At 43.9% G+C, this 249,181-nt stretch overlaps 1 protein-coding gene across 1 annotated transcript; it reads right to left on the reverse strand.

Moving 5' to 3' along the window:
* Positions 1–24,324: 24,324 nt before the first annotated feature.
* On the reverse strand, positions 24,325–210,960 carry LOC144688344 (semaphorin-4F-like). The gene is made up of 14 exons (XM_078554783.1): positions 210,834–210,960; positions 168,425–168,585; positions 157,833–157,892; positions 128,154–128,252; positions 126,219–126,327; positions 122,230–122,346; positions 89,829–89,974; positions 84,967–85,148; positions 69,465–69,609; positions 66,845–67,055; positions 62,283–62,392; positions 47,441–47,604; positions 37,597–37,658; positions 24,325–27,856 (listed from the first exon to the last, which is right to left on the reverse strand). The coding sequence occupies exons 1-14, from the start codon at positions 210,949–210,951 to the stop codon at positions 27,237–27,239; spliced, it is 2,304 nt and encodes a 767-aa protein (XP_078410909.1). The 5' UTR covers positions 210,952–210,960; the 3' UTR covers positions 24,325–27,236.
* Positions 210,961–249,181: the final 38,221 nt, after the last annotated feature.

Genomic DNA, 249,181 nt, shown 5'->3' on the forward strand with positions numbered 1-249,181 from the left:
AGGAGCTTGCTAGGTCACATCACAGGTACTCAGAGCACAAAGCTGAAATCAACTTCTTTTGGGATAATTGATGGTAAATTTTCACGTGCTAGCCGGCAAATCACCAGACTAATTGTGCACAGTTTTACATTCTGTCCTGGTGGAGCCTGTACCCATAACCACTGGATTGCTCATCTAGTGCCACCACCACCACCACAGCACTATTGTACCCCAAAACAAAAATTACACTGTTACAATAGCTTTAAGAGATCAAATTACCAATGATGGACATCATTCAATCCATCTTTATTCATCCAATTAGAGAGACCCTAATATTCCTGCAGTCTAGCACCTATTACATTCCAGAATTATTTCAGGGTTTTCACCTCCGCTACTACATCTAGTAGTTGCTTATTTAATCATTGTGTGCGATGAATTTCATGATATCAATGTCTGAATTCTCTTTTGAAGACAACAACTTGCATCGATGTAATGGTTTTCACGATCACCCAGCAAAACTGGAATTGATGGGAATTGGTGAGATAACTCTCCACTGGTTAGTCATACCGAACACAAAGGAAAATAGTTGTGGTTGATGGAGGTTAATCATCTCAGCTGCAGGACATAAATGCAGGAGTTCCTCAGGGTAGTGTCCTACCCCAAACATCTTGAGCTGCTTCATCAATGACCTTCCCTACATCATAAGGTCAAAAGTGGGGATGCTTACTGATGATTGTGCAATGCTCAACACCATTTGCAACTCATCAGATACTGAAGCAGTCTGTGCCTGTATGCAGCAAAAGCTGCAGAACATTCAGGCTTGGGCTGATAAGTGGCAAATAACATTCGTGCCACATTAATGCCAGACAATGAGCATCCCCAACAAGAGACAATCTAACCACCTCCCCATGACATTCACTGGTATTACCATCAACATCCTGGAGCTTACCACTGACCAGAAACTGAACTGGACTAACCATATAAATACAAGAGCAGGTCAGAGGCTGGCAATACTGTGGACAGTAATTTACATCCTGAATACAGACAGCAATATTCTCCACTTGCCTGGATGAGTGCAGCTCCCAACAACACTCAAAGAGCTTGACACCATCCAGTACAAAGCAGCCCACTTGATTGGCACCAATTCCACCACCTTAAACTCTCTCCACCACTGATGCACAGTGGCAACAGTGTGTACCATCTACAAGATGCACTGCAGCAATTCCTTCAACAGCACCTTCCAAATGCATGACCTCTACCACCTAGAAGGAGAAGGGCAGCAGATGCATGGGAACAACACTCACTGCAAGTTCCGCTGAAGCCACTCGCCATCCTAACTTGGAAATATATCGCTGTTCCTTCACTGTCGCTGAGTCAAAATCTTGGAACTCCCTTCCTAACAGCACTGTGGGTGTACCTACATTGCAAGGAGTGCAGTGGTACAAGAAGGTGGCTCATCACCACCTTCTCAAGGGTAGTTAGGGAGGGGCAATAAAAGCCGGCCTAGCCAGCGACAAGGATATTCCATGAAAGAATATAAAAATAGACATCTCAAGGCACTTTACAGCCAATGAAATAAAGTGCAGTCACTGTTATAATATAGGAAAAGCAGTAGCCAATATGTGCTCAGCCAACTCCCACAGACAGCAACGTGATAATGACCAGATAATGTTTTTTTTCTGTGACTTTGATTGTGGGATAAATATTGGCCACAAAACTGTGGACAACTCCCCTATTCTTCTTCGAAATTGTGCCATGAGATCTTTAACTTCCATCCGAGCACGCAGACAGGAGCTCAGTTTAACATCACACCTGTGACAGTGCAGCACTCCCTCAGCACTGCACTGGAATGTTAGCCTTGTTTTTTCTTTTGTTTAAGCCCTGGAGTAGGACTTGAACTCAAAACCTTGCAATTCAGAAGCAAGTGTGCAACCAACTGAGCCACAGCCAACACTTTGGGCAGTATTAAATGGAGGTGACAGGGTCTAACCTGCCCGCTAGAGAGCCAACAAGAGCTCCGCATCACCTCTTTTTGGGATGCCCTCCCGACTTAACTGGGAAGCCGCAGGAAGCAGCAGCACCTAAAGGAGTGGGAGAGAAGTGAACCCGGAGACAGACAGCAGCACCTAAAGGAGTGGGAGAGGAGTGAACCCGGAGACAGACAGCAGCACCTAAAGGAGTGGGAGAGGAGTGAACCCGGAGACAGACAGCAGCATCTAAAGGAGTGGGAGAGGAGTGAACCCGGAGACAGACAGCAGCACCTGAAGGAGTGGGAGAGGAGTGAACCCGGAGACAGACAGCAGCACCTGAAGGAGTGGGAGAGGAGTGAACCCGGAGACAGACAGCAGGTCTGTGGCTCCAGGGCAGACCGACCACATTCTGAGAAAAATCAAAGTGTGATGTCACTGGGAAACATGTAGTTGATTGGTTGATGATTATTTTTCGCATTTATCTTTCAAAACTTGGATAATTTTAGTAATTTGAAGTTTTTATTAGAAGTGGTAAGGTTTACCAATAGCGGTAAAGCTCATGAGATTGGTTGGTAATATACTGGCGTGGATTGAAAATTGGTTAATGGACAGAAAACAGAGAGTAGGAATAAACCAGTCATTCTGAGGTGGGCTGGTGGGTACCGTGAGGATCAGTACTTGGGCCCCAGCTATTCACAATCTCTAACAATGATTTGCATGTGGGAGCCAAGTGTAATATTTCCAAGTTTGGTGATGAGATAAAACTAGGTGGGAATGCGAGTTGTGAGGAGGATGCAAAGAGGCTTTAAGAAGATTTAGACAGGCCAAGTGAGTGGGCAAGAACATGACAGATGGAATATAATTTAGAAAAATGTAAAGTTATCCACTTTGGTAGGATAAACAGGAATGAAGAGTATTTCTTAAATGGTGAGAGATTTGGAAGTGTTGATGTCCAAAGGGATCTGGGTGTCCTTGTTCATAAGCTATTAAAAGCTAACATGCAGGTACAGAAAGCAATTAAGAAGGCACATGGTATGTTGCGCATCACTTGTGGGACCAGCGTTTATTGTCTGTCCCTAATGTGATGACCGGGATGGGAGGAGTGCGCAGTTTATCTAGCTCTCCTACTCCACAGGTCGCGCCATTAGTTTATACGTTTAATTCACTCACCAAAATGGCCAATTATATTATCTTTGCTACTGTTAGATCCAGAATGAAAGAGACTTTAACCAGGCTTCTTTCAATAAACTGTTATGACCACACCCAGTGTTAATTGCTGCGCAAACCAAATCCCAGAGGGAAACTTGGCTTACCAAGTCCTTTTAATTTTGTATTCTGAAAATGAGAAGAAGGTCTCAGCACTAAGAGGTCCAGTAAGACTTTTGGGATTTTAAAAATTAAAAGTAAAAGCTTTATTAACAAGAATAAAAGAAAACTTAAGCACACAAGGGCCAGGATTTCCTGGTCAGTGAGCAGGGGGGGGCGGGGCCTGCTCGCCGACACATAAAATGGTGCAGGATGACGTCCGATGTTTTATTGCAGAGCCGATCTCCCTGAGGCAGCACTTAGTTCCATTGTTTTCACACCTCTTTGAAACGCGAACCCTTCCAAATATAAGATCTTTCATGTTTCCACCTTGTCTTTGCTTTTGGGTTGATAAAAAAAATGATATCCCCCTTCTAATTACCTGCAAGATGCAAACATGTTTCTTGATACCTCTGACTCCCCTTTGACATTCAAACAAACTCTCAACTTATCAAAAATGCAAGTTTTAGATCTAGCCCATTTACTTTTACCTCAACCTAACACCACTATCCTTTTCATGTTTTAAACCCCCCCAAACAATGTCTCCTATTAATCTCTGCCCAGCTTAATTAAATCATACACACACACACACAGCCCTTTTACAATATTCTCCAAAAACATTTTTTAAAAATCTATTTCCCACAAAACTCACAATGGTTGATTTATTATAAAACAAAACTTTATTAAACAAGTTGCAAGAACTGGTTAACACCCAATTTGTAATCTGGAAGTGTAATTATCTATCCCCTTTTAAAATACCCCAGCACACACACACACACACACAAATAATTAGGGTCTCTGCAGAGATGGGTGGTTAAAGAAGTCTTTATGAAAAGTATAAAGTTCACATGGTTTTGATGCGGTCGATCTGGTGCTCCCTCGTGTGAAGAGGGATCCTAGTCCCAGTAGATGTCTGAAGGTCCTCGCCAATGGGAGCTTCAGTGTGGAGGAGAATAGAGCTAGATCAATCCTTGGGATCTCCCTCTCGTCTCAGCCTCTCGGCTTTCCAAATACAGGCAAGTTCAACTGAGATGAGGATTCCTAGCTGGATAGTGATAACCACTGTATTTCAGGCAAGGCAAAGAGAACGTGAGTTGGGCAGCTTTCTCCTTTTCAGTTTATTCCCAACTGAGTTTAGAAAAAAACAAGTTCAAAACATAAAACTCATCTTTGTCAAGTGATTTCCAGTAAATCACCAGGGCCTTTGTCTTTAATAGTTTTTTTTCCCCAGCCATTAAAGTAATTACAGTTCAAATAAGCAAATAGCTCTCTACCTCAAGTTCCATACTGGTCATGAAGTCATGTGATTTGTTTTGGAAAAGGCATGCTTGCTTACAGTCCATGACCTTTTTAAAAAAAAAATCCACTTCAGTTCCCAAGTGTCCAAATAAACAAATGTCCTTCTAAATCCTAAAAGAAAATACAGTTCTTGAAGATAAGGTTTCCCAACACTAATTGGCCCTGAGAAGGTGGTGGTGAGCTGCCTTCTTGAACAGGGACAGTCCATGTGGTGTAGGTACCCCCGCAGTGCTGTTAGCGAGAGAGTTCCAAGACTTTGAGCCAGCGACAGTGAAGGAACAGCAACATAGTTCCAAATCAGGATGGTGTGTGGCTTGGAGCAGAACTTGCAGATGGTGATGTCTGGGTGTGCACCTGAAGTGCTTGTAACCTGCAGGGCTACAGACCAAATGCTGAAAAGTGGTATTAGGCTAGGGGGCTCGTTTTTCAGCCAGCCAAGTGGCTTCCTTCTGTGCTGTAAACTTGCTATGATTCTACTCCTGCTCATATTTCCCATTTTTCTAAGATGCTTTCTTTCTAGCTTTTTTTTCTGGCTCTGGATGGACGTGGTGCAGGCAACACAATTCTGTTCAGGATTCTGGTGCTACCTATCAATAGGCGGAGTGTGAGCAGTAAAAGAACATTTATATAGCATCATTCACAATCTTAGGCCATTTCAAAGTGCTTCAGCCATTGAAATACTTTTGAAGGATAGTAATTGTTGCAATGTAGGAAACATGGCCCTATTTACAAGATTCCTGATCAGTCCAATCTTATACTGCCTGGAGCTATAGAATCCCAACTTGTATATTGACTGGTGAAGGTAGGCTTGCAGTGGACAGTAGTGAAGAACCCATTTGCGCATTTCTCAAATAGCACATTTCACTGCTCCATTTCAAATCTTAATTTGAGCATGAGATGGAGCATATTTAAGGTGTGTAAGAAAATACCTGTTGCTTTCTCCACGATAACATCTCAGGCAATCAGAGTTGACTTGCCAACCAATCAGCACCCTTTTTGACTATAGTATAAATTGTTGTGATGGTTTGAAATTTGGCATTCTTGTGTTTGTCCTGATGAGTGCAAGATGAAAAGCTTTGGCAACACGTCTCTCTTTTCAGAACAGGAATAAACCCTCGCAAACTAAGAATCACTTTGGATCAATTCTGGAAAAACCGAAAGTCTACAAAAAGGACGATATAAAGTATACTGATGAAGGCTGTTTTTCCAAGTGGGCTAATAAGAAGGGGGTTATAAAGTATAAGGGGGTTTAAAAGTATAAGTTGGCCACAAAGATTTGGTTAATATTGACAGTAAATGTCTTAAAACATGAAATCCTGAGCCACTAACTGAAAGTTCGAATTTCTTCTGAAAAGTTATGAGTTTCTACAGGGATCGTAACAGAGTACTAAACAAGGAAGTTTTAATGGACCGTTATAAAACACTGCTTTGGCACAACTTGAGTGTTTTGTCTAATTCTGGGCACCACACATTAGGAAGGATGTGAAGGCTTTAAACTGCGTGCAGAAAAGATTTACTTGAATGGTTCCAGGATGAGGACCTTCAGTCAAGTGAATAGACTGAAGAATCTGTGGTTGTTCTCCTTAAAGAAGGTTGAGAGGAGACTTGGTATAGGTGCTGAAAATCCTCAGGGGTCTAGACAGAGTAGATAGAAACAGTTGATAGAAGGGCCATGCATTAAAGGACACAGATTTAAAGTGATTGGTTAAAGAACCAAAGGCAACATGAGGAAATTTAATTTTTATTCCTCCACAGGATGTGGGCATTACAGGCATTTGTTACTCAAACCTAATTGGCTTTGAGAGAGGTGGTGGTGAGCCACTGCAGTCCATGTGGTGTAGGTACACCCACAGTTAGGGAGGAAGTTCCAGAAATTTGACCCAGCAACAGTGAAGAAACGGATTTAGTTCTAAGTCAGAATGGTGTGCAGTTGGTGGTGTTCCCATCCAACAGAGGGTGCTGGTGAGAAGTGACTGAAGCATTCTGGAAGAAGTCATCGCAGCCACTGCGACTCAGGAGGGAATCGAGGAGAAGGACTCTTGCACACAACAGGAGGAAGGGCATCCAACAGAGGGTGCTGGTGAGAAGTGACTGAAGCATTCTGGGAGAAGTCATCGCAGCCACCACGACTCAGGAGGGAAACGAGGAGGACCCACTGTCAAAGAATGGGGGTTTTCAATATGCAGGTAGACTGGGAAAATCAGGTTGGTAGTGGATCCCAAGAAAAGGAATTTGTGGAATGTCTGCAAGATGGCTTTTTGGAGCAGCTTGTCGTGGAGCCCACTAGGGAACAGGCAATTCTAGATTTAGTGTTGTGTAATGAGGCAGATTTGATAAGGGAGCTTAAGGTGAAGGAACCCTTAGGAGGAAGTGACCATAATATGATAGAATTTACCCTGCAATTTGAGAGGAAAAAGCTGGAATCAGATGTAACGGTATTACAGTTGAATAAAGGCAAGTACAGAGGCATGAGGGAGGAGCTGGCCAGAATTGACTGGGAGATGAGCCCTAGCAGGAAAGACAGTGGAACAGCAATGGCAGGAGTTTCTGGGAGTAATTTGGGAGACACAGCAAAAATTCATCCCTAGGAAGAAGAAGCATACTAAAGGGAGGACAAGGCAACCATGGCTGACAAGGGAAGTCAGGGACAGTGGATGATCGACAGGCTTTGGGGAGTCAGGTGAGTTACTCGCTGCAGAATTCCCAGCTTATGACCCATTCTTGTCATATTTATATGGTTGGTCCAGTTCAGTTTTGGTCAATGGTAACTCCAAAATGTTGGTAGCAGGGGATTCAGTCATGGTAATGCCATTGAATGTCATAGGGCGATGGTTGGATTCTCTCTTATTGGAGATGGTCATTGCCTGGCACTTGTGTGGCGTGAATGTTACTTGCCACTTATCAGCCCAAGCCTGAATGTTGTCCAGGTCTTGCTGCATTTGGACATGGACTGCTTCAGCATCTGAGGAGTCGCGAATGGTGCTGAACATTGTGCAATCGTCAGCGAACATCCTCACTTCTGACTTTATGATGGAAGAAAGATCATTGATAAAGCAGCTGAAGATGGTTGTCCTAGGACACTACCCTGAGCAACTCATGCAGTGATGTCCCAGGACTGAGATGATTGACCTCCAGTAACCACAACTATCTTCCTTTTGCTAGGTACTACTCCAGCCAGTGGAAAGTTTTACCCCATTCCCCATCGACTACAGTTTTGCTAGGGTTCCTTGATGCATATGCAGTCACAGAACCACAGAGTTTTTACACAGCAGAAGGAGGCCATTTGGCCCATCGCATCTGCACTGGTTCTCCGAATGATTAATCTATTACCATTCTCCTGCCTTCTCCCCATAACCCTGCACATCGTTCCTTTTCAAATAACAGTCTAATTCCCTTTTGAATGCCTCAATTGAACCTGCCCCCACCACAGTCTCCACTGCACTGCGTTCCAGACCTTAACCATTCGCTGAGTGATCAGCTTTTTTCTCATATTGCTTTTGCTTCTCTTGAAAATTACTTATCCACGCCCTCTCGTTCTCGATCCTTTCACGAGTGGGAACAGTTTCTCCTATCTAAACTGTCCAGACCCCCATGACTTTGAATAACTGTATAAAATCCCCTCTCAACCTTCTCTTCTCAATGAAAACAGTTCTAATTCCCCAATCTATCTTCATAATTGAAATTCCTCATCCCTGGAACCATTCTCGTGAATCTTTTCTGCACTCTGTCCAATGCCTTCACATCCTTTGTAAAGCGTGGCACCCAGAACTGGGCATAATACTCCAGGTGAGGTTGAACTAGTGACTTATACAAGTTCAACATAATCTCCTCGCTCTTGTACTCTGTGCCCCTATTAATAAATTAAGGTTACAGTATCATTTTCTAACCACCCTCTCAACCTGTCCTGCCACCTTAAATGACTTATGCACATATACAACCAGGTCCCTCTGCTCCTGCGCCACCTTTAGAGTTGTACCCTTCATTTTATATTGTCTCTCCATATTCTTCCTACCAAAATGAATCACTTCATATTTCTCCGCATTGAACTTCATCTGCCATCTGTCTGCCCACTCCACCAACTTGTCTATGTCCTTTTGAAGTTCTACACTGCCCTCTTCACAGTTCACAATGCTTCCAAGTTTTACATCATAGGCAAATTTTGAATTGTGCCCTGTACACCACGATCTACGTCAATAAGGAAAAGTAAGGGTCTTAACACTGACCCCTGGGGAACTCCACTACAAAACATTCTTCCAGTACGAAAAACATCCATTAACCACTACTCTGCTTCCTGTCACTCAGTCAATTTCATATCCATGTTGCTACCGTTCCTTTTATTCCATGAGTTATAACTCTGCTCACAAGTCTGTTGTGTGGCACTGTATCAAATACTTTTGGAAGTCCACGTACACCACATCAACTGTGTTGCCTTCAATAACCCTCTCTATTACCTCTTTAAAAACTGCAGCAAGTTAATTAAACATGATTTTCCCCTAAGAAATCCATGCTGACTTTCTTTTATTAACCTGCATTTGTCTATGTGACTATTGATTTTGTCCCGAATAATTGTTTCTAGAAGTTTCCCCACCACTGAAGTTAAACTGACTGGTCTGTAATTGCTGGGCATATCCTTACACCCTTTTTTAAACAAAGATGTAACATCTGCAATCCTCCGGTCCTCTGGGACCACCCCTGAGCCTAAGACAGACTGAAAAATTATGGCCAGTGCCTCTGTAATTTCCACTCTAACTATCTTCAGTATCCCTGGATGTATCGCATCAATGCCTTATCCATTTTAAGTACAGATAGCCTATCCAATACCTCCTCCTTATCAATTTTAAACCCTTCTAGTGTCCGAATTGCCTCCTCTTTCACCAAGGCCTGGGAGCTTCTTCTTCCTTGGTAAAGACAGATGCAAAGTACTCAGTTAATACCTCAGCTATGCCCTTTGCCTCAGTTTTTTTGATCCCTAATCAGCCCTACTCCTCCCTTTACCACCCTTGTACTATTTATATGCCTATAAAAGACTTTGGGATTCCATTTTATGATAGCTGGCAGTCTCTTTTCATATTCTCTCTTTGCTTTTCTTATTTGCTTTTTCACCTCACCTCTGAATCTTCTATTTCAGCCTAATTCTCATTGTATTTTCTACCTGACATCTGTCTTGTTCTCTATCTCTTTTGTCATCCAGGGAGCTCTGGATTTGTTTGCCCTGCCTTTCCCTTTCAAGGGAATATGCCATGACCATGCCTGAACTATCTCTTTGAGGGTAGCCCATTGATCAGCTACCATTCATCCTGCCAACCTTTGACCCTAATTTATTTGGCCCAGATCCATTCTGGAAAGATGGTGCAGGAGGGAGGGCTTTAGATTCCTGGGACAGGCTCTGGGGAAGATGGCACCTGTACAAGCCGGACGGGTTGCACCTGAACAGAGCTGGGAGCGGGGCATTTTGCTAGTGCTGTTGGGAGGGCTTTAAACTAACTCAGCAGGAGTGTGGGAACCAGGAGAGAGTATTAGAGAAGAATACCAGTGTGCACAAAATATTTGGAGAGACAGATAGCACTAGTAAAGAGAATAGTAAATTAATAGGTGGAGTTGGAATGTGGGAGAGTCAGGGTTATTGTGCATGGATGTGAATCACAGAGTATAGTAAATAAGATTAGGGAGTTACAGCATAGATTGCCATGTGGAAACATGATGTTGTGATGATAACAGAGACCTGGCTCAATGAAGGCCAGGACTGGTGTTAAATATTCCTGGGTACAAGGTGTTCAGAGAAGATAGGAAAGGAAGAGAGGAGGAGGGGTGGCAGTATTGGTTGAGGAGACCATTGCAGTGCTGGAGAAAGAGGATGCCCCAGAGGGTTCAAGGACAGAATCAATTTGGCTAGATCTAAGGAACAAAAAGGGTACAGTTGCATTGCTCAGTGTAGTCTATAGACCGCCAACTAGTGGGAAGGATGTAGAGGAACAAATCTGCAAGGAAATTACAGAGAGATGCAGACATTATACAGTAGTTATAATGGGGGACTTTAATTACCCGAATGTAGACTGGGACAGTGGTAGTGTAAAGGGTGGAGAGGGACAAGATTTCCTAGGTTGTGTCCAGGAGAATTTTCTACAGCAGTTTGTGTCCAGTCCAACAAGAAAGGATGCACTTTTCGACCTGGTTCTTGGAAATGAGACGGGCCAAGTATATAAAGTGTCAGTGGGGGATCATTTAGGAAACAGTGATCATTGTATTGTAAGGTTTAAGATGATGGTAGAAAAGGACAATGTGCAATCCAGAGTAAGAATAATTAGCTGGGGGAGAGCCGACTTCAATGGGGCAAGAACAGAGCTGGGCCAGGTAGACTGGAACCAAAGGCTGGCAGGAGAAACTGTAGCTGAACAATGGGTTACCTTCAAAGAAGAATTGGTTGGGGCACAGTCAAGGTATATTCCATCGAAATGGAAAGGTGGGGCAAACAAATCCAGAGCTCCCTGGATGAAACAGGAGATAGATACAAATTAAGATAAGAAGAAAAAGTGCGCTTATGACAGGTTTCAGGTAGAAAATACAACTGAGAACCAAGGGGAATACAGAAGGTTCAGAGGGGAGGTGAAAAAGCGTATTAGAGAAGCAAAGAGGGATTCTGAGAAAAGACTGGCAGCCAACATAAAAGGGAATCCCAAAGTCTTCTTTCGGCACACAAGTAGTAAGAGGGTGGTAACTGGAGGAGTAGGGATGATTAGGGACCAAAAAGGGGCCTTACACATGGAGGCAGGGGGCATGGCTGAGGTGTTAACTGAATACTTTGCATCCGAGTTTACCAAGGAAGCTACCGAGGCCAAAGTGACAGACGAGGAAACTCTGTCGTTAGAAGGGTTCAAAATTGAGAAGGAGGAAGCGTTGGATAAATTGTCGGCACTTAAAGTTGACAAGGCACCGGGACTGGATGAGATGCATCCAAGGATAATGAAGGAAGTAAGAGTAGAAATTGCAAGGGCATTGGCCATAATATTTGAGTCTTCCCTAGATTCAGCGGAGGTGTCAGAATTGCAAACATTACGCCCTTGTTCAAAAAAGGTTTTAAGGATAAGCCCAGCAATTACAGACCAGTCAGTTTAACTTCAGTGGTGGGGAAGCTTCTGGAGAGAATTATTGGGATGGGATTAGTCACACCAAAAAATGTGGGATGATTAGGAAGAGCCAGCATGGATTTCTAACGGAAAAATCATGTTTAACTAACTTGGAGTTTTTTGAAGAGGTAACAGAGAGGGTTGATGGGGGTAATGCTGTTGATGTGGTGTACCTGGACTTTCAAAAGGTATTCGATACAGTGCCACACAAAAGACTTGTGAGAAAAGTTATAGCTCATGGAATAAAATGGACAGTAGCAACGTGGATACAAAATTGGCTGAGTAATAGGAAACAGGGTAATGGTCAATGGATATTTTTCAGACTGGAAGGAGGTTTGTAATGGAGTTCCCCAGGGGTCAGTGATAGGACCGTTGCTTTTCCTGATATATATATTAATGATCTAGATCTTGGTGTGCAGGGGACCATTTCTACGTTTGCGGATGATACAAAACTTGGAAGGATGGTAAACTGTGAGGACAGTATAGAATTTCAAAAGGAAATAGACAAGTTGGTGGAGTGGGCAAATAGGTGGCAGATCAAGTTCAATGTGGAGAAGTGTGAGGTGATTCATTTTGGTAGGAAGAATATAAAATAAGGGGTACAATTCTTAAGGGTGTGCAGGAGCAGCAAGACCTGGATGTGTGTGTGCCTAGATCATCGAAGGTGGTAGGACAGGTGGAGAGAGCAGTTGATAAATACAGTATCCTGGGCTTTATTAATAGGGCCAGAGAGTACAAGGGTAGGGAGGTTATGCTGAGCTTATATAAGACAATAGTTAGACCTCAGCTGGAGTATTATGTACAGTTCTGGGTGCCACACTATAGGAGGGACGTGATCGCATTGGAGAGAGTGCAGAAGAGGTTTACAAAAATGGTTCCAGGGATGAGAAACTTCAGTTATGGAGATAGATTGGACAGGCTGGGACTGTTCTCCTTGGAATGAAGGCTAAGAGGAGATTTGATAGAGGTGTTCAAAATCATGATGGGGGTGGATAGAGTAGGTAGGGAGAAACTGTTACCGCTCGTCAAGAGATTGAGAATGAGAGGGCACAGATTTAAAGTGATTGAAAAAGCAAATGTGCTGTGAGAGAGATTCAGTGGCGATAGTTTTGCTGGTAGTGTGCGAGATCCCTCTTCAGTGCAACTCTGTGAATGCCTGATGGCCTTGTGAGAGCAGGAGGTGAGAGTGAGAAGAATGACAGAATTGTTACGGAAAAAACTTTTGGTTTGAGTCTGGAATGCACTGCCTGGAAGTGTGGTGGAGGCAGGTTCAATCAAGGCATTCAAGAGGGCAATAGATGATTATTTGAATAGACTGTGCAAAGGTATGGGGAAAAGGCAAGAGAATGGCACTAAGTCATGATGCTCATTTAGAGAGCCGGTGCAGACGTGATGGGCCAAACAGCCTCCTTTTGCGCCATAACAACTCTTGTTATTCTTCTCACTCTCAACTCACACTCTCACAAGGCCATCAGGCATTCACAGAGTTGCAGTACACAGAGATCTCACACACTATCAGCAAAACTATCACCACTGAATCTCTCACACACATTTTAACATCTTCATCTCTTCGTAACATCCTGCACAAGTTGCCTCTTCAACTCTTACATAGATCCACTCAGCACACACAGCGGGCAGGTATGCTTATCATCTGCTTTGGCAATCCGCCCTGCTCACAATCTGTCCATCTGTCTTTATGCAGGACAATATCACCCACAACAATAGGGAGAGACCCGGACAAGATGCAGGAGCTCAGGCCACTCATCACCTTTGAGGAGCAGGCGGCTTATGAACATACGTAATAGGAGAAGTAGGCCACTCGGCCCCTCGAGCCTGCTCTGCCATTCAATATGTTTGTGGCTGATCTGATTGTGTTTTGAATTCCACATTCCCATCTACCCCAAAAACATTTGATTCCCTTGCCTAACAAGAATCTATCTACCTCCGTCTTAAAAATATTCAATGACCCCGCCTCCACCACCTTCTGAGGCAGAGAGTTCCAAAGTCGCACAATCCTATGAGAGAAAATATTTCTCCTCATCTCTGTCCTATAAGGGCGACCCCTAATTTTAAAACAGTGCCCCCTAGTTCTGGACAAGAAGAAACATCCTTTCCACATTCACCTTGCCAATACCGTTTAGGATCTTATATACTTCAATCAAGTCACCCCTCACTCTTCTAAACTGCAGTGGGAACAAGCCCAGTCTGTCCAACCTTTCCTCATAAGGCAACCCGCTCATTCCAGTTATCAATCTGGTAAACCTTCTCTGAACAGCCTCCAATGCATTTACATCCTTCTTTAAATAAGGAGACCAAAACTGCACACACTATTCGAGATGTGGTCTCACCAATGCCCTGTATAACTGAAGCATAACACCCTTACTGTTATGTTCGATTCCTCTCGTAATAAAAGATACCATTCCATTAGCCTCCTTAATTACTTCTCGTACCTGCATACTAACTTTTTATGACTCATGCACTGGAACACCTAGATCCCTCGGCAGCTCAAAATTCTGCAGTAGTTCTCCGTTTAAGTAATAGTCTGCTTTTTTATTCTTCCTGCTAAAGTGAACAACTTTACATTATACTTTGGCAGAGCTGGCCGGCGACGACAGTGACTAACCCTGTGCCAAAAGCGAGATCGGTGTCTTGCAACAAGCCAGAGTGTCCATCCAGTAGTCTTCGCTCACCCGCCAAGACTGAGAGTGCTCTTTAATGTAGGTGACTCTCCAGTCAATCACTGATTATCGCTTCTTTCTATTACAGACATCAGCAAGAAAAGGGGGAGACACCGTCAGCCAGCCCATCAGCACCAGCCCCAGACCACCTCAGATGAGGATCCTGCGGACCCACTATATGTCGAGCCGTCACTGTACACCCTCCACCAACACAGAGACACATACCTTGGTGGGACCTAGTTTTAGGCAGGCTGGGGGTCACCATCTGGTCAGCACAGCACAGATCCTGGTCCACGACAGGCAAGGGCAGTGACAGCCAAGGTCTCTGGCACTCAGAGGACTGCTGGAGTCCAGGCTCATGCTGAGTCCGAGTCCAATGACGAGCCTCTAGAATCAGCCCTCAGAGAGATATTGGAGCTCCAAGACAGGCGGAGGTATAGCAGACAGGATTGTCAGAGGCTGTCAGCAGGACAGAATGAAGAATGAAGGAGTCTGTCCACATTCAGTCTGATGTCGTGTGCCCACATGCAAACATATCAAGGTCACCATTGGAAGTGTGGCGTCCGCCATGCAGACCCATTATTGCTCATCCCTAGTTGCCCTTGAGAAGGCGGTAGTAAGCTGCCTTCTTGAACCGCTGCAGTCCACGTGGTGTAGGTACACCCACAGTGCTGTAAGGGAGTTCCAGGATTTTGACCCAGTGACAGTGAAGGAACGGCGATATATTTCCAAGTCAGGATGGTGAGTGACTTGGAGGGGAACTTCCAGGTGGTGGTGTTGCCATCTATCTGCTGCCCTTGTCCTTCTAGATGGTAGTGGTCGTGGGTTTGGAAGGTGCTGTCGCAGGAGCTTTGGTGAGTTGCTGCAGTGCAATTTATATGCAAGACTTGCATCAGAGGATCATATCATGTGGCTTCAGGAGTATAGATTTCGCAGTTTAATTTTCCTGATGCTGCTACATTGAAGTCTGTTCTTTGTGGATGTTTTAGGTTTTAATGGTGACCTGCATTGGAGTCATTCTAAACCAATGTATTTTTCGATGGTTTCCTTGAAATATCTGTCAGGCTTGGGTATGGTTTATATTTCAAGTAATAATGGGGCACCTTAGCTGTTATGGTGGCCTGTAGCGTGACGTTGTGACTGCATTTATGGCTAGACATCACCCCTATAGTAGTTTCCATTCTCCACGTGCGTGATGCAGAGCTATGGACCTAGCGAGCACTTGGTGACTCCTAAAATGTCTGCTAGATGGCCATGACTATGCAATGCTTTAGGTGTGCATCTAGCCTCATGATGCTGGCCTATCACATCTGAGGACACTGGTTTGCACCTGAAAGTCTGGCTAGCGTGGCTTGACAGAATCCCTGTGCTATCTCTCAGATGGGCAATTGACATAGTTATCTGATCGTGACAGTGACATCAGTGTCCTCGGCTTCCTTGTGTATATCTTAATCTGCTGGAATGAAATTGTGGAGGCCTTAAATGGGATCAGAGAGAAGGTCCAGTACATCTAATCTGTGTGCATTATTATCAATGAAGTTACTAAGTAATGCTTAAATGCTGTGTCAAGGTGGATTTGGCTACCTCACTCCCAGATACCAACCCAGAAGGAAGAAAGAGTTCTGATCAGTACTTATATTTCCCAGTTTTACTGGTGTTCCATTTTAAAGGATACAAGACCAGTTTGGACCAGTATTCTCATTTTCCAGTTTTCACTGTTTTTCCTTCTGGGGAGGCAATGCTGGACGCGAACTTGGGAAGCTCCAAACGAAGGCTGGGTCATCAATGCTCGCCAATGATCAGACGATGGTGCTACTGAAGCTCTCTCTGTGCACACAAAGGTAATCTGACTCGCAGGCTCACATCCACGACTGAGTGACAGATCACTGCATCCTAAAGAACGATCTCATGCTAGGGATTCAGTACGAGGATGAGGCCAGAACACTATTCTTGCATGAGGGATGGCCTTTGGAGAGGTGCCGCGGTCCAGATTCAGATCAGGCCTCAGATGGTCAAGCGAGAACCAATGAGTGATGATTGTCCTCCTCGAGGTGCCTTGCAATACTCCAGGCATACTGCTTTGAGTGCACTGAGGTTTGCAGTGCTGCCCCTGCCTCTTGAAGGCTGCCAAAGGCAGTCAAATGTTGGCACGATGCTTGAAAGGTCTACACCATGTCTACTTCCTTCAGACTGAGCTCTGGTGGAGTTCTTATCCCATTATTACAGAATGGCTACACAATCTATAGACTGCCTCGCCTTCCAAAGATGAGTTCACACAAGATTGTGAGTACTCATTCTGAGATTGATGTCCTTCATTAAGAGGCTGAGGATAGTAAAGAAGGTGTTAATGTCGAGCCTGCATGGAGAGCCATGTAGCCAGTAGCTTCGCCAAGGGAGAACTGGACATAATTGTGTGCCTTACTGAATAGGGTGTTGGTGACCTCTTGGGTGTATTAATGAATGGAGGATTGGGATATTCTGCACAGATCCCTGGTGGAGCCCTGGAACAAGCCACTTGTAAAAACGTTGACTGCAGTGGTCACCTTTACAGACACTGGCAATGGATGGCCTCTCAGTCCTGGTCGTATCAGCTCATCCCGAAGAATGTGGCAGATGAGAGCCACCTCATGCCTTAACAAGCGAAGGTGTCTTTGGCACTGTCTCTCGCTCATCTGTAGGTATGAGAAGCATCTTCAGTACACCCTTGGCCATGCCAAATGCCTCCGTGGAATTAATCTCCTCCTCAGCTTCTGGGACTTGATGGGTCCCCTCTGGCCCATGTTCCTCAGCACGAGGCTCTTCCCTTTGCCCTGCCTGATGGTGATGGGCCATTCTTCCCCTCCTCAGTTGCATGAGAGCTATGAAAAAGGCAGCGTTGTCTACTCCATCCATTATGCATTCCTCTTGTCTGTGGAAAGATTGATCAGTAACATGATTGAACATTACCCTGCATTGATCACCTTCCATCGCCAAGCTAGGGAGTCCTGTAAAGCCCTTGGGCTGCCCTCATTCCAGGCATTGCCCCAAGGCTTGACAGTACAGTCACAAAGGGAGTTAGATATGGATGAGTACAGCCAGGTGTTATCAGCCTCAGTCAGGGCACTGTCAGGCTGCCTCCTTTGGAGTAGTCTAGGGCCCAGCTTTGCACTAATGTAATGATGGTAATTGTTGACCCTCTCCGTTGCAATGTGTAAGGTTCTTTGGAGCATTTTCCATATGTACTTTAGCCGTGGTGCCTTTACAGTTGGATCCTTCTGAACTTTGCGCATTCCTATGATAGGGTCAAATAGTCATTCAGAACATTTGTAGCAGTCCATGTCCATTTGCAGCAAGACCTGGACAATATTCAGGCTTGGGCTGACAAGTGACAAGTAACATTAGTGCCACACAAGTGCCAGGCAACAAACATCTTCAACAAGAGAGAATCTAGCCATTGCCCCTTTGACATTCAATGCCATTACCATTGCTGAAGCCCCCACTATCAACATCCTGGGGGTTACCATTGAGCAGAAACAGAACTGGACTAGCCATATAAATAACTATGGCTACACGCGCAGGTCAGAAGCTGTGGCAAGTAACTCACCTCCTGACTCCCCAAAGCCTGTCCACCATCTACAAGGCACAAGCCAGGAGTAAGATGGAATACTCTCCACTTGCCTGAATGAGTGCAGCTCCTACAACATTCAAGAAGCTCAACACCATCCAGGACCAAGCAGCCCACTTGATTGGCACCCCATCCACAAATATTCACTCCCTCCACCACCAACGCACAGCGGAAGCAGTGTGCACCATCTACACGATGCACAGCAGGAGCTCATCAAGCACTCTTAGACAGCACCTTCCAAACCCATGACCGCTACCATGTAGAAGGACAAGGGCAGCAGACACATGGGAACACCACCATCTGAAAGTTCCCCTCCAAACAACTCACCATCCTGACTTGGAAATATATCGCCGTTCCTTCACTGTCACTGGGTCAAAATGCTGGAACTCCCTTCCTAACAGCATTGTGGGTGTACCTACACCACATGGACTGCAGTGGCTTAAGAAGGTAGCTCACCATCACCTTCTCAATGGCGATTAGGGTTGGGCAATAAATACTGGCCTAACCAGCAACACACAGCCCGGGAACAAATTAGAAAAATGAAAAAAATTACCATTAAGCCAAGGATCAACCACGAAGAGTGCAGGAGGGCATGCCAAGAGCAGCACCAGGCATGCTTAAAAATGAAGTGTTAATCTGGCAAAGCTACAACATGATCACTTGCATGCCAAACAACAGAAGCAGAGGTAAGCAATCCCACAACAACATAGTCCAATCATGAATAGTGGTAAACAACTAACTGGAGAAGGCTCCACAGTTACCCCATTCTCAATGATGCGGGAACTCAGCACATCAGTGTAAAAGACAAGGCTGAAGCATTTGCAACCATCTTCTGGCTGAAGTGCTTGAGTGGATGAACCATCTCGGCCTCCTCCTGAGGTCCCCAGCATCACAGATGCCAGTCTTCAGCCAATTCAATTAACTCCACCTGATATCAAGAAATAGCTGAAGGCACTGGATACTGCAAAGGCTACTATTCTGACAGTACTCCAAAACTAGTGCTTTAGCCGAGTCGTTCCGGTACAGCTACAACACAGTCATCTACCCGCCAATGTGGAAAATTGCCCAGGTATGTTCTGTCCACAAAAAGCAGAACAAATGCAGCCCAGCCAATTACTGCCTCATCAGTTTACTCTCAAATCATTAGTAAAGTGATGGAAGGTGTCATCGACAGTTTTAAAAGCAGCACTTACACAGCAATAACCTGTTCACTGACCCTCAGTTTGTGCTCTGCCAGGGCCAATCAGCTCCTGACTTCATTTTGGCCTTGGTAGAAGAGCTATACTCAAGAGGTGAGGTGTGAGCGACTGCCCTTTGTGACAGTGCTGTTAGGGACAGTGTAGGATATGCCGGGCCATGAGGTTACAGATTGCGGTTGAATACAATTCTGCTGCTACTGATGCCCCACAGTGCCCCATGGGTGCCCAGTTGAGTTACTAGATCTGTCCGAAATCTATCCCATTTTGCACGGTAGTAGTGCCACACAAGATAGAGGATATCCTCAATGGTGAAGGCGGGTCAGTGGACAGTGGGGTTGTTGCTCCTACCAATACTGTCATGGACAGATGCAGGTCGACAGGTAGATTGGTGAGGACAGGATCAAGTAGGTTTTTCCCTTTTGTTGGTTTCTGTGCAACAAGTGGTTAGGATCTAGAATGCCCTGCCTGAAAAGGTGGCAGAGGCAGATTCAACTGTGGCTTTCAAAAGTGAATTGGATAAGCACCTGAAAGGAAAATAATTCGCAGGGCAACAGGGATAGGTCAGGGGAGTGGGACCAGCTAAATTGTTACTGCAGAGCTGGCACAGGCTCGATAGGCTGAATGGCCTCATGGACTGGATTTTATGTAGTTGGCAGGGGTCTGGCTGCCATGTCCAAAGGGGTGGGTGCAACAGGCAGTGGGACCCCTGGCTGTATTTTGGTGACTGCCATCCTGTTGAGGACAATAGTCCATCCCAAGACCAGCTGACCCAATCAGAGAGCCAGCAGCTCAGCAGCCCCAGCAGCAGCCACTGATCCTGACCTTGCTCCCTCAGTCAGCTAAGTGGGATCTGATGCCGCCAAGGCCAGTCAGGCAAGCCCTGGCAAAAAGGGTGGGGGCAGGGGTAGTTGGGGTCATTGAAGGCAAGTGGCATCAGATTTCTGAGGCATTGGGACCGGTTATTGGGCAGGTGGGACCTGTACAAGGTTACGCTTTAACAAGACCAGGACTAACTTCCTCACAGGGAGATTTGCTGGTGCTGTCGGGAGGGTTTAAACCAGCTTGTCAAGGGGAGGGGAACCTGAAGGGTAGCTCAAATTGGAAGGAAGTAAAGCTGGTAACAGGAAGTAGAAAAAGTAGCAAGTTAAATTAGAAGGCAGGCGAAACCAAGGTGAGCATCAATTAGGCTTAGAATGCGGAATAATGTTAAAAGGACAAAGTTAAGGGCACTCTACCTGAATGCACACAGCATTCGCAACAAGGTAAATGAATTAATGGCACAAATAGAGGTAAATGGTTTTGATCTAATTGCCATTACGGAAACATGGCTACAGGGTGACCAAGACTGGGAACTGAATATTCAAGGATATTCAACACTTCGGAAGGACAGACAAAAAGGGAAAGGAGGGTGGTGTTTCGCTGATAAGGGATTGGATGAATGCATTAGTAAGGGAGAATCTCAGATTGGAAGAACAAAATATGGAATCTGTTTGGGTGGAGTTAAGAAACAGCAAAGGACAGCAATCATTGGTAGGAGTTGTTTATAGGTCACCAAACAGTAGTGGTAGTGTGGGGCATGCTATTAATCAGGAGATTAGAGAAGCTGTAGCATGGGTAATACAGTAATCATGGGTGACTTCAATCTGCATATAGACTAGGTAAATCTAATGAGCACTAATGCTGTGGAGGATGAGTTTCTGGAGTGTGTCAGGGATGGTTTTTTAGAGTAGTGGCCAGAATTTTCCGCCCCCATTGATGTCGGGTGTCATGGCGGGAGTGAGCAGACAATATGGCGAGAAGGCCAAAAATCAGTCTTACGCCGTCGTGAAACCAATTTGCGATTGCCCGCTCCGCCGAACCTGTCCATCAATGGCAGGCCGCCCTTCCCGACATCCAACATCGGGAACCTAATTTCAATGCATTTGCATCTCATCATTTTGCCTACCCGCTGGAATCAACCCCGCACACGAGATCATCCAGGCCTGAACTGAACATAAGCGACATGCACCTGGCGAGCTGCACTTCACTCGGGACTTTGAGGTTTGTTTGCCTATCTTGCTTCAGGCACCACTCACGGTCATCAGCGCCAGGCTTTGTAGGCAGCTCCATATCACTTTTAGGGGGCTCACAGGCAGGTCTCTACTTACCAGACCAGCTGTAAGGCAGGGATGGCTTTTCAACAGCAGCAGGGCTAGGGCTTGCTTGGGGAAGGTGGAGAAGTGGCCTCAGGCAAGGGAAGTCGCTGCAGGGCTAGGGCAGTACTAGGGAATGGGGTATCCCAGGGTGTTTGTGGGGACACATGTTGACCTGTGCAAGTGGACTCAAGATGGTGAGGGCTGAGGAGGCAGTGTCCAGAGGAGATGAGGCCAAATGGAGATGTGAGAGTGGTGATGTCCCTTGAGCTGGCAGTGAGTGAAATGCCAGTGAATGTGTGTTGGACTTGTGAGTGTGTGAGTTTAGAGTGATAAGATGGTTGCCTTACCTTGGCAGCATGGATGAAATCATTCAGCCTCTTTCTGCACTGGATGGCGGACCTCTTCTGTGCAGCATTGACACTGACCACCCACTGCCATCGCCTACCAAGCTGGAGTGGTGACACTGATGGGCCTCCTGCAGCCACAGCGGGGGTAGAAGGTATCGAGGTGGTCCTCCACAGTGTCCAAAAGGCGTTCCAGGGGTGCGTCAGAAAAACTGAGCGCTGCATTTTCTTGCCTTTTGGGGCCATGTCTTCTGTGCAGCAGTCCTGGATTGCAAGCATTGAGAGCTGTGCACACGCCTGCAGTTCAAATATGGCACCCAGTGTGAAGAAGTGGCGAGGTGACAGCGTGGCAGGTGAATTGGAGGAAGCATGCCAGTGAAACGGTGTGTTTCCTGTGCCTGCATAAATAATGAGGTGAGTACAGTGCGAAAACCCACCATCGCAGCCGACTTGTAAAAGGTTGCTTTACATGCCCACCACTGCACTTAGTGCAATTCTGGGATGATTCCACCCAGTATGTTGAGGAACCGACTAGAGAACAGGCTATTTTAAATCTAGTATTGTGCAACAAGAAAGGGTTAATTCTTGTTGTAAAAGAACCTTTGGGGATGAGTGACCCTAATGTGATAAAATTTTACATTATGTTTGAAAGTGAGATAGTTCAATCTGAAGCCAGGGCGTTAAGTTTGAACTCAGGAAATTATGAAGGTATGAGGGCAAATTAGCTGAGGCGGATTAGGAAAATACATTAAAAGGTATGAATAGATAATCTTTAAAGAATTATTACATAGTTTACAGCAATTATACATTCCTTCAATGCATAAAAACCCAAAAAGAAAAGTCAGTCAACCATGGCTAACAAAGGAAGTTAATGATTGTATTAGGTTAAAAGAAAAGACCTATAAAGTTGTCAGAAATAGTAGTAAACCTGAGGATTGGGAAAATTTTAGATTACAGCAGAGGACCAAAAAAAACAGATAAAGGGAGAATAGAATATGAATGGAAACTAGCAAAAAACATAAAAAACAGACTGTGAAAGCTTCTATAGATATGTAAAATGGAAACATTGAACTGAGACAAATGTGGGTCCATTACAGGCAGAGTCAGAAGAATTTATAATGAGGAATAGAGAAATGGCAGAGAAGCTAAAAGATTACTTTGTGCCTGTCTTCACTGGGGAAGATACAAGAAATCTCCCAGAATTAGAGATCCAAGGAACTAGGAAGAATGAGGAATTGAAGGAAATTTGTATTAGTAAGAAGGTTGTATTGGAGAAATTAATGGGACTGAAGGTTGATAATTCCCCGGGACCTGATATTCTACATCCCAGAGTATTGAAAGAGGTAGCTGTTGATTGTATGCATTGCTGGTCATCTTCCAAAATTCTATAGATTCCGGAACAGTTCCTGCAGACTGAAAGGTAGCAAATGTCACCCCGCTATTTAAGAAGGGTGGGGTGGAGAAAACTCCTGTTTTCTGCCTCCCTCCCTTCTTGAATAGAGGGGTTATATTTGCTACTTTTCAATCTGATGGAACCTTTCCAGAACCAAGGCAAAGTGGGCTTGCAAGAAGCCAGAAGATCCGAGGAGACAGCCAAAAGTTAATGACTCCTTACTATGGGCATGTGAAGCAGCGGTGTTCTGTTGGCATGGCAGAGTATCTGAGAGTGCACGGAAGCTGAAGCTTGAATGCACATGGCGATCCAGGGGAAAGGAATATCAGAAGGATAGATCGAAACCCTCGAGGTGGACTCTTGTGGAAGGCATCCAAGGGAAAGCGTCATTTGGGAGAAAATTCGAAAGCGAGTTCTTCGAGAGTGTACATTGGAAACTCTCCTGTGATAGACAGAGTTCAGTGAGACTGGTTGGCAAGTGTCTGGTGGGAGCTGATGAGAGATGGTTTTAAGTAATTTATATTTGTGGGTGTTAGGAATAAGCTATAGCTTTAAGTTAAAGCATCTGTTTGGGGTGGCATCTACCACTTAGTTTCAGAGTGTAGTGTGTCTGACCATAGGTCGGCTTATTGGTTTACATGGACTGTGTACTTACTGTGAGTATTAGAGTTTAGGATAGCTTTTGTAACTTGTGTTATCCTTAAGAATCTGTATATATTTGTAAAGCTATAGTTGTGGGTGAAGGAGTATTGTAATATAATTCATATTTTCTTGTTTAATAAATGTTTTATTCTTTTGTTAAAAGTTCATCAGCTGACCCCTGTGACTCTGTTCAGTAGCCACCCTCCACGTTTCTAAACAAAAAATAAAACTTAGGATCTATCAAGCTGGGCTGAATGGCCTACTCCTATGTTGCCTCAAAGGGTAGGGGAGAGAAGCAGTCATTGGTGCTGAGGGCTTCTCAAAGGTTCTCCTGCCACAGAACCTGCTGGAAGGCTGTGAAAGTTTACCTTGAGTCTTCTGGATGGGCTGCCATTTTTCCTGCCTCTGGCAAAAAAGGCATGCAGCAAAAAGATGACGAGTAATCATCCCCTGCCTTTCTGCACCATTTTGCCAGTCTTCCAGTCTGTCCCCAGAGGGCTGGTAAAATGCAGCCCTGTTATTCTTCTAGCCTGCATGTGACAATAAAACTCCAAGCAAGGTTTAAAAACAAAATAAGTATATGATGTATAAACGGGCACAGGTGGGTTAGCAAAACACCTCACACCATTAAAGAGGCTATGGCATCCAAACGTATTTTTAAAAATACCACAAAATAGTACTTTATTTAAAAAAAAACATTTTTGTAACAATGAAGGCTGAGAATTCCTCCATTAAGCTAGTTATAAAACTTTACCTTCTGCTAACCTGATCATTCTGCTACTGCAGCTGCTCCATCACTGCACTAAACTGAAAACTGCACTGTCACATTTTGGTGCTGTGCAGCACGCATTAATGAGTCAGGTAGACAATTATCTAAAACAAATGCCTAACCAAAGTGTAACAAATAGAAATTGTTACATATAAAAAGGCAGTTAATAACCTTAGGATTTAGGAACCATTCAAGCATTAATCCCCACAACCCCAGATTTCTCCTCTCCTCTCCTGAAAGCACCAGCCTTTTGTGAACTGCAGTTCCAAATGGCAGACCTCCAATACTTTTTCACGTGCCAAATCATCACTCCAGAGATTGTACAGCAAGTGTTGGTAGGCTCTTTATCCATGGAATGCATCACTGTGCATGAGTGATACTGTCTTGATCCCACATACATACCCACACACCTGAAATCCAGAACCTATTTCTCCCATGGGCCATACTGCTATCTCAGTTGACATCTGTTTGACACATACATAACCTGGTGCCCTCCTCCTCCTTGTGCCTCAGATCCAACCAGGAGGTGCATCTACCCTCTCAGCCATCAAGAAACACTCACCATCCCTCCCCCCACCCTCCTCTTCAAATTTAATCATCCTTCAATCCACATCAAATAGAATGAAAAGTCAAAATTCACAAAGAACAATACTGGAAAGGCTCAGCCTGTTTACAGAATACTGGTAGCGATGAGGGACGGGCATCAATATTGTCACCAGGGCTGCATTTAAAAAACCTAGTATTGCTACACTGCAGCCGTTTTATACCAGCCCACACATACCAGGGTGTTTGTGAAGCCGTGCAGTTTTCATATCAGGCCCACTTCAGCTGTGAAAAGAACACCCAGCAGTAAAGCTTTACACTCTGTCCTTCCAAGTGGTTTCATTTAGAATGAGTGTTTTGAACCGTAAAAGACAAAGGACTAATTTTAACTTTGGCATGCAACATAGAACAGGCAACAAGGGGCTTAGTCAGGCAGTATACATGCTGCCTGTCAATGAAAATCAATGGGAGGGAATATTAGTTAGGATGTATAATGAAAAGCCACTTCAATATTGTGTGTTGTAGACTGTAATCCAAAGTTAAAATAACCCCAAGTACTGGTGGTTACAGGTCAATCACTGGTAGGAGCAATGTGAGCAATGAATTAAGAACATCGCATATAAAGGGCATTTACTGGCTTAAAGTGCGAGTCCTCCCATCCCAAACACAGCCTACATACTAAGTAAGCTTAGAGATAGCAGTGATGTCCCCTTGAAGTTACAGCTATCCCAGGTTAAACCTGTGGCAATAGACAAAATTGAGACATGCAGCGCATTGACCCACATTTCACCCCCCCAGTTTTCACATCTAAAATGTACTGGAATGTCACCAGTCATCCAAAGTGGATGTGTAAGAAACAAGAGTGATAATTAAAATTGAGTACAGCAATAACACAATAATCACTAAATATCAAAAATCGGCACTATGACTAACATTTACAGTAATCGATTAATTAGTCCACAAGGACCTTCCAACTATAACAGCAACAACACTGGAACAGTCTGGGAGGGAGAGTGAGGACATTGGTGATTGTACTCAGTTTGAATCCCTGGATTCCACAGGAAATGAAAGGAGTGCAGATGCTCAGTGTTACTTGTCTCTGACTGCCATTCTTCCTCTTTCCCAGTGGTCACACAGCAGAGGTGCTAGCTGGGGATGGTGCGCTATACACAGCAGCATCCCTACTCCATGAGACAAGTTCACTTCCGATCGAGAGATCCTGGCAGTAAACATGCATCTCAACAGCCAAAACTATGTATATTTTAACCCGTAATAAGTCCTCTGCAATCCAACGAGATCAGTGATCTTAACATGTTGAGTACTAGTGGTCATTTTCGTCTTTCACTTCTACTAATTCTCCTATCTGGAAGATGCTGGTTACTTTTTGCGGTGCAAATCCTTGAGTGCAGGGTTCTGCAACAATACCTTGGGCTAGTGGTCACTGTTTCATGTATAAACCTAAATGGAATCATAGAATGACACATCGCAGGGAGAGGCCTATCAACCTATCATGCTTATGCTGGTTCTTTAAAAGAGTTATATAATTAATCTCACTGTCCCAATCTTTTTCCATAGATCTGAGAATTAACTGAGCGCTAGCAGGGCATTCAAAGCTCGTCTTGACCTATTGCCACGTCTACAAGTGTCCTCTGTAGCAATGATCACTGAAAGGAGCAGGAATCCCGAGCTGATATTTACTCTCCTTGGGATCCTCGGTGACACCCTGGACTGAGGTCAATAACCACGCTATGGAACAGGGTTCCATCCCAAAACCTATAGGCCTGAGCATTCAATTAGCTTCCATCTTTTACAATGGGCGCACTCTTTAGAAAACAATATATACATTTATTCACAGGATCAAACAATGCCAATTCCTTAAGCTTTTTGGCATAAACTAAAGCTGGCAACTTGGGTAGTCCTCAGAGGGTTAAAAGGTCGCAGAATGCCCTCACACATTTTCAAATCGTGCAGCTGCAAACAAAATGATATCGGCTCCTCCTCCGCCCCCAAGTTGTGGACTCTTTGCCAGGCATGCATGAAGCTGACATGATAACTAGTGATGCTGAGTAAGGGCCGCAGATGGATCCCCAAACTATACTTTCTTACTTAAAAGAAATACATGTGAACAGAATTAAAAGCAACACCACACACGTAACCATAAAAAATACAGTATTTTTTTTGTAAAGCAGGTGCTTGACTGCTCTCTTGGGTCATATTCTTTAAGGGATGTCAGTCCACCTGTAGGCCAGTGATTAAATCGAGGTTTCGTCCTGGCACGATATGATAGAAATAGTGTGGTTTCTCGAAGGGACCGTGTTCACTCCATTCACTTCCTTCCCCGTATTTTCATAAATCTCCTCTTTTTCACTGGTTCCATTTAAACCTGATGCACTCTTCTGGCAAATGGTCAAGGGCTGGGTTTCACCAGTGGAGTCCAAACCGGGAACCGTGGGTCCCTCAGCTGCATCTGTATAATTCCCCTTATAGCCGTTCTTTGACACTTTTTTGTTGCTGTACCACTGGTGACCAAACCTGTAGGCGACGGCACCGAGAATAAGGCCAAGGACCAGAAAGAAAAACATCAGGAAATAACTGACAGAATTTGTTTCCTTCCTGGAGTTGGTTGAAGACCCAAACTCCAGGCTGTAGAAAGCTTTAAAAGTCTGCACTTTGTCCTCAATGCACACGCACTTATAATCACCCAGGCTGCCCGGTGTAGCTATCACACCAATCCCTCGGGCTTTGTCATTGTTACTCAAGTTTCCATTAGGTGTTATCCAGTGACAGGTTGACCAGGCAGAACTGGGTTCACACTGAAGGAAAACTGTGATTCCATTCACTGCTGGTATCACCTTTGCTGTAAGTACCAAGTCTGGAAAACAAAATAAAACAACTTTATTGACAGGACTGGGCTTTAAATTTCACCTGTGGAGATTAAAAAGGGCAAAGTTCCGAAGTGATTTACAGCCAATGATGTGCATTGTTGTAATGAAGGAAATGCACATGAACAGCATTGAGATAATGAACAGATAATCTCTAACTGTGTTGCTGGTTGCGGGGAGGATATTGGTCAGGACACCAGGGCGAAATCTTCTGCTCTTCTTCCAATAGTGCCGCAGGATCTTTAATGTTTTAACATCTGAACTAAAAGCGTTAAGTGAGAAAGTTACAGCAATGTAACATGTCAATAGTACATAGTGCAGTCAGTCAGCCAGAGGTGAAGGGGCAGTTATTGATTCCAGAGGCAGGAACACCAATTAATCAAACTTCTCTGCCTTGGATGGCTATGTACCGGGAGAAAATCCCTCTTTTTTTTGAAGAATACCGTGAAATCATTATTTACATCCACTGATCAGGTTTGTGTTTAGATCATAGAATCTTAAAATGGCTACAGCATGGAAAGAGGTCATTCAGCCCATTGTTTCCATGATGGCTCTCGACAAGAGCAATTCAGTAAGCCCTCACCCATTCACCAATAGCCATTCTCATCAGATGCTTTTTCAATTCTCTTTTGAAAGCCACAATTGAATCTGTCTCTACCAAGCTCTCAGGCAGTGCAATCAAATACTCACTGCATAAACATTTTTTCCGCAGGCTGCCAACGGTTCTTTGGCTAATCACCTTAAATCAATATCTTTTGCTTCTTGCCCCTTCTGTCAATAGATAGAGTTTCTCCTTATGTACTCTGTCCAGACCTCTCATGATTTCGAAAACTTATATCAAATCTCCTCTCTAAGGAGAACAACTCCAGTTCTCCAATCCATCCACGTAACTTTACTCCCTATCCCCAAACTAGCCAATCTTTCTGCACCCTCTCAAAAGCCCAGGATTGGACACAATTTTCCACCTTCTCTGAGGGATGCAAATTAGTCTTTGTCCAAGTTACTATTAATTTTGTCCTGGATTAAAAGTAGGGAAAATCCCAAGATATTCTATAAGTATCTCAACGGGAAGAGGATAACCAGAGAAAGAGTAGGGCCCATTAAGGACCAAGGGCGCGATCTATGGGTGGAGCCAGAGGACATCGGTAGAGTGTTGAACGAATACTTCACATTCGTCTTCACCTAAGAGGATGAGGATGAAGGTATGGAACTCGGGGAGAGAGAATGCAAAGTTCTTGAGCAAATTGATATAGGGAGGGACAAGGTATTGGAGGTGTTGGCAGGCTTAAAAGTGGACAAATCTCCAGGTCCAGATGATTTGTGTCCCAGACTGCTGAGGGAGGCAAGGGAGGGGATCGCAGGGGCTCTCACCCAAATTTTTAACTCCTCTATGGCCACAGAGGAGATGCCAGAGGACTGGAGAACAGCCAATGTGGTTCCACTATTTAAGAAGGGTTGTAGAGATAAGCCAAGGAACTACAGGCCAGTGAGTCTCACATCAGTTGTAGGGAAACTATTGGAGAAAATTCTGAAGGAGAGAATCTATCTCCACTTGGAGAGGCAAGGTTTGATCAGGGATAGTCAGCATGGCTTTGTCAGAGGGAGGTCATGCCGAACAAATTTGATTGAATTTTTTGAGGTGGTGACCAGGTGTGTAGGTGAGATTAGTGCAGTTGATATAGTTTATATGGATTTCAGGAAAGCCTTTGACAAGGTCCCACATGGGAGACTTATAAAGAAGGCAAATGCATATGGGATACAGGGTAATTTGATAAGGTGGATTCAAAATTGGCTTAGGTGTAGGAGACAGAAGGCTGCTTTAGAGACTGGAAGACAGTGTCCAGTGGTGTACCACAGAGATCTGTGCTGGGTCCCCTATTATTCGTCATTTATATAAACGACATAGATGACTATGTAGGGGGTAGGATTAGTAAGTTTGCGGATGACACAAAGATTGGCCGGGTGGTTAACAGTGAGGTTGAGAGTCTTTAGCTACTGGAAGATATAGACGGGATGGTCAAATGGTAACGATAAGTGGCAGATAGAATTTAACCCTGAAAAGTGTGAGGTGATATACTTTGGAAGGAGTAATTTGACAAGGAAGTATTCAATGATCGGCATGACACTAGGAAGTTCTGAGGAACAAAGGGACCTTGGCATGTGTGTCCATAGATCTCTGAAGGCAGAGGGGCATGGTAGTGGAGTGGTGAAAAAAGCATATGGGACACTTGCCTTTATCAGAGACATAGATTACAAAAGTAGGGAGATCATGTTGGAGTTGTATAGAACCTTGGCGAGGCCACAGCTGGTGTACTGTGTGCAGTTCTGGTCACCACATTATAGGAAGGATGTGATTGCACTGGAGAGGATGCAGAGGAGATTCACCAGGATGTTGCCTGGGATGAAACATTTAAGTTATGAAGAGAGGTTGGATAGACTTGGGTTGTTTTCGTTGGAGCAGAGAAGACTGAGGGGCGACCTGATCGAGGTGTACAAGATTTTGAGGGGCATGGGCAGGGTGGATAGGGAGCAGCTGTTCCCCTTAGTTGAAGGATCCGTCACGAGGGGACATAAGTTCAAGGTGAGGAGCAGGAGGTTTAGGGGGGATGTGAGGAAAAACATTTTTATCCTGAGGGTGGTGGCAGTCTGGAATGCACTGCCTGGGAGGGTGGTGGAGGCGGGTCGCCTCACATACTTTAAAAAGTACCTGGATGAGCACTTGGCACATCATAGTATTCAAGGCTATGGGCCAAGTGCTGGTAAATGGGATTAGGTAGATAGGTCAGGTGTTTCTCACGTGTTGGTGCAGACTCGATGGGCCGAAGGGCCTCTTCTGCACTGTGTGATTCTGATTTATAATTTCTAAAAGCTTTCCCACCAATGAAGTTAAAGTGCCTGACCTGCAGTTTATCCATGCATCCTATTTTGAACCAGAGTGTAAACATTTGCAATTCTCCTGGCACTACCTCCATAACTAAGGAGGATTGGAAGGTTATGGCCAGTACATCCACAATTTCCACCCTTACTTCCCTCAGCCTCCTCGGATGCATCCCATCCGGTTCAGATGACTTTTCAATTTTAAGTATGGACAGCCTTTCTAATAATTCATTTTTGCCGGCTTTTAGCCCTTTCAGTATTCTCTTCCACTATGATTTCAGCAGCATCTTCTTCCTTGATAAAGACAGTTGCAAAGGACTCATTTTGTACCTCAGCCATGCACTCTACCTCCATGCATAGATCCCCCTTTTGCTCCCTAATTAGCCCCATCCCTACTCTTACCATAAGACCATAGGACGTAGGAGCAGAAGTAGGCCATTCGGCCCATTGAATCTGCGCCGCCATTTAATGAGGTCAAGGCTGATCTGATAATCCTCAATTCCACTTTCCTGTCTTTTCTTCATTACCCTTGATTCCCTTACTGATTAAAAATCTGTCTATCTCAGCCTTGAATATACTTAATAAACCAGCATCTCCAGCCCTCTGCGGTAAAGAATTCCACAGATTCGCTATCCTCTGAGAGAAGAAATTCCTCCTCCTTTCTGTCTTAAATGGGTGACCCCTTAATCTGAGATTATGCCCTCTGGTCCTAGGCTCTCCCACAAGGGGTAACAACCTCTCAGTGTCTACCCTGTCAAGACCCCTAAGAATCTCATGTTTCAAAAAGGTCACCTCTCATTCTTCTTAACTCCAAAGAGAAGAGCTCAACCTACCCAACTTCTCCTCATAAGAAAATCCTTCCATACCCAAGATCAACCAACCTAGTTAAACTTCTCTGGACTGCCTCCAATGCCAGTATACCTTTCCATGGATAAGGGGACCAAAACTGTTCACAGTATTCTAGGTCTGGTCTAACTAGTGCCTGTTATAGTTTTAGCAAGGCTTCCCTATTTTCATTCCCCATTCCCTTCGAAATAAAGGCTAACATTCCATTTGCCTTTCCTATTACCTGCTGAACTTGTATGCTAGGTTTTTGGGATTGATGCATGAGGACTCCTAAATCCCTCTGTGCTGCAGCTTTCTGCAGTCTTTCTCAATTTAAATAATATTCAGCTCCTCTATGCTCCCTGTCAAAGTTCATAATTTCACATTTTCCCACATTATATTTATCTGGCAACTTCATGTCCGCTCACTTAACCTGTCTATATCCCTCTGTAGACAGGTGGCCATCCTCACCACTTGCCTTCCCACCTATTTCTGTGTCATCCGCAAACTTGGTGATAGGTCACTTCCCTCATTCAAGTCATTAATATATATTGTAAATAATTGAGGCCCCAGCACTGATCCCTGTGGCACTCCACTAGTTACAGGTTTCCATCCTGAAAAGGCCCCCCTTATCTCTGCCTTCTATTAGTTAGCCAATCCTCTATCCATGCTAATATACTACCCTCAACACCATGGGCTCTTACCCTATTAAGTAGCCTTATGTGCACTACCTTATTGAACGCCTTTTGGAAATCCAAGTATATTACATCTACTGGTTCCCCTTTATCGATCCTTCTTGTCACCTCCCCAAATAATTCAGGCATGGTTTCCCCTTCATGAAGCCATGCTGACTCTGCTTGATTAGATTATGTATTTCTAAATGCTCTGCTATTACATGCTTTGTAATAGATTCCAATATTTTCTCCAATGACAGATGTTAAGCTTACTGCCCTATAGTTACCTGTTTTATGTCTCCCTCCCTTTTTGAATAAGGGCATTACATTGGCAGTTTTCCAATCCTCTGGGACTTTTCCAGAATCTAAGGATTCTTGGAAGATTGCTACCAGTGCATCCACCATTTCTGTAGCTACTTCCTTTAATTTCCCATTAGGTCCAGGGGAGTTATCAGCCTTTAGTCCCGTTAGTTTCCCTAGTACTTTTTCTCTAGTGATAGTTATTGTATTTATTTCCTCCACCCCCCCCACTTTTCCCCCTTGATTATTTAGTATTTTTGGAATGTTATCAGTATCTTCTACCGTGGAGACTGATGCAAAGTACTTATTCCACTCCTCTGCCCTTTCCTGGTTCCCATTATTATTTCCCCAGCCTCATTCTCGAAGGGGCCTATGTTCACTTTGGCCTCTCTCTTCCTTTTTATATGCTTAAAGAAGCTCTTACTGTCCGTTTTTATATTACTTCCTAGTTTACCATCAAAGTTGGTTAGCTCAGTTGGCTAGATGGTGAGCATGTGGTTCAGGATAATGCCAACAGCATGGGTTCAATTCCTGTTCTAGCTGAGGTAGACTTGGGAGCTGCTTCCTCACTTGCACCATGCTTAATGTGGAATGGTGCCCCTCAAGTTATGTAACCAATTGTCTTTCTCAAATAGAGAGAGATGCCCACAGTTCCTCATGCACCAGGGATATTTACCTACCTACATACAAGAGTTTTAGATTTCCTTTTATGTTAGTTACCAGTCTCTTCTCAAACTCTTTCCTTGCTTCTCTTGCTTCCTTTTCACTTCTGTTCTGAACTTTCTTTAGCCAGGTTCTCACCTGTATCATCAAACTGACATCTGTCATGTGCACCGTTTTTTTTATTCCTTCATGGGATGAGAGTATCGCTGGCAAGGCCAGCATATGCTGACCATCTCTCATGGACCATTTCAGACGCAGTTAAGCATTAATCACATTGTGTGGGTCTGGAGTCACACATAGGCCAGACCAGGTTAGGATGGTAGATTTCATAAGTACATTTTTCTGCCTAATCTTTCTATCTCTTTCATCATCTAGGGAACTCTGGCTTTATTGTCCAACATATCCCCCTCATGGGAATATACCTTGACTGCAACCAAACCATCTCCTCTTTAAAAGCTGCCCATTATTTCAAATCAGTTTTGCCTGCTAATCTTCAATTCCAGTTTTGCCTGCTAATCTTCAATTCCAATGTACTAGGGACAGATCTGTTCTCATCTCACTGAAACAGGTTCTCCCCCAATTCTTTCTCGCCCTTTTCCATATCTAACCTAAAGCTTATGCTATTATGATTGCTGTTCCCTAAACGTTTCACTGCTGATCAGTTGGATCCTTCACAGAACCAGACCCAGTAATGTCTCCTTCATCATTGGGCTCAAATCCTACTAATCAAGAAAATTTTCCTGAACACACTTCAGAAGCTCTTTCCCCTTTCTCCCTTTACACCATTACTATCCAAGTCTATAATAATGGAAGTCCCTCAATTTCTCTACTCGATAAGATTTTGCACCTCTCTGTAATTTCCCTGCAAATTTACTCTTCTATATCCTTCCCATTAGTTGATAATGTACAGAACATTTCATCTGAGAGATTGTGCCTCTGAGTTCCAGATTTTCACTACACCTCATGAGAAAACATGCTTTTCTTTCACAGGATATGGACGTCGCTGGCTAGGCCACCATTTGTTGCCCATTCCTTATTGCCCTTGGGAAGGTGTTGGTGAACTACTTTCTTGAACCACTACAGTCCATGTGGTATAGGTACACCCAGAAAGCTGTCAGGAAGGAAGATTCCAAGATTTTGACCCAGTGACACTGAAGGAACAATGATATAGTTCCAAGTCAGGATGGTTTGCGGGGGTCAGGGCAGGGGGGCAAAACGGGGGACCTTGCAATGTCCAGGTTTGCATACAAACAATGACCACTGTGACCACCAGATGGCTTAATCTTTTATCTTGGAGACTCTCTCGGCCTCAGCACTCTGCAGATACCTGTTTTTTGTTCAAGTCTTACAGCACAATGATGTTGGATGGTGTTAGCAGATGGAAGGTACATCGAAAAGTGATCCATGCCTACCACAAAGTGACCATTATAGGCAATCATAGAAGAGTGACAATAAAACATCAAAGCCACAAAACATCCATTGCCAGTCTAGTTGGTCACTGAAAGCATTTCCCCACTGGCAGTCTATTAGCAGTGGTGCAGTTGAATCCTTTTCAACACTTTTTAGAGCGATAATGACATTTTTATCTGGTACATACGTGGACAATTGTCTGTGGCTCAAGTTAAGAGTGTGATGGAATACATATCACTTGCCTAGAAGGGTGAAGCTGCTGCAACATTCAACCAGCTTAACACCATTGAAGACAGAATAGTTCGGTTAACTGGTGCCTTGCCTCCACCTCTGGGCTCAAAATCCACCCCTCCACCACTGATATACTGGCTGCAGTGCACAATTTACAAGATGCACTGTAGCAGTTCTCCAAGGTAATATCTTTCAAATAGGACATTAAACCAAAGGATCCACCTGACTTTTCAGGTATAAAGTTAAGTATATCAGGAGGCTTCTCTCGGAGTCTTGAGCAACATTTACATAGAAACATAGAGCAGAAGTAGGCCATTCAACCCTTTGAGCCTGCTCCGCCATTCAATATGATCATGGCTGATCCTCTATCTTAACGCCCTATTCCTGCTTTCTTTCTATACCCCTTGATGCCCCTCATATCCAAAAAATTATCAATTTCTTTCTTGAATATACTCAGTGACCTGGCCTCCCCAGCCTTTTGTGGTAGAGAATTCCACAGGTTGACCACCCTCTGAGTGAAGAAATATTTCCTCATCTCAGTCCTAAATGGCCTGCCCCATAGCCTGAGACTGTGGCCCCTGGTTCTAGATTCCTCAACCAGGGGAAACATCCTCCCTGCATCCAGTCTGTCAGCCCTGTTAGAATTTTATACGTTTCAATCAGATCCCCTCTCATTCTTCTAAACTCTAGTGAATACAGGCCCAGTCAAACTAATCTCTCCTCATATGACAGTCCTGCCATCCCCAGTATCAGCCTAGTGAACCTTTGCTGCACTCCCTCACTGGCAAGTATATCCTTTCTTAGGTAGGGAGACCAAAACTGCACACAATACTCTAGGTGTGGTCTCACCAAGGCCTTGTATAACTGCAGTAAGACATCCCTACTTCTGAACTCAAATCCCCTTGCAATGAAGCCCAACATACCATTTGCCTTCCTAGTTGCTTGCTGCACCTGCCTGTTTACTTTCATTGACTGGTGTACAAGGACGCACACATCCCTTTGTACATCCATATTTTCCAATATATCACCATTTAAATAATATTCTGCCTTTCTGTTTTTCACAAATGTGAAGCGTATAACTTCACATTTATCCATGTTATTCTGCATCTGCTGTGTGTTTGCCCACACACACAACTCGCCCTGAAGCCTCTTTGCATCCTCCTCACAACTCACAACCCCGCCCAGTTTTGTGTTATCAGCAAACTTGGAAATATTGCATTTGGTTTCCTCAAACAAGTCATTTATGTATATTGTGAATAGCTGGGGCCCAAGCACTGATCCCTGCGGTACACCACTAGTCACTGCCTGCTATCCGGAAAAAGACCCGTTTATTCCCACTCTCTGTTTCCGGTCTGTCAACCAATTCTCAATCCATGCCAGTATATTACCCCCGATCCCATGTGCTTTAATTTTGCCTATTAGCCTCTTATGTGGGACCTTATCAAAAAACTTCTTGAAATCCAAATACACCACATCCACTGGTTCTCCCTTATCTATTCTACTAGTTACATCCTCAAAAAACTCCAGTAGATTAGTTAAGCATTATTTCTCTTTCATAAACCCATGCTGATTTTGTCTTATCCCGTTAACACTTTCTAAGTGTTCTGTTACCGTGTCTTTTATAATAGACTCTAACATTTTCCACACTACTGATGTTAGACTGACTGGTCTGTAATTCTCTCTTTTTTCTCTTCCTCATTTTTTAAATAGTGGGGTTACGTTTGCCACCAACTTGCACCTCGTAGTTCCCTTTATTTAGATTCTGGACCCTAGTTTCGGATTCAACTTCTTCACTCTCCATCCTAATGAACAATTCTATCATTTATGGCCACTCTTCCCCAAGGGACCCCACACAACAAGATTGTTAATTAATCTTTTCTCATTGCGCAATACCCAGTCTAGGATAGCCTGCTCGCTAGTTGGTTCCTCAATGTATTGGTCTAAAGAACCATTATGTACACACTCCAGGAAACCGTCCTCCATAGTACTATTGCTAGTTTGGTTGGTCCAATCTATATGTAGATTAAAGTCACTTTAAAGAGTACAGTTGTACCCTTAATGCATGCGTCACTAATTTCCTGCTTAATGCCTTCCCTTACATCTCCATTACTGTTTAGGGGCCTATAGACAACCCCACCAACGTTTTCTGCCCCTCGGCGTTTCTTATCTCCACCCAAACAGATTCCACATTATGATTTTTTGAGCCAATTTCCTTCCTCACTGTTGCGTTGATTTCCTCCTTTACTAACAATGCTCCGCCACCTTTCCCTATTTGTCTGTCCTTCCTAAATATTGAATATCCCTGGACGTTCAGTTCCCATCCTTAGTCACCCTGCAGCTATGTATCCATAATTGCAACTATATCATAACCATTTATATCTATTCGCACTGTTAATTCATCTACCTTATTGCGAATGCTCTGCGCATTATGATACAATGTCTTTAGACTTGTCTCTTTAACCTTGTTAGTCATCTTAGCTTTATTTTGCACTATGGCCCCATTTGTTTCTCGCCTTGTTATTTCTGCCTTCCACTTTTGCTTCTTACTTTTCTGTCTTTTGTTTCTATCCTTGTTTCCCCCTCCTCTGTCTCCCTGCTCAGGTTCCCATTTATCCCTCAAACACAGATTATCCGGTCAGTATCACTTTACTATTTGTGGAACCTTGCTGCTAATTATCAAAGTTAACATCATCAGAAAAGAGGACTGAAAACCCATCAGGCATGGAAGGAAGTGGTGTCATCAAACGTACCTGTCTCAGATTTACACAAGGTGTTAGTCTGTGGATGGTCATATTCCACATCTTGCAGCATCCTACAAGAGAAGCAAATTATTTTGTTTTTAGCAGGGTGCAATAATGCAATAATTGAATGCAATAATTATCATTTGTATTTAAATTAGCTACAATTCTATATTAAAAACATAATTCAGAGAAGGTGTAAATACAGTGTAATAATGTTCAACCATACACGTGGAGACAGGAATTTATAACTGAAAGTTTCAACATGCAGTGTGGACAGTCCTAAATTTTAAATTTATTCTTTCTTGATAGATAATTTGAATGAAAAGCTGTAACTCTGACACAACATTTGAACCAGGGAGGAGTTCACAGTTGTACTGTTGCACAGGCATTCTAAATAGAAACTGGAGAATGCCATTCAGCATCTGAAGCCTGTTGCGCCACTCAACCCACCATGGCTGATCTTACGTCAATTCCATTTGCCCACCTTAGCTCAATGCGCATTAATAACCTTGCCAAAAAACAATCTAGCAATCTCAGTTTTGAAAGTTCCAACTGACCCTTAGCACTTTTCCACTATTTCGTGTGTTGAAGCATTGCTTCACAATTTCACTCTTGAACATCATTTCTCTAATTTTATGATTGTGCCCCCCTATTTCTGGAAACAGTAGCATGACAAAATAATTTATCTCTATCCAGCCCATTTAATCCTTGTTTTTGAGAAGCTCAGAGTGAGCTGCCTTCTTGAACTGTTGCAGTCCATCCGGTCCATCCTGCAATTGCTTCATGATATGACTGCAACTATCTTGATTGGGGGGTCTGAAACAGACACCTTCAAAATACAGACCAGGATCGAGCAGGGCTGTGTGATAGTCCCCATACTATTTACAATCTAGATGACCATTGTTATTTACCTGCTCTCTGGTGTCAGTATTAAATACCACCTAGAAGGAAAACTCTTTAAACTCAGTTGCCTCTGTGCCAAAATTAAACTGACCATCATGGACATACATGATTTAAAGTGTGCAGATGACTGCAGTGTCGTTGTCCACTCCACACCAGATTTGCAAGCCACTCTCAAGCTCTTCAATTATGCATACAAGAAACTCAGCTTGTCCTTGTATATTACCAAAACAAAACTCATGACAACCAACACCCGATCAGCCAAATATTCCACCTCCCATATATATTGAAGGAGAGGCTCTGGAATACGTTGAGCACTTCCCATACCTTGGCAGCCAACTCCCTCAAAAGCCATCATTGACGAGGAGGTCCAACACCAGATCAGCCTTCCACAAAGTATGGCGGCAAGTGTTTGACAACAAAGACCTCAGCAAATCAACAGAAGACCTCCTGTGTAGAGCAGTTGTCTGGGGGAGGTGGTGCCGCAGTATTGTCACTGGACTAGCAATCCAGAGACCCCAAGGTAATGCTCTGGAGACCCAGGCTTGAATCCCACCACGGCAAATGGTGAAATTTGAATTCAATGAAAATCTGGAATTAATCTGATGATGACCATTAAACTATTGTTGATAGTCATTAAAAACCCACCTGGTTCGCTAATGTCCTTTAGGGAAGGAAATCTACCTGGTCTGGCCTATATGTGACTCCAAGCCCACAGCAATGTGGTTGACTCTTAAATATCCTCTGAAGTGGCCTAGCAAGCCATTCAGTTGTATCAAACCACTAAAACATCTAAAAGGAATAGAACCAGGCAGATTACTCGGCATCGACATAGGCACCGAAAACGACAACGGCAAACTCAGCCTTGTCAACCCTACAAAGTCCTCCTTCCTAACATCTGAGGGCTTGTGCCAAAATTAGGAGAGCTGTTCCCTCAGACTAGTCAAGCAACAGCCTGACATAGTCATATTCATGGAATCATACCTCATAGATCATATCTGTCAAGACGATATAATGATGTTGTTGGAAATTATTTTAAAATAGAGTTCGAGTGGGGTCTGTGTCTATGTGTGTCTTAATTGGATTAAAGACAGCTAATCTGGATGCTTTGATGTATAGTAGTTTTGAGATGTTAATTAGATAAACGTAAGGTAGAAGGTAAAGTGTAAATTCGCATTTGTTAAACCATTCAAGATGATGGGTGAAATCTTAGACCTAGCTAGACGACGCCAAGCAACGTGTTTATTTTTTTCAAACTTACTAATAAAATTGGTGGAATGAAAGGATGTTATTGTTAGAAGAGGTAAAATTAAAAGCCTAGTGATACAATAGAAAATTTACATTCAAAGAGAAAAATATGTATAAAGGAGAAAGGAGAGAGCATGTGTAAGGCAGAGACATTTTAAGAATCAACAAGTATGAGAATAGGTGGGAAGGCAAGTGGTAAGGACAACACAAAGAGTCTACAGAGGGATATAGACAGGTTAGACAGAGCAAAAAACGTGGCAGATGGAATATAATGTGGGAAAGTGAGAGGTTATGCACTTTGGCAGGAAGAAGAGGAGCTGGATGGTACTTAAATGGGGAAAGACTGAAGAAAGCTGCAGCACAGAGGGATTTGGGAGTCCTCGTGCATGAATCCCAAAAAGCTAGCATACAATTTCAGCAGGTAAAGGCAAATGGAACGTTGGCCTTTATTTCAAAGGGAATGGAGTATAAAAATAGGGAAGTCTTGCTAAAACTATACAAGGCACAAGTTAGACCACACCAAGAATACTGTGAACAGTTTTGGTCCCCTTATCTAAGGAAAGATATACTGGCATTGGAGGCTGTCCAGAGTAGGTTCACCAGGTTGATCCCAGGGATGGAGGGATTTTCTTATTGAAACAGATAGGATTCTTAGGGGGGCTTGACAGGATAGATGCTGAGAGGTTGTTTCCCCTTGTGGGAGAGTCTAGGACCAGAGGGCATAATCTCAGAGTAAGGTGGCTCCCATTTAAAACAGAGATGAGGAGGAATTTCCTCTCTCAGAGGGTAGTCAATCTGTGGAATTCTTTACCGCAGTGGGTTATAGAGGCTGGGTCACTATGTATATTCAAGGCTGAGATAGACAGATTTTTAATCAGTAAGGGAATCAAGCATTATGGGGAAAAGGCAGGAAGGTGGAGTTGAGATTATCAGATCAGCCATGATCTCACTGAATGGCAGAGCAGACTCGATGGGCCGAATGGCCTACTTCTGCTCCTACGTATATGGTCTTATGAAGCCTCAAGTTGCTGTCTGCAAGGACCCCGAGCTGAGAGAAACACATTTTGAATGCAACTGTCCAGGGTGTGCTTTGCCAGGTGTCTGTTTAAATCTGGAATTTACTGTTGCCTCACCGGGGGTCTAACTGAGAGTCCAATTAATTAGGGGATTTTTGTAGTTATTATAATAGTAATTTTATAGACATATGTATGTGTTATAATTTTTCTTGTATTAATAAAAGTTTTATTTAGTTTTATAAAAAATCTCGAGACTCAGTGGTCTTACTACAACTTAATTCAAAGACTGCATCTCGAAACATACAAATTGGAAAAAGGGGTTATGACAGTTGATTCAAGCTTCCCTCTGGGATTTGAATAACTCAGCCCTTACCATCGGCTGTGTCATAATAATGTCCTAGACACCACCATCACCATCCCTGGATATGTGCTGTCCCATCCACAGGACATACCCAGCAGAGGTGGCGGCACAGTGGTATACAGTCAGGAGGGAGTTGCCCTGGGAGGCCTCAACATCAGCTCTAGACCCTTTGAAGTTGCATGGCATCAGGTGAAACATGGGCAAAGAAACCTCCTGTTGATTACCACATACCCCACCCCCTCAGCCGATGAATCAATACTCCTCGATGTTGAACATCACTTGGAGGAAGCACTGAGGGTGGCAAGAGCATAAAATGTACTCTAGGTGGGGGACTTCAATATCCATCAGCAAGAGTGGCTCAGTAGCATCACTACAAACCGAGCTGGCCAAGTCCTAAAGGACATAGCTGCTACACTGGGTCTGCAGCAGGCAGGGAACCAGCAGGAGGGAAAAATATATTTGACTTCATCCTCAGTTATCTGCCTGCCGCAGATGCGTCTATCCATGACAGTATCGGTACAAGCGACCACCGCAAAGTCCTTGTGGAGACAAAGTCCCGTCTTCACATTGAGGATATCCTCCATCATGTTGTGCGGCACTACCACCATGCTAAATGGGATAGACTTTGAACAGATCTAGCCACACAAGACTGGGCAACCATGAGGCACTGTGGGTCATCAGAAGCAGCAGAATTTTTTTTTTATTATTCATTCATGGGACATGGGTTTCGCTGGCTGGGCCAGCATTTATTGCCCATCCCTAGCTGCCCTTGAGAAGGTGGTGGTGAGCTGCCTTCTTGAACCGCTGGAGACGGTGTGGTGCAGGTACATCTACAGTGCTGTTAGGAAGGGAGTTCCAGGATTTTGACTCAGCGACAGTGAAGGAAAAGCAATATATTTCCAAGTCAGGATGGTGACTGACTTGGAGGGGAACTTCTAGGTGGTGGTGTCCCCATCTATCTGCTGCCCTTGTCCTTCTAGATGGTAGTGGTCATGGTTTTGGAAGGTGCTGTCAAAGGAGCATTGGTGAGTTCCTGCAGTGCATCTTGTACACAGTACACACTGCTTCTACTGTGCATCGGTGGTGGAGGGAGTGAATGTTTGTGGATGTGGTGCCAATTAAGCAGGCTGCTTTGTCCTGGATAGTGTCCAGCTTCTTGAGTGTTGTGAGTGCCGCACTCATGCAAGCAAGTGGGGAGTATTCCATCACACTCCTGACTTGTGCATTATAGATGGTGGACAGGCTTTGGGGAGAGAGAATGACTGAACTCTGTGACGCCTGACAGCAATGAAGAGCACCGTCGAGGTGCAGGCAACACGAACATGTCCAGGGAGTGTGAGGCCGGACCATCACTTTGGTCGGAAGGCTGCATAAAGTACAGGGGAGAGGCCCTGGACAGCGACACCTGTTCTTTATGCAGCGCTTTTGCAGAGCGTTGTCGCTGACCACAGCTGCCACCACTTCCCAAGCCGGATGCAGCTGCACATCCTGTGACCATAGCGGGGGTAGAGGACATCACAGCGGTTACACTACATCCAAAAGGGAAAGTGGATAAATGTATAAAGGGGTATGGGGAAAAGGCAGTGTGGTGGAACTAACTGATTACCTCTTTCAGAGACAAGCATGATGGGCCAACTAAGGTTTCTTTCTGTAATTCTATTCCCTCCAGCGTTATCACTGGGCTCCTTTAGTGTGGAGGTAGCAGTATGCTTCTGTGGAAGAAATACATTAAACAGTTTGAGGGAGAGAGGAGTGGGTCTGAGACTAAGTTTACAAACTTAAATAAGGGCAATTATGAGGGCATGAAAGTTGAGCTGGCTAAAGTGAATTGGCAAATTAGGTTAAGGAATAGGTCAATAGAGATGCAGTGGCTAATATTTAAGGGGATATTTCAGAATATTCCAACGAGCAAGAAAAAGTCCAAGGGATGGGCTAACCATCTGTGGTTAACTAGAAAGGTTAAACATAGCCTCATAGATGTCTATAGCACAGAAGGAGGCTATTTGGCTCATCATGTCCACACCGGTCATCAAATATCTGACTACACTGATCCCATTTTCCAGTGCTTGGCCCATAGCCCTGGAGGATATGGTAATGCAAGTGAATATCTAAATGCTTCTTAAATGTTATGAGAGTTTCTGACTTAACCACCCTTTCAGGCAGTGAGTTCCAGACTCCCACCACCCTCTGGGTTAAAATAATTCTCCTCAACTCCCCTCTTAGCCTTCTACCTCTCACCTTAAATCTATGCCCCCTGGTTATTGACCCCTCTACCAATGGAAAAAGTGCATCCTATCCACCCTATCTATGCCCCTCATAATCTTAAATACCTCTATCAAGTCCCCTCTCAACCTTCGCTGCTCCAAAGAAAACAACCCCAGCCTCTCCAATCTTTCCTCATAGCTCAGACACTCCAACCCAGGCAGCATCCTGGTAAATCGCCTCTGCACCCTCTCCAGTGCAATCATATCCTTCCTATAATGTGGTGACCAGAACGGCACACAGTACTCCAGTTGCAGCCTAACCAGCGTTTTATACAGTTCCAGCATAATCTCCCTGCTCTTGTATTCTATGCCTCGACTAATAAAGGCAAGTATCCCATATGCCTTCTTAACCACCTTACCTACCTGCCCTGCTACCTTCAGAGATCTGTAGATATGCACACCAAGGTCCCTCTGATCTTCACTGCTTTCCAGGGTCCTACCATTCATAGTGTAATCCCTTGCCTTGTTAACCCTCCCCAAGTGCATTACTTCACACTTTTCCAGGTTGAATTCCATTTGCCACCGCTCTGCCCACCTGACCCAGTCCATTGATATCCTCCTGCAGTTTACAGCTATCCTCCTCACTATTTACTACCCTACCAATTCTCGTGTCATCTCCGAACTTCTTGATCATACCCCCTACATTTAAGTTCAAATCATTTACGTACACCACAAACAGCAAGGGCCCCAGAACCGAGCCCTGTGGAACCCCAATGGAAACAGACTTCCAGTCACAGAGACATCCCTCTGCTTCCTGCCTCTCAGCCAATTTTGGATCCAACGTGCTACTTTGCCTTGGATCCCATGGGGTCTTACTTTCTTGACCAGTCTGCATGAGGGACCTTATCAAAAGCCTTGAAGTCCACGTAGATCACATCAAATGCATTACCCTCATCAACACTCCTGGTTACCACCTCAAAATTCGATCAAGTTTGTCAAACACGACCTTCCCTTGACAAATCCATGCTGGCTATCCCTGATTAATCCGTCTCTCTCCAAGTGCAGATATATTCTGTCCCTCAGAATTCTTTCTAGTAACTTCCCCACCACCGAGGTTAGACTGACTGGCTAACCTTTCCTCATAAAACAACCCACCCATTCCAGGTATTAGTCTGATAAACCTTTTCTGAACTGCTTCCAATGCATTTGCATCCTTCCTTAAATAAGGTGACCAATACTGTGCCCTTCCTTCCTTTTTTAATAATGGGACAATGTTAGCAGTCCTCTAGCACCTCACCTGTGGCCAGACAGGATTTGAAAATTACTGCCAGGACCCCTGATATCTCTTCCCTTGCCTCCCTCAACAACCTGGGATACATCTCATCCAGGCCTGCAGATTTATCCACTTTTAAGGCCATTAAACCCCCTAGTACCTCCTCTCTATGTTAATTTCCTTTAATATTTCACAGTCCTCCACCTTGATGTCTATATCTGCATCATCCTTTTCCATTGTGAAGATTGATGCAAAGTATTCATTGAGGACTGCATCCACATCTTCCAGGTCCACACACAGGTTACCTCTATGGTCCCTAATTGACCCTACTCTTTCCCTAGTTATTCCCTTGCTCTTTATATATTTAAAAAACCCCGCTGGGTTTTCCTTTATTCTACCCACCAATGCTTTCTCATGCACTCTCTTAACTTTTCTAATTTCCTTCCTTCAACAGTTGAAGGGTCATGAGGACTTGAAAGATCAACTGTGCTCTTCTCCACCGAAGCTGCCAGACCTGCTGAGTTTTTCCAGGTATTTCTGTTTCTGTTTTTGTACAAAAAGATATAGGTAGGTTAAGTGAGTGGGCAAAGATCTGGCAAATACGGTATAATGTGGGAAAATGTGAAATTGTCCATTTTGGCAGGAAGAATAAATGAGAAGCATATTATCTAAATGGTGAGAGATTGCAGAGCTCTGAGGTGCAGAGAGATCTGGGTGTCCCAGTGCATGAATCACAAAAGGCTAGTATGCATGTACAGCAAGTAATTAGGAAAGCTAATAGAATGTTATCATTTATTGTGAGGGTAATTGAATACAAAAGTAGGGAGATTATGCTTCAGTTATACAGGGCACTGGAGAGACCACATTTGGGGTACTATGCACAGTATTGGTCACCTTATTTAAGGAAGGATGCAAATGCATTGGAAGCAGTTCAGAAAAGGTTTATCAGACTAATACCTGGAATGGGTGGGTTGTTTTATGAGGAAAGGTTGGACAGACTATGTTTGCATCCGCTGGAGTTTAGAAGAGCAAGAGGTGACTTGATTGAAACATATAAGATCCTGAGGGACCTTGACAGGGTGGATGTGGAGAGAATGTTTCCTCTTGTGGGAGAACCTAGAACTAGGGTACACTGTTTAAAAATAAGGGGTTGCCCATTAAAAGATGAAGCGAAATTTTTTCTCTCTGAGGGCTGTGAGTCTTTGGAACTCTCTTCCGGAAAAGGTGGTGGAAGCAGGGTCTTTGAATATTTTTAAGGCAGAGGTGGATAGATTCTTGGTAAGCAAGGGGGTGATATCGGCAGTAGGTGGGATGCAGGTTTCAGGTTGCAGTCAGATCAGCCATGATCTTATTAACTGGAGGAGCAGGTTCGAGGGGCTGAATGGCTTGCTCCTGCTCCTTGTTCGTATGTTCATAAGTAAAGCGATCTAATATCTGGTCTCATTTTCACTTGGGAGAAGCGAGAAACCCAATAACACCAGTAGAACTGTATCTAGTGAAAGGTCTGTGCCTTCAAGGGAGGAGGGCAGAAAACTGATTTCTGAAAAAGAATTTTTGAATTCCAGTCACTTAAGCAGATACATGTGATGCAATTCAATAACTTTCCACGATGCGATCCTTTGGAACGGGTTAGTGGACCAGCTGGTCTCTTCCTGATCGACATTTTGTATATTCGTAAATGTTTGTACTGAACCAGCATAAGAATTTTCTGGGGCTCCATTTAGCCAACAACCTTTTCCATTCAGCCTGCTTAACTTCCCGCTATTTCCCTTAGTTGCTTCTCTCTCCAGAAAAAATATTGCAAAGTTGACCAACTACTGCAAGACATGGTGCCAAAACCAAGCACCAGTAAAACAGTCTCTAGTACATTCCACCTTCACAGTGCCAGCGCTAAAAGGGTACTGAACAACACCCTGGATGTCCAGAGATTGAAGCACAATCCCAACTCTATTTATCTAGGTGTCATCATTGACAGAACCCTCAAGTACATACAGCACCTCATCAAGATTGCAGAAAAAGCAAAAACTTGCAACAACCTCCTCAAGTAAACTGGCCTGAACCTCATGGGGGTCTCAGTCCAAGACCTAAGAGCCTCTGCTCTTGCCATTGTGTACTCAACTGCAGAACACTGCCACCCCAGTATGGTAGCAATCTGCTAACACCAAACTTATCGATGTGCAACTCAGTAATGAGCGTCATTACAGGTATTCTGCAACCAACTCACCTCCCCTGGCTCGAAGTCCTGAGCAACATTCTCTCTCCCCACTAATCAAGAGGGTAATTGCAACAAGCAAGCTACTGGAGAAGGTCTGCTCTAACCCAACTCTACCCTTACTCAATGACCTCCTCAACCTGCCAGAAGTACTCCTTCCCTCTCCCCACCCCATATGGTTAAACCTACCAAGCTGAGGACTAACAGCTGAAGACCGATGACAGGAGGATTGGCAGGAGAAAATATCCACCAGAAACTACTCTTTCATCATAGACCCCATTACTCGTCCACCAGGCTTTGATCTCCCAAAGCGACAGTGGGCCCTTTTAAACCCTGGCCAAGGCCTCTGTGCAGTCACTGAACATCAGTGGGATTGCCAAGGCTGCATCTATACTGCAATGACTCACATTGTTGAGGAGTGTCCACTGACCAAACTTGAAGATGGGATTAAACAACTCCATCTAGCTATTGACATGGGTATTGCTTGGCTCTGTAACTATGCACACGCTAAATAAAAAATGTCTCCTAAAAAGCAGCCCAATTCTCTCAATTACATTTTTTAGTTCTGCTTCAAAAGCTTGTCCTGGTGCAATTCAATCATGTTTTGAGAGAAGATCCAGCTTTTCCACTGGTACTCACCCCTCAACAGTTGTGCTCTTGATTCGAACACATTCCAATTTCTGTGTATCCCAGTTGCATAACGGATCCTTTGCCAGGAGGCAGTCCTCACAGTGGGAATACTTGCTGCAGTTTACTGCTGAAAGCTGAACCACCTTGCTAGTTGATCCAACGTAGATAGAATCCTGGAAGGAACAATTTGTATCAGTGACAAATTCACTCACAAACTCTTTCTCAACTACCAATTTTTTAATGAAGCTCTTCTACCAGGCTGAATATAGAAATTTCAGAAGGTGTGAAAAGGAAGATAAGAGTGGTAAAGGGAGGATCATGAGAAGAGACTGGCAGCTAACATAAAAGAGAATCCAAGAGTTTTCATGTGGCATTTGAATAGTAAATTAGTAGTAAGAAGAGGAGTAAGACCAGTCAGGGATCAATAGGGGCATCTACACATTGTGGCTGAAGGCATGGTTGAAGTGAAAAATGAGTACTTTGCATTTGTCTTTAATAAGAAGATGCTGCAAAGTCATAGTGAATGAGGAGGTGGTTGAAGTACTAGATGTGTTAAAAATTAATAAAGGGGAGGAATTTGAAAGGCTGGCTGTACTTATAAGTTGATAAGTCACCAGGACCTAATCAGATTTGTCGCCCATCCCTAAATGCTGTTGAGTGGATGGTGGGGGCCAGCTTCTTGAACCGCTGCAGTCCATCTGGGTAGGTGCACCCACAGTACTGTTAGGAATGAGTTCCAGGATTTTGACCCAGTGGCAGTGAAGGAACGGTGATGTATTTCCAAGTTGGGATAGTGTGTGACTTGGAGAGGAACTTGCAGCTGGTGGTGTTCCAGTGTGGCTCCACCCTCATCCTTCTAGGTGGCAGAGGTCCTGGGTTTGGGCGGTGCTAGCAAAGGAGCCTTGGTGAGTTGCTGCAGTGCATCCTATACATGATGATGACAAAAGGTATTCACTTAACAGAGCTGTTAGAAAGCATGCTTCAGAATCGCCGGTTCTATGTTGAACTAAGTGGGAAGCACAACAGGTGGCCTATTCAGAAGAACGGTCTTCCTCAGGGAAGTATGCTTACACCTCTGCTGTACAACATCTACACGAATGACCAACCTATGGACGGTGTCACATGCCGTTTTATATATGTTGATGACTTACGTGTCACTGCCCAAAACACTAATTTTAAACGATGGTTAAAATGCTTTCTGAGGCCTTAGAGGCCTACAATGAAGAAAATCATCTTCGTGCAAACCTATCAAAGACACAAGTTTGTGCATTCCACATCAGAAACTGTGAAGCCAAACGCCAGCTTATAGTAACTTGGTGTGGAGCAACACTGACGCATTCTGAATGATCCCAGGAATGAAAGGCTTAACATATGAGGAACGTTTGAGGACTCTGGGTCTATATTCGATGGAGTTTAGAAGGATATGGGGGGATCTGATTGAAACTTACAGAATACTGAAAGGCCTGGATGGAGTGGACGTGGGGAAGATGTTTCCATTAGTAGGAGAGACTAGGACCTGAGGGCACAGCCTCAGAGTAAAGGGAAGACCTTTGAGAACAGAGATGAGGAGAAACTTCTTTAGCCAGAGAGTGGTGAATCTATATAATTCATTGCCACAGAAGGCTGTGGAGGCCAGGTCATTGAGTGTATTTAAGACCGAGATAGATAGGTTCTTGATTGGTAAGGGGATAAAAGGTTACGGGGAGAAGGTGGGAGAATGGGGTTGAAAAACTTATCAGCCATGATTGAATGGCGGAGCAGACTCAATCGGCCGAAAGGTCTAATTTCTGCTCCTATGTCTTATGGCATTGTGAGCACCCTATCTACTTAGGAGTCACCCTTGACAGATGCCTCACCCTTCAAGAACCACATTGAAAAGACAAAGGCAAAAGTGAGCGCACGAAACAACATCCTGAATAAGCTCACTAACTTAAAATGGGGAGCAAGCTCGAAAACATTGTGAACCAGTGCACTTGCTCTTTGCTATTCCACTGCCGAATATGCCTACCCTGCATGGGAAAGATCTACTCATGCTAAGAAGATGAATGCCGTTCTGAATGCAAGTTGCCGACTTATCACAGGTTGTTTAAAACCAACAAACACCAACAGCCTATGTATCCTGGCGGGTATCACTCCCCCTGATATAAGAAGAACGGTAGCCAGCAAGAAAGTGCGACTCCGTCAAACATCAGATGAGAGGCACCCTCTACATAGTCATACACCTACACCCAGCCGCCTAAAGTCAAAGAAGAGCTTCATGAACAGTGTTGTTCCATTACAATCAATCCCATCTGAAGCCCGCATCGCCTTGTGGAAAGAGCGGCTTGCCAGTCTCGAACAACCCCCAGCGATGGAAATTCTACCGGATGAAAGCCTTCCCCCAGGAGCTAATTGCAACTGGGCAACCTGGATGTGCCTTAACAGACTTAGGACTGGTGTAGGTCGTTCAAAGGTGTCACTAAGCAAATGGGGATATACAACCAGCCCGAAAACTTGTGAATGTGGAACTGAGCCACAGACTATGCAACATCTCCTGCAATGCCTATCGCTAGAGGAACCCTGCACTGTTGCAGATCTTGCCGAATTCAGCAACAAGGCGCAAAAATGTGTCCAGTTCTAGCTGGGCCATGTATAGACTGCCCGTGGACACGCTAAGAAGAAGATCCTGTACATGGTACACACTGCTGCCACTTTGCATCGGTGGTGAAGGGAGTAAGTGTTTACGTTGGTGGATGGGGTGCCGATCAAGTGGGCTGCTTTGTCTGGATGCTTTCAAGGATACCGAGGGAAATAAGGGTGGAAATCGCAGAGGCAATGGCCATAATCTCTCAATCCTCAGATATAGGGGTGGTGCCAGGGGACTGGAGAATTACAAATGTTACAGCCTTGTTCAAAAGAGGGTATAAGGATAAATCCAGAAACTACAGGGCAGTCATTTTAACCTCGGTGGCAGGAAAGATTCTAGAAACGATAATCCAGGACAAAATTAATGGTCAATTGGAGAAACTAATTAGATTAATTAGGGAAAGCCAGCATGGATTTCTTCAACGTGTACATAGCTTTCCAAAAGGCATTTGATAAAGTACCGCATAATAAGCTTTCTAATAAAGCTGAAGCCCATGGATTAAAAGGGATAGTTGCAGCATGGATACGAAGTTGGCTGAATGAAGGAAACATAGTGGTGAACACTAAAATAAAAGCAAATGCTGGAGATCTGAAATAAAAATAGAAAGTGCTGGAAAAACTCAGCAGGTCTGGCAGCATCTATGAAGAAAGAAGCAGAGTTAACATTTCGAGTCCAATAGCACTTTCTTCAGAGTTGCGGTGAACAGTTGTTTTTCAGACTTGAGGAAGGGGTACAGTGGGGTTCTCTAAAAGTTGGTTTCAGGAACACTGCTTATCAATGAGTGTATTGGGCATGAAAGGCACAATTTCAAAATTTGCAGATGACATAATGTGAACCTTGAGGAGGATAGTGATAGACTTCAAGAGGACATAGACAGGCTGGTGGAATGTGACGGATTAAATTTAATGCACAGAAGTGTGAAGTGATACATCTTGGGAAAGGAGAACAAGGAGAGGCAATATAAAAATAAAGGGTACAACTCTTAAGGAATGCGGAAACAGAGACCTGGAGCTGTATGTGCACAAATTGTTGAATGTGGCACGGCAGGCTAGAATATAGTTTAAAAAGGCATCCGGAATTCTGGACTCTTTTAAATAGGGGCATTGTGTACAAAAGCAAGCAGGTATTGATTAACATTTATAAAACTCTGGTTTGGCCTTAACTGGAGTATTGCGCTCATTTATAAGCACCATGCTATAGGAAGAATGCAAAGGCTTTAAAAAGGGTTCAGAAAAGAGGTATGAGAATGGGAACGGGAGACATCAGAATCGTGGAAATGCATGGGCTCCAGTTACTTGGAAATATATTGTCCACATAATCCTTCAACATTTTTGGGTCAAAATCATGAAACTCACTCCCAAACAGCATCGTGGGTGTCCCTACAAAACACTTTTAAAATTCTTTCACAGGATGTGGGCATTGCTGGCTCGGCCAGCATTTGTTGCCCATCCCCAATTGCCCTTGAGAAGGTGCTGGGGAGTTGCCTTGTTAAACTGCTGCAGTCAATGCCTTATAGGTACACCCATAGTGCTGTTAGGGAACGAATTTCAGGATTTTCACCCAGCTTCAGTATCTATGGAGTCACGAATGGCACTGAACATTGTGCAATCATCAGCTACTTCTGACCTTATACGGGAGGGAAGGTCATTGATGAGGCAGCTGAAGATGGTTGGGCCTAGGACACCACCCTGAGGAACTCCTGCAGTGATGTCCTCAACTGAGATGATTGGTCTCTAACAACCATAACCATCTTCATTGTATTAGATATGGCTCCAATTAGTGAAGAGTTCTCCTCCTGATTCCCATTGACTTCAGTTTTGCAAGGTTCCGTGATGCCACACTCAGTCAAATGCTGCCTTCATGTCAAGGGCAGTCACTGTCACCTTACCGCTTGAGTTCAGTTCTTTTATCCATGTTTGGACCAAGGCTGTGAGGACAGGAGCTGAGTGGCCCTAGCAGAACCCAAACAGAGTGTTGGTGATTAGGTTATTGGTGTAACCGTTGCCTGGTAGGGCTTTCAATTACACTTTCGCATTGTTGATGATCAGGAGTAGACTGATGGGGTGGTAATTACCCAGGTTGGATTTGTTCAGCTTTTTGTGGACAAGTGTTACCTGGGCAGTTCTGCAAATTGATGGGTAAATGCCTGTGTGGCAGCTGCACCAGAACAGGTTAGCTAGAGGCCCAGCTAGTTCTGCAGCACAAGTCTTCAGTACTATTGCTGAACTGTTGATAGAGCCCATGACCTTTGAAGTATCCAGTGCCTTTAGCCATTTCTTGATATCACATGGAGTAAATCGAATTGGCTGAAGACTGGTATCCATGATGCTGGGGACCTGCAGAGGAGGCTGAGATGGATCATCCACTCAGCACTTCTGGCTGAAGATGGACGGCAGCAGTTCAAAAAGGTGGCTCACCACCACCTTCTCAAGGACAATTAGCAATGGCAATAAATTGTGGAAGAGAAAGTGTCATAGTGGTACTATCAGAGGGGAGTGAAAACATGGTAGCTAAATTTGCAGATGACACAAAGATAGGTAGGAAAGTATGCTGTGAAGAGGACATGAGGAGGTTGCAAATGGATATAGATTGGTTGAGTGAATGGACAAAGATCTGGCAAATGTAGTTTAATGTGGGAAAATGTAAAGTTGTTCACTTTAGCAGGAAGAACAAAAAAGCAGAGTATTACTTAAATGGAGAATGGCTGCATAATTCTGAGGTGCAGAGGGATTTAGGTGTTCTAGTACATGAGTCACAAAAATTGAGTATGCAGGTACAGCAAGTAATTAAGACTAATGGAATGCTATCCTTTATTACGAGGGGGATTGAACATAAAAGTAAGGATGTTATGCTTCAGTTATACAGGGCATTGGTGAGACTGCACCTCGAATAGTGCGTGCAGTTTTGGTCTCCTTGTTTAAGAAAGGATGTAAATGCATTGGAGGCTGTTCAAAGGAAGTTTACCAGATTGATACTTGGAGTGAGTGGGTTGTCTTATGAGGAAAGGTTGGACAGACTGGGCCTGTTTCGTCTGGAGTTTAGAAGAATGAGGGGTGATTTGATTGAAGTACACAAGATCCTGATGGCTTTGACAAGGTAGATGTTGAAAGGATGTTTCCTCTTGTGGATGAGTCCAGAACTAAGGGGCACTGTTTTAAAATTAGGGGTTGCCCTTTTAGGACAGAGATTAGGAGAATTTTTTTCTCTCAAGAGAGTTGTATGTGTTCGGAACTCTACCTCAGAAGGTGGTGGAGGTGGGGGTCAATGAACATTTTTAAGGCAGAGGTAGATAGATTTTTGTTAGGCAAGGGAATCAAAGGTTATCAGGGTTAGATGGGAATGTGGAAATTGAAACATAAGAGGATCAGCCATGATTTTATTGAATAGCAGAGCAGGCTCAAGGGGCTGAATGGTCTACTCCTGTTCCTATTTCTTATGTTCTTATGTATACTTACCATCTGGCTTGCAGGCATCCTGCTTACACTCTTTCCATCTCTATTCATACAGGACAAGCTGTCACACAAGAGCGAGGTACCTGACCTTTGGAGGAATGCCTGAAATCAAGGTCCTCATGGACTTTGAAAACAGAGCCATCCAGCTGGCCGGCGTGGATCTGGACTGTTCCTGTTTCACAGGTCACTGCCATGCACTAATTATTTCTCCTTGCTTTCACAGACACATCTTAGAGACAGCTGACAGAGCCCTCGACCCAGGGCCTCCAATCAAGCCCGAGGAAACCTCTGAAGAAGAATCTGAAGGGGCACCCTCCTTGATGATGACCCTTCACAGCGCTCATCCACACCCTCCAGCAGCGTAGAGAGACACACCTCAGTGGGATCTAGCTTTAGAATAGACATGGGGTCACAAACTGGTGAGCACATCGTACTGTCTGATCCATTGCAGGCGACGGCAGAGACTTCCCAGACGTCCGGCACTTGAAGGACTACTGGAGGCCAGAAATTTGCTGAGTCCGAGTCAGATGACGAGCCTCTTGACTTGGTCATGTCTCAGTTGCTGGAGCTGCAAAGGCAAGCTTGGGCAAATCAGGAAGGGATGTCCACTGCACTCCTCAGATTGCAAGGCATGATGGAGGAGTCCGCCCATCTTCATGCTGAGCTGATAGCAAGGCATGCCAACACAACGAGGTCAACACTGGTAGGATGGAGGCCGCCATGGAAACCTTGGTCCAAGATGTCACTGCTGCGCAGGCTGAACTCCATTGCCGACACTATAGTTGGCCTCCAACAGTGTGTACACGAGAGGGGCACGGGGCAGCTCGACCTCACTCCACCCACCCCTTCTCCTCGCAGAGTCAGCCAGGGGCCCTTGGGCACCCATAGGGGAGAAGGATCAACAGATGTACCCCCCGGGGCTATCCATCCAAGTGACTCCGAGTGTTCGGCCCCTCCGAATCCCCTCTTCCTGCAGCTCCAGCTCCACAGGCCGAGGAGGGTGCCACTGCCATACAGCATGGCCCCAAAAGCAGGCCGGGGCCCTCCAGAGGACACCCGCCAAGGTCATCACAGACAACAGGGCGTAGCAGTCAGCAGGCTGCCTCAACCTCCACTGTGGATGTCCGGGGAGCACCAAGACAGGCAGGGTTAGGAAGGTTAGGAAGATGTAACTCTTTCGAGTTATCAACAGTCACAGATTGTGGTTTCCGGGAGTGGGACATGAACCCACAACCCTCTGATTCAAAGACGAGGGTGCTATGAACTGAGCCACAGCTGACACCTCTAGGAAGATGTAACTCTTTCGAGTTATCAACAGTCACAGATTGTAACTCTTTCGAGAACATTCAGAGTTCTTGGTTCCCGGGAGTGGGACATGAACCCACAACCTTCTGATTCAAAGGCGAGGGTGCTATGAACTGAGCCACAGCTGACACCTCGAGGAAGATGTAACTCTTTGAGTACATTCACAGTTCTTGACTTTTTTTTTGTTCAAGTCCTGGAGTGGGACATGAACCCACAACCTTCTGACTCAAAGGTGAGGGTGCTATGAACTGAGCCACAGCTGACACCTCTAGGAAGATGTAACTCTTTCGAGTTATCAACAGTCACAGATTGTAACTCTTTCGAGTACATTCACAGTTCTTGGTTTCCGGGAGTGGGACATGAACCCACAGCCTTCTGATTCAAAGGCGAGGGTGCTATGAACTGAGCCACAGCTGACACCTCAAGGAAGATGTAGCTGCACAGCCTGGGCATGGGTGTTAATCACTTGTACTTAATGTTCACTATTGCAAATAAACTTCCAACAATGTCTCCCTGGCTATGGCTCCTTGTTCCAATGAGCAGTGTTCGTGCCACTCAGATGCGAAAACTTCCTGCACAAGATAAAGGCAGGTGTCTCAGTCCAGGAGCTCTTCACTATGCAGTGTGTAGCCTTCAGACCAAAGTGATGGTCCGGCCTTACACACCCTGGAGACATTACCCATGTCTGCACCTCGATGGCGCTCGTCATTGCTGACAGAATGTCATGGCAGCTGTCACAGAGTTCCATCATTCTCTCTGTGTACTTTCACCACCTTTAAGGTGGGGCTGGCCCCCAACTCTTCAGCATCTGTGACCAGTGACGCTGTGCTCCTGAAGGGCTCAAGTGCTGAAGGCGGACAAAGGATCAGGTGCTTTTAAAGTTTCATCGTTGCGTCTGCATGATATGATCCTGATCACAAAGTGCAAGTGAGATAGGAGTCAGATATTCTCAGGCAGATAGGAGTCAGGTATTCTCAGACGCTATGTGAAGATCTATGGAGTGTATTCACTGCATGTTGTCACCATCCTCCTGCAATTGAGCGACTATTAGCACCTCCACTGTGTCTCAATGATAGGAGCAGTATCACAGATGGTATGTGCACTGCCATAAGCCCCAGACTGGAGTCTCCTCATTGCATGTCATCATCATCCTCCACAAATCTACAAGCTATGAGGGCCTCCTGAGCGTGCCTGCCTTGTCTGGCCAGTGCAAGGTCCTCATCGCTGCCTTCAAGGACATCCTCACCCTCATCACCATCAATGTCCTCCTCATTGCAGGAGACCTCCAGCTCCTGCACCTCCTCCTCAGTCAGCTCCTCTCCCCATTACAGTGCCAGGTTGTAAAGGGTTCAACAGGCAACAACGTTGTGTGACATCCTCTGTGGGCTCCACCAGACCATTCCAGGCACTGGAACCTCATTTTCAGCATCCTGATCATTTGCTCCACCAAGCTGTGAGCTGCAGCATGAACCTCATTATGGCATCGCTCGGCTGCAGTCTGAGGCCGCCGCACGGGTATCGTCAGCCACATCGTCTGCAGGTAGCCCTTGCCCCCAAGGAGCCAATCCTGCAGCCTCTGTGGACCCTGGAAGAAGTCAGGGATCGATGACTGACTGAGAATGTAGCAGGCGTGGACACTCCCTGGAAACCATGCACAGACCTGCAGGGATCCCCTGTGGTGGTCGCACACCAGCTGCACATTCAGCGAATGGAAGCCCTTACGGTTGACATAACTCACCCTTTGTTACAATGGAGACCTGAGTGCCATGTGAGTGCAGTCTATCACACCTTGCACCTGTGGGAAACCCGAGATCTGGGCAAATCCAATTGCTCTGCATCCTGGCTCTCAGGCCAGGTGAAATGCACAAGTTGTATGCCCTTGCGAAGATGGCATTCGTGACCTTATGGATGCATTTGTGAGTGGAGGCTTGTGATATCCCACAGAGATCACCTGTGGGGCCCTGAAAGGAGCCACTGGGTAAAAATTGAGCGCCGCGGTCATTTTCATGCCCACTGGCAGTGGTGCCCTCCATGTCCCCATGGCGCTAAATCATGAAGTTGTTGGCAGATGAGACTGGCCAGTTCCCTAGACATGTGGAGTCTTCAGCGACACTGGTTGTCAGTCATATGTAAGCATGAAAGGCGGCATCCATAGGCCCTGAGTCTAGCTAGGCGCCAACAACTGCTTGCTATGGTTCTTCAGCAGCATGTGCGGGAGACCCAGCCGCCCCTTATTCCAAAGGGTGCTGCTCCTCCCTCTGCGCAGCCAGGCGCCTCCATCACCCTCTTCTCTGTTGTCTCAGCTCTCTGTACGCCACAAGACATATGACTAGTTCACCAGACTCCATGCTCCTGATGTACTCCTCGTGCAGGATGAAAGAGAAACAGACACTTGGGGATATTAAGGACTTGGTTAGGTCTGAAGGCCCCTTAACACATCCCGGAGAGTGCTGGCCACCACTTGAATGGCCGGAGGTAGTGCGCTGCATGGCTGCCTGAAACCGCAACCACCTCCCCCCACTCCACCTGACTAATTGGTGGCAGCCTTGCCCATTGAACTGCATGCTGTGCTCTCAGGCAGGCGCAGTCATTCTCCTAACCCGCACTGCAAGGCTGCACTGTTAGGTTGAACCTTGGGAGAAGACTGATCCAAACCAGGATGATGACATTGCAAAGAGTTGTGAGCGCCTCCACCAGTCACTGTTTCATGGCCAGCTTCAGCAAGGAGATTTTACCACGTGCCCAGTCATCCAACTAGTCCACTAAAATGTTCATTAGTTTGCAGTCTGTGCCCATGGGTGAAAAGCTGTGGAGCACTTTGTGGCACTTTCATGCCTCTGCGTTGCTCGAGTGAGCAGATAAGCTAGAGGCTCGACTCCATGCATGTCAATGTGGCTGCATCTGAACTGCCCCAGCTGCAGAGGAATGGTCACTTTGTACAATGTTTCCCTAACGGGTAGCCGCTTTCCTTCCCCCCAACCCACATGTGCTTGTGCACTACCTTCAACCACAGGGAAGCCCTTGACCCCCACCAAATGCGCCTCAACTGCAGGCCCTTGCTGCCACACCTCCAACACGCCTCAATCTTGAAGAACAAAAGGCGACCCTTGCAAGTGCTGCACAATGTTACTGTGCACTAACCTCTGAGTTCACCTCGAAGTGCAGCCTGCCAAGCGCACGCCTTACACATGCGTGGTGGACAATCCATCGGGGGGGAATAATATGATTCAGGTGGCCTGACCTTATAATGATATGCAGATGTATTACAACAAGTTTCCCGACGTCCGATGGCAGGAAATGTGGCCTGCCATCGATGGGCTGAGCAGACGAATGCAAACTGATTTCACGATGTCATGAAACCGATTTTTGGCCTTCTCGCCATATTGTCCACTCATGCCGCCAAGCACGCCCGACACTAGTGTGCATGGACAATTCCACCCATGGTTGAGAGGAGATCTGGTAGGAGAAGTTTAAGATCATGGGGGGTCTATCCAGAGTAGACGGAAAGAAACTGATATCATTGATGGAAGGATTGAGAACCAGAGACTTTCAAAAGGGAATTGGATAAGCATCTGATGAAAAACAAATTGCACTTCTAGGGAACAGTGAGTGGGATTAGCTAAATGCCTTTTGTAGAACACCATTGCAGACTTGACGGGCCAAACGACCTCCTTCAATGCTGTAACCATTCTACGATTCAATGATTTCCTAACCAACTAAATGATGGAAGAGAAGATTTCAAGTGCAGGATATTACATGACTCAGTCTCTTAACTCATGGCTCAATGTGGTGCATTAATGGTCCAGCAAGTTAATGTTCAACTGTGGCCAAGCTTTATGTGAAGCTATCCCTCAGGAGTTTGTTCAGAATAACCCAATTATATTGTAAACTTTGCCAGTGCATCTAATGTGGCTAGGGGTACCACCGAAAGAGTTAGTTTCATGACCTACCTCCTGAGGCTGAGTATTTAGCCTGCCAAGAAAACAGAACCTACTCAAACATTCCTGCCTCATTTGGACCTTTCTCCAACCCCTGCCCCATCACTGTGGAGAGGAAGGTTCTACCAGAATAGAACATGAGAGTAAACTTGCAGGGAACATAAAAGCTGACTGTAAAAGCTTCTATAAATATGTGAAGAGAAAAAGATTAGCAAAGACAAATGTAGGTCCCTTACAGTCAGAAACAGGGGAAATTATAATGGGGAACAAAGAAATGGCAGAAGAATTGAACACATATTTTGGTTCTGTCTTTACAAAAGAGGACACAAATAATTTCCCAGAAATGTTAGGGAACCAAGGGTCTAGTGAGAGGGTCTTGCTCTGTTTTGCTCTGTTTGACTCTGTTTGGCTCTGTTGTGCTCTGTTTTGCTCTGTTTCACTCTGTTTCACTCTGTTTTGCTCTGTTTGGCTATGTTTTGCTCTGTTTGGCTCTCTTTGGCTCTGTATGGCTCTGTTTTGCTCTGTTTCACTCTGTTTTGCTTTGTTTGAGAGGGAGGAATTGAAGAAAATCAGTATTATTAAAAAAAATGGTGCTAGAGAAATTAATGGGGTTCAAAGCTGAAAAATCCCCAGGGCCTGATAATCTACACACCAGAGTACTAAAGGAAGTGGCCCTGGAAATGTTGGATGCATTAGTGGCCATCTTCCAAAATTCTATAGACTCTGGAGCAGATCCTACAGATTGGAGGGTGGCAAACGTAACCCCACTATTTAAAAAAGGAGAAAGAGAAAAAACAGAGAATTATGGACCAGTTAGTACCGAAACATAAGATTCTTAGGGGGCTTGATAGGGTAGATGCTGAGAGGCTGTTTCCCCCTGTGGGAGAGTCTAGGACCAGAGGGCATAATCTCAGAGCAAGGGCGCCCACATTTAAAACAGAGACAATGAGGAATCTCCTCACCCAGAGGGTAGTCAATCTGGGATCAGTAGTGGGGAAAATGCTAGAATCTATTATAAAAGACGTGGTTACAGAAGACTTGGAAAGCATTAACGGGATTAGACAAAGTCAGCATGGGTTTATGAAAGGGGAATCATGCTTAACTAATCTACTGGACTTTTTTGAGGATGTAACTAGTAGAATAGATAAGGGAAAACCAGTGGATGTGGTATATTTGGGTTTCAAGGAGGTTCTTCATAAGGTCCCACATAAGAGGCTAATGGGCAAAATTAAAACACATGGGGTCAGGGGTAATATACTGGCATGGATTTAGAATTGGTTAACACACCGGAAAAAGAGAGTGGGAATAAATGGGTCTTTTTCCGGATGGCAGGCAGTGACTAGTGGTGTACCACAGGGGTCAGTGCTTGGACCCCAGCTATTCACGATATATGTCTTGGATGAGGAAACCAAATGCAATATTTCCAAGTTTGCTGACAACACAAAACTAGGCAGGGTTGTGAGTTGTAAGGAGGCTTCAGGGCAATTTAGGCAAATTGTCTGTGTGGGCAAACACACAGCAGATGCAGTATAACGTGGATAAATGTGAAGTTATACACTTAAGTGTGAAAAACACTTAAAGGCAGAATATTATTTAAATGGTGATATATTGGAAAATGTGGATGTACAAAGGGATGTGTGCGTCCTTGTACACCAGTCAATGAAAGTAAACAGGCAGGTGCAGCAAGCAACTAGGAAGGCAAATGGCATGTTGGGCTTCATTGCAAGAGGATTTGAGTTCAGAAGTAGGGATGTCTTACTGCAGTTATACATGGCCTTGGTGAGACCATACCTGGAGTATTGTGTGCAGTTTTGGTCTCCCTACCTAAGAAAGGATATACTTGCCATAGAGGGAGTGCAGCGAAGGTTCACTAGGCTGATACTGGGGATGGCAGGACTGTCGTATGAGGAGAGATTAGTTTGACTGGGCCTGTATTCACTAGAATTTAGAAGAATGAGAGGGGATCTGATTGAAATGTATAAAATTCTAACAGGGCTGACAGACTGGATGCAGGGAGGAGGTTTCCCTTGGTTGGGGTATCTAGAACCAGGGGCCACAGTCTCAGGGCACGGGGCAGGCCATTTAGGACTGAGATGAGGAAAAATACCTTCACTCAGAGGGTGGTCAACCTGTGGAATTCTCTACCACAGAAGGCTGTGCCGGCTGGGTTACTGAGTATATTAAAGAAATAAATTGACAATTTTTTGGATATTAGGGGCATCAAGGGGTATGGAGAGAAAGTGGAAATATGGTGTTGAGATAGAGAATCAGCCATGATCATATTGAATGGCGGGGCAGGCTCGAAGGGGGGAATGGCCTACTCCTGCTCCTAGTTTCTGTGAATGTACGTGTGGTGAATTAAACTGATGATCCAAAGGTAGGTAGGAAAGTAAGTTGTGAAGGGGACTTAAGGGGTATAGATAGGTTAAATGAACTTGCAAAGATCTGGCAAATGGAGTATAATGTCAGAAAATGTGGAATTGCCCATTTTGGCAGGAAGAATAAACAAAATGCATATCATCTAAATGATGAGAGATTGCACAGCTCCGAGATGCAGAGGGATCTGGGTGTCCTTGTGCATGAATCACAAAATCGCAAGGGGTATGGAGAGAAAGTGGGAATATGGTGTTGAGATAGAGTATCAGTCATGATCATATTGAATGGCGGGACAGGCTCAAAGGGGCGAATGGCCTACTCCTGCTCCTAGTTTCTGTGAATGTACATGTACAGCAAGTAATTAGGAAAGTTAGTAGAATGTCATTGCTTATTGCGAGGGGAATTGAATACAAAAATAGAGAGGTTATGCTTCAGTTATACTGGGCATTGGTGAGACCACATCTGGAGTACTGTGTACAGTATTGGTCCCCTTATTAAGGAAGGATGCAAATGCATTGGAAGCAGTTCAGAGAATGTTTACTCAACTAATATTTGGAATGGGAAGTTTGTCTTATGAGGAAAGACTGGACTTGTATCTGCTGGAGTTTAGAAGAGGAAGAGGTGACTTGATTGAAACATACAAGATCCTGAGGGGTCTCGAGAGGGTGGATATGGAAAGGATGTTTCGTCTTGTGGGATTTGGAGTCACTGTTTAAAAAAGGGGTTGCCCATTTAAGTTAGAGATGAGAAATGTTCCTTGTCAGAGGGTCGTATTTGGAATACTCTTCCTCAAAAGGTGGTGGAAGCAGAGTCTTTGAATATTTTTAAGGCTGAGCTAGATAGATTCTTCATAAGCAAGGGGGTGAAAGATTATCAGGGTAGGTTGAGATTACAATCAGATCAGTCATGATCTTATTGAATTGTGGAGCAGACCCGAGGGGCCGAGTGGCCTACTCCTGCTCCTAATTCGTATAAACAAAAATCCGGTCACAGTGGAACAGAGTATATCATACACATTATATAATACACAGAAGCAGCGAGATTGATGCACTGAATGGCCATCACTTGGTCCATCTATATTTTCAAGATTGCTAGTAATAATATAAGGTGCGACTGCAAGGTTTCATAGCCTTGTGATTTGTTGGGTTCCTTACCTTGTGTACTGCAATGTTCAGAACTTTCTCATCTTTCTTGAAGACTACATAGTCCTCCGTCACATGGGTTTTGGAGCCGCTTCTGACTGCTTTGTGCAAATGTCCAGTTTCTATATCAAAGCACAAACAAGGCTAAATTATTCTCAAGTAAAGCACAATTTAGGATAATGTAGTTTTTTTTATTTGTTCATGGGATGTGGGCGTCACTGGTTAGGCCAGTATTTATTGCCCATCCCTAATTGCCCTTGTTCAGAGGGCATTTCAGAGTCAACCACATTGTTGTGGGCCTAGAGTCACATGTAGGCTAGACTGGGTAAGGATGGCAGATTTCCTTCCCTAAAGGACATTAGTGAACCAGATGGGTTTTTACAACAATCGGCAATGGTTTCATGGTCACCACAGTCACTTTTAATTCCAGATTTTTTTGTTATTGAATTCAAATTTCACCATCTGCCATGGTGGGATTTGAACCCACGTCCCCAGAGCTTTACCCTGGGCCTCTGCTAGTCCAGTGACAATACCACTACGCCACTGCCCCCACCTAAATAATTTGAGATGTGACCTGTGATGATTGTAGCATTCTTGGGAGGACCAAGTGATTTTGGACTTCTGGTTTTCAAAGTTCTCCATAATTGGGGGTTTCCCACCTCCTATAAACCACTAGGTATTGTTCTCAGTTCTGGGCACCACACTTTAGGAAAGATGTTAAGGCCTTAGGGAGGGTGCAGAAAAGATTTATGAGAATGATTCCAGTGATGAGTGATCTCAGTTACATGAAAAGATTGGAGAAGCTGGAGTTGTTCTTCTTAAAGAGAACAATCAGGGGGATTTGACAGAAGAGCACAAAATCCCTCCCTAAAAGCACTGTGAGTGTACCTACACCATGTGGACTGCAGCAGTTCAAGAAGACCGTTCACCAACACTGGCTTGAGAGCAATTCAGGTTGGGCAATAAATGCTGGCCTAGCTAGCGATGCCCACATCCCATAAATGAATTTTAAAAATCATGAGGGGTCTGGACAGAGTAGATAGAAAAAAAAAATGTTTCCATTGGCAGACAGAAAGGTCAAGAACCAGAGGATACAGGTCATTGACCTGAAATGTTAACTCTCTCCACTGATGCTGCTAGACCTGCTGTGAATTTCCAGTATTTTTTGTTTTTATTTATAACACAGATTTAAGGTGGTTGACAAAAGAACCAAAGGCAACGTGAGGAAAAACATTTTTTTTACGCAATGAGTGATAAGGGTCTGGAATGTACATGCACTGCCTCAGTGTGTGGTGAAGTCTGACTCAAGGTGCCTATCAAAAGGGAAATTGGATAAGCAGCTGAAAGGAAAACATTTGCAGGATTATGAAAAAAGGACAGAAGAACTAATTAAATTGAGCTTGCATAGAGTCAGCAGAGACCCGAATAACCCCTTCTGTACTGTCACCATTCAATGACTGCAACTTTTTTTATTCTTTCATGGGATGTGGGTGCCACAGGCAAGGCCAGCATTTGTTGCCCATCCCTAATTGCCCTTGAACCGAGTAACTTACCAGGTCATTTCAGAAGATAGTTCAGAGTCAACCACATTGCTGCAGACCTGGAATCACATGCAGGCCAAGCCAGGTAAAGATGGCAGACTTCCTTCCCTAAAGGACATTAGTGAACCGCTTGGGTTTTTACGACAATGATGGTTTAATGGTCACCATTACTGAGACTAGTTTTCATTCAATGAATTTAAATTCCACCAGCTGTCATGGTGGGATCTGAACCTGCATCCCCAAAGCATTAGCCTGCACCTCTAGATTATTGGTCCAGTGACATTACCACTATGCCACCAAATCTTGGGCTTTGCTAACATTACCCTTTGGGTGACAGAGATTCATGTACAGTCAATCCATAGTATTCAGACATCGAGAATTCTTATAAACCACTGTCACCCCTGCCCCTCTTTCCTGGATCACACAGTCACTTTTAGATCCTAGCTAACAATGTAGGTCATTCCCTCCAGTCTTCTCTACCATTCTGAAGCAAACAGCTATGATGCAATAAGAACATGAATGCTGTATTAAAAAAGAGAAGTAGCTAGGCTGATGTTTCAGTTTGAGATTTGTCATCGGATTGCAGTACATGCTTCCTCTTTCAGATCTCCAGTGTCTCACTGACTTATGAAGAAGGGCATCAACTGGAAACATTAACTGTATTCGGAGAGGGCTCCAGATAAGAGTATATCCAGTGCTTTTAAGATGCTATCTAAATGCAAGCTCTTCCTTTTTAAAAATATTTGCAATCTTCTTGTTCCTCTAACTGAGCAGTTTCATTAAAGAGGAGCCTCCAACAATATTTCTGTCAATTTCCTTTCCCTCGTTTCAGGGAGATGCTCTGTTGGTACCTCTCTAAACAAGATGGAGACTCTAACATATCTTATTATACACAACACCGTATTGCATTACTCTTCCACTGTACCTCTACCTTTTTCCCCAAGTACTGACTCCTTTGGTGGGATACAGTTGCTCTGGCATTGATGGTTATCTGGGTTGTTGCTCAAGTGTCCACTGTTCATTTGTGAACCTTGACAGGAAATGCAGGCATGTTACCAGACAGCGAAGGACATCTTAGCCAACCTAATCCTAATCTGATATCCACTCACATACTTTCCAGCAAATGGGCGGTAACCAAATTGTGATGGAGATCAGGAGCCCTGTGCAATTTTTCCTTCCATTCCTGGGTGTTATTGTCAACTATGGCACCTGAACTTTAATCCAACTTGAGATCAGCTTACACAGCAACAACTGGGGATTGAAACTGGGCCTTTCCTGGTCATTGTAGCTCAGAGATACAAGGCTGAATTTTTGGGGACCCCCAAAGGTCCTGGTGCCAGCCATTTTCTGAGAGATGAGTTTGGGGCCCAAAGGGCGGGCAGGCAATTAGGCTCATTAAATACCTTGTTAAAAGAATTTTCCAGCCAGCCTCCAGTTTCCCAACACACAGGAGGCAGTTCAACTGCCTTGAGGTAGGAACCTAGCGGCAGGCTGGGCACTCCTGGCAGGTCTACAGGTCCTCTCTGCCACCTGGGTGGAGGTACAGCCAAAGATCACACTGTAAAAAGGGCTCCTCTGCCCTGCTGCTTTTTTATTAAAGTTTTTTTAAAAATGGCTGAGAGGGCACCCTCTTATTGAGGTGCCCTCCTAGTTACTTATCTTGTACTGTAGCCAGATACTTCTCTGAAGCTGAAAGGCCTCCAATTGGCCCTCCAGAGCTTGCCCAATGCCCTACATGGACAGGAAACGAGTCTACTGCCAATTAAGGGCTCACCCACATGAAAATCTTAACTTTAGTCAGTCCCCCTACTCCCTTCAAAGGCGGGATTTTGACCCAAAAACAATCCTGTTCATTTCCCGCTTCCATGGCGAAGTCAGTCCCAGAGTTTACTTCTGAATCCACAGTAGATGACTGCATATTATGCTTCTCGAAATATAATCACCTAGACCGTTACTGCATCATTAGCATATTTAAACTTGAAGAATTATATTGCACAGACAGAGCATTCACCCTATCATGCCTGTGCCAGCTCTTTGAAAAGAGCTATCCAGTCAGACCCAGTCCCCTGATCATTCCCCATAGTCTGCAAATTTTTCCTTTTCAATTATATGTCCAATTTCCTTTTGAGAGTTACAATTGAATCAGCTCCCACTATTCTTTCAGGCAGCGCATTACAGATTATAACAACCGCTGCATAAAGTAAATTCTCCTCATCGTCTGATTATTTTGCCAAATATTTTAAATCTGTGCCCTCTGCTTACCAATCATCTGATGTACTATATGGAGCAATAGGACAAGGCTCGGCTGGTGAAGCTTTAATTCTCCCTGTGTCACCAGCGAAGTGTTGAGTTTAGGAAAAATAAAAAAACTGCAAGTCTTCATAAAATGCAAGTCTTCAAAATAATGACCTTCAACTGAGATTTAGGGAGATGCTCCTAGCTAAGACTGTGAAATGCATCAACTGACTTCTCACCCAGGCAATAAAGCTTCTTTTAAAAGAGACAATGGAGATAAAATAATACTCTAAAGATGGTTGCTATGTCACAGCGATGCCTAACCAGACATATAAGACACAAAAGAGGTAAAGTCAAAGGGTAGCAACTGACATTAAAAATCCTGGTAAATTCTTCCCTCTCTTGCCTAGCTGGGGCAGCAATAGGGGTGTTACTACTGTTTGAGACCAACTATGACACTCCTTCTGTCACCATTAGTTGCTAACAACAACTAATTCCACAGTTTCTTATGTGGTACAATGCCAGTATCGTTGTGACGATTTCATTAAAGCTTAATTCCGAGTGCAGCAAAGTGCAATATCACAAAGGACATGGTCAGGATTTTACAAAATCAGAACGAGAAGACTTGTGCTTAATCAGGATCTAATCCATATTCCAGGGGCAGAAGGGCAGTATTACAATATACAGCCCTTCCAAGTACACAGTCAGGGAGGTAGATCATTCTGTTTAGTTAGATTCCAAATAACAGGACAGAAAGAAAACCATAGACATACGTGAAGACAGATTACATTTCCTCACCTGTACCCAAGTAGAATAGATCAGTCCTGGCATTCACTTTCTGGACAATGATCTTAGAATACAGAGTGTCCCTCATAATGAGGAGTGGCTTCCCACCAATTGGATGAATATAATCAGCCATCAGGAGATGATCTCGAATAAACATCAGCACGTTATCTGGCAGATCCAAGGATGTTTTATAGCCTCTCTCCTTCATCTGGTTACTGATGCACTGAATAAAAAATAAGCAGAAAAAAAAAGAATAATTATTTTCAGTAGCACCTGAGTTTCTGATCTTCAGTAATTTCGGGATCTTTACTGATTTTTAAAAAGATTCATTCTTGGGATATGAACATCACTGGCAAGCCCAGCATTTATTGCCCATCCCTGATTACTCTAGAAAAGGTGGTGGTGAGCCATCTTCTTGAATTGCTGCAGTCTGTGTGGTGAAGGTACACCCACAATACTTTTCTCCCCCCTATATTGGTTTGATTCAACTGACTGGCTTGCTAGGCCATTTCAGATGGCAGTTAAAAGTCAACCACACTGCTGTGGGTCTGGAGTCACATGTAAACCAAGCTGGGTAAGGTCAGCAGATTTCTGCCCTGAAGAACATTAGTCAACAGGATGGATTTAATGACAATCTGTTAGTTTCATCATCATTCTTAATGAGACTAGCATTTTATCCAAGATTTATTAACTATTTGAATGTTAAATTCCCTCAGCTGCCATGGTAGGGTTTGAACTCAAGTCTCAGGGTCACTCACCTGGATCTCTGGATCACTTGTCCAATAACATAACCACTATGTCACCATCCACCAATGCTAATTACTGTCAGGCAGTATCTTTACGGTTGTTAACCCAGCTCCCTCACACTATCAATCAGTAAGCCCTTCCCCTCAGCACCCTGTGTTACCAACTGTATCTCTACTAATGTTATTCCAGCTCCCTCACATTGTCACTCAGTAACCCCCTCCTTATCTTCTTAGGCAGTCCCTCAGGATCGAGGATGACTTGCTTCCACTTTGGTCCAATGGGTTCTGAATGGCTGATAAGTCCGATGTTCAATCTGCGGACTCTGCCACACGTGGGTCAGGTGATGCTTGAAGGGTTGAGCAGATGGGTTGTTTGCAGTTTTGTGTGCTCCCTCCAATACCTCAACTTTGCCTCTGTACATTCCTGACAAAGTCTCCCGAAGTGTTTTGTGCCTTCCTGAATGAGCTTTCTCCATTTTGGTCAATCACAAGCCAGGGTCTCCCATGAGTGAGGGGTGTTGTTTGACCTCTTCGGGGATGCTTTGAAGAAATCTTTAAAGTTTGTACGCTGTCCTCCTGGGAGTAGCCTCCTGCAACTAAGTAGAGCAGTTGCTGCGGGAGTCTAGTGTGAGGCATACGAACGACATGTCCCACCCAGCGGAGCTGATTTTGCATGATTAATGCCTCAATGCTGGGCCAGTTGGTTCACGAGAGGACGTTGCTGTTGGGCCGCCTTTCTTGCCTCTGAATTTGAAGGATCTTTCAAAGGCATCGCTGGTGTACTTCTTCAGTGCTTTGGGTGGCTGCTATAGGTCAACCAAGTCTTCGAAGCATACAGGAGCATAGGGGTCATTGCTGCCCAGTAAACCATTACCTTAGTCTTGGGTTTGAGATTCTGGTCCTCAAATACTCTTTTCCTCAGTTGGCTGAAGGCTAAGTTGGCACATTGGAGGTAATGACGAATTTCATCATTTACGTCTGCCTTCGGCAAGAGGACGCTTCCAAGATATGGAAAGTGTTTCTCATTTTCCAGGGTCACACCATTGATCTTAATCACTTCAACCTCAGTCACAGAGCTTCAGTATGCAGATGATGTTTGTGCATGTGCTCATTCTCCGAAGCATATGAAAAAACGGGCTTTTCACTAAATACCATGTAAACTAAGGTCCTCTTCCAACCAGCTCCCACAGCAATCCTGGCTTACTGGTTGTATTTTTATGCTACTGTCTCTCTAATTTTAATCCAGCTCCCTCATGCTATGGGGCATAGTAACCTCCACCAGCCTATGTTCTCAGCTCCCTTATTGAAATCAATGAAAACAGAGAGGGTAAAACTGATGTTAATGTTGACCACAAATCTTCATTACAAGTTTGATTTTTGTAAGGCTTTGATTTTTAATGAGCTTTGACCCTGCTTCAATTTCCAATGACGTTGTTAGAGGTAACTTGGTGCTTTTGAGAGTTAGCAAGAAGATCTGCATCCTGTCTAACCCTGGGAAAAGCCTTTTCTCTTAGCCTGCTCTTTTTTGAAAGTGCTGTTGGTGCTGGGATGTAGTTCCATGCATGTTCTCTGTAATTTTTCTAAGTCTGTACCCTTCATGAGCCAAGACAAGAGTCAGACGGCCATTCGACCTGAAGGTGCATCCACTCAGGTGTACTTCCAGCAGCATTCACCACAATCATTCAGGATGACCTGATTTTTCACTTCTGCTAATAATGAGACCAGCACAGTCCAAGCATCAAACATCTTGGATGCCTGTCCTGAATGCCTCGAGCATACTGGCTCGAACACTCAAGATGCCAATCTAGCTATTTTCCTTATTATAAAGTAGATCTTTTTATTTCTATTGGGCAGAAATCACTTACTGCAATTGGTCACCCACTTACTGTGCCAGGACGGGGATCTGGGATTTCACCTCGAAACACGTCCCATTTGTCGGTCTCCCTTCTATACTCCATATAATGACCATCGAAAGCTTTCTGCACATCTGCGATTTTGTAAGCACACACTGCAGAAACGCTTTGGTTGTCCCTAGAGATGGTATGGGGGTTGTGGGGAGGCGGGTGGAATAAACATGAATTAGTTTTAATTAAGTGCTGCAGCTTTTACTCAAACATTGTGCTTTAATATGTAGAAGAAAAAACTCTGGAGCAGGTTCAGCTATTTACCCCAATAAAAAGAAACACCATCACATACAACACACTATTCCAGGTCAAGGCTGTCCTTAGAATGCTCCTGACTTCATTACGTTCTTGGCCCAAATATGGACAAAAGAGTTCAACTCAAGGGGTGAGGTGAGAGTGATTGTCCTTAACATCAAGTTAGCATTTGGCCGAGTGTGGCATTAAGGAGCCCTGGCAAAATTGAAGTCAATGAGATTCAGGGGGAAAAGCCTCCACTGGTTGGAGTCATAACTAACCAAAAGGAAAATGGTTGTGGTTGTTGGAGACCAACCATCTCAGTCCCAGGACATCACTGCTGGAGTTCCTCAGTGGAGTGTCCTAGGCCCAACCATCTTCAGCTGCTGCCTCAGTAACCTTGCCTCCATCATAAGACCAGAAGCAGTCTGTGTCCATATGCAGCAATACCTGGTCAACAGTCAGGCTTGGGCTGATAAGTAGCAAGTGACATTCACATCACACAAGTGCCAGACAATGACCATTGCTTTGATCAGCATTGTGTAAGTATTGGGAGGCATTACAGTTCTTTTCCCATTGAGGAAAATGCTTTGATGCATTCAAAACTGAAGAAAACAGTGTTTGGGAACTCTTAAGTGTCATGATCTGAAGTGATTTAAATGTCCACAGTGCTTTGAATTTGAAAAATAAAAATGTCTGCAGCTCTCACTTAAAGAAAAGAAAAAACAGCCCACCTGTTCTTGAATTGTTTTAATTGACAGGCTATCTGGTGTAGCTTAGAAAAGCCTAGCCACCTGGTTTTCCAGTTTCAATAGACTTTATGTGTTTGTAGATGCAAGGGGTTGTTTTAATAACTGAGTCCATTATAAATTCTTGGCTGAAATTCAAAAAGCTGTAGAACATTCAAAAATCTGTAGAACCACTTTTCTCAGCATGGAGCACTGAGTTTGACTGACAGTTTTAAGAGGCTTTTAACATCTTTGATGTGGTTACTGAATAGATGCTTGCTTATTTTTACAACTGATTGACTTCTCTTAGAGGATTTAACTTTTTTTTAATGGCTTTGGAAGTTCTTTTTCCCAGCATGAAGTGTGTTTGAGTGACAGCTCTAAGCTTAATTTCAATCAAGTCCATTTCAAAGCCTTCCCATTGTTGTTATATGACTCCTGAAGTCTGCAATAGTGAAGACTGGGTGAGTGGCAATGGGGTGGGGGAGGGGGGCAGGGGAAGGCATGGAGACACAGAGGGGATGAGGGGTTATGCAGGGGGGGTGGTGGATGAGGACTCAAGGGCCTGGCGATCATTATTACAACTGGGTCAATATCCCAGTAAAAAGAGGCAGATGTTCTAGACTGTCGGCCTCACCATCCTGTTTCCATTCCCGTCTCTGGACTGCCTCCAGAAGTGGTGGGCCGACTCCAATCTGCCTCCATCTTCAAAATAAAACAAAAGTACGGCAGGCACAGGCTTCCTTAACGGAGCTAGGAAGTTTCTTGACTCGCTCTTCCCCCTCCTCCATGAAAATCCAGCCCAATGTTTCAGGTCAATGAATTTTCATCAGAAAGATCATCAACCTGATATGTTAACTCTATTTCACTCAATTTATCAAGGCGACTTCAGTGTATCATTTATATTTATCATAAAAACATATAATGATACAGGACAGAACAAAGCCATTCAGCCCATGATGCTACTCCCCTGCACTTCCTCATAACCCTGCAAATTTTCTCATTCAAGCACATATCCTGTTCCCTTTTGAAAGTTACCATTGAATCTACTTTCGCACTTTCAGGCAGTGCACTTCCAATCTTCTCATCTACATATTAATGAAATGAGCCAGCATGTGTTGATTGATCTACTGCACTAATTATTAAATTGGTCAGTTGGACAATCAAAGCTATACAGTAGCAACAAGAATTGATAGACCATCTGGATACATTTTTAAGGTAAAGTTATTAGCCATAGTCTATAAAGAACCATAGGCATCTTTTTCTCCATTAGAGGGAGACAATTGGTTATATATAGCTTGAGAGGCACCACTTCACAAGGCGAGGAGGCAGGCCTCCATGAACAGCCGGTACAGGGATTGAACCAGCGCTATTGTCATTCTGCATCATAATCTAGCCATCTAGCCAGCTGAACTAATAGGCCACTGCACATACAACTCACAAAAAGTGAAGCGGGCATGCAGTAGAGCGCATACCTCTGTCACGCTGTATTACTTCAACTTTATTACAATTAGTTGTTTGGTAGTATTGCTGAAAAAAAGATATGTCTAAGCTTTTCGTCTTGCACTCATCAGGACACTCACAAGAATACCAATATAAGGTGGAAACAACAATTTATACTGCACGTGTTCTATGAAATTTTTTCACTCAGAGGGTCGTGAGTCTTTGGAACTCTCTGAAAACGTGATGCAAGCAGAGTCTTTAAATATTTTTAAGGCAGAGGTGGATAGATTCTTGGTAAGCAAGGGGGTGATAGGTTATCGGGGGTAGGTGGGATGCAGATTTCAGATTAGCCATGATCTTATTAAATGGTGGCGCAGGCTCAAGGGGCTGAATGACCTACTCCTGCTCCTTGTTCGTATGTTCGTCCTTTGTGACCTCTGTCCTAAAATATGATTTACTTTGAGCATTTGTTAACTCCAACAAAGCATTTCCATTTCAAAAAGTTATGCTGTGTTATTTTGTCTGTGGCTTGTAGATAAATGAAACATTTTCTACATGTCGCCTATGTTTTGACTGCCAGGTTTGGCACCCAATAGTAGCATCTTGATATGGGTGGTTGGAATTCTGAACTGTGGTTTAGTCCATTGTTGATATTGGCATAAAAAAAAAGGCATATACATCTTTAACCCGCTCCCCTGCCTCAATTTCTCCTGTCCTGCTGCTTCACTCTCCTGTAGGTGCAAGCCTATTGAAAGTGAGAGAGATATTAATCCTTCAGAACGACATTTGGTTAATAACTGGCATTTTTGACATGCCTTAAGAGAGACATGATTCTTAGGATGACCAGATATCCCGGTTTTGCCCAAACAGTCACGGACAAATGTTCTGGTGTCCTGACAATTTCCTCAAAATCATTCAAATATCCCAGTTTTCAGCTTTTCCATTTTTGGACAACTTTTAACCTATGCCAATGGGATCAACACTGCGGCAAAAGACTAATGCAACCAGAATGTAAACCGAGAAGATACAGCATAAGTGCTGTAACTTGCGGGGCTATGGGCCAAGTGCAGGAAGATGGGATTAGAAAGGGCACCTCGGGTGTCATCGGGCTGGCATGGACAAGATGAGCCGAATGGCCTCCTTCTGTGCTGTAACTTTTCTATGGTTCTAAGGCTGGGGGGGGAATACCCTGGGATCCCAGGGAGACAGCTGATCCTGCTCCCAGCTGGGTTTGCGCTCCAGAAGCTCTCGCAAGATTTGTCCAGGCTACTCTCCTGGATGAGGTGTTGACAACATCTCTTAGCAACCATGAGTTCTCTGATGGCAGAGGATGTGTGGCAGGAGGTGCAGCTCCAGGTAAAAGCGCTCAGTACTACACTGGAGTGGGGAGCTGGTCAATGTGTCTCATTTTGACTTTTGAAAATCTGGTTATGCTAAGGATTCTGCAACTATAGCTACACCAAATGGGCTGCAGCGGTTCAAGAAGGCAGTTCACCACCACCTTCTCAAAGGCAACTAGGGATGGGCACTAAATGCTGGCCCAGCCAGCGAAGCCCACATTCCATGAATGAATAAAAAAAAACTCAAAGGTGCTTAGAAAGGGGCTTTCCAGTTTGTGATTTAATACTGTTAACTTTGAAACTCCATTCAAAACACAGCGGAAGCAGCAGGTAATAGGCAGAGTTATGTGATCCCACAACCAATTTATCAGATCAAAGCTCTGCAGTTATGCTATATCCAGTTACGAATGGTGGCAGGCTGAAGCATTTACAAGCACCTTCAGCCAGAAGTGCCAAAGGTATGATCCATCTCTGCCTCCTCCTGAGTTCCCAGCATCACAGGTCCAAGACGTTCAGCTCCAGTTCAAGAGGTGAGGTGAGAGTGACTGTCCTTAACATCAAGGGAGCATTTGACCAAGTGCAGCATCAAGAAGCCCTTGTAAAATTGAGCTTGATGGAAATCAGGGGGAAAACTCTTCACTGGTTGGAGTAATACCTAGTACAAAGGAAGATAATTGTGGTTTTTGGAGGCCAATCCTTTCAGCCCAAGGACATCTCTGCATGAGTTCCTCAGGTAGTGTCCTAGGCCCAGCCATCTTCAGCTGCTTCATCAATGGCCTTCTTTCCACCATAAGGTCAGAAGTAGACATGGACGCTGATGATTGCACAATTTTCAGCACCATTCACGACTCCTCAGATACTGAAGCAGTCCATGTCCAAATGCAGCAAAACCTGGACAATATCCAGGTTTGGGCTGACAAGTGGCAAGTAACATTAGTGCCTCAGAAGTGCCAGCCAATGACCATTTCCAACAAGAGAGAATCTAACCATCGCCCCTTGCCGTCCAATGACATTACCATCGCTGAATTCCCAACTATCAACATCCTGGGGGTTACTGTTGCTCAGAGACTGAACTGGACCAGCTATATAAATACTGTGGTTACAACAGCAGCTCAGAGGTTGGGAATTGCATGGCAAATAACTCAGCGTCTGTCTCTCCAAAGCCATCTATAAGGCACAAATCAGGAGTGTGATGGAATACTCTCCACTTGCCTGGATGAATGTGGCTCCAACAGCACTCAAGGTGCTCAGCACCATTCAGGACAAAGCAATCCGCTTGATCGGCACCCCAATAAATGCATCAAACATTTCACTCCTTCAAGCCCCGACGCATGGTGGTAGCAGCGTGTAAACAAGATGTATGGAAACGACTCAGCAAGCCTCCTTCAACAGTACCTACCAAACCCGCAACCTTACTAACTAGAAGGTCAAGGGCAGCTGATGCATGGGAGCACCACCATCAGCAAGTTCCCCTTCAAACCACATATCATCTTGACTTGGAATTATATTGTTGTTCTGTCTCTGTCATTGGATCAAAATCTTGGAAAGTTCTCTCTAACAGCACTGGGTGTACTTGCACCAGATGGACTGCAGCGGTTGAAGGTGGCGGCTCATCACTCTAAACGTGCCAAGGGGTATGGGGAGAGAGCGGAAGTATGGCGTTGAGATAGAGGATCAGCCATGATCATACTGAATGGCAGAGCAGGCTGGAAGGGCCGAAAGACCTACGCCTGCTCCTATTTTCTACAATGATAAAGACTGGGACCTGAATATTCAAGTGTGCATGACATTTAGGAAGAATAGGAAGCCAGGAGAAGGTGGGGGGGTGGGGGGGCTAGTTCTGTTAATTAAGGATGACATTGGTACCTAGTTCTGGAGAGCAAGGTGTAGAATCAGTTTGGGTAGATATGATAAATAGTAAAGGTTAGAAGTCACTTGTGGGAGTGGTTTATAGGCCCCCTAACAGTAACCACACTATAGGACAGGGTAGACAGGAAGGAATAATGGGGGCCTATGAGAAAGGTACAGTGATAATCATGGGTGAATATAACCTACATATAGATTGGACAAATCAGATTGGCAAAGGTAGCCTGGATGAAGAATTCATAGAGTGTTTTGAGGACAGTTTCTTAGAGCAACACGTTTTAGCACCAGCCGGACAGCAGACTATGCTAGATCTGGTAATATGCAATGAGACAGGATTAATTAATGACCTCATAGTGAAGGTACCCCTAGGTAGCAGTGATCATAATATGACTGATGAATTTCACAATCAGCTTGAGGATGAGAGGAGTGGATCTAAGACTAATGCTTTAAATTTAAATAAGGGCAATTATGAGGGCATGAAGACAAAGCTGGCTAAATTGAACAGGGAACTTAGGTTAATGGATAGGTCAGTAGCGATGCCGTGGCAGACATTTAAGAAGATATTTCAGAATACTCAGAGCACTGGAGAGGGTGCAGAGGAGATTTACCAGGATGCTGCCTGGGCTGCAGGGTCTGAGCTATGAGGAAAGATTGGATAGACTGGGGTTGTTTTCTTGGAGCAGCGAAGGTTGAGAGGGGACCTGATAGGGGTGTATAAGATTATGAGGGGCATAGTCAGGGTAGATAGGAAGGGAATTTTTCCATTTGTAGAGGGGTCAATAACCAGGGGGCATAGAGGTGAGAGGTAGAAGGCTAAGAGGGGAGTTGAGGAAAGATTTTTCCACCCAGAGGATGCTAGGAGTCTGGAACTCTCTGTCCGGAAGGGTAGTTGAGTCAGGAACTCTCATAACATTTAAGAAGTATTTAGATATTCACTTGCATTGCCATAGCCTCATAAGAACATAAGAACTAGGAGCATTACATTCATTACAATCAGCCGTGATTGTAATGAATGGTGGGGCAGGCTCGAGGGGCTGAATTGCCTTAGGCTGATGGCTGATCTCATTTCGACCTCAACTCTAATTTCCCGCCCTCTCCCCATAACCTTTCAACCCATTACTAAGTAAAAATCTGTCTATCTCCTCCTTAAATTTATTCAACGTCCTGGCATCCACTGCACTCTGAGGTAGTGAATTCCACAGATTCATGACCCTTTGAGAAAAGTAATTCCTCCTCATCTGATTTAAATCTACCACCCCTTAGCCTAAAACTATGGCCTCTCGTTCTAGAATGCCCCACAAGGGGAAACATCTGTTCCACGTCTACTTTGTCTGTCCCCTTTAGCATCTTATATACCTCAATTAGATCTCCTCTCATCCTTCCAAACTCTAGCGAGTAGAGGCCTAAACTGCTCAATCTCTCCCCATAAGACGAACCCCGCATCTCTGGAATCAATCCACTGAACCTCCTCTGAACCACCTCCAGTGCAACTACATCCTTCCTCAAGTAAGGGGACCAAAACTGTGCACAGTACTCCAGGTGCTGTCTCACCAATGCCTTCTACAGTTGCAACAACATTTCCCTATTTTTATACTCTATTCCTTTAGCAATAAATGCCAAAATTCCATTTGCCTTCCTTATTACCTGCTGTACCTGCATACTAGCTTTCAGCGATTCATGCACGAGGACACCCAGATCCCTCTGCACTGAAGCGTTCTGAAGTTTCTCTCCATTTAAATAATAAGTCGCCTTTATTCTTCCAACCAAAATGGATAACCTCACACTTATCCACGTTAAGCTCCATCTGCCAAATTTTGGCCCATTCACCTAACCTGTCCATATCCATTTGTAAGTTTCTTATTTCTTCATTGCAACTTACTTTCCCACCTATTTTGGTGTCATCTGCAAATTTAGCTAGAGTACTTTCTATCCCTGAATCCAAGTTATTAATATAGATTGTAAATGGTTGCCTCCAGGGCTATGGGCCAAGTGCTGGAAAATGGGATTAGTGTCGTCAGATCTTCATTGACTGGCGCAGACACGATAGGCCAAATGGCCTCCTTCTGTGCTGTAAATGTCTATGAGTCTAAACAGATACATTCCAGTGAGAAAGAAAGACTCTACGGGAAGGACAAACCATCTATGGCTAACTACAGAAGTTAAAGATAGTATCAAATTGAAAGAAAAAGCATATAATTCCATGAAGATGAGTGGCAGTTCAGAAGATTGGACAGAAGATAAAGAACAGCAAAGAATGACTAAAGGATTAATAAGGAGGGAGAAATTGGAGTATGAGAGAAAGCTAGCTAGAAATATAAAAACAGAAATTAAGAGTTTCTACAGGCATTTAAAAAAGAAAAGAGTAAGTAAAGTGAGCATTGGTCCCTTAGAGAGTGAGAATGGGGAATTAATAATGGAAAATAAAGAAATGGTGGTTCAAATGCTTCAAATCCCACCATAGCAGCTGGTGGAATTTAAGTTCAAATAACAAAATACGGAATATAAAGCTAGTATCAGTAATGGTGACGATGAAACCATCATCGCTTGTTATAAAAACCCATCTGGTTCACTAATGTCCTTTAGGGAAGGAAATCTGCCATTCTTACCTGGTCTGGCCCACATGTAATTCCAGACCTACAGTAATGTGGTTGTCTCTTAACTACCCTTTGAAATTGAAGGGCAGTTAGGAATGGGCAACATATGCTGGCTTTGCCAGCGACGCCCACATCCCATGAAAGAATAAAGAAAAAATTCAAACATGATTTCTCTTTCACAAAACCATGAGCTGAACAGATATTTTGTATCTGTCTTCACTGTAGAGGATATAAATTATATCCCAGAAATAATTGTGAATCAGGAGGTGAAAGAGAGGGAGGAACTTAAAATAATTACAATCACCAGGGAAAGGGTACTAAGAAAATTATTGGAACTAAAATCTGATAAGCTCCCAGGTCCTGATGGACTTCATCCTCGGGTCTTAAAAGAAGAGGCTGCTGAGATAGTGGATGCATTGGTTTTAATTTTCCAAAATTCCTTAGATCCAGAAAAGGTCCCATCAGATTGGAAAACAGTGAATGTAACTCCTCTATTCAAGAAAGAGAAGAAACTACAGGCCAGTGAGCTTAACATCTGTCATAGGGAAACTGCTGGAATCCATTATAAAGGAGGTTATAGCAGGGCACGTAGAAAATCTCAATGCAATCATGCAGAGTTAACATGGTTTTGTGAAAGGGAAATCATGTTTAAATATTTTCTTTATTCTTTCATGGGATCTGGGCATTGCTGACAAAGCCTACATTTGTTGCCCATTCCTAATTGCCCTTCAATTTAACTTTTCAGAGGATAGTTAAGAGACAACCACATTGCTGTGGATCTGGAATCACATGTGGGCCAGACCAGGTAAGAATGGCAGATTTCCTTCCCTAAATGACATTAGTCAACCAGATAGGCTTTTACAAAATCAACAATGGTTTCATGGTCACCAATATTAGCTCTATATTCTGGATTTTATTAATTGAACTTAAATTCCACCAGCTGCTGTGGTGAACCCACGGCCCCAGAGCATTAGCCTGGGCCTCTGGATTACTAATCCAATGACGTTACCACTTTGCCACCACCCCCCACCCTGAGTTTTTTGAGGAAAATTGTAACAAGCAACGTGGATAGAAGGGAACCTGTGGATGTGCTACACTTAGATTTCCAGCAGGTATTTGACAAGGTGTCACATCAAAGGTTACTACGCAAAATAAGAGCTCAGGGTGTCGGGGGTAACATATTAGCATGCATAGAGGATTGGTGAGCTAACAGGGAGCAGAGAGTAAGGGTATATGGGTCTTTTTCAAGTTGGCAAGATGTGACGAGTGGAGTACCACAGGGATCAGTGGTGGAGCCCGACCTTTACAGTTGATATCAATGACATAGATGACTATGTGGGGGGTAGGATTAATAAGTTTGCGGATGACACAAAGATTGGCCAGGTGGTTAACAGTGAGGGTGAGTGTCTTGGGCTACAGCAAGATATAGACAGGATGGTCAAATGGGCAGATAAGTGGCAGATGGAATTTAACCCTGAAAAGTGTGAGGTGATACATTTTGGAAGGAGTAATTTGACAAGAAAGTATTCAATGAATGGCATGGTACTAGGAAGTTCTGAGGAACAAAGGGACCTTGGCGTGTGTGTCCATAGATCTCTGAAGGCGGAGGGGCATGTTATTGGGGTGGTGAAAAAGGCATATGGGACACTTGCCTTTATCAATCGAGGCATAGATTACAAAAGTAGGGAGATCATGTTGGAGTTGTACAGATCCTTGGTGAGGCCACAGCTGGAGTAGTGTGTGCAGTTCTGATCTCCACATTATAGGAAGGATGTGATTGCACTGGAGGGGGTGCAGAGGAGATTCACCAGGATGTTGCCTGGGATGAAACATTTAAGTTAAGAAGAGAGGTTGGATAGACTTGGGTTGTTTTTGTTGGAGCAGAGAAGACTGAGGGGCGACCTGATCGAGGTGTACCAGATTATGAGGGGCATGGACAGGGTGGATAGGAAGCAGCTGTTGCCCTTAGTTGAAGGGTCAGTCACAAGGGGACACAAGTTCAAGGTGAGGGGCAGGAGGTTTAGGGGGGATGTGAGGAAAAACTTTTTTACCAGAGAGTGGTGACGGTCTGGAATATGCTGCCTGAGAGGGTGGTGGAGGCAGGTTACCTCACATCCTTTAAAAAGTACCTGGATGAGCACTTGGCACGTCATAACATTCAAGGCTATGGGCCAAGTGCTGGTAAATGGGATTAGGTAGGTAGGTCAGGTGTTTCTCACGTGTCGGTGCAGACTCGATGGGCTGAAGGGCCTCTTCTGCACTGTGAGATTCTGTGATTCTGTGACTTGGATGAAGGCACCAAATGCATGGTTTGCTGATGATGCCAAGATAGGTAGGAAAGTAAATTGTGAAGAGGATATAAGGGGTCTACAAGGGAACATAAACAGGTTAAGTGAGTGGGCAAACATTTGGCAGATACGGTATAATGTGAACTTGTCCACTTAGGCAGGAAGAATGAAAAGCAGCATATTATTTAAATTGAGCAAGGTTAGAGCTTTGAGGTTCAGAGGGGCCTGGGTGTCCTGGTACATGAATCAGAAAAAGTTAGCATGCAGGTGCAGCAAGTGATTAGGAAGGCAATAGAATGTTGTTGTTATTGCAACGGGAATTGAATATAAACGCAGGGATTTTTTGCTACATTTGTTGGTGAGACCACATCTAGAGTACAGTGATAATAAAAACAGGAAATGCTGGAAAAACTCGGCAGGTCTGACAGCATCTGTAGAGAGAAAAACAGAGTTAATGTTTCGAGCTTTTATCTAGAGTACAGTGCACAGATTTGGTCTCCTTGTGATTCTTTGGAACTCTCTTCCCCAGAGTGGTGGAGGCAGGGTCAATGGGTACTTTTAAGGCAGACATAGATAAATTCTTGACCAACAAGGGAGTCAAAAGCTATCAGGGGTAGACGGAATATGGGGGTGAGGTCACAGAAATCAGCAATGATCCTATTGAATGGTGGAGCAGGCTTGAGTGCCGATTGGCCTACCATTGCCCCTAATTCATTTGTTCGTATTTTGGTACATGAATCACAAAAAAGTAAGTATGCAGGTACAAGTGATTCAAAGGCAAATGAAATGTTGTAATTTATTGCAAGGGGATGGAATATAAAAGTAGGGAAGTTTGCTACAATTATACAGGGCATTAGTGAGACCACATCTGGAATACAGTGTACAGTTTTGGTGTCATTACATAAGGATATAATTGCATTTGAAGCAGTTGAGAGAAGGTTCACCCAATTGATTCCTGGGATGAAGGGGTCATCTTATGACGAAAGGCTGGACAGTTTGGGCCTGCATCCATTTGAATTTAGAAGAATAAGACGTGATCTTACTGAAACAAACAAGATCCTGAGGGGGCTTGACAAAGTGCATGCTGAGAGGATAGTTCCGCTTGTGGGAGAGACTAGAACTTGGGAACGCAGTTTAAAAATAAGGGGTCTTCCTTTTAAGACAGAAATGAGGGGAAAAAAAATTCTCTCAGAGGTTGTTAGTCTGTGGAATTCTCTTCTCCAGAGAGCAGTAACAAGGGAATCAAAGGCTATAGGGGGTAGACAGGAAATCAAGTTGAGGCCACAGTCAGGTCAGCCGTGAACTATCAAATGGCGGAGTTGGCTTGAGGGCCCAAATGCCTGCTCCTGCCTATGAGAAATGGATGTTATTTGTGTGTGTGTGATTTAATTAAGCTGGGCAGAGATTAATAGGAGTCAGGTTGTCTGATGGGTTTAAAACATGAAAAGGATAGAGGTGTTAGGTTTCAGGTCCAAATGAATAGGTTAGTTCTAATGTTTGTATTTTTAGATAAGTTGAGAGTTTGAATAGTAAAGGGAAGCCAGAGGTGACAAGTTTGCATCTTGCAAGAGTTCCATAGGTAAACAGAAGTGGGGATATCATATTTTATTGACCCGAAAGCAAAGACAAAATAGAGACATGAAATATTTTATATTTGTAAGGATTTGAGTTTCAAAGAGGTGAGAGAACAATGGAACTGGAGATGAAAGGGGAAAAACGGTATTTGAGAGTTACTGGAGCTTGAGAGGTAGTTGTTGAGCTGGAGCTCAGCTGGGAGCTGGTAGCTCTGGGCTGGGAGGAGATGCAGGTTTGAATCAGCCATCCAGTCAAGCCAGAAAAATCTTGGGCTGCAAAAAAAAAGTTTTATTCTGAAGTTTGGACATCTACAGCAGAGTGGAAGAGTGTGGTCTGCCTTTATTAAAGCTACAGCAGTTTTACTTGAGTAATATTACTGGATTTTTATAGTTAGACATCTTTACAGGAGTGTTACCTGCAAGGTATTTACTTGTGGGTCTGACCAAACAGAGTGTCTTTTTGAGGGAATGTTTTGTAAGACTAAGTTTAACTGTGTAACTGTAATCTTGTGTGCTTAAGTTTTCTTTCATTGTTAATAAAACTTTACCTTTTAATTTTTAAAAATCCCAAAAATGTTACTGGACTTCTTACTGCTGATATCAGTATGTCTTCTTCTAGTTTTCTGAATACGAAAAAAAGAGTATGGCCCATAAGCCAAGTTTCCCTCTGGGATTTGGTTTGCACAACAATTAACATCGGCTGTGGTAGTATGTTCACACGTATGTTCGTATGTACTGCGCTAGTGTGTGGGGTGGAACTTGATTTTAATTTATTTCTACATGGGATATGGGCATCACTGACAAGGCCAACAATTGTTGCATATCCCTAGTGGCCCTTGAACTGAGTGGCTTGTCACATCCTTTCAGAGGGCAGTTAAGAGTCAACCACATTGCTGTGGGTCTGGAGTCACATATAGGCCAGACCAGGTAAGGAAGGCAGATTCCCTTCCCTAGAGGGCATTAGTGAACCAGATGGGTTTTTACAACAATTGACAATGGTTTCATGGTCACCATTACTGAGACCAGCTTTTCAATTCCCGATTATTACTCAAATTCAAATTCTACCAGCTGCTGTGGTAGGGTCTGAACCCTTGTCCCCAGAGCATTAGCCTAGACATCTGGATGACTAGGCCAATGACATTACCACTATGCCACCAACTCCCACTTCAACCCACTGCCTTTTGATGCAGAGGCAAGGATATTGTCACTCAGCTATGGCTGACATAAAGCATCAATAGAGGAATTGGATAGTTCAGTTCAACAATATCTGAGGTGCTGGGGATAGAGGGTTTAGGTAAGGGGCAGGCAGACAGAGACCACTATGCTAAAGATCCACCACCACTGAGGTGAGGAGGAAAAACCAGGATAACAAGATAATGGCTGGATCATGATAAAATGCTGACTGGTTTGCTGTGACTTGTCAACTTGGATATGTAGCTCCATGAACAATTTGCAAATGGTGCAGCGTTTTAATTATTTATTTGACAATGAAATCTAACGTGAATCTGATTTTAGGCTGTCACTTCGAGATGGCAGCTGGAAGTCACAGGATAGACACAGCTGAGGAAGACCATTGGGTCTTCTTAGCCCCCCCAACCAGAAAATCCTACAATTCTCCCATTACTGTACCTAGTCTCTTAAATGGCTGCAAGATCTTAGCAGTGATAAAAAAATAGAAAATAATACAAATACTTAGCAGGTTGGGCAGCATTGGTGGAGAAACTGTTAACTTTTCAGGTCTGTAAAGCATTGCAAGGCATTTGCAAAGAAAGACAGACACCAAGATCGCCAACTCACTTATTTAATGATGACATTGCCTTCTCGCAACATATGAATATATTACAAGGTCTATGACCCTTTATCAGAATTGGGAGTGCTTAGAGATTTTTAAGCCAAGCTTGGAAAGGGAGGACTAGAGTCAACCTTGTAGGTTGATGTCCTTACATCGGCTCATGATAGAGTATCGACCTGAAACGATAACTCCTGTGTCTCTCTCACAGATACTGCCTGACCTGCTGAGTTTTTCCAGCGCTTTCGGTTTGTATTTCAGATTTCCAATATCTGCAGTATATTGCTTTGTATGGAAAGGGAGAAGGAAAGGAAGAACAAATAGAAAGATCTGTGATAGGGTAGAAGTCTGGAGCGATTAAATGATAAAAAGGATTGCTGGTGAAGCAAAAAGAGATGGTAATGGGACAAGTAAAGGAATAAAGTTTGCATTTAAAGGAGTCATAAATGAGAAAGCAGAATCACCAAATCAGAATTAGCCTGTTATTTTAATTCTCTGTTCCACTCCCACACTCTGTCCTCAGCTTCCTACATAAACTCAAAGAACAGCAACTCATCCTTCAATTAGGCACTTTACAGCTCTCCCGACTCAATTCCAGATCATTTTGATAGAAGCAGCTGGGTGAGTCTGCTTTCCCATATACAACTCCTCTAGACAACTTTTGTTCCTTTACTTGGCCGATTACCATATCCTTTTGTCTTCAATGTCACTTAAACGCTCCTGCTTTCCATTCTATCAAAGACCTTCCAATTTGTTCTTTCCTCCCGCCCCCCCTTTTCCTGCCTGGCTTAAAAACTGTTAGATCGGTTATACTTCACCACATTTCTACTTCTCTTTAGTTCTTTAGTTACAGAATTGAAACGTTAACTCTGTCTTTCTCTCCACAGATGCTGTCAGGCCTGCTGAGTTTTTCCAGCAATTTTTGTTTTTGTTTCACATCTCTAAGCACTCCTGGTTCTGAGAAAGGGTCACTAACTTGAAACATTAGCTCTGTTTCTCTCTCCATAGCTGCTGCCAGACATACTGAGTATATCCAGAATTTTCTGTTTTTATTTAAAATTCCAGGATCTGCAGTACTTTGCTCAGTTCGAATCAGTGCTTTGAAACAGATAATTAACATGCACATCGTGCATAGATTGGCAGCTTGCATTTTAATTTACTTTACCAAGCTCAACAGCAGAATCTTGCAGCACAGAAGGATGCCATCTGGCCCAATGTGTCTGTGTCAGTTCTCTGAAAGAACTATTTAATTAGTTCCATTCCCTTACAAACATTTTCCTTGAAGTATTTACTAAATTAACTTAAGTCCGTTATCTCTGTTTACCAACCCACCTGGTAGTAGACACAATTTCTATTCATTTACTTTCATGCTTTTGGGGGAATGAGACAAGAGTGAGGGATCAAATCTAGGAAGTGCATATGGATATTAGTTGAGGTGGGCTTTCTGGTGACGGTAGAATTGTCTGCCAACATTCACTATCCAGGCTTCTCAACCACATGGAGTCACACCCTAGCAAAGGCCAGTAGTTCATGAGAGCAGAAAGCTGGCACAGCTAAAGGAGTAAAATATTTGCAAATTGGGTACAGAAAAAAGAACCGCGTTGTTCTATCCAAATCAGCATGCTTACCATTTTGTGGAAAAGACTCCATAGAAGACAGTTGAACTCGCGTTATCCTTGTCAGGCTGAAGAGTAAAGACATCATGAATCTTATCAAAATACATCTCATTGTCCTTGTCAGAGCACATCAAACGGGCTTTGAGAAAGGAGGTCCATTTTTTCTGGAGTGTCTTCTGACCACCGATGTCACCCTGAACAAAGGAACATCCATAAGATGCTTTTCAGTAAAAGATCTGATGTTTTAATAGCAGTTTTAAAAGGCCCGGATAAAAAGCCCCCATCCTTGGAGGACTGCCTATGCCATGTGGTGAGGCTGCGTGGTAAACCCTGGCTGCAGGTCGCGTTCCCAATGGAGGACCACCAATGGAAATGGCCACCCCGGGTTGTCCCCCTCCTCCCTCAGCCCCCATACCCCTCTTCACTGGGTCTGCCTGACTGGCCCAAACGAGGCTGCCAAACTTATTATCTGGGTTCCATTATATTTCATCACTGGGGACTGACAGCAGTCCCAGCAGTGTCCACTGCTCCTGGTGGCACTGCCGGCCATATGATTGGTCAGCAGCTCTTGGAGGTAGGACATCCTTATGGGGACAGGAGCCACAACTTCAGACCATTAACAGCCTGACAAACATAGAGGGCCAGTGGAGGCATGCTCGCCCCTAACTCTTCCCATGGTGGTCGGGGCCACTGCCTTTGCAAAAAATTCTGGCCATAAATGTAACAAGCAAGGTTAACCAACTAAGAGATCAAAATTTAAAGCCTCTCACACTCATTTGCACTTAGGCGTTTTCTTGGGTAAATAAAAAACGTACAGCAGAATAATGGCTATTTTACTGAACTAGTAAAGTAAAAACAAAATTCTAGAATGTGCTAATGTGGAAGACAACAGTAATTAAATGACAAAAGGCATGCTGGTGCAAGACAGAAAGGTAAGTGTTAATGGGACAAGAAAAGAAACAGGGCACATGGTGGCATAGTGTTAACGTCACTGGACTAGTAATCCAGAGGCTGAGGTTAATATATTGGGGACACAGGTTCAAATCTCACCATGGCAGCTGAATTTGAATTCACTTGAAAAATATCTAGAACTGAAAGTGAGTCAGTAGTAGCAACCATGAAACTGTCATCGATTGTTGTAAAAACCCATCTGGGTCACTAATGTCCTTTATGGAAGGAAATCTGCCATCCTTACACGGTCTGGCATACCTGTGACTCCAGACCCACAGCAAGGAGGCTGACTCTTAACTGCCCTCTGAAATGGCCTGGCAAGCCACTCAGTTCAAGGGCGATTAGGGTTGGGTAACAAATGCTGGCCTTGCCAAATGGGAACAGTGGCTATGATCTGAAATTGTTAAATTCTTTTAACATTGTGAGTTGTAAGTGGCAGGACGTAGTTAGCAAAGCATATGGGATCTTGGCTTCATAAATAGAGGTATTGAGTACAAAAGCAGGTAAAGTAGCTGAATCAGTAAAAAGTTCTGGTTAGGCCACAGCTTGGGTACTGTGTCCAATTCTGGTCACCCCACTTTAGGAAGGATGTGAGGGTCCTTGAGAGGACGCAAAGGAGATTTACAAGAATGGTTCCAAGGGTGAGGGATCTTAACAAACAAGATTGGGTCAGAGAAGCCAGGGTTATTCTTCTTAGAGTAAAGGAAATTGAGGAATGATTTGATAGAAGTGTACAAGATTATGACAGGTTTAGATAAGGCAGACAGAGTAAAGCTATTCCTATTGCCTGATGGTACAAAGACTAAGGAACACAGGTTTAAGGTTTTGGGCAAGAGGTGCTGGGGAATGAAAGGTATAGCTTTTTTAAATGCAGTAATTGGTCATGATCAGGAACTTACTGCCTACAAAGGTGGTGGAATCAATGAATGATTTCAAAAGGAAATGGATAGGTACTTGAGACGAATAATTTAACAGGGCTACAAGGTTGTGGGGGGGTGGTTGGGGGGTCATGGGACTGATTGGATTGTTCTACAGATAGCCCAGGGTGACCAACCATCCCAGGACTCCCTGGTATTTGAGGTGCTTCTCTGCACTAGCACCCCTCATGTCCTTGCAGGAAAGTTCACTCGTGCAGTTGGAGAGGATTTAAACTAAACTGGCAGGGTGTTGGATGCCAGCATTGGCTGTAAAACGCTTTGAGACTACGGGTGATTGTGAAAAGTATTATATAGGAGCACAAGTCTTTTTTTTTGATTGACACTCCATATTCAAGAACCTCATTGGTTTGAAAACCTGCCATTTCCCCCTCAGTCTTCTCTCTGTACCTACCCTCACGTTTCATTGTTGAGTTCCCTTATCATTTTAGTAGCTCTTCTTTAACTTTTCAGCTTCCTATAGTGAGAGTTTGAGAACCTGAGATTATACTGATGCCTTAAAGGATCTACTACCTGACTGCCACATCCCTTTCTAGTCATTGCCAGTATTGTCCCATTAGTCCTGTAATTTCTCTTTTTATATCGTTGAGTGTATGACTTCACATACTTAATCTAAATTAAACAGCATCTCCTATTGTTTTCCCACCTCTACAAAGAAGTAACAAATTTAGTGCAGCTGTCCTGTGCAATCCAAAGGTCAGCCACCTGAGACTTAATATCTGCCCACCATTTTCAGAGTAAAGGAAGGTGTCAGTTAGTTATCAGGCAAGACAGCGAACAAACTGAATTGGAAACCATTTCTCAAATTTCCTTCCTTGCTGTGCTCACTGCAAATTATGTCAACATGGCTAATGCTGCTTAAACAACCTGTAAATGTGTAAATTTGTAGGAAACATCCAAGTACAAGGAAAAGACCTTGATTTGGCTGAAAACAATAGAAATGCAAAATCAGTTATGTAAAAACGAAAGAAAATCTACTGCAGGCAGATACGGAAGCATCAATTTTGTGGTGCAGAACCTTATGACAGATATTCGGTTTTCATCTGAAATTTAGTAGCTCTGACTTCCCAGTCCAAGTGAACCTCTGATCCACACATCCAGTGAGGGTCTGGAGCAGAACCATGCTGAACTTAGCCTACAAAGTAAGAGAAGTGGAACCGACAATACCGTGCAATGCATGTGGACTTTCATGAGTGACAGTGGAAGTGGAAGCTGAAGTGAAAGCAATGGTGAGGAAAAGTCCATTCTGCTTTCTTGGAGATATTAGCACCAGATTATTCACTATTTTAAATCACTGAACAAGAGTTTTTTCTATTTAACTTACTCCACATTTATAAACCATTATAATGAATCACTTAAGTGTTTTCTATTCATCTTTCCGTTCCCATTTTCAGTTTTAACAGTGGAGTAAACAAAAGGGTTTCCAGTAGCTTATCCTTCTCTTTGGCAGTCTTTAGTTTCCATCTTGTGAGGCAATGATTTGAACCTTCATGGTCAACTCTTTGTTAAGCATCATCTGGTATGCCTCAGGAGCTCCAATCTAGCACGACAGTCTCTGCCGCATTTGCTGCAGATGAAGACTAGTGGACATTGGGTTTTCTCTGGGCCCTCTTCTCAGCCAGATAAGCTTTCTGTTTCGCCCTGCCTCTTCTAATGGCCATCCAAAGGTCACAAACATTGACAGACACAGCTGGGAAACAGTCGCCAATGTCGCCAAATTCATTTCTCACTTGCGGTTGTCCTTGTAGCGGAAGTATGGACATCCACCAGGACATGACTCAGTGGCCAATTCAGCATGCAGTAGGTCTTTGGGTATATGACTGCCATCCATCTGATGAGCATAGCCGAGACCATTGCAGATGTCACTGGCCAGTCGGGGAGATGGTGCCGTAGTGGTAATGTCGCTGGACTAATAATACAAAGGCCCAGGCTATTGCGCTGGGAACATAGGTTCAAACACTGCCATGGCTGCTGGTGGAATTTAAATTCAGTCAATAAAATCTGGATTATAAAGCTAGTCTCTGTAATGGTGATCATGAAACTAACAATTGTTGTAAAAACCCAACTGATTCACTAATATCTTTTAAGGAAATCTGCCATTCTTACCTGGTCTGGCCTACAGCAATGTCGTTGAATCTTAACTGCCCTCTGAAATAGCCTAGTAAGTCAGTCAATTCAAGAGCAATTAGGGATGGGCAACAAATGCTGGCCTTGTCAGCGACACCCACAACCCATGAAAGAATAAAGAAAAAAAGTAACAAGTGTATGCTGATAGATTTAGCACAATCCAGGAAGGTACCATACAGGCCGCACACTGGCCTCTTTAAAATAATCTGTGTATTCAACCACACAAAGTAATTTAAAGGTACTGCATACAAATGAACAGGCCACTCACAATAAAAAAGATTTAGAAGGGACATTGTTCAGTAGCACCTGGGTGTCAGCCACATGAGTGAACCATGGCACCAGAAGAGTTAACCCAATTCAAATAGGTTTCATAACTGAGGGTGAAGAGAGGAAGAAAAAAGAAAACAAACATAAATGTGTGCACATGCAAGAGTTCAGCTGCAGTTTCATCAAACACACAGATGTTGCGAAGCACGAATGAGGCTCATCTTTAAGTCTACATATAAAAAGAATTTCCATTTATATAATGCTTTTCACAACCTCAGAATGTCCTCAAGTGTTTTACAGCCAAAAACATACTTTTCTGAAGTTTAGTCACTACTGTAGGAAACATGGCAACCAATTTGTGTACAGCAATTTGTGTACTCCTGCTCCTAATTCGTATGTTCGTATTTTCGTATGTATGGGCTACAGTGGTTCAAAATGGTGGCATTCTGAAGAGAGAAGGGATTGAGTGATGCGGTGAGAAATGGTAAGCAGAGTTGATATTAATCAAAAAGGCTTGTTGATCCTAATGCTTTGCCCTGTTCTAACAAATTCCTGATGTTAGGGCTATGGGTTCGTGGGGCGGGGAGTGTATACCTTGCAAACACGGGCCACTCTGGGAACTCGCACTGCTTTGTAGTATTCAAACTCCCGGGCACTCTCACTGAAGAAGAAGTAGAGCTTGTCATCGTTACCGCTGCCCTCATCTGCTTTGACAAATGTCGATCCCACAAACTCTGGATCTGAGGAGAGAGATGGAGTTAGATCATTAACTGACAACTTAAGCAACAATGTGCTTGTTTAACATTTACTGAATATATGCATATAATGAAGCAGAACATCTCACTAATTTACATTAGTACTGCAGGTGGAATTTCACAACAGAAATGTTTTTATAATACTGAAAGCAAATTCCACCGATGCCTCATGCAGTGTTCCTCCCTCACATCCTGAAGTTACTGCCCCGCTTTCCCATATATCCTCACCTCCAAAAAGTGCAAGCTAATGGACTTCCTTGTTTCAAACATTGGGATCATCCATTCAACTGCCTCTTGTCACATTTCTCTCTTCCCAGCTCACCAAGCTAAACCATCTACTTCCAACCTCCATAATATAATCTGTGTCCATCCCTACTTCAGCGCATTTGCTGCTGAAACTCTAATCAATGCTTTTATTACGTACAAATTCAACTATCCCAATGCTCTCCTGGACGGCCACCCAACTTCCACTCTTCAGTTCATCCAAAGTTCTGCTTTCTGTATTCAGACGCACACCGATTGCTATTCACTCATCACCCCATGCTTGCTTAACTGCACTGGCTCTTGGGGCAGCAATGCCTCAATTTTAAAATTATTACCTTATATTCAAATCTCTTCATGGCCTCTCCCTTCCCTGTCTCTGTAACAATGTTCAGTCCTACAACTACCCAATAACTTTACATTCCTCCCATTCTGGTCTCTTGTGCAGTCCTGATTTCCTTCACTCCACCATTGGTGGCTGTCTTCAGAGGTCTAGGCCCTAAGCTCTGGAATTCCCAATCTAAGCCCCTCCCCTCCTTTAAAGCACTCATTAAAACCTATTTCTTTGACTAAGCTTTAGGTTACCTGTCTTAATATGTTCTTACGTGACTCAGATCAAATTTTGTCCTACACACCTGTGAAGCACCTTGAGGTTTTATGTTAAAGAAACTATTAAAGGCAAGTTAACTTATTAAGGGTTCGGTGGACAGTGAAGGACTGATTTTAAATTTTAGTGATGGCAGGAAAAAGAGGCTGCTATCAGTATAGCCAACACTAATATTTTGTTCTCCTTGTGCTTCAATCTGACATTTTCACCTGATAAGTTAAGATGCATATCTCCAGACTAGCATCAGTCATTCTCTCTGCTATAGTCACCATCTTGACTTGGAAATATATCGCCGTTCCTTCATTGTCGCTGGGTCAAAATCCTGGAACTCCCTCCCTAACAGCACTATGGGTGTACCTATAACATATGGACTGCAGAGGTTCAAGAAAGCAGCTCAGCACCACCTTCTCAAGGGCAATTAGAGATGGGCAATAAATGCTGGCCTAGTCAACACATCCTGTGAACGAATAAAAAAAATATGGCCCATGAATTGACTTTTGGCCACTCTCCAAATTTTCTTGTCCCACCCACAATGATGCCCGTTGCTGCCGGGGCCAGAAAATCCCGCCCATAGTATTGGAATTAAAGGGGCAGTGGCAGTGTGGAAATAAAATTGGCTAAATGAAAAAAACAAACAGTAATGGTAAATTGTTGTTTTTTAGACTGGAGAGAAAAATACTGTGACATTCCACTAGGTTTTTATTGAATCAAGGAATAGTACAACACAAAAGGCCATTCAGTTGACTGAGCCTGCATTAGATCTTTCAAAGGGCAATTCAGTTGAGTGCTTTGTAATACAGAACTTGAATGTTGTTGAAAAGAGAGACATGTTGTTAAAGCTTTTCATCTTGGATTCATCAGGACAAATGCAAGAATGCCAAATTTCAAATGATCATAAAAACTGATGCTACAGATCGAATATCCTTTATCTGTAAATCCAAAAACCAAACGCATCCAAAAACTTTTTTGAACCTCATCGACCTTTAGCGCTGTAAGCCTGTGAACCAAGCCAACACAAACTTCGCTGACCACATCCGACCTTTATTATTCAGCGGTACATCTTACTTTTCTAGCCATTTTATTGACTTTAACCTACAGCTAGCCTAAGCTTAGGCCATTGTAATGTAAGGACTATATGGATATCTGAAAATCAAAATTATCTGAAATCCAAAAAGCAAGAGAGTGCCCCCAAGAGTTTTTGACATAGGATATTCGACCTGTGCAGAAGAGAGGGTGCTGACTGGTTGGCAAGGTGATTCTGATTGGCTGTGGCATTGCCATGGGGAGGCAGCAGATGCCTGGGAACATCACCACCTGCAAGTTCCCCTCCAAGCTACACACTATCCTGACTTGGAATGATATTGTCATTCCTTCTCTGTGGCTGGGTCAAAATCCTGGAACTATCTTCCTAACATTGTGGAAGTACCTACACTACTGGGACTGCAGTGGTTCAAGAAGGCTGGTTACCACCACTTTTTCAAGGGCAATAAATGCTGGCCTAGCCAGAGATGCCCACGTCCCATGAAAGAATAAATTAAAAAAGCTTCTTGTCTGCTCATTTAGGCACAGCATTTATGTGGTTCCTTCAGTTAAGTTCTTGCCAATGATAACCATAACCCCAAGCCCCAACCGGTCATTAATGGTGGGGAATTCAGTGATGGTAATATCAATCGGAGGTACTTTGATTACCTCTTGTTGGAGACAGTCATTACCTGGTACTTGTGCGTTGGGAATATTACTTCCACTTATCAGACCAAGCCTGAATGTTGTTCAGGTCTTGCTGCATGAGGACATGGATTTCTCTGTTGAGGAGATAAGAATGGAACTGAACACTATAGAATCATCAACAAACATTCCCACTTCTGACTTTATGATGGAAGGAAGGTCATTGACGAAGCAACTGATGCAGGTTAGGCCTAAGACATCGCCTTGAGAAGTTCCTGCAACAAGGTGGGGTTGAGATGTTTTGTCTGCAACAACAACCATTATTTAGGTATAACTCCAGCTAGTGGAATGTTTTCCCCGTGATCCTCATTGACTTCAATTGTGCGAGAGCTTGTGATGCTGGCTTGACTGCCTTGATGTCAAGGGCAGTCACTCTCACTTCACCTACAGAATACAACTCTTTTGTATGAACCAGGGACGTAATGATGGCAGTCTTAGTGAACCCAAATTGTACATCGGTGAGCAGGTTATTAGTGATTAAGTGCTGCTTAATAGGGCTCTGGATGATATCTTCCATCACTTTTCTGATCGTTGTCTGTAGACCGATGGCATGGTAATTGATGGATTGGATTTGTCCTGCTTTTCGCAGTTAGGACATATTTGGGCAATTTTCCACTTTGTCGTGTAGACGCTAATGTTGTAGCTGTACTGCACAGCTTGGCTAAGGTCTCGTCTAGTTCTGCAGCAAACACCTTCAGCATCACAGCCAGGAAAGGGTTGGGGCCAATGCTCCTGCTAAACTGTGCGGGTGCATAGCCATGTAGCAGCCTGAAAAGTACCACAGAGACCTTGCTCTGTGATTAATAACGTGCACAAATGCACAAAAAAATTTAACGCTGCATATAGCAGCTAAATTTTGATGGGTAGATTAGTCAGGGCCCATAGTCTTTGCTGTATACAGAGGAATCAGCCAATTCTTCATGGTAAAATGAATCAATTGGCTCAAGACTGGCTTCTGCGCTAGCGGCAATCTCAGGAGGAGGTTAAGTGATACTTGACACTTCTGGCTGAAGGTGGTTACAAACATTTTGACCATGTTTCTTACACTCATGTGATGGGCTCCACCATCACTGAGGATGGGAATGTTCATGAACCCCCCTCCTCCTGTTAGTTGTTTAAGTGTCCACCACCATTCCTGTCTGGATATAGCAGGACTACAGAGCCCTGATCTTATCTGTTAGTTATGGAATCTTTTAGCTTGCAGCTTCTGCTGTTTATCATGCATGCAGTCCTGTATTGTAGCTTTACCAGGTTGGCGGTTCATTTTGAGGTAGTCTGGCATTGCATCTGGCATGTTTTTCTATATTGTTCTTTGAATTGCTTGATGGTAATGATACAGTGAGGGATATTTTGGGCCTTGAGGTTAAGAATTGTGGCACGATACAATTGTGTTGCAGCTGATGCCCCAAAGCTGCCCATTTTTGAGCTGCTAGGCTGTTCTCAATCCATCTAGTTTAACATGGTGGTGGCGGTGCTACACAAAAGCCATGCAGGTGTCCAAAAGGACTCTGTAGTGGTCACTCCTGCCAGTACTGTCGTGACCAGATATATCTCCGACAGGTTGACTGGTGAGATCAGGTAGGTTTTTCCCTTGTGTTGGTTTTCTCACGAACTATCCACATGCCCAGTTTGACATCTGCATCTTTCGGACCTGAGCACCTCAGTAAGCAGAGCTGCTACCAATCCACTCTTGTTGATGGATACTGAAGTCTCCAACCCAGCACACATTCAATGCCCTCAAAGATTTTATTTGTCTACCCCAAGTACATTCTGTGCTATTGTTTTTGGAGCAGAGAAAGTTAAACAGGATCCAAGCTGGTTGGTGAAGCAGAAACTAAGATACAGAGCTTTTTACAGACAGTGTTTATTGACTTTAGTGTCAGCTCTCCTCCCACACACCCAGTGTCCCAGCTATCCCCTATTTAGAGAATACTACAATAAACAAATAGGCAAATTAACAAATTAAATTAAAGTGATAGCCCCACCCCCTATTTATGTGTTCAAAATACTTAATTAAACAAAGCCCTTCACCTGTGTTTCCTAACAATATAATTAACATACCATTAAGAAAGGTTAAGGGGAGATTTAATAAAGGTGTTCAAAAACATAAAGGGTTTGGATAGAATAAATAAGCAGAAATTGTTTCCAGTGGCAGAAGTATGGATAACCATAGATCACAGATTTACATAAGTTGGTGAAAGAACCAGAGGTGATGCAAGGAGGTTCCCCCCCCGCCTCCCCCTCCCCGCCCCACACACTGATTTGTTACAATGGGAATGTACTGCCTGAAAAGCCGGTGGAAGTAGATATAATAGCAACTTTCAAAAGGGAATCAGATGAATACTTGAACGGGAAAAATAATACTTCAGAGCTATGGGAACGTGCAGGGGATAGCTCTTAGAAAGAGCCATGGAGCGTAGTACTTCTTCTGTGCTATATATATTACTGCATGAGTGTGGAGGGATGAGATCAAACAAACCAAAAGAGCCACCTCATCCTCTTGCTATCTTGGAGGTGAGTCATTTTGACACCAAATAAGGACTCTTCAAGCTTTAATGCACTTGTCTGCTCGTCAGCTGCCGTGAAAGTCAAATATCAGTAAACCAGATGTAATGCTCTAACTTATCTCAATTCAGTTGTCAGAGTTAAAACATGCATTGGAATGAAACTTTTAATGATATCTGAACAGATGCCATTTACAAGTATATTGTATAAATGACAGGATTCTTTTGTTTTGAGTGCTGCATTCTTTCACTCCAAAGGACTTGACATGAGTGCTGCACAGCATGTGGTCCCTGCATCATGACTGCTCCAAATAATTGGCAGTTTGGTCTAAAAGAGACCAATTATTGTTTTTTTTTCTAATCTTTACATCCCCTCACCCTCCTTCCTAAGATATGCTGATATCTTGGCTCAATCAACAGAGGTCTCACTGCTGAGTCAGAGGGTAATGGGTTCAAACCGCACAGGCTTAAGCACAAAATCTAGACTGACACTCCAAAGCAGTACTGAGGGAGTACGGTACGGGAGTACGCTACAGGTGAGGGAGTACAGATAAGCTGTACACCAAGATCTCAGCTGCTCTCAAGCGAGCATAAGATATCCCATAGCACTGTTAGCAGAAGTTGTCTCTAATTTATCTCTCAACCAAGAGATGACCAGGTCATTGCTATTTGTGGAACCTCGCTGAATGCAAGCAATAATTTTTCGTCTGCAAGTTAGAAAGTGAGGTTTACAGTCTATATGAAGGTGGATGGCATCACAGCCATGGCCTGTCTCCTGTCCTGAAATATATGCACTGACCAACGCTGGATAGCAATCTGGAGCAGGAACCTGCCTGACAGCTGTTTCCTCCTTCTAGCTGAAGAAAACTGCAGAGCCACAGCAACTCCTGTGCTTTAAGTCAGTCAACTCAACATCGAACATTGTTGCTGAGCCTGAGGGCTCCCTGCCTAGTGCAGGTGGTATATTTACCCACAGTTCTTTTTCACCCTCATCTAAACTTACAGTCAGCAGCCAATCCTGGCAATACTTGTGATCTTATAAGGAAATGCTGCAGGGGTACCCCTATCAAACTGTCTGAACCTTCTGAGAGCAGAAGAGCCATGTAATTACAATAAGACTTGAACCATAAATAACTTTACCGTATTTTAGCACTAAGCTGGCATCACAGTTTCTCTTTTAATAATTGACTGTAATGGAAATCACAATTGCACTAACTCTGCTTGCGTTAGGAAGGAACCAGAGGAAATACAGTAGGTATCAGAGGTGATACAAGACTGGACTGCAATTTACAGGAACCCCGGTAGGCATGTAAGCTTCAAGATGCATCTAGCAAAAAAATAAGGAGAATGAAAAGAACCAGATGGGAGGTGAGAATTTCCTTTTAACACAGAAGTGGGATCTGGAATGCACTGGAAAGAGTGGTGGAAGCAATTTCAATAGAAATTTTTGAAAGTGAATGGGATACATATTTTATAAGGCTATGGAGAAAGAGCAGAGGAGTGAATAGTTCTTTCAAAAAACTGCCATAGGCAAATCCTTCTGCAGTGTATTAATATAAGTGAGATTATAAGATTATAGCTGACAGTGGATTTCAGGAGCACTCTGGAGCGGAAAAGAGCATGTATGCTCATCTTGTCTTAATGCAAAAGTTTTACTTAAAAAACGTACTCTCTGTTCACAACAGCTTTTTAAGTCGCTTCCAAAAACTGGAGCAGAGCAAGCCCAATGCTTTCACCATAGACAACAGTCCAATTTCAGGAAAGGGTCCTCAAACAGGCATTAAACCTTTAATTAACATTTTGCTTTAGGCATCGGCCAAGAAATTACCCCAACCTAATTTGGTGTTAGATGCATTTCCGGCATCTTTGGCACATGGAACCCAGTTAGCTCTGGGAAGCTGGTCAACTTGCTTCATTTCTCACCAGAAAACAATTGCAACAAGTTCCAATTTCTACCCCAATGAATTTGAATCTGTGAGTTAGAAAGACAAAAGCGCTGTAAGGTTTTCAAATTCACTGCTCATTAATTCTGGGCTATGCAAGCAGGGACAAACACTTTGCTCCACTGCTGCCACATACATAATACTACTCAGAGAACAACACCCTGCTAACTTGGCATAAAAAGAAAATGGCAGGTATGCAATTCTGTGTGAGCATCTGAGTGGAAAAAGCTGGGTGGGATCTGTCAACAGAAACAGAACTATGTGATGACAGAGAGAGACAGAAAGAGAAAAGGATCTGCATTTACAACCTCAGGAGATCCCCAAATGCTTCACATCCAATGAAGTACTTTTGAAGTCACTGTTGTAATGTAGAAAGCAAGACAGCCAATCTTTACAAAGCAATATTTCACAATCAATGATGTGATAATGACCAGATTATCTGCTTTAGTGATGTTGGTCGAGGGATAAATAATGGGATGGACATCAGGAAGAACTCTCTTGGGTCTTCATCAAATAGTGGCATGGGATCTTGTACGTTTGCCTTGCTTTAACGTCTCATCTGAAAAATGGCACCCCCAACAGTAGTGTGCTTCCTCAGTACTGCACTGGAGTGTTGCTATCAACTAGAAGAGTGAGGCAGCAGGTGCATGGGGACATCAGTACTTGAAAGTTCATCTCCCAAGTCACACACCATACTGACTTGAAAATACATCACTGTTCCATCACTGTCACTGGATCAATATTCTGCAACTTCCTCCCTAACAGCACTACCTACACCACCATACTGTAGCAGTTCAAGTAGGTGGCTTACGACCATCTTCTCAAGGGCAATTAGGGATGGGCAATAACTGCTTGCCAGCGATGCCAACATCCAATAAATGAGGACCTGAACCCAGGACTTCTGACTCAGAATGCTCTACACCACCACAGTTAGTGAGCAAGAGTTCCTCAAATATGGTAACCACTTTCACAATGGTACAAATAGTGGGTTTTGTAATTTACAGCTATATTTTGAAATGCTGGAGGGAGATGTAAAGTATTGTTTACTCATAGTTATAGTTAACTCATTTTCAGAAGACCTGGTTCTTAAGTTCATGACGGTAGAACACTGGAGAAACACTCGGCACAGCTATTTCCATGAAGTCAATTACGTCGCCTCTTGTATGCAAGGTTTTCTTATTTAGTCCATTTTCTCCCTTCTAATCCTAAAGGTGCTGACTCACAAAGGAATGCAGTTACAAAGGTGAATACCACTTTGTGGAAGCCCTAACCAAGCACTCAGCCATCCTTTGCGAATGAAGGAAATGATTGTCTGAGAAGTATTCGACTGTAGGAGGTATCACCATAGGTTCTCATCCAATATCCAGATATGTATACTTAGCATTAGTCATGAATCAGATAAACATAGGAAATAGGAGCAGGAGTAGGCTATTTGGCCACTTGAGTCTGTTCCGCCATTCAACTGGATGATGGCTGATCTTCTACCTCAATGCCATTTTTCCGCGGAATCCATAAGGCCATAAGACATAGGAGCAGAAATTAGGCCATTCGGCCCATCGAGTCTGCTCCGCCATTCAATCATGGCTGATAGGTTTTTCAACTCCATTCTCCCGCCTTCTCCCCGTAACCTTTGAATCCCCACATCCCTGATCTTTTTAACACCTAGAAAATATATTCAATGACTGAGCCTCTACAGCCCTCTGTGGTAGAGGATTTCAAAAATTCACCACCCTCTGAGTGAAGAAATTCCTCATGTCATTCCAGAATGACCTACCTCTTATTCTGAAACTGTATCCCCTGGTTCTAGACCATACTGCTAGGGGAAACATCATTCCTGCATCTACCCTATCGAGCCCTCTAAGAATGTTGCATGCTTCAATTAGATCATCTCTCATCCTTATAAACTTGAGAGAATATAAGCCCAGTCTCCTCAATCTCTCATTTTACAACAATCCCGCCATCTCAGGAATCAATCTGGTGAACATTCAATTCTACTCCCTCCAGCTATATCCTTCCATAGGTAGGGAGACCAAAACTGTACAGAATACTCCACATGCGGTTTTTACTGGTTGCAATAAAGACCAAAATACCTTTTTTTCATTCGTTCATGCGATTTGGGCTGATGGTTTCATTCTGTCTTGTTGGAGATGGTCATTGCCTGACACTTGTGTGGCGCAAATGTTACTTGCCACCTGTCAGCCCAAGCCTGGATATTGTTCAGGTCTTGCTGCATTTGGACATGGACTGCTTCATGGACGGCAGAGGGGGGGGACACAGAATGTTAGCAGAATAGGGACACATCATAATACAGTAAAACAATCAAGTCAGAGTGAGTACAGCTGCAAAAAGCTTCAAGGGAGTAAGGCAAGGCTGGATGGCCTCTACTTTTAATGCCAGGAGTATTATAGGTAAAACGGATGAGTTAAGGGTGAGGTTTGACATGTGGAATTGTGTAGCCATCACTGAGACGTGTTGAGGGAAGGGCAGGATTGGCAGCTCAACATTCCGGGATATAGAATCTTCAGGCAAGACAGGGGAGGGGGTAAAAGAGGAGGAGGCGTTGCATTATTAGTTAAGGAGTCAGTTACTGCAGTAAGGAGAGATGATATCTTGGAGGGGGCATCGAATGAAGCTTTTTGGGTAGAGCTTAGGAATAAAAAAGGGGCAACCACATTATTAGGTGTTTATTATAAACCCCCAGATAGTCAGTGGAGGAGGCAGAGATGGTTCATCCACTAGGCACTTCTGGCTGAAGATAGTCGCGACTGCTTCAGCCTTATCTTTTGCACCAATAGGCTGGTCCCCCTATCATTGAGGATGGGGATATTTGTGGAGCCACCTCCTCCAGTGTGTTGTTTAATTGTCTACCGCCATTCACGACTGGAAGTGGCAGGACTGCAGAGCTTAGATCTGACCTGTTGCTTGTGGAATCGCTTAGCTCTGTCTATCACTTGCTGCTTATGCCATTTGGCATGCAAGTAGTCCTGTGTTGTAGCTTCACCAGGTTGACATCTCATTTTAGGTATATTGATGTTGTTGAACTCAATGTTAAGTCCGGAAGGCTGTAAAGCGCATAATCGAAAGATAAGGTGCTGTTCCTCCAGTTTGCATTGGACTTCACTGGAGTATTAAAATTAAAACAAAATGTTCAATTTATTGATCTTTATTTATTTATTCATTTTTTATCCTTTTTCTCCAAACCCGCCCCCCAAAAAGACCATTTGTCACTTGTTTCTATGTTGTGCTTTCACAGAGCGCTGACCCTTGTTCTGTTGTTAACACATTCTACTATCTTACCTTTATGCCACTATCGGTACCTTCTTTAGTCTTTACCACTACCATTAATACTCCCTTTGTCTTGTGTCCATGACATCCTTGTTAATAGCTCCTTAGCTCCCACCTATACCTGACCTTCTATCTTGCTCCACCTGCTCCAACCTCAAACCGTATAAAATCCATCACATTTCTACTTCTCTTTAGCTCTAAGATTCATATGGACTTGAAACGTTAACTTTGTTTCTCTCTCCACAACTGCTGCCAGACCTGCTGAGCTTATCCAGCATTTTCTGTTTTTATTTCAGATTTCCAGCATCTGCAGTATTTTGCTTTCATCTCCCACATTAATCTTTGAGCCATGCATTTAACTCTCTTACCTGATTTATCCTACTCCAATTTGCTTGTGGCTCAGGTAATAATCCAAAGATTATTACCTTTGAGGTTCTGCTTTTTAATTTAGCCCATAGCTGCTCATACTCTCTAAGCAGAACCTCTTTCCGAGTCCTACCTTTGTCATTGGTACCTAAGCGGACAATGACAACTGGATCCTTGTCCTCCCACTGCAAGTTCCTCTCCAGCCCACAGCAGATGTCCCAAACCCTGGCACTGGGCAAGCAACACATCCTTCTGAACTCATGCTCTTGGCTGCAGAGAACTGTGTCTATCCTCCTGACTATACTATCCAGTACTACCACTACATTCCTATTAACTACCCCACACCCGCCCCAACCCGTTCACTCTGCTTAAATGGTTTCCTGTACCACGTACCATGGTCAGTTTGCTCATCTACCCTGCAACCCCCGCTTTCATCCATATAGGCTGCAAGAACCTCGAATCTGTTAGACAATTGCAAGGGCTGAGACTCCTTCACTTCTACCTTCTCCATCCCACACTTGCCTCAGTTGAATTCTCCCACTGCTAGCCTGAGGGAAACCCCAAGTGCTGCCATCAGAGATTAGTGATGGAATGAGAGAGTGTGATGGAATACTCCCCATTTACCTGGATGAGTGCAGCTCCTACAACAACCAAGAAGCTTGACACCATCCAGGGCAAAGCAGCCTGCTTGACTGGCACCACATCCACAAACATTCACTCCCTCCACCAGTAGCAGCAGTGTGTACTATCTAAAGGTGCATTGCAGGAATTCACCAAGGCTCCTCCGACAGCATCTTCCAAACCCACGATCACTAACATCTAGAAGGACAAGGGCAGCAGATAGATGGGAACACCAACACCTGGAAGTTCCCCTCCAAGTCACTCACCATCCTGACTTGGAAATATATCGCCGTTCCTTCACTGTTGCTGGGTCAAAATCCTGGAACTCCCTTCCTAACAGCACTGTGGGTGTACCTACACCACATGGACTTCAGTGGTTCAAGAAGGCAGCTCACCACCACCTTCTTAAGGGCAACTAAGGATGGGCAATAAATGCTGGCCCAGCCAGCGAAGCCCACATCCCATGGATAAATAGAAAAAAGCTAATTCACTATTGACCAAGAATCAGTCCTGGGTCCTGTTATGTTCATACTGAACCATATGAACTTTAGTATGCTTGCTCACTTATTGATTTTTATGTTTAAACATGTGCATAAAGCCACAAAGTTTAACAAGCATGTTTTTGACTGGATCCCAGGAATTGTTCACATCTTGAAAACAAAAGGTGCCATTTTATCATATCTAAGTGACTGTGCATTATGTGTGACCCTGTGTGTGACCCTGTGAAGGCTATCTTTCTAGAGACATCACAGCAAATCCAATCTTGTTCAAATACAATTTCCATGCAGGCACACCACATCATGATGAGAAGTAATAGTCTGATCTGATCTTCTCCCTAGCCCAGAGAAACAGTGTTAATTATAGCAGCTTTACCAGGAAATTAATCAACTCCTTTCCGGTCAGTATGGCTAAAGTCAGACACCTGGATTATACAGTATGGCAGACTTTTGCCTGTTGTAATGATAGGACTGCAGCCCCCACCCCACCCACCCCACTCCCCCACTCCCACTTGATACATAGACTACAATCAGGGCAATCACATTTAGTAGGTAGGCTCTTCCACGTCTGTCAGGAGCGCATGAGAATGTGGGCATGGAGGCTCTCTGTGACTTGCCTCAGAGACTGACCGTAGTGCGTGGTGTGGACTCCGTACTGCTTGTTAGTGATTTACAAAATATGCATTTTTTTTAAAGGCACAAAAAAACTTTCTGGCTCCTTTAAACTTTAAATGGCTCCTTCAGTGCCTATGCCAACACTGGATGCCAAGCACATTTGCATAATGTAACAATACGCCCACCCATATATGAAAGGATGTATTGTCACTGATGGTGGGAAATCCTGAACTCTGTCGCGCCCTCAGTCCTTCTATGCCAAGACACTGTCAGTTCCAGCATAACCAGGATGAAATTGTTTTGAATTTCTGGGTCAACTGCGTAAATTAGAACAGGACAGCACTAGCAAAACAAGCCATCCTACAAAAGCCTGAGGCTTTGCACGAATTTTGCAGAACGCCTTGCAGTGCAAGCTAACACAGCTTGTTCCAGTCAATAATGATCATGCTAATATGGATGACTCATTCTGTTTGTGCAAGTGCTGTCATTGCAATATACTGTTTTGAGTGTGCCAGAGTTTACTGCCTCGAAGCCCAAGGCCCAAGGCATTTTAAATGTTGAGCCTGTTTACCTGAAGTTGTGCACTGTTTAGTGTACATCTTTGGCTATGGTGTTTGTTTTGAAAAACTGTTTTGATGCTGTAATAATGCGGAAACAGTGCATGGTGTCAGCATGCACAACAATGGAATTGACTCTTAACAAGCCACTCAGTTGTATCAAACCAGTGCAAAAAGGTACAATACGAACCAAGCCGGATGGACTATCTGGCATCAAATTAGGCACTGAATTCAGACACAAGGGCACAGCCAGCCCAGTCGACCCTGCAACTTCCTACTAACATCTGGTGACTTGTGCCAAATGTAGGAAAACTGTCCCATAGTCTAGTCAAGCAACAGCCTGAGGTAATCACATTCACAGATGCATACCGAACAGTCAATTTCCCATTCTCCTCCATCACCCCCCAGGTAGATCCTTTCCCACTGGCATGACAAACATATCAGAGGTGGCAGCACAGCACTGTGTCTCCTGCCAGCATAATATGGCCACACAAGATGGCCACCGATACCAGTCTGCGCATGTGCAGAAATCCAACAACGTCACTGCTGGAGCCTGCAGCCTAGAACTCAGAGTGATAGAAGGGGGGAGAATGAGGAGAGGCGATACGGAGAGGCAGCACTCACAGCAACCTACAATCCACTTACATTACTGTCTGTGGAGAGCATGCACAGTGCAGCTCCAGGAAGTTGAGCAGGGGCAAGAGCAGCCTCAGTAACGCCGAATCTTACATTACATAGTGAAACAGAGTTTTGAAACACTGACCAATATGGCTGCATTAAAATTTTCCACAAGCAAAAGATTTTAGTTTCCCGTCTGCAAATCCTTCCCTTCTAGCCCCCTGTAAAAGCAGTTTCCAAAATCCATCGCGAGTTCTGGGTAGAAATTCACTACATTCTCTCTTCCTGCTGCTATGGACCGTGATGACTGCGCATGTGCCCTGCTGCACACTGCCCCCTATAAAGATGGCAACCGTTAACCTGGGCCTACCATCAGCATACAACTGCGCATGTACAGCGTTGGCAGCAAACGCTGTCAGCAGCACAGCGGCATACAATCAGGAGAAAGTGACTCAAGGAGTTCTCAACATTGACTGTGGACTCCATGAAGCTTCCTGGCTCCGCATGGAGCAACCCAGGCACTCCCATTTCCCTTGAAAGAGGCACTGAGAATAACATGGGCACTGGTCTTTTTTTATTCATTCACGGGATGTGAGCTTCACTGGCTGGGCCAGCATTTTTTGCCCACCCTAGTTGCCCTTGAGAAGGTGGTGATGAGCTGCCTTCTTGAACCGCTGCAGTCCATGTGGTGTAGGTACACCCACAGTGCTGTTAGGGAGTTCCAGGATTTTGACCCAGCGGCAGTGAAGGAATGGCGATATATTTCCAAGTTAGGAGGTTAATGTGACTTGGAGGAGAACTTCCAGGTGGTCTTGTTACCATCTATCTGCTACCCTTGTCTTTCTAGGTGGTAGCAGTTGCAGATCCAGTTGTAATGCTAAAGATTTGTGCTCCAAAACTAGCCATCTCTCTAGTCAACCTGTACCAGTGTAACAATAAAACTAGCATCTACCTGACAAAGTACAAAATTGCCCAGTGCTCTCCACAAAAACCAGGATAAATGTAACCTGGCCAATTATCACCACATCAACCTACAGTCAATCATCAGCATGGTGACAGAAAGTGTTGTCAACAGTGCTATCAAATGGCACATATAATAGCATGCTCAGTGAACCTCATTTTGGATTCTGCTGGCTCAAGACTTCATTACAACTTTGCTTCATAGACAAAAAAGATGAATTCCAAAGGTGAGGTGGAATTTGACTAAGCATGGATCAAGAAACCATAGTCAATGGAGATCATGGAAATACTCTCAAGCGGCTGGAATCATATCTAACACAGAGGAAAATGGTTCTGGTTTATGAATGTCAACCATCTTAGTCCCAGGACATCACTGCTGGAGTTCCTCTGGTAAGTGTTCTAGGTCCATTAATGTTCAGCAGTGGGGATGTTCATTGATGATTGTTCAGTTCCAATCACGACTCCTCAAAATATGTAGCAATCTGTGTCTGCATGAAGCAAGACCTGGAGAATTGAGCTGATAAGTGTCATGTAACATTCGTGCCAAACAAGTGCCAGACAATAACCATGTCCAACAAGTGAGCCTAATCACCTTCCCTTGACATTCAATGGTGTTACCACTGTTGAATCTTCTGCCAGAAGCATTGGGGGTGGGGGGAGGAAAACGACCATAGACATGAATGTTAATTGGATCATCCGCATAAATATTGTGGCTACACATGGAGGGCAGAGGCTGAGTGTTCAGTAACAAATGACTCACAAGGTTCAAGTCATGAGTTCAATGGAAAACCCTATTTGCCTGAATGAATGCAGCTCCGGCAACACTCAAAACTTGACAGCATCCAGGAAAAACATCCCACTTGATCAGCCCCTGTTCCACCGCCTTAAATATCAGTCCCACCACCACCGGATTAACATAGCTGTAGCGGTGTTCCACCTACAAGGTTCACTACAGCAATTCGCAATTACTTTTTTGTACCTCCAGAACCCATGACCTCCACCACCTTGAAGGATAATGGCTGCAAGCGCATGACAACACCTCCACCTCCAAGTTACCCTTCAAGTCACACACCATGCTGACTTGGTGCCATTCCTTCGTTGTCCCTCTCTAACAGCACTGCAGCACTGTGGGAGTACTTTTACCACATGGACTGCAGAGGTTCAAAAAGGTGGCTCACACCAACCTTCTCAAGAGCAATTAGGGTTTGGCAATAAATGCCTGCCTTGCCAGTGACATCCCATGAATGAATAAATTTTTAAAAATATGCTCTGATTTTTAAAAAATATGAGCTTTCCCCTTATAATTTTCCCCCTCATGCAGCAAGGCGGTCTAGTGCTGGGGTACGGTGCCAAGGATCCTGGACATCCTTAGCTCACTTGCTTAAGTGGCCATTTTTCATGTCTGAGAATGGTGAGTAACTCAGTTGTGTGCACTCTTTCCTCTGATTTACAAAAATGTAAGTACAAGCCATATTCAAGAGTCCTCAGCAACAAAATCTGTGCTGATACTCAGTGCAGCATAGAGGGAGTGCTGAAGCATCAAAGGGGTCATATTACGAATGAGATGTTAAACCAAAATGACATCTGCCCTATAGGGATATAAAATATCCTCTGACACTATTCAAAAAACAGGAAAGTTCTCCCTGGTGCCCGGACCAATTTTATCACTACCACATTGTTGTATGTGTGATTTTGCTATGCACAACTTAGCTATTGCATTTTGACATTGCAACAATGACTACACTTCAAAGGTACTTTAATGCTAGTGAAGTGCTTTGGGACATACTGGGGTAGCGAAAGGTGCTATATAAATGCAAGTTCATTTTTTTCCTTATGTGACCAATCCCAGGCATTGAGCTGGGAGGAATGTCACAGCTGAGCCCTACCTTTTCCTCAGCTTTATATGTGAATTTTGCTTTTTACTTATTCTTTAACAGGACATGGGCATCACTGGCTAGACTAGCATTTTTGTTGCCTATCGCTAATGGCTGAGAAGGTGATAGTGAGCTGCCATTTGAACTGTTGCAGGACAAATATCCTTGTGGGCGGGTTGCTAGTGCTGTTGGGAGGAGTTTAAACTAATTCGCCAGGGGGAGGGGACACAATGTTAGCAGAATAAGGACACATCATAATACAGTAAAACAATCAAGTCAGATGAAGTACAGCTGCATTAAGTTTCAAGGGAGTAAGGCAAGGCTGGATGACCTCTACTTTAATGCCAGGAGTATTACAGGTAAAACGGATGAGTTAAGGGTGAGGATTGACACGTGGAATTGTGATATAGTAGACATCACAGAGATGTGGTTGAGGGAGAAGCAGGATTGGCAGCTCAACATTCCAAGATATAGAATCTTCAGGCAAGACAGGGGAGGCAGTTAAAGAGGATGAGGCATTGCATTATTAGTTAAGGAGTCAGTTACTGCAGTAAGGAGAGATGATATCTTGGAGGGGGCATGGAATGAAGCTTTGTGGTAGAGCTTTGGAATAAAAAAGGGACAGCCACATTATTAGGTGTTTATTATAGACCCCCAGATAGTCAGTGGGAAATTGAGGAGCAAATATGTGCACAATTTGCAGAGGTGTGTAAAAACTGTAATAATAGGGTAATTATATTAGGTGATTTCAACTTTCTCAACGTTAATTGAGATAGACATAGTGGATTTCTTGAAATGTGCACAGGAGAACATTTTAGGTCAATATGTACAGGGTCCAACAAGCGATGGTGCAGCGCTGGACCTAATTCTGGGGAATGAAGCTGGACAGGTGGCTGAAGTAGTGGTTGGGGAGCATTTTAGTGATAACGACCACAACTTGGTACAATTTAAGTTTGTTATGGACAGAAAAATAGTTGCAAAAAAATGTTTTGGATTGGGGGAGAGCGGATTTTAGTAAAATAAGGCAGGATCTGGTCAAGTTAAATTGAGAACAGCTACTTGTGGGGAAATCTACAGAAGAGCAGTGGGGGGGCATTCAAAAAGGAAATGGGGAGGGTACAGGCTCAACATGTTCCCTCTAGGGCGATAGGAAGGAGTAACAATCCCAGAGAACCATAGATGACCAGAGATATTCAGGATACGACGAGAAGGAAAAGAGAGGCTTTTAGCAGGTACAAGGGGAGTAAATCAGCAGAGGCATTAGTGGGGTGCAGTAAGTGCAGGGTGGAGCTTAAGAAAGCAATTCGGGGAGCAAAGAGGGGATATGAGAAAGCTCTGGCTGGTAAAAGTAGGGAAAATCCCAAGATATTCTATAAGTATATCAATGGGAAGAGGATAACCAGGGAAAGAGTAGGGCCCATAACGGACCAAGGGAGCAATCTATGGGTGGAGCCAGAGGACATCGGTAGAGTGTTGAACGAATACTTCACATCCGTCTTCACCCAAGAGAATGAGGATGAAGGTATCTCACTACCATTTGGAAGCAAATGGGCGTATTAGTGAGAGGCAGCATGGTTTTGTGAAGGGGAGGTCGTGTCTCACTAACTTGATCCAGTTTTTCAAGGAAGTGACAAAGATGATCGACGACGGGAGGGCAGTGGATGTTATATACATGGATTTCAGTAAGGCCTTTGACAAGGTCCCTCATGGCAGACTGGTACAGAGGGTAAAGTCGCACGGTATCAGAGGTGAGCTGGCAAGATGGATACAGAATTGACTTGGTCATAGAAGACAGAAGGTAGCAGTGGAAGGGTGCTTTTCTGAATGGAGAGATGTGACTAGTAGAGTTCCGCAGGGATCAGTGCTGGGGTCTTAGCTGATTGTAGTATACATAAATGATTTGGAGGAAAATTTAACCGGGCTAATTAGCAAGTTTGCAGACAACACTAAGGTTGGAGGAGTTGCAGATAGTGAAGAGGATTGTCAAAGGATACAACGGGATACAGATCGGTTGGAGACTTGGGCGGAGAAATAGCAGATGGAGTTTAATCCGGACAAATGCGAGGTAATGCATTTTGGAAGGTCTAATACAGGCAGGAATTATACAGTAAATGGCAGAACCCTTAAGTGCATTGACGGGTAGAGGGATCTGGTTGTACAGGTCTACAGGTCACTGAAAGTGGCAACGCAGCTGGATAAGGTAGGCAGGAAGGCATATGGCATGCTTGCCTTCATTGGCAGGGATATTGAGTATAAAAGCTGGGAAGTCATGCTGTAGCTGTATAGAACCTTGGTTAGGCCACACTTGGAATATTGCGTGCAATTCTGGTCGCCACATTACCAGAAGGATATGGAGGCATTGGAGAGGGTGCAGAGGAGGTTTACCAGGATGCTGCCTGGTCTGGAGGTTATTAGCTATGAGGAGAGGTTGGAGAAACTCAGATTGTTCTCACTAGAGCGACGGAGATTGAGGGGCGACTTGTTAGAAGTTTACAAAATTTCGAGTGGCATGGACAGAGTGGATAGTCAGAAGCTTTTTCCCAGGGTGGAAGAGTCAAGTATTAGGGGACATAGATTTAAGGTGAGAGGAGAAAACTATAGAGGAGATGTGCGGGGCAAGTTTTTTACGCAGAGGGTAGTGAGTGTCTGGAATTCGCTGCCAGAGGAGGTGGTGGAAGCAAGTACGATAGTGGTGTTTAAGAGGCAGCTTGACAAATACATGAATAGGATGGGAATAGAGGGATATGGACCCCGGAAGTGCAAAATGTTTTAGTTGACGGGCAATACGATAGGCGCAGGCTTTGAGGGCCGAAGGGCCTGTTCCTGTGCTATACTTTTCTTTGTTCTTTGTATCGAACTCGGGGAGAGAGACGGCAAGGTTCTTGAGCAAATTGATATAGGGAGTGACAAGGTATTGGGGATGTTGGCAGGCTTAAAAGTGGACAAATCTCCAGGTCTGGATGATTTGTGTCCCAGACTGCTGAGGGAGGCAAGGGAGGCGATCGCAGGGGCTCTCACCCAAATTTTTAGTTCCTCCCTGGCCACGGGGGAGGTGCCAGAGGACTGGAGAACAGCTAATGTGGTTCCGCTATTTAAGAAGGGTTGTAGAGATAAGCCAGGGAACTAGAGGCCAGTGAGTCTCACGTCAGTGGTAGGGAAACTATTGGAGAAATTTCTGAAGGAGAGTATCTATTTCCACTTGGAGAGGTAAGGTTTGATCAGGGATAGTCAACATGGCTTTGTCAGAGGGAGGTCATGCCTAACAAATTTGACTGAATTGTTTGAGGAGGTGACCAGGTGTGTAGATGAGGGTAGTGCAGTTGATGCAGTTTACATGGATTTCAGGAAAGCCTTTGACAAGGTCCCACATGGGAGACTTATAAAGAAGGCAAATGCACATGGGATACGGGGTAATTTGATAAGGCGGATTCAAAATTGGCTTAGTTGTAGGAGACAGAGGGTGATGACAGAAGGCTGCTTTAGTGACTGGAAGTCAGAGTCCAGTGGTGTACCACAGGGATCTGTGCTGGGTCCCCTATTATTCGTCATTTACATAAACGACATGGATGACCAAGTGGGGGGCAGGGTTAGTAAGTTTGCGGATGACACAAAGATTGGCCGGGCGGTCAACTGTGAGGTTGAGTGTCTTGGGCTACAGCAAGATATAGACAGGATGGTCAAATGGGCAGATAAGTGGCAGATGGAATTTAACCCTGAGAAGTGTGAGGTGATACACTTTGGAAGGAGTAATTTGACAAGGAAGTATTCAATGAATGGCATATCACTGGGAAGTTCTGAGGAACAAAGGGACCTTGGCGTGTGTGTCCATAGATCTCTGAAGGCGGAGGGGCATGTTAGTGGGGTGGTGAAAAAGGCATATGGGACACTTGCCTTTATCAATCGAGGCATAGATTACAAAAGTAGGGAGATCATGTTGGAGTTGTATAGAACCTTGGTGAGGCCACAGCTGGAGTACTGTGTGCAGTTCTGGATGCCACATTATAGGAAGGAAGTGATTGCACTGGAGAGGGTGCAGAGGAGATTCACCAGGATATTGCCTGGGATGAAACATTTAAGTTATGAAGGATAGACTTGGGTTGTTTTCGTTGGAGCAGAGAAGACTGAGGGGTGACCTGATCGAGGTATACAAGATTATGAGGGGCATGGACAGGGTAGATAGGGAGCAGCTGTTCCCCTTAGTTGAAGGGTCAGTCACGAGGGGACACATGTTCAAGGTGACGGCCAGGGGGTTTAGGGGGAATGTGAGGAAAAACTTTTTTTACCCAGAGAACGATCTGGAATGCACTGCCTGGGAGGGTGGTGGAGGCAGGTTACCTCAAATCCTTTAAAAAATACCTGGATGAGCACTTGGCACGTCATAACATTCAAGGCTATGGGCCAAGTGCTGGTAAATGGGATTAGGTAGGTGGGTCAGGTGTTTCTCACATATCGGTGCAGACTCGATTGGCCGAAGGGCCTCTTTTGCACTGTGTGATTCTGTGAATCCATGTCGTGTAGGTACACCCACAGTGCTGTTAGGGGAGTTCAAGGATTATGTTCCAGCGACAATGAAGGAATGGCAACATAGTTTCAGAACTTTGCACCAAGATCGTTTGATAGATATTAGAAACAGAACACTGGCAGATTCAACCATGATCCCTGCCCCTGCAATTCAATTTCAGAGGGATACCAAGGCTAATTTGAGCACCTCTATCCCTCCCCAGGCTGACATCTGTCAAGTCATTATTTTATTACATGAAAAAAATAAGAAGTATTTGGACGTGTACTTGCGATGCCATGGCATACAAGGCTATGGGCCTAGTGCTGGACAATAGGATTAGAATAGTTGGGTACTTGTTTGACCGGTGCAGACTCGAAGGGCCGAAAAGCCTTTTTACATGCTGTAGACCTCTATGACTCTAAATGAAGGTCAGACTAATAGGTCTGTTGCTTTCTGTCTCTGACGCCCTTTTTTGAATGTGGTTATCATATTGACCTGTTTCCAATCTTCTGGGATCTTCCATGTGCTGTGTGCTTTATAAGGCAGTTCACATGTCTCTTCCCCAGTCTTTGTCAGCATTGAAATAAATACCAATTTCATGTGCATTTCATTTGTATTTTTTCATTCATTGTTGGGATATGAGTATCGCCTGCACTATTGCGCATCCCTAATTGCCCTTGTGTAGATGGTGTTGTTCTGCCTTTTTGAACTGCTGCAGTCCATGTGTAGATGCATGCACAGTTCTGTTAGGGTTCCAGGATTTTGACCTAGCAACATGAAGGAATGGCGATATAGCAATATACCAGGATGGTGTATGTCTTGAGGGAACTTGCAGGTGTGATGCTCTTCATTCATCTACTGCCCTTGATCTTCTAGGTGGTAAGAGTCACTGGTTTGAAAGGTGCTGCTGAAGAAGCCTTGGTGAGGTCCAGCATTGTTCTTTTTTTATTCATTCATGGGATGTGGGCATCACTGGCAAGGCCAGAATTTATTGCCCATCCCTAACGGCCCTTAAGAAGGTGGTGGTGTGCTGCCTTCTTGAACCGTTGCAGTCCATGTGGTGTAGGTACACCCACAGTGCTGTTAGGAAGGGAGTTCCAGGATTCTGACCCAGTAACAGTGAAGGAACAGCGATATATTTCCAAGTCAGGATGGTGTGTGGTTTGGAGGGGAACTTGCAAGTGATGGTGTTCCCATGTGTCTGCTGCTCTTGCCCTTCTACATGGTAGCAGTCGCGGGTTTGGAAGGTGCTCTCTAAGGAGGATTGGAGAGTTCCTGCAGTGCATCTTGTAGATGTTACACACTGCTGCTAATGTGCGTCACTGATGGAGGAAGTAAATGTTTGTGGATGGGATGCCAGTCAAATTTGTCTTGGATGGTGTTGAGCTTCTTGAGTGTTGTTGGAGCTGCACTCATCCAGGCAAGTGGAGAGTATTCCATTACACTCCTGACTTGTGCCTTGAAGATGGTGGACATGGACATGACAAAACTGAACTGGACTAGCCATATAAATACTGTGGCTACAAGAGTAGGTCAGAAACTAGGAATCCTGCGACGAGTAACTCACCTCCTGACTCCCCAAAGCCTGTCCAGCATCTACAAGGCACAAGTCAGGAGTGTGATGGAATACTCCTCACTTGCCTGGATGGGTGCAGCTCCCATAACACTCAAGAAGCTTGACACTACCCAGGACAAAGCAGCCCACAGAACGATGTGAATACCACGACCTGGAAGTTCCCCTCCAAGTCATTCACCATCCTGACTTGGAAATATGTCACCACCTCTTCAGTGTCGCTGGGTCAAAATCCTGGAACTCCCTTCCTAACAGCACTGTGGGTGTACCTACACCAAATAGACTGCAATGGTTCAAGAAGGCTCACTACCACATTCTCAAGGGCAACTCGGGATAGGTAATAAATGCTGGCTCAGCCAGAGAAGCCCACATCCCGTGAATGAATAAAAAAAGAACTAGGTGAGCTGCTCATTTGGAGAGCTGGTATAGATGCGATGGGCCAAATGGCCTGCTGAGCCATAAACATTCTGTGATTTCTTCTACCGATCTAATGGGTGACAGAAACATTATGTTTCCCAAGCACAAGCAAATTTCACATTTTCAAACAAAAAAAAGTTGTTTTTGATAAAATTTACCATGAACTACTCCAGTTTAACAATTTCCTCATCGCAAAACAGGTTATGCAACAACAAGTTGTTTTGCTTTAAGTACACAAATCTATGATCCGGATAATCCAGAATACATAAGTACCTATTTTACATCTGTAACCTCAACCTTACAAATGTCACATTAAACCTAAAAGGGCATCATTATTTACAGGGCTACAGTCTGCCATTTCTTTCGAACCATACTTTTTGTCACTTCAATTGTGACAGACTGACAAGTCATGTTTTTCCTGTCTGACTACATAACATTAACTGCTGGCCATAACAATAACCAGGAAAGTTTGCATCTTTCTCCTGCATAGCCTCATTTCCTTGCAGATTTCATAAATCTGCATATTTTTGTATTTTTAGGAATAAAAAGTACATCAAAACAAGTGGATCTTGCTGACGGATGAATGTGTAAATGCATAAGCAAGAAACAAGCTTACAGAGAAATATAAGACCAAGCAGAAAGAGAAACATTTATGACCATCCATCTGGCAATCTCGGGTTTAGTTTCTAATCTTGTATCAACGATTTGCTAATCCTCTTTGTTTCCTTTATTTGTCCTCTCCCTCTTACTCGTTATCTTCCATCATTACCATTTAGCTGTATGAAATTAATTCATCCCCTTAATGAAGTTAAAGTTAAAAGAAATGAGATGCCAAATCAGAAAAGGCTGAAGATATTTAGCACATCAATTAGGACTAAAAGATAAGATAGCTTAATATTTTAGATGTGTTCATTCAAAGAGCCTGCACCGAGTAATCTGTTGTACTTTTCCAACAAGTCACTGTTTTCACCTGAAAAATTACATTTCTTTCTACTATCGATCAGAAGCTAATGTGAACATTCTCAGAAGTTAGCTAACATTTCTCAACATTATTAACTGACCTTAGTTCTGGGAAACACTGTCAAAAGACCTCACTTACACATTAGGTTTCTAGGCTTAGCACAAAATCTTCCATTTTAGTTGTTTCCACATCTTCCTCAATTATTACTTCTTTTCTAAAACCTACATGCTTCTAAACTCCAGCTGATCATTATCTAATCACCATTTTGTGAATTATACAAGTCCTGATTTTAATTCTGTCGCGCCACACTCTATCTCCAACCCAACCAACCCTTCCACCCAGCCTATTGAAAAAGGTGAGGCGGCCAGTTTATATCAAGGGAATGATTTACCAACTCCACCCCTCCCAGCCTTTGATTACGCTGCCTTCTCAATGGCTCCCAATATTAAAAGAAAGACTTGCATTTATATAGCGCTTTTCATGACCACTGGATGTCTCAAAGCATTTCACAGTCACTGAAGTGCTTCCAGTGTAGCAACTGCTGTTATGTAACACATGAGGCAATTTGCTAAGCAAATTCCCACAAACAGCAACGTGATAATGACCAGATAATCTGGTTTTGTTATGTGATGTTTCCTTGGAGGCTTGGAGGGGCAGGAATGTTCTTTTTGATCTCACAAGAAAGTCTTGGGCCTCCCCTAACCCTCCAGTCCCTACCATCCCTATCACCTCCATGCCTCTCTTCTTACCACTTATTTGACCAGTGAGGACCAATCCCAAGGATCCCCAGCTGTGACCTCCTCCTGCCGGGCAGGTAGTGCCTGATTCAGACGGGCCTCCAAAGCAGCTAATGCTGATGTGGCCTGGCTGTGAAATTTAGTCGGGCCTCTGCACGTACCAGCCACCAGCACTCCCTTTTAATACCAAGGCTGCTATATTCTCTTCTACTCCTTTTAATCTTGGTCATGTACTGCACTCTGACGTGTTCCTCAATATGAAAACAAACAAATTGATCCTTTCAAGTAATCAAGTCTTTCCTACCTGCATTTATGCAGCATCGTCAGTCACACAGAATGGAAAATATAATTCCCTCTGCATGTTGTCAAAATACCTACCCTAACTATAATTCACTGCATCCCAGTCACACAAAAACTTATTCTCTTTATTGGTTTCAACAGATTATGCAAGAAAATAGCCATTAAACTAATCCACTTTCATACTGTCTCATCATCTATTGTTACATTCTTAGACAATCACCTCAATTTGCTCTTACCACTCGTACAAGATACATAATTATCATTTCCCTTCGATTATAGATCAACAGCTTTTATCTCATTGTAAATGTTCTCATGTAGAATGACCTATTTTTGCACAAAGCTATTTCCTCTGCCTCTGATACAGACTTATCCAGAGGTCTAGAAGCACAAGGGCAGCAGATACATGGGAACACCACTATCTGCAAGTTCTCCTCCAAGCCACCTACCATACTGACTTGGAAATATATTGCCATTCCTTCACTGTTGCTGGGTCAAAATCTTGGTACTCTCCCTAACAGCACTGTGGGTGCACTTACACCACAGGGACTGCAGCGGTTCAAGAAGGCAACTCACCATCATCATCTCAAGGGCAATTAGGGATGGGCAATAAATGGTAGTGGGGAAGTTACTAGAAAGAATTCTGAGGGGCAGAATATATCTGCACTTGAAGAGACATGGATTAATCAGGAATAGTCAGCATGGATTTGTTAAAGGGAGGTCGTGTTTGGCAAATTTGATTGAATTTTTTGAGGAGGTAACCAGGAATGTTGAGGAGGGTAATGTAGTTGATGTGGTCTACATGGTCTTTAGCAAGGCTTTGGATAAGGTCCCTCATGGCAGACTGGTCAAGAAAGTAAGAGCCCATGGCATCCAAGGAAAAGTGACACATTGGAACCAAAATTGGCTGAGAGGCAGGAAGCAGAGGGTGATGGTAGAGAGATGTTTCTGTGACTGCAAGTCTGTTTCCAGCAGGGTTCCGCAGGGCTCAGTGTTGGGGCCCTTGATGTTTGTGGTGTACGTAAATGATTTGGACTTAAATGTAGAAGGTATGATCAAGAAGTTCATGGGTGACACTAAAATTGGTACGATGGCAAATAATGAGCTGGACAGCCGTAAACTGCAGGAGGACATCAATCAGATGAGCAGAGCAGTGGCAAATGGAACTCAACCCGGAAAAGTGTGAGGTAATGCACTTTTAAAAAATTTGTTCATGGGATGTGGGCATCGCTGGCTAGGCCAGCATTTGTTGCCCAACTCTAATTGCCCTTGTTCAGAGGGCATTTAAGAGTCAGTCAACCACAATGCTGTGGGACTGGAATAACATATAGGACAGCAGATTTCCTTCCCTAAAGAACATTAGTGAACCAGATGGGTTTCTATGACAATCAACAATTCCAGATTTTTTAAAATGGGATTCAAATTTCACCTTGGTGGAATTTGAACCCGGGTCCCCCAGAGCATTACTGTGTGTCTCTGGATACTAGTCCAGTGACAATACCACTATGCCACCACGATCCCTTGCCTTGTTAGCTCTCCCCAAGGGATTACACAACAAATGGTAGGACTCTGGAAAGTACTGAAGATCAGAGAGACCTTGCTGTGCACATCTACAGATACCTGAAGATAGCAGGGTAAGTAGATAAGGTGGTTAAGAAGGCGTATGGGATGCTTGCCTTTATTAGCCGAGGTGTAGAATACAAGAGCAGGGAGGTTAAGCTGGAACTGCATAAAATGCTGGTTAGGCCATAACTGGAGTACTGCGTGCAGTTATGTTCACCACACTATAGGAAGGATGTGAATGCACTGGAGAGGGTGCAGAGGAGATTTACCAGGATGCTGCCTGGGCTGGAGGGTCTGAAATATGAGGAAAGATTGGATAGGCTGGGGTTGTTTTCCTTGGACAGCGAAGGTTGAGAGGGGACCTGATAGAGGTGTATAAGATTATGAAGGGCATAGATAGGGTGGATAGGAAGGCACTTTTTCTATGAATAGAGGGGTCAATAACCAGGGGCCATAGATTTAAGGTAAAAGGTAGGAGGCTAAGAAGGGAGTTGAGGAGAAATTTTTTCACCCAGGGGGTGGTGGGAGTCTGGGACTCACTGCCTGAAAGGGTGGCTAAGTCAGAAACTCTCATAACATTTAAGAAGGATTTAGATATTCACTTGCGTTGCCATAGCCTCCAGGGCTATGGGCCAAGCGCTGGAAAATGGGATTAGTGTAGTCAGATCTTTGTTGGCCGTCATGGACACGATGGGCCGAATGGCCTCCTTCTGTGCTGTAAACATCTATTAGAAACTTAACTGGATTAGTCACATAAATACTGTAGCTACAAAAGCAGGCAATTCATCTTCTGACTCCCTGAAGCCTATCCACCATCTACAAGGCACAAGTCACGAGAGTGATAGAATACTCCTGACTTGCCTGGTTGAGTGCAGCTCCAACAACACTCAAGGAGCTTGACAAAGCAGCCTGCTTGACAAGCCCCCATTCACCATCTTAAACATTCTCTCTCTTCATCATCGGCATACAGTGGCAGCAGTGTGTACCATCTACAAAATGCACTGCAAGCTTTCCAACGCTCCTACGTCAGCACGTTCTAAACCTGTGACACCTGGTGACTAGAAGGACAAGGGCAGCAGGCACCTGGGAACATCACCACCTGCAAGTTCCCCTCCAAGTCATGCATCACGCTGACTCGGAAATACATCACCTTTCTTTTTTAAACTGTCGCTGAGACAAATCCTGGAACTCCCTACCAGAACTGAAGTGCAGCAGTACCCTGTGATAATTTCTCTTGTTTCTGTCTCTAACTTTACTTTAGCTAATCTCTTTTTTTAATATACTTGTTAAAGCTATTACAACTGTTTGAGCTAGTTTTCTGGCTAGTTTACTCTCATATTCTACCTTATCACTTATTAACTTTTTGGTCACCCTTTGCTGGTTTCCAAACTCTCCCAATCGTCAGGCTTACTGCTATTCTTCACAACATTATAAGCTCCTTCTTTCAATCTAATACTATTAACTTCAGTATTGCTGAAAAAGAGAGACATTTTTGTTGAAGCTTTTTGTCTTGCACTCATCAGGATAATTTTCAAGAAAATGCCAATGTCAGGGGAAACAACAAAACTATACTGTATGAGAAGAAAGTGATGATTGGTTGGCAAGTAGAATCTGATTGGTAGGGGCGTTGCCATGAAGAATGCACCAGTTTATAGTGACTGACAGTTAACTGCCAAGCATTGTTTGAAATTTAAACCAGACAGTTTGACTCTGATTGGTCAAGGCATTTCCCTGGGGAATGAACCAGCAAATGGCTGTCATTTAGTTTGTTTGGCTGAAACAGGCACAATCTGTGTACATGTTCTTTCTGTATGTAAAGAACAGGGCCCTGTGTATTAATATATGTAGCTTCCAGCACATGCAAATGCACCACACTGCGAGCCCGACTAACCAGCTTAAATTGGTTGTCTGCACAATTCTTAACACACTGAGGATAACTTAGCAAATGTTGTCCAATCACAGAATCACACCTAATGTTGGGGCACTGTGTTTTGGGTTTTGCAGGTATGGGTTGACTGTATACAGTCTATACCCTACCCGTTGCGAACAGCAACTGGGACATGCTGTTTGATATGATCCGCCAGTCTTTGGGACTTATGGCCTACATAACTAGCATCACACTGGCACTGAAATTCATAAACCACATTACTAATTTGTGTGATAGGCAGAAGCCATTTTGGCTTGGTGGCAGCATCCTGTTACTGGTGAATACCATTTGTGTTGCTATTGTATAGTAGCAGCGCAAAACAGTTAGCTACAACTGTTGCTCAGATTCTTGAGATAGATTACCCTGGAAGGGCAAGGTGAGGTAGACTGGGCACTTTTCATGGTTGAAAGTGATGACCTTGAGCCCGTTCATGAGTATGCACAATATACAGTGCAAAATGATTTGATCTGTGTAGCCATTAGCTCACAGGATGTCTTTGATGCACCCCACTTTAGCATCAAGCTTGCATGGTGAGCAAATAGCTTGAGCCCTATTTACGAGGTGGCTGGTAAGGCCAATCTTACAGCACATGGAACTGTAAAAATCCCAATGCATGTATTGATAAGTGAAGGTAGGCTTGCGGTAGACCATGGTGGAGAACCCTGTGGCAGATTTCTCAACTAGTATGTCAAGGAAAGGGAGTTCATTTGACTGCTTCGTTTCAAAGGTGAATTTGAGCACAGGATGGAGCCCATTAAGACACGCAAGGAATTTATTACATGTAGCTGCGGATTTAAATATAGCAAATGTGTCATCCACTTTTCGGAAATATGCAAGGGGTAGGAGGTTAGGTGTCATTCCATTGAAGATGTGTTTCTCATGTTTGTGTGAGCTAGGCCTAGAGGGGATCCCAAGGCAACACCAATTATCCTCTCTATGCAAGCTTGATGTTAAAATGAGGCGCATCAAAGACATCCTGTGGGATAATGGCTACCCTTATCAGATCATTTCGTGCTGTGTATCACACAAACTCATGAACGGGCCTAAGGTCATCACTTTCAGCCCTGAAAAGTGCCCAGTCCACCTCACCTTGCCCTTCCAAGGTAGTCAATCTCAAGAATCTGAGTAACAGTGGAAGCTAACTGTTTCGCGCTGCTGCTATGCAGTAGCAACACAAGCGGTATTCACCAGTAACAGGATGTTGCCGTCAAGCCAAAAAGATGTTCTGCCTATCACACAAATGAGTAATGTAGTATATGAATTTCAGCGTCGTTTAAAACTGAACTCAACAGTGTGAGTTGCTGAGTTCAAAAGCTCAATGAATACTGATTCACGCAATGGTGGTGTTCTTAGATCGCCATGATAATGCTGCAGCACAAATATCTATGGCTTCCTTTAGTGGAACATTGGTGAATAGGCTAGCAATGTCAAATGAGCATATGGACGCAACTTGCTGTCGACATGCAAGTCCTGTATGATCTTTGCAAATGTAAAGGAATCCTTCATCGTGGCCAGAATCTAACGCTCGTTGGGCGGGTGTTTGCCTGACCCGACTGGGTGTAAAATGACATGCGATGACATTGGGCGAGCGTCTCGAAGTCATCGTGCACTCGCATGATATTTCGGTTGGTGGGCACACGTGGGGCTCGGCAGCACGCCCCACCGACAATTAAAAGGCCTATTAAGGACATTAAAGTTATAGTTGAAAGAAATTTTTCGCTGCCCAGCCAACCTTACGGTTGGTGGACAGGCGAAAAGGCCAAGCCGCCTTTGCATTTTTTAGGAAACCTCATCCGCGGGTGAGGTTTCCAACAGCAAAAAAAAATAAAATAAAAGTCACATGAGGGGACATGTTTTATAACATTTTAAAAATCTTTATTTTTAATGTTCAAAACTCTTTTCCAATGTGCATGCGCGAACTTGCACTCTCGCACTCCTCCCACCCCCCCAACCAACACACAGGCACCGCTGAGTGCTGCAGCACCCGTTTCACGCTGGGCGGGCCTTAATTGGCACGCCAGCATGAAATCGCTGTCCGGCCCCGATCGCAGGCAGCTTCCCGACCACCGCCGCCCACCCCCGCTGAGGGCAAAATTCTGCTCCATGTATCTGGAAAGCATGCTCATTTCCTCAACTACTTGGCCAATTCATGCTGTACAGAGCTGGTCATAGGTAAGATAGGGCCTAAAGGTACATTACTTTTGTGCGTCTTGGGCAGCCCATACATACACAGATGCAGTGAGCATGAGGACAAACCCTGTCATGTAGTCTACACTTGCCAACCAATCAGCACTCACTTCTCATACAGCATAAGTTTGTTGTTTCCCCTGATGTTGACATTTTCTTGCGAATTGTCTTGATAAGTGCAAGGTGAAAAGCTTCGGCAAAAAATGTTTATTTTTTCAAACAATAAACAACTATTAACTTCCCTAGTTGAACACAGAATGATTTTTCACCGAGCTTTTGTTTTTCAATGGAATGTATTTTTGTTGAAGATTTCTCGCTGTTGTGTTATGATCACTTTTTCCTAGGGTTTTTTAGTGTGAAATTACTAATTAACACTATCTCATTACACAATACTAGATCTAAAATATCTTTGTCTCTAATTGGTTCCATAATGTATGGCTCTAGGAAGCTGTCGCAAAAACATTCTACAAATGCATCTTCCGGACTACCTTGGCCAATTTGAATTGTCCAGTCTATGTCAAAATTAAAGTCCCCCATGATTATTGCATTGCTGCTCCTTCAAGCTCCAATGATTTCTCGTTTAACGCTCTGTCCGATGGTATAACTATTGTAAGGGAGCTTATAAACTACTCCCAGCAGTGTTTTTTGACCTTTGTTATTCCTAATCTCCACCCACATTGATTCTACTTCCTGATCATCTGAGCCAAGATCCTTTCTTACTACTGTCTACTTACTACTGTTTGTTTTATAATGGCTAAGAAGCACCCTGGGACGTTTGATTACTTTAAAGTTGCTATGTAAGTAAGAAATTTTATTGCTGGAAAAAGATATGCTGTCCAAGTTTTTTGTCTTGCACTCATCAGGACAGGTGCAAGAAAGCCAAATTTCAAAGCAAGAAACAATTTATACTTATTGAGAAAAGGGTGCCGATTAGTTGGCAAGTCAACTCTGATTGGTTGAGGTATTGCCATGGAGAATGCACCGGGGAACTATTGTCTGCCACGTTTAATTCAAAATAGGTGCAATGCCTGGATATGTTCTTTTTGCCTGTAGATGACATGTCCCTACATATGAATATATGCTGATTCTAACAAGTGTAAGCGAGTCATATTGTGAGCCCAACTGATAATCTTCAACTGGATGTTAGTGTAATTCTTAGCACACTCGGGATTGTTCAGCAAGTGCTGTCCAATTGCAGAATCACACCTAACATTAGACATTATGTTCTAAGTCTTGCCAGCATAGGCTGGGTGAGTACAGTCAATACTTTGCCTATTACGAACAGCGAAGGGACGTGCCGGTTGATACAATCCACCCGTTGTTAGGACCTGGCATCACACTGGCAGTACTACGATGCAGTAGCAATGCAAGTGGCATTTTCCACTAACAGGGTGTTGCCATCCAGCTAAAAAGACATTCTGCCTACCACACAAATGAGTAATGTGGTATACGAATTTCAGTGCCAAAACACTTCTCAGGAGCATTATCAGAAAAAAATTGAGAAATTTGCAGCCATGTAAAGAGATGCTAGGCCAGATATCAAGAAGCTTGATCACTTTGATTCATTTTGCCCTTCTAGAATAATCTTTTTAACTTTGGCACTATCATGTGCAGTAGATGTAAAATGTAATCGCAAAATCTCACCACTCAACCATTTGACAGAATCCTCTGTGCGGATCTTTTCTTGCGATCCCACACTCTTAACCACAGCTGGATACTTGCCCTGAAAATCAGTCATCGTCGCTGCGTACAGCACTTCATCTGAAAGAAACAAAAGAAAGAAATAAAACCAATCTATAGAGATATGCAGCTATCAAGTGCTTCATCCATACTGGCTGCACCATCAGAGTTATTCAGGGGAAAAAAATCAAATACAAAGAGCAAAATGCTGTGTGTTCTGGAAATTAAGAATAGAAAATGCTGGAAAATGCTCAGCAGATCAAGCAGCATCTGAGGAGAGGGGGAAATAGGGTTAACAGATCCATGAACTTTCGTTAGAATGGGAAAATATAGTTAAGGAGGAGTGTGAAATATTGGATGGGATAAACATAGTGGGGGAGGTATTACAGTGTTTAGAATCCTAGAAAGTACATAAGTGATCAGGTCCGGACAAAACGGCTGTTAAAGGAAGCAAAGGAAGAAATAGCAGATGCTCTGATCAACATTTTCCAACTCTGTCTGGCTACAGGTGTAGTGCCAGAGGACTACTAATGTTGTACTGCAAAGAGAAGAGATAGTCCAAGGACAGGTCAGATGGCCTAGCCTTAGTGGTGAACAAATTATTGTAAAACAAATTCTGAGAAATTGTGTAAATGATCCTTTAGCCAGGCACAAATTAATCAAGGGCAGTCAATGTGGATTTGTTAAAATAAGGTCGCATCTGACTAACTTGATTAACTTTTTTTGAGAAGGCAAGGAAGACCGATGAGGGTAGTGCATCTGATGTAGCCGATATGGATTTTAGCAGGGCTATTGACAAGCTCCCACAAGGAAGACTAACCAGTAAATTAAAATATCACAGGATCCAAGGGAAAGTGGCATGTTGGGTCCAAAGTTTGTTCATTGGCAGGAAGCAAATATTCCAACTACCTGCACACATCTCTTGCAGTCCCAGTGGCTCTTGTGCAATTATTCCATATTGTCATGGCTTTTCTTCCCACTCCTACACTGTTACCTCTGGTGTTCTCCAAGAATCTATCATTGGCCCCTTCCTATTTCTCATCTGCATACTGCCACTCAGCAACATAATCCAAATGCAACCATCAACTTCCATATGATGACAACACCCAGCTCTACCTCACCGTAATCTTTCTCAATCCCTCCACTATCTCTAAATTGTCAGACTGCTTCTCTAACATCCAGTACTGGACAAGCAGAAATTTTCACAATAAATTTTGTGAAGACTAAAGTCATTGTCTTTTGTCCCCACAACAAACTCCATTCTGTAGCCACCAACTCCATCCTTTTCCTTGAGGCTGAGCAAGACTGTATGCATGTAATCTTAGAGTCATCTCAAGATGAGCTTCCGACTACATATCCGTGTCATGGCTAAGACTGCCTATTTCTAACTCTGTAACATCGTCTGACTTCTCCCTGCCTCAGCTCATCTGCTGTGAAAACTCTCAACTATGCCTTTGGTGCCTGAAAACTTGACTATTCCAACACATTCCCAGCCAGTCTTCCAATCTACCTTTCGTAATCTTGAGAGGTCATCCAAAACTCTGCTGCCCGTGTTCTTACTTACACGAAGTCCCGTTTATCCATTACTGCTAGGCTCACTAATTGACATTGGTTCTCAATTAAGTAAAACCTCAATTTTAATATTTTCAAATATTCCATGATTTTCACCTCCCTATCCTTATAACCTCCTTCAGCACCACAACCCCGGGAGATATGTGCACAACTCTAACTTTGGCCTCTTGAGCATCCACAATTTTAATCGCTCCAGTATTGGTAGATGAGCCTTCACCTACCAAGGCATGAAGCTCTAGAATTCCATCCCTCAACCTTTCTGCTTTGCTATCTCTCTTTTGCCCTTTAAGATACTTCCAAAAACCTACCTTGTTGACCATATGTTCAGTTATCTGCCACAATATATATCTTTTTACGTGACTCAGTGTCAAGTTTGCTTTCTAACACTCCTTGGGATGGTTTATGACATAAAGTAAATGGGAGTAGTAGTAAAGTCTTAAATTATTAAACAATGTTAAGGCTAGGTCAACCTGACTTACTGAGTGTTTCTAGCACTTTTTGTTTCATTTCACATTTCCAGCTCCTGCAGCATTTTACTTTTCGTTTCATGAATAAAACTCAACCTTCCATCATTTGAATTGAAAGAACTGAAAAAAGTTATTTTGAATGGATAAACCTGATCAGCACCCAAGTGTTTTAGGTCTGCCTGAAACGGGTGTCTAAACTACAAAATAAAATAATTTTAAAGCTGTGGAGCCCATCCTAGGGTCTCACCAGATCACACATTTGCAGGGAGCACAACCAGAAAATTATGGCCCACAATCTGATTTTCCACCCCTTGAAATGAACAGCTAGAGACTGCGGCATGGGGGCCCATTGGGAACACAGAAACCATCTTTATGCTTTCCCTTCTGTTGTTTTCCTCTCCCATGTTCTCCAAAGGCACCTACTTCTGCTGGGCTTGTCTCTCAAAGAACCAGTTGCTAATCTGTATCACAGAATCACAGTGCAGAAGAGGCCCTTCGGTCCATCAAGTCTGCACCGACACTTGAGAAACACTTGGTTCAGTGTCTTGGGCTACAGGAAGATATAGACGGGATGGTCAAATGGGCAGATAAGTGGCAGATGGAATTTAACCTTGAAAAGTGTGAGGTGATACACTTTGGAAGGAGTAATTTGACAAGGAAGTACTCAACGAACGGCATGGCACTAGGAAGTTCTGAAGAACAAAGGGACCTTGGCATGTGTGTCCATAGATCTCTGAAGGCGGAGGGGCATGTTAGTGGGGTGGTGAAAAAGGCATATGGGACACTTGCCTTTATCAATCGAGGCATAGATTACAAAAGTAGGGAGATCATGTTGGAGTTGTATAGAACCTTGGTGAGGCCACAGCTGGAGTACTGTGTGCAGTTCTGGTCACCCCATTATAGGAAGGATGTGATTGCACTGGAGGGGGTGCAGAGGAGATTCGCCAGGATGTTGCCTGGGATGAAACATTTAAGTTATGAAGAGAGGTTGAATAGACTTGGGTTGTTTTCGTTGGAGCAGATAAGACTGAGGGGCGATCTGATCGAGGTGTACAAGATTATGCGATCTGATCAAGGTGTACAAGATTATGAGGGGCATGGAGAGGGTGGATAGGGAGCAGCTGTTCCTCTTAGTTGAAGGGTTAGTCACAAGAGGGCATAAGTTCAAAGTGAGGGGCAGGAGGTTTAGGGGAGATGTGAGGAAAAACTTCTTTACACAGAGGGCAGTGACGGTCTGGAATGCACTGCCTGGGAGGATGGTGGAGGCGGGTTGCCTCACATCCTTTAAAAAGCACCTGGATGAACACTTGGCACGTCATAACATTCAAGGCTATGGGCCAAGTGCTGGTAAATGGGATTAGGTAGGTAGGTCAGGTGTTTCTCATGTGTCGGTGCAGACTCGATGGACCGAAGGGCCTCTTCTGCACTGTGATTCTGTGATTCATGGAAGATTCCAATGCTTGTCTTCACCCAATGCATAATTGCACACTTCCAGCAAGAAAGCAGAACTGGGGTGACTAGCAATCAGGTGCAGAGGCCCTCGTTAACCTTCCCTGTCACATAGCTCGAGTACCAGGAAGGTCAAGGGAACCTTCTGCTGAATAATTTGACACTTGACATGGACCAAAATTAACATGCTTGAGGGATCTGGGAACAGGTGACCCTGGACCTCTCCACCACCGGCAACACTTCTGTTGTAGACTAATGGATAGGGATTGATTGCTATTGGTCAATAATTCCAACAATGTTGTGTTATATGGCTACCAGGACTGTAGGAGGTGAACTAGGTCTTTTCTCGTCCAGTAATTCCTATAATTCTGTGCACCCATGGAACAAAATCCCAGTATGAATAAGCCATGTTAGGAGAGGGAAAAAAAGACCCAGACCAGCATCTTCCCTTCTCGAATCACTTACCTGCCAGAGTTGCGGCAAATGGTTGCATTGGTTCAAATGGACATCTCCCTCGCCCCTTTTCCATTCCTTGCACTCTACCCTCTGTTGCGTTGACAGAATTGAAGATCCTCTGAAACACAGTGTTGAACAATACTGAAGTTTATGTACTATAATGGATTTATAGCACAGAGGGATCATTTTAACTCCTCGGGGCATGTGGGGGAAGGAGACAGGTAGGGAGAAAACAAAAAGGAAAACCAGACCCTAACTTTCCCACTTTTGATTTTAAGAGGCAGGCTGGGGGGTTGGTCAAGCAAACTGTTATCAGAAGGTGGGTCCATCACTAAGATCTTTTAAGGGGGCCGTGAGTAATGAGGTATTAATTCAACAATTGTTTTTAACACCTGTATTTCAAAGAAGATGAGAACATAAGGACCTAATAGGAGCCAGAGTCTGCTATACCGCTTATCGAGCCTGCACCACTACTACCTGCTGACCCCTTATTCTGAGACTGTGATCCCTAGACTCCCAGCCAGGGTAAACATCCTCTCAGCATCTTTGTAAAAGAACATAAGAACATTTACCCTGTCAAGCCCCTTAAGAACTTTATATGTTTCAATGAGCAGTGTCCCTGTTACACTGTTTAGGTCCAAGAAGAGTGTTTCCCTGTCCACCAGGTTTATCTCTTAAATATCCTGCAATGAAACCACCCATAATCAGCCTTCTTGATCTGTTTCACACTGGGGGTGTGGGGGGGGAGGGCACAGATAAGGGTAAACATAAAATGGAAAACCAAGCCCCAATCTACCCACTTTTGGTTTTAACAGAGGTAGGCCAAGGCTGGTCAAGCAATTCATTATCAGAAGATGGGTCCATCACTAAGATCTTTTAAGGAGGCTGTGGGTAAGGAGGTATGGAGGAAAATGAACACCTTGATTTGAAATATACACACAGATATAATGCGCACAAATAATACAGCAAAGAATATCAACAGCAAGTGGGTATGATAACAAGCTATTAAAGACTTCGTCCTTTCATTGGTTCACCCCACCACCCTCTCTTCACCGACAACTGGAGTAATTTGACAAGGAAGTATTCATTGAACGGCATGACACTAGGAAGTTCTGAGGAACAAAGGGACCTTGGCGTGTGTGTCCATAGATCTCTGAAGGCAGAGGGGCATGTTAGTGGGGTGGTGAAAAAGGCATATGGGACACTTGCCTTTATCAATCGAGGCATAGATTACAAAAGTAGGGAGGTCATGTTGGAGTTGTATAGAACCTTGGTGAGGCCACAGCTGGAGTACTGTGTGCAGTACTGGTCACCACATTATAGGAAGGATGTGATTGCACTGGAGAGGGTGCAGAGGAGATTCACCAGGATGTTGCCTGGGATGAAACATTTAAGTTATGAAGAGAGGTTGGATAGACTATCTGTTCCAAACTCAAAATCGTCATTCTTGTAAAGTTCCCTCTAGAGAGTATTCCAAACCCCGACTGCTGCAACCGCTTTCAGATCATATGCTTTCTTTGTCCAAACTCTGTCCTCTATCTATTGAAATGTCGGGTCAAGGCGGAGGAATTTCAATACTTGCTTTTCGCCATCTGTTGAAAACACAACTACCAACTTCACTTGGAAGGAAACAGGCCCTTGGTTAACACCAACTCCTAATTTTGTATTCCTATCTCATTAATTCTAAATTGGGTGTCCTGCTGGTCCCCACTTCTATGATTGCCAGTATAAACAGGAGGTAGGTTACTAACAAAGTTCCCCATTCTGTCCACCACATCCAACCTTGTACTGTCATTCTGGACTGCCTACTATCAAACAATATTATATTATTAAGCAAGAAAGCTTCCTCTTTAAGTGCCTTCATGCTGGCAAAAAGGAGAGATGTTTGTTAATTTTGGGTACATTTCCCTTCATCATATCACCTATTGTTAAAAATGCACTTACGATATATGCACAGTGAGGATCAAAAGCGTACGTCCCGCAGGCAAAGAGATGTGTATTATTCCAGGCTTTCAAAATTCGAATGTAGTTATGGCATTTATTCTATAATAACCAAAGCAAAAAATGGACATTAGTCAACCAACTGGAAATTGAATCACAGGACAAGAAAACATTTTCAAATTGTTTTTCTTGACTGGACTGTCTGTCACACCCAAAGATTTGAAAAACACAGTAATGAGCACAAATAATTTGGGCTTTGCTAAGCTTTCTTTCCTTTGAACATTCAAAAGCTAGGTCTGTGACATTAAGAACTTTTGAATCAATACCACTGATATACTTGTAATGATACTTGATCAATGTTTATAAACCACAAACAATATTTTCAGTGTTTGTAGCTGATGGGTCCAAATATCAAACTGCATTGGTGAAAAAAAAACAAGCGCAAAGAAAAAAACAATTCAAAGCAAGAGTCTGCTTGCTTGAACATGTGCAGCTAGATTCCACATTGCCAAAGGCCTTCATAAAAAAAATGTCACAATTCAAGGAAAGAGCCAGCAGGAGTCAACTAATTAAAGAACTTTCAACAACAGGGAAGGATGTCCAATGCACAAAAAGCCCATCCCATTCAAGCCGTTCCAAAAATGAAAGGAATTAAAGTCATTGCACTCCACCTTCATGTTCATGCTCTTCTCTGAGCACCACAACAAGTGTTAATTGCTGAGTAAACCAAATCTCAGAGGGAAACTTGGTTTACGGGCCATACCCTTTTATTTTGTATTCTAAAAACAAGAAGAAAGCACACTGATCTCAGCAGCAAGTAGTCCAGTAACACTTTTAGGATTTTAAAAATTAAAAGTTCTATAAACAAGATTAAAAGAAAACTTAAGCACACAAGATTACAGTTACACGCTTAAAATTAGTCTTACAAGACATCCCCAAAAAGACTCCCTACTTAGTCAGACCCACAAGCAAACACCTTCCAGGCAACACACCCTTTATAGATGTTTAACTATAAAAATCCAGTAATGTTGCACAAGGCAAACTGCTGCAGCTTTAATAAAGGCATACCACATGACCTCTTAAAACTCTCTTTCACTCTGCTTTGGAAATCCAAGGCTACAGGACAATAAGACCATAAGACGTAGGAGCAGAAGTAGGCCGTTTGGCCCACTGAGTCTGCTCCACCATTCAATTAGATCATGGCTGATCTGATAATCCTCAACTCCACTTTCCTGCCTTTTCCCCAAACCCTTGATTCCCTTACTGATTAAAAACCTGTCTATCTCAGCCTTCAATATACTTAACAACCCAGCTTCTAAAACCCCCTGTGGTAAAGAATTCCACAGATTCACTACCCTCTGAGAGAAGAAATTCCTCCTCATCTCTGTCGTAAATGAGCGCCCCCATACTCTGAGGTTATGCCCTATGGTCCTAGGCTCTCCCACAAGGGGAAACAACCTCTCAGCATTGATCCTGTCAAGCCCCCTAAGAATCATATATTTCATTAAGGTCGCCTCTCATTCTTCTAAACTCCAATGAGTACACGCCCAACCTACTCAACTTCTCCTCGTAACAAAATCCCTCCATACCTGGGATCAACCTAGTGAACCTTCTTTGGACTGCCTCCAATGCCAGTATATCTTTCCTTAGATAAGGGGGCCAAAACTGTTCACATTATTCTAGGTATAGTCTAACTAGTGCCTGGTATAATTTTAGCAAGACTTCCCTATTTTTATACTCCATTCCCTTTGAAATAAAGGCCAGTATTCCATTTGCCTTACCTATTACCTGCTGAACTTGTATGTTAGCTTTTTGGGATTCATGCACGAGGGCCCACCAAATCCCTCTGTGCTGCAGCTTTCTGCAGTCTTTCTCCATTTAAATAATATTCAGCTCCTCTATTCTTCCTGCCAAAGTGCATAACCTCACATTTTCCCACATTACATTCCATCTGCCAAGTTTTTGTCCACTCACTTAACCAGTCTATATCCCTCTGTAGACTCTTTGTGTCATCCTCACCACTTGCCTTCCCACCTATTTTTGTATCATCTGCAAATTTGATGATAGTACATTCATTTCCCTCATCCAAGTCATTACTATGTATTGTAAATAATTGTGGCTCCAGCACTAATCCCTGTGGCACTCCACTAGTTACAGGTTGCCATCCTGAAAATGCCCCCCCATATGCCAACTCTCTGTCTTCTATTAGTTAACCAGTCCTCTATCCATGCTAATATGCTTCTCCCACACCATGGGCTCTTATCTTATTCAATAGGCATATGTACGATGCCTTATCGAACGCTTTTTGAAAATGCAAATATATTACATCTTCCCCTTTAAGTTCCCCTTTATCTATCCCGCTTGTTACCTCCTCAAAGAATTCTAATAAATTTGTCAGGCATGATTTCTCCTTCATGAACCATGCTGACTCTGCTTGATTAGATTATGTATTTCTAAATGCTCTGCAATTACATCCTTTATAATAGACTCCAACATTTTCCCAATGACAGATGTTAAGTTAACTGGCCTACAGTTAGCTGTTTTTTGTCTCCCTCTATTTTTGACTGAAGATGTTACATTGGCAGTTTTCCAATCCTCTGGGACTTTTCTAGAATCGAAGGACTCTTGGAAGATGACTACTAGTGCATTTACTATCTCTGCAGCTATTTCCTTTAATATCCGAGGATGCAACCCTTCAGGTCCAGGTGACTTATCGGCTTTTAGCCCCATTAGTTTCCCTAGTACTTTTTCTCTAGTGATAGTTATTGTATTTATTTCCTCCCCTTTTGCCCCTTGATTATTTAGTATTTTTGGAATGCTATTAGTGCCTTCTACCGTGAAGACTGATGCAAAGTATTTATTCAACTCCTCTGCCATTTCCTGATTCCCCTCTAAAGGGCCTATATTGACTTTGGCCTCTCTCTTCCTTTTTATACATTTAAAGAAGCTCTAACTGTCTATTTTTATATTATTTGCTAGTTTACCCTCAAAGTTTATTTTCTCCCTCTTTATTATTTTTTGGTCACGTTTTGTTGGATTTTTAAAGCATTCCCAATCCTCTGGCTTACCACTAATCTTTGCCACGTTGTATGTTTTTCCTTTCACTTATCCTTAACTTCCTTGGTTAACGATGGTTGGTTTCTCCCCTTCCTAGAATCCTTCTTTCTCACTGGGATATTTTTGTTGTGAGTCATAAACTATTTTCTTAAACGTCTGCCATTGTTCATCAATCGTCTTTTCTGCTAAACTCCTTTCCCCGTCCACTCCAGCCAACTCTGCTCTCATTTCTTTGCAATTACCCTTATTTAAGTTTAGCACAGATGTTTCTGAGCTAAATTTCTCACTCTCAAACTGAATGCTAAATTCCACCACATTATGGTCACTGTTTCCTACAGGATCTTTTACTCTGAGATCATTTATTAAACCTGCCTCGTTACACATTACCAACTCCAAAACAGCCTGATCCCTGGTTGGATCCACAACATATATTGTTCTAGGAAACTGCCCAAATACACTCTATGAATTCTTGCTCGTGGCTACTTCTGCCAATTTGATTTTCCCAATCTACATGGAGATTAAAGTCATGCATAATTAATATGTTCCCTTTTTTACATGCCTTCATTATTTCCTGATGTATTCTCTGTCCGACAGCATAGCTACTGTTAAGGGGCCTATAGACTACTCGCACCAGTGTCTTCTTCCCCTTGTTATTTCTTACCTTCATCCATATGGATTCCACATCTTCACGATGACATCTTGGCAGATGGAATGTAATGTGGGAAAATGTGAGGTTATTGAATGTGGATCCAATTCCACATTGGATCTTCTGATCCAAGATCATTTCTTATTATCGTACTTATTCTATCTTTTACTAACAAAGCTACCCCACCACCCTTTCCTTCCTGTCTTTTTGAAAAGTTACATACCCCTGAATATTTAGTTCCCAGCTTTGATCTCCTTGTAACCATATAAGATCATACCCATTAATCTCTATTTGTGCCGTTAATTCATTTATTTTGTTCCGAATACTACGTGCATTTAAGTAAAGAGCCATTAATTTTGCCTTTTTACCATTTTTCCCCCCTTTGACCCTATTTGCTGCTTTTTTAAAATGTTTGTACATTCTGTCCCTTCACATCACACCCAGGGTATCATTACCTAAGCAGCTGCCCTGCAATGCCGTTATATTCTTTTGCTTTGTAAGCCTACTTATCCCCTCTCCAGAACCCTCCCCCCTACTATTCAGTTTAAAGCCCTCTTTACAGTCCTAGCTATTCGATTTACCAGGACAGTGTTCAAGTGAAGCCCATCCCACCAGAAAAAAATTCCCTTCTACCCCAGTACTGATGCCCCATGAACTGAAGCCCATTCCTCCCACACCAATCTCTGAGCCACGCTCCTTGACTTTATTTAACCAATGCCAGTTTGCCCGTGGTTCAGGTAGTAATCCCTTGGAGGTTCTGCTTTTTAACTTAGGTCCCAACTGTTCAAATTCTTTCAGCGGAATCTCCTTTCTAGTCCTATCAATGTCGTTGGTACCAATGTGGACGACGACAACTGGATCCCTCCCTTCCCACTCCAAGTTCCTCTCCAGTCCTTAACCCTGGCACCGGGCAGGCAACACAGCCTTCGGGACTCACGCTCACAGCTGCAGAGAACCATATCTATCCCCCTAGTTATACTGTCCCCTACCACTACTACGTTCCTATTTCCTCCCCCCACTTGAATGGCTCCCTGTACCACGGTGCCATGGTCAGTTCATTCATCCTCCCTGCAGTTCCTGCTCTCTTCCACACAGCTTGTAAGAACCCCGTAACTGTTGGACAATTTCAGGGGCTGAGGCTCCTTGAACACTATCCCCTGGATCCCCATACCTGCCTCATCTGCAGTCACACTCTCCTGTCCCTGATCACAGACCAAATTCGAATTATTTAACCTGTAGGGTGTGACCCCCTCCTGGAACAAAGTGTCCAGGTAACTTTCCCCCTTCCTGATGTGGCGCAATGTCTGCAGCTCAGACTCCAGCTCCTTAACTCGGGTCTGAAGTTCCTCGAGCTGCAAACACTTAATACAGGTGTGTTTGCTCCAGATCACCTTGGTGTCCAGCAGCTCCCACATGCACAGCAGTGACACATCGCCTGTCCTGCCATCGCTATCTTATTTTATTTATTAATTAATTACTCTAGTATCCCTGCTCTTCACACTTCATTGAATTTAACTATTTACACCAGTATCAATCTTATACCTAACAGACTATTTGTAAGAAAGAGAACATAAAAACTAGAGATCTATAAGTATATCAATGGGAAGAGGTTAACCAGGGAAAGAGTAGGGCCCATAAGGGACCAAGGGGGCAATCTATGGGTGGAGCCAGATGACATCGTTAGAGTGTTGAACAAATACTTCACACCTATCTTCACCCAAGAGAATGAGGATGAAGGTATCGAACTCGAGGAGAGAGACTGTGAGGTTCTTGAGCAAATTGATAGAGGGAGTGACAAGGTATTGGAGGTATTGGCAGGTTTAAAAGTGGACAAATCTCCAGGTCGGATGATTTGTGTCCCAGACTGCTAAGGGACGCAAGGGAGGAGATCGCAGGGGCTCTGACCCAAATTTTTAATTCCTCTCTGGCCACAGGGGAGGTGCCAGGGGACTAGAGAACAGCTAATGTGGTTCTGCTATTTAAGAAGGGTTGTAGAGATAAGCCAGGGAACTACAGGCCAGTGAGTCTCACGTCAGTGGTAGGGAAACTATTGGAGAAAATTCTGAAGGAGAGAATCTATCTCCACTTGGAAAGGCAAGGTTTGATCAGGGATAGTCAGCATGGCTTTATCAGAGGGAGGTCACGCCTAACAAATTTGATGGAATTGTTTGAGGAGGTGACCAGGTGTGTAGATGAGGGTAGTGCAGTCGATGTAGTTTATATGGATGAAACATTTAAGTTATGAAGAGAGGTAGGATAGACTTGGTTTGTTTTCATTGGAGCAGAGAAGAGTGATGGGGCGACCTGATCAAGGTGTACAAGATTATGAGGGGCATGGACAGGGTGGATAGAGAGCTGTTCCCCTTAGTTGAAGGGTCAGTCACAAGGGGACATAAGTTCAAAGTGAGGGGCAGGAGGTTTATGGGGGATGTGAGGAAAAACTTTTTTACCCAGAGGGTGGTGACGGTCTGGAATGCGCTGCCTGGGAGGGTGATTGAGGCGGGTTGCCTCACATCCTTTAAGAAGTACCTGGATGAGTACTTGGCACGTCATAACTTTCAAGGCTATGGGCTAAATGTTGGTAAATGGGATTAGGTAGGTAGGTCGGGTGTTTCTCACGTGTCGGTGCAGACTTGATGGGCCGAAGGGCCTCTTCTGCACTGTGTGATTCTGTGATCTAAACACTAACTATAGACCTTAATTTTAATCTAAAGACTAGAAATACTCACCAATCCAACTCCCCAATCAGCTGCTCTCCGTGCTCTTTTTAAACGAAATCTCCCCGCCCTGTTTTAAATAAAGTCCACGCTCACCCACTCTCTGTTTTTAAGAAACAGAGGTTGCTTTTGCAGGACTGCAAGACTGCTTTTTGCAGCCCAAGGCTTTTCTGACTTGACTGGATAACCAATTTAAACTGCATCTTCTGCCAGCCAAGAGCTATTTCCAGGAGATCTTCCTCACACAGCCAACAGCCAACAACTAAGCTTTCCACAGCAGCTTTATCATAGGAACATAGAAAATAGGAGCAGTAGTAGCTCATTCAGCCATTCAAGCTGCTCGCCATTCAATACAATCATGGCTGATCCTCTATCTCAACACCATACTCCCGCTCTCTCCCCATAACCCTTGATGCCTTAAGAGTTCAGAAATCTATCTCTTTCTTTCTTAAATATATTCCGTGACTTGGCCTCCACAGCCTTCTGTGGTAGAGAATTCCACATGTTCACTACCCTCTGAGTGAAGAAGTTTCACCTCATCTCAGTCCTAAATGACCTACATGATATCCTGAGACTGTGACCTCTTCTTCTAGACCCCCAGCCAGAGGAAACATCATCCCTGTATCCAGTCTGTCCAGCCCTGTCAGAATTTTCTAAGTTTCAATGAGATCCCCTCTCATTCTTCTAAACTCCAGTGAATACCGGCCTAATTGGCCTAAAGTCTCCTCATACAACAATCCTGCCATCCCAGGAATCACTCTGGTAAACCTTCACTCCACCCCCTGTATGGCAAGTGTATTCTTTCTTAGGTAAGGAGACTAAAACTGTGCTCAATATTCTAGGTGTGCTCTCACCAAGGCCCTGTACAACTGCAGTAAGACATCCTTGCTCCTGTACTCAAGTCCTCTTGCAATGAAGGTCAACATACCATTTGCCTTCTTAACTGCTTGCTGCACCTGCATTCTTGCTTTCAGTGATTGGTGTACAAGGGTACCCAGGTCCCTTTGTACATCAACATTTCCCAATCTATTACCATTTAATCTGCCATTCTGCTTTTCCAACTAAGTGGGTAACCTCACATTTACCCACATTATACCACATCTGCCACGTATTCACCCACTCACTCAACCTGTCTAAATCGTTCTGAAGCCTCTTAACACTCTCCTCACCATTCACATTCCCTCCAAATTTCATGTCGTCAGCAAACTTGGAAATTTTACATTTGGTTCCCTAATCCAAATCATTGATATGCAGCATCCCACTAGTCACCGCCTGCCACTCCAAAAAAGGCCCATTTATTCCTACTCTATTTCCTGTCTGCTAACCAATTCTCAATCCATGCCAATATATTACCCCCAATCCCAGGTGCTTTAATTTTACATACTCTTACGTGGGACTTTATCAAAAGCCTTTTGAAAATCCAAATACACCACGTCTATTGGTTCTCCTTCCTCTATTCTGCTAGTTACGTCCTCAAAAACCTCCAGTAGGTTTGTCAAATATGATTTCCCTTTTATAAATCCATGTTGATTATTTCTAATCCAATCGGTATTTTCTAAGTGTCCTGTTATCACATTCTTTAAAATAGACTCCAGTATTTTCCGTTAGGCTAACGGGTCTATAATTGCTGTTCTCTCCCTCCCTCCTTTTTTAAATCGTGGGGTTACATTTGCCACCCTCCAGTCTGATGTTCCAGAATCTATAGAATCTTGGAAGATGACAACCAGCGCATCCACTATTTCCATTGTCACCTCCTTTAGCACCCTGGGATGCAGATTCTTGGGCCATGGTATTTATCAGCTTTCAGTCCCATTAATTCCTCCAGCACTATTTTTTAAAAATTTCTTTCAAATCCTCCTTCTCACTAGGCCCTTGGTTCTCTAGCATTTCTGGGGAGTTATGTGTGTCTTCCTCTGTGAAGACAGAATTAAAGTAGTTGTTTAATTGCTCTGTCATTTCCTTGTTCTCTATTATAAATTCTCCTGTTCTGGGCTACATTCAGACTACTAAAGGACCTACATTTGTCTTCACTAATATTTTTCTTTTTACGTTCTTACAAAAGTTTTTAAAGTCTGCTTTTATGTTCCTTGCAAGTTTACTCCCATACTCTATTTTCCCCCTCTTAATCAATCTCTTGGTTCTCCTTTGCTGAATTCGAAACTGTTCCCAATCCTCAGGCTTGCTACTTTTTCTAGCAACTTTATATAACACCAGGACCCTCCACCCCTCCCTGTCCCTCTGTCCCCATCCCGTCTTCCAATTCCAGCCCCGGCCGTGTATTCTCCATACCTCCTGACCTTCCCCTCTCCGACGCTGAACGTTCAGTGCTCAGCAAAGGACTTAGTTTCATACCCTTACGCCCTCATCTCAATGAATTTCGGGCTCGGCACGATGCTGAACTCTTCTTCCGCCGCCTTCGGCTCCGTGCTCACTTCTTTGGGCAGGAGTCCTCTCCCCGTTCAATGGATCCTTTTACCCGACTCCAATATTCTCCCTCCACCTGGACCCCTCCCTCTGGATTCTTACCTTCTCTTGATCTTTTCATTGAGAACTGTCGGCGTGACATTAGTCGTCTCAATTTCTTTGCTCCTCTCACCCACGCTAACATGTCTCTCTCTCAACTTGCTGCATTCCGTTCTCTGAGGTCCAACCCTGACATTGTCATCAAACCCGCTGACAAGGGTGGTGTTGTTGTTATCTGGTGCACTGACGTCTACTTCGCAGAGGCTGAGCGTCAACTCGCAGACACTTCCTCCTACCTCCCCCTGGACCATGACCTCACCACTGAACATCAAGCCATTGTTTCCAGGACTGTTACTGTCACAGCTTCCAACCTGATAGTCTCCCAACCTCGGACGGCCCGCTTCTACCTCCTACCCAAAATCCACAAACAGGACTGTCTCGGCAGACTGATCGTGTCAGCCTGTTCCTGCCCCACGGAACTCATTTCTTGCTAACTTGATTCCATTCTCTCTGCCTTTGTCCAGTCTTTTCCCACCTACATCCATGATTCCTCTGACACCCTACATCATATCAACAATTTCCAGTTCCCTGGCCCCAACTGCCTCCTCTTCACCGTGGACGCCCAATCCCTCTACACTTCCATCCCCCACCGGGATGGCCTGATGGCTCTCCGCTTCTTCCTCGAACAGAGGCCCGAACAATCCCCATCCACCACTACTCTCCTCCGCCTGGCTGAACTTGTTCTCTCACTGAACAATTTCTCCTTAAACTCCTCTCAGTTCCTCCAATGGTATGGTATGCTATGGGTACCCGCATGAGCCCCAGCTATGCCTGTCTCTTTATGGGGTATGTGGAACATTCCTTGTTCCAGTCCTACTCCGGCCCCCTCCCACAACTCTTTCTCCAGTACATCGATGATTACTTTGGTGCTGCTTCATGCTCTCGTCTGGACCTGGAAAAATTTATTAATTTTGCTTCCAATTTCCACCTCTCCATCATTTTCACATGGTCCATCTCTGACACTTCCCTTCCCTTCCTTGACCTCTCTGTCTCAATTTCTGGTGATAGACTGTCCGCCAATATCCATTACAAGCCTACCGACTCCCACAGCTACCTCGACTACAACTCCTCATACCCTGCTTCCTGTAACGTCTCCATCCCATTCTCTCAGTTCCTTCACCTCCGTCACATCTGTTCTGATGATGCCACTTTCAAAAACAGTTCCTCTGATATGTCTTGCTTCTTCCTTAACCGAGGTTTTCCACCCACGGTGGTTGACAGGGCCCTCAACCGTGTCCGGCCCATCTCCCGCGCATCTGCCCTCACACCTTCCTCTCCCTCCCAGAAACATGATAGGGTCCCCCTTGTCCTCACTTATCACCCCACCAGCCTCTGCAATTAAAGGATCATCCTCTGCCATTTCCACAAACTCCAGCATGATGCCACCACCAAACACATCTTCCCTTCACCCCCCCCGGCGGCATTCCACAGGGATCGTTCCCTCCGGGACACCCTGGTCCACTCCTCCATCATCCCCTACACCTCAACCCCCTCCCACAGCACCTTCCCATGCAACCGGAGAAGGTGCAACATCTGCCCCTTTACTTCCCCTCTCCTCACCGTCCAAGGGCCCAAACACTCCTTTCAAGTGAAGCAGCATTTCACTTGCACTTCCCTCAATTTAGTCTACTGCATTTGTTGCTCCCAATGCGGTTTCCTCTACATTGGAGAGACCAAACGCAGGCTGGGTGACCGCTTTGCAGAACACCTTCGGTCTGTCTACAAGCATTACCCAGACCTCCCTGTCGCTTGCCATTTCAACACTCCACCCTGCTCTCATGTCCACACGTCCGTCCTTGGGCTGCTGCATTGTTCCAGTGAACCGCAACGCAAACTGGAGGACCAGCACCTCATCTTCCGACTAGGCACTTTACAGCCTTCCGGACTGAATATTGAGTTCAACAATTTTAGATCATGAACTCTCTCCTCCATCCCCACCCCCTTTCCGATCCCCCCCTTTTTTTCCAATAATTTATATAGATTTTTCTTTTCCCACCTACTTCCATTATTTTTAAATGTATTTCCATCCATTGTTTTACCTCTACCTTTTAGCCTTTTTCAATTCCTTCACTCCACCCCACCCCCACTAGGGCTATCTGTACCTTGCTTGTCCTGCTTTCTACCCTTAATTAGCACATTCCTTAGATAATATCACCACCTTCAACACCTCTTTGTCCTTTTGTCTGTGACATCTTTTGGTTATCTCCACCTATCACTGGTTCTACTTGTCCCACCCCCCCTTAAACCAGCTTATATTTCACCTCTCTTCTATTTTTACTTAGTTCTGTTGAAGGGTCATTTGGACTCGAAACGTTAACTGTGTTCCTCTCCGCAGATGTTGCCAGACTTGCTGGGTTTTTCCAGGTATTTTTGTTTTTGGTTTGGATTTCCAGCATCCGCAGTTTTTTGCTTTTATCTTATATAACTCCTCTTTGGATCTAATACTATGCTTATTTTCTTTTGTTAGCCATGGTTGGGCTGCTTTTTCTGTTGTGTTTTTGCGCCAGATAGCAATATATAACTGTTGTAATGCATGCATTCGTTCTTTAAATATTAGCCATTGCCTATCCACCATCATACCTTTTAATGAAGTTCCCCAATCTACCTTAGTTCACACCTCATATACCTTCGTAGTTTCCTTTGTTAAGATTTAGGACCCTAGTTTCAAATCGGACTACTTCATTTTCCATCCTAATGAAGAATTCTATCATGTTATCTCTTCCCTAAAGGACCCCACACAACAACATTATTCATTATCACCTTCTCATTGCACAATACCCAATCTAGGATAGCCTGTTCCCTAGTTGGTTGCTCGACAAACAGATCTACAAAGCCTTCTCATACAGGCTCCAGGAATTTATCCATCACATTGTTATTACTAATTTGGTTTGTCCAGTCTATATGTAAATTAAAGTTACTCATGATGACTATAGCATCCTTGTTACATGCATCTCTAATTTCCTATTTAATGCCGTCCCCTGCCTTACAACCACCGTTTGGAGGCCTGTGGACAATTCCCGCAAATGTTTTCTGCCCTTTGTTGCTTCTTAGCTCCACCCAGACTGATTCGACATTCCTCTCTCGCTATTGCACTGATTTCATCCTTAACTAACAACACCATGCCACCTCCTTTGCCTTTTTGTCTGTCCTTCCTAAATATCGAGACCCTTAGATATTCAGTTCCCAACCTTGGTCACCCTTTCATCTCAGGTTCCATTGTTCTCACACCACTTTGAACTCAAATCCTTCCAAATATAAAATCTTTAATCTTTCTATTTCGTCTCTCCTATCAGGTCAATAAAATATAATATACTCTTTTCTATTTACCCATGGAACTCCTGTAAGATACAAAAATGTTTCTTGTCACCTCTGACTTCCCTCTGGTAGTCAAATGAACTCTCAACTTATCGAAAAATGCATGTTAGGTCCAACCTATTTACTTGTACCTCAAACTGCCATAATATCTCTTTACAAATGCACAAACCTAATGCCTCTATCCTTTCATATCTTAAACCTCCCAGGCAATCCGTCTCTAGTAACCTTTCCCCAGCATAATTAAATAATTTACACACGCACACCCTTCTTCACAGAATACCACAATGTTCCCCAAAAATATATTTAAAAATCCATTCTCAAGCAAGCGCATCATTAGCAAACATTCATCAACCTATCAATGGGTTGTCGTTTGAGAAGGAAAAACTGAACTTTAATGCAACATGAGGTCAATCAACTGGATTGTCATCAATCAATGTAACTGACATTTTATTGGAAAATCTACTTCCTGAATTTCTCTTGACATTAATAATTAATCAGTCCAATAGGTCTCCTACTCAATAAATGTATTATTAAGCTTTTCTTTCAAAATAAAACTGTTAATGCAGCGAGCACACACAATGCACAAAACAAATAGCCAGAAGAGGGAAATCTTCACTAAACCAGTCCCACAAGAAAACACAGATTTATTGTACATTTGTCTCTATGTTCTCCGTGGAGTGACACTTGTGCAGAATGGCTGTGGCAGTTACCTGTGAAACAAGAGTGTGTTGAACTAGGCGGGGTCACAGAAGAGGGAAATGAAGCCTATGAAAAGCAACAGATCAAGACTGAAGAGTGGAATTTTGGCAATAGATAAAAATTCTGCAATTTTGCTTGTTATCCCCCAGGAGATTCAAGGGCAAACATACAAACAGGCAATAAAAGATATTACCATATGTTGCAGTCTCATGCATTACCCTCCCCAACTACCAAAAATGCTAATTCAGAGGCAAAAAATCAGTAGTCAACCCCAAGACAAACATCCCCAACTCTTTATGCAAGCTCCAGAATATCTTTAATACTTACTAAATATAACTAACCCACACGACTCCAATATGTTCCAAGCTTTTTAACGATATAAAACTATATCTGACCAAAAAAGATGATTTCCATCCATGAGGAGTTTACAGTCTCATGTTACATTAATATTTACTCACAACAGCACTTTCAAAATCCCAACTGCCTAGTTTTTGGCCCTCCATTTACCATGGCATTTTTGCACCTCGATGTACTCAACCATACCCTCAGCTCTACCTTGGATCCCTAGTTCCATTAAACCATCACACTCATTACACTCTCTTGGTCTGGCTCTCATCTCCACTCCCTTAATTCCAAAGGATGCAGATTTGAACAGATATGGCGGACATCTAGCTCACCCTCCTCTATGGGGAGGCTGTGCAGTGGTATGGCCATTGACTAGTATTCCAGAGACCCAGGGTAATGCTCTGGGGACCTGGGCTCAAATCCCACCATGGCAGATGGTGAAATTTGAATTCAATAAAAAAATCTGGAATTAAAAGTTTGAAGATGGCCATGAAACCATTGCCAATTATCGTAAAAACCCATCTGGTTCATTAATGTCCTTTACGGAAGGGAATCTGCCTACGTGCGACTCCAGACACACAGCAATGGGTCTCTGAACAAGGGCAATTAGGGATGCCCACCTCCCACAATGAATAAGAAGAAAAAAAAGTAGCCATTCTGGTTGGACAACATGAAAGGACTATCAGCTGCTCTTGTCTGCATTCCAGGATTATTCTGCAATGCAAAAGTAACCCCCTACTTTATCTGCTCAACTACAAACAGTCTTCTCAAACCCCTCTCCTTCATCCATAGATACAAGTGCAAGGGGCTCATCGACATCTTTGTCACTAAAGTTAAGACCATTTAAGTAGCTGCCTCTGCCCCTTGCCTTCATTTCTCACTAAGGTTAAGACCATTTGAGTAGCTGCCTCTGCCCCTTACCTTCATTTCTCTAGCCCACTAGGCTAAGCTTCCTCTAAGATTGCCCCCGCATTAACCCTGAATTAGCATCTTTCCTTAGTTTCTCTATCTCCCCTCATGCCCTCTCCAAGCTTGTGTAGTAGATCCACCTTATACTCCCTCAACCCTAGTCCTACTAATTGCTGACCACACAATTTCCCTTCCTGACTCCCATGATATTGTTAATGGTTCTTAAGATAACCTTAAGACTGCATCCCTTTCATTCACCCTGCCATTAACACTCCTCTCCGCAAAATAATCCTTCGATTCTCCTGCCCGTAGAAACTACAACCCCATCACCAACCTCCCTTTCTTTCCTAAAGTTCTTGAACATACTGTCGCCTCCCAAATATATGCAGAATGTTCCTAGAACTAAGTCTGAATCCTTCCAAACAAATTTCCGTCCACACCTCAGTATGAAACGGCTCTTACCAAAGTTACAAATGATACCCTATGTGATTATGAAAATATTAAATTATCCCTTCTTGTCCTTCTGAACAAGTCTAAAGCTTTTGACACAGGTGACCACAAAACACTCCTCCAACACCACTCCACTGTCATCTCACTAGGTGGAACTGCATTCACCTGATCCATCCTTATCTATCCAGTTATAAGCAGAGAATCAGCTACAACAGGCTTCTATTTCTGCTCCTGCATTGTTACCTCTGGTCTCTCTTCCTTGGATCCACCCTTGCAGGTCCCAATCTACCTCTGCTGCTCCCTCGGAGTTAGTGACTTCTCATTTAAGTCTCAGTCTTTACAGCTCAGCTCTCCTTGCTGAAGTTGTACACTTTACAGCTCTGCTCTCCTTGTTGCGGTTTTGTTTTGTTCATTCATTCTAACATTTATTGCCCATCCCCCACTGCCCTTGACAATGTGGTGGTGAGCTGCCTTCCTGAACCCCTGCTGTTAGGGATGGAGTTCCAGAATTTTGACCCAGCGACGGTGGAGGAATGGCAATATATTTCCAAGTCGGGATCGTGAGTGGCTTGGAGGGGAACTTCCAAGTGGTGGTGTCCCCGTGTGCCTGCTGCCCTTGTTCTTCTAGATGGTAGTGGTTGTGGGTTTGGAAGGTGCTTTCTCAGCAGCCTTGGCAAGTTCCTGTAGTGCATCTTATAGATGATACACACTGCTGCCACTATGCATGGGTAGTGGAGGGAGTGAATGTTTGTGGATGGGGTAGCAATTAAGCAGGCTGCTTTGTCCAGGATGGTGTCAAGCTTCTAGCATGTTATTAAAGCCGCACTCACCTAGGCAAGTGGAGAGTATTCCATCACACTCCTGGCTTGTGTCTTGTAGATGTAGGACAGGCTTTGGGGAGTCAGGAGGTGAGTTACTCACCACAGGATTCCTAGCCTCTGACCTGCTCTTGTAGCTACAGTATTTATATAGCTAGTCCAGTTCAGTTTCTGGTCAATGATAGCATACAGATAGCAGGGGATTCAGCGATGGTAATGCCATTGAATGTCAAGGGCGATGGTTAGATTATCTCTTGTTGGAGTTGGTCAGAGCCTGGCACTTGTGTTGCGTAAATGTTACTTGCCACTTGTCAGCACAAGCATGGATATGGTCCAGCTCTTGCTGTGTTTGTTCATGGATTGCTTCTGTATCTGAATAGTCACGAATGGTGCTGAACATTGTGCAAACATCAGCAAACATCCCACTTCAGACCTTATGCTATACACGAGGATCTTCTGAAAGTTATAAATAGGGCTAAGGTCACACCCAACAATAAAATAGACACATTCAGGAGTTAAAAAAAACACTTTAAAATGTGGCACATTTCCGTTCGGAATTTGTTCTTATTGATCAAGTCTGTTTAACTATTTATTTTTCCTTTCTTTCATTGATGAATTTTAAAAATATTTTGACCCAAAATTGAACTTTCATCTTGCTTTAATGGATAACTCAGTAACAAGCAAAGCTCTGATTTAAATTTTTCTTTTCGCCCAAATAGAAAACATTCCAAATATGCATATTTTTTCTTATCTTCTTGTAGTGTCTCTCTTATGTGTTAAACATTTAGGCTCTTTAGAGAATAATCAGACTATTACAGCGGACAGCAGGGAAAAATATCCCCATTGTTCTCCTCCTTTCCTGGTGTCCACAAAGGAGTACTTGTTAACGAACAGCAGCACACCCCCTCACTGATCTCATCAGAAGAATTAACCAGCAGAACATTTTCTGATCAAATGAATTACATATCACATTATAAATGGAACACAAAACTACACCAAGACTAACTCTAAAAACTAATCTGATAGATGGAGTCTTCAATCAACAGATTGTTCAACGATCTTTCCATCTGACTAACTGCCAATTGATACCACTGTCCACCACTATTTCCCGGTGCTGTGACTAGTTTTATTTCCTATAATGATCACAACATAGATAAGACTGTAAAAGACCCTTCCAAGGTTCCAAACAACCATACTATATAGTCTTGTATCATTCATTTTCTTCTTATGTCAAAAAGAAACATATAGTTCCCCTTTGAATTTGTTGGCACTAGCTATATCCATTACCTCCTTGGGTGGTCTGTTCCACACATTCACCATCATCTGTGCGAGCCTTGAAGGGACCAGAATCATTTTGTAGAAAGCTCTGCATAGCCAATTTCAAGAGAATTTGGAGCAGCTCAGTGGGCCGCAATGTTCTGAGCAAATCCATGTTTCTATCACTGTACTGGAGTACAATATGGAGTATATGAAGTATAATGTGGGAAAACGTGAACTTCACAGAATCTTAACGGCACAGAAGGAGGCCATTTGGCCCATCATATCTGCACCGGTTCTCCACAAATGAGCATTATGATCTACTGCCACTGCCCTGCCTGTTCCCCACACCCTTGCACATTGTTTCTATTCAAATAATCATCTAATGCCCTCTTGAATGCCCCAATTGAGCCTGCGTCCACCACACTTCCAGGCGGTGCATTCCAGGCCCGAACCACTTGTGTGAAAAAGTTTTTTCTCAGGTCACACTTGCTTCTTTTGCAAATCACGTTAAATCTGTGCCCTCTTGTTCTTGATCTTTTTACGAGTGGGAATAGCTTCTCCCTATCTACTCTGTCCAGCCCCCTCATGATTTTGAACTTATCCACTTTGGAAGGATGAATAGAAAAGCAGTAAATTAGTTGATGTGAGAGAGGTTACAAAACTCGACAGTAGAGGGGGATCTGGGTGGGAATCACAAACAGTTAGGTACAGCAAGTGATTAGGAAGGCAAATGGATTTTTAAAAAATTATTAATTCATGGGATGTGGGCATCACTGGCTAGGCCAGCATTTATTGCCCATCCCTAATTGCCCTTGAGAAGGTGGTGGTGAGCTGCCTTCTTGAACCGCTGCAGTCCATGTGGTGTAGGTACACCAACAGTACAGCTAGGCAGGGAGTTCCACCTTTTTGACTGAGCGACTGAAAGAACGGAGATATATTTCCAAGTCAGGGTGGTGTGTGGCTTGAAGGGGAACATCCAGGTGGTGGTGCTCCCATGCATCTGCTACCCCTGTCCTTCTTGATTTTGGCGATCGTGGGTTTGGAAGATGCTGGCTAAGGAACCTTGGTGAGTTGCTGTAGTGCATCTGGTAGATGGTACACACTGCCTCCTTGACTGTGTATCAATGATGGAGGGAGTGAATGCTTGTGGATGGGGTGCCAGTCAAGCAGGCTGCTTTGTCCTGGATGGTGTTGAGCTTCTTGAGTGTTGTTGGAGCTGCACTCATCAAGGCAAGTGGACAGTATTGCATCAAACTCCTGACTTGTGCCTTGTAGATGTTGGACATGCTTTGGGGAGTCGGGAGGTGAATTACTCACCGCAGGATTCCTAGCCTGTTGGTGTTTATTGGAAGAGAATGGAATATAAAAGTAGGGATGTTTTACTGCAGCTGCACAGGGCCTTAGTTACACTGCATTTGGAGTACTGTGTACACTTTTGGTCTCTACTTAAGAAAGGAAAATAATTGCATTAGAAGCAGTTCAGAGAAGGTTCACTCGACTGATTCCTGGGATGAAGGGGTCACCTTAAGAGGAAAGGTTGAGCAGGTTGGGGTTATACCCACTGGAGTTTCGAAGAATGAGAGGTGATCTTATTGAATCATATAAGATCCTGAGGGGACTTGATAGGGTGAATGTTGAGAGTGGAGTTGGAGTGGAGTAGTATACTTGAGAGTATACTCCCCTGGTGAGGGACTCTAGAACCGGAGGGCAGAGTTTAAAAATTAGGGGTCTCCCATTTAAGGCTGAGATCAGGAAAAAAATTTTCTCTCTCAGAGATTAGTCTGTGGAATTCTCTTCCCCAGACAGCAGCGAAGGCAGGGTCATTGAACATATACAAGGCCTAGTTAGAAAGGTTATTGATAACAAGGGATTATAGGGGACGGACAGGAAAGTAGAGTTGAGGCCACAACCAGGGCTGCCATGATCTTATCGAATGGTGGAGCGGGCTCAAGGGGCTGAACTACCTACTCCTGCCCCTAATTCTTGTGCTCTTGTGGAAGCGCATGCTGGGGAATCAGAGCGCAGCTCCCACCATTCTCTCTCCAATTAAATTAATTAGTTGAAAGGTGTGGGCCTACGATTTTCCAAGACATTTTTTTTTATTCATTCATGGGATGTGGGAGTCGCTGGCTTGGCAAGCATTTATTGCCCATCCCGAATTGCCTTTGTTCAGAGGGCATTCAAGAGTCAACCATGGAGTCACATGTTGGCCAGACCAGCTAAGGGCAGCAGATTTCCTTCCCTAAAGGACATTAGTGAACGAGATGAGCTTTTACTACAATCAACAATGGTTTCATTAGACTTTTAATTCCAGATTTTTATTGAACTCAAATTCCACAACCTGCCGTGGCGGGAACCTGGGTCTCCAGAGCATTACGCTGGGTCTCTGGATTACTAGTCCAGCGACAATACCACTACGCCATTATGTCTCCCATATTATAGGGAATCCACACATCCAGTATTGAACTTTACTGAAATCTTAGTGACAGCATGGATTTAGTGTGCAACATGAATAGAGGAAAATATGACCCAGGCCGCCTGAATTTCATGCTCACTCGCCAGCAGGTTTTTTAGGCCAGGGGAGGGGACCGTGAAATTGAACGAAACAGGATTCCCTCTGGGTTCCCACCCTCTCCAGCCTCTCAATGATTTTATGCTGGGGTGGGCAAGGCCTCAGCTGAGACCCTTACGTGGCCAATTATTGGAGGGCTGTTTTCCATCCAGCCTCAATTTTTAGGCTGGCAGGAGGATTTACCTGGCATGGGGGAAACCTGAAAATGAACGGGCTTAGATCTTGGGAAGGAAACGGGGCGGTGTGGCGCCTCCATCAGAAGCCCCATTCTGACTTCAGGCACCCCACCTTAAGATCCAGTGGCCGCTGCACCTACCCCTGCCCCTACCACCCTGGCCTCTCCCCCAGCATCTCAATTGCCTACTTTCCACCACCCCCACCCACCCCCCAGGACTTCCCTTTCCTGCCCTCCCTGCCATGGGACCCCTAAAAGCTACTTTGATGTCCAGTCCTGGGATTTAGACTTTGGCATGTTGAAGCACTTCCTCTTCTGTCCACAGCAGTTCCTGTTGCTGCAGGGACTAGAGAGCTGCCGGCCAATCAGATTGGCTGGCAGGTCTCTAAGGTGGGTCTTCCTCCTGAATGAGGGGCTGAAGTCCTGCCTGCAGCCAATTAATGCTCATTCAAGTGTGAAATGGTTGTGTGCAGCCAGGGTCAGGGGACATCGGATGGCGGGAAGGGAAATCCCGCCATCCAAAATATTCAGGCACTAGTCAAGTAGTCTGGTTATACATTCACTCATTTTAATGGATGGAAAATCACAGTACGTGTACCCACAATGATTTCCTTGCTTTCCAGTGGGAGGACCAGATCAAAATTACTGCTTTAGTTTTTAATTGTTCCTCTGTAAGATGGGAAACACGGGTTTGGCCGAATTATGTTGTCATCCAATATGCACATACAGCAGAGTCAGTAGACAGCAATCAGCAGCAGGAACCCATTCTAATTTATTTTTCCCCTGCCCTATTACAGATCAATCTGTAATGCCTCCATTTCCAACACAGTCCACATCAGCTAATTCAGCTAATCCAAGTATAGCATATTGGAGATGCAACAACACAGGACTGTCCTGTCTCAACAACTATGCTATGCTTCCTTACAAGCTTGGCCATTGTGAGAATACCTACACTGAAATAACCACAATAAAAAACAAAAAATATTCCATAGGGTACACAGTTGCTCTGTATCCATGGTGTTGTTGATTCCTTCCTTACTATTCTAACAGGTTGGAAAATCAGGAAGAATATATCTGATAATTCATTACAAAACGCGAATCTTAAAACCCCATATAAAGCCATACACACCAACCTTATATCTAACATACATATGCATAGAATTTGGTTGTAAATTATGAAAATGGCTTCTCCAAGCCTGCTCACACTACCTGGCCTTAGAAATGGGCAAAAGTTTGTATTTAATTGAGCAAAAACAGTCCTCTTTGTACCATTTTCTTGATGGTCTGCTTCCTGCTGGATGCCACACAAGCGGGGTGGAAGAAATTCACTCACGTAGCAACCAAAGGTGCAGGCTCACATCGACACCCTGGGGGCAGACAGCCCTGCAGGCCACCACTTGGATGACACTTTCCATTCATACAATTGAAAAGCGTCACATGGCGCTGCCTGCAACCACTTCCCCCCTCCAAGAATTAACAGTGCCTGCGTAATGCCACTCAAAGCAATGCTATGCAAATGAGTTTCTCCCCCATAATGTTTTATGACCTTCAGCTGGGTCAAAATCCTGGAACTCCCTCCCTACCAACACTGTGGGTATACCTACACCACATGGACTGCAGCAGTTCAAGAATGCAGATCACCACCACCTTCTCAAGGGCAATTAGGGATGGGCAATAAATGCTGACCTAGTCAACGATGCCCACATCCTATGAATTAATGAAAAAAAGCTTTTTGAACAGGTTGCCAGATGGGGATGATGGGCCTCATGTCTCTCATACCATAGAATCATAGAAAGGTTACGATGTAGAAAGAGGTCATTCAGCCCATCATGTCTGCGCTGGCCAAAAAAAGAGAAAAAAGAAACTAGCCACTTGTTTTTAATCCACTTTCCAGCACCTGATTCGTAGCCTTGCAAGTTATAACACTTCAGATACTTTTTAAATGGGTTGAGCATATCAGCCTCAACCGCCAACTTAGGCAGTGAATTCCAGACGCCCACCACCGAGTGAAAGTGTTTTTCCTCATGTCCCCTCTAATCTCCTTAAATCCATGCCTCCTGGTAATTGACCCTTTGGCTAGGAGAAACAGGTCTTCCCCCAATTTAGAATTTTTACTCCTTTTCTTTCTTTGTACTTTCCCATAATGATGCTAAATCTAACTGTATTATGGTCACTATCTACAAAATGGCCCCCCACTGCTACTTCATCCACTTGCCCAGCTTCATTTCTTAAGACTAAATCTAGAATTGCATCCCCTTTCGCTGGGCTTGTTAAGTGCTGGCTGAAAAAGTTCTCTTGAATGCAGTTCATGAATTTTTGCCCTCTGTGCCCTTCACACTGTTTGTATCCCAATTGATACCAGGGTAGTTGAAGTCCCAAGTATTACTGCCCAATTGTTTTTGCACTCAGAAATTTGCCTACATATTTGTTCTTCTAAATCCTTTCCACTATTTGGGGGCCTATAGTACACTCCTAGCAATGTGGCTGCCCTTTTTTATTTCTGAGCTCAACCCATGTGGCCTCATTTGATGCTTGATTCAGTGTATCATCCCCCCTCAAAGCTGTAATTGATTCTAACCAATAATGCTACACCCCCACCTTTTTTATCCCACTCTCTATCCTGCCTGCAATCTCCATATGTTGAGTTGACAATTTTTGCCCCTCTTTAAGCCAAGGTTCCGTTATAGCAACAATATCATGCTGCCATGTATCAGTCCCCACAGCTCATCAGCTTTATTTTGCTATACTCATTGCATTTACATATATACCTTTTAACATTGTTAAATTCCTGTGCTGTACACTATTTAAACTGTGCTTCTTCTGTCTTTCAGAGTCACTCACTAATTCTCCACCTCCCATTCCCTGTTCTGAATTTGCCCTCAGATTCCCAGCCCTCTGCCAATCTAGTATAAACACCCCCTTTCCCACCAATCTCCCTGCAAGGATAGTCGTCCCATTCCTGTTCAGGTGTAGACCTGTACAGATCCCATCTTCCCCAGAACTGGTCCCAATGCCTCAGAAATCTGGTGCCCTCTGTCCTACACCAGCTTTCCAGCCATGTGTTCAATCGCTCAATTCTCCTATTTCTATAATAAAAGCAAAGTACTGTGGATGCTGGAAATCCGAAATAAAAACAGAAAATGCCGGAAAAACTCAGCAGGTCTGACAGCATCTGTGGAGAGAGAAACAGAGTTAATGTTTCGAGTCATAATGACTCTTCTTTAGAGCTCTGAAGAAGTCATAAGGGCTCGAAACATTAACTCTGTTTCTCTCTCCTATTTCTACACTTACTCGCATGTGGGACTGGGAGAAATCCTGAGATTACTGCTTTAGAGGTCTGGATTTTCAATCTCCTACCTAGCTTCCTAAAATTTGCTTTCAGGTCCTCATCTCCTTTCCTACCTAAGTCATTGGATCACAACGTCTGCCTGATCACCCTTCCTCAAAAGAATATCCTGCAGCCGCTCTGTGACATCCTTGACCCTGGCACCAGGGAGGCAACATACCATCCTGGAGACACATCAATGACCACAAAAACGCCTGTCTGTTCCCCTAATTAATGAATCCCTTATCACTACTGCTCTTCCTCTCTTCTTCCAACTCTCCTGTACAGCAGAGACACCTGTGGTGCCACAAACATTGCTCTGTCTGCACTCCTCCGATGAACCAATGCCTTCACCATTATCCAAAACGGAAAACTGATTGGCGTGCGAGACCCCAGGGGACCCCTGCGCTGCCTAGTTCTCTTGGACTGCCTGGCGGTCACCCATTCCCTTTCTGCCTCCAGGCTCTTAAGCTGCAGTGTTACCACATCTCTGAACGTGTTATCACATAGCTCTCAGCCTCGCAGATGCACCACAGTGACTCCAACCACCGTTCGAGCTCCAAAACCCAGAGCTCAAGGTTCTGCAGCTGGTGACACTTGCTGCAGATGTGGTTGTTTAGGGCATCAGTGGTGTCCATGACTTCCCACATATTACAGGGCATGCATTCCACACGACCGAGCAGACCTGTCATGGTTTCAATTTACTTCCCTTATGTTAACTTTATTTTACTTTGACTTAGTTATACTACTTCATTTTACCTGCCTTAACCTTACTTCCCTGTTGCTTGTGTTTCTTACTGAAATCTAAGTAGTTCCTTCTTTTAAAAATAATATACTTTTCTAATTTTCAGCTACTTGAAGACCCACCCTAACAGCAGTATCTCACCAATCAATAAACTTACATTTCTCCTGTGATGTCACTCTTGGATGTTTTTAAAACTCAGCCCTCTCTTGCGGCTTTACAACTCCTGGTCAGCAGACTGAGAAAGATAGGGAAAGGAAGAGAAAAGCACCCTCCTCACCAAACTCACAGTGATCCCACTCTGTACCAGCTGCACTCCATGACAGTGAACTTAACCCCTCTTATATATACACTACTGAGATTCAGATGACTCTCCTATCTGGCAGCTAAGAACCAGATTAGTCCACTTAATTTGCTGATCTCACCTGCTCTCCAGCAGAGGGCTTGATTTGCTTGATTAGCCCTGGCCAAGCTGCTAAGAAACAGTAAATTTAAGTAAAATGCTAAATTGCAAGCAAGCAGCAGATTTTTAAAAGATTAATCCTTAAAATTTAACATTTCACTCCCTTCTCACCAAACTCACAGTAATTCAACTCTGTGTCAGTTGTACTCTGCATGATTACTTCCTATTATTGTCTTTACTGTGCCAAAGCTTTTCATAAATGTTGATGTATGCTATATCGCCACAGTACATTTTATCTAGCAAAAATCGCATCTCTTACACTTCCTCTGCTATGATAAAAAGCCTATTGTTTTATTCCCGACAACCCTTCAGCTCACTATTATCCAATTAGCTAAATTATTTAATAATGTGCATATTCTCACAGTGCAAAGTCTTTGACTCTGAAATTCATCCTTCTCCCATGTTATCAGCATTAATGAGGGAAAAAGCTGTTCAGTTCTAATAAAAGATTATTGACCTGAAACGTTAATTATGTTTCTCTCTCCAAAGATGCTGCCTGACCGGCTGAGTAACTTTTTTTTTATTTCAGATTTCCCCTATCTGCAGTATTTTACTTTAATTATTATATTAGGGGAAGTGGTGGCATAGTGGTAATGTCGCTGGGCAAGTAATCCAGAGGCCCATCTAATGCCCTGGGGACATGGATTCAAATCCCACCATTCGAGCTGGTGGAATTTGAATTCAATTAATAAATCTAGAATATAAAGCTAGTTTCAGTAATGGTTACCAAGAGACTATCAGCGATTGTCGTAAAAGCCCATGTCGTTCGCTAATGTCCTTTAGGGAAGGAAGTCTGCCATCCTTACCTAGTCTAGCCTTAATGTATATTGTCACTCTATGTTCTTCCGCCCAAAATAGATCACTTCACATTTCTCCGCACTGAGCTTCATCTGTCCCCCCATTCCACCAACTTGTCCATGTCTTTTTGAAGTTCTACATTGTTCTCCTCACAGCTCACAATACTACCAAGTTTTGTATCGTCAGCAATTTTGAAACTGTGCCCTGTACACCAAGGTCTAGGCCATTAATAAACATAAGGAAAAGCAAAGGTTCCAACACTGATTCTTGGGGAACTCCACTACAAACCATCCTCTAGCCTGAAAAATAACCTCTACTCTTTGTCTCCTGTCACTCAGCCAATTCTGTATCCATGTTGCTACTGTCCCTTTTATTCTATGAGCTATAAATTTGCAAAAAAAATCTGTTGTGTGGCACTGTATCAAATGCCTTTTGGAAGTCCATCAACAGCACATCAACCTTAGCTTCATCAACTCTCTCTCCTACCTCTTAAAAAAAACACCAGAAAGTTAGATAAACACAATTTTCCTTTAAGAAATCTATGCTAGCTTTCCTTAACCCACATTTCTCCACGTGACGATTAATTTTGTCCTTAATTATTGTTTCTGGAAGTTTACCTGCCACTGAAGTTAAACTGATTGGTCTGTAGTTGCTGGGGTTATCTTTACATTCTGTTTGAACAAGAGTGTAATCGTTGCAATTCTCCAGTACTCTGGTTCCACCCCCGAGCCCAAGGAAGACTGAAAAATTATAGCCAGTGCTTCCACAATTTCCACTCTCACTTCCTACAGTATCCTTGGATGCATCTTGATCCTGGTGCCTTATCCACCTTTAAGTAGAGACAGCCTATCCAATATCTCCTGCTAATCAATTTTAAATCCTTCTGTTGTCTGAATTACTTCCTCTTTCACCATGGCCTGGGTAGCATCTTCTTCCTCGGTAAAGACAGATGCAAAGCATCCATTTAATACTTCAGCTGTGCCCTCTGCATCCATGTGTAAATCCCCTTTTTGGTCCCCAGTCAGCCCTACTCGTCCTTTTACCACCGTTTTATGATTTATATACCTATGGAAGACTTTGGGATTCCCTTTCATGTTCGCTGCCAGTCTCTTTTCATACGCCTTTTTTGCTTCTCTTATTTGCTTCTTCACCTTTCCTCTGAACCTTCTATATTACAGCCTTGATTCAAACCTGGATATAAGAGCTGAACTCAAGAGGCGAGTGAGAGCGACTGCCCTTGACATCGACATCAAGGCAGCATTTGACAAAGTGTGGTATCAAGGAGCCCTAGCAAAACTGGAGTCAATGGGAATCAGGGGGAAAACTCTCCACTAACTGGAGTCATACCTAGCACAAAGGAAGATAGTTGTGGTTGTTAGAGGTCAATCACCTCAGTTCCAGGACATCACTGCAGCAGTTCCTCAGGGCATGTCCTCAGCCCAACCTTCTTCACCTGCTTCATCATTGACTTTCCTTCCATTATAAGATTAGAATGTTCACGGGTGATTGCACAATGTTCAGCACCATTCGCAACTCCTCAGATACTGAAGCAGTCCATGTCCAAATGCAGCAAGACCTGGACAATATCCAGGCTTGGGCTGACAAGTGGCAAGTAACAACTGCATCACACAAATGCCAGGCAATGACCATCTCCAAGAGAGAACCTAACCATACTCCCTTGACATTCAATGACATTACCATTACTGAATCCCCCACTGTCTACATCCCGGAGGTTACCATTGACTAGAAACTGAACTCGATTAGCCATATAAATACTGTGGCTACAAGTCCAGGTCAGAAGCTGGGACTTCTGTGGAGAGTAACTCACCACCTGACTCCTCAAAGCCTGTCCACCATCCACAAGGCACAAGTCAGAAGTGTGATGGAATACTCTCCACTTGTCTGGATGAATGCAGCTCCCACAACACTCAAGAAGCTCAACACCATCCAGGACAAAGCAGCCCACTTGATTGGCACCCTATCCACAAACTCCCTCCACCACTGATGCACAGTGGCAGCAGTGTGTATCATCTACAAAATGCACTGCAGGAACTCACTAAGGCTCCATAGATAGCACCTTCCTAACCCATGACCATTACCATCTAGAAGGACAGGGACAGAAGATACATGGGCACACCACCACCTGGAAGTTCCCCTCCAAGCTACTCATCATCCTGAATTGGAAATATATCGCCTTTCCCTCACTGTCACTGGGTCAAAATCCTGGAACTCCCTCCCTAATAGCACTGTGGGTGTACCTACACCACATGGACTGCAGCAGTTCAAGAAGGCAGCTCACTACTACCTTCTCAAGGGTAATTACGGATGGGTAATAAATGTTGGCCCGGCCAGCGACACCCACATCCAATGGATGAATTAAAAAAAAATTCAGCTTGGTTTTCAATTGTATTTCCTGCCGAACACCTATCACAAGCACAATTTTTCTTCCTTATCTTAATTTCTTTTTCCTTTATCATCCAGGGAGCTCTGGATTTGTTTGCCCTGCCTTTCTCTTTCAAGGGAAAATACCTTGACTGTGCCTGAATTATCTTTGAAGGTAGCCCATTGACAGCTGTTTTTCCTGCCAACCTTTGACTCCAATTTATTCAGCCCAGATCCACAGATCCATTCTTACCCCACTGAAGTTAATTATTCCAGTTAATTATTCTTACTCCGGTTGTTTTTTAGTCAACCTAAACCTTACAATACAACAATCACTCTCCCCTAAATGTTCTCCTACCAACACCTGATCCACTTGGCCCACTTCATTCCCAAGAACCAGGTCTAGCAGTGCCTCTTTTCTCATTGGACTGGAAACGTATCACTGCAGAAAATTTTCCTGAGCACAGTCTAGGAACTCTTGCTCTTCACTGCCCTTTACACTTCTACTATACCAGTCTGTATTTGGATAAATACCAGTCTATATTTGGATAAGTAACGTCCCCCATTATAATGACCCTATAATTTTTGCACCTCTTTGTAATTTCTTTGCAAATTTGTTCTTCCACATCCTTCCTACTAGTTGGTGACCAATAGAGAATACCGAGCAACATACTTGCACCTCTTTTGTTCCTTACTTCTAACCAAACAGACTCTGTCCTCTTTCCTTCTGGGACATCCTCTCCCTCCAGCACTGCAATGCAATGCTCTCCCTTAACCAATACCGACACCATTCCCCCTTTTCTCCTTTTCCTATCTTTCCTGAAATCATCTTTTACTAACTAATGCTCATCCATTATCTACAACATTTGGCTAATTAATTGATGACATTGCCTTCACAATTTTGCTAACTGAAATCAACCTGTATTTATATAACAGCTTTAACATAGAACAGATATCCCATAGGTGTTCATAGAGACATAATCAGACAAAAATGAATGCTGTTTACTACACAAGGTAATCTACATAAACTGATTAGCAACTGAAGATCACTAAATATATAGAATCACATAACCATTTTGTGATTCTATGTTCAAACACAAAAAGAGACCATTTGGCTCCCACTCCCCCATCTTTTCGTCGTAGCCCTGAAGATCTATTCCTTTAAATTTAATTATTCAATTCTCTCTTGAAAGCCCTGATTGAATCTGCCTCCACCACACTCTCAGGCAGTGCGTTACACATCCTAACTACTCTCTGCTCTGGTTCTTTGCCCAATCACTTTAAATCAGTGTCTTCTGGTTCTTGATCCTTCCACCAAAGGTTTCTCCATATCTCCTCCATCATATCTCCTTTTAACCCTTCTTCTCTGAGGAGAACAACCCTAGGTGTCATGTTTCCAGGATTTTTTCATTTCTTGGGATTTGGCTGACAAAATTCACTGCACAAAAGAACTGGATTTACAACTAATACCCTCTAGGGTTTGGGCCATTCTGAAAAGCATTTGAGAATTAAGAGTCAACCTCACACACTGGGTGCCAGTTAATGCAGGCAACAGGGATCTTGCCCGCCGCTGGAAAGCCAGCAAGAGCACCACGTCACCTCTTTTTGGGAGGGCCCACCTCATTATAAGAGGAAAACGGTAGGCTTTCTCTAGAAATCCCGCCTACCCCCTCCCCCGGAGAATTGCCAGTCAGCCAGAGGCTGGCAGCTGTATAATGCAGGCAGTACCAGCAGGAGCATGGCTGCTACCGGTAATGTACCGACTAGAGGCCCAGGGTCGCCGAGGGAGCCCTAGGTCAAAGGTGATTAAGGACAGGATAGGAGTATGGGGCAGGAGGACACGGGAACGCCTCGCAGTTGCCCCCTTCCTCCCCCTAATGCTGGGGCTCTCAAACAGGCACTGAGTGCCTTTGAACAAGGCACCACCAAACCCACCGAACCCCCACAAGCCTTCCTACCCCAGGCTTAGTCCAGGCACAGATAGGAAGCCCCCCACCCCACCCCGCCTACCCAACTAATTGCTCCCCGTCTCCAAACTCGCCTCATGGGAGGGCATTAAATTCTGCCCATTGTATGCTGCAGGTGAGGGCATTAAATTCTGCCCAGTGTATGCTGCAGGTGAGGGCATTAAATTCTGCCCATTGTATGCTGCAGGTGATCATCAGTCATACCAGCTTGCATCTTAAAGGGGATCAGTGAACCATACGGCCTTTTATAATAACCTGCCAGCTTTCGTGGTCATTTTCTTTTCTAAAATTAATTACTAGATTTATTGTGCTCCATTTCATAACTTTCTATAGTGTGATTTGAATTCAAAATCTTTGACTGCTTATCATTGCACTAACAGGCCTCACACATCCAACTCAACCTGTAGCAGTTATATGGTCAGTTTCAGTAAATACTCTGGCATTCAATAAGAACACCCACCAAGGAGTGGGATTTTGCAAAAGTTAAAAATAGAAGAATAGAAAGCTTTGAAGACAAACCTTCGCCTTGCCTTTAACGATACAGGCTTGATGTTCATCTTCTGTTACATTCCACTCTATCTGTAAAACAAATGCATTCACATCATATAATTATCATAAATCACAGCATATAAGGAACCCCATACATAAGTCGAACTATTTTTGCATATACTTGGTGTGCAAGTCGACTCTTCTTTTCAGCCATGACATGCCTTACTCACATTAGTAGTTAACCTTAATTTTTCACTCCACAAAGGTTTGTTTACTGGTACTTTATAACTAGGTGTAAAAGATAAAGTAGGCGATACGGGCTGTGTTGCAAAAAATGAGTGGAGTTCAAGACACATTTACTCTTTGCGCCAGATGCTGATCACATTTCAAAATGGCACCCAGCTCCACCCACACCAGTGGTTCACTTTTATACTCAGCATACAAATTGACCCCCCCTTTTTTGGAGGGATTACACTATTATACAAAAAATTCAAAAACCAAAGCATTTGGTTCAAAGCAGAGATAAGCCAGGGAACTACAGGCCAGTGAGTCTCATGTCAGTGATAGGGAAAATATTGGAGAAATTTCTGAAGGGAAGTATCTATCTCCACTTGGAGAGGCAAGGTTTGATCAGGGATAGTCAACATGGCTTTGTCAGAGGGAGGTCATGCTAAACAAATTTGATTGAAATGTTTGAGGAGGTGACCAGGTGTGTAGATGAGGGTAGTGTAGTTGATGTAGTTTATATGGATTTCAGCAAAGCTTTTGACAAGGTCCCACATGGGAGACTTATAAAGAAGGCAAATGCACATGGGATACAGGGTAATTTGATAAGGTGGATTCATAATTTGCTTAGTTGTAGGAGGCAGAGGGTGATGACAGAAGGATGCTTTAGTGACTGGAAGCCAGTGTCCAGTGGTGCACCACAGGGATCTGTGCTCGGTCCCCTATTATTTGTCATTTATAGAAACAACATAGATGACTATGTGGGGGGTAGGATTAGTAAGTTTGCGGATGACACAAAGATTGGCCGGGTGGTTAACAGTGAGGTTCAGTGTCTTGGGCTACAGGAAGATATAGACGGGATGGTCAAATGGGCAGATAAGTGGCAGATGGAATTTAACCCTGAAAAGTGTGAGGTGATACACTTTGGAAGGAGTAATTTGACAAGGAAGTATTCAATGAACGGCATGGCACTAGGAAGTCTGAGGAACAAAGGGGACCTTGGCGTGTGTGTCCATAGATCTCTGAAGGCAGAGGGGCATGTTAGTGGGGTGGTGAAAAAGCCATATGAGACACTTGCCTTTATCAATCAAGGCATAGATTACAAAAGTAGGCAGGTCATGTTGGAGTTGTATAGAACCTTGGTGAGGCCACAGCTGTGTGCAGTTCTGGTCGCCACATTATAGGAAGGATGTGATTGCATTGGAGGGGGTGCAGAGGAGATTCACCAGGATGTTGCCTGGGATGAAACATTTAAGTTATGAAGAAAGGTTGGACAGACTTCGGTTGTTTTCGTTGGAGCAGAGAAGACTGAGGGGCAACCTGATCGAGGTGTACAAGATTATGAGGGGCATGGACAGGGTGGATAGGGAGCAGCTGTTCCCCTTAGTTGAAGGGTCAGTCACAAGAGGGCATAAGTTCAAGGTGAGAGGCAGGAGGTTTAGGGGGGATGTGAGGAAAAACTTTTTTACCCAGAGGGTGGTGACGATCTGGAATGCACTGCCTGGGAGGGTGGTGGAGGCGGGTTGCCTCACATCCTTTAAAAAGTACCTGGATGAGCACTTGGCATGTCATAACATTCAAGGCTATGGGCCAAGTGCTGGTAAATGGGATTAGGTAGGTAGGTCAGGTGTTTCTCACGTGTCGGTGTGGACTCAATGGGCCGAAGGGCCTCTTCTGCACTGTGATTCTGTGATTTGTTTTATATCCTTCCATGCAGTGTTATTGTCTCCTAATGGCCCTGGGTCCTTACTGAAGTCCAGTTCTATGGGTGCTAGTGCTTAAATTCTGGCACTTTGCCCAAATATCCATTTTTAATACGCAAGCCAAAATAGTCACTTGAGCCACGCAGTGCATCATAACTGAGCCTGATTGTCTCTCGGCCAACATTTATTGCCCACCCATAATTGCCTTTGAGAAGCTGCCTTCTTGAACTGCTACAGCGTTGTTGGTACACCCACAGTGCTGTTAGGAAGGGAGTTCCAGATTCTGACCTAGCAACAATGAAGGAATGGCAGCATTGTTCCAAGTCAGTATGGTGTGTGATTTGGAGGGGAACTTGCATGTGGCGGTGTTCCCCTGCATCTGCTGCCCTTGCCCTTGCTGTCAAAGCAACCTTGGTGAGTTGGTGGTGGATGGTGTGCCAATCAAGAGGGCTGCTTTGACCTGGATGGTATCGAGCTTTTTGAGTGCTGTTGGAACTGCACTCATTCAGGCAAGTGGAGAGTGCTCTATCACACTCCTGACTTGTGCCTTGTAGATGGTGGACAGTCTTTGGGGAGACAAGAGGTGAGTTACTCACCACAGGTTTCCTAACCTCTGACCTGGTCTTGTAGCCACAATATTTGTGTGGCTAGTCCAGTTCAGTTTCTGGTCAATGGTAATTCCCCAGAATGTTGATATTGGGGGATTCAGTGATGTTAATGCCATTGAATGTCAAGGGAAAATGGTTATATTCTCCCGTATTGGAGATGGTCATTGCCTGGCCATAGTGCAATGTTATTTGCCACCTATCAGCCCAGGCCTGAATATTGTCCAGGTCTTGCTGCATATGGACATGGACTGCTCCAGTATCTGAGGAGTCATGAATGGTGCTGAACATTGCGCGATAATCCATGAATATCCCCACTTCTGACCTTATTATGGAGGGAAGGTCATTGGTGAAACAGCTCAAGATGGTATGAAACAGCTCAAGATGGTATTTAAATGCATATATTTAAATGCCATGTTATTTATGATAGCCACATAAACTGTGGCAACAAGAGCAGGTCAGAGCCTAGGAATCCTGCAGCAAGGAGTTCACCTCTTGACTCCCCAAAGACTGTCCACCATTCTTCAAGGCACAAGTTAGGAGTGTGATGGAATATTCTCCACTTACCTGGATGAGTGCAGCTCCAACAATACACAAGAAGCTTCACACCATCCAGGACAAAGCAGCCCGCTTGATTGGCACACCATCCACAAACAAACATTCACTCCCTCCACCATTGACACACAGTGACAGCAGTGTGTACCATCTACACGACGCACTGCAGGAACTCACCAAGGATCTTTAGACAGAACCTTCCAAACCCACAGCTGCAACCATCTAGAAGGACAAAGGCACATGGAAACACCGCCAACTGTAAGTTTCCCTCCAAGCCTCTCATGATCCTGACTTGGAAATATATCACCGTTCCTTCAATGATCCTGAGTCAAAAACCTGGAACTCCCTCTCTAAAAACACTGTGGATTGACCTACACCACATGGACTACTGCAGTTCAAGAAGGCAGCTCAAGTGCAATTATGGTTAGCGATAAATGCTGGCCTAGCCAGCAATGCCCACATCCCATGAATGAATTTAAAAAATGCATTGCCTCTGCAGCAAGAGGTGCAAGATGGAAAATGAGAGCACAGTTTCATTTTTGCCCTCCACTTCCCTTCTCTAACTATGGGACAATTTTTCCAAGAAAGGCGAGGTTGCTAGCTGCCTCAAAACAAACATTTATTGCCCTGATCACATTCTGGACTCCCTGGTGCATGTGTCATGGAGATATGTCTGCTCTCACTAGGCATGCCAAGTCCTGAGATTGCAGTGTGAGTTCTTATCAGTGTCACCAGTTTTACCTCCATTAGGCTTTTCCTGAGACTAGGGGTCAATATACCCTACTCCTGGAGAAGACTGCAAGCTGTTGCGATGGTCTCCCTCCAGGAGTTACAGTTATAGTCAGCTGGACCTGCTGAGGAATTTCAATCCAATTGATGAAGTTATGAAGGCTTATGGGGTGGAATTTTAGGGGCCCATTTCGGCAGTGGTGATCCGTTCAAAAGTCTATTGACTTTGGCAGGACTATAAAATACCACCTACGTAAAATTCCACCATGAAGTTTCAAGTAAAATCTGCTTATGATGTAGCATCCTCAATGTCCAAACAACATTGCCATAGCTCAGGAACCTCTCCCCAACTGGAATGAAGCTTCTTATTAGTTCAGAAATAGCAAGTAAAGATGGAACTCAGTACAGCGCAAAGTTAATCCAACATTATTACAAATACACAGCTCTTCCTTGAGGCTTTGCTTTGCCTGGTTGATGGTCTATAACTAGAAAGCTGAAAAAATAAATCTTTTTATAAAGCGCTTTCACCTCACTGAGGCGGCTTCAGGCCAATCCATACCCAACAATCTGCTCTAAAAACTCTGCTCAACATTCCTTAAAAAAAAAGTAAATTCGACCTATTTCCCAATTTTAATGGAACTGATCCATTAAAAAAAAAATTCCAGAAATTGGATCTGCATCTTCAAAAACTAACCAGTTTTTCCTTGGGAGATGTCTTATCTGTATACCAATTTCATTGAAATCTGTCCATTAGCTTTTGAGATATATTGTTAATAGGCAAATAGACTAACAAATAAGGAAACAGTGGCGGAGGTAGCAATTTTTTTTCTCTATGACAGATTCTCTCAATACATCACCACCACCTGCATATGGAGGATATCACTCAAGGTGAAGAATGTCGGTGCTGAGAAGTGGAAAATGATGTTTGACAGTAGGTGACAAGAACAAGTTCCTCAGGTCATGTAAATCAACTCCCTGACCTGATAAACTTTTCCACTCCCCCACACAAGATAGTCTCTGACTAAGGTTGTCCATTTTTTAATAATTAGGAGCAGTTTTGTACTGTGGGCTCACATACCCATAGAGGATGGGTCTAGATTGCCCAAGCACGTTTCATGTCACACATTTCTACCCAGCAGATATAAGATTTCATCCCATCAATCTGGATTAGACTTGAATTCGGGCTTCAGGAGGCAACAAGACACCATGTTAACACCACACAACCCATTGAAAATGCAGTTTATTTAGCAAATGAACAACCCACAAGGCTTTTTTAATATTTATTCAAGAGATATGGGCTTTGCTGGCTGAGCCAGCATTTATTACCCATCCCTAATTGCTATCGAGAAGCTGGTGGTGAGCTGCCTTCTGAACCACTGCAGTGCATGTGGTGTAGGTACACCCACACAGTGCTGTTAGGGAGAGAGTTCCAGGATTTTGACCCAGCAACAGTGAAGGAACGGCGTTATATTTCCAAGTCAGGATGGTGAGTGGTTTGAAGGAGAACTTTCAGGTGTCGGCGTTGCCATGTATCTGCTGCCCTTGTCCTCCTAGATGGTAGTGGTCATGGGTTTGGAAGGTGCCATCTAAGGAGCCTTGAGTTTGGTTTGTGTAAATCACGTCAATTGTTGACTCTTCCATATTTCAATGGTTTCCTCAGCGGGGACACTATGGGCAGAATCTTCTGTTCTGGAGTATAAGTTCAGAGGCGGGAGTGGAAGTTGGAGTGGGATAGCTGACCACGCGTGATCTTACGCTGGTCGGCTCATTGCTTATGCATCTGTGTGGAGCATCGCCAATCTTGTGGCAAGGGTAGGCAAGAAGTTGCTGTCCCCACCGTTACCTCATGGGATTGAAGGTCTGGCTGCCATATTTAAAGGAACCTGGACCGCCATTCACTCCCTGCAGGCCAGGAGCTTCAGTCTGCCTGTCCTTAATGTCTCAGAGATGAAAACAACATGCGGCCTCACGGTTCAGCGGACCTTCCCTGGTAAGTCTCATCTGGGCCATCCAAGATAACAGCAGAAGGCCCTCCTGTTTGACCATGCAGATGTCAGCGCTCATGGAGCCCATCATAGAAATGCCGAGCAGTGTCGAAAGAGGATGAATGATCTGCTGTGCTCTGCAAGGGTAAGTGCGCCATCTGCTCTCATTGCAAATTGACATTCATAAGGGCATCAGGCAGTCCCAAGTGTGCTAATGCACAGGGATGGCAGATAGGACTTGGGATGCAGCACACGCCAGCAGACAGGACATCTGCGCGAAATGTGTGCCAGTCACTTCAATCTCAATCCTATATCAGTTGCAGGGCATCCTGCTTGTTAATCCCTTACTGGGGAGGGCTCAGCAGCTGCCACAGGCATGCATGCTCCTGAACTGCTCATGCACCCATTGGAACGACAATCAATCCTTCTGCCTTTCTGCAGGAAAAGAACACCCACAATAAGCAGGAGTAGTCCAAGACTGGAGGAGGAATTCCAGACATGCAAATCCTCACCCCGTATGAGGAGCTGGACCGTGCCTGTGCTGAAGGTGAGATAGGACTCTGCCCAGGAAGCCAGTGAGGATGCTTCCAGTCTGCAGTTCTCAGCTGCATCCACAGAGTAAAAGATTGCTTTGATGAAAGAGCCAGCTGAGTCAATCACTAAATCTCTCTTTTCTCTATTCCAGGTACCACTAAGAAAAGGGGAGGCCAACAAAGGAGACAAGCCACCAAACCAGTCCCAACCCCACCTCAGAATCTTCAGAGGATACACTGTCAAAGCACTCACCTGCACCCTCTACCAGCACAGATACACTCACCTCAGTGGGTGTACATTCCAGATTATGTTCAAGATCACAATCTGGTAAGCACATCACTGACACGGTTCCACAGCTGACGAGGGAAGTGACTGCCGAAGTCACTGACACTTGGAGACTGCTGAAGACCAGGCCCTGCTCAGCCCCATGGACATGATGAGCCGTTGGGCTCAACCATAAGAGGTCTGTTGGACTCGCAGAGGCATGTAGGGGAACATCAGGCAGACATGCGCTGACTGTACTGTAGCCTGGAGGAATCCGTGAACTGTCCGTCTGCTGTCGTGGCTTTGGACTGTGAATGCTTGATTGCTTCCCCATGGAAAGGGTGGCGGCCGCCTTGGAGACCCGGGTCCAGCAGAATGCACAGTGGCTGCCGGATATGCACTCAGACCTGCATTCCGTTGCTCTAACCATGGGTGCAGTGCAGCAGTGGCTAGTCGAGCGGGGGACGGGGTACCTCTCTCCAGGTGCCCCTTCACCTCAAGGAGTCAGGGAGGTGCCATCAGGAACCCACAGGGAGGACAACCGCTAGCCAGGCACCCCAGGGACTTCATCCCAGGACACTCCAAGGGTGCCCAGCTGGGCCTCCTCCCCTCTGCCAGTGACCCTATCACCTCCAACAGGTTAGGCCGAGGAAGTTACACTTGCACCTATGCAGGAGGCCCTCAGCAGCCCGGGGCCCTCCAGACCTAGGGCCACCAGAGGACACCCGCCAAAGTCATCACAGTCAACAGGGCATAGCAGTCAGCAGGCTGCCTCCACCTCAGCTGTGGATGTCGGGGCTGCACTTAGACATACTTGTAAGAAAAGCAAGATTAAAGAAACATTAAGAGCACAAAGGTAGCAGAGGTGTATAAATCACTGTAAATATCAATCACAATTGTATATATATGTGTAATTGCACCACATTTATGCTTGTGGTATTCTCATTGTGCTGCTAGTTGTTGAAATGACCGCATGCATTTAAAGACATCACACTTCATTGCTGAGCAGCCACTGACGATATGGGCCTATTCAATCACTGTTTCTTGTCTCACATAATCCATTGTGCAAGGTTTTTGGTCCTGAACTGTGTAGGAGGCATCCTTGGACATCACTGTTGAAGTTGAAGTCTTGGAATGAATCTGGCCACCCAACAGGTACTGGTGACCCAATTAGTATCCCTATGAGAATGCTTTTTGAGCAGCCTCTGCAGCTGCTGCCTCTTGCTGCTCTGGTCGTTGCTGTTCCTGGTGCTGGGCCACCCTGCACTAGTTCCTCCTCAGTTGCACCATAGCAAAACAGAAAGGTTGCCTTCAGCCATTATCAGGGATGCCTGAGGTGCTCTTTGAACATGCTGCAGTGACCCATGTAGTTATCAAATTGTTTGAAACTTTCCCTCCATCCCCAATCAATTCAGCCAATGGGAAGGCCTGTATCTAGCATCAGTCCACTCCGGAGCACTACTTCCCTCGCCCATTCCAGACATCCCCACCTCAGTCAAGAGGAGATGGTCTTCAACTCAAGCTTCACTGCTGCTCCAGACCTTCCTGGAATGAGACGCATGAGTTTTGCTGCTCTTGTCTCAGGGGTTTGACCACAGAGTCGAGAACACATCTGAGCATGGTTCTCCATCCAGTTGACTAATGATTATTAGGGTGCCCCTTTAGTTGGTCCACTAAGCATGCCAGTAACTCCACTCATTGTCGAAGACACTCCTCCCACTTCGAGTCACGGCTCTCACCTTGGGACTGCACTGCAGCATTGCAAGTTAAACAATGGTGTGCATATCCTATCAACGGAGGTCCAGCACCTTCTACCCTCCTCCTGTCACCCACTATCTTCCCCCAACTTCCTTCACTAACACCACATTATCTTTCATCTCCTCACCTGTTACCCTTGACCTTCTAACACTTTGTCTTTATCTCTGCTCTCCCACCTGCGCCCTTAACCATCCAAGTGCAGATGCATTCTGACCCTGACCCCTCCCACCCTCGAGGCCACTATTAACCTGACTTTTTATGACCGCCCTCGTGAAACCCGATCATACTCGACCATGACCTTGTCACTGCCACCCTACCGGATCCACCACACCCATCACCTGCCTCCCAGTATCCTAATCTTAACCCTCAGGACCTAAACCTCGATTCCATGGCTCCACCCTTTAGCCATTTCCCTCTGCCATCATCACTACCCAGAGAGCCCCTCCCCCACCTAAAAGCATGACAATGCCCGTTTGAACATATCAGCCTGTCTCTCTTGGCCCCGAACAGCCTGTACTATCCCTCCCTGGATAACTTGCACTATCCCTTCTACCTTTGTCCAACCACTGCTCCACTTTTCCCTGCTAAGCCTACCTCTCTTCTTTGGTCATCTTCCACTGCCACCACCTGGTCTCACGCATAGCCTGGCACTTACAGACGCTCCTCAAAGAGGGCAATACAGCAACAAATCACCATTAATCACGGAAGAAGTCAAGCTTGCCAGGTGCACACCACTTATATACAGTCATAAAAGTGAACATTCTAGTTTCTGACTGGCAGGGAACTTAATTTGGAAGGGGAATTTAATTACGGTGAGATGGCCTCTTAATGAGCCAAGTTCATCTTGACGTTCGGAAACTGTTTTTTGCCTCACGCTAAATTAAGTTCCCCCACCTGCCAAGCTTTCTGCTGCTGCTGGGACTGGAAGATTCCGCCCTATATACTGAACCCTAACTTGATTGAGAATCATGCTTTTGCATTAAATATTTTTAAATAGTATAACTGCAAAAGTTGTTTCTGACCTATGGCGATGATGTAGTCCTGAAAAGTCCATTAAAGCATTAAAAGAAATTGAAGATTAAAATACAAACATTATTCTGCCGTTATTTCAAACCGATCCTCTAATAGTTGATTGGGAAAGTCTACTGAGGTTTTATACTCTTATTGCAACCAGTGAAGTGCAATTGCCACAGCAGCTCTCTCTATTAACACCCAATCTTTAGTAAAAATATAACTCTCAGGACATCAGTCAATGTTCAGTACTTAATTCTGCCCTCACTACAGCACATTCATAACCACATCCTCAGAGATATTTATTTCCACTTCCTTCATCTCACTACAGCACGCTCATAACCACATCCTCAGAGATGTTTATCCCCATTTCCTTCATCTCACATACAGAAATTAATCACCATGAATACGAGTGTCCAAACTGAAATCCACACGTTCGCCTGCTAGTGTGTACATTTTCACCCCAGAGCTTTGTGCCTACTGGATGGGCTTGCAAGCCACAGGGTGAGTGTGCACTGCCACAGGGTGAGTGTGCACTCCCATAGCAAGCAAACTGAAACGCTGTAGAACACATATCAACTTCCAGCTTCCTGGCAAACTGGAGAAACTAACAGATAAGACACTGCTTGTTCTCTTATTTACAAGCCTCTCGCTATAAAATAAATGTGCTATTTAGAATTCCTCCCTGATTGAAGTCATGTAAAATAAATGCCACAATACACTTCACATATGGATTCAAAAGCATTCTTGCACTGAAAGCTAATCTACTGTATCTTCTTTCAGCCAATTTCTTTTCAAGAGATTGTTTGTTTTTGCTTCCATTCAGTTTTTGTCAAAGCCCAGTCCACAGGTTCCTTCACAATTTATGACTATTAGACTCCACAATAACGCCAGATTCTAGGCAAGTAGAGCTAGGCTGCAAGTGAATGAGGTTTGAAAAGTCTTTTCTAATCCTCAACTTTTCTTACAGATATATGCATACCGAATCAAGTGTTGCCCAGTCTAGATTAAACTTTGTCAGATCCTAATTAACGCAGCTCCATAAACTTAAAGGGATCTCTTTTCACAAGTTTAAGCTCCCCTATCTTGATAAATCCTAAAGTAAATGCAGAGCTAACAACACACCATAGATGTGCTAGCAAAATTCTTGAACAAATCCCATTCTTGTGTGACTACAGTCAATACATAGCCGTGACCACTCAGGAATTTTGAATCACACAGACAGCTTACAGAAAGGTATTTTAAAAAATTACCATAAATGGATCCTCTGCCACAGAAGTCAAGGTCAGTATAAAGATGGCGTTAGTTGCTCCCACGTAGAGACGATTACTTTGCTGATCTACCAGAAAGGTGTTAAAGGAGGTGATATGACTATGCTTGGAGAAGCTTTTCACTGATGTCATGTGCTGAAGTTCTGAAATTGGTAAAAGAGTAACAGATCAAAAAAACTGGAAGAAAAATTACAGCAAAAATCTTATCAGCAGCTTTAAGGTCAGATACAAGACATGTCTATTAAACAACAAAAGCCTTAAAAAATAAAATTCAAAAGTCTTAAAAAAATGAAGTTCAGTCTGAAAGCCTGTAATCTTATCAGCGTAGGAAGAACCTTTTTTTGAAACGCTATGTCCAACTTTAGGACTTTGTTAAAAAATGCTCGTGCTCAGCACCCCCACCAACATCCAAAAAACCTCCAGAGGAATTACTGACTCCTCTGATGCAAGGCAAGGATACTAACTCATAAGTACAGGATCACAAGTTAAGAGAGCAGGATATTTTGCTCTCAACCAGCTAAATTAATCAGCCTGGACTTTGACCCTTCAAAATACACTGCTGCCAGGATGAGGGCTTTGGCTGTGAATATTAGCACAATATTTTGTTAGGTTTGCAACTGAGACTAGACCAGCTCTCATCAGACATCCATACACTTACACTTTCTAATGAGGATTTCTGGATAGTGCTCAGTAACAGAACCCTACTGTTCATTTACTAGACTAATGATGTTCAGACAAATGACAGTTTAGCCAATCCAGATGCCACTGACCCATCTAATATCAGATGATCGCTACTGACAAGTCATCTAACCTGGGATCTTGATACTCAGCTATTATGCCACAAAAGTAAAATCACTGGAAATATTATTACTTTGCTGGCATGCATGGCATAGTATGCAAGTTATATAGTTATAATCACATTTTTAAGAAACTCCTACTGAGGTTAATACTACCATCAGCATATCTTAACATAGAATTGTGGCACCTCAATTCTCCTATATTTTGAGGCTCAGTGCTGCAAATTAATTCTTGACAATTTTTATTTTTATTTCCATAACCACTCAACTGTGTAATTTCAGAATCATTTATACTCTTATATTCCTCCCACATAGTTGTCTGAGCTGCAAGAGATTGGACTAAGGCACTCGGTCACAAGGGCAAATAGGAACTTCATTCAGATCAACTTGAATATTGCTCATAAGAGAAACATGTTGCTGAAGCTTTTCGTCCTCCACTGATCAGGCCTAATGCAAGAAAGTCAAATTTCAAATGATCACAACAATTTATACTACAGGAGAAAAGGCTGCTGATTGGTTGACAAGTAATCTCTAATTAGCCAAGGTGTTGCTATGGAGGAAAGCACCAGGGTACTATAGGCTCACCAAGCCTATAGTTCCTCAGGGTAATGTGTCCCTAAGCCCAACAATCTTCACCTGCTTCATCAATGACTTTCTTCCATCATAAAGTCAGAAGTGGGGATCTTCGCTGATGATTGCACAATGTTCAGCACTATTCACGACTCCTCAGATGGTGAAGCAGTCCATGTTTAAATGCAGCAAGACCGGGATAATATCCAGGCTTGGACTGACACGTGGCAAGTAACATTCGCAACACATAAATGTCAGGCATTGAACACCTCCAACAAGAGAGAATCTAATCATCGCCCCTTGACATTCAATGGCATTACCATCGCTGAAACCCCCACTATCAATGTGGGGTACCATTGACCAGAAACTGAACTAGACTAGCCATATAAATACTGTGGCTACAAAAGCAGGTCAGAGGCTAGGAATCCTGTGGTGATTAACTCACCTCCTGACTCCCCAAAGGCTGTCCACCATCTACAAGGCACAAATCAGGAGTGTGATGGAATACTCTCCACTTGCCTGGATGAGTGCAGTTCCAACAACACTCAAGAAGCTCAACACCATCCAGGACAAAGCAGCCCGCCAGATTGGCACTCCATCCATAAACACTGACTCCCTCGACCACTGACGCACAATGGCAGCAGTGTGTACCATCTTCAAGATGCACTGCAGAAACTCACCGAGCCGCCTTAGACAGCACCTTCCAAACCCACAACCACAACCATCTAGAAGGGCAAGGGCAGCAGACATATGCGAACACCACCACCTGTAAGGTCCCCTCTAAGCCACTACTATCCTGACTTGGAAATATATCGCCGTTCCTTTACTGTTGCTGGGTCAAAATCCTGGAACTCCCTCCCTAACAGCACTGTGGTTGTACTTGCAACACATGGACTGCAGCAGTTCAAGAAGGCAACTCACCACTACCTTCTCAAGGACAATTAGGGATGGGCAATAAATGCTGGCCTAGCCAGTGACGCCCGCATCCCATGAACATATTAAAAAAATGCCCCCGGGTAATTAAAAAAAAAGGTGCTAGGTTTGAACATTCCTTTTGTTTGCTGAGAGCGGGTTTCTGGATATGAACAATCACTGGGACGTACGGCCTACATAACTGTCATCGCATCGGCACAGAACTTCATACACGACATTGCTGAATGTCATTTTGGATTGACGGCAGCATCCTGTCAGTAGAAAATACCTCTCGTCATGTATGAATTTCAGCGCTGGTGCAATGCCAGGTACTTAGGCCATATGCCCTGGCACCTGCTGATTGAATTAAAATCATGTTCCTTTGGTTATTTGTACTAGGCAGAGTATAGACCATACGCAACCAGCCCGTACTTGCAAAATCCAAAAACAAAATGTCTACTGTTAGATGTGATTCCGCAGTTGGGCAACATTTGCTGAACGATCCTGAATGTGTTAATAGCTACACTAACTACCAATTTAAGATAGTCAGTCAAGCTCATAATGTGGCTCATTTAGGCTTGTTAGAAGTGTCACATATTCATATGCAGGGACCCGTTCTCAGCAAACAAAAGGAATGTGTTCAAGCCTTGCACCTCTTCTGAATTATCCAGGAACTTGGGGAGCCTACGGTTCCCCATTGTTTTCTCTGTGGCAGTGCCTCAGCCAGAGGTAACTTGACAACCAATCAGCACCCTTTACAACTATAATATAAATTATCATTTGAAATTTGGCATTCTTGCCTTGTCCTGACGAGTGCAAGATGAAAAGCTTCAGTGGTATGTCTGACCATAACTCAGTTAGATTTAGGATAGTTATGGAAAAGGATAAGGTTGGGCCGGGAAAAGAAGTCCTAAACTGGGGAAAGGCTGATTTTACTGAGATGAGATACGATTTGGCCCAAGGGGATGGGAGCAGCAACTTGCAAATAAAATTGTGTCAGGACAGTGGGAGGTATTCAAGGAGGAAATAGTGAGGGTACAGGGCAAATGTGTTCCTGTAAAGACAAAGTGCGGGGGGGAACCAAGTCCGGAGAACCCTGGATGTCAAGGAACATAAAGGCTAGGATTAAGAAAAAAAGAGAAGTGTATTGCAGATGCTGAGGGTGCAATACGGCAGAGTCCTGAGAGGAGTATAAAAAGTGCAGGGGGGAACTTAAAAAGGGAATTAGGAAAGCTAAGAGAATGCAAGAGAAAGCATTGGTGGGTAGAATAAAGGAAAACCCAAAGGGGTTTTTTAAATAGAGCAAGAGAATAAGTAGGGAAAGAATAGGGCCAATTAGGAACAATAGAGGTAATGCGTGTGTGGACCCGGAAGACGGGGGTACAGTCTCAATCAATACTTTGCATCAGTCTTCACAATGGAAAAGGGCGACACAGGTATGGACATCAGGGTGGAGGACTGTGATATATTAGAGGAAATTAACATTGAGAAAGAGAAGTTACTAGCAGGTTAAGTGGCCTTAAAAGTGGATAAATCCGCAGACCTGGATGAGATGTATCCCAGGTTGTTGAGGGAGGCAAGGGAATTCCCTTTTTAAGTTCCCCCCTGCACTTTTTATGCTCCTCTCAGGACTCTGCCGTATTGCGCCCTCAGCATCTGCAATACACTTCTCTTTTTTTCTTAATCCTAGCCTTTATGTTCCTTGACATCCAGGGTTCTCCGGACTTGGTTCCCCCCTGCACTTTGTCTTTACAGGAACACATTTGCCCTGTACCCTCACTATTTCCTCCTTGAATACCTCCCACTGCCCTGACACAGTTTTATTTGCAAGTTGCTGCTCCCATCCCCTTGGGCCAAATCATATCTCATCTCAGTAAAATCAGCCTTTCCCCAGTTTAGGACTTCTATTCCCGGCCCAACTTAATCCTTTTCCATAACTATCCTAAATCTAACTGAGTTATGGTCAGACATGCCACTGAAGCTTTTCATCTTGCACTCGTCAGGACAAGGCAAGAATGCCAAATTTCAAATGATAATTTTAATATCCTCTCTGGCCACAGGTGAGGTGTCAGAGGACTGAAGGGCTGTTAACGTTGTCCCATTATTAAAAAAGGGAGGAAGGATATTGACCAGGAAATTACAGGCCAGTCAGTCTAACTTAGGTGGTGTGGAACTTTCTAAAAAGAATTCTGAGGGACAGAATATATCTGCATTTGGAGAGACATGGATTAATCAGGGATGGCCAGCGTGGGTTTGTTAAGGGGAGGTCGCGTTTGACAAATTTGAGGAGCTAACCAGGGGCGTTGATGAGGGTAATACAGTTAATGTGGTTTACATGGACTTTAGCAAGGCTTTTGATAAGGTCCCTCATGGTAGACTGGTCAAGAAAGTAAGAGCTCATGGGTCCAAGGCAAAGTGGCACATTGGATCCAAAACTGGCTGAAAGGCAGGAAGCAGAGGGTGATGGTAGAGGGATATTTTTGTGACTGCAAGTCTGTTTCCGGTGGGCTTCCACAGGGCTCGGTGCTGGGGCCCTTGTAGAGGGTATGATCAAGAAGTTCGCGGATGACACGAAAATTGGTAGGGTGGTAAATAGTGAGGAGAATAGCCGTAAACTGCCAGAGGACATCAATGGGCTGGTCAGATAGGCAGAGCAGTGGCAAATGGAATTCAACCTGGAAAAGTGTGAGGTAATGCACTTGGGGAGGGTTAACAAGGCAAGGGATTACATAATGAATGGTAGGACCCTGGAAAGTCCTGAAGATCAGAGGGACCTTGGTGTGCATATCCACAGATACCTGAAGGTAGCTGGGCAGGTAGGTAAGGTGGTTAAGAAAGTATATGGGATATTTGCCTTTATTAGCCAAGATGTAGAATACAAGAGCAAGGAGGTTATGCTAGAACTGTATAAAATGCTGGTCAGGCCACAAATGTAGTGCATGCAGTTCTGGTCACCACATTATAGGAAGGATGTGATTGCACTGGAGACTTACCAGGATGCAGTGTGGGCTGGAGGGTCTGAGCTATGAGGAAAGATTGGATAGGCTGGGGTTGTTTTCCTTGGAGCAGTGAAAGATAAGAGGGGACATGATGGAGGTATATAAAGATTATGAAAGGCATAGATAGCGTGGATAGGAAGGTACTTTTTCCATTGGTAGAGGGGTCAATAACCAGGGGGCATAGATTTAAGGTGAGAGGTGCAAGGGGAGGTCGTGTCTCACTAACTTGATTGGGTTTTTCAAGGAAGTGACAAAGATGATCGACGATGGAAGGGCAGTGGATGTTATCTACATGGATTTCAGTAAGGCCTTTGACAAGGTCCCTCATGGCAGACTGGTACAGAAGGTAAAGTCGCACGGGATCAGAGGTGAGCTAACAAGATGGATACAGAATTAATTGGCTTGGTCATAGAAGACAGAGAGTAGGAGTGGAAGGGTGCTTTTCTGAATGGAGAGCTGTGACTAGTGGAGTTCTACAGGGATCAGTGCTGGGACCTTTGCTGTTTGTAGTATATGTAAATGATTTGGAGGAGAAGGTAACTGGGCTAATTAGCAAGTTTGCAGACGACACTAAGGTTGGAGGAGTTGCAGATAGTGAAGAGGATTGTCAAAGGATACAACGGGATATAGATCGGTTGGGGACTTGGGCGAAGAAACGGCAGATGGAGTTTAATTCGGACAAATGCGAGGTAATGCATTTTGGAAGGTCTAATACAGTAGGAATTATACAGTAAATGGCAGAACCCTTCAGTGCATTGATGGGCAGAGGGATTTGGTTGTACAGGTCCACAGGTCACTGAAAGTAGCAACGCAGGTGGATAAGGTAGTCAGGAAGGCATATGGCATGCTTGCCTTTATCAGCAGGGGTATCAAATATAAAAGCTGGGAAGTCATGCTGCAGCTGTAAAGAACCTTGGTTAGGCCACACTTAGAATATTGTGTGCAATTCTGGACACCAAATTACCAGAAGGATATGGAGGCGTTGGAGAGGGTGCAGAGGAGGTTTACCAGGATGCTGCCTGGTCTGGAGGTTATTAGCTATGAGGAGAGATTGGAGAAACTCGGATCGTTCTCACTAGAGCGATGGAGATCGAGGAGTGACTTGTTAGAAGTTTACAGAATTATGAGTGGCATGGACAGAGTAGATAGTCAGAAGCTTTTTCCCAGGGTGGAAGAGTCAATTACTAGGGGACATAGATTTAAGGTGAGAGGAGAAAACTATAGAGGAGATGTGCGGGGCAAGTTTTTTACGTAGAGGGTAGTGAGTGTCTGGAATTCGCTGTCAGAGGAGGCGGTGGAAACAGGCACGATAGTGGTGTTTAAGAGGCAGCTTGACAAATACATGAATAAGATGGGAATAGAGGGATACGGACCCCGGAAGTGTAAAGTGTTTTAGTTTGACAGACAATATGATTGGCGCAGGCTTGGAGGGCCGAAGGGCCTGTTCCTGTGCTGTACTTTTCTTTGTTCTTTGTTCTTATTTAAGTTTAAAACACTGGTCTTAGACCCACAGTTCTCCCTTTCAAACCGGATGTAAAATTCAATCATATTGCGGTTGCTGCTACTTTGGCTGCTTTCACTCTGAGGCCATTAATTAATCCTATCACATTACACAATATCAAGTCTAACATAACCTGCTCTCTGGCTGAACATGCTGCTCTAAAAAATCTCTCTCGAATCTCCTGCTTTTTAAATATTTGAAATGACTGCGGTGTTATAAAAAAAAAATGCTTGCTATTTCACACTGGCTGATGCCATAAGCCTGAGGGTTATCATTACAGGATGAACGCTGAATGACTGATTTTACAACTTATCATTAACACTGTGTGGTGCCTGTCAGTTCACAGTTTGATTCGACAGCTCCTCTGCTTATAAAGTCTTTGAAGTAGGACTTTGAATACAATGCTAGTTTTTATATGAGATTAAAGGAAGCTAAATGTAGCGAATGGATTTTTAACCAATGAGAGTGATTTTTAAATAATTAATTAATCAATAGACACTTAAGAGCTTTATTTAATCTCAGTATGGGACCAGAGGTCTGCCCATGATGGATACTGGGTTAATTGGCATGGAGGGTGTAAGGGAAAAGGTTGGCATGAGTTAGCACTAAGTTGGCATGTGGGCTATAAAAGGTCATGGGTGGGTAGAGGGGCATAGGTTGGCATGGAGGGCACAAGGGGCCAAGGGGAGGTGGATGGAGGGCATGAGGTACCATGAATTGGCATGGATGGGACACAGGGAATTTGTGGGGGTAAGGGCTGATTTTTGTTTTCTTTTCATAGCTTCAACAAAGTGCTGCAGCAGAGGCTGGCCTTTCTCCCAGCCCACCTCCACATCCAGCAGCCACTGAACTTTTTTCGCAGGTGGCTGCCACAACTCCGATTTTCACCCTCCCACCCCGCAATGAAAATCCAAACTTCCAAGGCAGTTTCTTCCGGGTTGGTTTTGCACAGCCGGGAATTGTGCTGACTCCATGCTCCTGAGCCAGGAGTGAAATTCAGGCCTTAACGTATGAATATGGTCATATCCGGGAATTGGTTCATGTAGCTATTTCTACTGGAAGAGGGATATGTACATTCACTGGTGCTGATAATCATGGAAGTAATTTGCATTTGTTGCCAACACCATGCATGCTCAGCTCTAGTGTTTTACACTGGGTGTGCTTTACGAACATGCGGTGGGTTATCGTCCGGAAACCAGGATTTCTTTGACCGTCTTTTGAGTTTTAACTCCAGCCAGTGTGAAGCCTCTTGTACAAAATTAGGAAAGGGAAATAATAAATTAGGCATTTAATGGAATATTAACTGTTATAAGAATGTTGATGTATAATAATGTAATTGCATGTGACCCTAACACAGTCCATTGTTTTAGCTTCAATGTATAAGGCTAAATAAGTTCAAATTTTATGTTTGTAGATTTTTGGAACATGATTCAAAACGCAGCCCAGAAAATTGTAAGAGAGATTGAAGCTGTTGGCTATAAAGCAGACCTGAAAACCTCTTTCCTGTGAACTTCCCATCACTGACCCAACCTCGAACTGCCCCCACAGCCGCACTGTTTCCTCCAGCCGCAACATCAACTTGGCTGCAGTCTTCCATGCCCAATGTAAAACCCAGACGTCTGGGGGGGAGTTTTCCCAGGCAAGTTGGGGGGTGGGGTTTGTGTCTGTGTAGGGGATTAAATTCTCAAATTGATGCCGGCTCTGAATCCCTGTTACATTATCAGGCTGGCCCGGCAGGTATGACGTCGTGGGATTTCTGCATATGTGTAGACCAGTGCGCATGTGCAGTCAATAATTGGCAACCATCTTGTGTTGGCAGGAGACACAGTGATGAATTAAATATAGGGAGGGAGGAAGAAAGACTTGTATTTATATAGGCCCTTTTTTCAAAACATTGCAAAGGACTTTACAGCTAATTTTCATATGTAGTCACTGTTGTAATGGAGGAAACATGGTAATCGATTTTAATCTCCTAAACAGGGATATGAAAATGACCAGGTAAGCTGTTTTTCCAGTGATATTGATTGAGGATTACATTTGACCAGGGCATCAGAGAGAACTCCCCTGCTCTTCTTCAACTAGTGCCATGAGATTCTCATGTCCATCTGGTACAGCACATTTAATGTCTCATCCAACAGATAAATACTGGAACAGCTTTGGAACAAGAAGCAGACTGGAACGATATTAAAGTATAATTTCTCCAATTGTGCATTGGTATCAAAATGCTTAAATAACCTCTTGCACCAATGATGACCTTTTTCAAAAAGTTGCAACATGACCAATTCATTTGGATGTACAGATAATTTTTCAACACCTATCTAATTTTCTCTTGAAATTCAAAAATTGCCATCAAGAACTGGATGTATCTGCATAATAATCAGCCTCGGTAAAGCTGAGACACGCAGACTAAAGGTCCAGCTCAGGCAGCAGGGAAAATAAATCAGAAGCCGTTCCTCCTTGAATGGGGGAGAAAAAAAATAGCCAAGATCCCTGTTTCTAATGAGCTGTGCATTCAAGTATACTTTACAAGGTTCAAGTACATCTTCCTGGAACAGTGTTTTTTTAAATATATATTCATTCACAGGATGTGGGCTTCGCTGGCTAAGCCAGCATTTATTACCCATCCCTAGTTGCCCTTGAGAAGGCGGTGATCAAGTGCCTTCTGGAACCACTGTAGTCCATGTGGTGTAGGTACACCCACAGTGCTGTTAGGAAGGGAGTTCCAGGATTTTGACCTAGCGGCAGTGAAGGAACGGCGATATATTTCCAAGTCAGGATGGTGAGTGGCTTGAAGGGGAACTTCCAGGTGATGGTGTTCCCATCTATCTGCTAACCTTATCCTTCTAGATGGTAGTGGCATGGGTTTGGAAGGTGCTGTCTAAGGGGCCTTGGTGAATTCCTGCAGTGCATCTTGCAGGTGGTACACACTGTTACTATTGTGCATGGATGGTGGAGGGAGTGAATGTTTGTGGATGGAGTGCCAATAAAATGGACTGCTTTGTCCTGGATATTGTCAAGCTTCTTGAGAGTTGTGGGAGCTGCACTCATCCAGGCAAGCGGGGAGTATTCCATCACACTCCTGACTTGTGTCTTGTAGATGGTGGACAGGCTTTGGGAGTCAGGAGGCGAGTGACTCATCGCAGGATTCCTAGACTCTGACCTGCTCTTGTAGCCACAGTATTTAAATGGCTGGTCCACTTCAGTTTCTAGTCAATGGTAACCCCTAGGATGTTGATATTGGGGGGATTCAGTGATTATAATGCCATTGAACGTCAAGGGGCGATGGTTAGATTCTCTCTTCTTGGAGACGGTCATTGCCTGGCACTTGTGTGGCACGAATGTTACTTGCCACTTGTCAGCCCAAGCCTGGATATTGTCCAAGACTCGCTGCATTCAAACATGGACTGCTTCAGTATCTGAGGAGTCATGAATGGTGCTGAACATTGTGCAATCATCAGCAAACATCCCCATTTCTTACCTTATGATGGAAGGAAAGTCAACGATGATTCCTCCTCGGATGTATCCTCGGATGGTTGGGCCGAGGACACTAGCCTGAGGGACTTCTGCAGTGATGTCCTGGAACTGAGATGATTGACTTCCAACATCCACAACCATCTTCCTTTGTGCTAGGTATGATTCCAACCAGTGGAGAGTTTTCTCCCTGAATCCCATTGACTCCAGGTTTACTAGGGCTCCTTGATGCCATACTCAGTTAAATGCAGCCTTGATGTCAAGGGCAATCACTCTCACCTCACCTCTTGAGTTCAGCTCTTTTGTCCATGTTTGAACCGAGGCTGTAATGAGTTCAGGAGCTGAGTGCCTCTGGCGGAACATAAACTGAGCATCAGTGAGCAGGTTATTGCTAAGCAAGTAATGCTTGATAGCACTGATGATGACCCCTTCCATTACTTTACTGAGGGTCGAGGGAAGACTGATGGGGCGGTAATTAGCCGGGTTGGTTTTGTCCTGCTTTTTGTGTGCAGTATATACCTGGGCAATTTTCCAGTGTTGTAGCTGTACTGGAACAACTTGGCTAGGGGCATGGCAAGCTCTGGAGCACAAGTCTTCAGTACTATTGCCAGAATATTGTCAGGGCCCCATATCCAGTGCCTTCAGCCGCTTTTTGGTATCACGTGGAGTGGCTGAAGAATGGCATCTGGGGACCTTTGGAGGAGGCCAGGATGGATCATGCATTCAGCACTTCTGGCTGAAGATTGTAGCAAATGCTTCAGCCTTATCTTTTGCATTGATGTGTTGGGTTCCTCCATCATTGAGGACGAGGATATTTGTGGAGCCTCCTCCTCCAGTGAGTTGTTTAATTCTGCATCACCATTCAAGACTGGATGTGGCAGGGCTGCAAAGTTCAGATCTGATCCATGTTGACGACGTCAACTGTGCTCTTCTCCGCCGATGCTGCCAGACCTGCTGAGTTTTTCCAGGTATTTCTGTTTCTGTTTTTGTTTTGGATTTCCAGCATCTACAGTTTTTTGCTTTTATTCAGATCTGATCCGTTGGTTGTGGGATCGCTTAGCTCTGTTTATCACTTGCTGCTTATACTGTTTGGCACACAGGTAGTCCAGTGTTATAGCTTCACCAGGTTGACACCTCATTTTTAGGTATGCCTGGTGCTGCTCCTGGCATGCCCTCCTGCACTCTTCATTGAACCAGGGTTGATCCCCTGGCTTCATGGTAATGGTAAAGTGGGGGATATGCCAGGCCATGAGGTTACATTGTGTTTGAGTACAATTCTGCTGCTGCTGATGGCCCACAGCACCTCATGGATGCCCAGTCTTGAGCTTGAAATCTATGTTTGAAATCAATCCCATTTAGCAAGGTGATAGTGCCACACAACACGATGGAGGGTATCCTCAATGTGAAGGCGGGGCTTCATCTCTCAACGACTGTGTGCAGTGGACACTCCTACCAATACTCTCACGGACAGATACAGGTCGGTGAGGATGAGGTCAAGTATGTTTTTCCCTCTTGTTGGTTTTCTCATCACCTGCCGCAGACCCAGTTATGTCCTTGAGGACTCCATCAGTTGGGGCAGTAGTGGTGCTACAGAGCAACTCTTGGTGATATACATTGAAGTCCTCTACCAAGAGTATATTCTGTGCCCTTGCCAACATAAAGGAGTACTGATTCATCAGCTGAGGAAGGGCAGTACGTGGTAATCAGCAGGAGGTTTCATTGCCCGTGTTTCATCTGATGCCGTGAGATTTCATGGGGTCCAGAGTCAATATTGAGGCCTCCCAGGTCCTGACTGTATACTACTGTGCCATCACCTCTGCTGGGTCTGTCCTGCTGGTGAGACAGGGCATACCCAGGGGTGGTGATGGTGGTGTCTGGGACATTATCTATAAGATATGACTATGTCAGGCTGTTGCTTGACTACTCTGCGAGACAGCCTTCCCAATTTTGGCACTGGCCCCCAGATGTTAGTAAGGAGGAATTTGCAGGGTTGACAGGGCCGAGTTTGCCATTGTCATTTCCAGTGCCTAGGTAAATGCCGGGTGGTCCATCCGGTTTCATTCCTTTTTTCAGACTTTGTAGCGGTTTGATACAACTGAGTGGCTCTAACTGAGTGGCTTGCTAGGACATTGCTGTGGGTCTGGAGTCACATGTAAGCCAGAACAGGTAAGGATAGCAGATTTCCTTCCCTAAAGGACATTAGTGAACCAGATGAGTTTTTACAACAGTCTTTTCCTCTTTTTGTTTATTCATTCATGGGATATGGGCTTCTCTGGTTTGGTCAGCATTTATTGCCCATCCTTAGTTGCCCTTGCCCTTCTGCCTAGACAGAAAGTGGTGGTGAGCTGCCTTCTTGAACTGCTGTAGTCCATGTGGTGTAAGTACACCCATAGTGCTGTTAGGGAGGGAGTTCCAGGATTTTGACCCAATGACAGTGAAGGAACTGTGATATGTTTTCAAGACAGGATGGTGAGTGACTTGGAGGGCAACTTCCAGGCAGTGATGTTCCCATCTATCTGCTGTCCTTGTCCTTCTCAATGGTAGTGGTCGTGGGTTTGGAAGGAGCTGTCGAAGGAGCCTTGTTGAATTCCTGAATTGACAATTCCTGGTTTCATGGTCATCATTAGACTTTAATTCCAGATTTTTTCTTGAATTCAAATTCCACCAACTGCATTGGTGAGATCCAAACCCAGGTCCCCAAAGCATTACCCTGAGTCATCAGTCCAGCAACAATACCACTACACCATCACCTCCCCTACAGATACTGCAGGGGGTATGGAAATATGTACTGTGGCACAGACAATAACACAACAAACTAAATCAAGACATTAGTATACAGCCAAATCCACAGCAAAAGGAACCAAAACCTTATAAAAATTCCAATTTAACCACTAGTCTCTCTCAGCTGCCAAGCTGACTGTTCTCTTTTCAAGCTCCATCCCTTTGTTATTTCACTTTACTTTCTGCATGTATTCCACACACTCAAATAATTGTTTCACTTCTTCTATATCACTTCTTTCTGATTACTGATCTGATTACTAACTTGCTAAATTGCATTCCCTGATCACTGCATTCATTATTAACATTTATCTATAACCCATGTTACAACAAACTATAAGCATATCACTATTAAAATAAATTAATGCTCCTGAAAAAGAAATTAAGCCACAGAGCTTTTCCCCTATAGTGGGGATTTGGCTTTCCCAATTTTCTATCCCTTTCATCAGCTTGGGCTATTCATCGACAAAGCCAAGCATTCTAATTCTAGATGAAAAATAGAAGACTGCAGATGCTGGAAATCTGAAATAAAAACATAAAGTGCTGGACATACTCAGCAGGTCACGGAGTATCTATGGAGAGAGAAACAAATTTCAGATGAAAGGTCATCGAACTGTAACATTAACTGTTTCTCTCTCCACGGATGCTGCCTGCTGAGTACTTACAGCATTTTCTGTTTTTATTCTAATTCTAGGTCTTGCCAACATCACTTTGGGGGAGGTCACCAATAGCTCTCCCTCCTCATTAGCCTAGTGCCATGAAGTGTTTTTTCTACCATACAGTAACTGTGAGCAAGAAGCAGCAATTCCAAGTCATGGTGCCACACTTCAATGCTAATGGAACAAATGATAATTTGAATACATAAGGTACAACTCTAGATGTAATAAAGGACAAAACATGCAAGTAATTCATAACTCCTCCTTGACAGAACACTGGATTGAGTGACCCAAAATATCTCTCTTCTCCATTATGTTTAACACTGAAAAGCAAAAGAAATTGGTTAAGGCACATTAACAGCATCACTGATGCAATCAGTGTGTTGGGATTTACCCACAACATAAGCAAATAGTTCTAATTGCATTTAGTTGCCCTGTTCCCGTTTGCCTTTAAGCCCCTTTCCTCCATCCATCGATCCAGTCTATTATTGAATGTAAACGCATTCTGTCTCAACTTCTAACCTTAAAAGTGGATTCCACAGCCTCACAACTAAAGATGAGTAACTCACAACACTACCATCAGCACTCCATTGAAGGCAGTGACAACTGCAGGTGATCTCAACCAAACATCTGCAGCCTCTTGCTAAACAGTTCCACACAGCATAATGCTGTTCAGAGGTCCTCGGCCTTTCCTGTAAACATGGCTTTGTATTGGACTGTAACCTCTTCAGTCCAGAGATCTATTGTTCAGAAACACCAATTGTCTGGAAAGGTTTTGAGCAGACCCAAGCAGTTCCCTCGACGTCATCAGCATTGTTTCAGTACAGTACTTTGAGAGGAGAAACAAGGAAAATACAGTATTTGGATATGTAAAACAAGTTTTATTGCTGCTTTATAATGATTTATCACTTTTTATGTTTAAGTTAAATATTTAAATCCACGGTATTTTTCATTTCACACAATTATGGTTAGGCATTCCAACATCATTTCATAATCCAGAAAATTCCAAAATTCAGAAATGACTTGTTCCCAAGCATCCCAGGCTGGAGAGGTTCCAGTGTACTAGAACACACAACACAAGTGATTCCATTGTAACAATGCTCATAGGGAGGAAAATTTGTTGTACCCATATATCTTGCAACTTATAACTTGCATTTATACAGCATTTTTATTGTAAAACATCCCAAATTGCTTCAGAGAAGCATTGTAAAACAAAATTTGACACTGAGCCACAAAAGGGCAGGTGACCAAAAGCTTGGAGAGGTTTTCAGGAGCATCTTGAAGGAGAAATCTATCTTTCTGAGCTGACTCCCGGCGAGCAGGGAACAGATAACACAGTATTAAAAGTCCAATGAGCAGAATCCGTAGCAGACTTCCCATAATGAAACTGAAGCATAGAATACAAATCAAGATAAATATATTTTTGTTGAGAAAAATAGACAAAGGAAGAGGGCACAGTAATCGCATTACTATTTCTTTGTTCGTTAAAGAGTTAGCACAGCCACAATGGGTTGAAAGAATTTACAGTGCAGAAGAATGTCAATGTCTAAATCCAATCTGAAGTCTAAAAATATATAAAATGGCACATCCATCTTTTTATGTGCTGTATAGCGATCTCACAAAATAAAAAAGCAGTAAATATAATTTACAGTAGAGCCACCATAATGAAAAAGAACGCAGTTATGGTTAATGGAAATCTTTTGACAACAGGTATTTAAATGGACATCTCTTTTATTTTAAACTGAACTTTTAAAAAAATTGTGGCAGTCCATTCCCAATGAATGTCCACCCTATCTCCTGCTCAGCTCCTGACCCCAAACTGCATGTTCAGCTGGACTTCTGACCAAATGCCACATTTTCATTGAGTTCCTGATCTAGAGCCTCAATTCCAAGACCTCTAAAAATATTCTAATGGATAATTTCTGGTACCTAATCAAGACTACATTGTAGGAACAAACTAGTGGAGGTTTGCTGCAGGTTTCATGACTTGAAATCATAATTTTAGGAAGAGATATAAAAAAAGCTGATGGACACTATGTGGAGCATTCCAGTGCAAAGTGTGGTGGGGATAGCAAGGGAACAAAATGGAACCCCTGTTAGGAATATAGATTACTTCAGGACGTTTGCAGTATTTATGAAACATATTCTGGAAGAAAGTGACCAACGTAAGCTTCAGTTAACCACTGCACCTGAGACAGGTGAGTGAGAGCTACAGTTCATCACGCACATTGTCTGACTCACAGAGTGAACATTTCATTTGCAGTTCTGGGGGAAATAAAGTGAGAGTCGCAAATAACGCAATACCAAGAATATATTACTCATACCCGGAAATGAAAACTGACAATGGATTTTCTCTGGCCCTTATCAGATTACTTTAATTGTGGTAAATCTTAACTGAAAAGATGCGAGGGCCCTTGAGAGGGTGCAGAGGAGATTTACCAGAATGGTCTCAGCGATCAAGGATTTTAGCTACAAGCCTAGGTTGCAAAAGCTGGGATTATTAATGTTCTCCTGTGATTTGTTGCAGCCCTCCTCAGTATTGACTCCCCCACCCCCCCCCCGCCTTTGGTGTCATCCATAAATTTAGGAATTGTGTTTTGATTTCAAAGTCCAAATCATTAATGTAAATTATGAACAGCAGTGGTCTCAGAACAGATCCTTGTGATACACCATTTCCCACCCTCTGCTACACTGAATAACTATCCTTTATTTCCACTCTGTCTTGAAACCAGCTAGCAATGCATTCTGCCACTTTTGTCCCAACTCCACATTCTCAACCATATTCTTGAGTCTATGATGGGGCACCTTATCGAAGGCCTTTTGAAAATCCATATAAATTACATCTACTGCATTATCACTGTCTACTCTCTCCAATTCCCCCTCAAAAAATATAATAAGGTTGGTCAAACAAGATTTTTCATTTTGAAATCCATGCAGATTATTCATTATTATATTTCTCATTCCTAGGTGTTCTTCTATTCTCTCCTTTCGTAAGGATTCCATTATTTTTCTGACCACTGATGTTAAGCTGACCGGTCTATAATTCCATGGATACATTCTTAAGTACAGCATAGGAATTACATTAGCTATCCCACCAAGCCTTTGGCATTGCACCTTTTCTCTAATGAAATATTAAATATATTGGAGGCATTACTACCCGTAAGTAGTAATGCAAAGTAAGGACAAAATACAGATATGACACGGATTAGTAACAGACTGAAAGGTACAGAAGCAAAGGACAGACACAATTTGTGTTGAGTGGCTCATGTTGGTTCAACAGGACTGCACCAGGTTGATCAATGGCTAATGAAGTTCAATACAGGCAAATGCAATGTAATATACAATGGAAGTAAAGATAGGAGTCACTTTTACATCATGGGTGGAGCAAAACTTGCAAAGGAAAAGTTTAGATACCCACAGATGTCAACTAGTTCTTAACATTTCCAATAAGTGTGATGCAGCAATAAAGAAGTTGAACAGGAAGCACCTTGGGACGTACTGCAACACTAAAGGGGCTATATAAATGAAAGTAGTGGACGTTGTAATAGGATGCTGTACTAGATTTCCAAATCAGTTTAAGTTTCAAATCCCAGAGCTCAAATGTTCTGGTCACTGTTACAGAAGAAGGTCTTCCGTCTCTTGAGGAAGTGGAGCGCAAGCACCAGGAAACTAATCCCCAACATCAAGGAAAACAGACATGATTATACAAGCTGCTTTTTCTTCAGTTCTCTGCATGAAGGAAGGTCTGACCCACAGTGCTACAACCTTTACCACAAGTAGGGTGAGGTGGTAAATCCAGAACGGGATCAACCCCACAGTGTTGGCACCTATCTGATCCACACCTGCTATCCTGCCAACTGAGCCAACTGGCTCCCCAAAGAATACCATGTTGCTGCGGCAACATACACCGTATATTGCAGCTTGTACATGTATATTGCAGCTTGGAGCTATGCATAGTGATGGTAGAGGCTCTGTTTTGCCTCCATCTCATGGCTGACCAGGAATTTCTCCCGCCTGCCACATGTTGCAAGGACTTACATGGTGATCCTTAATCCATTTGGCAGGTTATGAATGCACTTTCCTTGACCATCAAGTCCTAGAGTGGGACTTGAACCCTAAGCATCTGGCTCAGAGGCAGGGATGCTAACCACTGCACCACACCACAGGAGCACTATAAAAGCTATGCAGTGGGATAAAATAAAGCCAAAACAATGATATTGTGGGGCAGCAGAACAAGAAAGTACAGGTTCAGAGTAGCATAATCTATAAAAACGAATTAAATGCAACTACCTTGATGTATGATTTTTATAGTGCGAGCATCATAGGATAATTTTATTCTCTTAGCGGATGATAGAGTAAATAAGGGGAAGCTGTTTCAAAGTGACATGAGGGTCAGTAGCCAGAGGGCATAAATTTAAGTTACAAGATGCAGTGCAGCAACTTTGTTTTAATTCTTTCATGGGATGTGGGCAACGCTGGCTATGCCAGCATTTATTGCAAATCCCTAACAACCCTCGAGAAGGAGGTGGTGATCTGCCTTCTTGATCCTGCGACAGTGAAAGAACATCGATATAGTTCCAAGTCAGGATGGTGTGTAGCTTGGAGGAGAACTTGCAGGTGATGCATCTGCTGCCCTTGTCCTTCCAGGTGGATTTGTGGGTTTGGAAGGTGCTGTCGAAGGAGCCTTAGTGAGCTGCTGAAGTGCATCTTGTGGGTGGTATATACTGCCGCTACTGTGCATCAGTGCTCGAGGGAGTGAGTGAATGTTGAAGATGGTGAATGGGGTGCCAATCAAGCGGGATGCTTTGTCATCAATGGTGTTCAGCTTCTTGAGTATTGTTGGAGCTGCACTCATCCAGTTAAGTGGAGAGTATTCCATCACGCTCTTGGCTTGTGCCTTGTAGATGGCGGATAGCTTTGGCTAGTCAGGGGTTGAGTTACTCACTGCAGAATTCTCAGCCTCTGACTTGCCCTTGTAACCACAGTATTTATATGGCTGGTCCAGTTCAGTTTCTAGTCAATGTTAACCCCCAGGATGTTAATGCATCAAACATCTAGGGAAGATGGTTTGGATTCTTTCTTATTGAGGTGATTTACCTCCAACAACCACAACCATCTTCCTTTATGCTAGGTTGACTCCAACCAAATGAAAATTTTCCCCCTTAGATTCCAGTTTTGCTAGGCTCCTTGATGCATAACTGACCTTTCAAATCCATGACCTGTATCACCTAGAAAAACAAGGGCAGCAAACACATGGGAACACCACCACCTGCAAGTTTCCCACCAGTCACATACAAACCATCCTTGGAACTATATCACCATTCCTTCACTGTCGCTGGCGCAAAATTCTGGAACTCCCTCCCTAGCAGTGCTGCGGGTGTAACTACAGAACATGGACTGCAGCAGTTGTCAAAGGCAGCGCCCCACCACCTTGTCAAGAGCAAGTAGGGATGGGCAATAAATGCTGTTTTGCCAGTGACATCCATCTCAAATATTTTAAAAATTGCCAAACAAGCAGAGGTGAGAAGATTTTTTTGACACAGTGAAGTGTTATAATCTGTAAGGTGCCTCCTGAAAGTGTGCTGGAAGCAGATTCAAGAGCAACTCTCAAAAGGGAATATACTCTGAAAAGACAAAAAAAAGACTGTTGGGGACAAAACAAGGAGTGGAACTAATGGATTACGCTTTCTAATACCCAGTACAGGAAGAATGAATTGAATGGCCTCTTTCTGTGCTGTATGATTCTGAAATTCCTTTAGGCTGAATGATCCCTGATTCATGATTAAGGCAAATTGGGATATCCCAAGAATTTTTATACTGCCATGTGCAGTGCAGTTTGCTGCCCAAGTATTGCCGCGCCCTGCAAAGACTTGAGCACTATCAAGAAGATATAATAATGTCTATAATGTTATTGGAAATTATTTTAAAATAGAGTTTAGTGATGTCTGTGTCTATGTGTGCTACGTGTGTATCTTAATTGGATAAAAGCCAGCTAGTCGAGGCTTTGATAAATAGAAGGGAAGAAGTAGGTTTGAAATGGTAATTATATAAACATAGGAAAATAGGTGAGGTTTAAAGGGTGCAATTTTCATTTTTAAATAAACCATTCAAAAGAACGGGTGAAATATTACACCTAACCAGTTGAAGCTCAGAAACAATGTGTTTATTTTTAAAGCTTACTAGTGAAGTAGGTATTATGAAAGGGTTTTATTGTTAGAAGATTTAAAAGTTATAATAAACCTAGGGACAATGAGAATTTGCATTCAAAGAGGAGAATATGTATAGAGGAGGAGGGATTCTAAGATCTAAAGCCTCCAGCCTGTAAGCCTCAAGTCTGTCTGCAAGGACCCAGAGCTGAAAGAAACTAATTTTCAATGTGACTGTCCAGGGTGTGCTTTGCCAGGAATCTGTTTAAACCTGTGTTTTACTGTTGCCTTACCAGGGGTATAACTGAGATCAGATTAATTAGGGGATTTTTGTAGTTATTATAGTAGTAATTTTGTAGACATATGTATTTTTTATTCATTCATGGGATGTGGGTGTCGCTGGCTAGGCCAGCATTTATTGCTTATCCCTAACTGCCCTTGTTCAGGGGGCATTTAAGAGTCAACCACATTGCTGTGGGTCTGGAGTCACATATAGGCCAGACCAGGTAAGGAATGCAGATTTCCTTCCCTAAAGGACATTAGTGAACCAGGTGGGTTTTTACAACAATCAACAATGGTTTCATGGTCATCATCAGACATTTAACTCCAGAGTTATGTTGGATTCAAATTTCATCATCTGATATGGGATTTGAACCCAGGTCCCCAGAGGATGACCCTGGGTCTCTGGAATACTAGTGACAATACAGTGACAATGGCACTATTCCACCACCTCCCAATCTTTCTTGTATTTTACAATCTTTCTTGTGATAATAAATGTTTAATTTAGTTTTATAAAAAAAATCTATTGAGACTTAGTGGTCTTATTACTACTGAATTCAAAGCCTGCATCTCAAAACATACAAATTGCAAAAATGGGTTATGACAGTTGTTTCAAGTGTCCCTCTGGGATTTGAACAACTCAGCCCTTACCATCGGCTGTGTCATAATAAGCACCGAAGTAATTTCATGAAATAAAACGTTTACTTAGATGATTTTAGGGATCCATAAGTTTTAAATACCGCATCAAAATTGGTAAAAAAGGAAGCTGGTCACTTAACAAAAGTAGGGAACACAGGAGGACGCCAAGGAGAAATATTATAGTTAGAGATCGGGTTGGACAGAAAAGTAAGCTACACAGAAACAGGCTGAAGACACTTTCAAAGATCCAACAGAAAAACATGCAACTTTGTGAAACAACTTGATGGTTTGCTCTACAACACAATCTTGAAGTGTAGTGCACGCAGGTTCTTGTTAGAGTAGAGTACAGTAAATTGAGGAGAGATTTAATAGAGGTGTTTCAAATTAAGCGGGTTTTTGATAGAATAAATAAAGAAAAGCCTGTTCTCATTGGCAGGAGGGTCAGTTACCAGAAGACATAGATTTAAGAACCTGGGGGAAGATTGGAACATTTTTTTAACACAGCAAGTTGTTATTATCTGCAACAGGCTGCCTGAAAGGTGGTGGAACAAATTCAATAGTAACTTTTAAATTGGAATTGGATATATACTTGAAAGGGAAAAAGAATTGCAGGGTTATGGGAAAAGGGCTGTGGTGTGGGTCTAATTGAATAGCACTTTCAAAGGGCTAGTAAACATACAATGGGCTGAATGGCCTCCTCAGTGCTGCAAGGTTTTGTGAAGTTACAAATGTAGGACAAGTAGTGTTCCCTGAGCACAGTTTGTTCTTACTTGCGGCATAAAGCATTGAAATAATTGTTTCTAATGACAACTAACTACAAACACATCTATGGCAACGATTAGTGTACTTTCAGTACCATTAGCTTGACAGTTCCTTTGAAGAGGAATCTTGCCAGTCCCTAAAATTAAATGAGTAAGATACGATAAGGTTTTTTTTGTATACATTTCCTTAGCCAGAATACGAGCCTTAAATGGTCATCACTGTATTTTCCCCAGAAATGGTACTGATTTCCATTAATTTTTTAGCTGACATTCAGGGTTGATATGAAATTGAGAAAACAACAGATCAAGAATATTGTGGTAAGGGGGGAACTTAAGACCTTATGATCAGCATAGTTGGCATTTAAAGTAAATAAACCTATTTTTCTCCAATCTTTATCATCTACCTTCTAATTGATCTCTGAAAGGCCTGATTAAATGTATTTTAAGCAGAAGTTTTCAGGTCAGCCCACAAGTGGGATATAAATATATCCTTCAGCTGTTCATCAGATGTCTAATTATTTTCCCAACGCCAACAAAATGCACACCCGCTCCCTCCCCACCACGGCAACACGACTGAGGGTGAAGTCAAAGAAAAATTAAACACAACACTCAACTCAAAACAGTTTCTGTGTAGCACTGAGGAGCAAATGTTACAATACAAGTAATTAATGAGTTAGCTTTCATACACATACAAGGTACAGTGTCTCAAATCCAGATATCCGAAAACTGACAATGTCCGAAAACCAGACATTTTTCTCTCAGGAGACCTGGGTGCTGCTCTCAGACACAGTATGCTCAGAAATGTAGAGGCCATTCTCAGGCTGATCCCAGAGAATGAAATCAGCAAGAGTTTTTCACACACCGGGCCCCCCCGAATCCAGCTAAGAGGTTTAAGGTCTGCCCTTTCTGTTCTCCAGACTCAAAGCTGCCTGTACCACTGGCAGGATAGTCAGGGATTCTCTCCATAAGGGTTTGCAGCCCCAGGAAACTTGTAATTAAAGTCAGAGTGATAGAACTATGTTACATTTCCTGTAACCAGAGCTGGGTCCATTAATTCCTTCCAAAACTGGAATTTACCTGTGTTTATTTTCACTAAATCCCAGTGAACAGAGCACAGGAGCAGTGGTGAGATTCTGCTTAGCAGCAATGAGGTCCCAGCAATTCTGCTTTATGAATTCAAGATCAGGTCTCAGCTGTCCTATGTGACAACAGAAAACATGTGTCCGCCCCTCCACTCTAATGGTGAGCAATCCAGAATCTGGGAAAATCCAAAACCCAGCACGGTCTTAGTCCCTAGGGTGCCGGATTTCAGACATCGGACCTGTATTGGGTCAGATCAGAAACTGATGCTCTAAGTGACAATGATTTGAAAAAATATAAACTTAGATACACTTATGTGTACTTTAGTGTGAAGACATGTTTAAATGATTTTACAAGTGATTTCTCTCATGGGTCAGTAAGTTTTTCAGGGACTCAATAAGGAATACACACCACAGGTTGTCAGATTTGGTCCCCAGTCTGCATCATTGCCTAATCTGAGTTCAGGTACTGTTGAAACCAGTTAAATTAGCCCAGCACCCCAGCAGGATTGGAACAAAATCAGTCAGGATTCATATATATTGTCTGTCCATTGATCCATTGCAGTAACTTTCCAAAACCCCATCAAAAGCACATTTTAAACCCGCAAGCTCTATCATCTAGACGAACAAGGGCAGCAGGTGCATAGGCATACCACCACCTACAACATCCCCTCCAAGTCACACAACATCTGACTCAGAAATATATTGCCACTGTTTCAGCATAGCTGAGCTAGGATCCTGAAACTCTCTTCCAGACACCACTGTGGGTGTACCTAGACCACATGGGCTGCAATTCAAAGGCAGCTCACGGCTACATTTTCAAGGGCAATTAGGAATGCCAGTAACACTCACGTCTCATGAGCAAATCATTTTTAAAAAAAAATCCCATAGCCAAGAATGAATCAGGCCCTTCAGAAAATTACAGTATTTCTGGCACAACAAACAATTTGTGTTCTTGTGTAAATCTGCGCTGCAATTGATAGAACTCTGAACTCCTCTAGAGTAACAATGCCAGCAACTTTTAAGCTTAAGGCTGATATGTCACAACACCACAAACTTTCATAAGGTTTTAAAGCCCGGAGGGGAATTCCAACCAAGTTGTATAATTTCAGAAGGTTGCACAAAAGATAAATAGTTTGCAGTTGTAATAGGATGTTGTGGTAATCTGATGTTTAATATGCCTTTATATGTTATATCTAGAAGATCACATGATCTTATTATCCAATGACACAGTAGCGCAGGCTACCGTAGTAGTCTGTAGTCAGTAGTTAGTAGCCTAAAATAAGAGTCTCTAATGTAGAGGCAGGGTTTTAGTTGTAAGCACACAAGTGCAGCTGCTGAGTTCCTTTGTAAATAAATAGAATGCATTCTACATAAGAACCGTCTACTGATCTGCTCTGTCTATGGTACCAAATTGGTCATCCCAAAACAAGCGTGCAACCTGGATTCATTAGTCCAACTAAACTAGTGACCAGGATCCAACAGATGTGGTTTTTGGTAAATAGAAGTCACTTCCTTTGTAGATTACTTTGCTCCCACCACAATTTTCCACCCTCAACACCTGAAGGCATTCACAATAAGGTACAGATGAAAAGATAGGACTTTGGAAGGACAGCAGAGGCAAGAGCAGAGGTAGGCAGGCTTCCAATTTCCTGCTGCTGGTCAGCGTTCTAGTTTGTCAGCACGTTCCCAGCTTCGGGCCATTATCGGAGAGGCTGGAGCAGGGGTGGCTGGTCAAACACAGCTGCCTGCCTGCAGGCGGCAGCTGGCAAATTATGCATCTTAATGGACCTATTAAGGTCACTGTACGGACACCGACACAAATTTTTCAGTCTGTAGTTGGGATCCTCACTGAGGCTGAATTCCAGCAGATGAATGGAGGCGGCCTTCCAGTGGCAGACCTGCGGGCCCCCATGGTGGCCACAATTGCAAGATGGCCATACAAACATACATACGTATATATGATTCAGAAGCAAGAGTAGGCCACTCGAGCCTGCTCTGCCATTCAATAAGATCATGGCTCTTCTAAATGTAACCTCAATCCCACATTCCTGCCTACCCCCGATAACCTTTCACCGCCTTGTTAACCAAGAATCTATCTAGCTCTGCCTTAAAAATATTCAAAGACTCTGCTCCCACCACCTTTTGAGGAAGACCGTTCCAAAGACTCACAACCCCCTGAGAGAAAAAAATTTAGCCTCATCTCTGTCTTAAATGAGCGACCCCTTATTTTTAAACAGTGACCCTAGTTTTAGATTCTCCTACAAGAAGAAACATCCTCTCCACATCCTCCTGTAAGGCCCCTCAGGATCTTAATGGTTTCAATGAAGTCGCCTCTTACTCTTCTAAATTGCAATGGATACAAGCTTAACCTGCCCAGCCTTTCCTCATAGGACAACCCATTCCTGGTATCAGTCTAGTAAACCTTCTCTGAACTGCTTCTAATGCATTTACATCTTTCTTTAAATAAGGAGACCAATACTGTACACAATGTCCCAGATGTGGTCTCACCAATGCCCTGTACAACTGAAGCATAACCTCCCTACTTTTGTATTCAATTCCCCTCACAATAAACGATAACATTCTATTAGCTTTCCTAATTACTTGCTGTATCTGTATATTAACCTTTTGTCATTCATGCACTAGGACACCAGATCCCTCTGAATCTCAGAGCTCTGCAATCTCTTACCATTTAGATAAGCTTCTTTTTCCTTCTTCCTGCCAAGGTGAACAATTTCACATTTGCCCACATTAGAGTCCATTTGCCAGATCTTTGCCCACTCACTTAACCAATCTACGTCACTTTGTAGCCTCATGTCTTCTTCACAATTTACTTTCCTACCAACCTTTGTGTTGTCAGCAAATTTAGCAACCATTTCTTCGGTACCTTCATTCAAGTCATAAATTGTAAAAGGTTGCGGCCCCAGCACTGATCCCCAGCACCACTCATTACATCCTGCCAACCAGAAAAAGACCCATTTATGCCAGCTCTGTGCTTCCTGTTAGCTAGCCAATCTTCTATCCATGCCAATATGTTACCCCTACACCATGAGCTTTTATTTTCTGCAATAACCTTGGATGTGGCACTTTATCAAATGCCTTCTGGAAATTTAAGTATACTGGTTCCTCTTTATCCACAGTACATGTGACACCTTCAAAGAACTCCAATAAATTGGTTAAACATGATTTCCCTTTTACAAAACCATGTTGACTCTGCCTAATTGCCATGAACTTTTCTAAGTGCCCTGCTACAACATCTTTAATAATAACTTCTAACATTTTCCCTATGACAGATGTTAGGCTAACTGACCTGTAGCTTCCTGCTTCCTGTCTTCCCTCCCTTCTTGAATAAAGAAGTTACATTTGCTATTTTCCAATCAAGTGGAACCTTCCCTAAATCTAGGGAATTTTGGAAAATTAAAATCAACACATCCAGTGTCTCACTAGTCATTTCTTTTAAGACCTTAGGACGAAGTCCATCAGGAACCAGCAATTTGTTAGTCCGCAGCTTCAACCTATGAACAAGGAGCAGGAGTAGGCCATTCAGCCCCACAAGCCTGTTCCACCATTTTAAAAGATCGTGGCTGGTCTGATTGTAACCTGAAATTTGCAACCCACCTACTGCTGATAACCTATTATCCCCTTGCTTACCAAGAATCTATCCACCTCTGCTTTCAAAATATTCAAAGACTCTGCTTCCAACACCTTTTCAGGAAGAGAGTTCCAAAGACTCTCAACCCTCTGAGTGAAGAGATTTCACCTCATCTCTGTTTTAGACGGACGAACCCTTATTTTTAAACAGTGAACCCTAGTTCTAGGTTTTACCATAAGAGAAAACATCCCTTCCACATCCACGCTGACAAGACCCCTCAGGATCTTATATGTTTCAATCAACTCACCTCTTACTCTTTTAAACTCCAGCCAATACAAGCCTATTCCGTCCAACCTTTCCTCATAAGACAACCCACCCATTCCAAGTACTAGTCTGCTAAACCTTCTCTGAACTGCTCCGACGCATTTACATCCTTCCTTAAATAAAGGTGACCAATACTGTACATAGTATTCCAAATGTGGTCTCACTAGTGCCGTGTACAACTGAAGCATAACCTCCCTACTTTTGTATTCAAGTGATAGATAGAGCTAAGCGATCCCACAACCAATGGATCAGATCTTAAGCTCTGCAGTCCTGCCACATCCAGTCGTGAAGGTGGACAATTAAACAACTCACTGGAGAAGGAGGCTCCACAAATATCCCATCCTCAATGATGGGAGAGCCAAGCACATCAGTGCAAACGATAAGGCTGAAGCATTTGCTACAATCTTCAGCCATCAGCCAGAGGTGTGGAGAGCATGAACCAGCTCGGCCTCCTCTGGAGGTCACCAGCATCACAAATGCCAGTCTTCAGTCTTCGATTCACTCCACGTGATATTAAGGAACAGCTGAAGGCACTGGACATTGCAAAGGTTATGAGCCCTGACAATATTCCGGCAATAGTACTGAAGACTTGTGCTCTAGAACTTGCTGCGCCCCTAGCCAAGTTGTTCCAGTACAGCTACAACACTGGCATCTACCCGGCTATGTCCAAGTATGTCCCGTACACAAAATGCAGGACAAATCCAACCCGGCAAATTACCACCCCATCAGTCTACTCTCCATCATCAGTAAAGTAATGGAAGGTGTCATCAACAGTGCTATCAAGTGGCACTTGTTTAACAAGAATCTGCTCACTGACACCCAGTTTGGGTTCTGCCAGGGCCACTCAGCTCCTGACCTCATTACAACCTTGGTGCAAACATGGACAAAAGAGCTGAACTCAAGAGGTGAGGGGAGGGTGACAGCCCTTGACATCAAGGCAGCATTTAACAGAGTGTGGCATCAAAGAGTCATCTTAAAACTGAAGTCAATAGGAATCAAGGGGAAAGCTCTCCCACTGGTTGGGGTCATACCTGGCACAGGGGGAGATGGCTGTGGTCGTTGGAGGTCATCATCTCAGTCCCAGGACACAACTTTAGGAGTTCCTCAGGGTGCTGACCTCCACCCAACCATCTTCAGCTGCTTCATCAATGATGTTTCCTCCATCATAAGGGTCAGAAGTGGGAATATTCACTGATGATTGCACAAAATTTAGTACCATTCACGACTCCTCAGATAATGAAGCAGTCCATGTCCATATGTAGCAAGATCTGAGAAACATTCAGGCTTGGGCTGGTAAGTAACAAGTGAGATTCCTACCACGTATGTGCCAAGCAATGACCATCTCCAAACAGGGAGAATTTAACCACTTCCCTGTGACATTCAATGGCATTACCATCACTGAAACCTCCACTATCAATGGATACCATTGACCAGAAACTGAACTGGGCCAGCCAAACAAATCTTGCAGCTACAAGAACAGGACAGAGGCTGGGAATTCTACGGTGAGTAACTCACCTCCTGTCTCCCCAAAGCCTGTCCACCATCTACAAGGCACAAGTCAGAAGTGTGACGAAATGCACTCCAGTTGTCTGGATAAGTGCAGCTCTAACAATACTCAAGAAGCTCAACAACATCCATGCTAAAGCAGAACACTTGATTCACTGCCTCCACCACTGACGCACAGTGGCAGCAGTGTATGCCATATATAAGATGCAATGCAGCAATTCACTGAGGCTCCTTCAACAGCACTTTCCAAAAATCACAATCATTGCCACATAGAAGGACAAGGGTACCAGACAAATAGGAACACAACCACCTGCGAGTTCCCCTCCAAGTCGCACACCATCCTGACTGGGAAGTATACCCTTATTCTTTAACTGTCACTGGGTCAAAATATTGGAACTGCCCTCCTAACAGCACTGTGGGTATACCTGTGCCACATGGACTGCAGCGGTTCAAGGCAGCAGCTCACCACCACCTTCTCAACAGCAATTAGGTGGGGGGCAACAGATGCTGGCCTAGTTGGCAACACCCACGTTCTGTGAAGAAATTAAGAAAAACCTGTGTTCTTCTCACAGAATTGTTACAGCACAGAAGAAGGCCATTCAGCCCATTGTGTCTGTACCAGCGCTCCAAATGAACATTTCACAGTGTCATTTCCCTGCCTTCTTCCTATACCCTGTACATTCTTCCTTTCCAGAAAATATTTTGTAACTGAGAATTTGAAACCTTTGACTGTTACAACTGTTGGGTGCTGTTGCTATTGGGTTAGCCCGCAGCTCTGTCATCCTTACCTGGCTGACCTACGACTCTAGGCCCACGGTAATATGGTTGACTCCTAACTGCCCTCTGAAATGGCATCTATTCCTTATACATCAATATTGCATCAGGGAGAAAAGTGAGATAAATAATACTGCTTGCCAGACATTGAAATGCTTCAATGGTTCAAAAGGTTACCATTAAATCAGGTCACATTTATGCACAATGTCTCTCTTGTCCTTTAGGAGCAGTACAAAGAAGTGTATTCAGGCTAACTTTAATCAGATTAATGCCCAATTGTTAAATGATGCAAAAAAATGCCTTGTTGTATTCACTGCAAGGTAGCAGTCTCGGACGACAACAACTTGTTGCATTACCGCAGTTTAGTTAATCATCCCAGAGTACATCACAGAAGATGCATTATCACATAAAATTTGACAGAAGGAGGTTTTGGGACAGGTGACCAAAAGCTTTATCTAGAGGTAGCTTTTTAGGGGTGTCCTGAAGGAGAGAAGAGAGATAGAATGAGACTTCATTCTTGAAAAAGTAATGTATTGTAGGATTATATTTAATGCAACAAACATGATGTTCAGCAACCCAAAGGAGACATCTTTAAAACAATTCACATGTGGTTAAGTGTCTCACATATAAAAACATGTCTAGGCATAAGTGAGTAGGCAAAAATCTGTGATGGAAGGAAGATGAAAAATCAAGGGTGCGGTCATTGAGATTTTTGAAGGCAGAGAGTGAATTAGCAGAAATTCAGGGATGTGGAAAACAGGAAAGGAAAAATATGGAAATGATCTAGGGGATTAAATAAAATAAAAACAAAGAGGCATACAATCTCAGGTCCAGACTGTCAGTCATTGTGCATATGTAAGTGGACAAAAAAAATGCAATGATTATTTACACCTATGGACTGAGGCAAATAGCATACTGTGAGGGATGTGCAAACTAGCTTGGACATTTGTCTATAAAAAGAACAGTGACTACAGAAGTAACTCACTGGTTGCAAATCTCACGGGCCGGGGCGGGGCGGGGCGAGGCGAGAACCAGCTGTTTATGTGGAGGTAAGCTTGTTGGACCCTAGGGAAAAACAGTCCTGCTCCTCCTGCCCACAAGCTTACAATAAAGGCATTTACTTAATGGATCAGGCCCTTTCCAACTGCCAGAATTCCTATGGATCTTTGTCTTCCAATGTAGGCAGGAATGTGGTTGGGAAACCTGAAATCTTGAAGTTTTTTTTCACAGGCAAAATCAAATTTCTTCTCCATTCCCAACCTTGCACTATTTTCAAGAGGCAGGTTGAGAAGGCTTTATTCGTGGCACTGCAAGCACCTCTTCCGAAGCCATGGTCACCATTGTGAGTCTATAGGAAATTTGAATTTCATCCCCATCTCCTGCTATTTTCGTGTGCTGGTGCAAGTTTTGGGATCCCTAAAAAAAAAACTCACCTCATGGGAGAATTTCTGACCACTGGGGGAAGCCTATTGAGTAGTCGGAAACATTCTGGCAGTTTTGACAACTTCGGATGTCACTATTAGATGTTGTATTGTAATGTAGAATTGTTTTAACTGCAGTGATTCATCATAAGGCTCGGTCATGAAAAGATAAGTTAACCATTACATTATCATTTAACTGTTGAGATCCATTATAGTACTTCTCCCATTCAGAAAATGCTCTTATGCATTAAAAACCAAAGAAAATACTGCTTGGGATCTCAAGTGCAATAACCTGAAGTAATTAAAATGCCCAGGGTCCTTGTAAATTTAAAAAATCTTCAGCAGCTTTCACTTAGGGAATGAAAAGCAGCCACCTGCCTTGATGGACAGGGCATCTGGTATAGCTTAGAAAAAATAAAGGTCATCTGTTTCTTCAGTTGCACCAGATTCCATTGTTTAGATTTTCCAAGGTTTGTTTTGATGGATAAGACCCTTATGAATACTTGGCTGAGTTTCAAAAATAACACCCGCTTATCTCAACATGAAGGTTGTGTTCATAATTTGATTGACAGCTGTAAGAAGTTATTGAAGGATTACCTTTTTTTTTGGTCATGCCGAGAAGGCATGAAGAAAAAGATCTGAAAAACTTGTTTCTCTTCTGTATTCTCTTGTTTAAACTCCCTTTCTAAAAAAAATGGAGAAAGGCTAACTCAACAACCTCCTGGAATGTGACACCCTTTGCACTGTATGAACATTCTAGCCAAACCAACACAAAGGGCTAGTAGATGAGATGTCTGCATCTGGACAAAGGCAAAGCTGTTGGGACTCCTTATCTCCAATATTGTGTTAATGGTTCCGCAGTTATCTGCTGAAAATACAATAGGTTTTAACGAGGGTCCTTAAAGTCCATCATTAGCTGAATGGTTCAACCCGAAACCCCCACCATCACATGACTGAGATTGAGTTGTTTGAACTGCTTTAATTATACAGCTTTTGGATTCTGCCTGCAGTTGTAGTTTAACCTCAGAAGAGAAAACTGGAACTCAATTGAAAGAATCCTGTATTTCGCCTACAGAGTGAACTAATTCCCAGAATACAAGAATACTTTACTGCATCTTCAACCACCTCAACCGATTTCCTAGGACAAAGACAAAGTTCTGCCAGACAAAGCCACCTGAAAGAGCATTCATTGGACACTGACATACTGGATTCTACTCATGTGAATTAATGCCAAAACCTTTTTGATTTTTTTTTAAGTAACTTACAATTTGTAACTTCCTTCCCTTTCTTTCTCTGCCTTTCTACCTTGTATGCTCGTGAGTGTGAATGTGTGTCGTGATCCATCCAAAACAGATAGAAGAATCAGAACCAAAAACTGATTGGAGACCTGTACCCAATATAATTATAAAAACAAAAACAAAAAACTGCGGATGCTGGAAATCCAAAACAAAAACAGAAACAGAAATACCTGGAAAAACTCAGCAGGTCTGGCAGCATCGGCAGAGAGGAGTACAGTTGACGTTTCGAGTCCTCATGACCCTTCAACAGAACTAAGTAAAATTAGGAAAGGGGTGAAATATAAGCTGGTTTTGGTGGGGGGGGGGGGGGCGGCGTTGTTGGGACAAGCAGCCAGTGATAGGAGGAGATAACCAAAAGCTGTGTATAATTATCCTCACCACACAGCAGCTGTTAGAGCTGGAAAGCAGGAGGCTAGAATTTCAGGAGAGGGAAAGGGAAGCACAAGCAAGGGAACAGGAAAAAAAGAGAGTTCCAGGAGAGAGAACAAGAGAGAGAATGAGAGGGCTCACCAGCACAAGGTGCTGGAGATGAAATTAAAAGTTTAAGAAGCAGAGGGAATTCCAAAAGGAGATGAAAAGGAGGCAGAGGGAATTAGCTATATTACCGGGAAAACTTGGTAAGATCCCGAGCACTGTGCTCCGAGAAGGCAGAACAGTCCAGAGAGGCTGGGCAACCCAAACAATTTCAGCAAAACTCTTTTTTCTAATTCATTCACAGGATGTGGGCTTCCCTGGCTGGGCCAGCATTTATTTACCATCCCTAGTTGCCCTTGAAAAGGTGGTGGTGAGCTGCCTTCTTGAACCGCGGCAGTCCATGTGGTGTAGGTACACCTACAGTGCTGTTAGGAAGGGAGTTCCAGGATTTTGACCCAGTGACAGTGAAGGAACGGTGATATATTTCCAAGTCAGGATGGTGAGCAATTTGGACACACCTGCAGTGTGGCAGAAGGCTGAGAAATGATCAGAGGTTCTGAAGGAGGCGAAAGAACCCATCAGGGATAAGGTGGTTCAGGGAAAGCTACCTGTGTTTAAATAGGCTGAGATTAGGCCAGTTAAATTAAGAGGGCTTGGGAAAATGAATTTCAAAAGAGATGAAGGGAGTGAGCCAGAGACCAAATTGGCCAACATATTCTTTGCTAAATTAAACAGGGAACAGGGCCATTCCCAGGCAGCAAAACTAGTAGTGAGGGAGCTGCCTCACACAGTCAAAGAGCAACTTGGCAGAGCGGTGGAAGCCACGTGAGCCAGGGTGTCCCAGAGGTCATGGGACCAAATAGGAACCGGCCCACCTGTACGGTATTGGGCAAGTCACTGCCCTGTGAGCAAGTCCATGCTTGCCACCACCCAAAAGGCAGAGCAAATGTTGCAATTAACTCCCAGGCATCCAAAACAGGTGGGCAGTATTCAGTTGAGGAGCCAGGGGAAAGCAAAAAGGCTGGGATGAGAGTAGCAAAGGTTAGAGGAAATGCAGCTGAAAGGAGCTGGCACAATCCTTCTCCCCAGGGATAAATAGGGGCACAGAAAGTCCCCAGATCTGGCCAGCAAATTTAAAAGGAAGAGAGCCCATATCCCTGCCTGATGAGTGGGAAGTCAGGCTGTCTGAAACATTCTTTTTAATTTTAGAAGAGGGATGCCAGGAAACTCCCCGAATAGATACTGAGTTGGTGAGGAAACTACCTTGACCCGATTTAAAACAAAAAGAGCCTGCACCCCTCTGGGTGAGCAGGAGGTCTGGCTACCCAAACCCGCCTTTTCCAATTTGCAGGCAGACCCGAGAGGCTCCCAAAAACCCCCAGAGCTGGTGAGGAAACTGCCTCACCCAGCTGAAGAGCCGCAGGGCACAGCAGCCGAAGCTAGCCCAATCCTTGTGAGTGAGGGGGCATGTAGGTGGCATGGAGTGTATGGGGGGCATGGAGGATATGAGGCATCATGAAAGGGCATGGGGAGTCAGAGGGGGCATGGAAGCATGAGGGGGGCATGGGGGGAACCTCTGAAAATAAGGCAACATTAAAGGAGAATGAGGTTGGGTGGGAGGGAGATGGTGAACTTTAGGGGACTGGGAGCTGGTCTGCTGTCCCCAAGAACCAAGGCGGGCCTTTTAACCAGCCCACCTCTGCACCCACACTCATCTTGCACTTCTTCAAGGCTCGCAAAACCTGACACTCACTGTCCACGTCTCTCAAGACAGAAATATGGCAGGAATGGGGCTTGAAGCTGGGCTCGCATTCCGGAACCGCAAAAGGGGCCAACTTGCGTTTTCCTGACCCTACATGAAAATACAACGCCATGTGTTTAAAATAAAAATTCAGTTATAACGGAGACATGTAGAACCCTTAAAAGGTGACTGATCCATCTCTTAAGAGTGGGTTGGTTTCCTGTCCCCAACCCAGCTCCATTGAAACAGAAAGTGGATGGGTTAGAGCCAAGTTTGAGAACTTTCCTACCTGCTCCAACCCAGGCAGCACGGGCAGTTAAAACTCTGCCCCACATGTTCACTTTCTGACCTTCTCCAAACTAAATCTTGGATACCTTAAAATTTCAGGCAGCAAATAAACCAAGGTAGGCTTACTTCCCCAACCGCTAAATGTGTTCCTGATTTCACTTGGGACTGTTCTGGAAAGGCCCAGTGGTGATACACTGACTTTCAGATCCCATTTACCATCGTGAAATCATTTGTGGGATGTTTCTGACTTCAATTCCCAGTGGCACTGAAGTTCCAGCTGGCAGATATTAACTTCTGAAGTCACTGATCTTTAATTCAGTCTTTTTAGGATGCACAGTTATATATTACAAGCATCATCTTAAAGCAAGTAAGTTAGGTCAAAAATTAAACACATCTTATAATTAACTTTTGGGCCAAAATATCTTGCTGGGGTATAGCAGAAGTAGTTTGATATATATACAATACTGAGTTCCCAAAATAAAAAAATTGTTCTATTTGCCTGCATTAAAAGCCCTCAAATCCACAAGTATTAAATTTTCAAGAACAAAAAACTCTGAAAATAATATAAACTACATAGATACAGCTCCAAATTATCTGGGAACCCTCTCTCCATCATCTATACTACCCTCCACTCCTATAATCAAGTGCAAACAGGTAGTTTGCCGACAGGGTGCTTCAAAGAACATACAGTACTAAAACAGCACCTTGCTCTCAACAATGCTATTTATAGATTGGATGCAAACAGCTTTCAAGCGCAATCAATTTCTTCCTGCATCTGGTGATCCTTATGTTAATTCTATCTATGGCTTACCCTTCTTATCACTTATTTACTCCAGCCCGCCTAGGCTCCATGCTTTGGAATTTTCTTCCTTGCTTCCTTTAAGGATCTCTCTAAAACCCTGAGAAAGCTTTTTGATAACAGCTCACAGGTTTTGTGTCAATTTTGCATTGCACCTCTATGAAGCACCTTGGATCACTTTTTCTGTGTATGTTGTAATAGTAAAAGATGGCACAACACAAAAACCATTGTAATTTACATATGTATCATGATGCAAACATCAAATCAAAACCTGAAAAATTAAACCATTGACTGTTCTTGAACAAATGAAACAACACACAATTACATTCACTCAAAATTGTTGCACAGCCCCTCTTAAGGTCACTTATGTGAGAGAACTGCTTCCAGAAACTGCTTCCAGTCCTGCTGCTCTAGAAACCTGCCAGGCGTATATATCCAAGCTGTCCCTACAAAGAATGAATCCTTTGTTTTAGTGACAGTCTTGGCTCAATGAAAGTACGCTTCCCTTTAAATATAGGTTTTGGGTTCAAGCCCCACTCGAGATTTGGCACCCAACAATCTAGACTGACACTTCAGTAGAGTGATGAGGTAATTGTGAATGCTGCATTGTTACAGATAGCATCACAGAGATGAAGTGTTAAAACAAGGCATTGCCTGCTCAAATAGATATTAACAATAACATGGCAATATCTAAAGAAAAGCAGCTAGGTTCTGTGTCCTGCACATTTATCCCTAAAGGATCAAAAACATACCATCTGTTTGTCTTGCTGTGTACATTTGTCAGCAGTACAGCAGATATGAAAGGTGCTTATATGTATATATAAAAAAGGCTGCAATCCAATAGTGTTTTTCATGATTGCAGAATACAGGCCCAAAGCGCTATAAAAACAATGAAGTACTTTTTGAAATATAATCACTGTTGTAATATAGGAAACATAGCAGTCAATTTTCACACAGCAACATTTCTCAAACAGCAATGTGCTAATGGCCAGATAGTCTGTTTTATTAATGTTATTCAAGGGATAAATATTAGCCAGGGCACAGGAAAATTCTCCTGTTCTTCTTTGAAATGGTGTCATAAGATCTTAAATCCACCTGAGAGGCAAGATGGGGCCTAAGATTAATGTCTCGTCCAAAAGATGTCACCTCCAACAGTGTAGTGCTCCCTCACTGCTGTGTTAGCCTAGATTATGTGCTCAAGCCTATGGAATGAGAACTGAACCCACAATTTTCTGACTCTGGCAAAAATGCTACGTTGAACCAAGGCTGACACCTTGGTTCAAGTTCTGCCTTCTCTCTTATAATGGCTCACCAAAGAAATTGCAGGAATGCAGATTTTAACTGAGAGATTTTGTTAGTGGATTGTTAATTATGGAAAAAGAAAAACAGGCATTCTCCTGTTTTCTGCGCAAACAGGAATTTCATCAATCACCCCCATCCCAGTCACGAGTCTGTGCCAATCATGCAGCCCGCTTAATTGCCACCCCATCCACAAACATTCACTCCCTTCACCACCGACACACGGTAGCAGCCGATACACTGCAGCACCTCACCAAGGCTCCTTAAACAGCACCTTCCAAACCTACAGCCGTTACAATCTAGAACAGACTTGTCCAAGTATGCGTGCACCCCTGCCACTGAAGCGTTTTCATCCAGCCCACCAGTCGTTGGGCCCAACTATCCAAGACTTCCGGACAAAATTTTGAAAAGTGCTGAGGGCCTGCTCATCCAATCACAGGCTGGTTCCTCACTGCATAGGCTCACCAGTGGCTGCCTATCAGTCGCCAATGCAGGGAGGAACAGCCAATGATTGGGCAAGCTTCACATAATCAGTCATCAAAAAGTTTTAACATTTCAGTTTCTGGCTGGGGAGCGCAAAACAACAGGCAAGTTCAGCAGGGAGCAGCTGCAGAGAGCCTGGGGGTGCTCGGAGCTGGCGAGCTCAGGGGTGGAGGGGGTTGCACAGCAGACTTCGACCTTGGGAGCCCCGTGCCTCAAGTGGCCTTGATTTTGATTTTCACCTGGGGGGGTTGGGAGGGGAGGGTGGGGGGGCAGGGGTGTGATCGGAGATGGTGGCCCCGGACCTTGGGAGACCTCAGACTGTCTCCATTTTAATTTTCACCCCGTTCTCGGAGCTGGTGGCACTAGACCTCGGGCGGCCTCTAATTTAATTGACACCAGAGGGTGATCGGAACTGTGACTTTGCGCCAAAGGGACCTGGCAGGGGGAGCGGCAGGCCAGACTTTGGGTGGGCAGCCTCACCACGAATTTGAGGCAGGGAGGCTAAGAGGGGAGGTCTGTGTGCTAGCGAGGGAGAGGGTTCGTGCGTGTGCGCGAGCTAGCGAGGAAGCGCGAGCATGGGAGCCACTTAAGGGCCTCAACTGAGTCCTTGCCCACCCCAGTGTAAAATCGCTGCGAGGTCAGGGCAGGTAGGAACCCAGAGGGAATCCCGTTTCATTCAATTTCACGGTCCCCTCCCCCGGCCTAAAACCTGCTGGCGGGGGAGCATGAAACTCAGGTGACCTAGGTCATATTTCCCTCTATGCATGTGGCACACTAAATCCATGCTGTCACTAAGATTTCAGTAAAGTTCAATGCTGGATATATGGATTTCCTGTAACATGTCTTGGAAAATCATAGGCCCACACCTTTCAACTAATTAATTTTATTGGAGAGAGAATGGTGGGAGTTGCGCTCTGATTCCCCAGCATGCGCTCCCACAAGAGCACAAGAATTAGGGGCAGGAATAGGCACTTCAGCCCCTTGAGCCTGCTCCACCATTCGATAAGATCATGGCAGATCTGGTTGTGGCCTCAACTCTACTTTCCTGTCCGTCCCCTATAATCCTTTATTCCCTTGACGATCAAAAATCTTTCTAATTCGGCCTTGTGTATATTCAATGACCCTGCCTCCACTGCTGTCTGGGGAAGAGAATTCCATAGACTAATGGCCCTCTGAGAAAGAAAAAAAAATCCTTACCTCAGTCTTAAATGGGAGACCCCTAATTTTTAAACTCTGCCCTCCAGTTCTAGACTCCCTCACAAAGGGAAAACATCCTCTCAGCATTCACCCTATCAAGTCCCCTCAGGGTCTTATATGTTTCAATAAGATCACCTCTTATTCTTCTAAACCCCAACCTGCTCAACCTTTCCTCTTAAGGTGACCCCTTCATCCCAGGAATCAGTCCAGTGAACCTTCTCTGAACTGCTTCTAATGCAATTATTTTCCTTTCTTAAGTAGAGACCAAAAGTGTACACTACTCCAGGTGCAGTGTAACTAAGGCCCTGTGCAGCTGCAATAAAACATCCCTACTTTTATATTCCATTCCCTTCCAATAAGCACCAACAGGCTAGGAATCCTATAGTGAATAACTCACCTCCCGACTCCCCAAAGAATGTCCAACATCTACAAGACACAAGTCAGGAGTGTGATGGAATACTCTCCACTTGCCTTGATGAGTGCAGCTCCAACAACACTCAAGAAGCTTGACACCATCCAGGACAAAGCAGCCCACTTGGTTGGCACCCCATCCACAAACATTCACTCCCTCCATCACTGATGCACAGTGGAGGTAATTATGTACCATCTACCAGATGCACTGCAGGAACTCACCAAGGCTCCTTAGCCAGCACCTCCAAACCCACGATCACCACCATCTAGTAGGAAAAGGGTAGCAGATGCATGGGAGCACCACCTTGATGTTCTCCTCCAAGCCGCACACCATCCTGACTTGGAAATATGTCACCGTTCTTTCAGTTGCTAGGTCAAAGAAATGGAACTCCCTGCCTAACAACACTGTCGGTGTACCTACACCACATGGACTGCAGCAGTTCAAGAAGGCAGCTCACCACCACCTTCTCAAGGGCAATTAGGGATGGGCAATAAATGCTGGCCTAGCCAGTGATGCACACATCTCATGAATGGAGCTGTCATTGAGGTTTCCACTAGTAATTATTCTGTTTAGTGCTGGTGCCGTAGCACCAGCTTCAGTCACTAAGGTTGCGGGTTGGCCATGCTTTTCAACTGCCTCTGGTTCAACTAGTATTTATACTTGCGCACCACCTGAAAGCCAGTTTTGGTTGTGCACACATACTAACAGCTCAAGAGCCGCAAGACTGACATTGGAGTTTGACACTGATAGCAGAAGTTCTATTTAATGCAGGCTGCAAATGGTATTATTATACTTGAGTATTGCTGAAAAAAAGAGACGTCAAAGCTTTTCATCTTGCACTCATCAGTGCACTTTGCAAGAGTGCCAATATAAGGGGATAACAACAATTTATACTGTATGAGATGAGAGTGCTGATTGGTTGGCAAATGGACTCTGATTGGTTGAGGCATTGCCATGTAGAATGTTGCCATGGCAGATCGTATCCAACAGCATGTCCCTTCCGCTATTCACAACAGGCAAGGTACAGACTGTATCCAACCAGCCTGTGCTTGCAAAACTCAAAACAGAGTGTCCAACATTGGATGCGATTTTGCGACTGGACAACATTTGCTAAGTAATCCTCAGTGTGTTAAGAATTACGCAGACAACCAATGTAAGATTGTCAGTCGAGTTCGCAGTCTGGTGCATTTGCTTGTACTGGGTCCTGTTCTTTGCAGACAGAAATAACATGTACACACATGGTGCCTATTTCAGCTAAACAAAATAAGTGACAGCCATTTGCTGACTCATCCCTCAGGGCAATGCCTTGACCAATCAGCAGATCTGTTGATAACTCGAAAGAGTTACACCCAAGGCTCGAGGTGTCAGCTGTGGCTCAGTTCATAGCACCCTCACCTTTGAGTCAGAAGGTTGTGGGTTCGTGTCCCACTCCCAGAAAAAAAAAGTCAAGAACTGTGAATGTACTCGAAAGAGTTACACCCAAGGCTCTTTGAACATCAACGCTTACAAAAAATATTCTGCTTTTTTATTCTTACGACCAAAGCAAATAACTTCACATTTCTCGATATTATGCTCCATCTGCCATCTTGTTGCCCACTCACCTGCCTATGTCTCTTTGCTGCATTTCCTCCCTGTAGCTTACCTTTCCCGCTAGCTTGGTATCATCAGCGAACTTAGATAAAATTACTCTCTCTTCATCTAAGTCATCAATATAAATTGTAAATAGCTGAGGCCCCAGCACTGATCCTTCCAGCACTCCATTATTCACTGCCTGCCAAATTGAAAAAAGTCCCGTTTATGCTCACACTCTGGGCAGAATTTTCTGCCTGTTGGGCGGGCGGGCCCGACCCAATCTCCAGCGGGCGGGGAGCCGATCCCCGCCGGAGAAGTGGGCCACACCGCCATTTTATGTGGGCGAGCCAATTAAGGCCTGCCCAGCGTGACGTCCAGCGGGAAGCGCTATGCGCTTCCTGTGCGGGTTGGGGGGATTCTCCAAAAGCGAGAGTGTGCTCTTTCGCACATGTGCACGAAAGAGCGCACATCTCCCTGAGGCAAATTGCAGCCTCAGGGAGCTCGCTTCCACTTTGAAAAAGATTAAAAATAGAAAAAAAAAAATTCCCTAACATGTCCCCCTCATGTGACAATGTCACATGAGATGGGACATGTTCATAATTTACACTATAACTTTATTAAAATTTTAAAAACCCTGCATGAAACCTCATCCCGCCACTGGATGAGGTTTCATGTTTTCTCTATTTGCCGCTGGGGCTCCTGGCCTGTCCGCCATCCTTAAGGTTGGATGGGCAGGTCCTTTAATTGTTTAAATGATCCTGTCAATGGCCTCAATTGGCCATTGACAGGTCGGCAGGGCCGCAGCTGATTTTGCTGCGCCCGCGCCTTCCTGAAAATTTAAATGAGGCGGGATGACATTGGGGGTTCCACCCGACGTCACTTCGCATCATTTTACGCGTTGGCAAGCGGGCCCTGCCCCCTGCTCACCAATGGCAAAATTCTGCCCTCCATTTTCTATCCATTAACCAATCCTCTATCCATTCTAATATATCACTCCCAGCTGAGTAAGTAAGTGGTAAAAAAAAACTTTAAATCAGACAGGCTATAATCAATAATAGATAAGCAAGCAATCCTCAACTCCACCCCACTTTTTGTGGAATCATAAAATCTTACTGTACAGTAAAAGCCACTTGGCTAATCATACCTGCGCTGACTTTTTGAAAGTGTCATCCAAATAATCCCACTCCTCTGCTCTTTCCCGTTAGCCATGCAAATTTCTCCTTTTCAAGCATATATCCAATTTTTTGTTGAGTCTGTGATTTCCAGTTAAGAACTCATTGCATAAAAATATTTCAACTACACCAACTCCATTTTTTTTTTGAATTATTGCAAATTTGTGTCCTTTGGTTACCACCCTCCTGCAAGTAGAAACAGTTTTTCCTTATCTACTCTCTAAAAAATCCCTCATAAGTTTAATATATTAAATTGAATATATGTACAGTAATATAATATATTAAATCACCTCTTAACCTTCTCTACTTTGAGAGAGAACAACTACTGCTTTTCAAGTCTCTCCACATAATTGATGACTTCATAGAAACCTGGTTCACCTCACAGCAGAGGCAAAGTGCATAAAGAAGCACGAGCAAAATAATGCTAGGAGTCCTGCCTGTCGCTTAAGTTTCCCTCCTTCATGTATACAAATGCTTGTGAACACCTTGACTCAGTCATCAGGAGGGTGTGGGTTCCAGGCTCAATTCAGACCCTTGAGCATATAATCCATGCTGATACTTCAGTGCAATACTGAGGGAGCCCTGCACTGTCACGGTGTCTTTGCACAGAAGAGACATTAAACTGAGGCAGTGATTGTCCTTGAAAGACATAAATAACCCCATGACATTACTTGACAAGTAAAGCTTTCCCCAGTGTGTTGGTATTTTTCTCCTCAATCAACTTCACTGAAACAGATTAGGATTTTTTGGGTTTAAAAACAGGCATAATGCAATTTAGCAATGGGCAGATGTGAGATCAGGCTACTAATAAATTCATCATACCCATTTTTCAGACATTCCATCCTGCTCTCTAAAAACAGGCGTGAAGTCTGTTACATTATACAAATGAAGGGCTTAACACCTCTTTTAGGTCCCTTTGCTGAAACTGGTTGATAATGTTCAAGATTGTTCAGCACTCCTTACAAAATACACATTTTTGTTTTTAAAAGTTCTTCGTTGTTTTAAAAAAATTAGAAGATTTTCTTTAGAAAAAGGGGAAGCTGCCTGGGGGAGAACTAAAGGTGCAAGCAGCTTGATCAAGTACGGAAACAAAGGCCAGATAGCAAATTCTGGACCAATCTCTTTTCTTGTTTGTGATATAATCAGCACTGGTTATGAACCCCAACATGAGCCATAACCATATTCAATCCAATTAGTCAGTCATTATTTCAGTATTGTCAACGGGAGCTTGCTGTGTGCAAACTGGCTGCTGCACTTCCTGCAAAGCGTTTCAAGAACTCAAAGGGCGCTATAGAAATGTAGGACTTTTTATTTCCTTTGTGAACAAGTACCTCACTGATCAAGTCATGGGCTGTAAACACACAAAGCATAGCGAAGCGATCTTTAAAACCTCTCAAAGTATCTTAACAGTGCAACACATGCAGCCTGCTTAGCAACAGATCTGAATTAATTTGGAGAGTCGGGGAACATTGCTGAGAGAGAAAATAAATAAATCAGAAACCGACACCTACCATCGTGAGAGATGGTTTTCCTGGGGACTGAATCCTTAGCCAACCCCAAAACGTAAGTATTAATTGAACACAAAATCGCAACGTAAACAGCCAGAGCCGCATACCCTCCTCTCATCATTTTGTTTTTTAAAAAATACAAATAAAGTCGCGTAACTAAAATGGGGGTGGGACAAAAACAACGTCCACTTTTTTTTTCCGATATCCTTTCTGTTGTAATTTGTATCAACCGTCGGCAATTGAAAGAAGAAACAAAGTGTACACACGGCGACCAGGTGTTTGAAATAAAAGCCAGCAGTTCCTTTCCCTCTCAGATAATGTATTTAAAACAAACTTTTCGTAGCCAGCTGCTTCTTTGCACTCGAATTGCTGCTCAATCCAGAATCCTCCAGAGTTTTTCAAACTTTTCTGAAAAAAAATTATACTTGATGTCGAAAGTCGGAAGTGTTACGCAGCTGTTTTTTGTTACTGTATCTTATCCAGAATTACAGCAACGCCAGGTAGCGCAAGACGCATGAATCAGAGGGCGGATTGGATTTGAGTCACAGTCTATATGTACCTAAGAAAACTCCACCCTCTCTCATCCGTTCCCCAACAATCCAGATACCAATAATCTCATTTTGTTTCTCAGCTGTAGGAACATTTTTCTAGGGCTTAAATTGAACCGTGTAGCTCTGTTACTGACGTTAACACCAATCGATTGTTCCTTCATTGTTTTTAAATCCAGAAATTAAATAGGATGCCTCATACATATATATATATATAAAATAATGTAAATCCAGTGGGACACTTCTTTAAAAAGCGTGGATCAAACTCCCTTTTCACCTTAAAAAAGCAACAGAAAATGTTGGAAACCGTTCAGCATCTACAAGGGGGAAAAAGACAAGTTAACATTTCAGCCAAAAGCTAGGGTTGCCAACCCTCAAGAGCTGCCCTCAAATCTATGGGAATTAAAAATTAATCTCTTGAACACATATGCGAGCAAACCAGGAGAAAAATCATAGGGGCATTAACATTTTGTTTATTTTTATTAGTTATAAAAAATACTGGAGATGGGGGAAAAAAGACATAGAAGAGTGGGGGTTGGGGGCATGTGGTCAAACCTCTAGGACTATCTCCAGCCAAAGTTGATAACCCTAATCATCAATTTTAATCAGTACAGATTTCCAGACTGGTGATGCATCATTTCCTCTGACCACACCTCCTCAGACACTCCTCAGACAGGCTTTCATTGCTATCCCTTCCATGACCATCTCCCTTCATTGCTATGAATTTCTAAACACTTTATCTCATCCATTGCTCCTGCGCCATCTTTCATTCACCATTGCTCTCTCCTAAGATCATAAGAAATATGAGGCCAATTGGCCCCTCCAGCCTGCTCCACCATTCAATGCAATCATGGCTGATATGATTGTGGCCTTAACTCCACTTTCCTATCTGCCCCCATAACACAACTCCTTTGTAGATCAAAATCTGCGTAACTCAGGCTTTTTTTGTTCTTTCAGGGGATATAGCATTGTTGGCAAGGCCAGCATTTGTTGCTCATTCCTAATTTCCCCTGAACCAACTGGCTTGCTAAGCCATTTCAGAGGGCACTTAAGAGTCAACCACACTGCTGTGGGACTGTAATCACAAGTAGAGCAGTCTAGGTAAGGACAGCAGATTTCCTTCCTTAAAGGAAATTAGTGAACCAGATGATGTTTTGCAAAAATTGCAGATAGCTGCAGATTTATTAATTGAATTCAAAGTCCACCAAGTGGTGAGTTTTGAATCTATGTCCCCAGAGAATTAACCTGGGCCTCTGAATCCTGTGACATTACCACACCATCTCCGCCTTTTGAATGTATTGAATGAACCAGCCTCCACTGTTCTCTGTGGAAGAGAAATCCAAAGAACAAAGAACAAGGACCAAAGAAAAGTACAGCACAGGAACAGGCCCTTCGGCCCTCCAAGCCTGCGCCAATCATATTGCCTGTCAACTAAAACATTTTGCACTTCCGGGGTCCGTGTCCCTCTGTTCCCATCCTATTCATGTATTTGTCAAGCTGCCTCTTAAACACCACTATCGTACCTGCTTCCACCACCTCCTCTGGCAGCGAATTCCAGACACTCACTACCCTCTGCGTAAAAAACTTGCCCCGCACATCTCCTCTATAGTTTTCTCCTCTCACCTTAAATCTATGGCCTCTAGTAATTGACTCTTCCACCCTGGGAAAAAGCTTCTGACTATCTACTCTGTCCATGCCACTCGTAATTTTGTAAACTTCTATCAAGTCACCCCTCAATCTCCGTCGCTCTAGTGAGAACAATCCAAGTTTCTCCAACCTCTCCTCATAGCTAATAACCTCCAGACCAGGCAGCATCCTGATAAACCTCTTCTGCACCCTCTCCAATGCCTCCATGTCGTTCTGGTAATGTGGCGACCAGAATTGCACGCAATATTCCAAGTGTGGCCCAACCAAGGTTCTATACAGCTGCAGCATGACTTCCCAGCTTTTATACTCAATACCCCTGCCGATGAAGGCAAGCATGCCACATGCCTTCCTGACTACCTTATCTACCTGCGTTACCACTTTCAGTGACCTGTGGACCTGTACACCCAGATCCCTCTGCCCATCAATACACTTAAGGGTTCTGCCATTTACTGTATAATTCCTGCCTGTATTAGACCTTCCAAAATGCATTACCTCGCATTTGTCCGGATTAAACTCCATCTGCCATTTCTCCGCCCAAGTCTCCAACCGATCTATATCCTGTTGTATCCTTTGACAATCCTCTTCACTATCTGCAACTCCTCCAACCTTAGTGTCGTCTGCAAACTTACTAATTAGCCCAGTTACATTTTCCTCCAAATCATTTATGTATACCACAAACAGCAAAGGTCCCAGCACCGATCCCTGTGGAACTCCACTAGTCACAGCTCTCCATTCAGAAAAGCATCCTTCCACTGGTTAAGGAATCTCTGAGAAAAGAAACTCCTCCTCATCTCAGTTTTAAATAGGAGAGCCCATATTTTTAAACTGTGTTCTGAGTTCTCGACTCCTTATTAAAAGGAAACATCCTCTCAGCATCTACCCCGTCAAGCCCCCTCAGAATCTTATAAGATCACCTCTCATTCTTCCAAACTTCAATAAGTAGAGGCACAAATTGCTCAACCTTTCCTCATAAAACAACTCTTTCATCCCAGGAATCAGCTTTGCGAACGTTCTCTGAACTGCTTCCTATGCAAGTATAACTCTCATTAAGGAAGGAGACCAAAATTATACATGGTATTCTAGGTGTGGTCTCCCTAATTCCCTGTACAATTGTAGGAAAACTTCCCTACATTTATACTCCATCCCCCTTGCAATAAAGGTCTTTCCTTTCCATCATCATCCATACTGCCCTCATTATCATCCATTGCCCCTTCCTTTCCTCTCCCCTTCTTTTCAATTCCAGTCTCCATGGGCAGAATTTTACAGGCCCCCAGCTGGTGAGTTTGCAGGCGGGAAGGGCCATAAAATTCCCGATGTGGTCTTCCCAGACTTCCTCCCACCCATCCCCAACCTACATGCTATTTTACAAAGGCAAGTGAGGCCCAGGGCGGCCCACCCATGCCCAAAATGAGGAATACTGCCCGGCCTTCAATTTTCAGGCCAGCAGGAGGGATTCAGGGGCAAGCCCAATAGGTTATGCTGCTCGCACCTTGGGTGGGGTGGTTGCCTTCCTTTACACTCCCCCTCCCCAAGATCTGGGTCCTCCTGGATACTGCCTCCTCGCCTGACCTTCAAATCATGACCCGTCATTCCCACCATCCACCCCCATCCCCCAGGCCTCATTTCCCCTCCTCACCACAAAACCCTGGACTGCCCTGTATCCCAGGGCTCAGGCTCTGGAAGCTGCTTGTAGTTCCAGAAGTGGCCACCACTCTTAGTGGCCCGGCTGGGACTACAGAGTTGCCAGCCAATCAGATTGGGCAGCAGTTCTCTGGGATGGAACTTCCTCCCGGGTGAGGAGCAAAAGGCCTGTCTCCAGCAGATTAAGGCTCCTTGAAGTGTTAAATGTCTGCATGGCATCAATGATTGGCAGGCTTGCGTTCCCCACCAACTTCTCCACCTGTGAAGTGAGAAACACCGCCATCAAAAAAATGTTGCCCCATATAATAAAGAGAATATTGCACTGGAGAATGTGGGGAAAAAATTATAAAGATCGTTCTAGAGCTGAGAGGTTATACATATCAGGAAAGGTTGAACAGGCTGGGACTCTTGAGAAAAATGAAGCCAGAAAGGTGATCTGATAGAGAATGGGAAATTCGCAAGAAATCTCTTTACACAGATAGTGATTAGAATATGAAATTCTCTATCACAAGAAGTACTTGAGGTGAATAGCATAGGTGCATTTAAAGGAAGCTGGAGAAACAAATAGACAAGGGATAATGGCCTTGAAGTTACGCTGTTATGGTTACATAAAGAAGGTTTGAAAGAGACTCGTCTGGAGTATAAAGGCCATCATGGACCACTTGAACCAAATGTTTCTGTTCTGTACATTCTACGTAGTTCATTGCCATCCATTTAACCCCATCATTGCCACATATTGTTCTCTTCATTGGAAATAAAGTAATGTATAACTACCAACAGAGATAATGAAAAAGTGTACAAAAATGGCATGATAATATATTTTACTCCACAATTCAAAATTTTAAGTGCTACCAAAACATGGATATATGCTAAATAAAATATTAAAATATAATATATATATGTCCTGTTCTACCTCATTATTTCTGGTCACATTAAAATAGTGCTATTCCTCACTTCGCTCAATATTTCCTTCCTCCTACAACAAATAGCTTTTAAAAATCCAAATTTGCTCAACTACTACAGTTTACTTATCTCGTATTGTTTCCTGCCATTGTTTACTTTGGACTATTGTCCGCAAATTATGGACCATATTTTTCAGTTTAAGGAAAGCATCGATCAAAGATTGATCATTTACAGAAATTTAGATATCAGAGTTAAAAAAGGTAAATTATGTGGTCAAGCAGCATAGACTAGGCCTGTAGTCCCTTGAATATAGAAGATTAAGGGGTCATCTAATTAAAGTATTTAAGATGATTAAAGGGGCTGAAAGAGTAGACTGAGAGAAAGAATTTACTCCGGTCAATGAGTTCAGAACAAGAGTGCATTACCTCAAAATGAGAACAAGGCGGTTGAGAGGTGATGTTAGAAAACACTAAGGATGGTGGCAATCTAGAACTCTCTCCCCCAAAAAGCTGTTTAGGGCTTAAGTGAAAATTTCAAAACTGTGATCTTAGATTTTTGTTCGGTATTAAGGGTACTGAACCAAAGCGGACAGATATTGTTAAGATTCAGATCAGCTGTAATCTAATTCAATGGCAAATAGGTTTAGGGGACTGAATGACTTCCTCCTGTTCCGATGTTCCAATGTTCTAAGTCCCTTTTTTCCTGCCAATAACATACAAAAGTAACATACTCCCAGCTGCACTGCTTATGCTTTAAGTAGCTAGCGCCACTCAGTGGTTTGGTAATTGTAAAGCCTCACCATACAACTTTTATTTCTCATTTGAATCAAAAAATTTTATGTCCCTCATATTTTCCAATGAGGACAGGAGCTGGGAATATGAATACTCTGAAACAAATGTAAAATGACTTATATCTAGAAAAAATGTGATGATTTCTTTTTAAGTGCACTTACCATTCCTTTGTCCATGCACATAACCTTTCCAAATCCCAATGAATGCTTTCAGCCTCTTTTGAAATGTAGCTTAGTCTACAATGTTAGTGGATAAATCCTCTCTCATACCATTTATAAATGGTAGAATGGGACTAGATCAATGAATAGGCCCCTGTGGAATGACCACCACCAATCAGAGCTTTTGCTACTTCTCACCATCCACTGACTGACATTGTCAAAGCAGCTTTCAAACCAGTTGGCTAGGAACATAGGAACAAGAGTAGGCCATTTGGCCCGTTGAGCCTGCTCTGCCATTCAATTAGATCATGGCTGATCATCTACCTGTACACCATTTTCCTGCTGTTATGACATAACAGATGGTAAATGTTGAGCTTTTCAAATCCCAGAGGGAAACTTGAAACAACTGTCACGGCTAATTTTCAATTTGTATGTTTCGAGATGCGGACTTTGATTTCAGTAATAATAAGACCACCGAGTCTTAAGAGGTTTTTATAAAACTAAATCAAACATTTATTAACAAGAAAAATGATTTTTAAGCACACACATATGTCTACAAATTACTACTATAATAACTTCCAAATCCCCTAATTAATTTAACTCCCAGTTACACTTTCGTTAAGGCAACAGTAAGACACATAGATTTTAAAAGGCCCAGGCAAAGTAAACGATACTCTGAACAGTCAAATTGAAAGTAAGTTCTCTTAACTTCAGTCCCTGGAGGCAGCAATTTGGTACATACAGGTTGAAGGCATTTCACACTTGTTGAATCTTAGACTGCCTTCCCTCACACACAGCCTTGCTCCTTTACACATATTTTCCCATTTGAATGCAAATACCCATTGTTTCATTATGTCTTTAGACCTTTACCTTCCTGATAATAAAAATCTCTCAAAGCACTAAGTTTTATCAGTAATCTTTGGGGGAAATAAATAAACACACTATTTCTTACTACTTCTGCTGGCTAGGTATACATTACATTCCCACTTTTGAATTCAAGCCACACTAGTTTGTTTAAAAATGCAAATTGCCCCCTTTGCACTTCACATTCTAAAACTTCCCCATGTTTACCTAATTAATATTTTAAACCTAATTTCTCTTCTTACATCAAAGCACCCAGACTAGCTGCCTCTAATCCAATTAAGTCAGACACACACACTCACACACACGCACACGTAGACACATAGACACAGACTATGCTCTATAATAAATTCTAACAACATTATGGACAATGTTATATCTATCTGACACCTGCACTATCCCCATATCCCTTGATATCATTAGTATCCAGAAATGTATCGATTTCTGTCTGAACATGTTCAGTGATTGAGCTTCCACAGCCCTCTGGGGTAGAGAATTCCAAAGATTCACCACCCTCTGAGTGAAGAAATTCCTCCTCATTTCAGTCTTAAATGGCCTGGCCCTTAATCCCCTGTTTCTAGACACACCAGCAAGGGGAAACATCTTATCTACATCTACCCTATCTTGCCCTGTAAGAATGTGTAAGTTTCAGTGAGGTCACCTCTCATTCTTTGAATACAGACCCAGTTTCCTCAATTTTTCCTCATAAGACAATCCTGATATCTCTGGGATTAGTCTGGTGAAGCTCCATTGCACTCCCTCTATGCAAGCACATCCTTCCTTAGATATGGAGACCAAAACTGTACACCAGTTTTACTCCAGGTAAACTCTAGGTGGGGTGCAATCTCACCAAGGCTCTACACAATTACAGCAAAACATCCTTACTCCTATACTCAAATCCCCTTGCGATGAAGGCCAACATACCATTTGTATTCCTAATTGCTTGCTGCACCTGCATGCTAGCTTTTAGTGACTCATGAACAAGGACACCCAGGTTCCTTTGGATATCAATATTTCCCAACTTCTCACCATTTACAAAATACCCTGCCTTTCTGTTTGCTCTACCAAAGTGGATAACTACACACTTATTCACATTATATTCCATCTGCCATGTTCTTGCCCATTCACTCAGCCTGTCCAAGTCCCCTTGAAGCTTCCTTGGATCCTCCTCACAACTTACATTCCTACGTAGTTTTGTCTCATCAGCAAATTTGGAAATATTACTTGGAAATGTAGGCTAATTTATCAATCCTTCCATGAGCTTTCAGCTTCTTTAAAATTCTTAAACAAGAACCAAAAGTACTTGCATTTCTTTTATTCATACATGGGATGTGGGCTTCGCTGGCTGGGCCAGCATTTATTGCCCATCCCTACTTGCTCTTGAGAAGGTGGTGGTGAGCTGCCTTCTTGAACCGCTACAGTCCATGCAGGGTAAGGACACCCACAGTGCTGTTAGGGAGGGAGTTCCAGGATTTTGACCCAGTGACGGTGAAGGAATGGCAATATATTTCCAAATCAGAATGATGCGTGGCTTGGAGGGGAACTTGCAGATGGTGGTATTCCCATGTGTCTGCTGCCGTTATCCTTCTAGGTGCTAGAGGTCATGGGTTTGGAATGCGCTGTCTAAGGGGCCTTGATGAATTCCAGCCGTGCATCTTGTAGATGGTACACACTGCTGCTACTGTGTGTCGTTGGTGATGGGAGTGAACGTTTTTGGATGTGGTTCCAATCAAGTAGGTTGCTCTGTCCTGGATGGTGTCAAGCTTCTTGGGTGTTGTGGGAGCTGTACTCATCCAGGCAAGTGGGAAGTATTCCATCACACTCCTGACTTGTGCCTTGTAGATGGTAGATAGGCTTTGGGGAGTCAGGAGGTGGGTTACCCATCGCAGGACTCCTAGCCTCTGACCTGCTCTTGTAGCTACACTATTAATATGGCTGGTCCAGTTCAGTTTCTGGTCAATGGTAACCCCCCGCCAGGATGTTGATAGTGGGGGATTCAGTGATGGTAATGCCATTGAACGTCAAGGGGTGATGGTTAGATTCTCTCTTCTTGGAGATGGTCATTGCCTGCACTTGTGTGGCACGAATGTTACTTGCCACTTGTCAGCCCAAGCCTGAATATTGTCCAGATCTTGCTGCATTTGGACAAGGATTGCTTCGGTATTTGAGGATTCGCACATGGTGCTGAACATTGTGTAATCATCAGCGAACCACTTCGAACCTTATGATGGAAGGAACATCATTGATGAAGCAGCTGAAGACGGTTGGGCCGAGGACACTACCCTGAGGAACTCCTGCAGTGATATCCTGGAGCTGAGATGACAGATCTCCAACAACCACAACCATCTTCCTTTGTGCTAGGTATGACTCCAACCAGTGGAGAGTTTCCCCCCGATTCCCATTGATTTCAGTTTTGCTAGGGCTCCTTGATGCCAAACCTTTAACATAGAAAAACCTCCAGGGCATAATCAAACAAAATGGATGATCACATCCCATGAAAGAATAAAGGAAAAACAATGTAAAAGATATTAGCTTCATGACTAAAAGCCACAAGAGGTGGTTTTGAAGATGACACTGAAAGGAGGGGATGGAGGTAGAAAAGCAGAGAGAATTCCAAACTGTAGGACCAAGGCGGATGAAGATGAGTGCCATTGGTGAGGCAAAGGGAGTGGGTAAATATTATAAGATATTAGAGCTTATGGGCTGTAAAAGCTGGTTTTGAAACGTTCCATCAAATCTACCAACTTCTTTCCGGAGGCAATTAAAAACTTTATCAAACGGAATTCTGAAAATTTCAACGATTCATACCCTCTGGGTAGTTCTTATCCACTGATTTAGTTGCCTCCTGAAAGAATTCAGTAGATCTGTGAGTCCTGATGCAGTGCTTCAAAAAACAGTTTTTACATCCTAAACGCTCTTATATCCCATAATAGGTAAGACTGATTATAAGTTATAGATTATTGAAAATAAAATTGGAGGTATTGAAAAATGTTATGAGCTGTCGTAACAAATAGCTAATAGCATTTTTAAAAATTAATACCCTGATCACAACCTATACATGTGAAAAAAATGTACTTAAAGCTTAGCTAATTTCTCCTCTGCCTTGTGACTGGCTGGGACAATTCTATAAACAGAACATGGGCAGCAGGTCGAGCAGCAGGGGGAGCTGGGAACATTCGGTATGATGCTGGAATGTTACACCAGAGCACACAGTAAACAGCAGATCTGACCAAACGGCTAACCCCGCAGTGGAGAAAATCAAAACCTATTCAGGCAAAATTAACATTATGTCACATTATTACTTTGAAATAAATTGTACCATTTTGCTTCCACTTCAAATTAAATACAAAATGCGTAAACCAAACTTCAAAGGTGTCAGTTGTGGCTCAGTGGGTAGCACTCCAACTTTTGAGTCAAAATGTTATGGGTTCAAGTCCTACACCAGAGACTGAGCATGTTATCTAGACTGGTAGGAAGAAACTTAAGCAAGGAGTCAGGAGGGCTAAAAGGGGTCATGAAAAGTCACTGGCAACCAGGATTAAGGAAAATCCCAAGGCCTTTTATACATATGTAAAAAGCAAGAGGGTAGCCAGGGAAAGGGTAGGCCCACTCAGGGACAGAGGTGGGAATCTGTGTGTGGAGCCAGAAGAAATGGGAGAGATACTAAATGAATACCTCTCATCAGTATTCACCAAAGAGAAGGACTTAGTGGTCGATTTGTCTAGGGAAGAGTGTGTAGACAGCCTGGATCATGTTGAGATCAAAAAAGAGGTGTTAAGCATCTTGAAGAATATTAAGGTGGATAATTCCCCAGGGCCAGATGGGATCTACTCCAGAGTACTTAGGGAGACAAGGGAGGAGATTGCTGGGGCCTTGACAGAAATCTTCGTATCCTCACTGGCTACGGGTGAGGTCCCAGAGGACTGGAGAATGGCCAATGTTGTTCCATTGTTTAAGAAGGGTAGCAGGGATAATCCAGGAAATTACAGGCCGGTGAGCCTTACGACACTGGTAGGGAAATTATTGGAGAAGATTCTTCATGACAGGAATTACTACCATTTGGAAGCAAATGGGTGTATTAGTGAGAGGCAGCATGGTTTTGTGAAGGGGAGGTCGTGTCTCACTAACTTGATCCAGTTTTTCGAGGAAGTGACAAAGATGATCGACGATGGAAGGGCAGTGGATGTTATGTACATGGATTTCAGTAAGGCCTTTGACAAGGTCCCTCATGGCAGACTGGTACAGAAGGTAAAGTTGCACGGGATCAGAGGTGAGCTGGCAAGATGGATACAGAATTGGCCTGGTCATAGAAGACAGAGGGTAGCAGTGGAAGGGTGCTTTTCTGAATGGAGAGCTATGACCAGTGGAGTTCCGCAGGGATCAGTGCTGGGACCTTTGCTGTTTGTAGTATACATAAATAATTTGGAGGAAATGGAACTGGGCTAATTAGTAAGTTCTTCCCAGTGCCCTAGAAAGTATTTATCCTTCAACCAAATTAAAACAGGTTATTCCCTCGAATATATGATTAAGGGGTGATCTAATCGAAGCAATTAAGATGATCAAAGAAGCTGATAGGGTAGATAGACAGAAATTATTCCCTCTGGGTTGGGAGGCCAGAACAAGGGGTCTTAAAATTAGCACTAGGCCAGTTAGTGGTGACGTAAGAAAATACTTCTTCACAGAAGGGGTAGTGGAAATCTGGAACTCTCTCCTCAAAAAGCTGATGAGGTACGTCAATTGAAAATTTTAAAACTGAGCTTGATAGATTTGTGTTAGGCAAGCGTATTAAGGATTACAGAACCAAGGGTAGATGAAATTAAGAAAGAGAACAGCTGTGACCTAACTAAGCAGCAAAACAGTCTCATGGGCTGAATGGCCTACTCCTCTTCCTATGAATCTGATTTGACCATTATCACTTTACTGTTCATGGAAACTTACTGTGAAGAAATTGGCTGCAATGTTTCCTACATTGCAACAAGAAAACATGTACAAGGCTATAGGAAAAAGAAGGGGAATGAAACTAATGGGATGACTATTTTAAATAGTTGGTATGGGCATGTTGGGTCGCATGACCATCTTCTGTCCTGCGAGATAATTGATTCAATGGTTAGAACTTAATTCAGGATATGCAGGTCCCACCAGTGCAACTGGAAGTGGCTGCATTTCTGCGCAACTATGCACAAATTTAAAGTTCAGGTAGCAGTCACGTAGAACTCAACCAATCAAAGAAGTGCCTGAAACAAAAACAGAAAATGCTAGAAAAACTCAGGAGGTCTAGCAGCATCTGTGGAGAGAGAAACGGAGTTAACTTTAGAGTCCATATGACCCTTCTTCAGCGCTGAAGGGAAGTGGAAATGTGAAGAAATTTATATTGGTTAAGTGGGGTGGGGCAGGTGGAGCTGTATAGAAGGCCAGCGATAGGTGGGGACAATGGAAGGATTGACAAAGATGTCATTAACTGAAGGACAAAGGGAGTGTTGATGGTAGTGGTTAGTGCTAAAAAAGATGCTAATAATGGCATAAAGGTAAGAAAGCAGAATGTGATTTAAGCAGAACGAGGGTAGCATTGTGTGAAAGAACAACATGGAACAAGTAACAGATGGCCTTGTGGGGGATGGGCTGAGGGGAGCAGGCGGTGGTGGGGCAAAAAAGGACAGGAAATGGGATAAAAAAGGGAATAAAACCACAGGTAAATGAATAAAAATAAGTGGATTAAAAAATAAAAATGAATGTAGAAAAAAGGGGATTTAAAAAAGGGGTGAGGATGGAGGAAAGTGTTCATGGTCTGAAGTTGTTGAACTCAAGGTTAAGTCCAGAAGGCTGTAAGGTTCCTAATCGGAAGATGAGGTGCTGTTCCTCCAGTTTGCATTGGGCTTCACTGGAACATTGCAGCAGGCCAAGGATGGACATGTGGGCATGAGAGCAGGATGGTGCGTTGAAATGGCGGGTGACCGGAAGATCTGGGTCATGCTTGCGGACAGACCGGAGGTGTTCTGCAAAGCGGTCACTCAGTCTGCGTCTGGTGTCCCTGATGTAGAGGAGACCACATTGGGAGCGGCGGATGCAGTAGACCAAATTGAAGGAGGTGCAAGTGAAGCGCTGCTTCACCCGAAAGCAGTGTTTGGGCCCTTGGACAGTGAAGAGGGAGGAGGTAAAAGGGCAGGTATTGCACCTTCTGCGATTGCATGGGAAGGTGCCCTGGGAAGGGGATGAGGTGTTGGGGACGATGGAGGAGTGTTCCTTCTCAGTTCCTTCGCCTCTGTCGTATCTGTTCCAATGATGCCACTTTCAAAAATGGCGCTTCTGGCATGTCTTCCTTCTTCCTTAACCGGGGATCCCCCCAACTGTGGTTGACAGGGCCCTCAGCTGTGTCCGACCCATCTCCCGTGCCTCTGCCCTCACACCTTCCCCACCCTGCCAGAATCATGATAGGGTCTCCCTTGTCCTCACTTTTCACCCCACCAGCCTCCACAATCACAGAATCACAGAATCACACAGAGCGGAAGAGGCCCTTCAGCCCATTGAATCTGCACCTACACGTGAAAAACACCTGACCTACCTACCTAATCCCATTTACCAGCACTTGGCCCATAGCCTTGAATGTTATGACGTGCCAAGTGCAATCAAAGGATCATCCTCCGCCATTTCCGCCAACTCCAGCATGATGCCACCGCCAAATACATCTTCCCCTCACCCCGCCCCATCAGAATTCCGTAGGGACCATTCCCTACAGGACACCCTGGTCCACTCCTCCCTCACCCGGATGCCCAAATAGATGATGTAGCCATGGGAGCCCGTCTAGGTAAAGCGTTCATTTTCGTCAGTTTCCACAAGAAACACATTTTTGATGGAATGAGCCCCGACCTCCTACCCCAGCCATATTTCCATTTGCGATCTTTGAATCTGCAGCGGCCTGTAAGGATTTCCTTGCACACCTTAATATGCTCCATCCCACACTGAAATTTACTTTTGAGATGGAACAGTTTCCTAGATGTTGAGAAATCCGCTAAGGGGTTCTTCACTACTGTCTACCACAAGCCCACCTGCCCCATTCAATATACATGTTGGGATTCCTATAGCCCCATACGCTATAAGTCTGGCCTTAAGCAATCTTGTAAATAGGGCCCTTATTCATTTGCTCACCTTGCAAGCCTGACGCAGAAATAGACCGCATCAAAGCTAATCTGCAGGACAATGTCTATCCTAATCAGATCATTGTTTACTGCGTATTGCATAAACTCACCAATGAGATAAATGCCACCACTTTTAGACATGAAAAATGCCTGGTCTGCCTCAAATTACCCTGGAAAAGCAAAGTATCTCAAAAATTTAAACAACAGGTTAAGCAAGCCGTTTCATGCTGCTCCTATGCAGTGGCTAGGCAAGTGGCATTGTTCACTAACAGGATGCTGCCATCAGTTCAAAAAGACATTCAGTCTACCATACAACTGAGCAACGTGATGTATGAATTTCAATGCCACTGCAATGCCAGGTATGTAGGCCATATGCCACAATGTTTGCTGATGGTAATAGCTACACTAACAATCCACTTAAGATAATCCATCGAGCTCGTAACATGGCTCATTTACATTTGCTGAAAGCAACATACATTCATACGCAGGGATCCGTTCTCTGCAAACAAAAATAATATGTTAAAGCCTTGCACCTTTTTAAATTACTTGGGAGCTTGGGGAGCCTACAGTTCCCTGTTGCTTTCTCTATAGCAATACCTCAGCCAGTCAGAGCAGACCTGCCAATCAATCAGCATCCATTTCTCCTGTGGTATAAATTGTGACTGAAATTTGGCATTCTTGTGTTTGTTCTTGTGAGTGCAAGGCATACGAAAATACGAACAAGGAGCCCCTCGAGCCTGCTCTGCCATTTAATAAGATCATAGCTGATCTGATAGTAACCTGAAATCTGCATCCCACCTACCCTTGATAACCTATCACCCCTTGCTGACCAAGAATCTATCCACCTCTGGCTTAAAAATATTCAAAGACTCTGCATCCACCACTTTTTCAGGAAGAGAGTTCCAAAGACTTATGACCCTCTGAGTTAAAAAAATTTGCCTCATCTCTGATTTAAATGGGTGACCTCTTATTGTTAAACAGTGGCCCCTAGTTCTAGATTCTCCCACAAGAGGAAACATTCTCTCCACATCCACCCCTCAGGATCTTATAAGGTAAAATGTTTTGGCAACGTGCCTCTCTTTTCAGCAATATTCAACACTCTGGCCAGAATCTTCGGGCCGGCGAGCGAGGGCGGGCCCCGCTCACCGACACGTAAAATGATGCGCAGTGACATCGGGCATGTGTCCCGATGTCACCGCGCATCATTCAGATCCTCAGTTCAGCAGGCACGCACAGGAGGCGGCTGCACGCCCACCGAACTGTCAAAGGCCTAGTAAGGCCATTTAAGTATGAATTGAAATAATTAACTGAGCTGCCCGTCCAACCTTAAGGTTGGCGGGCAGGCGAAGAGCCCAGGCGGCCGTTGCATTTATCATGAAACCTCATCCACGAGCAGAATGAGGTTTCATGAAGGTTTTTAAACTTTAATAAAAATTTTAATAAAATTCATTGACATGTCCCAGCTCATGTGACACTGTTACATGAAGGGAAATGTCTTAAAAAATTTTTTTTCTTTATTACAATTTTAAAAAATCAAACTCATCCCCCTGAGGCAGCTCTATGCCTCAGGGAGATTTCTATGCTTTTCTGCACGCATGCAACAAAGCACGCAGGCCCTGACTCAGCCTACTCCCCCCACCCGCACAGGGAGCACTCAGTGCTTCCGGGTGCGCGTCACGCTTGGCGGGCCTTAATTGGCCTGCCCACGTATAATGGCGGCACACAGCCGATCACAGGCAGCAATCAGCTGCACACCCGCCTGCGCCCGCTCCCACCCAAACCACCCACCCCCCTGACAGGGAGAAAATTCTCCTCTCTATTTCCATGAAACCTGCCTGTTATATTTTCAGCAACTATCATCAAAGAAAACAGCCTCCTAACTACCAATCTTGTTTCATGACAAAGTCCTTGCTGAGGATTCAAATTTCATAGCAACATTATAACTGCTCCTTCTTGAGTCTACATTTGTGTGGTGGCATGCCTATTGGAGTAAAACTGTGTAGAAATTCTGGAGACTGTTATCATTTTCTTCATCTATAGAATCAATGTTGATGTATCCTTTAATTCATCTTACAGCTATTCTAAAACATTTTCATTCAAATCTAATGAATCTTCATTTCTGGAACAAAGGATAGCTTTTGAAGAATCAGTTGTAACAAATAATTGTCCCCATCATTTTGCCACACCTAACCAGTTCCATCATCTCATCCACCCTTCCCATGCGATGCCCCCCATGCCATCCACATTCCCATTCCTTTTATCCCTCCCATATTATAGGAGAGGCAACGGCATGGAGGTATTGTCGCTAGACTAGTAATCCAGCAACCCAACATAATGCTCTCGAGACCTGGGTTCAAATCCCACCATGGCAGAATTGAATAAAAATCTGGAATTAAAAGTCTAATGGTGACCCATGCCCTACTTTAAGGAAGGAATCCCTTTAGGAAACCTGTCATCCTTGCACACACATGTGTGTGGTGGGTCTGCTGTGGGTCTTGACGCTTAAATGGCCTAGCAAACTCAGCTGTATCAAGCCACTATAAAGTCACAAAAAAAAAAAGGAATGAAACTGGACGAACCAGCTGACATCGACCTAGGCACCAGAAACGACAATGGCAATCTCAGTCCTGTCAACCCTGCTGAGTTCCCCTTACTAACATCTGGGGCTAAGACTAGTCAAGCAACACTGGAAAATGGAATCATTACTGACAAATACTGTTCCAGACACCACCATCAACAGCAGAGGTGGTGGCACAGGGGTATACAGTCAGGAGGGAGTTGCCCTGGGAGTCCTCAGCATTGACTCCAGGAACTATGAAGTCTCATGGCATCAGGCCAAACATGGGTAAGGAAACCATGTATCACCCTTCCTCAGCTGGGGAATCAGTCCTCCTTCATGTTGAACACCACTTGGAGGAAGCACTGAGGTTGGCAAGGGCGCAGAATGTACCCTGGGTGGGGGACTTCATTGTCCATCAGCAAGAGTGATGTGGTAGCACCACGACTGACCGAGCTGGCCAAGTCCTAAATGACATAGCTGCTAGACAGATGGTGAGGGAACCAACAAGAGGGGAAAAACATACTTCACCTCATCCTCACCAACCTGCCTGCCGCAGATGCATCTGTGCATGACTGTATTGGTAGGAATGAATACCATACAGTTGTTGCAGAGATAAAGTCCCAGCTTCACATTGAGGATACCCTCCATCGTGCTGTGAGAATCTGCATCTGTGATGCTGGGCACCTCTGCAGGAGGCCAAGGTGGATCATCCATCACAGATCCAGCAACTCAAGACTGAGCATCCATGAGGTGCTGTGGGCCATCAGCAGCAGCAGAATTGTACTCAAACACAATCTGCAACCTCATGACCCAGCATATCCCCCACTCTACCATTACCATCAAGCCAGGAGATCAACCCTGGATCAATGAAGAATGCAGGAGGGCATGCCAGGAGCAACGCCAGGCATTACCTAAAAATGAGGTGTCAACCTGGTGAAGCTGCAACACAGGATTACTTGCATGCCAAGCAGCATAAACAGCAAGTGAGAGACAGAGCTAATCGATCCCACAACCAACGGATCAAATCTAAGCTCTGCAGTCCTGCCAAATCCAATCGTGAATGGTGGTGGACAATTAAACAACTCACTGGAGGAGGAGGCTCCACAAATATCCCCATCCTCAATGATGGAGGAGCCCAGCACATCAGTGCAAAATGTAAGCATTTGCTACAATCTTCAGCCAGAAGTGCTGAGTGGATGATCCATCTCGGCCTCCTCCGGAGGTCCCCAGCATCACAGGTGCCAGTCTTGAGCCAATTCGATTCACTCCACGTGATATCACATGGAAACGGCTGAAAGCACTGGATACTGCAAAGGCTATGGGCCCTGACAATATTCCGGCAATAGTACTGAAGACTTGTGCTCCAGAACTTGCCGCGCTCTTAGCCAAGCAGTTCCAGTACAGCTACAACACTGGCATCTACCCAGCTAAGTAGAAAATTGCCCAGGTATGTCCTGTACACAAAAAGCAGGACAAATTCAACCCGGCCAATGACCACCCCATCAGTCTTCCCTCGACCATCAGTAAATTACTCTCCATCAGCAGTAAAGTGATGGAAGGGATCATCAACAGTGCTATCAAGCGGCACTTGCTTAGCAATAACCTGCTCACTGATGTGCAGTTTGGGTTCCGCCAGGGCCACTCAGCTCCTGACCTCATTGCAGCCTTATTTCAAACATGGACAAGAGCTGAACTCCCGAGGTGAGGTGAGAGTGACTGCCCTTGACATCAAGGCCACCTTTGACCAAGTGTGGCATCAAGGAACCCTAGCAAAACTGGCATCAATGGAAATCAAGGGGAAAACTTTCCACTGGTTGGAGTCATACCTAGCACAAAAGAAGATGGTTGCAGTTGTTGGAGATCAGTCATCTCAGCTCCAAGACATCACTGCAGGAGTTCCTCAGGCTAGTGTCCTTGGCCCAACCATCTTACAGCTGCTTCATCAAAGACCTTCCTTCCATCATAAGGTCAGAAGTGAGGATTTTTGCTGATGATTGCACAATGTTCAGCACCATTCATGACTCAGATACTGTAGCAGTCCATGTCCAGATGCAGCAAGATATGGACAATATCCAGGCTTGGGCTGACAAGTGGCAAGTAACATTTGTGCCACACAAGTGCCAGGCAATGGCCATCTCCAAGAAGAGAGAATCTAACCATCACCCCTTGATTTTCAATGGCATTACAATCACTGAATTTCCCACTATAAAAATCCTGGGGGTTACCATTGACCAGAAATTGAACTGGACTAGCCATATTAATACTGTGGCTACAAGAGCAGGTCAGAGGCTAGGAGTCCTGCGAAGAGTAACTCACCTCCTGACTCCCCAAAGCCTGTCCACGATCTACAAGTCAGGAGTGTGACGGGATACTCCCCACTTGCCTGGATGAATACAGCTCCCACAACACTCAAGAAGCTTGACAATGTCCGGGACAAAGCAGCCCGCTTGATTGGCACCATTCACTCCCTCCGCCACCGACACACAGTAGCAGCAGTGTGTACCAGCTACAAGATGCAATGCAGGAATTCGCCAAGGCTCCTTCAACAGCACCTTCCAAACCCACGACCACTACCATCTCGAAGGACAACGCAGCAGATTGATGGGAACACCATCACCTAGAAGTTCCCCTCCAAGTCACTCACCATCCTGACTTGGGAATATATTGCTGCCGTTCTTTCACTGTAGCTGGGTCAAAATCCTGGAGCTCCCTTTCTAACAGCACTGTGGCTGTGCCTCTACCACATATACTGCAGCAGTTCAAGAAGGCAGCTTACCACCAAATTCTCAAGGGCAATTAGGGATGTACAATAAATGCTGTCCAGCCAGGGAAACCCACATCCCGTGATGGGATAAAAAAACAATAAGATCCCCTCCCTTGCCACTTCCATCCCTCCCATCAATTCCATCCCATCCCTTAGAGTTCAGCCAAGGTAGCATTGTTGTTGAGGTCCCCTTACCTTCTGTTAACTGCATTCTCTACCAACACCCCACTGCCCCACTGCTGCCACCATCGCAGCCACAAACTTTTTTTTATAATTATTCTTTCATGGGTTGTAGGTGTCACTGGCAAGTCCAGCTTTTGTTGCCCATCCCTAAATGCCCTTGAACCGAATGGCATACAAGGCCATTTCAGAGGCAGTTAACTCAATCATATTGCTGTGGATCTGGAGTCATATCAAGACAGCATTTGCCCTAGCAAAACTGGAATCAATGGGAATTGGGGGAAAACACGTGGCTGGTTTGGATTCATACCTAGCGAAAAGGAAGATGGTTGTGGTTGTTGGATGTCAATCATCTCAGTTCCAGGACATCACTGCAGGAGTTCCTCAGGGTAGTGTCCTTAGTCTAACCATCTTCAGCTGCTTCATTCATGACCTTCCTTCCATCATAAGGTCAGAAGTGGGGATGTTCCCTGATGATTGCAGTGTTCAGCACCATTCGCGACTCCTCAGATACTGAAGCACTCCATATCCAAATGCAGCAAGAACTGGACAATATCCAGGCTTGGGCTGACAAGTGGCAAGAAACATTTGTATCACACAAGTGCCAGGCAATGACCATCTCCAACAAGAGAGAATCTAATTATCACCACTTGACATTCAATGGTATTACCATGGCTGAATCCCCCACTATCAACATCCTAGGGATTACCATTGACCAGAAGCTGAACTAGGCTAGCCATATAAATACTGTGGCTATAAGAGCAGGTCAGAGGCTAGGAATCCTGCGGAGAGTAACTCACCTCCTGACACCCCAAAACTTGTCTACCATCTACAAGGCACAAGTCAGGGGTGTGATGGAATACTCTCCACTTGCCTGAATGAGTGCAGTTCCCACAACACTCAAGAAGCTTGACACTGTCCGGAACAAAGCAGCCCGCTTGATTAGCACCACATCCACAAACATTCATTCTCTCCAGCAGGGACACACAGTAGCAGTGGTGTGTACTATCTACAAGATGCACTGCAGGAACTCACCAAGGCCCCTTAGACACATGAGAACACCACCAGCTGGAAGTTCCCGTCCGAGCCACTTACCGTCCTGACTAGGAAATATATCACCGTCCTTCACTGTCGCTGGGTGAAAACCCTGGAACTCTCGCCCTAACAGCACACAGGGACTTCATCAGTTTAAGGAGGCAACTCACCACCACTTTCTCAAGGGCAATTAGGGATGAGCAATAAATGCTGGCCCAGCTAGTGATGCCCACATCCCATGACTGAATGAATTTTTAAAAATGTAGGCTCAGTCTGCGTAAGGATGGCTGATTTCCTTTCCTAAATGGGCACCCATGAACTAGATAGGTTTTTATCACAATTGATTATAGTTTCGTGGTCACCATTATTGACAGTGGCTTTATATTCCAGGTTTATTAATTGAGTTTAAATTCTGCCAGCTGCCATGGTGAGATCTGAACCTGTTCTTTGAATCCAGAGCATTAATCTGGGTCTCTGGATTACGAGCCCAGTGACATAATCACTATGGCACTGTCTCCATTGGTAGCCACATGTACGTCACACACTCCCCACATGCCTGCATGGGAGCATAGCACTGCCCACCAAATAATCCCACCAACAGGTGTGCCCCATAAACTTAACTGGTCAATTAAAACAGTGAGGACATACAAAAACTGAGTGTTATTATTATAATAGAGAAGGAATAATTTCCTTGTACCATAGACATTGCAAAAGACAAAACTTTACAGGCTTGTATAATGAAGATCATAATCCAGGAATAGAAAATATAGGAAGCAAAGGTACAACCACAGCATTGTCCACAAATCGGTCTAATCATCTATGGATCAAAAAACACCCAATAAACTTGAACTCAGCAAGAACTATAAGGAAGATAGGAAGCAAAGCTCTTTAGGAACTTTGATTATCTGCAAGGTGGGCTCACATGAACAGGCATAAGTAACATTCATGATTCCTGCAAATTTCTTTACACATAAGTTTTAGATATAATGCTGCGTGTATTGTTCTCTATGAAGTTTTAAGATGAATGTTTTGGAACAATGGTAAATGAAGTTATTTGTCAGACATATTACCATCTCAAACTTTTTGAATCCGTTGTGAGAAAGGGTCAGGAAGGAAATATCGAAACCTATTTTGCAGATTCTTAAATAAAATACCTTACTTTGATCACCTCGTAATAACTCCTTCTTTGGCTCGCTGTCCTCTTTTGTCCATTTATACCTTGGGATGTTTTTCTGTGTTGCAGTTGTTAAGTAAAGGCTAGTTGTTGTTGAAAACGAACGGCACTTCACTGATTTCCAGCCAAAACTGCAACAGGCGCCCACTAGAATGGCTAGAAAGTTAATCTGAACCCTGCCAGCACAAAGATCCTGGGATCGTCCTGTCAGGTAGAGTCTTACACATGCTCATACAAGGACAGCCAGTGGGGTAGGTGTGGGGGAGGGGTTGGGAAGAGGGTAGGTGTGGGGGAGGGGTTGGAAAGTGGGTAGGTGTGGGGGAGGCAGTTGCGAAGAGGGTAGGTGTAGGGAAGGGGTTGGGAAGGGGGTAGGTGTGGGGAGGGGTTGGGAAGGGGGTAGGTGTGGGGAGGGGTTGGGAAGGGGGTAGGTGTGGGGAGGGGTTGGGAAGAGGGTAGGTGTGGGGAGGGGTTGGGAAGAGGGTAGGTGTGGGGAGGGTGGTGGGAATTGGGTAGGTGTGGGGGAGGGGTTGGGAAGAGGGTAGGTGTGGGGGAGGGTGGTGGGAAGTGGGTAGGTGTGTGGGGGAGGCAGTTGCGAAGAGGGTAGGTGTGGGGAAGGGGTTGGGAAGGGGGTAGGTGTGGGGAGGGGTTGGGAAGAGGGTAGGTGTGGGGGAGGGGCTGGGAAGTGGGTAGGTGAGGGGGAGCGGTTAGGAAGAGGGTAGGTGTGGGGGAGGGGTTGGGAAGAGGGTAGGTGTGGGGGAGGGGTTGGAAAGTGGGTAGGTGTGGGGGAGGGGTTGGGAAGAGGGTAGGTGTGGGGGAGGGTGGTGGGAAGTGGGTAGGTGTGGGGGAGGGGTTGGGAAGAGGGTAGGTGTGGGAGAGGGGTTGGGGAAAGGGTAGCTGTGGGGGAGGGGCTGGGAAGAGGATAGGTGTGGGGGAGGGGTTGGGAAGAGGGTAGGTGTGGGGGAGGGATTGGGAAGTGGGTAGGTGTGGGGGAGGGGTTGGGAAGTGGGTAGGTGTGGGAGAGGGGTTGGGGAAAGGGTAGCTGTGGGGGAGGGGCTGGGAAGAGGATAGGTGTGAGGGAGGGGTTGGGAAGAGGGTAAGTGTGGGGGAGGGGTTGGGAAGTGGGTGGGTGTGGGGGAGGGGTTGGGAAGAGGGTAGGTGTGGGAGAGGGGTTGGGAAGAGGGTAAGTGTGGGGGAGGGGTTGGGAAGTGGGTGGGTGTGGGGGAGGGGTTGGGAAGAGGGTAGGTGTGGGAGAGGGGTTGGGGAAAGGGTAGGTGTTGGGGAGGGTGGTGGGAAGTGGGTAAGTGTGGGGGAGGGTGGTGTGAATAGGTGGTTGGAACGCCCGAGTAACTGTCAAAAGTGGCGCGTGCCGCCCTCTAACCGTCGCTGCCTCGTGACTCCGGCTGTGCGCGCATTCCCGCCAAGCCAAAAAAGAGGCGGGAAAATGGTTTGGTGCCTGTTGCCCATTCCGGAGATGAGAGGCAAGGTGATGAAAATAGAGCATTGGAGGATTTGATTTTAAATCACAGATGGTCAGGTGGGCAATTCTGAAGGAGATGTTTGTTTTTACTGTCAGAACCCGATTTAAAATATATATATATATTTAATCTCGGAAACATTCTTTACGCTTCACGTAAATTTTCGCTTACCTCAGAAGATTTTTTTGGTGTTGTTGGTTGCAGAATAGGCCCTCCAGAAATGCTGTTCTGGTTAATATGCATGTGTTTGTTGTATCTTTGTGGGGGAAAAATATCAAAAGATTTGTTTTTCCCAAAAGGCCACGATTTCCAGCAGTTGAAGGTGACCAAAGCAGATGGATAGTTGCAAAAAAAAAATATGGGTACTATGGCGACCTGTGATGGCAGGAATCTTTTAATGATGATAGTTGTGGTGTTCTTGGTCATTTAACATAAGAGTTCATTCATAAGTGTGATAAACTTGTGTTCTTTAAAATTTGTTTTACATTAACAAAGGAACTTCTATCACTCCTGGTTCACTGTGGTCCTTCTTGATACAGATAATCTCCCTGTGCAAAACATACCACTATATGGCGTGGCACTGAGACTTACAGACCAAGAGGTTCCATGGACAAACTACTTTCTGCCCAGCTGGTAGCCAGTCTTTTGGGATTGGCCACAGCCGACAGTTCTGGAAAGGAGGAAAATCAGCCTGAAGTTCCTGATTTAACTGTGGTTTAAGTGATCACCCGCGTGTAAAAGTGCATAAGGGTAAAAACACTGGGCAAAGATGGCATCTTGCCGTGATTCCCCTTTATCGTCGCAGGGCTCGCTGGTGTTCAATGTTTCAGATTCTCGAATGGATGGCCCACTTTCGGAAGCATTGTCTTTATAGTCAGAAGAACGGAATACCGAAGCAAGGAAGCGAGGCAAAACCTTTCTCTTTCACTGGTTTGGCCTCAGCTGGAGCATTGTGCCCATCCTGGCACAGCGTTTTCAGAAGAATGTGGAGAAGTTGCAGAAGAGATTTACTGGAATAGTACCGAGGATTTCAGTTCCACCAAGAGACTCGAGAAGCTGAGTCGTCTACATTAGATAGAGGAAGTTAAGGGGAAATTTAATAGAGGTGTTCAAAATTATGAAGGGTTTTGATAGATTTAATAGTGAGAAACCGCTTCCACTGGTAGAAGGATTTGTAACCAGAGGACACAGATTTAAAGTAATTGGCAAAAGAAGACAAGAGAGGAAATGAGTGAATTTCTTTTTACACAAGTTGAGTTTTTGTGATCCGGAATGGAGTCTCTGACAAGGCAGTGGAATCACCTTCAGTATTAACTTTAAAAGGGTAATTGGATAAATTCTTAAAAAGACAAAACTTGCTGGGAAAGGGCCAGAGTGGATCTAATTGGAAAGCTCTTTCGAAGAGCTGGAACAGTCACATTGGGCCAAATATCCTGTGTACAGTATTGGTCTTCTGATAAAGGAAAGATGAAAATGCATTAGAAGCAGTTCAGAGAAGGTTTACTAAACAAATACCAGGAATGGGCGGATTGTCTTATGAGGAAAGATTGGACAGGCTATGGGGATAATGGAGGAGGGTGAAGTTGAGGTAGAAGATCAGCCACCATCTTAGTAAATGGAGGAGCAGGCTCGAGGGGCCTAATAGCTTACTCCTGCTCCCATTTCTTATGTTCTTATCGGTTGGTCCATTAAGTGATCTGAGCAATTTACTTTTATGGGAGTTGACTCACATTGTATAACTACTAGTACAAAGCACAACTCAGGCATGCAACAATCGCATTCTCATGTGATCCGGACTGAATGTTAGTTTTCTACTTATAACCCTTCGGTCTCTCCAAATAAGCCCCGTGCTAAATTCAGATAATAGAATTGACGCAGCTATGAGAGTGAACAGTCGTTAGAATATTGAATTAACTTTTATTGCCTGAAGGATGTTCAGATACCCCATCTAATACACACCTCAATCCCTGCTGTCCTATGAATATAACAGCAAGTTTTAACTTAAAAACACATGTAAAGATGATACGTAACTAGAAAACATAACAGTTTTACTTGTTCGTGTCTGACAACCAACAGTAATGGGCGGGTTAGGTGCTGCATGCTACTTTTGCTTTGACAAGTTAAAATGCTATCAAGATCCTTTTGACCTCCCAAAACCAAAAGATTTACCTACTTGCTTTTGTACCTGGCATGTCCTTGTGAAAGCCATGGAAAAAAAATGACAGAGGTTGTGATTGGAACTAGAGCAAGCACAAAGAAGGTGCAAGTGCAGCACTGTTATTTTAGGGCAGGGACCATCCCATTCCCAGTGAGTACATCAAGTTGATGTTCATATGCCTTTGCACTCAATAACTTCTTCCCTTCAACCTTCTATTCTGTCGCCTCACTCCTTACAAAAGTCTTTCTGGTAAACTAAAGGCACAAAACTCATTGCCATAGTGGCATCTCCACCATCTTGAGGCTCCACCATGGAAGCCTAGCACTATTTTACTGGAGCAAGATGCACCAGCAGCCGCTTCCTGCAGGGCCCACCAGAAAAAAGGGGCATGGGGGCATCCCCTTGGTGCCCTGAAATGCTATGAATGAGTGCTATCCTTACATTGCACAGGCCAACCAGCTAATGTGACACCAGGATACCAAATTTGGACTATGCAAGTTCAGGCAACTAGTTTATCAATCATTCATCAAACACCAAGTATTAATCTGAAAGGTAGTCCTGCATTACTTAAAGGGTCAGGCATGCAAATTGCAGGCAAGGTAATTTTCATGAACTTCTGCTATCACAAAGCTTCTGGCATACCTTGGTTGTGTTGAGTTCCTGAATTTGCCTGAGAGTGTTGCTGCTTCCTTACAGAGGTGGGAGAGGAGTAGATGACCTGTCTACATCACTCCTGAAACAGGTCTGGAGGCTGCAGTTGTAGTACCTCTGGTCTTTAATATGACAGGGAGATGGAGCAGTGGCTGTGGAGGGGAAAACTCTGCACAATGCCTTCTGCCAAGATGGAGCCAGATGCCTTCCTGCTCTTTGACAGTGGCAAGAAGCTGTTTGGAAGGCCAGCGAATATACCCAGCATCTCGGTGTGCATGCACATCAGTGCTCTGCTGCATGTCACCCCATCAAGGCGCTCATCTGAAGTTTTTGCAGCAGAACTCATCGGTCACCTCACCCACTAGTGAACTGGCATCATCCTCTTCCCTGGCTTGGCTGCAGCCCACCACTGCCCAGGTAACACACTACATGCTGATCGCAACTCTATACTAGAGTTGCGTGCAGTGCCAGTATCTGAGCTGGTCACTGCAAGCGTCAGATCAAGTGACAGAGCCTCTTCATTATGCTGTGCTGTTGCTTTCTCTCTTCCTCCTTGGGCATCTATGGCTGGGAAGCAGCAGTTCTTAGTTTCTCCAGTTCACCCTGCACATCTGCACCCACTCCCTTCTGAGAGTGGTACATGAGAACCTACTGGCCCCACTCTCCCACAATTAATGCCTTCAGTGCCACATACTTTCTCAATGCTGGTATTTGGTTTTCCATAGATTAAATCCCAGCAATATTGTACAGTGAAGCCTCCCTTTAAGAGGGACAGCCTGCCTTTAAGAAGAGTAGGCTGGCTGTACCACATTATCTCGGCAAAACGCTAAGCGCAGAGGCTGCAGCAGCATGAAGAGGAGACCATGAGCCAAGAATCCACTCAGTCCCACAATACTATCAGATCAGAAAATTGAAGTTTAAGTTCTGCCCACCTGCAATGGAACTTACATGGGCACATCACAAATCACAACCCCCATTGATCTCCTGTGATGTTAGACATAGGATGATAAGATTATCAGGTTGGTCCTGTTCAATTTTATCTCATAACCTTCATAGCTTTAATTGTCAAATATTTATGCATACTCTCTTGAAGTTTTAACATTTCCCTCTTGGTACTGCTTGCCTGATAGATTATTTTACATATATCAAAACTTTTATTCACATTTTTTCATCCAATTTTGAAAAGTTTCCCTTGTCCTAGACATTGTTTTGCAGTGGATATCTCCAGTTTATCCATTCTCTCATGGCAATTAGAGATGTACATTAAATACTGCCTTGTCAGTATTGCCCACAACAGAGCAAATTAAAAAGATTGAAAACCTTTAAGCCACTTTACTCCAACATGAGCATTCCAAATATTAATAGTCATATCATGTGTTCAATCCTAATTATCAACTTAGTTTCCTTCTTTGTACTTGTTCCAAGGTCAGATGCCTCCCATAAGCTATGGTGCCCAGAACTGTATTAAGTGTTCAAGGTTGGGATATGCTGGTGCTTTGTAGAAACCAATTATGTGTGATTAATCCCTTAGTCACTAAATCTCACCGCTGCACATTCTGCTGGCATTTAAGGATTATTTCCACTCAAACTCCTGGATCACTAGTTGATGTCTCCAAAAGACTTTTCCATTGCCCCATGCCCCCTGGTTTTTCCCATCTTCATGACTCAATGTCATGGTATAATACAACAATTTGATTTGGGTTAACAAAAGATGAGTTATCATCATGTCGAAAATTACATCATTGCCCCCAGATCATGATCAAGTGTTTATTTCATATTATGGCCTTTACCCTTTAAGTTTTTAGTTTCGTGCCAGATACTCCTCCAAGTGAAATCAAAGAAAAATATTCAAAACAAATACATTGTAATCAGCCTGTTGAATTGTTTAAGAAATGTTAAAATGTTGAGGTCCTATTTTGTTAAATCAGTTTCTTAGTTGTGCTTTGTCTTGTCATGATTTTGATTGTCTTCAGTATGTAAGATAAGGATTGCCTTGCTATTTTTCTCTTTTGATTTGGTATTTATATTAATCTGCACATTTTCATGAACTGTTGCATCTAAGCTAAAAAAAAATCCCGTAGAAGCTGAAGCCACTATTTTCCAAGCCGCAGCTGGTAATTTTTATGTTTGTAGTGAGTCGGACATTTGGCTGATTTCATGTGGCTTCCTGTGAAATATTTAATTGAATGTATGAGACTTTGTTTGATCTGTATGGTACAATGATGCACAGACACCATTAGCTGGATTGTGCATCTGGCCCAATTTCCTCTCTTTTATTCTATCCTCTCCCGAAGGCACTGAATCAAGTTCAGATATGGATTCCTAAGTGCATTTGATCCTCAGTGTTTCACTGAACTGTGTGTAACAACTTATATTTATATAATGACTTTAATATTGTTACAATCTCTAGAGATCAATAACTTTTAAAGAGAAATTCAAACTACCAGCTATCAGCTGAAAGAATGACACATTCAGATTTCACATTTTAAAACTTCTACTGTAACAAGTGACTGAAAAACACTATTTTCTTTTTGTAGGCAACTTATACTTTAAACTACAGAAAAAAAGATTTCCCATTTAACATCTAGCATGACTCCCACTATGTTTATATATTACACTGTCCCTTAAGTGGACACTTCATCCTCCAGAAAAGAGCTTAAAATTATTCTCAGCTCCAAGGAGCACTTGTGATAGCATCCCAACTCTGGGCCAGAAGGTCTGAGTTCAAGTTCTATGCCAGGACTTGCTGGCTACAGAAAGAGTGTTCATGAATACTTTATTGGTTGTAAACCACTTTGGGACACCCTGAGATCAGAAAAGGTGCTATTGTAATGCAAGTCTCTCTTTCTTTCAGAGCAAATTGGATATTTATGCTTACAGAGTTTTTCAAACATAAAGGTCCAGAATACATAGAAGTGTGGACCTAAATTGTCAATTTTCTGGCAAGTGAGGCTCATCTCTGTTAATGATGGTTCATAAAACCAGTTAATGAATGTCAGTTGGCTGTTCAATTGTGAGGTTATCACGGTCAGTCCTCATCTGTTCTTTTTCAGGAGGGGTTGGCAGATATCAAGCATCAGAGTATCAGAATTTTCAGATCTGAAGCAAATTATGGCGTTTAACTTCTGCCCCATTGCAAATCAGCTAACTTTGCTGAGACTGGGGGTCAATCTAGGTCTTTGGTCTATATGGCTTAGTAGCACACCACATAGTGCTTGTACCAAGCAAGCCTTAAAAGGAGTTAATTTTTCTTTCCTGATAGTCTTTTTTTTATACAACTTGCCATTAAATTACAATGACATCTTGCTGTGTTGTGAAGAAAGGGAAATCTGTTTCAGTAGTTGACATCATATAATATGCCAATTTTTTGACTGAATGTTGGCTTACAATTTTTTTAGTCATCTTCACTGTCAAACTGAGTAATTTGCAACTTGGAGCTGAATTTTTCTGTCAAGGCAGAGATGGGTTTTGAGGCATGGGTTGGTAATTTCTTGCTACTGGCAGTGTGCCGGTCTGCGGGCACGTTCCTATCTTTGGCCTATTTCCAAGGAGATGGCTTCTGGGGGGGGTGTTATAACTACCTGCCCCTCGCCAGTGGGTAGCCAATTAAGCCATTTAAATATAAGAACATAATAAATAGGAACATTCAATGCACCATGCAATACGATCATGACTGATCTTCAGCTTCAATTTCACTTTCCTACCTGCTTCCCACATGCCTTGATTCCCAGAGAGCCCAAAATCTTTTTATCTCAGCCTTAAATATATTCAACAATGGAGCATTCATAATCTTCTGAGTTAGAGAAATCCAAGGATTCACAATTCTCCAAGTGAAGAATTTTTTCTTCATCTCATTCCTAAATTATCATCCCCTAATCATGTGTCCCCGTATTCTAGATTCCCTTGCTATGGGAAACAACCTCTCAGTGTCTACCCTGTCAAACCCCTTCAGAATCTTGTATGATTTAATGAGATCACCTCTCATTCTTCTAAACTCCAGAGAATATGGACCTAATTTGCTCATGTGGTGCCATTAGACCTGCAAGCAGTAAAGTAAGAAAAAATTGTAATTTTGAAAAAAATATTGTGAATACGTAATTGATTTTAAGAATGTTTGAAAACACCTTTTAAGAGCTGGCATCAGTTATAAAAGGATCAATTGTACCTTTCTTGATAATGATACCACTCCATATTACCTGGTGACCCTTGACCTGGAAGCAGTAACAACAGGAAAGAAGTTAAGAAAGAAGCTATGTGACTGTCAGACTCAAAGGAGATCTGCAGGCATCAAATGGAGAGCTACAGGCAGAGGAGCTGGAGGGTGAAGGCGATCAGTGTACAGATGCAGACACAAAGAAAGCAGACAAAAGAGAGACACACAGAATTCTTGTGAGGAGAAGAAGCAACTCTCTCAGGAAGCAGTAAATTTTTCTCCTTGGCAGAAAACAAGAAAGAAATTCTTGGACATAGTGTGTAAGCTGGCTCGGGGATGCACAAGAACGGGGTGTTTTTCCAGAATTGGCCAAGCCGTGAATGGAGGTGTTATTACAGGGTGAGCAACAAGCCCGTATCTGAGGCTTAACCCCCTCCCACTCACAGACTTGGAAAACACCTGCCAGGTTCTCCAGCCCATACCTCTCCCCATACCCAACTCCCTCCTGCTCACCAGCTGTTTGTACAAACTCAGCCCCCTCCCTTACTCTGACAGGTTCGCCAGAACCTGACTCGTCCAGATGCCAAAGCATCCCTTAATTTATTTCCTGAGAGTAGGTCACCCTGTGTTATTGGTGGGTCAGTTGAAAAGAAATGCTGGAAAGCTATACCACCAGGCTGTCGTGTCTCAAGGGAGAGAGGGTTCCGTGACACTCAAAGGTGAAAGCTGTTGTTGAATAGGACTCCTGACCTACCCTGCATGAATGAAGAACAGCATATTGTGGGACATTTGTGTGGGGAGCGATGCGAATGCTTGTGGTTATGTAAGACATATCTTTGTTGTATCAACTATTTAATGTGAAGTTTACCTTTTTATTTGAAGTGTCATCTGCCTGTTACTTCATGTGTAATTTGACTTGGTTCAGATTCATGTTAAAGTACAAGCTACAAAAAGTGGAATCTTGTTGGTAATTCCCTCATTTGTAGGTCATTCAGTAAATTTGGTTATTTTGGTTTCTGGTGCCCCACAGGGATCATAACACTCAGCCTCTCAGCATAGGAAACCCTGTCATCCCACGGAACAATCTAGTCAATCTTCACTGTACTGTGTCTCATGCAAGTATATCCTTCCTTAAATATTAAGACCAAAGTATTCCAGGCGTGGTCACACCAAAGCCCTGCACAATTATTGCAAGCCGCCTTCATTCTTTTTAAAAATTCGTTCGCGGGATGTAGGCATTGCTGGCTGGCCCAGCATTTATTGCCCATTCCTAGTTGCACTTGAGAAGTTGGGGAGCTGCCTTCTTGAATCGCTGCAGTCCATATGCTGTAGGTACACCCACATTGCTGTTAGTAAGGGAGTTCCAGAAATTGGACCTAGCGACAATGAAAGAATGGCATATATTTCCAAGTCAGGATGGTGAGTGACTTGGAGGGGAACCTCCAGGTGGTGGTGCTCCCATCTATCTGATGCCCTTGTCCTTCTAGGTGGTAGTGGTCGTGGGTTTGGAAGGTGCTGTCGAAGGATCCTTGGTGAATTCCTGCATTGCATCTTGTAGATGGTACACATTGCTGCTACTGTGCATTGGTGGTGGAGGGAGTGAATGTTTGTGGATGTGGTGCCAATCAAGCGGGCTGCTTTGTCCTGGACAGTGTCCAGCTTCTTCAGTGTTGTGGGAGCTGCACTTATCCAGGCAAGTCGGGAGTATTCGATCACACTCCTGACTTGTGCCTTTTAGATGGTGGACAGGCTTTGGGGAGTCAGGAGGTGAGTTACTTGCCTCTGATCTGCTCCTTGCTTCTGACCTTGCCTCTGACTTCCTCTTGTAGCCACAGTATTTATATGGCTAGTCCAGTTCAGTTTCTGGTGAATGGTAACCCCCCCAGGATGTTGATAGTGGGGAATTCAGTGATGGTAATGCCATTGAACATCAAGGGGCGATGGTTGGATTCTCTCTTGTTGGAAATGGTCATTGCCTGACACTTGTGTGGCGCAAATGTTACTTGCCACTTGTCAGCACAAGCCTGGATATTGTCCACGTTTTGCTGCATTTAGACATGGACTGCTTCAGTATCTGAGGAGTCATGAATAGTGCTGAACATTGTGCAATCATCAGCGAACACCCTCACTTCTGACCTTGTGATGGAAGGAAGGTCATTGATGAAACAGCTGAAGATGGTTGGGCCGAGGACACAAGCCTGAGGAACTCCTCCAGTGATGTCCTGGAGCTGAGATGACTGACCTCCAACAACTGCAACCATGTTCCTTTGTGCTAGGTATGACTCCAACCAGTGGAGAGTTTTCCCCTTGATTGCCATTGACTCCAGTTTTGCTAGGGCTCCTTGATGCCACACTCGGTCAAATGCGGCCTTGATGTCAAGGGCAGTCACTCTCGCCTCACCTTGGGCGTTCAGCTCTTTTGTCCATGTTTGAAATAAGGCTGTAATGAGGTCAGGAGCTGAGTGGCCCTGGTGGAACCCAAACTGGGCGTCAGTGAGCAGGTTATTGCTAAGCAAGTGCCACTTGATAGCACTGTTGATGACCCCTTCCATTGCTTTACTGATGATGGAGAGTAGACTGATGGGGTGGTAATTGGCTGGGTTGGATTTATCCTGCTTTTTGTGTACAGGATATACCTGGGCAATTTTCCACATAGCCAGGTAGATGCCAGTGTAGTAGCTGTACTGGAACAGCTTGGCTAGGGGCACGTCAAGTTCTGGAGCACAAGTCTTCATTACTATAGCTGGAATATTGTCAGGGCCCATAGCCTTTGCAGTATGCAGTGCCCTCGGCCGTTTCTTGATATCACATGGAATGAATCAAATTGGCTGTTGGTTGTGGGATTGCCTAGCTCTGGCTATCACTTACTGCTTATCCTGTTTGGCACGCAAGCAGTCCTGTGTTATAGCTTCACCAGGCAAATACCTCATTTTTAGGTATGCCTGGTGCTGCTCCTGGCATGCCCTCCTGCACTCTTCATTGAATCGGGGTTGATCCCCTAGCTTGATAGTAATGGTAGAGATGGGGATATGCCAGGCCATGAGGTTACAGATTGTGTTCGACTACAATTCTGCTGCTGATGGCCCACAGCGCCTCATGGATGCTCAGTCTTGAGTTGCTATATCTGTTTGAAATCTATCCCATTTAGCACAGTGGTAGTGCCACACAACTTGATGGTGGGTATCCTCAATGTGAAGGTGGGACTTCATCTTCACAGTGACCGTGCGGTGGTCACTCCTATTGATATTGTCATGACAGATCCATCTGCGGCAGGCAGGTTGGTGAGGATGAGGTCAAGTATGTTTTCCCCTATTGTTGGTTCCCTCACCACCTGCAGCAGACCCAGTCTAGCAGCTCTGTCATTTAGGACTCAGTCAGTAGTGGTGCTACCGAGCCACTTTTGGTGATGGGCATTGAAGTCCCCCACCCAGAGTACATTCTGCGCCCTTTCCACCCACAGTGCTTCCTCCAGGAGATGCTCAACATGGAGGAGCACTGATTCATCAGCTGAGGGATGCGCTACATGGTAATCAACAGGAGGTTTCCTTGCCCATGTTTGACCTGATATGGTGAGACTTCGTGGGGTCCGGAGTTGATGTTGAGGACTCCCAGGGCAACTCCCTCCCGACTGTATACTGCCACCTTTGCTGGGTCTGTCCTGCCCGTGGGACAGGACATACCCAGGGATGGTGAAGGTGGCGCCTGGGACATTACCTGTAAGGTATGATTCCGCAAGGATGACTATGTCAGACTGTTGCTTAAATAGGCTATGAGACAGCTCTCCCAATTTTGGCACTAGTTAGTAGGATGCTCAGTAAGATGTTAGTAAAGAGGACTTTGCAGGGTCGACAGAGCTGTGTTCGCCGTTGTTGTTTCCGGTGTCTAGGTCGCTGCCGGATGGCCTGTCCAGTTTCATTCCTTTTTTGTGACTTTGTAGCAGTTTGTTACAACTGAGTGACTTGCTAGGCTTGTACTTGTCTTTGCATTCTTATCATTGCAGTAAAGACCAACATGCCATTTGCCTTCCTAATTGCTTGCGAAACCTGCATACAAATTTTCTGTGTTTATTCTACAAGTGCACCAAAGTCCCCCTGAACATCAAAATTTACAAGTTTCATGTATTTTAAAAACAATTCTACTTTTCTATTCTTATGACCAAAGTGAATAACTTCACACTTCCCCACATTGTACTCCATCTGCCACCATGTTGCCCATAACTTAAAAGGCGGAATTTTCCGCTCCCACAAGCAGTGGGAATCGTGGCAGGTGGGTGCACTTTATTTGGCGGAAGGCAAAAAAATCTCTTTCCCAACGGCAGGATAAACTGTGCAAATTTTGTGCTCTCGACTTTCAAAGCAGGTTAAAGGCAGGTTGAGTTTCCCAATGGATAATGTTGGGAACCACATTTGTATTCATTAACACCTCCTGCATGCTAATTAAAAGACCACCTCACTGAACTTAAGTTCGTCCTCCAAATTAAGCTCCCCACCAGCAAGAATTTATAAAGTTTAGTTTTACAACTGTACATAAGTGGCATGCACCTGGCAAGCTTCATCACATTCACAACTTTGAGGTCAGTAGATGTTGCTTTTTCCTTCTTGGGGACCTCGCATAACTTCACTTGTGCCGAGCATTTTAACTAAAGGTATGGCAGGGGAGCTCAGTCCCTTGTGTTGCATGGCCTACAGTATGTGGGAAGTCTTAGACGCTGCTGGCAGTCTGGATGACCACATCTGCAGGAAGTACCACCGGTTTGACCAGCTTGAGCACCGGGTTTCGGAGCTTGACTGTCAGCTGGAGGCACAGTAGTGCATCCACGAGGCTGAGAGTTACGTGGATAGCATGTTTTTAGATGTGGTCACCCCGCAGCTTAAGGAAGTGCAGTCAGAGAAGGAATGGGTGACCACCAGTCAGAAGAAGGGAGGTGGGCAGGTAGTCAGGAAAGCCCCAGAATGCATCTCACTCAAGAACAGTTTTTCTGTGTTGAAAAATGGTGAGAGTGACGGTTCCTCTAGGGAGTGCAGCCAGAGCCCAGCTGCACAAGGCGGGAGGAAAAAGAGAGGAAGAGCAATAGTGGTAGGAGACTCAATAGTGAGGGGTGCAGACAGGCATTTCTGCGGCCACAAACCTGATTCCAGGGTGGTGTGTCGCCTCCCTGGGGCCAGGGTCGAGAATGTCTGCAGGGCATTCTGAAGGGTGAAGGGTGAACAATCAGAAACCGTGATTCACATTGGTACCAACGCCATAGGTAGAAAGAGGGATGAGGTCCTGCAACAAGAATTTAGGGAGCTAGGTAGCAGATTGAAAAGCAGGACCTCAAAGGTTGTAACCTCTGGATTACTGCCGGTCCCACGTGCTAGTGAGTACAGGAATATGCGGATAGAGCAGATGAATGCATGGCTGAAGAGTTGGTGCAGGTGGGAGGGCTTTAGATTCCTGGATTACTGGGTCCGTTTCTGGAGAAGATGGGACCTGTACAAGTCCGACAGGTTGTACCTGAACTGGAACAGGACCAACATCCTTGCAGGGGGGTTTGCTAGTGCTGTTGGTGGGAGTTTAAACTAATTTGTTAGGGGGGTGAGATACGGAGTGGAGGTATAGTAGATGCACAGACAAGTACAGAAGGAAAAACAAAGTCAGTCTGGAAGGCCCTCTGGTTCTCGATTGATTTATGAGCAGGAACAGTTTCTCCCTATCTACTCTTTACAGACCCTTCATGATTTTGAAAACTTCTATCAAGCCTCTTCTTAGCCTTCTGCTCTCCAAGGAAAACAGTCAAAAAAACATTATTGCAACCCCACCTCCTCTTTCACACCACCCCTGCACCGTCTAGCCTGAAGATCCTATTCCCCAGAATACTGAGCTGCTAGTTCTGCCCCTCCCTCAACCATGTCTCCATGATAGCAATGATATCATATCCCCATGTGTTAATCAACATCCTCAACTCATCTGCCTTACTCGCGAGACTCCTTGCATTAAAATAAATGCCATACAGCCTTGCCATGCTCCCTTGTGCCTTAACTTGACTATATACGCTCTGCCTTCCAGACTGACTTTGTTTTTCTTCTGTACCTGTCAGATATGTAGGCAAACCTCAGAGAAGTGTAAAAATAACAGGGTAATAACAGTACGGGATTTCAACTTCCACAATGTTAACTGGGATAGACAAAGTGTGAAAGGCTTAGAGGATGCGGAATTCTTAAAATGTATCCAGGAGAACTTTTTAAGCCCGCACATAGAAAGCCCTACAAGTGGACTAGGAGAAGCTACTTGTAGGAAAATCTATATCAGAGCACTGGCAGTCGTTCAAAAAGGAAATGGTGAAAGTGCAGGGCCAACATGTTCTCATAAAGGTGAAGGGTGGGACCAATAAGTCCAGGAAACCCTGGATGTCAAAGAATGTACAGGATTGGATAATGAAAAAAAGGGACTCAAAACAGCAGACGCCCTAGAGGAGTATAGAAAGTGCAGGGGGTTACTTAAAAAATAAATTAAGAGAGCGAAGAGCGGGCATGAAAAAACACTGGTGGGTAAAATAAAGGAAAATCCAAAAGTGTTTTATAAGTATATAAGGGGCAACAGGATAACCAGGGAAAGAGTAGGGCCCATTAGGGACTAAAGTGGCAATCTGTATGAGGAACTGGAAGACGTATGTGAGGCTTTAAATGAGTACTTTGCATCAGTATTCACTATAGAGAAGGATGAATTAGGTATAGAAATCAGGGAGGGGGACTGTGATACTCTTGAACAAATTAGCATTGAGAGGAAGGAGGTATTAACGGTTTTTGTGGGCTTAAAAGTGGATAAATCCCCAGGCCCAGATAAGATGTATCCCAGGCTACTGTGGGAGGGAAGGGACGAGATCGCAGGGGCCCTGACATTAATTTTCAAATCCTCTCTGGCCACACAGGAGAGGTACCAGAGAATTGGAGGACAGCTAATGTGGCACCATTATTCAAGAACGGTGGTAGGGATAAACAAGGGAACTATAGGCCACCTATTGTCTAACGTCAATGGTAGGGAAACTTTTGGAAAAAATTCTGAGGGACAGAATTAAGCTCCACTTGGAGAGGCAAGGATTAATCAAGGATAGTCAGCATGGCTTTGTCAGGGGGAGATCATGTCTAACAAATTTGATTGAATTTTTTGAGGAGATGTGTAGATGAGGGCAGTGCAGTTGATATAGTCTACATGGACTTCAGTAAAGTTTTTGACAAGGTCTTTCATGGGAGACTGGTCAAGAAGGTATAAGGAAGGTATAAGGAACATAACTTTTTATTTCTGTTGAACTATTATAAAGAACATGTCATTTTATTTTCTGTTGGACTGTGGATTAGAATTGCAGTGGCTACAGGTTGAAAGACATGTCCACTGGAACAGGATGAGGGATATATACAATGTTGCAGTCCTGGAACAGAGTGTGCCATGAAAGACAGGATGGTGCTGGAAAGGAGTCCTGGACCAAGGGAGCTGCCTGTCAACAACGTTTTAATTGGCTCCTGACCAGGTGACCAGGTTTTGTGTGAGAAGCAGTGCAGCTGAATAGCTCCTAGCCTGAAAGGAACAAGATCTAAAACCTCTTTCTCCTGTGTATGGAAGATTCCAGTAATTCTACAATAGCTAGCTGGCTTTTTTTTCTTCTCATTTCTCTATAACCTGCTCCCTCTGAAAACCCGTCAAGAGGAAAAGGTGAAAATCACTGTTAGAGACTTTGAAAGGCAAAGTGCTCAACCAGTGAACTAAATGCTGAAAGTGCTGGAAGACCACTTCATGTCATCAACAAGAACTGAAAGGAATTTGGAAGACATCGATCAAAATCAGCCCATTGAATCGTGCTATTGAATTGTTTTATCCCGCCCTTAAAATCTATGTTTTGTGTGTCATGTATGAATGTGTGTGTGTGTATAGGGATTTAAGAAGGGGCTAGAGTTTAAGTTATAGTGTTAGAAGTTAGCAGTTCATATTTCTTTCTTTTGCCACTAGTTAAAGACAATTTGTTCAAGAAACAGTTATGTACTTATTAAGTTTACAAACCTGGTGCTTGTATTCTGTTAACCTAAATTAAACAGTTAGGTAGAATTTGGGCAATCTGGTGGTTTGATCAAACCTTTTCACATTTGTCATGGCTCAGGGAACAGTGGAGCTTGATATTACAGCGCACTATCCCCAGTGAGTCGTGACAAAGTTATGAGCCCATGTGATGCAGGGCAATTTGTCAAATTGGATCCAAAATTGGCTTAGTGGCAGGAGGCAGAGGGTGATGGTCAAAGGTTGTTTATGTGACTGGAAGCCTGTGTCCAGCGGCATACCGTAGCATTTGGTGCTCAGTCCCTCTCTGTTTCTAGTGTACATTAATGACCTAGACATGAATGTAGGAGGTATGATCAGTAAGTTCTCAGATGACACAAAAATTGGTGGTGTGGTAAATAGCCTTAGACTACAGGACAATATTTACCTGGGAATGGGCTGGTCATATGGGCAGAACAGTGGCAAGTTGAATTTAATCTTGAAAAGTTTGA

Source organism: Cetorhinus maximus, chromosome 1, assembly GCF_964194155.1.
Source record: "Cetorhinus maximus chromosome 1, sCetMax3.hap1.1, whole genome shotgun sequence".
Lineage (NCBI taxonomy): Eukaryota > Metazoa > Chordata > Chondrichthyes > Lamniformes > Cetorhinidae > Cetorhinus > Cetorhinus maximus.

Bases quoted from the DNA above. Each gene is read 5' to 3' on its own strand.
- LOC144688344 (XM_078554783.1), bottom strand. From the start codon at position 210,951: ATGATGAGAGGAGGGTATGCGGCTCTGGCTGTTTACGTTGCGATTTTG. The intron at 85,149-89,828 runs GTATACACTCCC...TCCTTTGTTCAG, and splicing joins GAGTGGCCCGTGTTTGCAAG to GGTGACATCGGTGGTCAGAA. The intron at 27,857-37,596 runs GTACGTTTGATG...TTTGTTTTCCAG, and splicing joins CTTGTGTAAATCTGAGACAG to ACTTGGTACTTACAGCAAAG.